General features: G+C 41.3%; 4 protein-coding genes, 1 non-coding gene and 1 pseudogene across 9 annotated transcripts; 2 read left to right on the top strand and 4 right to left on the bottom strand.

Moving 5' to 3' along the window:
* Positions 1-80,858: 80,858 nt before the first annotated feature.
* On the top strand, positions 80,859-81,003 carry LOC136327439 (small nucleolar RNA SNORA57). Its single transcript, XR_010729655.1, has one exon. It is a non-coding gene; the product is annotated as a small nucleolar RNA SNORA57 (small nucleolar RNA).
* A 1,568-nt stretch (positions 81,004-82,571) lies between these two features.
* On the bottom strand, positions 82,572-83,560 carry OR2K2 (olfactory receptor family 2 subfamily K member 2). Its single transcript, XM_066254672.1, has one exon. It carries the CDS (start codon positions 83,520-83,522, stop codon positions 82,572-82,574), a length of 951 nt encoding a protein of 316 aa, XP_066110769.1. The 5' UTR covers positions 83,523-83,560.
* An 11,037-nt stretch (positions 83,561-94,597) lies between these two features.
* Positions 94,598-218,095, bottom strand: ECPAS (Ecm29 proteasome adaptor and scaffold). Of its 5 annotated transcripts, none has more exons than XM_066256533.1 (50): positions 217,736-218,095; positions 210,113-210,215; positions 185,176-185,306; positions 174,233-174,349; positions 172,019-172,137; positions 170,742-170,891; positions 167,375-167,543; positions 164,063-164,202; positions 159,891-159,972; positions 157,020-157,139; positions 155,208-155,293; positions 154,908-154,986; positions 153,092-153,141; positions 152,000-152,066; positions 151,788-151,910; positions 149,704-149,807; positions 149,180-149,303; positions 147,608-147,688; positions 145,150-145,369; positions 144,613-144,704; positions 142,787-142,921; positions 141,854-142,016; positions 141,317-141,489; positions 139,443-139,544; positions 135,903-136,026; positions 130,857-131,002; positions 130,384-130,438; positions 129,596-129,710; positions 128,855-128,923; positions 127,429-127,546; positions 126,974-127,141; positions 124,742-124,821; positions 124,019-124,124; positions 122,741-122,788; positions 121,546-121,667; positions 119,421-119,571; positions 116,977-117,042; positions 114,973-115,062; positions 113,139-113,205; positions 112,484-112,575; positions 111,925-111,991; positions 111,505-111,696; positions 110,757-110,965; positions 109,569-109,612; positions 109,283-109,475; positions 107,740-107,878; positions 104,895-105,000; positions 104,180-104,268; positions 99,028-99,099; positions 94,598-97,666 (listed from the first exon to the last, which is right to left on the bottom strand). In XM_066256533.1, the coding sequence occupies exons 2-50, from the start codon at positions 210,132-210,134 to the stop codon at positions 97,527-97,529; spliced, it is 5,517 nt and encodes a 1,838-aa protein (XP_066112630.1). In that variant the 5' UTR covers positions 210,135-210,215; positions 217,736-218,095; the 3' UTR covers positions 94,598-97,526. The 5 variants fall into 5 exon arrangements, with proteins under 5 accessions (XP_066112630.1, XP_066112629.1, XP_066112631.1 ...); XM_066256532.1 differs by lacking the exon at positions 217,736-218,095 and adding an exon at positions 217,085-217,647; XM_066256534.1 differs by lacking the exon at positions 217,736-218,095 and adding an exon at positions 216,585-216,716.
* Positions 187,993-189,130, bottom strand: LOC136323676 (phosphatidylinositol-glycan biosynthesis class W protein-like; annotated as a pseudogene).
* A 17,848-nt stretch (positions 218,096-235,943) lies between the features above and the next one.
* Positions 235,944-253,720, top strand: ZNF483 (zinc finger protein 483). The gene is made up of 6 exons (XM_066256529.1): positions 235,944-236,028; positions 237,827-238,368; positions 239,598-239,686; positions 240,639-240,765; positions 241,420-241,515; positions 246,599-253,720. Exons 2-6 carry the CDS (start codon positions 237,972-237,974, stop codon positions 248,170-248,172), a joined length of 2,283 nt encoding a protein of 760 aa, XP_066112626.1. The 5' UTR covers positions 235,944-236,028; positions 237,827-237,971; the 3' UTR covers positions 248,173-253,720.
* Positions 253,721-257,356: 3,636 nt separating this feature from the next.
* PTGR1 (prostaglandin reductase 1) lies at positions 257,357-282,836 on the bottom strand. Its single transcript, XM_066256528.1, has 10 exons — positions 282,732-282,836; positions 281,346-281,461; positions 279,734-279,779; positions 278,085-278,141; positions 274,712-274,879; positions 270,835-270,952; positions 266,962-267,117; positions 264,553-264,661; positions 260,411-260,529; positions 257,357-257,613 (listed from the first exon to the last, which is right to left on the bottom strand). The coding sequence occupies exons 2-10, from the start codon at positions 281,449-281,451 to the stop codon at positions 257,503-257,505; spliced, it is 990 nt and encodes a 329-aa protein (XP_066112625.1). The 5' UTR covers positions 281,452-281,461; positions 282,732-282,836; the 3' UTR covers positions 257,357-257,502.
* Between the last annotated feature and the right edge of the window lie 5,522 nt (positions 282,837-288,358).

Raw genomic sequence — 288,358 nt, 5'->3', positions numbered from 1 at the left:
TCAAAAAACTGAAAATAGAACTGCCTTATGACCCAGCAATCCCTCTACTGGGTATATACCCCAAAAACTCAGAAACATTGATACGTAAAGACACATGCAGCCCCATGTTCATTGCAGCATTGTTCACAGTGGCCAGGACATGGAAACAACCAAAAGCCCATCAATAGATGACTGGATAAAGAAGATGTGGCACATGTACACTATGGAATACTACTCAGCCATAAGAAATGATGACATCGGAATATTTACAGCAAAATGGTGGGATCTTGATAACATGATACGAAGCGAAATAAGTAAAACAGAAAAAAACAGGAACTGTATTATTCCATACGTAGGTGGGACATAAAAGTGAAACTAAGAGACATTGATAAGAGTGTGGTGGTTATGGGGGGGAGGAGGGGGGAATGGGAGAGGGAAAGGGGGAGGGGGAGGGGCACAAAGAAAACAAGATAGAAGGTGACAGAGGACAATCTGACTTTGGGTGATGGGTATGCAACATAATTGAACGACAAGATAACCTGGACTTGTTATCTTTGAATATATGTATCCTGATTTATTGATGTCACCCCATTAAAAAAATAAAATTATTATTAAAAAAAAAAAAGAAATAATGAGCCTGACCAGGTGGTAGTGCAGTGAATAAAGCATCTGACTGGGATGCAGAGGACCCAGGTTCAAGACCCGGAGTCGCCAGCTTGAGCACAGGCTCATCTGGTTTGAGCAAAGCTCACCAGCTTGGACCCAAGGTCGCTGGCTGGAGCAAGGGGTTACAGGGTCTGCTGAAGGCCCACAGTCAAGGCACATATGAGAGGGTGATCAATGAACAGCTAAGGTGTGCAATGAAAAACTGGTGATTGATGCTTCTCATCTCTCTCCGTTCCTGTCTGTGTGTCCCTATCTATCCCTCTCTCTGACTCTGTCTCTGTTTAAAAAAAAAAAGAAAGAAAGAATGATAATATTGCTTTGTTCTTGGCTTATACAGTGCTGTATGTCAAATATGTCTGAATGAAACTAAAAGAAAAAAAGTGATGAAAGACAGTATTTCTGTCTTCTTTGTAGTCTTGATAAAATGCCTTAGCATTTACCAGTAACTACGATGCTGGTGCTAGTTTAAGAGAGATATAGTATTAAGATATTATCCTTCTATTTTTAGTTATCCTTGAATTTTGTCATGGATGGCTAGAGAATTCTTCATGTCCAAGTATAGAAAATTAATCTCAGCCCTGGCTGGTTAGCTCAGTGGTAGTGTAGGCCCAGCATGTGGATGTCCTGGGTTTAATTCCTGGTCAGGACACACAGGAGAAACAACCATCTGCTTCTCCTCCCCACCCCCTCTTGCTTCACTCTCTCCTTCTCTGTCTGTCCCTCCTGCACCCACGGCTCTATTGGAGTGAGTTGGCCCAGGGCACTGAGGATGGCTCCATGGCCTCTATCTCAGGCGCTAAGAAGAGCTCAGTTGCTAAGCAATAGAGCAATGTTCTAGATGGACAGAGCATCACTCCCTAGTGGGCTTGCCAGGTGGATCCTGGCCAAGGTGCATGCAGGAGTCTGTCTCTCTGCTTCCCCTCCTCTCACTGAATAAAAAAAAAAATTAATCTCAAGAATTTATAAAATTGTCCAAATGATTTCCTTCCTTTGATTTAATGATGCCACAATATGTTGTTAATAAAGTTTCTTTTTTTTTCTTTTTTTTTTTTTTTTTTTTTTACAGAGACAGAGAGAGAGTCAGAGAGAGGGATAGACAGGGACAGACAGACAGGAACGGAGAGAGATGAGAAGCATCAATCATTAGTTTTTTGTTGCACGTTGCAACACCTTAGTTGTTCATTGATTGCTTTCTCATATGTACCTTGACCGCAGGCCTTCAGCAGACCGAGTAACTCCTTGCTCGAGCCAGCGACCTTGGGCTCAATGCTCAAACCAGATGAGCCCGCATTCAAACTGGCAACCTCGGGGTCTTGAACCTGGGTCTTCCGCATCCCAGTCTGATGCTCTACCCACTGCGCCACCGCCTGGTCAGGCAATAAAGTTTCTAATATTAAATTCTTCTATAGTCCTAAAACTCACATTTCTTTGCATGTAGTCCTACATTTGGTTTGTAAAAAAAAAATTGTTTTTTTCCTTTATAGTTGTAAATATATAACTTTACTTTTGTCTTTCATGAGCATTTTATGTAGGTTTGTTTTTCGTTTTTGGTTTTGCTTCTGTAATTTTAAATGTAAAAGGGTTTTTCCCATGATCAGCATTTTAAGAAGTTTTACCTCAGTGATCATAAATGTAGTTTTAATTTTATCTATATATTTTGTCAGGTTTTGGTGTCAGTGTTTAACAAGCAATGTACAATGAATTGGGAAAGTTTTCTTCCTTATGCATGCTCTAAAATATTTTATGAACAGTGGTAATTACCAGTTATCAGAATGTTTGACAAACCCACAAAATAAAAATTATCTAGGTCTTTATTCATCTTAGACATAATTCTTTTTACAACATTTTCAGTTAATTCAAAGGTTATTGGCCTATTCAATTTTTCTTCATCCTGACTAATTTTGAGTGATATATATTTTTCTACAAAACCACCAGTTTTTATACTTGTTAGTATTAAATACCTTATTGTCTTGTCAATTTTTACCACTTTTGGAATAAGATCCCATTTTAATTTATAACTTTGTTCTGTACATGGTGAACTTTACTGGTAGTTTCTGTTTTATCTGTCTTGATTAAGTTCTGCTTTTATCTTTAATTCTTTTCTTTTCCTTCCCTAAGATTAACTTGATTATCCAACTTTTTGATCCTTATTAGCTTATTTTTATTTTTTCTGATTTAATAGAAATGCACTGAGAGAATACATTCTACATATATCTTCCAAAATACAGAGTGTCCTCAGGTTATGACACAGTTCTATTCCTATGACAGTGGTATAACCCGAATTTTGGTGTAAGCTGAAACACACCATGACCTAACCCAAATGGAACACCTGCCCTGTAACAGTCCAAAATGGCATAGGAAAGCATACTGGGGGACGCCAAATCCCTCACTCATATGCTGTGTTAGTGCGTACTATCCTCCACGTGCAACCAAACTAGTTTGCCCAAGTGGTCTGTAAGAACAACACTAACGGCGTAAGCCCAAACACAACTCCATTTCTTTAAGTTTTTATGAGAGTGAGCTTCATAAACTCAAAACATCATATGTCGAGACTGTCGTACCTTGAGGACTCCCATCTAATTGATCAGTGTTCTCATGATCATTTTCAATCATTTCAGCTTCAAGTATTTTCCTATTTAACTCACAGAAAGAGACATATTGGTCAGAAGTTAAGTTTGGCTGCTGTGAGAGGTCCTAAATGACAGTGGCTAAGGTCAGGTAAATATCAGCACAGGGCCCTGGCCGGTTGTCTCAGCGGTAGAGTGTCAGCCTGGCGTGCAGAAGTCCCGGGTTCGATTTCTGGCCAGGGCACACAGGAGAAGCGCCCATCTGCTTCTCCACCCCTCCCCCTCTCCTTCCTCTCTGTCTCTCTCTTCCCCTCCCATAGCCGAGGCTCCATTGGAGCAAGGATGGCCCGGGCGCTGGGGATGGCTCCTTGGACTCTGCCCCAGGTGCTAGAGTGGCTCTGGTCACAACAGAGCGACGCCCCGGAGGGGCAGAGCATCGCCCCCTGGTGGGCAGAGCGTCACCCCCTGGTGGGCGTGCTGGGTGGATCCCGGTGGGGCGCATGCGGGAGTCTGTCTGACTGTCTCTCCCCGTTTCTAGCTTCAGGAAAAAAAAAAATCAGCACAGGCAGTCAAGGGGCTACGGGCGGCTCAGTCTTTTCCTGTCTTGCTACACCACCAGTTTCCACAGTAGGTAGTTCCTACATCCTGATTTCAGATCACTTCTGCAGTTCCCACAAGAAGCATAAGAAGAAAGTCAATAATTTGTAATGTAGAGGTTGCACCTATCACTGTCATCTGCATTCGAATTTAGTCACATGGCTGCACCTAAAATAAAGAGATTGTGGGAAGGGTAGTCTTTTCCTGGTTGACCATGTGCCCAATACAAAACTCTATTATCTTGAAAAATGGAAAAACAAATAAACAGGGACAAATATCTGTCACAAAGTTTTAAAACTATTTCCAGTGAGCTGATTTGTTGGTTTTAAATTTCTAATAATTTTTCAGTGGGTCAAACAATGGGATTTGAATTATTTCTACTTTTTAAATGTATTGATGATTTGTATGCCTTAATACATAATTTTTAAATGTCCATATATATTGAAAGAAGAAGGTGCTTTCTTAGTAGGATACAAAGTTTTCTGCCTATTTATAAATCAGCTTTCTGATTCTTCATGGCCATTCTCAGCTAAAGCGCTCTGTCAGTTACATTCCTGCCCGGCTTCACGCTTCTCCTAGTTCCCGAAGACTCGTTTTCCAGTTTTATGCAACTTCTCTCCAAATAGATCCTTACAGATTACAGAATGGTGGTCGGTAATAGCTTCCCAGATCCCACTGATACAATTCTGTAACATGTAACTCATCTGAGAAATGTCAATTTGCTCTTTTTCACTGACATTAATAAGTACCTTACACAAAGGTGCCTCTCTAATAAAATATTAGGACTATAATTACTCAAATAACATTAATAAATAACTAGAGTATATTTCAAGTTGTAGTTTCACTATAAATTCTTATTCCAAAAGGAAAAAGTAATTAACTTAATTTCAATAATATAATTTGGGTGTTGTTACATTAAGATTTTGGAAACTACTGTACATTGTAGCCAACTTTTTTATACAGCCCTTCTCTATTTTCTAATGGAAAATCAAGCATCATTCCATTGTTGTGGTATGTTTCCACTATTTTAAAAATTATTTTAATTATGTCACTATTCATTTTATAAATTTTTAAAATAAAATTGCATATTTTTTCATAACTTATGTTACAATTTCACATATATCCCTAGGAAATTATATCATGCCTTTTAGCAAATCCATAGTTCCTCATTTGATAAAATAACAACCTTTTGTATGTAGGGCAAAACTGGAAAGTTAAAAATTATAAAAGCTCAATTCTTAGTCAAATGATATATTTTCCCACTGCTATGTTAATAATTTTGTGTGTCTGGCACTGTGGTTCCACTGTAAAAACAATGGAACTCCATCAAAATGAGATTGTTAAGGGGGAAGGGAAGAAGAAAGCAAAGAGGGTTGAGAAGGATATGATTTTAACATCTGAAACTCAACTTTATAATGAGAAACAGAGGAGACATGATGTCATACTGTAGAAGGTAGCTCCACTCTAGTTTTGTGTTGTGTTTTTTTTTTCCAAGTTGGCTTGACCTGATGTTTTCAACAAAGTCCAGATGGAAAGAAGAGAGAAAAAATATATATACATATATATATTCCAAGTTTGAAACAAAGACTTAAAGCGGCAGGGGGGGGAGGGGCGTTCTCACTCATGAATTTCACATGCTTGCATTTAATGCAGACCAAGGAAAGCTGCCTCACTATCCTTTCCTCCTCGCCTCCTTACCTCAAACCTTTTAACCTCCCTCTAAATCTGCAGGATGCCAGCCATCTGGCCTGGTTAGTCTCCGAACCGCTGACTGAGAGAGAAGCTTCTTCCATTCCTACTAATGGTAAAGTCATCTGTCAGTTTTCAACCACTCCGAGATCAGGTTTGGGATATTTTTTAGTTTTGGTTTGGTTTTCATATGTTAACATCTCTGAAATTGGGATGGGTCATACAACCCATAATGCTTCGTAGTATAATTGGCAAAGGTTTTCTTTGCTTGCTCGCTTTTGTATTTTCCTTAGGGGAACATATATAGAATAGTGCTGCATCCTCTGGTCCACGTTGTCTTAGAATTTACAAAATATAATAGTTCTGATGGGGGTGATGGATGAGGCACAGAGACTTCATTCACTTTGTTTTGCTTTGTTTTGTTTTTATACTGGAGTGACATCTAGGTTTAAGGAGAGACCTAGAAAGAAGTCCCCTAGAAGCTGGTCTGTATCATGTGAATGCTCACTTTTGCGGCTGCTCTCGATTATGCAAATATAGAGCCAGCTTTTATACTTCCACCTGGGAAGATGCCCACCTCCCTGAAAGCTCTAGGTAGAGAGTATATCAACTTGCACAAGAAGGCCAGCATCTTGAAAGAGAAAAGGATAGAGACTGCAGCCTCTGTTTCCCTGAAGTCCGAGTCCAGAGAAATCTGGGATGAACCAGGGTGCCATTGAGCAAGACACGCCAGAAGAAAGTGACAATCAGTACGCCAAAGGAGAAGTCCCTGGGAGGAAACAAGGGGGTGAGTAGTTTTTCGTGAGTAAGTAGTGCAGCCTCAAGACAGCGTAGGTTTTAGGGAGGAAGGCAGCAACAGGCGCTGAGCAAGGAAGCCCTGCAGAGCCGGGCCCTCTGGTACAGCATTGAGCTGACGGAACGACAGTGACCAAGCACTGACTGCCGTAGCCCAGCCAGCCACCACAGCGGCACTGGCAGGAAGCCAGACCTTAAGACCATCTCCTCAACTGCAGACGCCCACCCGGCCGAGCGCGACCGGCCTCATCACAGCAACAACACACAGCAAAGGCCAAAGCCAGAGCGCCGATGCACTGGTTCAGCGTGCCAGTCCCCTCTCTCCACCTGGCATGTGAAAGTAAGACTGACACCCTCTGGGCTGGGTACGCCCCCTGAATTCATGGAAAATTCATTGAAAGTCAAGACACTTGCCAATCCTTGTATCCCTGCCACGAGAGCAGACCGTTTTCCTAGCAGTTACCAAAGTACCTGTTACAGACCTAGCCCCACCAAAGACACTTCGAAGCTGTTCCCAACACTCAATGAGAAGCTGTGATTATTTTAAGAAAACAGAGTCACAAGGCTTTTTGTTTTGTTCTGTTTTGTTTTTTAAAGGGCTGTCCAAAGACACAGAGCTAGTAAGAGACGGACTGAAGATTCGGGGCCAGGTCAACCTGACTTGGAAAGGCAGGCGCTTTCTCAGCATCCTGTTGGCCCCGTCTGAAGAGCTGACAGTTCTCACAAGGCTACGCTGGCAGGTCGAGCTCCTCGGAGAGCGTCTACAACCCTCACCCGCTCGTTTTATGTCCAGATGATATAGTAAGCCCCGTGTTTGGAATACGCAGAGGAAATATCAGATGGGCCTGGCACCAGCCATGTATTCCGGGGACGCACAGGCCCCAGTCAAATCTCCCTGGGCTCACAAGACAAATTTAGGAGTTCCTGAATGCCTCCAGTGAGAGCTTTTCTGAATCACAAAGGCGATCTTGACTCTCTCTGGAAGGAACACTCACAGAAGTTGCTATAGAGAAGCCTTAAAAATCTTTCAGCCTTATTCGGTGGGATACTTGAATCTATGTAAGCACAATACATTTAAATCAATAAAAATTAAAAAATGAAAAAATCTTTCAGTCTCTTTTCACGAGGAGTTATTTGTCACTAATCTAAAACCTATCTGCTAAAGAATAGAAGAGGCATCTCTAGAGCTTTCTGGACATTGAACTCCATAAGGCAAAAGGGACAACCAATACCACTGTATTATTTTGTATTCTTCCGATTGCAAAATATGTTTTGACTTTGTATGAATTGTGGAATAAAAATAATCTGTATGAATGAAAAGCAACATATTTTATTCATAACCTCATGAAGTGATAAGAACTGTTACCAGTTCTAACTGCTATGTTTCCAGTCATAGCTATTTTAAAAATCTCAATTAGTACCTCATATGGAAACAGTTTTATATCCTCCTTCTTTTACTTAACATTACATCATGAGTCCCCGCCCCCAGCCATTACAAATTTCCACCATGTGCCAAGCTTGTAATTCTGGGTATGGGCCATAGGGAATTCCAGTCCATAGACTAGAGAATTAAGAACATAGTGCCTTCCTGCTAATATGTCCATAGTGGAAAAAGTAACCAAAGTCAGCATCCCAGAGGAGGCCGTACTTGAGAGGCCAAAGTATTCTTTCAAAAGGCGTGAGTGAAAAACAAACCAAAAAGACTCAGAAAACATCTGCCTAAACATTAGGGAATATGAGCTAAACTATAATAGATAGGGATTTAGAAAGCTACAGAGATTTGCAGGGATAATGATGCCCACAGAGAGGAGGATTTTTATCAACAGGGTGATTAAATATAACTTACCATTCAAACTGGGACACTATTGCTAATTGCACAGGGACAACAACAGTAAACCAGGAAATCGCTAGTGAAACTGCGACAGTTGCCTTATTTAGAGATCTTTTATAGACAGTTAAGAAGCTGCGAAGGTGAAGAGTCCTTAGGGCTCCCGGCTGCTTGGATATTATTGCGTTAGCAATAACTCCTCTATAATATTGTGTGCTAATGGTGGTATCAAGAGTTCTTGTTCTTTATAAGGAGTGAAATAAGCAAATCAGAAAAAAACAAGAACTACATGATTCCATACATTGGTGGAACATAAAAATGAGACTAAGAGACATGGACAAGAGTGTGGTGGTTACCAAGGGTGGGGGGGGAGGGAGGACATGGGAGGGAGGGAGGGAGGGAGAGAGTTAGGGGGAGGGGGAGGGGCACAGAGAACTAGATAGAGGGTGACGGAGGACAATCTGACTTTGGGCGAGGGGTGTGCAACATAATTTGATGACAAAATAACCTAGACATGTTTTCTTTGAATATATGTACCCTGATTTATTAATGTCATCCCATTACCATTAATAAAAATTTATTTAAAAAAAAAAAAAAAGAGTTCTTGTTCTGATCCTGTTTAACTGTTAAATATTATGCCACTCAAAGTCAGAAGCAATGTTTCAATGTTATTTTTAAAAACAACAGAACAAGAATGGCCTGGTGGGATTTATGAAGTACAGACTAGAAAGTTCCCCAGGCAATGGTGCACAAGTGTCCACTGATTACTTAATGCAGTCAATAGAGGTTCTACATTATGTAAGAGATATTAATTATACAATATTCCTAAGGTCTCTAGACTGTTCCAACAATTCCTGCATTTATCTCAATGTATCATTGTGATTCCAGAATTTCCCTTCTGTCCTTTTTCCATTCTCTTGTCACAGAAATGCTAAATGGAGAATGGGCTTTTGGTAGAATGGATGAATGAGAAGTAGTGAAGAATGGGGTAGAACTGCCTACAAAAAAAACCCCTGGAGTCCACAGGTGGCAAGGCTGGCAACCCCACCCTGACTGCAGGAGGGCTCAGCAGCGCATCTCTGTTTGCCAGGATGAGCAGGTCACGTGTCTGCAGCCGAGGGACACACTGTCTCTCTGATGTAGCTGGACTTCCCTGGGCCTGAACTGGTTAGTGTACATTTCTAAGCAGTCTTTTGCTCAGTAAACAATACCCAGAAGATCAGAAGATCCTCCCATTACGTCAACATGCTGAGCAATTTTCATAAAGTCTTTCCAGAATCCGTATCTGTTGCATACCACTACTTCCTCTAACTGATAAAGCCGCTTAGAAGTAACATGCCCTTCATTCCTCCAATTCTTCTTCTGATCCAAAGATTTAAGTCCCTAATAGCTACATTAAATCCTTATGCCCAGAATACACAGAGTGGCTTTCTATTTTTCATAGTTTTTTGTTTTTTGGTTTTTTTAGAAAAAAGGTATAAAGTCTCTCTGAACTTAGAACAATGCTGTATGTGAGAAAGGTATGAAGGGGAAGAGGAATGGGGTGGGGAAAGGGGACTTATCCTTAATCTGTAATGGTCTGCTTTTTAATAAAAAGAATATATTACTACCTGGAAACGCTGAGGTTGCCAGTTCAAAACCCTGGGCTTGCCTGGTCAAGGCACATATGGGAGTTAATGCTTCCTGCTCCTCCCCCCCTTCTCTCTCTCTCTCTCCTCTCTATAATGAATAAATAAATTCTTTTTTTTAAAAAAAGAATATATTACTATATTATGTATGCAACAAAAATTCATTTAAAAATAACACAACTTGAACACCCTCCATAGACCTAGAACTGGAATTGATTTCAATAAATGCTGTTGGAAGAATGGGTAAAAGACATATCAAATAATTCTAGACTGTTATTCTATAGACAAAGCTGAGGACACTGCAAACACTGAGCCACTGGTTGGCATACAGCACCACTGGACCATGGCCTAGAATGTTAGGTGTCCAAGTTTAAACAATATATGTTGGCAGAAGTTAGGTAGTAGAAGGGAACTAAAATGTATGAAGACATGGCCACACTAATTTTAGATTGCTGTGTATATTTAGAATCATTACTTGTAAGCAATAGAATAAATAATGGCTGAATTAAGAAAAGCTCTGTTCAGATTGCTGGGAAGTTTGGAGAAGAAGTCTTGTGAAATTATAAGAACGAGGGAAACAGATAAGATGGTGCAACAAAATGAGATACAAAGGCAATAACTGGAGAAACAGCAGGATTAAAATCTGCAGCAAAGACATTTAAAGAGAAGGGATGGTGGAAAACAAAGCAAGTGCGGAAAAGAACTTGAAGAGCCTTCCTAAAGTGTATTGGCAAAGGACAGGAGCTGAAAATTATCTGAGCCGTCATAAATATGAATGACTTAAACGAAAAGCTCATCAAAGAATTAGTGACGGTCCTGCCAACAAAGTAAAAACAAATTTGTAAGTCATAACTTTTCTGAGCTTAAAAACATGAAGAATAAAACATTTATAGCAAGAGCAATGAACATGTTCTATGTAAAGTTACCAAAATGAGACCCATGCCAAAATTTCTATCTTAGATGGATAAAGAAAACATCCTACATATGTTCAGAGGCAAAGGGATGTTTCTCACAAAGGAAAGTTTAAAAGTTAAGACATTATTGTCACCGCCACCGACAAAAGACATCGTACTGGCCTCAAAATTCTCTCCAATATAAAAATGCCAAAATAAAATAGAGAAACATCTATAGGATTTTCTAGGGGTAAAGTCATGACCCAGAATATTATTTCCACATGAGTAGTTATTCCTGTGTGAAAGAGAAAAAGAGTCATTCCAGATATTAAAAAAAAAAAAAAAAAGCAAACAAAAACAGAAAATCCATAATCCAAGTGTCCTTTTTCCTGGAGTAAAACTTCCCTTTTTACTTACAAAATGTATAACAAGAATATTATCTTTTAAAAATTCAAATACGCAGTGGAAAAGGTTAGCATCGCCCATGAATCTGCCACCCAGAGATGAACTTGCAGCCTCACTTGGCAGTATATCACAGAGCATCCATCTCATTAAAAATTCTCTTATAGCACCACTGGTAACGTTCAGGTTAGGGGTTAGAGTTTATTCCAATACAGAAAATAAGAAATTATGAATGTGCCATCATTTACTTCACCAATTCCCATGACCCAAACTTCAGTTGGGCTCACCCTTGAAAAGGCATTGGTGAGGGCCGGCACCCTCCCCCAAGATCCTGCACATTCCTAGGGGGTTTGAATTCCTCTGGTTCCCTTTGGCTTCGAGCTCTAGCTCTCCACTGAGTTCATTTTGAATATGATTGCCTTATGCTACATCTGATCCTGTTACTTCTTTGCTTAAAATGTTTTAATAAATAAGTTTCCATTGTCCTTTAATGAAGTATAAATTACTCAGCTTGAATTACAAGTCCTACCTATGCCTCCAGCCTCCTTCCCAAACACTGCCCCCACCTATTACCAAGGCCCCTCATTCCCCCTACACTCCAATAACATAAACAATGAATTTTAATTTCCTAAGTGAGTCAAGTTCCCTCTTACCTCCAAACTTTAAGCAAGTTTCAAAAATATTTACTAATTTCTATTTCTAGGCACTTTGCTAGACACTGAAAGGGTGTGGTCCAGAACAGATAAACAGAACAATAGAAGAGGACATGTAGCTAGAAGGCAGACTTTAGTATGTATAAAATCTAATATATTATAAAGTGGTATCACATACCAGTGGGACCAGAATGAACTGTCTAACAAATACTATTTGGGAACATGGGCTTCCACTGGGGGTGGGGCTGGGGAAGTAAAGATAATAAAGTGAATGCCTCACCTAACTAACACCATGCATAAAAATTAAGAAGCCAGATTGAAAAGTTAAATGGAGATATAAAACCATTAAAAATTAGTAGTAATTGCAACTGGTTATTTAATTAGTATGGAGGTGATAAAGAAATTTTTAGTACATAAACAATGGAGAGAGAAACTTAAACTTAAAAGAAAAACTTAACAGATTTCTTAACATAAAAATTAAAAACCTTGGCAATTAAGGAAAACAAAGAGCCAATAACACCACGGGCAATATTTTCAGGTGTCAGGAATGACCTGTATTTTAGGAAGTGCCCAGCTCTCTCAGAGAAAAGGGCCAAGTCCACATGCCCTCCAGCTCTCTGGCCTCACCTCCTGCCGCTTGTAAACTCTGTCCTGACTCGCTTGGCCCAGGGCCACATGGGCTCGTTTCTGCTCTTCAATTCATCCTTCATTCTTCGCCCCAAACCTGTAGCATTTGTGAAGCTTTCCTCTTCCCCAGTCACCTGCAAATCCTGCTTCTGCATTGCTGTAGTAGTTTCCTCTTGCCGCTGTAACAAATTACCACAAACATGGGGGTGTAAACCAAAAATATATTAATTATCTATAGCCCTGGAGGCCCCAGGTCCTAAAGTCAAGGTGCCCGCAGGCTGTACTCCCTCAGGGAGCTCCCTGGGAGAAGCCTGTCCTCTGTGCGGGTTTTCCAGCTTCCAGAGGCCGTCCGCATGCTTTAGTCAGTGCCTGGCTCTTCCCTCCACCTTCCAGCCAGTGGCTCAGCATCTTCACCTCTCTGACTCTGCTTCGGATATCACATCTCCGCCTGCCTCCCTCTTCTAAGTACCCTTGTGACTACATCGCTCTATCTAAATAATCCAGGGTAATCTTCCCATCTCAAGAGCATTAATTTAATCGCATCTACAAAGTCTCTTTCACATGGAAGGTTACATAGGCAAAGGCTTCAGAGATTCAGACATGGGAAATCTTTGGCAGGGGTGGGGCACAGATCGTGGCCCAATTGTTCCTCTATCAAAAAGCCAATGATACACCTAAAAAGAATTTCTGTTCCACCCCTACACCTATCCTTCTCACTGTACTTTATTCTTCTGCTTAACACTTTACACCAACTAATTTATACAATCTCCATTAGGCCAGGGACTGTGTATTGTTCACTCATGTATTCCCATAGCTGTAACAGTGGGAAGTTCAAGGTAGGTGTTCAATAAACATTTGTTGAATTTAAAAAAAAAAAAGGCTTTTATTTCTAGGGCAATAATAAAAAAAAAAGAGCAGGGGGGAAAAGGGAATACCAGAGATGGGGTCTCTTGTATTAAGAAAAAAATAACATAGGAAGGAAAATAGAAAGAAGAGAGGAAGGGAGGGTAAGAGCATCGCCTCTCCTCGAACAGCTACTGAATTGTTAACATTCTCTAGCACTGGTCCATAAAGTTTTCATAAAATCATAACTATATTTTCCTTAAATTTTGGCCAGAGCAGTAATGGAGACAAAATGTGAAAAGCCTATATATATATATATATGTTCTCCTCCTGCCTTTATGATAACCTAAGGAAGGTAAGTCTAAGCAAACTCAAAAAGGGAGGAGGAAAGAATGTTGAGCCCACGTGGACAGTTAACAAGAGTCCGTTAGACCACAATCTGTAGTCTGTTATTCAGCAGGAAAGAATCCTGCAAAAACAAGGCATCTTGTTCTTGGAATGTCAGAGAGAATCAAAATAATTCAGAACCCAATCAGCGGCTTTAAGCAAACACATATTCTTTCCTCCTGCTAGTTTGGAACAATAATTCTTCACAGATTTTATAGAGCTGGAAACTACTGCAATAATGAACCAGTCTAGGAAAAACCTGAACCGCACTGGCCTGCTAAGATTGGGGGCTGATGCAGCGCTATAGGGTGAGAGGGGGGGGTGGGGGCTGTGCGAATCGGAAGACTGTATCCTGGCAAGGGAGTGCCTGCTCTGGGGTTCTCATAGCAGAATCAGGACACTTGAAACCTCTGCTTTTACTTTTTGGTTAAAATGGATGAGGCCACATGACTTTTCCAGTTTCTCTTGCTGTATACTAATTATCCTATAGTTTAGTAGCATGAACTACATTCATTTGATTTTGCTCATGCTTGTGGGGATCAGGGATTTGGGAAAGGCGTAGCTAACGTAGCTCTCACATGGGGTCCCTCTTGCAGTTGCATTCAGATGTCTACTGAGGCTGCAGTGTCATCTAAGGCTTGCCTGGCTGGACATCCAAGATGCCTCGGTCAGGTAGCTGGCAAGTGCTGCTAAACTTCTGCTGGGAGCTCATCGACTTTACTCTCCCTGTTATGGTGTTCTGACGGTGGCCAAGCTTCTTACATGGCTTCTACCCCATGACAGATCATGGTTTCTCTAACCCAGGAGATACACATGAAAGCCACATGGCCTTTTCTGACTTTGACATCACTTCTGCTGCATTCTATTGATTACGAGTAAGTCACTGAGGGCAGCTCAGATTCAAGAGGCTGGGGACATAGACCCCACCTTGCAGTGAGGCATGCCACGCATGCAACTATTTCTTTAAGTTAGTTTTGCCAGTTGGTCTCACTGTTCCTTTCTTCCTTGGTTGGTGGTAATGGTCCACTTTAGACTTTGTTTATGCTGGGGGAGTATTCACTCCACATCATTTCCTGGAATATACTGCTGATGCTTGGTGCATATCTCTGCAGTGTATTTGGTGTTTATGGAAGACTTTGTTTCCCTCCAGAATTCACTGTGCAATGCAGGCTGAGGCCCTGTGATACCATAGCTCCCTGTGTTTCTTCCCTGAACTGACTTTGTTGATTGCTTTTTTTTTATAGGTATTCTGTTTTTTTCTAACCCAATAATCATCTTTTGTGACAACAGAAAAATAGTGTAAAGCTTCTTCTTTTGGTTGCTCATAATGAAGCTTTAAAACATCATATTGCTTCTTTTGTATCCCCTTCATCATTTACCTGGAGTAGGTATGTCACTGACATTGCCGTTTAATTAACTGCTTCATACCGATTCTTTGGAAGATGCAATTATTGTACTATGTCCATTTGAGCTACTTCCATTTAAATCCATCAAAAAGTATCACGTGATATCAGGATAATTTAAAGAAGTACTCAACAAAAGAAAATAGCAGTGAAAATTTTAAAAGGCTAAACGCTTACTTTAACTGAGTCTGACTCATCTCCGAAACTTGTATGCTGACCCTTTCCATACGCCACTAAAATCATCAAACTTATTGCAATGTCCCAGGATTGGAACAGACAACAATGTCCTAAGTAATCAAACGGCAATCAGCATACAAAGGCTCTTGGACTCTGATGAAGGTAGGTCTGCGATGTTTTAATAAATATACCTAATTGCTTTCCTTGATAATCTATTTCCTTCTTCAGTATTAAATTAACAAAAAAAATAATCTTTTAAAAAACCTTAAAGATTTAATTTTCCAGATGCCTTTATATTTAAGAAAAAATATTAATTTTTATAATATATTGTTTCACATGTTTAGATCACTTTTGGGATACTTACAAGCCATGGTTAAAAAAAATTTTTTTTAACTGAATCATATATTACAGTAACTCAGTAACTTCCTGATTCTGTATATTGTGGGCTTATAATTCTTTTGCACGGTGACTATGAAATTTCTTCTAGTGAACCCTGTGTGACATAATGAATATCCATATATAGGATATCCTATATACATATATATCCTATATATAGATATATGGATATAGGATACGTGAACAACTATATGTGAAACATTAGTTCTTAAATATTTATTTAATATTCACAACAACAATGTGCATGATTGTGTGGCATGTCAGACTGCCAGCCTAAGATAGGACCATACACTGGAGCTAGACAAATAAGTATAACCAAAACCAATGTTCGACGTCTGTGATCTTGGAAGGCTTCATTTGCTAGATCCTCCTTCCTGCTTCTTCCCACCTCCTCTTCCCCGATTCTCTTGGTTTCCAGCAAAATTCTTGGGTAGCTTCGAAAGTCTCTGTGCCATAGCCAAGGCACCCTTACTGGCTGTCTCTTTCAGCCACAGCGGCCACCTCCCCTAGCCCCTGCCACTTCCACTGCCCTGCAGTCCTAGGCAGTAGTAAGAGCAAAAGACAGCAAAGCCTTCTCATCACAGAAATGGGTTGTACTATTGTCAGAAACACTGAGGCTTGGAAAAATCAGGGTGTAGCTGCATCTTTTTTTTTTTAATTTTTTAAAGACTTTATTCATTTTAGAGAGGAGAGAGACAGACAGAGAGAGAGAGAAGGGAGGAGCAGGAAGCATCAAGCCCAGGGTTTCGGACCGGCAACCTCAGCCTTCCAGGGTGACACTTTATCTACTGCACCACCACAGGTCAGGCTGTAACTGCATCTTTATTAATAGTTTTTCCTTATTTCTATTTCCTATGATGTGATATATCATAAATTTCTAGAGAGGAATAAAAGAACTTTCCGCATTCCTTCAAAGCTAAGAACTTAACTGATCACATAAAAAAGTAAAAAAAAAAGAAAAAAATAAAAGAAAAAAAAAATAAAATTGAAGTAGAAATGGAAAAACAAGTTCTTTGAACCGAGGACAGGGATAAACTATAAATGTTACAGTGGTTGATCTAATTCCTCTTCCTGCTCTATTTTAATAGATGAAAAGATTAGCAATGCTGGAAACTTTCAAGGATGAAGTTCAAATAACCTGGTAGTTTTGGGGTTTTTTACCGTAAATAATTTTAAGAAAAACTCTCCTCTGGTATGCAATAAAATATTTTCCATAAAATGAAATAAGAATGCCTTTTATTGGTATTGGTTTTTAAAGATTATATAGAGCAACACCATAAATCATTCCATTTGATCCTCAAGCAACTCTTTGAAGCAGACAAGAGAGTTATACTGTGACGCCCATTTTAAAGGTAAGAAAACTGAGGCTCAAAAATCATGAGCTCTTCACCAAGATCTTATAAATAGCAAATGGTAATATTTGGCCTTGATCTCAGTTCAATGTAATTTTCCATTACATTATAATACTTCTTCATCCAACTCTATTTATTTTTCTGGAAAAATCAAGGCTCTCCTACTTTAAAATTTTAAAAAGTTGTTGGATTTTCAGGGAATTTTCCTCCTTTTAAAATTTGTATGGGTAATAAATCTTCATTTTGGGAAAAACAAGAGAAATTTTTGAAAAATGCACACTTAAGCCTTAATATAATAATTACCTTAAAATCTAAATGTACCAATTAAAAGGCCAAAATTGGCACTGTAGATTTTTTTTAAAAATCCATTAATCTGCTGTCTACAAGAAACTCACTACAAATGCAAGAGTATAGGTATGTCAAAAGTAAAAGCATTTAGGGGGCAGATGGTGGTTTGTGGAGTTGTGCACTTGAAACCTGTATAGTTTCACAAACCAATGTCATCCCAATAAATTCAATTTTTTTATAAAGTGAAAGGATGAAAAAAGATATATCGTACAAACATCAATCCAAAGGTTTCCCTCCCCCAAAAGTCAACTGATGTTTAAAGCAAAACCACTAACATCCATAGAAGTAAAATACACAATGACAGCACAAAGGAAGGGAGAGGGTCACTTCTCTCTTGAAGAACCTCCAGTGGTTCCCCATTTCACTAAAAGCCAGCCTTTACAGGTCCCCAGGTCATCAGTACCTGGTACCTCTCACCTCCTCTCCCACTGTTCTCTGACCTGTGCTCATTATGCTCCAATCACACTAACCTGTTAGGATGCTCCTAGATTCCTGCACAAACTCCCACCTTAGGACCTGAGCAATGGCGGCTGCCTCTGCCCAAGGCACTCACACCCAGATGACCAGGGGTAATACTTCTAATAACAAGGCCCAACGGACAAATCTATTTACAGTTATAATTCATGCATTCATCCCAAAACACCCCCTTTTTAAATGTTTATTTTATTGATTTTAGAGAGAGAGAAAGGAAGAGGGAGAGAGAGAAAGAGAGAGAGAGAGAGAGAGAGACTGGAACACTGCTCTGTTTCTGTATGTGTCCTGACTGGGGATCAAACCAGAAACCTCTACACTTCAGGACAATGCTCTAACCAACTGAGCTATCCGGCCAGGGCATTCCCAATCCCCTTTTAACACACTATATAACTTCCCTGTTTATTGAGTTGATTGTTTATTTTGTTCCTCACCGCTAGACTGTAAACTCTAATCAAGTATGGATTTTGTCTATTTTTCTTGATAAAAGTATCCCAAGTCCATAGAATAGTGAATGTTATATACAATTTCTCAGTAAACATTTGTTGAACGAATGAACAAACGAACGAAGAAATGAATGAACGAATGAATGAATATTTGTTGGTGGGAGGCAGAAGGAGAGAAAGATGTCTGTGATCCAGTACAGACACTGTTCTGAGAACACAGGGCACCAACAGAGAAAAGACATGGGTAAAGTAGGCACTTCCGTCTCATTTTAACCTTTTCTACAAGCACTATCCTGATAAACACAACACTTTAAGAATACCAAGATAGGCCCTGGCCGGTTTGCTCAGTGGTAGAGCGTCGGCCTGGCGTGCAGAAGTCCCAGGTTCGATTCCCGGCCAGGGCATACAGGAGAGGCGCTCATCTGCATCTCCACCCCTCCCCCTCTCCTTCCTCTCTGTCTCTCTCTTCCCCTCCCGCAGCTGAGGCTCCACTGGAGCAAAGATGGCCCGGGCGCTGGGGATGGCTCCTTAGCCTCTGCCCCAGGCGCTAGAGTGGCTCTGCTCGCGGCAGAGCGACGCCCCGGAGGGGCAGAGCGTCGCCCCCTGGTGGGTGTGCCGAGTGGATCCCGGTCGGGCGCATGCGGGAGTCTGTCTGTCTCTCCCAGTTTCTAGCTTCAGAAAAATAAAAAATAAAAAAATAAAAAAAAGATAAAAGAATACCAAGATAGCAGCGATAACTTCAATCTCAAGTCCATTTTTCACAAAGAGGAGACCGAGGAAGTGAGAAGGCACACACGGTTGGTGTCAGCCCTTTCAAAAGGCATATCCTATGCTTCTCACCACCTTGACAGAGAATCACATGATGTTTGCACAAAGCACCTAGATGTGTGTGTCCATCATTTTCTATTCCTTTTATTCATTTTTTTAAAAAAATTCACTGCCCACAAAATGCTAAAGCTCAGGGATTTGCAGAACACCCATTAGAGATAAGAAAGACCTGGCTGCTGTTTGTTCATCTTCAACTAGTGGACATCTCTAGGCATAGGTGTCACCCAGAGTAGTAATGTAAATAGGTCGTTTAAACAAGGAATTCAAGTAGAAAATGGAAATCATGGAAGCACCATTAATGCCTATACCAGCTGGCATCATCTGGAAACAAGGCGGAAATATGCACCTACCATGGGTGCTGTGGGAATTGGGCACAGCAAGTTGTCTACCAGCTTGCTGGCACCCTTCCAAAAGAAAACAAAGTCAGTCTGCAAGGACCAGCTCAGATGCTGTCTCCTTCATGAATACTCAGTGATTGCCACAAATGAAGGAGAGATTGGCCATTAACCCCTTTAGCACTTCATTGATACCAACTTAGGGCATTTACCTTACTTCTTTGATATTATAGTTATGAATATTCAACATTGTTACCACAATAAGGGTGGAAATCCTATATTTTTAATCTTTTGTATCCCCTTTGGCATATATGCTCTCATATATATCCAATGAATCCTTTTTATTATTATTATTATTAATTTTATTTATTCATTTTAGAGAGGAGAGAGAAAGAGAAGAAGGAGGAGCAGAAGCATCAATACCTACACGTGCCTGGACCAGGCAAGCCCGGGGTTTCCAACCTGCGACCTCAGCATTCCAGGTCAATATTTTATCCACTGTGCCAGCACAGGCCAGGCCCAACAAGTCCTTATGAAATTGAGCAAAATCAATTGCTTCCAAAATAGTTTCCCATTCCAGTAGGCCAGCAAAGACCTTTGTATAAAGTGGGTGTGTGCTAAACTCATTTGAATTGAATCTCAAGAAGACCTGTATTTCTAGCAACTTTTCTTCTTTTCTACCTGAGGTGGACCACTGAGTAAAGTTAACAGCTATCATTTATTCTTATTCTTTTATTTAAATTAACCAAACTTTCTCTCTAGCCAAATTTTACTGATTTTTGGTGGGGGGGGGGGGATTAAAATAACATGTGGCCTGAATGATTGCCTGAATCATTCAAATGGAGGTTCCATGAGGGCAGTAGCTTTTGTCTCTTGGTTCATTGCTCATACAGTGGGTAAAAACAGTCCCTGGGACAATATTTAATAATAATTGTTGAATGAAGTTGTTCACAGAACCATGCAAAACCAGCTTACAGCCAATAGACTATAAAAAACAGAATGTAAATTACTGTCACAGTTGTAGATTATTTCCTAACAGCCTTCAACAATTTCTCTCTACCCTGTAGGCACATGTCTACAAAATGCAAATTAAGGCAGTTTCATTTTTTATTTTTTTGAAGAAACTCCATACTGTTTTCCACAGTGACTGCACCAATATGCATTCCTACCAACAGTGCACAAGAGTTTCCTTTTCTCTACACCCTCACCAACACTTGTTATTTATTGATTTATTGATGATAGTCATTCTGACAGGTGTGAAGTGATATCCATTGTGGTTTTTATTTGCATTTCTCTGATGATTAGTGACATTGAGCATCCTTTTATATGTCTATTGGCCAACTCTGTTTTCTTTGGAGATGTGTATATTCAGGTCCTTTGCTTATTTTTTAATTGGACTTCTTATTCTTTTTTGGTGTTGAGTTGTATACATTCTTTAAAATTTTTTAGATATTAACCCTTTAGCAGATTCCACTTTGGGGAATATAGCTGAAGAATTTGAAACACTAATTTGAAAGAATATATGCGCCCCTATGCTCACGGCAGTGCTATTTATAATTGCCAAGATTTGGAAGCAGCCCAAGCACCCATCAGTAGATGAGTGAATAAAAATTTGTGATATGTTTGCACAATGTAATACCACATGGCCATAAAAAGGAAGGATATCTTACCTTTTATGACAGCATGAATAGACCTGGAGAGTATTATGCTAAGTGAAATAAGCCAGACAGAGAAAGATCAATACCATATAATTTCACTTACATGTGGAATCTAATGAACAAAATAAACAAAATAGAAACAGACTCTAAATTCAGAGAACAGATTGACAGCTGTCAGAGGGGTGGGAGTTGGGGAGCTGGGTAATAAAGGTGAAGGGATTAAGCCAAAAAATAAAAAAATTAAAAAAAGGAAAACTCATAGGCCCTGGCCAAATGGCGGAGTGGATAAAACATTCTCCCAGCACACCAAAGTTGTGGGTTTGATCCCCAGTCAGGTCACATCTGAGAAGCAATTAATGAGTGCACAACTATGCTTCTCTCTCTTTTTCTCTCTCTTCCTTTCTCTCAAATCAATGGAGAAAAGAAAAAAAAATTTTTTACACCTTATAGACACAGACAACAGTATGGTGATTAGCAGAGGGAAACAGAGATGGGGAGAGGCAGAAGAGGGTGGAAGGGGGCATAAATGATGACGGAAGGAGGCTTGACTTGGGATAGTGAACACACAATACAATATACAAATAAAGCATTATAGAATTGTACACTTGAAACCTATATAACTTTATTAACCAATGTCACCCCAATAACTTCAAGAAAAAATTTTTTAATAAAAGGAAAAATGCATATTAAAACCACAATGAGATATCACCTCACATTTGTCAGAATGGCTCTCAATAAATCAACAAACAAGTGTTGGCAAGGATGTAGAGAAAAGGGAACCCTCATGCACTGTTGTAGGGTTACAAATTGGTGCCAATATGGAAAGCAGTAGGGAGACTCCTCAAAAAATTTTAAAAGTGAATTACGTTATGACACAGGAATTCCACTTCTGGGTGTTTATACAAAGAAATCCAAAACACTAATTCAAAAGGACATATGCATCCATCTGTGTTCATTGCAGCATTATTTGCAATAGCTAAGGTATGGAAGTGTCCGTAGCTAAATGTCCATCAATAAATGAAAGGATAAAGAAGATGTGATACATATATACAGTGGAATATTAGCCATAAAAAAGAGTGAAATCTTGCCATTTGCAAGAATATGGATGGACCTAGAGGATATTGTTCTTAGTGAAATAAGTCAGACAGAGAAAGACAAATACTATATAATGTCACTTACATATGGAATCTAAAAACCAAAATAAACAATCAAACAAAACAGAAATAAATTCATAGATACAGAGAACAAATTGATGGTTGCCAGATGAGAGAGAGGTTGACAGGATGGGTGAAAAAGAGGAAGGAACTAAGATGCATAGATTGCCAGTTATAAAAACAATGTCATGGGTGTTAAATACAGTATAGGGAATATGGTCAATAGTATTGTAATAACCACATATGGTGTCAGAGGGATACTAGACTTATCAGAGCAACCACTTTGTAGATTATACAAGTGTTTAATCACTGTGGTACAACTGAAACTAATGTAATACTCTATGTTAACTGTAATTAAATTTTTTAATTTTTTAAAAGATTAGTTCCATGTGAATTGAAACTTAAATATGAAAGGCAAAACTATAAAGTTTTTGAAATATTTGAAAATACCTTAATGAACCTAGGGAAGGTAAGACTCTCAAACATAAACATTAACTCTAAAAGAAAATCCAACTATATTAAAATTAACAACTTTTCTGATATTACAACAATATAACTAAGAAAGTACTAGAATCCTGAATATAGAAATAACAGTATGACTGAACCAGCAAAAGAAAAACTGCAGAAAAATAGGCAAAAGTTGCAAACAGGCACTTCACACACACAAAAATAATTCTAAATAGAGGATAAACATATGAAATAACTTTAGATTTCATTGATAGAAAAATAAAAATTAAAAACACCAAAAGTTATCGTTTCAGAACCCTTTCATTGGCATACATTAAAGTCTGACATTACCGGCCCTGGCCGGTTGGCTCAGCGGTAGAGCGTTGGCCTAGCGTGCGGAGGACCCGGGTTCGATTCCCGGCCAGGGCACACAGGAGAAGCGCCCATTTGCTTCTCCACCCCTCCGCCGCACCTTCCTCTCTGTCTCTCTCTTCCCCTCCCGCAGCCAAGGCTCCATTGGAGCAAAGATGGCCTGGGCGCTGGGGATGGCTCTGTGGCCTCTGCCCCAGGCGCTAGAGTGGCTCTGGTTGCAACAGAGTGACGCCCTGGAGGGGCAGAGCATCGCCCCATGGTGGTCGTGCCGGGTGGATCCCGGTCGGGCGCATGCGGGAGTCTGTCTGACTGTCTCTCCCTATTTCCAGCTTCAAAAAAATGCAAAAAAAAAAAAAGTCTGACATTACCATGTGTTGGTTATAAAGTGAAGTAGTAAGAAATTTCATACACTGCTAGTAGGAGGTAAATTAATATAACCACTTTGGAAATTTGATTAGCATTACCTATTGAATTGAAAATAGGCATTACACTATAACTTGATAAGTCTGCTTCTAGAAAGTCTCATGTATACATACAACAGAAAACATGTTACCATTGCCCCAAATTGAAATCAACCCAAATATGGATCGTCAGTGAAATATATTGCTCACAAAAATTAGGGAATAGTTTATCATTTCATATCCATTTTGAAATATCATTTTTGTGAGCAGTATAGATAAGTAAATTATGGTAGATTCATACCATGGAATATCATATCACGATAAATATAAAGCAACAACAGAGAGCCCTAACACCATGAAAGAATCTCACAAGCAGAACATTGAGCAAAAAATCCAGACACAAAATAATAATGTAACTGTAGGCCAGGGGTCGGGAACCTTTTTGTCTGAGAGAGCCATGAACGCCACATATTTTAAAATGTAATTCCGTGAGGGCCATACAACGACCCATGTATGTTATGCATTATCCAATAAAAATTTGGTGTTGTCCCAGAGGACAGCTGTGATTGGCTCCAGCCATCTGCAACCATGAACATGAGCGGCAGGAAATGAATGGATTGTAATACATGAGAATATTTTATATTTTTAACGTTATTATTTTTTTATTAAAGATTTTTCTGGGAGCCAGATGCAGCCATAGAAAGAGCCACATCTGGCTCATGAGCCATAGGTTCCCAAACCCTGCTGTAGACAGTAAGGAATGCCATGAACTCCTCTCCTATTGGCCCAGACAGTGCAGGGGGAGGTTCTTACACTAAGCATACCAAAAGTTAGAAAGGTGAATGGATAGGGCCCAATCACATCAAAAGCTAGCAAGATAATTGGATAGAAGGAAAAAGCTCCTCCCTTCCCTATCCCTATAAAACCCGGCACTTGAGTAAGGAGATGTGATGGTCTTTGAGACAGGAATCCACCGTCTTCCCAGGTTGCAGCACCTGAATAAACCTCTTTCCTTTTGCACCAGAATCTGTTTCATGAGTTTGGATTTTTTTTGTTGCTGCAAGCAACCAAACCCACTTGTTTGGTTACTATAATACATGCTTTTGAATCCTTCTATACAAAGGTCAGAAACATGCAGAACTTAACAACACTGCTTACAAAAGCATACACAAGTGGTAAAACATAAAGAAAAACAAAAATGAGTATCAAAGAAGTCAAGAGGTAGAATTTTTTTTTTTTTTGTATTTTTTCTGAAGCTGGAAACGGGGAGAGACAATCAGACAGACTCCCGCATGCGCCCGACCGGGATCCACCCGGCACACCCACCAGGGGCGATGCTCTGCCCCTCCGGGGGGGGGGGGGAGACAGAGAGGAGAGGGGGCGTGGATCCTATGTGCCCTGGCCGGGAATCGAACCTGGGTCCCACGCATGCCAGGCCGACGCTCTACCGCTGAGCCAACCGGCCAGGGCCAAGAGGTAGGGTTCTTAAAGGGAGAATAGAGAAAGTTATGGTCAGGAAGGAGCACATAGGGAGTTCCTGAGACCCTGCAATGCTCTATTTTGAAATTTGTTTGGTTTTTATCCTGTATGTGTCTTATTATCATTCATTAGTTCTACATGTTTTATGCACTTTCCTACAATATACAAAATATGAAAATAGAAACTTTAGTAATTTTTTTCTTTTTTGTTTTAAAACACTCTGAGAGGCAATATACTTGAGAGGTCAAGGGTGAAGCTCTGACATCTAACAAACCTGGATTCGTGCCCCACTCTACCCATCGAGCAATCAGCCCTGAGACTTTGCACTAGTTGCTTAACTGCTCTAAAAGTCAGGAGTTCTAACCTTCACTGCACTTTGTAATCACCTGGACAGCTTTTAAAAGATACCGAAAAGTCCAGGTCCCACTTTCAGAGGTTCCGATTTAACTGGTCAAGGTGCATTATAGCCCGAGCATCGGTAGTTTTTAAAATTCTGTAGATGTCTCTAACAGGCAGCTGCTGCCCAGAACCACTGCTCTCTAAGTTCTAGTGTCCTCATCTGTAAAACTGTGATGATGACAATAGTGATCACTGTACCTTGTCTGAGGTTGTTATAAGGATAAAATATCATATTGTGTGTAAAATTCTTACGACAGTACCAGGTATTCAGTAACTTCAACTTCTATTATTAAACTACTCAGACTATTACTTACAAACACGTTTTAAAGTTTGCTTGCAACTGATACTAAAGAATCATAAGAAAGAGATGGCATTTTAAAGAAAAGAATTGGACGAAAACATGAATGTGAAGGAATATAAGACAAGAGCCCTGGCTGGTATGCTCTTGGGACAGGCGGGGTGACATAGAAAAGGAAGCAGGCTAGTCTTTTGACTTCAGCTATCCAGACACAATCTCAGTTGCTTTCTGTTGGAACTTTCCAAGTTGATATGAGTAATTCAAAGTGCAGTGAAAGGCTTAGCATTATATTCACTGGCTGCACTGTGGGTGGAATCTTAGAAATGCTAGTTAGTGTCTTATAGATATAATGTTCTCTTTGTTTAAAGATTTTGTTTTCTAACCAAGGAAATAATTAATTAAGCTTGAATTCTCCCTTCCCCCTCTCTGACGTTCTAAACAGCTGGTACTGATTTGGGACATGATATTAATTTTTCTTGGAATCCATGGTGAAATAGTATTTGTTTATTGCCATGAACAGGTTGCAAAGTGGATTTATGGTTTTCTAAACCAACCAATCAGTAATCATTGAACTAGAAACTTCCTTCTTGCAGACAAACTAAAAATTTATTTCTTAATCCCAGATATAAAAAATATATTTTTAATTCAATTAAGTCATTAAAAAGAATTAAATATCTGGAATTCATAACATCAAGGTTTTTTTTGATTAAGTACACTGATTTGACATTTCCAAAAACCATTTTAGTTGAATGGGTTAGTATACTTATCCCTTAAATTGTCATTTAGCAAATAAACATGAAAGTCAAATGTCCAGCGAAGGGAGACGATGGGAAGAGATGCCTTAAACAAGGGAGCACCGGATAGGGGTGGGGACACAGTGGAGGGAAGCTGTTGACTGGCTTGGCTCCCAGCTAAATTTCTTCTAGTCCACCTGTCAAATACCAGGAAAAATAAGTGCATTTTGCAGAGGCCAATATCTTCAGCTCTCTCCTCTGACCTCTTCCTTCCCGACCTCTTGACCTACCCTGCAGGAGCCGCTCTGAGCAACTGTGCCCAGCACCTGGGAGGGAGTCAACTCTGCAGAGGCCAGCAAGTGAACATTCCACAGAGAACACTGTGGCTGGATCATTCAACAAATGCAGCTGTTATCATCGCCACACCCGTGCTCTCGGCTGCCACCCAAGCCTCCTCCTTCTTCACTACTGACAAGTATAGGCCAAGGCCCCCCAGCCTTTCTTCTCATCCCTCCCCAGCCAGTCCCCCTCCTTTTCCCACTTCTGTGCCTCTCAGTCTGCGAGCCTCTCCTCTGTGCTTTGTGAAAGCCCAATTCCACAGGAAACAAGCTTCCTTTGGTCTACAAATATGTCCTTGAGCATTCCCCCAACATTACCGGCAAATGAATTTATCAGCTTCCTTTCCAAACCTGATATTCCGTTAGGAAAAATTACAAATCACCCCTTTAGTCACTAGGACACCAATGCTTGGAGTGAACATGACCTTCTCTTCCCATGTGCCTCTCATATTCTTCTGTACTGGCAATTCTAACTCTAGTGACTTTGAGCAAGGAACGGAGAACTAGATGGGCCTTGACTAAGTTATTAACTGTCTTATTCTTTCATTTTTTATTATGGAAAGTCTCAAACATATATTTAAAAACAGAGAATAGTACAGCAAATATTCCACGTACCCTCCACCTAATTTCATCAAATTTTAACATTTTACAATATTGTATTTGATTCTATTTCCTTTTTTTTTTTTTTTTTTTTTTTGAAGTTAGAAGTGAGGAGGCAATCAGTCAGACTTCCACATGCGCCCTACCGGGATCCACCCAGCATGCCCACCAGGGGGCGATGCTCTACCCATCTGGAGTGTTGCTCCATTGCAGCTGGAGCCATTCTAGTGCCTGGGGCAGAGACCATGGAGCAGTCCTCAGTGCCCGGGCCAACTTTGCTCCAATGGAGCCTTGGCTGCAGGAGAGGAAGAGAAATATAGAGAGGAAGGAGAGGGGGAAGAGTGGAAAAGCAGATGGGCACTTCTCCTGTGTGCCCTGGCCTGAAATCGAACCTGGGACTTCCACACACTGGGCCAATGCTCTACCACTGAGCAAACCAGCCAGGGCCTATTTCCTTTTTTATTTAATAGGTGAAACTCAAAAACATTGAGTGACTTCCCCCAGGTCCATGTCACCTGCCAGCACAATGTCTAAGACACAGCACACGCACAGAGTTATTTGCTCCAGAGTAAGTCATATGTTCACAAACCTCCTTGAGTCCCAAACCTCCATTTCTGTCCCTCTCTTCCTTTACAATGTGTTTTCTTTGAATATGTATATTTCCAACTGCATTAGTCGTCTCTCAATATTTTTCTTGCAATATCTCAATGTTTCCTGTGGATGTATATCCTCTTATTTCCTTTTATTTTTCTTTCTCCCCATGCCATTCATTCTGTCTTTCATTTAGTAATAACTACTTCATAAGCTCCTACTATGTACCAGACACTATTCGAGGCCCTTAGGATATATATCTCTCAACCCTTTTTTCTATGTTGCTTTCTCTTTGCTGACACCTCTTATTTTTGACCATCTATCAGTCTGAGTGTCTTCCCCTTTCTCTTTCATCATCTCTGCTCTGATACCGCTTACCACACTTCCTTCACCTAACTGATTACAAAAGAAAACAGAAGCAATTATTTTATTTATTGATTTTACACTAGAATGATGTGTTCACCATATCTTAATTTCTAAAAATTGGTTAAGAAATAATTTCTTATTGAGTAATGTTCATATTTTTTACAGTAGCACCAAGTCTTCAAAGAACCTTTTGTTTCTCACCAAACACCCTGCAGCCCAACCATACCTGACTGTTCCCCATCCTACAAATTTGCTCCCAAGCCTACAATTTCACTTCCAGGTTCCTCTTTATACAGGATGCTCTCAACCCAGATTGGTCAAGGTTCTTTGGAGACATGGCTGCCACCATCTGCTTTTTCACTCATGTCTCCATCATGGGCCACAATGCTGGGACACAGACTAAGCTCAAGAAATGTTCACTGTATTTAAAAAAAAAAAAAAAAAAAAAAAACAAAAACAACATTAAAAACCAAATTACTCATTACTTGGTACAGCATGTCCTCTTTTCTGACAGGCCACCATAGAAACAAATTTTCTGCTTTAATTGATCAGCGAAGATGGAAAAAAAGAAGGTAAGAAAAACAGACAAGGAAGAACTCATGACAGTTGTCTCTCTGAGAAAAAATGGGGAACTCTCACATAATCCTTCAACCCCCTGAGAAAGGACACCCAGAGGTGGGGTAGTAGCAACTGCAAATAGTTTGCCTCCTTGTTAATCCTTCAGGGGAAGAAAACCTGTTCTAAGGAGGAGATGCAACAGCTGCAGTCCTACCAACGCATTCCACAAGTCACAGGAAAATGGATGAGAATTCAAATGCTCTCTGATAAGGGGCGGAAGAAGCATCCAAAGAAAAACACCAGAGGAAGGGGCTTGTATTGTCTCCCTCAGAAAACTGAAGAGTTTGGCCAAAGGTATCCTGACCAGTTTAGAGAAGAAGATGGCTTGTGGTGCCCCCTGAGGGTTTACAGACAATCGCCTCTCTCTGGGCCCCACCCTGGTCTGAGCTGGTTGACAATCCCTTGAGTGAGATCTCCCCACCAAAAGATAAAGCCCTGGGTGGCTTCCTCCCTTAGAAGCTCAGTGAGGAAGCTCATTTAGAACAGGAGTGAGAGCTGTGTGGGGGATAAGAGCTCCCGGCAAAGCAATGCGGCAGAGTCCTGGAGCAGCTGGATCTTCGCAGAGCTCCTCTTAATCAGTGTCACCCCAATAGGTTTAATTTTAAAAAGAAAGGAAATGTGAAGAGGAACGGAGAAGGGAAAAAAAGGACAATAGACGGTAACACCTACACGCAATGCAGTGAAACCACAGAGTGGGGAGGCTGGTTGACAATTCAGATTACTGGACTCCAACTCTTTCCTACGGAATCAAGGTTTAAACACTGAGAAATAGCTCAGTGTTGAATAACTAGGAAGTTTCAAAACAAAACTCTGCTGTCTAGGCCGCAGTCAAATCCAAACTGTTCCACACTACTTCTCTGGTCTCTATCCTCACTTGCAAAGATACAGCTGGTGAGGGTCAAATGAGTTTCGGCCAGTTTCCCTGGTGATGCATACGCAGGGAACTTGGAGCAGCAGAAGCTCAGAGGTCTGAGAACCACAGGGCCTGCCGCTGGCACGGGCCTCCCGGTGAGCCAGAAAGCTACCTGCCTTGTGGGTCTGCTCTGGGGCCACCCTGCTTTGATCTCAGGCCTGAGGGACTGCAGGCAGGAAGCCCCACCTATAGCTCAGAGCCTCTAAGACGGCTCTTGCTTAGTTTTGTTACATTGGACTTTGTGGCCTTAACAGCAGTTTCTATTTATCACACAATCTTACTTAGTTTTCTCTTTCAGCAGATTGTATGTGCTTTTTTATTTTACTTTCATTATTCTAATACATTCCTCTTATTAAACCCTAACACTGTACCTTATTTGACTAAATTGTCAAAATAATTCAGTTGTTTTTTTTAACTTAGTGATAAGGCAATCATGGTGAATGGTCATTATTGCAGCTAGGTGGTTAGTTTATTAGTGTTCACCGTACACTTTTTAAACTTTCTATATGCTTGACATCTTTCATAATAAAATATTAGGAAGGGGGGTCCAATGCTACAGAACAGGATAGAGTGAAGTGTAAACTCCTCCCCTCTCCTCTCACTTAAATCTAATCCCAGAAGATAATCACTGTTAAGCACTTGTCTATTCTTCCAAAAAATTGTCCATGCATATACAAGCACATTTTTTCTACCTGGTAGCATACACCATACATACATAAGTGCATAAAAAAGCACGTCTGCATCTTGCTCTTTGCAGTTACCAACACATTAGGCATATCTTTTCAAATCAGTATGCAGAAATAAGTCTCATTTTTTTAGTTACTATATAGAATTTCATTTCATGAATATATAATTTGAGCAGTACCATGTTGAGAGACATACAGGCTATTAGACTGCTATCCTTTTATATTCATTAAGTATTTTATAGGATAAAATCCTAGAAGTGAAAATGATGGGTCAAGATTTATACCGATGTTCCAAGACATTGCAAAATTGACTCCTTAAAAAGGCACACCAATTTTATAGGTACATAAAGAGTGTCTATTTTCCTACATCTTCAAGTATGCTTAATATTTTGAAACTTTTTCATCGTTACCAATCCGATTAGTGAAAAAATAAACTCTGATTTTAATTTTATTTCTTTAATTTAAAAAATGAGCATATTTTTACATATTTGCCTTTTTATTTTTTTTCAAAAAATGTCTGACTCATGTTCTTCACCTAAATTCTATTAGTGGTTTCAGTTTTTTCTTTCTGATTTAGTTAGACATTCTTTGTGTTTTAAAGAACTTAAGCCATCTGCCATGCATGCTGTAAAAATATAGAGCCAATAGGACTTATGCTTTCTTATCTGATTTGTAGTATCATTTGCATCCAGAAACTAGGAATCAGGTTTTACCATAGAAACAGCTTTACTTGATTAGACAAACAATAAGTGATCGTCACAATGAACTGGAACAATACATAAAGTACAGTATAATCTCACTTATTTGTGGAATCTAAAAACCAACCAACCAACCAAAACAAACAAACAAACTCAAAGATACAGAGAACAGATTGTTGTTGTTTGCAAAGGGGGCAGGAGGGGATAGAGCACAAGTGGGTGAATGTGATCAAAAGGTACAAACTTCCAGTTCTAAGATGAATAAATGCCAGGGATGGAATGTACAGGATGGCAACTACAGTTCATAATGCAGGCCTGTGCCGTGTAGCAATGTTTCGGTCTACTACCTACTGCATGTGCTACCGTAGACCTATAACATTATAATGGAGCTGAATAATTCCTATTGCCTATGACATCATAGCCCTGGTAAGGTCAGAGTGCAGTGCATTACTTACGTGTTTGTGGTAACGCTGGTGCAAACAGACGCGCCCTGCTGCCAGTGCTATGTACAGTATATGATACTTGATAAAGATAATAACGACTATATTACTGGCTTATGTATTTACTGTACTATACTTGTTTTCATTAGTTTAGAGTCTGCTCTCTACTTATAAAACAATGTGTGCTGTAAAACACTATGCTGCAACCCACCGGCAGCAGCCCAACAAGTGTTATGATCACCGCCTCTCTCGATTGCATCACTTTCTCTTGTGCTTGATTTAATCTTGTGTTGTTTTGTACAGTAACAGGCTGTACGGGTTTGTAGCCTAGGAGCAATAAACTCTACCATATAACTGAGGTATGTAGCAGGTTACACCATCTAGGTATGTGTAAGCGCACTCTCTCTGATGTTCACACAATGATGAAATAGCCTAAGGACCCATTTGTTAGAATGTTTCTTTGTCACTAAGTGGGGCATGTGCTGTATATTTGGAAGTTGTTTAGTGTGTATATAAATAAAAATAAATATATGTCTGTATATATATAGATATACCAGATATGTTATATATATATATCAACCTAAATGTTTAATTCATCCATGAAATAGAATATCATGCATCAATTTTTTTAAATGTGTTATAACTTTGTTACATGAAAAAGCAGTTTAAAAACTAGTACATACTGCCCTGGCCGGTTGGCTCAGTGGTAGAGCATCAGCCTGGCGTGTAGGAGTCCCAGGTTCAATTCCTGGCCAGGGCACACAGGAGAGGCGCCCATCTGCTTCTCCACCCCTCCCCCTCTCCTTCCTCTCTGTCTCTCTCTTCCCCTCCCGCAGCCAGGGCTCCATTGGAGCAAGGTTGGCCCCGGCACAGAGGATGGCTCCAGGGCCTCTGCCTCAGGCGCTAGAATGGCTCTGGTTGCAACAGAGCAACGCCCCGGAGGGGCAGAGCATCGCCCCCTGGTGGGCATGCCGGGTGGATCCCAGTTGGGCGCATGCGGGAGTCTGACTGCCTCCCCGTCTCTAACTTCAGAAAAATACAAAAAAAAAAAAAAAGTACATACTTACATATGTATATAAAATGTTTTGCAATTTACAAACAGCTTCCAGCCATGTAATATTTCAAACAATTCTGAAAATTTGTTACTATCACCATTCTGTAGAAAATAAAAGTGAGAGTCAGGAACCAAGGAATTTCTCTAAACATTTTCTCACACTTCCTGGGGGTGGGATAGGGTTGGCAGAGCAAGAATACATAATATTATCTATAGGAATTGATGTTTCCATAGTTATGGGTACTAAAAATATTTTGAATTATAATTGTAGTAGCATATAGCCCAAAATTATAAATTTGTTCTCAAAATTGAGATTACAATTCCCAACATAATTCTAATACACATTTTAAACATATTTATTAAACACATTCAAAATCTAGCTTGTGTGTTATAAAAGAAGTACTCTCTAGGGCATGTGTCCGGTGATGTACACTATAATAACCCACCACGCCCTCATTATTTCTTATAAAATAGTATCTTTAATTATATCTATCAGTGACTAACATAACAAGCAGTCTTAACTTGGAACCATTTCTACATTGAGTTAGAATTGCATTTTCTCCTTCGGTCAATTCAATTTTGTTTTACACAGAAAGTCAAGCAGGAACACTTGCTGCTAAATGTCCCATTAGCATTCTCTGACCTTCTCCACAGTTGGGCTGCAACTGTGGACCTGCTGTGGCCATTGAGACACACAAAAGAAATGGAAAAAGCCACTTGTAATGTGTAGAATGGTCCAAAACGCCAGGGAGCAGTCAGAGCATACAGGAAAAAGACAGAAGGGAAACAGGGCCCTGCTAGACCACAATGAGGGAAGAAAGATCCGGAAGATCTGGAACCACGGAATCCTTTCCATCTGGCGACATAAATACAGATTTACAGATCTCTCCACCATAAAACAAACTATAATTTACAAAAAAAAAATAAGTAAAAATTTAAAAAGCACAATTACCAAACAAAAGCAATCCAGGTAAAATCCAAGGAAAATTCCAACTTCACTATGAACCTCAATAACTATTGAATCCACAGAGCACTATTCTTGAAAGAATTGTGTAGTGAGGTAAGTAGGATAAAGTGGAAGGAACTTAGGGGAAAAACTAATGTCCCTGATAGATATGTGTATTCCAAACTGCCCTCTTGATGTTCCGCTTATCTGTCAGACCTCACCCTTACTGGACTATCGCCCCTGAGACAGAGGAATTCCAAAAAGCTGACAAGCCGCCCCAAGGAGGGACTCCGGAAACACCAGGACTTTTGATTCAACACCCACATGCTCGAAGCCCCCCAAGGAGGAGCATTCCGGACATACCCGGACTTTTGCCTCAGTATCCCCTCAGGCTCTCCCAAACACTACATAACTTGCCCCTAGTCTGTAACCGGCACTCTTCTCCCCCAGGAGAAGTGCCCGGCAGGGTTCCTTTCTTCCTTTCAATAAAGCCTGTTACTCTGGCCTTTAGGACTCCCATGGATTCCAACAGTCCCCTAATTTGAAGAGACAGAAGTTTGGAGCTAGTAGGTCAGGAAAAAAGAAACACCCACTTACAGCCACTCCCTACTCAGCTACCTTTCCCCCTCCGCATAAAAACCACATTCTGAGCCCATGAGTTGATGGGCAGGAGTTTCCTCTGGCCAACAGATGATGCGAATAAAGAAGGTGTAAAGCCGACGCCAGCATGTTAGGCCATACCACCCTGAAAGTGCCTGAGCTCCAAAGATGAGGAGCCCTGAGGAGCCACTGCGCCACCTCACCCGCAGGTGTTGTAAAGTACCAAAAGCTACAGAATCAATATTAATATTTTAAAAGGCTTGAAGAACATTTTATTAATTTGGGTTAAGGTGTGCAGAGAAATTTTATAAATAATCTCTGTACTGTGTGATTGGCATAAAACCAGGATGGCCCTTGGCATTGTATTGTAAATGCAAAGGAAAGGGAAACATGAATTCCCTGACACTGCACCACACCTGTGGGGAAAGGGGTGAATGGCTAGCCAGGTGCAGGAAGAAAAAAACCAAAATAAACCTTTTCTTATAGTAATGAGCCATTTGCGGGCATTTGTCCCCACGGAAACTATGGTACCTCTCCCATGTGAATGCATGTAGTTAATGTGTGTAACTCTGGACAAAGAGATGGCGGATAAACATTAGAAAATATAGGAATGCCTTTTAATATGTAAAGAGACATCTTTCTACCATTGGGTTGACTTGTAAATTTTGTTTTCCCCAAAATGATGTATGGCTTGCAAATTAAACATAGCCTTTCATGTTAAAGGGCATATGACTATAACCAATAGTGGTAAAGGGCTCCTAATTACAATTTTTGCTTCTGTACTTCCCACTTGCAAAACTATAAAAACTAGGTAGAACAAAGGGCTGGTGCGCTTTCCCTCGGATTTCTGTCGGAGTTGCCGCCGCTTGGCCAAGCTAGACAATAAAGCTTTGGTGTGGAATGGACAAATTTTGTTCGTGTCTTCGATGTTTCGAGTCCCTCCGGATTAGGCTTAACAAAGACAACAGAATTCACGTATCTGCCTCCTTTTCCAACCCATTTCTTCCTCGCCTGCCTCTGCCATAGAGATTGTAAAGGGTAAAGACTCAATTTCCCTGCCTCCCATCAGTACCAGTGGCCATGAACACACTCATGGCCAAAGAAATGGAGGCAGAAGTTTCTTGGTATTGCTGCTCTGTTGGTCAAATAAGTTTGTAAAATATGATTTTTATGTTTGCTCACTTATAGTTTGCATTGTGGGCTGGGAAGCGCCAGGTATATGTGGTCTGTGAAATTGCAAATTACCTTCCTGCTCGGAATGGGCCATTGTTTTGCTAATGTTTGATGGAGGAGAGGTTTTCGCACCAGAAAGTTTTGAAAAGAGCAGAGAAGAAAGGAAAGAGAAAGAAGCCATGTTTGCAGGGAGAGCAAAGAGAATGCAGGGTGCTGAAGGAGAAGCCAGTTTGTGCAGAGAGAGAGAAGGTGTGTAGACAGGGAGCCAGAGGTGAGGGGCTTTGCGAGCTCTGCTGAGACTGGTGAGGCCTTTGATTTTAGGAGAAACCAAAGAAGATTCTCCTGGTTGTGGAACCGGAGAATGTGTCAGGGCTTTGGGAGCTCTGAATAAGTGAAAGGGAAGTGTTTTCCCTGCCTGTTTGCTCATCGGGTGGTGAAAGACTTTAATAAAGGAATGGCCCACCATTCTTTGGCTTCACTATTTCTCCACCATCTGCCTGAATTCAATGTGAACCTGCACCTGCATGGCTGTGATGGCCATGACCATGACTACTGGCCCTACACACTCCTCTGCCCCTTTCTCTCTCCTGCATACTTGCGCGGCCTGGGGTACAGGGGCACTGAAAATGGCAGGGCAGGAAGCGGCCTGGGGTACAGGGGCACTGAACATGGCAGGGCAGGAAGCAGAAGAACCTGCAGTTGGGGGCATCATTGAGTCACCCCACCAGTACTGGACTGATCGCCCCTGGACTTATTGTTTTCTGCTTAAGCAGAAATTGAACACAATTCTAACACATTAAAACACTTCCTAAGAGCCAAGCCGCTATTCAGCTGAGCACAGGTCTAGAAGAAGGCGGGACGATCTGGTAGGGGACTCTTGCAGCAAAGACTCAGCTATGATCAGGTATTAGACAAGGCAGTAACAGCGGGGGGTGAAATCAAGGAGAGAGACTTAAGAGATACTTGGGGAAACTGAGCCGACTTTCTTCTTTTGCCTCAAACGTCATCAAAATGGAAAAAGGAACATAAAAAGAAAAAGAAAACCTGCATCATCCATGCTAAAAGTTGGAAAAGGATGCTTTTGTATGGCTTCTGAATGATTCTCATTAAGCCAGGTGGAAAGATAACACCTATAGACAACACTTGTGATCCTCTAATGAGAAGAAACAATAGTGAGTAGACAACATCCTGGCAGAACCCTACCAACACGGGTAAGTGTGGAGGAACAATGGCTGGGAGGAGGGTAGCAGTGAATAATAGGGAAGCACTCCTTGAATTGTATTTGTAGCTGTGGGCTGGCACCATTCAAATGCAGCTATTTCAGGAGATTCCAGGCATCATGCTGTTCTCCACCACAAGGGGAGCAGGCTGCATGGTAAGACTTCTCCCCAGTGTGGCAAGGCTTCGTTGTGAGGCAGGCACCACACAGCAGAATGAGAATGGACAACAGAGACAGCTGGCCATGTGAAGGGCTACACACAAAAGGTTAGCCTCCAGCACAACAGCTTCACGAAGGAAGATAAACAAACACTACCGTTCTTGTACATCGGATACTCTGAGCTCCTGCTCCTTCTGTACTCACCTTACTGGGCTGGTAATGTAAATACCTGCCAGTCAGTCTTCCAGCTTATTATCACACTCCTAATAGTAATCAGATAGATAGGGAGGAAAATCCAAGGATAATTCAGCCACCCTCTTTATGATTAAAACGGGTAAACACCAAAGGCAAACAGATCTCTCTTTATTCAAGATGATATAAAAAGAAGAAGAAAAAAGGAGCCTATGAAAATATTCTGCGAATGAATCTTGGGCATTTGAAAAAGATTCATAACAGAAAGAAAACTTTCAGGTGCATTTCTTGGTACTTTTTACTGATTTGAGAAGATGCAGACTCATTTAAATTTCAGACTCAATTCAGAGGCTGAGAAACAAGCAGAAAATTTTAAATATAATTCAATTTGATACAGAAATAATGTGGAAAGTGACAATATCATAGGAGGCAAATTTTCATTGGGAGTGGTCAAGAACAGAATATATGATATAGATTACCACATTAGTGATATGAAGAACAAATATTGGAAGTTTTCTCAGTGGAACTGGCAGGGGGGTGGGTTCTAAGTGCAGGGAGGTCAGGAAAGATGCCGATCTGTGTGGGACCTGAGATGTGGGGGAATGAGCAGCCTCCACTTGAGAGGGCTCTAGGGGGAATGGTGGGTCCTCACGGGAGTGCCCCATTTCAGTTAAGGCAACAGGTAGAAGGATCATTCAGAAAAGAGACTGAAGATGAGAGTTTGCTCAGTAAGGAATACATGTTCCAGAAGGCACACAGGAAAAGGAGAGTGTAGTGTGGACTAGGGTCAAGCAAGAGGGGTGACTATACAACACTATCAGAATGCAGGAAGAGGACTGTACAACATCACCAGGATACAAGAAAGGATGGGAACAATAAAGTGACAAAAAGGGTACATATTTTGAGGAGTGGCCACAGTTGGCAAGGACTTGATTCTGGGCAGGCTGACAATAAGCAGCTGCTGAGATCAGTAGGTTTTTCTCCCATTCCTTCCTCCAGATGTTACCTGCAGTACAAGACTGTCAGCCTAGCACAGAGCATGACCGTTATACCCAACATTGGCCACACAGAGCTCTCTTGTTCTCTTGTCCTGATTCAAAGGTCATTATTTGGTTTCAGAATTAGGAGCCAGTTCTGTTCCCAGTCTTGGCGCTTGTCCTCATTCCTGCCAATCATATTTTTTCATTTCAAGAGAAAGGCTTCAGAGAGGCTGACTTCTTGCATTCTCCCATGGGGATCAGGCAAACAAACACAAGGACCTGCCCCGGCTCTCAGAATGCTGAGAGCTTGCTGGGCCAGAGGTTTCTTGTTCGTATCCAAATTAATTTTCATTTTTGGAGTTCATTCGATCGATATACCTTCACAGTCTGCTTGGTTTTGCTGCAAGAATTCTCATACTGCACTTTATTTTACAAAGACTGAAACATCATAAGATAAATTTCCATTGAAAAAGCCTAAAATAGAAATGTTTCCAAACTGTTGTTAGTAAAGCCCCATTATAAAAACCCAAAGGATTGTAAACATCATACACTTGCCATTTAAAGTAGCAAAATCTAGGATTGTCTACAATCAGAAAAACAGGTAATAACAAGTTTTGGCAAGGAGACAAAGAAATGAGAAACCTTCACACATTGCTGAGAGGAACGTGAAACGATACAGCCACTTTGGAAAAGAGTTTGTTAATTTTTCAACATGAAGTTAAGCATAGAGCATGGGCCAGCAATTCCATTCCTAGGTATAGACCCAAGAGAACCTTGTACATGAATGTTCATAGCAGCATTATTCATAATAGCCAAAAAGTGGAAACAATCCAAATGTCTACTAACTAATGAGCAGATAAGTAAAATGCGATACATCCCTAAAATGGAATATTATTTGGCCATAAAAAGTAATGAAGTATTGACACACGCTACCACAAGAAAGAATCTTGAAAATATTATGCTAAGTAGAAGAAAGCAGGTGAAAAATACCACTAGTTGTGTGACTCCATTTATAGGAAATGTCCAGAATAGGCAAATTTCCAAAATAAGCAAATCATATATATTATATACATACTCTAAGTAGATGAATCTTGCTCTGTCCATGAATTCTTTAGACTTTGAGTCTTGAAATCATCAAGTCTATGGTTTTCCTGCTTTTCCAGATTTGGAAATTCCTCTTGGGCATGATTTCAGAGACCAGGATAAAATACCAATTTTATCTGAAATGGCTGGAAAAGCTCACCCTGAGCCAGAGATCAGCATAACTGCTCTGTCGAGAACTTCTCAAAGGTGACTCGAGGTGGTCAGTGAAACGAGGTCTTTTTTCAGTGTATTCCAGTCAAGGGGGTTTGGGGGGTTGCGATCATTCTGAGCACAGTTATTTTATTTTTAAATGCTTTGAGGTTCAGAGAGGAAGCGAGATCAAGCTGATGCTCTGCAAGGCAGAATACAAACAAACAAACAAAAATCCTCTTGGTTCTGCAGGAGGGTGAGTCGGGTAAGAAAGGACAATTGTTCTCTTGTATTGAGAGCTGCCGCACAGGAAGCATACTCAGGGGTCACTTCTCACACTCTCCTGCCTGATCGACTTTCAAAGGAGAGAGAGAAAACAGAGGTTGCAGAAATTATGTGTTAGAACTTGCTGGCAGCCCTTACCCATCTGATAACAGCTTGTGTGTTCCCGACTCTATACAATAAAGATACTAGACTTTCTGCAGCTATATTTGCTGCAGTTGGACACGTGTGTTTAGTTATGAGGTTTTTATAATTAATTCTTAAGTTTTTGTAATATTTACCTAGTGAAAAACATGTATATGTTCCTTTGAGATATCTTTATTTTTTTCTGAGCTTAGGAAGTCATCTTCACTTCAGAGTTTTGATACATAGTCACTCCATTTTCTTTATACTCCATGGTTTCATTTATTATTATTACTGCTAATAGTCATCGTATTTTTGGTAGGCATGAGTCTAAATTTTCAAGTTTCCAACTATTAGTAAATGTCATATTTAAAATATTTTATTACTATTATTATTATTATTTTGCATTTTTCCAAAGCTGGAAACGGGGAAGCAGTCAGACAGACTCCTGCATGCACCTGACCAGGACCCATCTGGCACGCCCACCAGGGGGCAATGCTCTGCCCATCTGGGGCATCGCTCCGCTGCATCCAGAGCCATCCTAGCGCCTGAGGCAGAGGCCACAGATCCATCCTCAGTGCCCAGGCCATCCTTGCTCCAATGGAGTCTTGGCTGCAGGAGGGGAAGAAAGAGACAGAGAGGAAGGAGAGGGGGAGGGGTGGAGAAGCAGATGGGTGCTTCTCCTGTGTGCCCTGGCCGGGAATCAAACCCGGGACTCCTGCACGCCAGGCCGACGCTCTACCACTGAGCCAACCAGCCAGGGTTAAAATATCTTTGTTACCAAAGAAGCACTCATAAACACTGAAACCATACAAGGTTTAGAAAGAAAATATGACTAATATCTCTCCTCCACTCTTTCATTCCCATCTTTTAAAAAAAAATTATTCCCATTATGTTGAGGCAAACACTGTTAACCACAAAATACTATTTTGTATATCTCCATGAGCAATAAATATATAAATATATGGTTTTATTTTTGTTTATGTAAAAGCAGTATCATATATACTCAAGTCTGACCAAAAAAATGTGCCAAAAAAAATTCACAATAATAAAATCTAATGAGCTGTTTCTCTTGTGGCCACTTATTCAATTCTCAGCCTCACTAAGATCACAAATGGCCTCCCAGCTTGACAAACCCACTGGCTACTTTTTCATATTTATCTCCTTTTAGCATCTCATGTTTGGTACTTTCCAACCTTGACCCCACCTTCCTCTTGTAGCTCCTTTATCTTTTTCTGCATCATCTCTTCTAATTCTTATTAATCCTTCACTTCGTCCTTTATTGCTCCTCCTTCCTTTCTATTGAATGTTTTCAGGCCTCTTCTCTCTCACTGTGTAATCTCACTGATACACCTAATCATTGCTCATGACCTTCAAGAAGACGCCAAATTTGCATTTCCACCCTGATCTCTCTGTTGCCAGTGGCCAACTGGGTATCTCTTCTGGATGTCTCAGATGTCTCAAACTCTAGGTTTCTCCCACAAATCTTCCCCTAGTCTGTCATCTCTATCAGTCTCTTCATCCATGCTACTGCAATAACCGGAAACCTTCAAGAATCTCTGTCACTTAATTTTCCTAATGCTTTGTACCAAATACCATTGACTTTAACCTTTGTCCTCTCTTATGCATTCCACAACCCAAGGCCTATTTCATGTTCTTTTCATTCATTTTCTGAGTTAATGCAGTTCATCCTCTCTCTCTAGTGTCTCACATCTCCAAGTCATCCTCTATGGCACCGTATGAGTAAACTGTCTAAAAGAGTAAATTTTATCATGTTAGTTCTCTCATCAAGATATTCTGTGAGCCCGCCGCCTATGAAACAATATGTAAACTCCTGCATAAAACACAATGGTTCCAATTAGCTCTTTCAACTAATATCCATCACTCCTCTTGTGCAAACTGTTCTTGTATAAAAAACTGTTCACAGTTCTTCAAAGTTATCATGTTCATATTCCATATCTTTGTCTTGTTGTTCTATCTGGAAAAAAAAATAATAGGAATAGCTAACATTTATTGAACTATGATCTACGTGTCTGGCCTTTGTTATTCTTTTACTCTTTATAAATCCCTCAAAGGTAAACACTATTATTATCTTTGTGTTACAGTCAAGAAAACTTGCCTTTTTTGGAACATCACCCCAATTTGCTCATATGGTAATTACCTTCTTATCCCTCATCAAAGTGCAGCTCTAACTTTACCTTCTTCCTCTCTTGCCTTCCAGTCAAAATTTGAAACATAATAAATGTATGACAAATGTTTGCTGAACAAAATAAAGACCGAGTAGCTAGAAGGCAATTTGTCATTAATTCTTGCATGGAGTTAAGAGTGAAATAGCCAGGTGGTTTGGGCTGTATAGAGTTATTTCCCCTGTATTTGCAATTTGAATTGATTCTCATTTTTACTTGCCATTTTAGTCCACAGTGCTATCTGTAAACAGCCTGTCAAATCACTTACACAAGTACCTCAAGAACCAGAGACAGTGGGATCCCCTCCATGTTCCTCGCTTTCTGAGAAACAGGTTAAAAACATCCCATTTTACACTTTTTCCACATCTTGAATACAGAGATGACTACGACCACCATGTTGTTCTAAACATTTCCTATGAAGATCAAGAGGATGGCCAAACGGAAATACACCATCAGCACTACAGGAAAGTGCAACTCTCTTGACCCTTTACCATTATTACACCCTTAAACTTGGAGGAGAAGATCCCTGGCCTTCTCTGACCATATTCCTTCTCATGGAGCAAGGCTTTCCTGACGTTAAAGGTATATATACTCACCCATGGCCCGCATTTCACCCTCAAGCCCATAGCTCTTGTACCTGAATCCTAGAATCCTCAGCCAAAATGACCCTAAGTCCACTTCCAGATGGCTCTCCCAGGGGAGAACTCTTTCCTGGCCCTGCCTCCCAAGGGCAGACCACACCAATGAAGAGAACATCCCTAGGTCCACGTAGTAGCCAAAAGAGGTCTGTTGATGGGGACATGGATGGTGTACATACAGTTAGGCTGGGGTCTCCAGACACATTCCCATGAATCCTCATGATCTACTGGACAGAACCAGAGTGAGGAAAGAAGAAGGAGCCAAAGTACAGACTGGGGCACAGGCTCCCCCGTGCTGCCACGTTCAGTAGTGGAATTTGACCTTGTAAGTCATTCCAATGGTATGTTAGCCGAGGTGGGTGGAGAGAAGATATTTTGTGTAACAGTGTGTTGGCTTGAATTCTAAATCCTAAATATTTAGGCATCATAATACATGGGCACTCATTTGTATCTTTGCACGGAGCTCAGTCAGTCTGAGGACCAGGCTTGCTCTCAGACCACGGAGAGCTGTTGAGCAGCAGAGCTAGTTCGTGGTGGTGCTCCACAGAGAAAGCAAGGAGAGGCAGGTAAGGGTACAGAGTAGTGAGTCTCTGCACACAGAGCATGTCTAAGAACTAGCTCCTGTGTAAAACAGATGAAAAATGAAATAAAACCAGAGAGTAGAACTATGTTCAGAGTCTGCAACTCCTAGGGAAGGCATAAGGAAACAAGTGAAGAGAGTCCTAAGAAAGAGGTCTGGGCCTGTGTCCAGCAGTACGTACACCAAGCAGAAAGATATCGGCAAGAAGCCAGCTCGACACCAGAAGACAGAGACACTTCATTGTTTGACTCTGGGAGTGCCATCTGTGATGCTTACTATGTGAGTGGTGTCCTAGTATTTGTACAATGCTGCAGCCCTGGGGGAGGCTAGGATCAGTCTTTGCATATTTTCACAAATAAAGGATGATCCCTGCAAGTGACAGCAATTCCAGCTATTCTTCCTGTGCTCAGAATGTCTGCTGAATGCTGACAGCCAGGATCAGCAATATAATAAGCTCTAGCAATGCAATTCCTCAGAGGTGGTGGGAACAGTTGAACAAGCCCATGGGGCTGGAATAATGTCACACCAATTGCAAGTAATTGCCGTAAGACCATTGCCAAATCCTCAGAGTACTTCAGAATAATAGGAGGACCAACTGGGTGAAAGCTAATTTAGAACTCTTTCTAGCCTGCTCCATATCCCAAGAGAAATGGAGCAGAGTTCATCCTTTCTAAGTCATGCTCAATACCAAGAAACACAGATGATTCAATGTCCTAGCCTGTCTAGATTCAGAGAATTTTTTTTTTTAGATTTTTTTATTTATTGGTTTTTGGAGAGAGGGGAAGAGGGGGAGAAGGGGAGAGTGAGAAAGAGGGGGGAGAAGCAGGAAGCACCTACTCATTGTAGTTGCTTCCTGTATGAGCCTTGACCAGGCAAGCCCAGGGATTTGAACCGGCAACCTCAGCATTCCAGGTCGATGCTTTTTCCACTGTGCCACCACAAGTCAGGCTAGATTCAGAGACGATTTAAAGCAGAATATGTATGGTAACAAAAATCCCTAGAACAATCTCTCAGAAATCCTCATGTGTTATGGAATGTATGCTAGTGAAGTTTAGTGCAGTTAAGAGATTGATTCTGGAATCAGACAAATCTAGGTTCCTTGATGGTAAGCAACAGAAACTTAAGCAAAGATGATGATGATAATAATGATGATGATGATGATATAGCAACATTATGGTGAAACTCTCAGAATTGAAGGAAAGGCTAGCAAATCAGACTAAAAAAGACAGAAAACAGATACATCAGGACATTTTATTTCAAAAAAGTCTTCAGAAAACCAGAAGGATGGATGAGTTTTAATAATTCTCAGTACATTTTTTCTCTTTATATCAGTGGTCCCCAACCTTTTTTGGGCCACGGACCAGTTTAATGTCAGAAAATATTTTCAAGGACCGGCCTTTAGGGTGGGACGGATAAATGTATCATGTGACCGAGACAAGCGTCAAGAGTGAGTCTTAGACGGATGTAACAGAGGGAATCTGGTCATTTTATTTATTTATTTATTTATTCATTTTTTAGAGAGGAGAGGGAGAGACAAAGAGAGAGAGAGAGAGAGAGAGAGAGAGGAGAGACAGAGAGAGAGAAGGGGGGGAGGAGCTGGAAGCATCAACTCCCATATGTGCCTTGACCAGGCAAGCCCAGGGTTTTAAACCGGCGACCTCAGCATAATCTGGTCATTTTTTTAAAATAAAACATCATTCAGACTTAAAAATAAATAAACAGAAATAATGTAAGTTATTTATTCTTTCTCTGCGGACCAGTACCAAATGGCCCACAGACCAGTACCAGTCTGCGGCCCGGGGGTTGGGGACCACTGCTTTATATAACATTCATACTTCGTGGGGGCAGGTAGAGGGGAAGCCTTCCATTGGCCTAATGAATTAACTAGTTATACCCTAACAGTCCTAAAGAACTATATCAAATAGAAAAAATTCTCCCCAAAAGATTACCAAAGGAAAGTACAATGGACACAAGGTAGCCAAAAATTAGTAAAGGTCACTGTAGCTACTTATTATCTGTGTGAATTTAAGCAAATCACTAACTGCTATAAACATTGTGCCCCTCCAAAATTTGAATGTGAAATCTAATGCCTCAATATAGTGGTATTTGGAAGTGGGACTTTGAGGAGGTACTTAGATCATAAGGGTGGAATCCTCCAGAATGAAATTAGTGCCCTTTTATTTTTAAATTATTTTTATTGAATTTATTGGGGTGACATTTATTAATAAAACTGTACACGTTTCGGGTACACAATTCTAAAACACGTCATCCGTATATTGCGCTGTGTGTTCACAAGTCAAGTCTCCCTCCATCACCACCACCCCCAGCCTCAGTCATTTCCCCCACCCCTTTTCCCTCCTGGAATCCCCACACTGTTGTTTGTCTACGCAGTTTCTTTGTTTCTTTTTTCTTTGCTTAATCCCTTCACCTCTTTCACCCAGCTCCCTAACCTCTATGAACAGGATTAGTGCCCTTTTAAAAGATACTACAAAGAGCTCACCCAAAAAAGCCTCTCCCCCTTTCTGCCATATAAGGACACAGTGAGAAGACAGCTATCTATGAACCAGGAAGCAGATCTTCTCCAGATGTCAAATCTCCTAGTGCCTTAATCTTAGACTTCCAGCCTTTGGAACTGTGAGATACAAATTTCTGTTGTTTGAAACTTAGATGCTTTGTAGATGTATACAAAATGCAGATGTAGACAAGATATATATACTATAATGCTATAACATAATAAGCGCTCAAGAAATTCTGGTTATAGTTATTTTTATTAGAATAAATATTGATATAATTATTTACTATAAACAAAATAGAAAAACTCCATTGTTAATACAGCAGGTTACTCTGTGAAACTACCACATAAAACAAGTTATTCATTATTAGTTCAACAAAGCCTGTTACTGAGTTCCAGAACATAGTAAGTAATTTGACCAATGCTGTAAAAATATGGAAGGAAATGGAAAAGTGAATTGAAAAGACTAGCATGTCCTCAGGGGAGCCTAGCAGCCAGAGTGGCACCAATTTGTCATTAGCTCCAGACCCAAAATGTAACAGCCTGATGATCTCTATGATTCTTTTCCTTCATTCTCAGTTGATTTCATTTTTCTGAGTCCATGGCAAGACTCCCACAGTATTTACCAGCCCCTGAGAACCTCTGTTACAATCCGCTCCTGCTTCCTCGCTATCTGAGGTTGGCCTTTCCATTCCCCCCTTCCTTCCTCTTCGGAGGGAGAGAAGTTTTCCCGTTCCTTTCCCAAGGCTAGCTTTTCCCCTTGCTCTCGCCTAAGTATCTTGTCTTTTCTTTATTGGGTCTTAATTCATTCCCGCCTTTTCAAGTTTCCCTTTTCTGAGGCACAAGCCCGCTCACTATTCCTTTTGCTAAAACTGTCCTCACGACCTTTATTTCCTTCAGTCGCTAAACCTTTTCTGCCTTCACTTTCATTGGTTCTCCGCACTCACTGTGCCCCCTTCCCACTCACTCTTCGGAGACCCCACCACTCCATGGCAGCTACTGAGACGAGAATCTGCAGTGACTTGCGCACTGTGGGATCCAGGGGTCACCACTGAATCCTTTTCCAACGTGAATTCGGTGCAGCAGACACCTCCGTGCTTCCCACTTGGGGTCCCTCCTTTGTATCTGACTGCTCAATTCTAGCTGTTTTCTCCGGTTTGTTGTCACAGCAAACATACGTGGAGCACCTATGAGGCACGGTCCTGGGTACCAGGTAATAAAAGTGAATAAGGTCTGAATGCGATGCAGTGTCATTCACTGGATTATGGAATAGTGAAAGAACTGATAAAATCTGAATAAAGTCTGTAGTTTAGTTAGTAGTGTTGTAATGATATTATTTTCTTAGTTTAAAAAAATAAAGGTAGCATAGTTACATATAATTATAATGTTAGGATTTATGGGAATTCTCTGTAATATCTTTGCAATGTTTCCATGAATCTAAAACTATTCCAAAATGGAAAGCTTTTCAAAGGGAATCAAATAATGTTCCCTGCCGTCGGCGTTCTTAAAATGATCCACAGTCCTGGGATGAACGAGGATGTGGCAGAAAAATCATGAACCACAGAATCTCCCATCGAGATTTAATGTAGAAGCCGAGCTTTTAGTCAGTGTTTCCCCACCGCGAGTGGAACGGTTTGGATGCATCCGTATACTATGCTACAAGCGTTTTATGAGAATGAAATGAAGGCATATCCAAGAGTGAGCTTTTATACATTCCTACTAACGAATGCTGAGGTTTGGGGAGGCCTCAACTTGATAGAAGCCAACGCTGGCTAAATCGCTCCACTTTCTAAGAAGCTGAATTTAAATATATTACCTACATACTTTCTTTGTTCTTCTCAAGGCTAAGAGTTTCAAGTCGGAGGGAGTAGTGGGCCAAACAGAGGTGATTTTTCAAGCCGTCTTATTGTCTGGCTGCCAGGGTTCCTGGAAATGGCATTTTTAATGAGCATTTTTTTCTTCTGGAGGAGACTTTGATGTGGTTGGAAATTTATTTTCCTCTCAAGTGTAGGCAGGGCACCAATTAACCCACACAGAGCACCCTTGCTGTCCTCCCAGCTTGGAGTTTATTACACTTACTATGCAGTGTATAAAACCATTATCTCACCTCCTGTTATGCTTCCCTCCTGCGGACTCAAAGCAATTTCTCCAGCAGCTTTCTGCTCTCTCTGTCTTTTAAATATCTCCCTTTCCCCTTGTTCCAGCAGTGAACATTAGGAGAGCACCTGAGGTGGAAAGAGGGAAGACGGTGAGATAGGAGAGCTGCTATCCCGACCGGGTGGGTGACTGCTGGTTTTATTCACCTCAGCGTACATTTATACAGAGCCCACCGCGTGGCAGACAGAAAGGTACAAAGATAGATAAATTAGGTACGGAACTAAGGACTCGTGGTTTTAGTGGTGGAAAACGTCGCCTACCTAACGACAGAACAAGGCAGAAAGACATCAACACTAGAATTACTCCCCTAAAATAATTCAATGTATTATAAAATAACAGTTACATTTTAAAGAAATTGTTTTCATACAAAAGGGCACTCACTGCACTTGATTAAATGGGAACTATGTAACTCTGTAAATTTAAGACCCTCCCAATTTGGTGGTTGGAAAAAATCAAAAAACTAAGGACGTTGAATAAAAGTAATTTAAATGTGAAAGTCGGAGGCATCAGGCCAAACTGTGCAAAGCCTGGAGTTGCCAACATTTCTCCTCCCCTACTGCTCCAGCGTGTTGACTCAGGCTCTCTCTTCCTGTTCTGATCCAGTTAGGGTCTCAAGAAACTCAAAAAAGGAGAGAAAAAAAAAAGCTTTTCATTTAAAAGCCAATTCCTTTGTCACATGGCATCAGCTCTGCAAGAGAGGCTCGTAAGTAGAGTCTCTAGCTGAGCAGACGCTGGCCCTTGCAGAACTCCCATTGCTAACAGGAAGGTAAGGAAGGTGGATGCCCGGGGACAGGTAGCAGGCAAAGCCAGCCGGCCGCAGCGGCGAGAGGGAACACTCCCGAAATGCGAGTTCCTAACCTTCAGCTCAGACCCCATCTCTGATCTAGGTCTACGTCACACATACGGCAAACATTGCTGGCTGTCCTCTACTCAGTCTCTCTTTATTCCTTTACTAGTATAACAGAGTTTTAACCGACACATACCTGCCCAAGTTAAGACTTTCTGCAGCCCCCTCCACAGCTGGGCCTGGCCTCTGAAGATTGGCCGGCGGATGCGAGCGGAAAGGAGGTGCACAGACATGAGTTCAGTCATGCCTCCGGGGAAGTTGCGGGCACGGTGTGGCCAGAGCTGGACAGGCCGTCTTAGATCTTAACACGGAAACCACATGCTGAGAATGACAGAACAAAACGAAAGGAGAAGGCGAGGTCTTCCTGAGTTCACTGAAGCACCAGTCCTGATATCTAAGGGAGAGAAAAAATAACTTTATCTTTTTGTTTTTAAGCAACTGGGTTTTGGGGTCTCTGCCACAGAAGCCCTCATTGGCGTCCTGATGCAAGGTCCTTACCTCTCCAGTGCCTCTGTCTCTGCATACAACCACATCCACTGAGTTCCCCAAGCCAGAAGCAGAATGAAATCTTTGACTTCTTTCCCTTCCTCACCTCCAATACCAAAAATACACATTTCTGTACATTTTTCTCCTAAATACTCTTACATCTGTCCTTACTCTCCATCCCCACTGATAGCGCCCGTTTCCATCTTCTCTTGCTTAGGCATCTGTATGGCTGCTCTCCATACCCCGAACTTTGCCTGTGTCAGCCCATCCTTCTAAGGAACAAGAAGGATCAAACTTCCTCCTGCGCAAAACCCTTCAATTGCTCCCCATTCTCAAAATATATATATATATATATATATGACTCCTGTTCACCCAGCAGATCTCTCCTCACGGCCCTATCATAACATACATCTCTGTGCCTAGAATTTGTCTGTATTCCCTTTTCTTCCCAAAAAAATTGTTTTATATCTTTAAAACTTAGCTCAGATACCATTTTCTCTCTGAAGTCTTTCCTGGAATTAATCCATCTCTCCAATGTGCTATCCTTTATTTTATATATGATTATATTGTTGTATTTATCACATTATACAATAAATGATAACAGACACTCTAGCCCATGATGGCAACACAGAAGGCTCCTAAAATTACCCTTACCACGAACACACTGAATGTACAGTTACACATGAAGCAATTCCACCTGATATAAGTCCAAAACTAGCTGAGTGACCCTTACATGTCGTGCAAATGAGAAAATACCCACATAGAAACAGGTAGAAAGGCTAAGACACACCCTCACCATAAACCCCACCTCCAGCAAGGCACCATAAAATCAGGAGGGAACCCCAACTCCCAGCTTCTCCCTGAAGCTGGTTTGGACTATGCATCTAGTGCCACAACTTTTATAGCTCCAGGAACAAGACGAGGATGCCCATTTTCACCATTTTCATCACAGTTAGTACTTGAAGCCCTAGCGAGGGCAATAAGGCAAGAAAAGAAACAAAAGGCATCCAAATCATAAAGGAATAAGTAAAATTATCTCTATTGCACATGACATTATATATAGAAAACCTAAAGACTCAACCAAAAAAACACAAAACCTGTTAAACTAGTAAATCAATTCAGGAAAGTTGCAGGATACAAAATTAATATACAAAAAGCAAGGGGCTGGGGGTAAATCAATAGCATTTCTATATGTGAACAATGAACTAAGAATGTAAAGTGGCACAGCCACTATGGAAAAGAGCATAAAGTTTCCTTAAGAAATTCAAAATAGAACTACCATATATCCCATGATGCCACTTCTGGATATATCTCCAAAGAAAATAAAATCAGTATCTCAAAGAGATACCTGTATCTGTCTGTATTCTCATGTTCATTACAGCATTATTCACAGTAGCTAAGGCATGAAAACAATCTAAGTGTCTGGGGTTTTTCTGTTATTGTTTTTGTTTTTTCATTTCAGTGAGAAGAGGGAAGGCAGAAACTGACTCCCACATGCACCCCGACGAGGATCCACCTGGAAAGCCCACTAGGGGGTGATGCTCTGCCCATCTGGGGCCCTTGCTCCATTGCAACCAGAGCCAATTTTTAGCCCCTGAGGTGGAGGCCATGGAGCCGTCCTCAGCTCCCAGGGCCAACTCGCTCCTATCGAGCCAAAGCTGCAGGAGAGGAGGAGAGAGAGAGAGAGACAGAGGGAGACAAAGATAGAGAAAGAGAAGTGAGACGGGGAAGGATGGAGAAGTTGATGGGTGCTTCTCTTGTGTGCCCTGACTGGGAATCGAACCTGGGACTTCCACACACCAGGCTGACACTCTACCACTGAGCCAACTGGCCAGGGCCAACCTAAGTGTGTTTTAACAGATGAATGGATTTAAAAATGTGTGATAGATAGATAAGAGTAGAGAGGAAGAGAAGGAAGAAGGGAATAAAGGAGGAAGGAAAGAAAGAAGGAAGGAAGGAAAGGAGGGAGGGAGGGAGGGAGGGAGGGAGGGAGGGAGGGAGGGAAGAAGGTTATTCAGTCTTTAAAAAGAAGAAAATCCTTCCATTTGCTACAACATAAATGAACCTGGTGGGTATTATGCTGAGGAAATAAGCCAGAAGAAAAACAAATATTTCATGGTATCACCTAAGTAGAATCTAAAAAAAAAAAAGCTAAAATCATAGAAACAAAGAGTAAAGCAGTGGTTGCCAGAAGTAGAATGGTGGGGGGAATGGGGAGAGGTTGGCAAAGAATACAAACTCTTAGTCATAAGATGAATCAGTCCGAGGACCATGCGTAACACGGTGACTACAGTTGATTACATTGTATTGTGTAACTGAAACTTGCTAAGAGAGTAGAACTTAAGTGTCTCACTAATTTTAAAAAAAGGTAAATATGTGAGGTGATGAATGTGTTAATTAATTCAATGGTGAATTTTTTCACAATGTTTATGTACATCAAATCACCACATTGTACGTTCTAAATGTATTGCCATTTTATTTTTCAATTTTACCTCAAAAAACTGAAAAAACAATCTAACAAATAAAATTTAAAAATGGATGGATGGATGGATGGATGGATGGATGGAAGGACTGATGGACAAAGAGATAGATATAGACAATCTATGAAAATAACAAATGAAAGAAGATTAGAAAACTAATGGAACATTCCACCAGTCCTGGCAAGGGCAGTACCTTAGGCTCCCTTCTAAGTAGCTTACTCTGAGACTCAGTCACCTAAAGGCAACTTCCAACACCATTGAGAAGACATTTCCAGCTGTCATGTTAAAAACGAACTGGCAAGATGTGGATGAGGAACATAATTAATTATGACAATTTTTTAACTCTCTAAATTGTTACTTCAGTTATACCCTATCTGTTCTCTCACAACAGTAAACCTCGAAGCCATCACGACATAACCACTTCCTTTCAGAAACGCACACACAAAATGAAATTAGGACCTGAAAATGCTGAAGACTAAGCCAGGGAAACTGTAAGGGTTATACATCCCCAACGGAGAGAGCAGGCAGTGGCTGCTAAGTAGGAATGCAGCTGAGCCCCAGGGAATCTGAAAGGAAGGTAAAAGGCCTATAGGAAGCTCACCTTGATAAATGCCTTACAAACAGCACTGTTTTCACAAATTCAAAATGTAATAGTTTCCCTAGTTTATACTACTATCCAGTAGCAGAACTAGAACTATGTATTGTAAAAGAAACAAAAACAATATACCCAGTGAGAAATCATCCTATTAAACAGTGTTTTTCAACCAGTGTGCCGTGAGACATGGTCAGGTGTGAGTATAAATACATTTAGAAACTATATTATTAACTATATGTATAATATGTACTGTGCTAGAGTGTCGTTTTGTGTCATTTTGGTAGGTGGTGTGCCTCAGGATTTTGTAAATGTAAAAAATATGCCCCGGCTCAAAAAAGGTTGAAAATTACTGCTATAAACTATCAAACTAATTCAGAAATAAAAATTATGATTTTATATCAGGGGTCCCCAAACATTTTACACAGGGGGCCAGTTCACTGTCCCTCAGACCATTGGAGGGCCGGACTATAAAAAAAAACTGTGAACAAATCCCTATACACACTGCACATATCTTATTTTAAAGTAAAAAAAACAAGGCCCTGGCCGGTTGGCTCAGTGGTAGAGCGTCGGCCTGGCGTGCTGAAGTCCCGGGTTTGATTCCCGGCCAGGGCACACAGAAGAAGCACCCATCTGCTTCTCTACCCCTCCCCCTCTTCTTCCTCTCTGTCTCTCTCTTCCCCTCCTGTCCCCTCCCGCAGCCAAGGCTCCATTGGAGCAAAGATGACCTGGGGGGTTGGGGATGGCTCCATGGCCTCTGTCTCGGGCGCTAGAATGGCTCTAGTTGCAACAGAGCAACGCCCCAGATGGGCAGAGCATCGCCCCCTGGTGGGCATGCCGGGTGGATCCCGGTCGGGCGCATGCGGGAGTCTGTCTGACTGCCTCCTGGTTTCTGGCTTCAGAAAAATACAAAAAAGAAAAAAAAAAGAAAAACCGGGAACAAAAATACAATATTTAAAATAAAGAACAAGTAAATTGAAATCAACAAACTGACCAGTATTTCAATGGGAACTATGGGCCTGCTTTTGGCTAATGAGATGGTCAATGTGCTCCTCTTACTGACCACCAATGAAAGAGGTGCCTCTTCCGGAAGTGCGGCGGGGGCCGGATAAATGGTCTCAGGGGGCCGCATGCAGCCCGCAGGCTGTAGTTTGGGGACCCCTGTTTTACATAATATAACCTATTCAAAACTTACCATAGTCCATATAGATAACCCCTAAAATTTGTGTGAGGAATGATGGAACGCTGATGGTGTTGCTATAGAATGTGCTAAATTTAGATGCAACTGGACATGCCCAGGTGTTTGGTATGGTGGTAGCCTATCCAGGGCTATTTACTCTAAAAAGTGAGAGGCTTCTTTGGTAAAAAATAAATTTTAAAAAGCTATCCTAAGAAAAGGGAACACGTAGTGCACACACAGTCTTAAGCCAGGCACACTGGGTAAGGACCAGAAGAAAGAGGTCATCTTCAGTTTAGCCCTGTGTACACTATTTAGTTTTTTCTCCAGTGCCATCCTGTAGCCCTAAGGATCTGTGCCGGAGCCCTGTGGGCAGTCAATGAGAAACACAAAAGGGCTGGGTCTAAAAATCTTTAGGACACTGCATCACTAGCTAAAGTTGTTCTTTAAAGATTTAATGTAATGTGTAATGAAGTGTAGTGCAAAGGAATGGAGAAGAGGACCAATGGTTTTTTCTGTAAGCAGCACGCTGACTTCAGGGGTAGGGAATGAGGACTTAGGGGAGGCCATCACTCACTAGATCAAGGGGTATCAGTGACTTGAGAAATAAGCCATATCAGCCTCCTCCTAGAACAGAAAAGGGACATTTCAAAACTGCACTTGTCATTGTAAAAGGCATTTAATTCTTATGTTTTTCCTTTCTCCTTAAAAGTTCATCATTAGGAAGTTTTCATATGCCTCCTGGTGTTCGTGACTTTTACTAGGGCTTCATAATATTTGTTGAATATTTGTTGAACATAAAATTTTTGGAACTACCCCTAAGATTTAAACATTTACGCTGTCTCTAATATTGTACGAATCATGTTTAGTCAATAGCCTTTTCTTGCATCAAAGAATTCTAAATTCTTAAAAGGTGTTGCATATTGAGTCAAAGTAAAAAAACAATATTGATTATTAATATATATATTATATATAATATATACAATTGAATTGCCTTTTCAGTTTGACATTTTTTCCTGAAAAATCTACTCACCAAAAAAAAAATTCTCATTTTTGTTATTCTCTCTTCAAATTTGAAGTATTTGTCATTTGAAAAATTTCAAGTTTTAGTTGATTATTTTCATTCTCTCCTTTGCTATTTCATTAAATGGGAAGTGGTATCTTGTTTCCTTTTCTTTCATTTCCAACAGAGGTTATTTTTCCCCCATTTATTTAACCTCATTATCTTTCTAAATTATTTTTTTCATTTCCTTTGCCAATTAAAAGTCTACTAATTCTTCATTGGTTTTAAGTAACTCTGAATTCAATATTTAAACATTGTACCTAACTAGAAAAGAAATCATATGCAGGTTACAAATGAATGTAAAATGGTACCTATATAAACAATGCATAAGTGAGTTTTTATAACCATATACTCTTTAATTGGACAGTAAAGTTTTTGTGACTAATATCACCAATTGCCAAGGCTTATTAATATGATGTATATGGAAAAGATGGCAAAATATATATGGATATTTTTTTAATTACATAAGAACCAAAATGTATATACATAAAAGTACAATTCATGCCTGACCTATGGTGGCGCAGTGGATAAAGCGTCAACCTGGAAATGCTGAGGTCGCCGGTTCGAAACCCTGGGCTTGCCTGGTCAAGGCACATATGGGAGTTGATGCTTCCAGCTCCTCCCCCCTTCTCTCTATCTGTCTCTCCTCTCTCTCTCTCTCTGTCTCTCCCTCTCCTCTGTAAAATAAATTTTAAAAAATTTTAAAAAAGTACAATTCATGAACAAAAAACATACATATTGATAATAGTTACCCTTAAATGAGCAAGTACTAGATACCAGGAATTGTCTTTAAAAGACTTAATACAAAGTAGATTTTAGGGAGAAGGAAACTGAAACTCAAGGTCACACTGAAAAACAATTCAAATCTTTATCAATATGATTTTAAATGAGACTCTAATTATTATAGATAAATATTAAGTAAATATTAAAACCTTGAAATTATACATTTTATTTCTACCTACCAATGTATGTTCTAGATATATTAGCTTCATCCAAAACAAGTAGAAAATTCCTTTTCAAATAAAGAGCACTGCCCAGAGAGAGTTAGGAGGAGCTCTTTCTCCCAAGGTGGAGAGAGACCTGCCTAGTCTTAGAGGATTCACCAGTTTCTGCACAACAGCACAGCCTCTGTTATCTGAACCTTGATATTTTACCATTTTGTGGCATGTTTATCTATTCTAGGCCAAATTTAATAATAAAAACATGCATTCTCTACCTTTGGAAGTTAGTGACTTGATTTTAAGGAAAATCCCATAGGATTGATATTGTACAATGCATACTTCCCTGCTTTAGCAGCGTAGCACAGAAAACAAAGTCACATTTTTGAATCCTTTGTCTCTCTCCACACACTACCACCACACCCAAGATAGTCTAGCAACCCAGGAATTGAGACATCCCTTTTAGAGGGAAAGTTTTTCCTCCCAGATAACTGGATTCTCTACCAGTACTGGGGCTAACATTGTCACATGGCGTCCCGGTTGAAGCCCAGATGGCTCTGTCACTTAGGCACAATCCTACCAGATTTATGGCAGAATGGCATACACCTTCACCAAAATCTTTCCACCCACCAACTCTATGATAGCTGCGTCCACTATCAGACATAGCCCCTCAGTTCAGGCTTGCCTAGCAATGAGACTAAAAGATAAGCAACACATGTGGGGAGATGGTGAGAATCTGGACATCATAAACCAAATAATTACCAGTTGCTCAACTAGTGATGTCTTTAAAATAAAACTCAGGGGTAAAACTTTAAAAGGGGATATAGTCACATGCTATTATTCCATCTTGGTCCCTGTTGGGCTCACAGGCTTCTGGACTTCTCAACAAATAGCCCAAATGCAACTCTGTTCCTTAGTTATTTTGGCCTTATCCATACCTATTGACCCAGACTCAGTCAGTACCGGACCAGACTGGATCCAAGAAGAGTCTCATATCTCAGCACCTATTGTCTAAGATCTATATTCTCTTTCCCTTTTCCTTCCTCCCCCACCCTTCTCTCACTATCTCTACTTCTACCTCCACCCCTTACCCTTACTTACCTCTTTCTCTTCCCCAAACCTCTACTGCTGGAGTACAGAATACACCATTCCAAGATCTGTCTTGCTTTTCTTTTTGAGTGACAATTTTTCAGAAAATAATTCAACCATGTTGTCATGTAAAAGGTCCCTTTCAGAGTCTGTTCCATTTCAAATGAAACTGGGTTGGGTTGTGAATCTACCAATGGGCAGATAAATTCATACTGTCCTTAAGTCCATCTTGAGCATAGGTTCAAAAGTTTGGGATGTGGTGAGCCAAATAATCTTTGAATCACAAGAATTTCAAAATTGTACAAAAAGACAGTCTAAACTATGAATGTGTATTAAAGTTACATACTTTAACCATAGCCATTTACTTATATTCCTTCTGGTAAGCCCTTGAATGAGCTTATAACTCTCACCTATTAATCATGGAGATCACCAAGGAACTGTCTCTTACATTAACCACTGCTCTCTCCATAACCAAAGGCAACAGTACCTCTAAACAGGGGCCTCTGAACACAAGTAAGTTCTAGGAAGTTCAGAAAGTGACTATCAAGGGGCCTTGATTATTTATTCTCTAAGTAAACAATGCACAATGGTTAGAAATGTTTAGTGACATATTAATGAAAGTCAGCCTGCGTAGCTTGAACTGAGTACTGGAAATCATTCCTTGTGCTGCCAAAAAAACCACATGGACAGTGTCCTTTCAAAGAAAGGGGTAGTGAAACTTCCATTGAAGAAACTGCTTAAGAAACATGGTCAACACTTGATAATAGAATAAGCTTTCAAAACACATGCCATGTGACATTTAAATTAAAAATAAAAACACACAAGATAAATGAAATAGAAGTAAACCAGCTAACTTTATGTCTAAAGAGTGCCAGCTCCTTACCTAGCAACTGTCTGATCATCATGCTCTCCTGACATAGCCCGGTACAAGGAAAGAGCATTCTGGCCGTCTGCCTCATCTGACGTTTATTCATCCCAGTGGTAGAGAACCCAAGACTAAAAGATAAGCAACACATGTAGGCAGATTGTGAGAATCTGGACATCGTGAACCAAATAACTTAACAATTGCTTAATCACTGGATTCATCAAAACAAAATGCCAGTGGCCAAAAGATCCTCAAGACTCTCCTTCTCACGGGTACGGGAAATTTTCTCATTCCAGTAAATGAACTTTTGACACATATTCACAGCTGGATAGCAATAACTAAGATTGGGAACTAGGCAGTTTAATTTGAGTGGGTAATCTATCATTAATCAATCAAAAGATAGGTGCTTCAAAAAGAAAACCGTATCTCTGGGCAGTATTTTAGGATAGGGAGAATACGCACTGGCCTTAAAGTCCCTGACCACCTGCTGCGGCAACTCCTCACTCTTCCCTGTGCCAGGTTTCCTGTTTTTCCTTGCTGTCCACCCTCGGCAATGCCACTGACTCTGTTCCTCCCTTACATCCTGGATCTGCCAGCATCACTTCCAGCACTGATGTCAATTGATCAATCTGTGGTTGACTCATTTCTGAACCATTGGAAACTCATTCTAACTCCAGCCTCTAAGAGTGGGAACACTGACATTAGCCCAATTTTGCTTCCACCTGTCTTTAGGACCTTGAGTGAGTTGTGATACTTTCTAGGTTTTAAATTTCTTCATTGTCAAAGTGAAGGGTGGGACTAGGTAACTCTAAGATCCCCTCCAACTATCACATTCTCATTCTAGAACTCACAGCCGCATCAACGTGGTTTCCGATCTTAAACTACTTCCACTGCCTGCACCATTGAACTTGATCTTCATGCAGCCCTATGAGATAGGTAAGGCTAGAATTTCTAACCCTGTTTTAAAATGGGGAAGATAGGGCTCAACACTAAATAAGTCTCCTGAAGCTACATCACTTGTTGGCAACCAAAGTCTTTTAATTCCCAGTCCAGGGTTTTTCCATTCCATGGAAAGGGCTATTATTGCATGATAGACAGGTAAGGTGAATGGAAGCTCCCAACAGGCATGCTTGGGGGACTGGGTTTTCATTTGTCACACTGCCATCAGCTGGCTTTTTTCTTGATAAATGTCTGAATGAGTTATGCTGACAATTCAGAGGAGAGGTGGAAAAAAGGAGAGCTTTAGACCAAGGGTGAGAAAGAGAATGAGAAAAGGGAGAAATATAAGAGCTACCATATTCACTATGGAATAAAACTTTAAAGAAGAAAGATGCTTTAAGAGGACTTTTAACAGGATGAAAGTACAGCACGGGGAATATAGTAGTCAATAGTATTGTAGTAACTATGTCCAGTGCCAGGGGCTACTGGAAATACTGGGGAAACACTTTGTGAAGTTTATGAGTGTCTAGCCACTCTGCTGTACACCTGAAACGAATACAAATAATACTGACTATAAACTGTAATTGACAAATAAACATTTTTTAAAAAGAGGCATCCCTAAAACAAAAAACAAGCAAACAAAAACATAACCAGGACTTTTCTTAAGAAGTTTTATTCTAAGGTTTGCACTGAAACCCCTTCTCCCACATGCACAAGAAAACAAGAATAAAAATTTAAAAATCTTTTTTAGTTTTTTTTTTGTTTGTTTGACATGTATTTTCTTTTGATTTTTAGATTTATGAGTTTCTCATACAGGTCCCAATGTGTAGATTGTAATAAAAGAATACTTTTACATATTATCAGCCTGATTGAGCCAAAATTAGACAAAGCAATAAGTTCCCCCACCCCAACAAGTCTCTTGCTCTCTCTCTTTTTCTGCAACACACGCAGAGATTATTGTAAATCATTTCAATAATTTGACAATTGACCTGACAATATGTAATCCTCTACTCATCTTTTTACTGAAGGAAATTAGCAAATTCTGAGCCCTTAACTGTCCAATACACCTGGAGGGGGGGGGTTTGTTGGCCATAGATGGTGACAAATAAAATGGTAGGATGTGAAAGTGTCCCTCCCTCTGACCCCAACTGAATGCAGGCTGCTGAAACCAATGCTCATTATCTGAATGCTGAGGGGTCATCTGGAGCCCGGGAAGGTAGTGTCCTGAAAAATAAATCACCACAAAGCTAAGTGGAGGATTTGAGTTCTCTGATCTAACTAGACTCTTCCAACTCCAAAATGTCTCCCAAAAGTCAGTATTTCCCAATTTGAAGGATTTGAAACTGTGGAGGGCTACAAATTGTATGCAAGGTGTCTACAAATTGATATGTACATGTATTGGGTGTTTTTTTCTTCCAAGAGATGGATTACCTAAAATACTACCAAAGTGGGGAAATGTCAGAGTAATCCCTTTTTTTTCCAGACCCTCCAGGGTACAATTTCCCACCAGAGCATGAGACCATGGAATCTCTCATTGTTATGTTGTCCAAATACCATCACTATGTGCTATAAATGTTCATGGTAAACTATCCTATAACCACCAATGTAAAATAAGTATTTGTCTCTCCATTTTATTTATTTTTTTTTTATTTTATTTAGAAAATTAAATTAACAGGGTGACATTGATCAATAAGAGTACATAGGTTTCAGGTAAACATCTCTATAGTATTTGAACTGTTGATTATGTTGTATACCCATCACCCAAAGTCAAATCATTTTCTGTCACCTTATATAATATTTGTCCCTCTTTATACCCTTCCCCCATCGCCTTTCCTCATCTCCCTTCATTTTACTCTTTATCCAATCTCAGAGATTTCCCCACTTTGCTTTCTCCTTCTTTTTTAATATTAGCACCAAAGAATTTTATGTAATCTCTTTATCTCTTTTTGGTTGTAACGTATAACAAACTGCGAAACTGCAATTCTCTGGAGCATTTTCTCAACCCATTGAGACTTTGTTTCCCAGTCAGTGACATCAGTTTGTCTCAAAAAAACTTATAAAAATTCTCTACAGATTTGGACCTGTCTTACGTCAACATTATTCATTCCTTTTATTTAAAAAATCAGTCCTTTGCATAGAAAGAGAAGGCTTTTCAACAAAAACATGTGATTATTCCTATAAGATAAAATATGAGCTAAAAAGAAAACAGAAGGGAAGGAGAAGCAATAGGAACTTTGTACTTCCATGTATAAAACTGATCCCAGAGGAAGCTAATTATAAGAGACAAACAGAAAGTGATCATCTATATACTCCCGAAACTATACTCCCACCCACATCTTCAACCACGTTTGCAAGCCATGTACTAATTTTCATTCTAGGCCCATCCTCAAATTTTAGTGTTGTATTTTCAATTTGCTCAATTGTCATCACATAATAACCACACTGTTATGTAAATTTCCTTCCTAAGTGTCTAGATTTTAAGTTTCTAGCATTCCATCTGAAGATTTCAATCCTTTTGATGTCCACTGATGTCTCTATTGTGGACATTCTCAAGGCATCAGGACTCCTTGCAGCCAATCAGTGCCCTTGTGTGTCCTTAGTAGAAATTATCAACATCCTTGTACATTTGGTAGAGGTACAGTTGTATTTTAAACACTTTCACACACACACACAAACACAAAGAAGCTGACACTGTATCAACCCCTAAGCTGATCTACTCATGATCTCAGAGCTCATACACAAGCCATATTTCATTGTAGTTAAGCTCTTCTTCATGGTGTCTGGCTAATTTTCATTAAATTTACAGCCATTTCCACTTATTAGGTCATTTGCCCCTCCCGTAAGTCCCTTCAGGCAGTTAGTTATTAATCCAGTGTTTCCTCTTAGGACCTAATTCCTTCAGCTTTCATACTCTTGAGTATCCTAATAGTCTGAAATAAAGTTACTGCACAAAGTAACTAACTTAGCCTAAGATGTTATTCATACACCAAAAGAGCAGCTGAAGAAGTTGAAAGGAGATAAGTCAAAAGTCCAAAATCAAAATATAAAGGCACTGGTGTCCATATAGATAACCATTTAATATGGAAAATAACTATAAAATGTCTTGCAAATATAATTTTTAAATTCCATTCAAAGCAAAATAAATAAATAAATAAATAACCTTATAAGAAATCTGGATTATTCATGTCCCTAGGTTCCTGGAAGAAACAAATATAAATCCTTTTTGAATGAACCAAGTCCCAACACAGGCCTCATAGAAGTCACACAAACACACACACACACACACACACACATAATTTCGAGATATATGAACAGGTTATGGTAAAAAAAGAAATCATAAAATATGCAAGGAAAGAAGTTACCATCAAAGAAAGCCTACAATAACAATAGACAGTAAAATCCTACCTGTGAAGAGTTCAAATACTGGGATCATTAGACAACAAATATGGAAAAGTAAGTTCAATTAAAATAGTTAAAGAAATAAAGAAATGTTTGAAATATGATTAAAGAGCAAAGAATTAAAAAAAAAAAAAAAAAAAAAGAACAATCCCTGGCCGGTTTGCTCAGCGGTAGAGCGTTGGCCTGGCGTGCGGGGGAACTGGGTTCGATTCCCGGCCAGGGCACATAGGAGAAGCGCCCATTTGCTTCTCCACCCCCCTCCTTCCTCTCTGTCTCTCTCTTCCCCTCCCGCAGCCAAGGCTCCATTGGAGCAAAGACGGCCCGGGCGCTGGGGATGGCTTCTTGACCTCTGCCCCAGGCGCTAGAGTGGCTCCGGTCGCAGCAGAGCGACGCCCCGGAGGGACAGAGCATCGCCCCCTGGTGGGCGTAGCATCGCCCCTGGTGGGTGTGCCGGGTGGATCCCGGTCCGGCGCATGCGGGAGTCTGTCTGACTGTCTCTCCCCGTTTCCAGCTTCAGAAAAATACAAAAAAAAAAAAAAAGAGCAAGACACTATAAAAAATGCTATAGACTGAATGTCTGTGTCCCCTTCTAAATCTGTATGCTGAAACTTAATCTCCAATGTGATAGTATTTGCGAAGGCCCTCTGGGAGATGATTAGTTTTTAAAAGTCAAGCCCTTGTGAATGGAATTAGCACCCTTATTAAAGAGAACCAAGAGAGCTCCCTTGCCCCTTCTGCCTTGTGAGGACACAGCAAGAAGATAGCCATCTATAAACCACAAAGCGAGCTCTCACCAGACACTGAATCACTGATCTTGAACTTCTAGCCTGCAGAACTATAAGAAATTAATGTTTGTTGTTTAAGCCACCTAGTCTATGGTATTTTTGTTATAGCAGCCCAAATAAACTAACACAAAATAAACAAATTGGAAAAGAACCAAATTATGCTCCTAGAAACAAAGAAATAATAATAAAATAATTTAAATAAACATATTAGATGGAGGAATGGAACCAGAAGATTAGACACAGATAAAGGTATTAGCAAAATATTAGGTAGTTATGAAAAATGAATTCAATATATACCTTACAGAGACAAAAATATGGAAAACATAAAAGATACTTAAAATAATAAAGTGAAAGTCTAACATGGTTCTAATTAGAGAAACCGAGTAAGGAAGAAGCAATATCTGGCCCTGGCTGGTGGCTCAGTGGATAGAGTGTTGACCCAGCATATGGACGTCCTGGGTTTGATTCCTGGCCAGATCACTTTCTTCTTTCTCTCCTCTTGCCCTCCCACAGCCAGTGGTTTGATTGGTTCGATCATGACCCTGGTCTCTGAGGATGGCTCTGTTGTTCCCAGCCATCAGCCTCAAGTGCTAAAAATAGATTGGTACTCAAGCATCAGCCCCAGACAGCAGTTGCTGTGTAGATCCCAGTTGGGGCGCATGCAGGAGTCTGTCTCACTACCTCCCCTCCTCTTACTTGAAGAAGAAGGAGAAGGAGGAGAAGGAGAAGAAGGAGGAGGAGAAGGAGAAGAAGGAAGAGGAAGAGACGGAGGAGGAGGAGGAGGAGGAGGAGGAGGAGGAGGAGGAGGAGGAGGAGGAGGGGAGAAGAAAACAAAGCAGCAGCAATATCTGAAGAAATAATGAGTGGTGGTTCCCCAGATCAGAGAGAAGAAACCAATACACGATTGCAAGAAACCCAGTGAATCCCAAGCAAGATAAATAATAAGAAACCCAATCTTAGATTTGTCATAATGAAATGTCAGCATACTAAAAACCAGGAGATTTTTTTCAAACAGCGGCCAGAGAAAAAAGACAAATTAGTGCCAAAGGAGTAACAATGTTAACTGATGTCCTTACAGCCAAACTGGAAGCCAGAAACAGTGAAACAATATTCTCCACAGGATGAGAGAATAACTCAATCTAGCATAGTACATCCAGGGAAAAAAAGATTTTAAGAGCAAGTATAAAAGGAACATTTTCATACAAAACAAAAGTTGAGAACGTGCCACCATTAGGCCATCATCAAAGAAAATTCTAAAACAGAGTTGTCTGATGGAAATAGGAGTGATATGTAAATTTAAATATTCTAGTAACCACACTCAGAAGAGCAAAAGAAAAGGTAAAACAAATTTTAGTAATAGCTAATTTAATCCAATATATCAAAAAATTACTATTTCAACATGTAATCATTAATGAGATATTTTATATTTTTTGCACTAAGTCTTTGCAATCCAGTATGAATTCTACACAGTATGCAAATCTCAATTCCGACTAGTAGTAGTTCAAGTACTCAGTATCCACATGAGTAGTGGTTGCAATATTGGCGATAGTGCTAAAGGATAACTTCAGGCAGAAGAAAAATGATTGCAAGTGAAAGGGTTAAAATGAAATAAGGATGATGAGCAAAACAAGTGGTAAATATGTGGGTAAAACCAATGTTCCAAAGGAACACTGACTATATGAAACAATAATGTTTACACTATAAACCTGAAGTTAGGGAAAGGTCTGATCAGATTCTGTTTAACCCTTTGAGTAGTACAAACGTTCATGTATGTCCTCGTACCTCCTGACCATCCAGAGTACAATCGTACAAAAATCTTTATTTTAAAAATGTGTAAGGCGCCTGACTAGGCAGTGGCGCAGTGGATAGAGTGTCAGACTGGGATGTGGAGGACCCAGGTTCGAAACCCCGAGGTCATCAGCTTGAGCATGGGTTCATCTGGTTTAAGCAAGGCTCACCAGCTTAAACCCAAGGTCACTGGTTTGAGCAAGGGGTCACTTGCTTTGCTGCAGCCCCCTGGTCAAGGCGCATATGAGAAAGTAATCAATGAACAACTAAGGTGCTGCAATGAAGATATGATGCTTCTCATCTCTCTCCCTTCCTGTCTGTCTCTATCTGTCTCTCTCTCTGTCTCTCTCTGTCTGTCACACACATACACACACACACACACACACACACAAATGTGTAAGGTAACATTTAAAAAAGGCAAATGTATGCTCTTCTTGTTTCCATAAATTGGTTATCAAACAAATACGATTTTAAGTTAATAAAACTGGGACTGAAACTAATTTCATTTTTTGAAAAAAAAACTCACTCCTGGGGGTCAGTGAGCATGAAAAAAACTCACTACTCAAAGGGAAAAATAGCTTTGGGCAAGAAAACTTCACAGAGATGTTTGTGTACTTCATGTTCCATCACACTAAGAGGCACACAACACTCAGTTAATAATGGCAACACGGGATCAAGGTAAAAGGGCTAAATCTCTCTATCACAAAGTCATATTTTCCCCACTGTTTTACCCAAAACCAATCTGTGGGCTGAGACCTTGGCAGAAGAAACAAGAACAAAGTCCCAGAGACAGAAGTGTGCCTGGTGTGTTTGAGAAATAGTAAGGAGTAAGATCTTCTGTCTTGTAGCCCTTGACTAAGCTAATATCTGATCAGAATCATTTACCAATTAACAATTCTTTTAAAAAATGTATCAGATTCACTAAATTCATTTTGTTAGTGATTGAAATTCATTTATTCAGAATTAATAAATAATCCCTGCAGCAAACATATTGGTATTTGACCCACACCCCCTTGAAGCCCTTCTACCGTTTCCTTGTCCCAACCCCCCTCACCCCCCTCTTCTCTGCACTTGCTCCTGTGGGCCCGCTGCTGTGACTGTCTTCCGGAGACTGCCCTCAGCCACAGCTCCCGCTGTTGCCTGCCGGGGCGGTGAGCTAGAAGTATCTGAGAGTTTGGATCCCTTTAGTGTAGTTTGTGTAGCTCTTAGCAGAAGAGTGGCTTATGAAAGCCCAGCTCCCTTGCCTCAAATAGGGACAAATTCTGAACTCCAATTTGTTCTCCAAAGCCCTCCTGTATAATCCATCTGAGGCTAGAACTTTGCCAGAAATTGTACCCTTGCTTGGATTTCACTGATCTGTTTCTCCTACTCTCCTACCTGTCTCTCCTGGGAACAATTCCCTAATAAATCATTTGCACATAAACCCTTTATTCATGGGTTGGCTCCTGGGAAATCTAACACCAGGCAAGGCCTAATTTTGAATGCCACAGTACACCCAGAATGCGTGTGACAAATAGTAATCTAATTCTATACACCCGTGCAGAATGAAACAGGAACAGGAATCCTTTCCACTTCCATTTAAAGTGATGGGGTTCTATTAGCATACACAGTAAATAATTCGTCATGAGCCGTCCAAAGCGGACCCATGAGAGGTACATACCAGCTAGGGTACAACACAGCATGCGTCACTGTGTTAAGTCACTCTCATATACACACTATTAGCATTATTCAAAACTCAGCTGTGCATTGCTTTCCTAGATGTGTAAAACTTCTTTGGTTCTTGAATACAAGCAAATTGCTCACTATTTCTAAAGACTGAATGTGGCACTTATTGTTTCAGAGACAATGGGGCCAGTGTTTGGCCCCCAGACTACATGTTTCAAAGGGAATCATTGTCTGCTTAACATGAAAAAAAAAAAAAAATAAGGCTCTATATTTGTTGGGAAAAGAGCGATCCAGCAGCCTTCACTCAAAGAAACCAACCCTGACAGTCTTAAGTTACAACTGTTGTATAAAACCATAGGTACCCATTAGTAATACAAGCCAGAGATTTCTGAGAAGGCTGAAAAGAAAGCAGTGAGAAGAACCAGCCCCTTGCCTTTATTGAACCATTTTAATCATTGAGAAATTATTTACAATTATGTAACTGGTGTTCAAGCACATTTCTACAATAACTTTTTATAACCCAACATTTCAGTTGGTGACATTGTTTAAATACTTGAAAATATAATGATAGTCTGGAGTTTGGCAAGTAATATAGAAACCTCCGTATTGGCATCCCGGACTCTACTGTATGAAAAATATTTTAGAAATTATATGCTGAGGTTCATCATTGTCCTTTAGAGGAATATATATATATACACACATATATAATAATAATATAAACAAGATCATTAATAAAACATTTCTCTAACCTTATATTAAAAATATAACTTTGTGCTATTGGATAGAGCAAGATGTACCTGTCGTGTATGACAGACATGCTCAGGAACGCTAAAAAATAACTGACCTTGCAAACAGGATATTCCTAAAGCCAGGTGCCAGACTACTGCTCAGAAGTTCCCTGAAAACTAAAGCTCCCTTAAAAGAACCAGTTAAAGAAAGGACTAGTTTCAGACTATTCAGAAGCAACCATCCACAGGCATACAATTAATGTGTTAATTAAAATCATTCATCCCTATGACTAAGCAAGGTCTCTAAGGCTATCAAATGAGTTAGGATGCCTTACACTAGTCCTAAATATTTTGTGGTCTTTAACTAAATCCATTCCTATAATCCATATTGGTTCCTTCCCAACTCTTTTCTCTTTAGAGAAAAAAGAAAAATTCCCTTGAAATGCAATGTTCTGAACATTAAACACATCAAAATACACATAGAGCCTGACCAGGCAGTGGATAGAGCGTCGAACTGGGATGAGGAGGACCCAGGTTCAAGACCCCGAGGTCGCCAGCTTGAGCACGGGCTCATCTGGTTTGAGTAAAGCTCTCCAGCTTGGACCCAAGATCACTGGCTTGAGCAAGGGGTTACTCAGTCTGCTGAAGGCCCACTGTCAAGGCACATATGAGAAAGCAATCAATGAACTAAGGTGTCGCAATGAAAAACTAATGATTGATGCTTCTCATTTCTCTCCATTCCTGTCTGTCTGTCCCTATCTATCCCTCTCTCTGACTCTCTGTAATAAATAAATAAATAAATACACATAGAAATTCAACAGATAGCAAAGTCTATACTTCTATGATCTTCGAGTGAGTTGGTTACCAAGAAAAAAATTTTTTAAATGCCTACATATTAAAACTCACATAAGAAAAGCCAAAAGATAAATAGAAAACTAGAAGAAAAGTCACAGCTCAGATCACAAAATTCTTATTTTCCTTATTTTCCTAATTTAAGTATCTTAATAAAAAACTGAGTCCAACTTAAAATGGATAAACAATATGAAAAGACAGTTGGCAGGAAAAAAAATGAAAATGGATCCTGAAAGGTGACTAATATCACTCATGATAAAAGAGCTTATTAAAATTACACTGAAATATCATTTTTACCTTTTAAACCATGATAAAAAGCAATAAGTGGTACTGCTAAAGAATAGATCTATAATAATATAGAGATAACATTACATATATATAGAGAGAGAGGATATATATTCAGAGAGAAAATATATAGAGAGAAAGAGGATATATATAACCTCTACAGAGGGCAATTTAGCAACATAAAAATGATAAAGGGCTTTGATCCATCAATCCTTTTGGAATCCTAAAAATGCATCCCACATGTGTGAAAAAGCTACATCCACATCTGTATCTAGATGCATATCCATCTATCTATGTGCTCTCAGTACAGAGACACTCAAGAGTGCAGCAGAAGCTGCCTTCAGGAAGTGCAGTGGATAGCAGGCCATAAAAGAGACTTTCATTTATACCCACTTGCATTTTTTGGACTGTGAGCCCTATCATCTTTTCAAAATGTGTTCTTAATATAAATTTTAATAGCACCATATTCTAAGCATGGACCTGAGAGAGACCCTCAGGAAACACGGACTCTATTTCAGTTGATTATTAGATTCATTTATTTGATTCAAAGACATTCTCAAGATTTTGAATAAAATACACTGGGAGTACTTGCATATTATATAAACAACTCACATTTATTCTAGGTTTTGGACAGTAGATATGCTTTTCCTTCGATGCCAGAGCGCAAGAACTTTGCACCCCTGTTTACAGTATTTTCTTTATGAAACTCTTCCTGGGTGACATGGGAACAGACAACAACGAGACAGCTTGAACTTTTTCTGTTTATATTACCTCAGTTCTGGTCTTACGTGGGTACAAGAGGGAGGGGCACACTGGATTCCACAGAATACTTTGCCCACTTAACAACTTTACATTAGTATGTCATTGAATTCTTACAAAGTAATTATGATGAAAGTCTTACCTTCATCAAGCTGAGACTCAGAGGATCAAATCAATTGCCCAAGAGAACCCTGGAACTTGCAACCTGCTAGGCTGGGAGGCAAATCCAAGTATATCTGGTTCCTCAGCAGAGGGCGGACATCAGTTGAACAAGAATCACAAGTAACTAGTCGTGCATAGTACCTACATAAAAAAAATACATGTTTTAATAAATGCTTTTTAATGGAAATTAATGAGGCTATATCATTCCTAAAATATTTGTACACTGATATTTTAACTGCCGTAACTGATTTGTGACTGTATTAAATATAGATGCCAAAAAAACAGACTTAGATCTGATTCTATTAACACAACAAATCAAACAAATTTAAGAATCTTTTGAGGTTCACCTTGAAAAATATTGAAAACGGTTTAAATGCTCACACAACTGCCCCAGTTTTACCAATGAGAAAACTCAAATCCACCAAATACATTTTTTTTTCGATTGTGCAATGGAATAACATGGTACTGGTAAAATATCTGTGGCTTATTTTATCCCAGATCTGCACACTGAATTCTCTATTGAATGGTTTTGTGTTTTCAGGCTTACTTTTCAGTATCTAGTTTAAAAGGAAAAGGGACTCAACATTACAACAGACATGAAACTTGTGAGATATAGCAGGAAGGACTTGAGGACATGAATCCTTTCTCAGTCCCGAAAGAGAGGCTGTTCCAGCAAGACCTGGGTCAGAGGGCTGGGCACAGCTGGGGAAGGTCACATGGCTGATCTGGGGCACACTTGCTTTGTGAAGAAACAGATGATTTCTAGCTATGAGACTGTTGTTCCTGTAACTTTTTAGCAACAGTTATATCCATTCCAAAATGATAAGCAAAAGAAAACATTCTGAATAAACTGCAGATGAATGGAGTTTTCCCCTGCCTCCTTGGGAATATTATGAGCATCTTACAAAGGGGGTCATATCCTGTTTCTTTCTCTGGTTGCTACAGCTGAGATTTGTATATTGGCTGTATCACTAATGTGAATTTATAACCCAAAAAGTTAAAAGAAAATATCAGTACTCCTTTACAAATATGCATTTTTTCCCCAGCTTTCAACAAACACTGTTTTAAGTAACATTATTTTTCTGCACTGGAAGCAAATCCACATGTCTTTTTCATATCCTACTGTTAGCACAGAAGGTAAAATACTGACCTAAATGAAAGGAATTGCAAGTTCAGCATTAATATAAACCAGGCAAACACTATTGAGATGTTTACAACTCAACAGTGCCCCCTAGTGCAAGTATAAAAATTAGCATGCGTTTAAGATCCAAAATAAATCAGGTTGGAGAAAGTTAGAAAACAGTGGTACCTGGATATATGAACAGACCAACATACAAATTTTTTAAGATACGAGCTGTGACTCAGTTCGTATTTTTGTTCGAGATCCGAGCGAAATTCCAAGATATGAATCGTGATTCAGGAAGCTGCCGCTAGTTGGTGCGTTGGCGCACGGGTCCAGTATCGGCAGTTTGGTATATAAATACTAGTTGACTGACTTACGAGCTCGGTTATAGAACAAATTAAATTCGTATCTCAAGGTACCACTGTATATTAATGAATTTATCCTTTTACACTATCAAGGAATTTGTTTTTGGGGGTGGTGAACCTATTTACTTTACCAATATACACATATCATTTTTAACTAATAATAGGACATTAAGAAAGACCAGCTTCAGGTGGAGGGAAATGGTTCAAAGCATATGGAAAGAGAATGCAAAATACAAATATGCCAGCCACTTGAAAGAAAGAGATGTAAGAAAGTGGGGGAGGGGGGGTCAGGGTTTAAAGAAAGAGGAGGAGGGATAGAAGGACAAATAGACTCTTACTGCCCACAGAGCAAACCAGCCAGGAGGGAGCATCAAAACACTTGGGAAATGATAACACGGCATTTTGTTCTGAGCCAATACCCAGCTTGGTTCATTTTCTCATCAGAGAACTCATATTACCAATGTTCTTCCTGCCCACCTACTACTTCTTCGCAGTTACTGGTGCTTTTTACCACCAATGCCTCTGAAGTTAGAAATTAGTTTTCTCTGTTAAAATGAACAGAGCTCTTTTCAGAAGTTTGTGCTCTCTGAAGGTTTACAACAGTTTTTGACCATAGGGGGGGAAAAAATTTTTTTTAATGTAATGCTATGAAATCCAGCAAAAAAAAGGCACTCAGCTGAGCCAAAGGTTTTTGGCAACAACCCCAGAGTGTTCTACTCAGAAGAGTTCGCCTTTGCTGGACCCAACGGCTGTCACAAGCAGGAACAGCCATCACACATTTCTACTTTATCTTCATTTTCTCATTGTTTCACCAAGAATTTCTGTACAGTTCTTATCCCCCACTTGTTTGAAGCCTATTGCCCTCAACATTCCCCTCACTTTGGGAGTGAAGAGTACCTCAGCTAGCACTCTAGCTCAAGATTCTCAAATGTTATGCAAATTAAGCCATCATGACTACCCTATGGAACAACATCAACAGAACTTAAACTACTGTATTTTTCGCTCCATAAGATGCACCTGACCATAAGACACACCTAGGGTTTTAAGGAGGAAAATAAGAAAAAAATATTCTGAACCAAATGGTGTGTTAAAATAGTTAATAAAATATACCATAATAATATTTCAACAATGTAAACTCAACAGCACTGTTAACAACCATTAGCACTGTTACTAACAAATGAGAAGAGACTTTAATGTTCTAATACTCTTCTAGTTGTCCGGGAACCCCAGGAACTCAGCATCACTAGTGTCAGAACTTAAGAAGCTCAGCTGCTCGCAATCCCTGGTATCACTTTCTTCGCTACTTTCACATATGATCCCATCTTCAGTGCCATCTAAGGTGTTGCTACTGCCACATTTTTTGAATGACCGTACCACAGTTTCATTCTTCACTGACTGCCGTGATGTTTTCACCCAATCACAAACTTGAGTGATAGCGGGTCTCTTCATTCGTCAGCTGGTGTCAGATCATGATTACCAGCAGCCATCCATTTGCTCCACTCTTCTCGCATAAAGACTTTAAACGGTTTGGCTGGTAAGACCCCCAGGAATTACAGCTAGATGAGTCTTCGCTTTTTTAAAGTTTATTTTGTGTGTGTGTGGTCTTGCTAATATGTGCTCTAAACTGGTCAAGCGCAAATAGGGCAGCTAGTGATGTTAGCACTTCACACAGAGCAGCAACGCAGCCCTCCACCACTGCGGCAGGCCTCTCACGTCTGCCCTCAATGATGCCAGATGAATGCGCCCACTCAACATCGCTCGCGTTCCCTCCTGCGCTGCATGCAGCTGTGGAAACCGGAACCAGGAGATCACTCAGCAGATGCCCAGGTTCTGCACAAGGCCGTGGCAGGTATAATTACGCTCCTGCTAGCGCTCATTCTACATGTTTAGCAGCGCAGCACCCTGCAGCAGCTAAAAAAATGAACATACGCTCCATAAGACGCACGGGCATTTTCCCCTCCACTTTGGGGGGGGGGGGAGGAGGAGTATGTCTTATGGAGTGAAAAATATGGTACTTGAGAAATCTTGACCTGACAGAATAAGGAACACCCTTATGGTTACAAACCAGTTGTAAATTAATAACAGAACTCCACTGTATATTAAATGCTCATTGCATATAATTCTCCTTAAATTGACTAGTTAACAGATTGTATATATACTGTTCACAAAAATTAGGGGATATTTTATTGCTTCATATTCATTTTGAAAATATCCCCTAATTATTGTGAGCAGCATACCTTTTTTTTCCATTTTGGTATTTTCAAAGGGTTCAAAGTAAAGATTCCCTCCATATACTGCTTAGGAAATATATTTTGATAAGGTCAATCACACTTTACTATTACACTCAACATTTCATTTTATAAAATGGGGGATGGGAGGAGACAGGTCAGCAGACCTACCTGTCATATGAAATTAATTCTTACTTGAGTGTATATATTCAGTATCATAAAACCACACAGCACAATCTTGAAAGACCGTTAGCAATTTTCAGACCACAAAATTCTCACTAAAAGAGTCTGTATGTTTTGAGTAAATAAGCTTATTAAAAGCTACTGCTTCAGGGCTGTCTTCAGTAAAAGCATCATCACTGAGAATTAACTTTTTTTGTTGTTGTTCCATGAAAGTAAACAGATGTGTGGCAATTCTAAACAAAAAGGACAACGCTGATAAAAAGGAGTGAATGTCATCCAAACTGAGTCAAAAACAACATGGCAAGACTGAATAATAAAACTGGAGGAGTAAGCTTACTCCTTGACCAATGGACAAAATGAAATTACTCACCAAAGGAGAGCAGTATGCACTCAGAGACACACAAAACCATGTTAAGAATTATAACATGTACACACAATAGAATACCATGTCGCAACTAAAAATGGAGGTCTATATTAATTCAATTGGGGAAAAGTTGTGTTACGTAAAATGGCAAAAAAATATTTATACATTAATTATTTATGTATTATTTTTTTAATTTTTTTTTTTTCTGAAGCTGGAAACGGGGAGAGACAGTCAGACAGACTCCTGCATGCGCCCGACCGGGATCCACCCAGCACGCCCACCAGGGGCGATGCTCTGCCCACCAGGGGGCGATGCTCTGCCCCTCCGGGGCATCACTCTGCCGCGACCAGAGCCACTCTAGCGCCTGGGGCAGAGGCCAAGGAGCCATCCCCAGCGCCCGGGCCATCTTTGCTCCAATGGAGCCTTGGCCGAGGGAGGGGAAGAGAGAGACAGAGAGGAAGGAGGGGGGGGTGGAGAAGCAAATGGGCGCTTCTCCTGTGTGCCCTGGCCGGAAATCGAACCCGGGTCCCCCGCACGCCAGGCCAACGCTCTACCACTGAGCCAACCGGCCAGGGCCTATGTATTATTTTTATATATCTTGTTCCTGAAAGAGCACTCTCAAATTGATAAACTCTCCTTTCTTCAACGTGAAATCTTGCCCCTCTCACCTTGGTCAGGCACTCTCGGGGTCCAACCCAATGTTCATTCCTAGCTTTTGCTAGGACACAGCAGCTACCTCCTATGGCTCCTCTGAGGTTAGGTTCCTTTCCTGCCTTTCAGGTCCTTCTTATCTTCTGGGCAGTGTTATAATTTAATGCTAATTATTAGCTTTGGGTCAGGAAGGGAAAGAAAGGACATCCTGATGGGTCAAAGGAGAGAGGCCCTGGCATCCTCTTCAAGCAAGGACAGAATTCTACCCCTTCTAACTGACGTAGGCCAGCTTGGCAAGCTCAGGGGGCTCAGGGAAATCTGAGAAGTCAAGACTTTTAGGGAGCACCAATATCACTGTCCTCCAGCAAGGTGTCCGGGTCCCATTTTTTCCCAAACTTGGCTAGAGCTCAGCTTCTCTTACAATTAAGTGGTGACTCTGGACCTTTGCTTTCTCTTCCTTCCAAGAATAGATGAGAAACTTTGTATACAATGCCAAGTAGGACCTCTGGCTTTCATTTTTAACTTGTAATTTGTTATTACTCTTTCCTAACTTTTGATTATCTTTTCCAAGTGTCAACTGAGTTTTAGTGATAGACAGTCAGTTTCATTATTCTTATAATAGTTGATTTTCTTTTATTTTCATTAAATGCTTGACACCATAGCATCCACCGCAGAAACTGAGATCCGCTCAGTGCCCTGTATGTCCTTGTTTCGATAAGCATACGTTTTTAAACTAAAGATAGCAATCTGAAACAAAAATACTCAAATATCAAAGGGAGAAATAAGAAGGAGGAGGAAAAGAGGGACTGTATGAGAATGTCCTGGTAGACCGGATCATTATTCCAACCGTTCTCTGTCTCTTCTCAGTAATATGATTAGTCATTCACACTCTTTGTTATACAATTTTGCAGCAGCCTTTTAATGTCTTGGACCATATTTTCTCACCCCTTGACACTGTGTTAGGACATTACAGCTACAAACTAGCCAGACTTGAAATGGACTTTCACAGTTAAGCTTACTCACTTGTGGCACCAGTATCTCTGTTGAAACAACACGTCCCAGCTAGCCTGCCGTTCCCTGAAGAGGATGAATGACACATGGAACAGCATCGCCCAACCCCGATAGCTTAAAGCAGAGCTACTTTGGTCAACCCACAGAGGTACACTGAGTAGCAGAACTGTGTGGTCAACCCAGCCTACACCAGCTGAGCCTCAACCATTCCACAGATGTGTAAATGGTGAAAGATTACCACTGAGTATGAGTATAGTTTGGGGATAGTTTGTTATATAAAAAATCATTATAGGCTCTGGCCGGTTGGCTCAGTGGTAGAGCGTTGGCCTGGCGTGCGGGGGACCAGGGTTCGATTCCTGACCAGGGCACATAGGAGAAGCACCCATTTGCTTCTCCACCCCCACCCCCTCCTTCCTCTCTGTCTCTCTCTTCCCCTCCCGCAGCCAAGGCTCCATTGGAGCAAAAATGGCCCGGGCGCTGGGGATGGCTCCTTGGCCTCTGCCCCAGGCGCTAGAGTGGCTCTGGTCATGGCAGAGTGACGCCCCAGAGGGGCAGAGCATCGCCCCCTGGTGGGCAGAGCATCGCCCCTGGTGGGCGTGCTGGGTGGATCCCAGTCGGGCGCATGCAGGAGTCTGTCTGACTGTCTCTCCCCGTTTCCAGCTTCAGAAAAATAGAAAAAAAAATCATTATAGTAATAACCAATTGATTACAGATATAGCTATGAACTGATAGACATTGTTAGAAATGTAAGCTTAAATGTGTATATGGTATTATTTCTACTACTATATTAGCAATAAAAAATGAAAAAATCATTCAATAAAGAATAGAATGGAGATGGGGAGACAAATTTTTTTAAAAAGGTAGCAAAAATGAGCAAATAAATAAATAAAGGACAGAAACAAGCCTAGATAAAACAGAAACAATAAATATAAATGAGTAAAATTCATATTAGAGGATAGACTCACAGATTGAGAAGGTAAAATTAAACATTAAGCTATTTAAAAGAGATAGGCTTAAAATAACGAGACAATGTTAAAATAAGAGGATGAGAAAAGGCATATCAAGAAAATCCTTAAAGAAAAACAACTAGCAATATTAATATTAAATTGGATATAAGACAAAATTAGAGGAAACCAAGAGGATTTAACATATTCATAACGTGCAAATGTATTTTGATACATCAAGAAGACAAAATAAAAAAGAAGACACATAGTCATCAATTTTTATAGACTTAATTGAGCAGCTCCTAAATATAAAATCAAAATCTAATAGAACTAAAGAAGGAAATTGTTAAATATACAATCATAGTCACAGACTTTCTCACCTCTCTTTCAGAAATAAACAATGATATAAAATTTACGGTATGTAAGGATGGAAATGATTTACACAAGATATTTAACAAGCTATTTGTCAATATCTAATCTACATATCTAAAACAAGTTATACGGTATCTTAGCCCATTCAGGCTGCTATAACAAAATATCATAGACTGGGTGGCTCATAAAAATCAGAAATCTATTTCTCAGTTTGGAGGCTAGAAGAACAAAATCAGGGCATCCTCAGTTTGGGTATCTAGCAAGAGATTTCTTCCTGGTTCATAGATAGCCGTATTCTCACTGTGTTGTACAAGTCAGAAGGGAAGAACTCTGATCTTTTCAGTCCCTTTTCAGCACAGTAGGATGAGGCCACTCATCCTGTTCATAAAACCTCCACCCTCATGACCTAATCACCTACCAAAAACCCCACCTCCTGCCATCATCACATAGGGAGTCAGGTTTTAACACATGAATTTGAGCAGCCACAAACAGTCTATAGCAGGGGTCCCCAAACTACGGCCTGGCCCTCGGGCCACATGCGGCCCCCTGAGGCCATTTATCCGGCCCCCACCTCACTTCCGGAAAGGGCACCTCTTTCATTGGTGGTCAGTGAAAGGAGCACATTGACCATCTCATTAGCCAAAAGCAAGCCCATAGTTCCCATTAAAATATTGGTCAGTTTGTTGATTTAAATTTACTCATTCTTTATTTTAAATATTGTATTTGTTCTCGTTTTGTTTTTTACTTTAAAATAAGATATGTGCAGTGTGCATAGGGATTTGTTTATAGTTTTTTTTTTATAGTCTGGCCCTCCAACGGTCTGAGGGACAGTGAACTGGCCCCCTGTGTAAAATGTTTGGGGACCCCTGGTCTATAGCATATACATATACATATACATATACATATACATATACATATACATATACACACATACATATGTATATGTATATGATTAGAGAAATTAACTCAGGGGTGGGACTGGGATAGGGTGTGAATGTGTTCAAAGGAGAATTCTGCCAAAACATTTTGCTTTAATGGTGTTTACTAGAATATATTTATCTGTTGTGCAATTTAAAAACACAACAGAAGGTAAAATAATTTTTTTGAGAATAATGTAGTTGGGAAATACTTGCATAAAATATGACACAACCCCTATTGATCAATGTCTCTCTTAAACTGGAATGCTTTCTCCAGATGTAAATTCTATCCAGTGCTAACTTTTGCCTGTGGCTGAAAAAACTAACAACTGCTAGGCAGAAATTAAAAAGAATTATGATGATGAGCAACTTAAGTTCTTCTCCTTGAAGCAAGCTAGCTGGTAGGCAACAGAAAACAGAAGTAACGTCCTATGAACCAGGAATGCTCAGAATAATTGCTAAAGTAGCATGTCCCATCTGAAATTAGACAAGGCAGACCCAGCTCTGACCCATGTGGAGTCGAATGGTACTACTCCATTTGTTCTGGGCACTATACTACTATGAACACAATGTTAAGGAAACTTTCTGCCCTTAAGATAGGTCAAGAGGATAAATAGAGAAATGTACTGATTAATCCTCAGGCCCACTTGAGATAGGAAGTGGAAGATGAGGAAAGAGTCACACTGGGAAGGTACTTCTTTGCTCAGGGAGCAGTAAAATACATGCGTACCAACCCAGTCCTTCTCTCATTCCAGATGCTCCACTACCCCGCTGAGAAGATCCTCCCATGGCCCTTTGGGAAAAGCAGCTACTTTTTAACTCTCCAAATAGTGCAACAGGATGTTTTGTTGACAAAATATACCTAACCAAGATAGAATGCTTTTGTTTTTCTGCAACACCTCAGGTCTTCATTATGACACTATTCCCACTATACGAGTACAAGTCACAGACTAGTTCTCACTGTCCTGGTGGGAGCTGGCTTCACTGGGCTTCATTATAGTTTAGAACCCAAGTGGCACTGCGGCCCTGGAAGTGCACATAGGTGACATAAGACACCATGGGACTCAGTCCCATGGGTGAGCAATAGGTTAGAAACAAGCTTGGGAAAATCCAACTGAGATTTATTAGGAGGAAAACTTTTCTTCTCAGAAAGTTTCCTAAAGGGAATTCAAAGTGTCTTCAAAGTGAAATGATCTCTATTTATGAAGAACAGTGAAAGATTGAGAGGTGGGAGTGGTTCAAAGTATTCATAAAAGAATTTTCAAAGTAATTCACAAAGTATTACTCGAGTTTAAGAAATTTACTCTACTTCATATATACTGCAATACAGTGAAGTTTCATACTCTGCACCATGCCACAATGATAGATACAGGCCATTCATTATACATTTGTCCAAACCCATATAATATATAACAGCAAGAGTGAGCAGTAATATAAACTATGGATTTGGGGTAATTATGGTATGTTAATGTAGATTCATTGATGGGCTCAAGCCAGTGACCTTGGGATCATGTTGATAATCCTGAGCTCAAGGTGGTGACCCTGCACTCAAGTCAGATGAGCCCACGCTCAAGCCAATGAACTGCACTCGAGCTGGTGACCTTAGGTTTCTGAAGCTGGGACCTCAGTGTTCTGATTTGATAGTCTCTCCACTGAAACCACCACCAGTCAAGCTACATGCATATTTTTATTCAACAGATGTTCAGTAAGCAGTTGGTCCTTCACAAAAGTATGCACTGAACGCCCTCTCTGTGCCAGACCTTATGCTAAGCCATGAGTAGACAGTGGTAAAAGAAATTGATACAGTCCTTGCTTCAATGAACCCACAGACAAGTGAGAGACATTACACAAGTAAACCCACAGATGACCGACACGTTACAAATTGTGATATATTTTCTTAATAAAAGAGACAGCAAGACAGAGCACAACATTTTTGTGGAACTAAAAGAAATGTTGTGTTCCTAGTAAAAAATATAAATGGTGAGTAACAAGATTATGAAAATCCTTGCATGTTATCTTAAGGAATCAAGCTTTAAGGTAATAAAAAGGCACTAAGAGGTTTCAAGCAGGGGAGTAACATGATCAGGTTTTTCCTAAAGCGTAAATCTGGTCGTGTAATCACTCATTCAGGAATTGGCTCTGCCAGAGGTGGTTTTACCTTCTCTGTCAAATATATTCCTCTTTTGAACAATACCTGAAAAGGATTCCTTCCCTGAGACTCTATAAAAGTAATTATTGTGCCCTGGCTTGTTGGTACAGTGATAGAGCATTGGCCCAATGTGTGGAAGTCCCGGGTTTGATTCCCGGGACTTCTTTCTCTCTCTCTCTCTTCCCCTTCCTCAGCCATGGGAATGGTTCAAGTAAAGTTGGCCCTGGGCTCTGAGGATGGCTCCAACGCCTCACCTCAGGGGCTAAAATAGCTCGGTTGCCAAGCAATAGAGCAGTGGCCCAGATGAGCAGAGCATCACCTGGTAGGGGGCTTGCTAGGTGGATCCTGATCAGGGTATATGCGGGAATCTGTCTCTGCCTCCCCACCCCCTCACTTAATAATAATAATAATAATAAAAGCCCTGGTCAGTTAGCTTTGTGGTAGAGCATTGGCCCAATGTGTGGAAGTTCCAGGTTTGATTCCTGGCCAGGACACACAGGAGAAGTGCCCATTTGCTTTTCTACCCTTCCCTTCTTCTTTCGCTCTCTCTCTTCCCCTCCCATAGCTAAGGCTCCATTGGAGCAAAATTAGCCCAGGCACTGAGGACGGTTTCATTGCCTCTGTTTCAAGTGCTAGAATGGCTCCAGTTGCAATGGAGCAATGCATCGCCCATTAGTGGGCATGCCAAGTGAATCCCAGTTGGACACATGTGGGAGTCTGGCTCTCTGCCTCCCTGCTTCTCACTTCAGAAAAATATAAAATAATAATAATAATAAAAAGTAATGATTGTAATTAGTCCTGGCTGAGATGGAAGCTAATCCAAATGGAGGAATATACCATTTACAAATAACTAACTTTAGTATTGCTGATAGGATAGAAAACAAATTTATATTTATATTTCCTGGTTGTTTTTTACGGCAACTTTATGTAACATATCACTATGACTACTGTCACTCCTATTCTGCTATTCCATCTTGGGTCTTTTTCTGACATCTGACTCGTTTCTAATCTGTTTCAGTGCCCCATTCTGGTCCATGTCACATTTTGAAACCATTTGCTTGGTTCCTTGTATCAAAGTTGATATACTAATTACAGAGTGTGTTCAGACCCTGCAAGTTCTCATAGTTCTCATAGTTCACTTTTGGAAGTAAATATTTCAGCTATTTTCATAACTCTGGTTATTTCTATTTATATTTGGTACCACACAGAGTATAGCTAAGTCCAGGAGTCAGACAATTAGTTTTACTCTAACAGAAAATCCAGCTCTACTCTAAAAAAAAGACCACTGTAAAATGTCACCTCAAAATTACTCTGAAATTGCCAGGAAATGAATGTGGTATTTGAGTGGTAGAGGCTGAGGTGTCTAAGTAGAAAAATAATTTCTTCTAGCTGCTCTGAAAGTTTCCTGGTCAGCTCTCCCCTCCTACCCCAAAATTCCAGGCTTGTTTCCATCCTCCACTATCAAACATCTCTTGGCAGCAACATCTGGCATCAAATTTGTCCCCTTGCTCCATCACCAGGATTTTGCTCTGTGGTATTGCAAGTCTCTTTAAATGTAGGTTAGGCATCCAGGGGCACGTAATGGGAGCCCAAGGCCTAAGGCAGAGGTCGGGAACCTTTTTTGGCTGAGAGAGCCATGAACGCCACATATTTTAAAATGTAATTCCATGAGAGCCATACAACAACCCGTGTACCTTACGCATTATCCAATAAAAATTTGGTGTTGTCCCAAAGGACAGCTGTGATTGGCTCCAGCCACCCTCAACCATGAACATGAGTGGTAGGAAATGAATGGATTGCAATACATGAGAATGTTTTATATTTTTAACGTTATTTTTTATTATTATTAAAGATTTGTCTGCAAGCCAGGTGCAGCCATCAAAAGAGCCACATCTGGCTCGCGAGCTATAGGTTCCCAAACCCTGGCCTAAGGGAATGGTCTAAGAGTTAAATAATCCAGAATGCAACTTAACCCTCTTAGGTCTTTTCACATTTTGAAATTTGTCAAGCAGGTTAACTTCCCTCCTTCCTACTGTAGAAGTGGAGATAGGCGAGTGAGAAGGTGCCCACGAAGGCAGAAAGAATGGAAGGAAAAATAAAATTAAAAGAAAGGAAGCCTCCTCTTCTTGGCGAGGTTGGGCATGCGGCCCCAGCCCCTGTAATGTACGGAGGCAGAGCAGTGGGCTCCGGCCCCTCGGTGTCCTGTCTTCAGTGCCTCTGGTTTCCATCTGCCAGGTCTATCCTGAGGCACCGGGACACGGGGGAAATAAAAAAATAAAAAGAAACAAGAATTCATCTTACCTTTCTTTTGTGATTAGGTTTTCGCTAATAACAGCATCTCCCAAAGTATGATCATCCCACAACCTTTTTAGAATTTCATGGGTACCTATTTTTTTTTTGTGTGTGTGTGTGTGTGTATGTGTGTGTGTGTATTTTTCTGAAGCTGGAAACGGGGAGGCAGACAGACTCCCGCATGCGCCCAACCGGGATCCACCCGGCATGCCCACCAGGGGGTGATGTTCTGCCCATCCAGGGCGTCGCTCGTTGTGACCAGAGCCACTCCAGCACCTGAGGCAGAGGCCATGGAGCCATCCCCAGTGCCCAGGCCATCTATGCTCCAATGGAGCCTTGGCTGCGGGAGGGGAAAAGAGAGACAGAAAGGAAGGAGAGGGGGAGGGGTGGAGAAGCAGATGGGCGCCTCTCCTGTGTGCCCTGGCCAGGAATTGAACCCAGGACTTCCGCACGCCAGGCCGACGCTCTACCACTGAGCCAGGGCCTCGTGGGGACCTATTATAAATGCGATTATCAGGACCCCACCTGCAGAGCTACTAAATCAGAGGATGTGGAAATAGAAGTCCAACTCTATATTTTAAACAAGCAATATATTTACACATGAAAAAGATTTAAAACAATTCATGTAAATTGCTCTGTAATTGTTAGATTATTTATAAAGCCATATACCTCATTGCTCATTCTGTTTCTTCTTCATAATGTTCACCAATGGTACTTAACTTCTCAAATAAAGTGATTTGTTTAAAGCTCACAAATTTATTAGCTTACGGAATCACTTCTATAAACATAAAAGGTACAAAATTATAGGAAGCCTTGCCCTTGTGAAGTCAAACATCCAACAAAGAAATACACACACACACACACAATACTTAATTAGTGTATGGGTGGGACCCTGGCAGAGAAACAGATACAATTTGCTCAAGTATCTAAGTGCCTGGAAACAAAGTTAGCAGGTGACTAAATCAAGCAAGCATCAGACGCCTTGCTCAGGAAGCCAAGGCATTTTCACAAGGAGTTCTGAACGAGGAAGGGTAACTGGGAGCCACCACGGCATGGCACGGCATGGCAGAGCCACATGACCAGAAGACGAGAGGATGAGGGTTGCCATTTCAGTTCGGTCTTCTGTGTGATTCTGAGCAAGTCTTTTCATTTTTCTTTGATTCTGTTTTCTCACTTATACAATCTATTATTTCTTTGTTTCTTTATGCTTCCACTTCATCTGAGAAAGGGTTGAAGGCAGAGAAGATGTCCCAGTTTCTTGTGGTACTAACATCCACTGACTCTAAATTTATCCCATTTTCCTTCTGGAACAAATGGTTCTATAGCCCCAAACTTCTCACAACCAAGAAACACAGATACAGAATAAATTACTACATGCAAACTGAGATCTACTATTGCCCACAGTCAATCACCTTGTGTGCACATGTCTCACAGCTATAAAATTACAGAGCGAAGATTCAAGTCAGCGTTCTAAGGGTGAGTATAGTGTGCAGAATTTCCCTGGTGAGTTCTGCCAGGTAAACCCGCAGGCACCCGGTCAGAGCCTTTCATGTGTTTGCTTCAATGATATCTTGCCCAACAGTATTTTCATAGCATCTTTGACTTCCTTGTTTCTTAAACTGTAAATGACAGGGTTCAACATAGGGGCAAGCACACCATAAAGCAGAGAGATGATTTTATCTATTTCTTGTGAGTCTAATGAAGAAGGCTTTAGGTACATGGACAGCGCAGCCCCGTAATACAAGATCACCACAGTCAGGTGGGCACCACAGGTAGAGAAAGCCTTGTTCCTTCCCTCTGCTGAGCTGATCCGCAGGGTAGCAGACAGGATGAAGACATAAGAGATGCAAATTAAGAGCATGGGAATGGGCAGGAGGAGCACACTGACCACCAGCATGATCATGTCCATGAGCAGTGAGCTTGCGCAGGCTAACTTCAGCACTGCCAGAATTTCGCACGTGAAGTGATTGATGAGATTCCCACAGAGGGGGATCTGCAGGGCAAAACTGGTTTCCAGCAGGGCGGTCAGACAGCCTGTCACCCAGGAGACGATGGCCATGTGCACACAGACCTGCCTGTTCATGACGATCGGGTATCTCAGCGGATTGCAAATGGCCACATAACGGTCATACGCCATCACAGCCAGGAGCACGCACTCCGTGGAGCCCATGGCAAGGGACAGATACATCTGTACAGCACACCCAGAAGAGAGAATGGTTTTCCGGGCTGACAGCAAGTTCACCAGCAAAGTGGGACTAGAAGCAGATGTGTAACAAATATCCATGAAGGAGAGATTTCGTAGGAAAAAGTACATGGGGGTTTGAAGGCGTGAATCTAGGACAGTGACTAAAATTAGAGTGCTGTTTCCCAAGAGGGTTATCAGATAGATTACAAGGCTGAAGACGAAGAGGGCAATCTCTAACTTTGGGTATCTAGAAAAACCCTCCAGGAAGAAAAAGCTCCAACTGGTGAGGTTTTCTCCCCGCATTCCCTCTCTTTCACCTGTGGATACTCTAGGGACGTTCTCTTCATGTCATCTGCGAACACAGAGAGATGGATAAAGGGTAATGTTTGTTTAGTTAGGAAAGCACTTTCAAACTTATTTTCACTATTACAAACACAATTTTACCACACATAACAATCACAGGATTGTGTATCTCTTGTTCTAAAAAGCACAGTATGATCAACATCAAAAGTTGATTCTTCCACAACAAAATTTAGAAGAGAATGACTTTGAAAACCAAAATAAACATATTTAATCTCAGCTCATACTATTATGCTTGACACACAGTAGGTTTTCAGTAAAGAGTTGAAAGTACTGAAGGACAAAAATATGAAAGAACATTGAATAAAGTATTGAGCACAAATTAGAAAATTAAGCCAGATAAGTGAGGAAAAGAAAGCACATTTGTATAGTGAAAACCAGTAATGATCTTCACAGGAAGAAGAGGAGGAATGTTGAGAGAAACAAATACATGAATTTTAAATTAACACCTATGACGTTTGGGGTCTAAATGAACTGTCCTTCCCAGCTCACAGCTTGGAGGTCTATATGCTTATTTCAAAAATGGTGACACTGTTTGAAGTGCTGTAGCTCCCTGCTCTGATTATATTTAAGAACTATTTTACAAGTCACACAAAATCACCCACCTCAAAAAAAAAAAATCACCCACCTCGTGTAAATACTGATACAGCCACTGTACAGTTTAATTCATTACTGAGATCCATCCCTTTGTGAGTATGTAAATAGGTCTAAAAATTATACCAGGCAATACCCTTATTATACATTAAAATTCATGAAGCCCCAGGAAATAGAAAAATTAAACTTGCTGTTTAATTTATCTTAAATTTCTTTGAAAAGACGATGTTAGAACATCTAGTTATCAAGACCCTTAAGGTTTTGAGGGGTTTTTTTTACATTTCACATTATTAACAAGAAACTTGACTAAAGCTTCCCTTGCTTCTGTCCTGACATGCCTCTTTGTCACTTTCAATCTCTTTCCTTCCCCACTAGTTCTTTCCTTTCTATTTTCAATTATACTCACTTGTTCTTAGAAATTCCCTTTCTTGTCACACTACATACGCAAACTGCCATCCTATTTTTGCTTTCTCTCATAAACAGATTCCTCTTATTATATGTTTTATCTTAATATTTCCACTTTCACTTTCTCATCACTGATGTTCTTACCCAGTTTCTCAATTTCAATCAATGTTATTATGTTTCCCAGTTCTCCATATTTTAAAAGTAGCATAGATGGTGATGGTAGAAATAATATTGTGGGCAATGTCTTTTTTCATGCCCCTATAATAGGGGCATGTCATTTTTCAAATAGTTCTCATTATATCACATTATTCTTTTGACTTACATTACATTATTATCTTTGACTTCTCTTCTACTGTATCTCAGATCTAGCCCATTAGTAAGTCCTTGCCTTTTTTTGTTTTAGTCATCAGTCCCTAAGCAGCTGACACTGTAGGTCCAAATATTATCAGTAACACAGAATACCTCCTTTAGTATTCCAGGAAATGCTGTCAGTATTACGTCCCTCTGTAGTACAGCATGCAGTTTTTGCTTTTCTTCCTAAAAGCTCCATTTTTCCTACATCACAGTAGTTAGTTTTGTTTGTTAGATTATTTCTTAGGAATTTCTCTGCCAAATTTTATATTTAACGAATTCTCTACAAAAATCTTACATTATTTTACGAGATTATTTTAAAGAAACAAACTTTTGTGTGTGAGCTACTCTTAAGACTAGCAAAGAAAACATAATTTTTTTAGAATAAAAAATTAGCCCAGTTGCCTGGGACTTGATTTTTTTTTCTTTTTTTAATCGAATTTATTGGGGTGGCACTGGTTAACAGAATTATACAGGTTTCAGGCTCAATTCTATAACACATCTCTATACACCAGGGGTCCCCAAACTTTTTACACAGGGGGCCAGTTCACTGTGCCTCAGACCGTTGGAGGGCCGCCACATACAGTGCTCCTCTCACTGACCACCAATGAAAGAGGTGCCCCTTCCGGAAGTGTGGTGGGGGCCGGATAAATGGCCTCGGGGGCCGCATGCAGCCCACGGGCCACAGTTTGGGGTGTCTGCAGTATACACTGTGTTGTGTGTTTGCCATCACCCAAGTCAAGTCTTTCTCCATCACCATTTATCCCCTCTATCCCCTCCTCCCCCTCCCCCCTCCCCGAATTTCTACTGTTTAAAAATAGTAGCCAAGCCTGACCTGTGGTGGCGCAGTGGATAAAGCGTCGACCTGGAAATGCTGAGGTCGCTGGTTCAAAACCCTGGGCTTGCCTGGTCAAGGCACATATGGGAGTTGATGCTTCCAGCTCCTCCCCCCCTTCTCTCTCTCTGTCTCTCCTCTCTCTCTCTCTCTCTCTCTCCCTCTCCTCTCTAAAATGAATAAAAAAATAAAAAAATAAAAACTTTAAAAAAAAAATAGTAGCCAAGAAAAACTGGTCCTCCCACCTGAATTACCTGTCATCAATTCCAAATGTTGTTTTACGATGTATTTCATAAAGTTAGCTAAGTGCAAGAAAGAATGCAGGTATCCGTGTTTAAAATGTTAAATGCATTATGTGAAAATCAACAGGGCAATTCATTTCTTTCAAAAGTATTAACTGTTACCTCTATAACTAAAAGTGCCAAAGGATAGTAACTGGAACACTATGCAAATTTAAATAATCTGTTATGGGGAATAACTATTGTCCCTGAACAATTTAAAAGTTCAGCTGCTATATACTACAGAGGTTGAAAACTTTAGATCCTTCAGGGAAAATGTCCCAAAGATCCAATTATATCAAACTTCTAAAAGTTGAGACAGAGAGTAAAACACAGTTCCCCAAAAATAATTTCAAAGAACTCACAAAAACAAAGTTTTCTATTCCTCCCTCTCCATCTATACCAAGATTTTTTTCCCCTTACAGTATAGAATACTCAACAGTATATCAAGAAAAGATCCCTAGAATTCTAAGATATATATTTTTTTCATTTGTGAAACTACTCCCTAGTTCTCTGAGACTAAGGGTAGAAATTTACTCTTTAAACCACTTATCCCAACAAGTGATTAGAAATTTTATTCAATATACACATATTGAAAGGGCCGTAAAGCAATGAACCATCCCTCAGTACCAACAGACACACCTAGAACCCAGATATTGGTTTCCAAATACAATTACCAACTAAAAAAAAGAACACATCTTTTGCCCTGGCCAGTTGGCTCAGCGGTAGAGCGTCGGCCTAGCGTGCGGAGGACCCGGGTTTGATTCCTGGCCAGGGCACACAGGAGAAGCGCTCATTTGCTTCTCCACCCCTCCGCCGCACCTTCCTCTCTGTCTCTCTCTTCCCCTCCCGCAGCCAAGGCTCCATTGGAGCAAAAATGGCCCGGGCGCTGGGGATGGCTCTGTGGCCTCTGCCTCAGGCGCTAGAGTGGCTCTGGTCGCAACATGGCGACGCCCAGGATGGGCAGAGCATCGCCCCCTGGTGGGCAGAGTGTCGCCCCATGGTGGGCGTGCCGGGTGGATCCCGGTCGGGCACATGCGGGAGTCTATCTGACTGTCTCTCCCTGTTTCCAGCTTCAGAAAAATGCAAAAGAAAATGCAAAAAAAAAAAAAAAAAGAACACATCTTTTGAGAAATGGCTAGAGTGGGAAAAGGACAAGATTAACTTGAAGTACCTCACCAGACTTCAGTGTAAGGAAGTATAAAAAGAATCACAAGATGTTTCAAAAGGCCATAGATGCCCCCTTAATGGAGCTCTCACTGGCCATATCTGGGACTGATTATTTTGAGCATCAAAATCAATAATGGTAAAAATGGATTTTAATCCATAGAACAAAAATAAGAATGTATAAGTTCTTAGGAAGAAAGGAAAGGCTCTTCCTTATAGTAGGATATCAAAAAATAAATATAGAAGAATGACGTAGTTAGAAAATCATCAATCAAGGTCAAAGGTTATTGCATACAGTGATGAAAAATGACTTGACTTTGGGTGATGGGTACATAACATAATCAACAGTTCAAACGCTATAGAAATGTTTACCTGAAAGCTATGTACTCTTATTGATCAATGTCACAAAGTTAATTTTCTAGATAATTTTTTTTTTGGCCCTGGCTGGTTGGCTCAGCGGTAGAGCGTCGGCCTGGCGTGCAGGGGACCCGGGTTCGATTCCCAGCCAGGGCACATAGGAGAGGCGCCCATTTGCTTCTCCAACCCCCCCCCCCCTCCTTCCTCTCTGTCTCTCTCTTCCCCTCCCGCAGCCAAGGCTCCATTGGAGCAAAGATGGCCTGGGCGCTGGGAATAGCTCCTTGGCCACTGCCCCAGGCGCTAGAGTGGCTCTGGTTGCAACAGAGCGAAGCCCCGAAGGGGCAGAGCATCGCCCCCTGGTGGACAGAGCGTCGCCCCTGGTGGGTGTGCCGGGTGGATCCCGGTCGGGCGCATGCGGGAGTCTGTCAGACTGTCTCTCCCCATTTCCAGCTTCAGAAAAATAAAAAAATAAAAAAATAAAATAAAATAATTAAAAAAAAAAAGTGTTGTAGTAATAGATTCTCATAGATAAAATGTTACAGTAGGTAAATGTAAGTACCATTGTTGTCATAGGTAAAAGCTGAATGAGAAAGAGGATATTTACACGGTGCAAAGTATCCCCCCACAAACTACTTATTACTTCCAAAGCAACAGTACTTATAGTAGCTTTAAGCAGGGAGCCCTTGGAGGATAACCACCTTAACATCACCAACAGTAATGGCACAAATGGACTCCATGTGCTTTCTGATATCCTGCACTGAGGACACAATATCACTTCTGTGGTATTCCTATCAAAAACCCCTAACCTGAGACTAATCATGAGGGAAAACCAGACAAAATTCAACTGACGAATATTGTGCAAAATAACTAGCTTCTATTAAAAAAAAAAAAAAAAGTCAAAACCAGGAAACAAATGAACAAAAGGGCTAAGGAAATGTTCTGAGAGATTAAAAGAACATGCCATGGCCCTGGACGGTTGGCTCAGCGGTAGAGCGTCGGTCTGGCATGCAGGAGTCCCAGGTTCGATTCCCGGCCAGGGCACACAGGAGAGGCTCCCATTTGCTTCTCCACCTTTCCCCCTCTCCTTCCTCTCTGTCTCTCTCTTCCCCTCCCGCAGCCAAGGCTCCATTGGAGCATAGATGGCCTGGGCGCTGAGGATGGCTCTGTGGCCTCTGCCTCAGGCGCTAGAATGGCTCCGGTTGCAGCGAGTATCGCCCCCTGGTGGGCCTGCCGGGTGGATCCCGGTAGGGCGCATGCGGGAGTCTGTCTGACTGCCTCCCTGTTTCCAGCTTCAGAAAAATACAAAAAGGAAAAGAAAAAAGAACATGCCGTGTATGCCTCAGCACTGAGTATTACTAGACCAGGAAAAAATTAGCTCTAGAGTATGTTATTAGGACAAAAGACAAAAATCGAATATGGGATATTAGTAAGAAAACAGACAAAACCCAAATATGGCCTGTGTGGATTTGACAATCAGACGGTATCAGTTAAATTTTCTGAGCTTTGCCTGACCTGTGGTGGCGCAGTGGATAAAGCGTCGACCTGGAAACGCTGAGGTTGCCTGTTCAAAACCCTGGGCTTGCCTGGTCAAGGCACATATGGGAGTTGATGCTTCCTGCTCCTCCCCCCTTCTCTCTCTCTGTCTCTCCTCTCTGTCTCTCCCTCTCCTCTCTAAAATGAATAAATAAAAAGTAAAAAAAAAAAAAAGAAAAAAATTTTTCTGAGCTTCGTAATTGCACTGTGGTTATGCAAGAGAATGTCCTTGTTCTTAAATACTGAAGTATTGAGTGTTCATGGGGCAAAATGTCTCCAACTTACCCTCAGGTATTATATAGTTCATTAAAAATACGTGTTTCGCAAGTTCACCGGGTGGGGTGGCAGCAGCCCTGGTCCCGGGTGGGCACAAGGGGGCTCACCAGGACAAGGGACCGGACACAGGCGGCACGGGGACCCGGCCGGGCAGCCGGGAGGCGGGGCGGGAGTCCCAGGACCCGGTCCGGGTCCCCGTAGGCGTCCCGGCCGGCGGCTCCGCCAGCTGCCTCGCTTTCCGGCCGGGCCGAGCGCGGGAAGACGCAGCCGCAGCCGCAGCCGCAGCCGGGCCAGCGCTCGGCCCGGGACCTGGGCGTCGGGCGTGTCCCGAGGCCTCGGCCTCCTGCTCCGCAGCAACGTGCGGCGGCCCGCGGCTGCCGGGCCTGGGCGCTGGCGGGGCCCGGGGCCTGGCCGGGCGCCCCGTGGCAACCCCAAGGTGAGATCCACCTACGACCAGACCGCCTCCAACTCGAGGTCCAGAGGTTCGGCGGGTGGGGCGAGTGTGCGGGGACCCGGCTGCGGGCCCGACCTCCCGGCAGCCCCGGGCCGCCGGCGCTGGGAGCTCTCCGGGCGCACCTGCGGGAACACACCTGCAGGAACACACCTGCGGGAACACACCTGCGGGAACACACCTGCAAGAACACACCTGCGGCGGGGTGGGACCGGATGCAGGGCCAGGCGTGCGAGGGTGCTGACCACGTGGGCGGCCGGCAGCCCGAGGCATGAGGGCTGTGTCCCAGCCGGGGCCGTGCCCCTGGACGGGCCGTCCCATCCCCGTCTGCGGTGACGGTGGCGGTGGAGCTGCTCGGCGAAGTGTGGAAGACAGACAGGCAACTCCAGACAGCCCCCACCGCCTCCTCTCAGCGGCGCACTAGTGCTAAAGGTCCCCCTTCCCCTGTCCCTCACACTCAGCGACCTGGGCCTGTCCCCTGTGGCCATCCTCATGTCTCTTAGTGCCATGTGGCCCTTGCCGTCTGCATGACATCACCGTTTTGTACATGCCTCCAGCAGAGGCTGGGCTCCCTCTGGCCTGTGAATTTGAGCACACTGCCCTCGTGTTTACTCATGAGTCCTGTGCTTGTATTTCATGTTCTGTGTCCCATTTCCCGGGGTGCCTGAGTCACCTGGAACCACGGCCCTATAGCCATAGCCAGGTCCCAGCCTGGTGGCCCTATAGCCATAGCTGGGTCCCAGCCTGGTGCGTTCCACCCTAGGCAGCAGGGGCATCCTCCCTGCCCCCCCCCCCCCCACTCTGCTGCCTTGGGCCTCAGCCAGGCCTCACAGCCTGCGTTCCAGGTGTTGCTTCGCTGCCTTGGCCTGGCACAAGGTGACATCCCCCCCTCCCAGGACCACCCTCTCAAGGTAGAATAAACTAGATCCTGTTACTCCCTCCCTTTCCGCCCCGCCCCCCACACACAGTTCATTCTAGTCATGTGTGGAGAGCAGGTATATTTATTACCACGTTCCTTTTGCAAGGTCTGCAGTTTGCATCTTTCCCCCGTTCTTACGACAGTTCACTTCAGGGAAGCACGGGAGCTCCAGAGAGAGGTCCATCAGAATTTGGTCGTACCACATGAATAAGCAGATTTTATTCCTCCTTAGGAAAAGAAGAGACCTAGCAACTAGATTGAATAATATAAGAATTAACAACAGAGCTAATTAAGTTATAGAATATTTGGAGGATAAGGGGCTAAAATGGCTCAGGCATGAGCTTGAAACAGTTAAACCTGCTATACACAGTGAGCTTCATTGTAAGACAGGGGACATCATAGTTAATGACTTTGCAGTTTTAATATTAATCTTGAAACTTTATTTTCCTAAAGGTCAGCACTCACAATAAATCTCTTCCATCACTAGGCAACAGGAATTTTGCTAGAAGATTGACAGTAAGATATTAAATAGAAATAATAGGCATTGGTATCAAAGGAAATAAAATTATCCCTTGCAAACTATATGGTTTTATATCCAAAGAGAATAAATTAAAACTATTCCCCAGCAATAGTTTCATAAAGTTGCCTCATAAAAGATAAATAAAAATCAATAATTTTCTTACAGCTAGTTGAAAGATAGTGACCAGAAAAAGATACCATTATATTAAAATTTTGAGATATTAAAATGACTAAAAGAACAATGCAGAAAATGAAGGGAACAATAAAATTTTAATAAGCAATGTCATAATCAATAAACTAAATAAATCCTGATGTCAAATCTAGAGAGCACCTCTAAACATGTATTATTTTGATCAATAAAAAATTAATTCTTGTAAAACACAGTACTACTAGATTAAAATGAAACCTTCAAAACTGAAGAGATGTTTCCATAAAAGATGTTAGAGATGAAAGAGGCTCTTAGAGTCATTTTTCACAAAACCAAACAAAATAACATAACTTCAGCAACTCTACCTTTCAGAAGAGAGGCATAATTATCTCATCTCCTAGTTATGTGGCTTTTATTTAGAAAAACACTCAAGGGGGTCTGTTTTATTGTGAAAGCAAGGTCTGGGCTTATTCAAATGGAAAAAATATATAAAAAATAACTACATTATTCCATTTCCTAATGAAGTTAGAGGATTTTTTTTTTTTTTTTTTTTTTGTATTTTTCTGAAGCTGGAAACGGGGAGAGACAGTCAGACAGACTCCCGCATGCGCCCGACCGGGATCCACCTGGCACACCCACCAGGGGTGACACTCTGCCCACCAGGGGGCGATGCTCTGCCCCTCCGGGGCGTCGCTATGCCGCGACCAGAGCCACTCTAGCACCTGGGGCAGAGGCCAAGGAGCCATCCCCAGCGCCCGGGCCAATGGAGCCTTTTGCTGCGGGAGGGGAAGAGAGAGACAGAAAGGAAGGAGGGGTGTGGGGGTGGAGAAGCAAATGGGCGCTTCTCCTATGTGCCCTGGCCGGGAATCGAACCCGGGTCCCCCACACGCCAGGCCAACGCTCTACCGCTGAGCCAACTGGCCAGGGCAAAGTTAGAGGATTTTGAAGTTCAATCTTAGTTTCTTCAAAAGGATTTTTGGAACACTGGGAGAGAAGAGAGTGAAGAGGGTATTAGGAGAGAAGAGAAACCCCAGAAATCTTGAGGACTAAGAGGAATACAGAGAAACTAGCCAATGAGAAATAGCTAGTAGCAGAAAAGGATAAGGATCTACAAAAATAGTTCCATCTCACACTGAATTTTCAGTAGTCGGCTGGTCTTAGCTATTCTCTACTCCCGTTACTAATCCCCCAAAGCTCAATTAAAACTATATAAACAGCCTGACCAGGCGGTGGCGCAGTGGATAGAGTGTCTGACTGGGATGCAGAAGGACCCAGGTTTGAGACCCCAGGGTTGCTAGCTTGAGCGTGGGCTCATCTGGCTTGAGCAAAAAGCTCACTAGAATGGATCCAAGGTCACTGGCTCGAGCGGGGGGTTACTTAGTCTGCTGAAGGCCTGCGGTCATGGCACATATGAGAAAGCAATCAATGAACAACTACGGTGTCACAACGAAAAACTGATGATTGATGCTTCTTATCTCTCTCTGTTCCTGTCTGTCTGTCCCTATCTATCCTTCTATCTGACTCTGTGTCCCTGTTTAAAAACAAAACAAAACAAAAAACATATATAAACACACCAATCTTGGGTAATGGAGCTTTGGGTAATGGAGGAACAAGAGTAGCTACCAAAATGCAGAACTATGGGTACAAGGCATGTAAGGAAACCTGCCAAGTCACTAGCTGACCACTAAGCTAACTGCTCAGAGGCTTTAGTGGCCACATACAATAAAGAACTGAGACTTTACAGAATTAGTTCAGAAAGTCACTAAAAAAGAAAACAGTTACAATAAACTCTGGAATGGGAGGGGACTATGATTTCCAGAGTTGCCACATATTAAATGTCTAGTTTTCAACAAAAAATTATGAGACATGCAGAGAAACAGGAAAGTATGGCCCAAATTTAATGATAGGAGAGTCAACCCATCAAGAAGACATAGCAACTATAAATATATATGACCTAAAAATCAGAACCCCAAAATATTTGTAATAGAAACTGACAGAATTAGAGAAAGAAAGACAATTCAGCAACAATAGAAGACCTTAATACTTTCAGTAATTGGCAGAACTAGACAGTGTATCAACTAAGACATAGAAGGCTGAAACAATACCACAAATCAACTAGACTTAACACCATATATAGAACACCCCACCCAACAACACATATGTATGTATTCATTCTCAAGTACACATAGAACATTATCTGATTTTGTACCATTAAATATGAATTATAGTGTCTTTGGATTCCTTCCCTCCAAAGTATGCTTGCAATATCCATGTCGATGTGTGGGACTGCAGCTTGTCCATTTTGTATTGCTGTATAATTGTCTAGTTTATAACATACTTTATCCACTGTTACTTTATTAAACATTTGACTTGTCTCCACTTTGGGGGTATTTCAACTAATGTTATAAATCTGCATGTATATGTCTTTTGGTACATGTAAGTGCACATTACTCTTGGATATATACTTGAGAGTGAAAAAGAAGTGATAGAGCATGTTTAAGTCACCCTTGGTAGCTAGTGCTACTTGATTTTCCAATATGGTATGAAAATGTAGTTACTACAAGGAATAGCAGCTTCCTGTTGCTGTGTAACAAAGTAACCAAAACTTAGTACCTTAAAACAATAACCAGTGTCTTTTATCCCACTGAAGCCTGGTTCAGGAATTCAGACTATTTAAGAGTGTTTGTGGAAGAATGCGTAGGATGAGCTTGGCAAGAATTTTTGGATCAGAGATCTATTTTTTCTTTAGGCAGGAGCTGGTTTGAGCTGGCGGTCAGAGGAATGGGCTGATCCTTTAAGAATTAAAGGCTCTGTAAAACTAATTAAAAGACAGGATACATTTTGTGACTAAATATTCTCTAGGGATTCAAAGTTATTTTATTAGGGAATTTGCATTCTAATATTGGAAGTTACATATCAAAAGGACACTTAGCAAGCCCTCAGATCTTACATATCTCACGATGAATTAGGTGAGCACCAACACAGAGAGACCATGGAGGCTTCTCCCCAAGTAACTCAGGAAAGATGCCACGCACACATTGGAATGAATGGTGAATAGGCACAGGCAACTGAGAATATGGCAGGCGGCTGGGCCTCCTTTGGTTTTTAAAGTATAGTCAATGCCTCAGAAGCTAAACTAGTTTCCTAGAGAGCCAGTAAAAATTAACGCACTACGTCAGAAGAACTGGTCATGCAGCTTTTATTTCTCACTTCATCTCTTCTCGGCCATGGGTAGGATATTCCTTTCCAGTAAGACTATCACATGCTTAGTCAGCTGAGTACATATTGCAGAGGATTCCATGAAGACTTTGCATATAAAATACAAAAATCTGTTACATATACATCCATTAACAACAGTTTGTACATTACAATGAGTGCCAATGTCAAAATAACTCCCTGTACTTAACAAGCAGCATGAAAATATTGTGGCAGCAGCCGGTAGAAACACCCCTCAATGGGCAGACAGTGTTCACACAGTGCAATTGCTACGAGAGCACAAATCAACACGGTCACATCTTTTTTCTTTTCTTTTTCTTGATAGTAAATACACAAGTAAAAGATGGAAGGGGAAAACAATGGGGATATGGTGGCAGTCAGTCTTATTGTGCAGATAAACTGTATCACAGGCAGAATCACTGGCAATTATAAACTGGACACAAACGTTCAAGGAGCCACCGCTCTTTATCACCAAAAAGACAGTGTTATACTTTCATTGTTTTGACCAACTGCCAAACTTCAGGTACCTCCTCTCCACATATCAATAACTTTGTGGAGATATATCTGGTACTTATTCCAGGAATAAGGAACTCAGTAATTAGACTCAATCAAGCAGGTACTGGTACGACAAGGAGCACAGGATATTTCTATGGGAAAAGAATCATAAAAACCTGTTCCAGGTAGCTTTGGAAAAAGGCAGAAAACATAAACATGCATGGGTCCTTCTTCCACTTGTTCACCAGTACCAACATTCCATAATTACAAACTGTTTTTAACCCTTTTAAATAAATATGTGCCCACATGCACACCTAAGCTGCATTGAGAGACCATGATTTAGCATTACTCACTGTGCAAATGACTTGGCTGGTCAAGGTGAAGGCATTATGTGTATAAATTAGAAATGTGCTTAGAAAGCTAAAAGAAATTAATTCACTAGCACTAAGCACTAAGGTTCAAGTATCTTAGCACCTTTCTCAGCACCATGGGAAATTCCCAATATGAAGTAACAAAAAGTTTTAAAAAACATAAAATTTTATGAGGCTTTAACATTTCATATGGACCAAGAGCACAATTCTCGCCCTTCACGCTAGTTTCCAACACTACCTGGCCTACCCCGCCTTCCTGCCTACGAAGAGCATCCCAGGTACTGAAAATGAAAGTCAGAGGGCACTTAGTGGAGGGGAGGTACTGATCAGAACACCGTGAGGCCATAAGACTTTCTGAAAAACATCCAAAGTTGATTTTTTCCTCAAGTAAAAGCCAATCACAAGTGGAATTCCATGATACATTCCTTACAACTCAAAATTATATTAATATCAGCTAAGAGGATGCTTTGGCAATGAACACTTAAAATTTTCATTTGTGAATCCCTTACCCAATCAGAAGCAACAGCAGAACACAGCATATACAGCCAAGTGTAGGTACTACCTACCTATGGCAGTGTTTCAAACTGTGAGTAGCAACCCATTTTATGAGTCAGGAAATGAATTCAGTGAGCATTTAAAACAGTAGGAGTGTGGGAGGGATCAAAGTATATCACACATGATAAGAGCCTTTATTCTTTCATAAAACATTTTAAAGATTCTATATTCTCTCTCTCTCTCTCTCTCTCACACACACACACACACACACACACACACACACACACTATTCTGGTCAAATGTGAAAAGCTATTTTTACTATGAGTCACAGTCAAAAAAGTTTAAAATACATTTCTCAATAGAGACCACCTAAAATAATAAACCTGAAGTTTTAACCCCAGTCTTAATGTCAGTAAGGGGTCAATAATGAGTGTAAACTAAATTTGTGCTTGGAAATCAAAGGGAGCTAGTGTTCTCAGTTTACCTTAAACACTTATGTTAGACTTGTTTTCCCCTTACCCTACACCCTTAGGTAGGGGTATGAGCAATATCAGGAAAGGAAGAATCCCCAACTATAAGTATTTATTTTAAGTGGTATCAAGTTATTCCCAAATGGTGAATTAAAATGCTTTTCTTTCCATCCTAAAGTTATACTGTTAGCATAAAAGTAGGTATAAAATTTTCAGTTGTCTTTACAGTTTTGAGATTATAAATCAAAAGTCATAATTTCATTGTTGGTTTGGGTTTTGCAAAATACGCAACCACAGACAGAAGGAGCCATCTGCCCTAATCTACCCGCATCTGCCTGTAAAGGAAGACAATCTGAATTATCATACAGAGGCCAAATTCTCCCTCTCGACCTGTAAAGAAAGATGATAAACAATTACTTTCTAAAAATCATCTAAACAAATGACAAGACAATGTTCTGAATTTCAAGACTATATCGATGTCAGTTCAGTTCCGGTTCAGGGACTGCTGCACGCACTTCACCTTGGGAGGATCTTGGGCAGCCAGGGTTAGCACTAATTGGCAGCTAGTTGCAAAAGAGTATTTCCCGGGCAGGTCATCAAACACCTGGTTTCCAGCCTTGGCAGCACAGGCCTCAGAGAGGAAGCTATGTCATTGCATAGCCTATTTCTTCAGGTGTAAAGCAGAGGGGTTAAACTGGGTGATTTACAGAGTCCCTTCCTGAAATAACTTTAATTTGGATGCAGTCCTAAGATTTTCATTCAGCTTGTTCTACAACTTTGTCTATTACTTTAACAACAGCTTTAATCTTCTAATACTATTTCCATCAGTTTCACCTACAACCACCTCTCAAATATCCATGTTCCACTAAGCTCACTCAGCCTAGATCCTTTAAAAGCATCAAGTAAAATAAAGCTAATAAGGAACAAAATTTAAGGCATTTTTTTTTATTTCAGCCAAGGAATGATGCATGCTACAGATTAATCTTTACTTTCCCCACTTGGTTTTTCAAAGACCACCATTTCAACCCCAACGAACATGGCACTTGTTTGTTTCCTTTCCTCCTGACTTATTCCAGATTCTCAAGTGTTTTCTTCAGTAAGGACGCCTTCTCCTGCAGCTCAGGCCTGCTGTCTGTCTCCATCGTTGCTAAAGACTCAATCAGGAGCACTCTGCATTCAGACGTCAAACTTTCCCACTGTTTCGATTCTGAATGGAAAGAGAAAGCAGAAAAAAAGATTCCTCACAGAACAAGCAAGCCAAAAAAACCAAAAGGCCTTCCTGTTTTTTTCTCCATATTTCAGACCCCCAAAATAAATGCATATAATGATCACAGGTGCAGCAGCTGTCTCCCGGATGACCGCTGACATAACCCGCGAGCATATCAGGGCGTCTCGTGCTCTGCCCCAGCATCTGTGGGACAAGGGAAGCCAGGGACACAGGGACACCGAAGCCAGCGGGAAGAAGGAACTATCACGGGAGGGCACACCATGACAAAAAGGCCACTTCAACACCACAGAAAGCCTCTTTTTACGTTCAGTAAAAAAAAGTCTTGAAAAAATTTCATAGCTGCAAAGTCAGTTTCAACAGACGACATTTTATTACTCTTTTCTTAAGGGAAGCATCAGAGAAACCCAGACAGTAAGACCCTAAATCTTGTTGTGAGGGCCTGCCACTTTCTAGTGATACCACATCCTGCAAGTTATTTCACTGTTTGGCATCGTTTTCATTTTATTTTTTGTCTAGAATTCATACATATTTGGCAAACAGTGGGAATTCGATGACACAGCTAGGTGCTAGCTCTTCCATGTCAACAGGGAAAAGGGGTCACAAGGTGTCTGTGTTACTGAGTCTAACAAGCCTGCTCTGTGGAGCCCGGAGAGAGACGCTTTCACTGCTAAGCAAAAATGGAGAAGTAGAAACTGCAAATATACAGTATCTGGAGAAAACTGCTCCTTCTTCCCCAGTCTTAATCCACGGGGCTAAAAATAATAAAAAAAAAAAAAAGAAAAGAGTCCTCCTTTATATATCAGTAACAGATATACCACTGAAGAAAACATTTTCTTTTATCATAATACAACAGGCCATTAGAAGAAATCTTAGTAAGAAGTTTAAAAAAAGAAAACCAGGTTAAAAAATAGGATTAAGAGAACTGCTATCAAATTAGACGGCTCAGGCAGGTGAGTGCCGCTGCTCTGGCCACTGCGCTTCTCAGTGCCGTCCTGTCGATGCACGTGTGGCAGTGAGCTTTCCCTCACCGCTGCGGACCACGTGCTCGCCTACCCAGCAAGCCTTAAACCAGGGTTCACGCTGGAAGCAAAAGCCATCATTCTAAGATAACGACAGCTTCATAATACATAAAAAGTACATAAAATAAAATGTAAATGCTTAAAAAATTTAAAAGTTTTAGCTACTAAACTTTTAGTCTAGCCTACTTGGATGTGCATATATGTTAATTTGTATTTTAGTGCGTGTGCTTTTTAAAAGGAACAGAAATAACAAATTCTAAAACATATGCTATAACATATCCTGGCTTTCTGGCCCTCCAGTCAGAACTATCAAGAACTCACCTTCAAGTTTTTTAAGCAGTAATTCTATCACAGACAAAGCTTCTGTTCTCACAGATGAGTAGGTCTTATTTTCTAAGAAGAAAATCATATAATGCAGATTTTTATATGCCTTATAAACAAAAGCTCCAACATTAAGTTACTGTTACTGAAAGAGGTTCAGAAATTATAAATTCAGGGAAAGACATGCCTTTTCTTAAATAAGCTTCCCTTTGCTTGTTTATCTATCATTAAATACTTGAAATGTGCTAGGTATCCACAATTCTTACTTTAAAAGAAAAACATCAGCCGAATATATTAATCACCAAAACAAACGGCAATGTTTAAAGGACCCATTTTAGAAGTGGGAATTCAAAAGACACTACCTCAAACACATAGTCATCTTCTCGTAATATCTAAGAAAAGTCTCTAGGTTTGCACGACCTCCTCATTACAACAAAGAACATTATACAACCCAGGCTTATGGCTAAATCAGGGATACCTGCCAGTGCCCCTGTAAAGGCTAGTTTCTTAACTGCCAGTTCTTTAACCAAAAGCACAGTACCTCCAAGAATTACAACTAGAAATATGCTTCCTTGGTATCTACTCTAGATACAGCATCGAGTTCACGGTGAAATGATCTATCGAAAAAATTAACACACAACCAAACCGCAGCAAGGAAAGTGCAAGATGAGCTTATTACATCCAGTTATGTACAAAGTACAGAAGTGCTTATAAGAATGAGAGTAACAGCCCTGGCCGGTTGGCTCAGCGGTAGAGCGTCGGCCTGGCGTGTGGGGGACCGGGGTTCGATTCCCAGCCAGGGCACATAGGAGAAGCGCCCATTTGCTTTTCCACCGCCCCCCCTCCGCCCCCCCTCCTTCCTCTCTGTCTCTCTCTTCCCCTCCCGCAGCTGAGGCTCCAGTGGAGCAAAGATGGCCCAGGCACTGGGGATGGCTCCTTGGCCTCTGCCCCAGGCGCTGGAGTGGCTCTGGTCGCAGCAGAGCGACACCCCGGAGGGGCAGAGCATCGCCCCCTGGTGGGCAGAGCATCGCCCCTGATGGGCATGCCAGGTGGATCCCGGTCGGGCACATGCGGGAGTCTGACTGTCTCTCCCCGTTTCCAGCTTCAGAAAAATACAAAAAATAAAATAAAAAAGAATGACAGTAACCTGTCAACCCATCACAGGAGTCAGCTTGAAGGAGCTTCCACTGACCAAATCCAGGACAATTTGAGCAACAAATTACCGTAGTCAGAAAAATAATTAATTATAAACCAATTGGAGAAAATGGAATCCATAAGTCAGTATTGATATGTGGTAAGGTACCAAAAAGTTTCAAAATTAATATTGATATATATGGAATAAAGGTCAGGCTTTCTGTCCCATCCTTTCCTTGGGGAGGGAGGAAGAAGAATGTAGAAGCTTCCTGACTTACAAGGACAATGGGTCATTTAGTTTTAACTATAGAATAAAGGTTGTCTGAGGAACTTCCTTTCCTTTTCAATAAGAGACAAAATTTACATACCCACGCTACACTAATTTTAACTTTTCCTGGAATCCTGAGAGTAACATACACCTCTAGACAAAGGGAAGGGAGATACACTAAAAGATTTGTGAATGTCTTTGATATATAAAATGACATCACTATTGTGTTACCTTGAAAGGTAATGTTTTTTGTTGTTGTTGTTTTGTATTTTTCTGAAGTTGGAAACAGGGAGGCAGTCAGACAGACTCCCACATGCGCCCGACCAGGATCCACCAGGCATGCCCACCAGGGGCGATGCTCTGCCCATCTAGGGCGTTGCTCTGTTGCAACCAGAGCCATTCTAGCGCCTGAGGCAGAAGCCATAGAGCCATCCTCAGCGCCCAGGGCCAACTTTGCTCCAAAGGAGCCTTGGCTGCGGGAGGGGAAGAGAGAGACAGAGAGGAAGGAGAGGGGGAGGGGTGGAGAAGCAAATGGGCGCTTCTCCTGTGTGCCCTGGCCAGGAATCGAACCCGGGACTCCTGCATGCCAGGCTGACGCTCTATCACTGAGCCAACGGCCAGGCCTAATGTTTTAATGTTTTTTATAGATCCTCTAGACAAATGTTATAAGCTTGTTAATGATTGTCATGCTGTCATGCCCCCCCTCAACCTGTATGTGGTCAAAGGGTATATAACCAGCCTCTGAGATACATTTGGGGCTGCATAATTTGGGTCAGATATGCCCTGTGTTAGTCATATGCAGTCAGCATATTAATAAATCTCCTCCTTTTAATAAAACTCCTCAAAAATTCATCTGGACTTGGTGTCTCTATGTAAACCTATGGAAGTGAGGTACAGTACTTCACAACAGATAATAAAGAGATAGAGAGGCAGGGATCTTGCTTACAACAGGATCCAACTATCAAATGGGAAATGTGGAGGAAATCCTGAGTTAGAAAATCATCTAGTAAAAATTGGTTTGGGGGAAAAACCATCAACGATGGCTAGGTCTGAAGACATTCTGAAGAGGGGCAGCATATCGGCGTGGTCTTAAAGGCTCTTCTTCCAGAGTGCGTTATTAGATGCAGTTCTGAAGAACAGGTTATTTGAATGGACATAAAGCATGTTCCCGCAGGCTGCTCATTAGACAAGGGGAAACAGTAACTATACAGTAGGGAAAACCGAGCAGAACTGTTGGGCAGATAAAATATATTATGCTCACTTTGTTAAAGATGGCGCTGCCCACGTGGAAGCCCATAGCCCAGGTGATAATATTAGTTGCCCTTTTTGCTTGGGATGGGTGTGATTATATTAATGTGTGTTGGGGGCGGGCTTTCGCGCCAAAAGATTTTAAAAGAGATCACACTGTTCTAGGGAAGAGTGATTATATTCTAGGAGGAGCCCATGCTGTAGGAGAGCAGAGAAAGGCCACGTGGAGGAGAGGAGAAGCAGCCAAGATGGCAGAATGCTGAAGGAGAAGGGAGTTTGTGCAGAGAGAAGGAGATGGGGAACAGAGGTGAATCAGGCTGGTGACATACAAACCTTTGATTCTAAGAAACTCGGATAAGTCAGTAGCTTTGTGAGCACTGTATGAGTGGGTTTGGAGCCCACTGCGTGTTTTTACTTGCCCGCTGGGTCCAAGCTAGGATTAAAGGTAATGGCCCACCAGTTCTTGGCTCCATTGTTTCATTACCGTCTGTCCGAATCTAATGCGAACCTACATGGGCCAGGCGGCTGTGATGGTGGCCGTGGCTACTGGCCATACAAGAACTTAGACCAGGAAATCAGAATTAACACTGCCAATGAGGAGGGATGACTGTGTGCCCCTTGAGGAGAGGCATGACACTTACAGAGGGAGGAGTCCAACTAGGAACTCCAGACCTGGAGCTAAGCATGAGGACACAGCAGACACTAAATGAGAAACACTTTAGTTAAAAGAGTGTGGGAGAGAGGAGACTGTTCTTCAAAATTGTCAAGGTCACATAAAACAGAAAAGCTAAGAAAGCATTCCAGATTAGAGAGTAAAAAGATATGACAACTAAAGTCACTAAATGATCCTTGGATTGAATTCCTTAATGGAAGGGACAGGGAAATTCTATAAAAACATATTAAACTGAAAACCTAGAATGGTAAAATCTGATTTACAAGTTCCATGGCTGTTGTAGTGCCTAAAGTCGGAAACTGCGTGCTGCTCTGAGAGCAGGCACCCTGAGGTATTGGGAGCGAGGGGCATGACGGAAGTGATAACCTCTCAAATGGTTCAGGGACAGGACGTGTAGGGAGTGCAAATGACAAGTAAATGGGGCAAAATAACGGGTGACTTTGGCTAAAGGGTATGTACGTATTATATGTACTATTTATTTTTAATGCTTTGACTGGGCCCCTCAGCATGGGACAGGAGGGAAACTAAGGCATGGGCTGATGGCAAAGTCACCCCTTCCATGGCACCCTAACCCTTACGGGACAGTGTTGTCCATGTCTAAGAGCTCAGCCTGGCAAGTCATCAGACTCGGGTTTTTGTTTTGTTTTTGTTTGTTTTTGCTTTTTAAATTAAATTTTTTGGAATAGCACTGGCTAATAAAATTATATAGGTTATTCGAGTATACAATTCTATAATACATCATCTGTTTATTGCATTATATTTATTACCCAGAGTCAGATCTCCTTCAGTCACCATATATTTGGCCCCCTTTACCCTTGACTATCTCTCCCCAGCTCTTTTCCCTCTGGTACCACCATCCTATTGTCTGTCTGTGAGTTTTTGTTTGTCTTGTTTGTTCATTTGTTGCTTTCAGTTTTATATTCATACAATTCAACAACAAAACAAATAACCTAATTTAAAAATGGGCAGAGAATATAAACAGACACTTCTCCCAAGAAGACATACAAATAGCCAACAGATATATGAAAACATGTTGAACTTCACCAGCTATTAGAGAAATACAAATCAAAATTACAGTGATATACCATGTCACACCTGTTAGAATGGTGCTACCAACAAGACAGGTAATAACAAATGCTGGAGAGGCTGCGGAGAGAATGGAACCCTCATTCACTGCTGCTGGGGATGTAACCTGGTGCGGTCACTATGGAGGTTCCTTAAAAAACTAGGAACAGCATTACCATATGACCCAGCAATCCCTCTTCCAGATAGCTACCTGAAACATTTTAGAACACTTATTTGCAGATATATGCATCCCTATTTCACTGCAGCATCATTCACGGGCCAAGACATGGAGACAACCAGTGTCCTTCGACAGAGGACTGGATAAAGAAGATGTGGTGCACACACAACTGAACACTGCTCAGCCATAAGAAAAGATAAAATTCTGCCATTTCCAACAACATAAACAGATCCTGATTATCATGCTTAGCAAAATAAGGCATATAGAAGAAGTCGAGAACCATATGATTTCACTCATATGTAGGATATATGTACTATTATGCCAATTTTTCTGTATGTTTAAAATTATCTCTAAATAAAAGATTTTTAAAACTATCAAAGGTTTTTCTAATCTAGGTGTTAAAATCCTAAATTATAGTTTCAAATTAATATATCCCAGTTTGTGTGTATATACTGAGTATATTAAATAGGATAGGTTCAGTAGTTCCATAAACTTAGTTCCTAGCATAAGGTAGGAAATATTTGAAGCTTAGCTACTTGACCTTTAAAATTAGGACTCCTTATCAATGTCAGTTTACCACACTCACCTAAAGAATATGTGATTGATTTACAAGTTTCAAGGAGAATTTCAGCCAAAGCCTCAGGATCTGCATGTTCTTCTTCCAAAAGCATTAATCTATAAAAATCAGAAAGCAAGATACAAATGCCAGTTTTAAAAAATATTCCCAAACCTTCTGATGCAAACAATTTCTATCTACATATATCACTTTATGATGTCACTCTAGCATTTAGTTTTAAAATTTTAAAGAAGGCCCTGGCCGGTTGGCTCAGCAGTAGAGCGTCAGCCTAGCGTGCGGAGGACCCGGGTTTGATTCCCGGCCAGGGCACACAGGAGAAGCGCCCATTTGCTTCTCCACCCCTCCGCTGCGCTTTCCCTCTCTGTCTCTCTCTTCCCCTCCCGCAGCCGAGGCTCCATTGGAGCAAAGATGGCCTGGGCGCTGGGGATGGCTCTGTGGCCTCTGCCCCAGGCGCCAGAGTGGCTCTGGTCACAACATGGCGACGCCCAGGATGGGCAGAGCATCGCCCCCTGGTGGGCAGAGCGTCACCCCTGGTGGGCGTGCCGGGTGGATCCCGATCGGGCGCATGCGGGAGTCTGTCTATCTCTCCCTGTTTCCAGCTTCAGAAAAATGAAAAAAATAAAAAATAAAAAAAAATAAAATAAAATCTTAAAGAATTTCATTGATTATATATAAAATGCTAAGGGGGGAAAAGGCAAAATAAATGAACTATGAAGCAAATTACCCCTGAAAAAAGGCATTCATTGACTGTAAGACTCCCAGCTGCACTTTCCATGTGCTGAGTTTTAGCCGTTCACACATCAGTTTGCATAGTTCCTGACAATAACAACCTGGGAAAAAAGAGAGAATGACAGAGCAGGACAGGGAGTGTGAAGGAGCAAAAAACAGAGTGAGGGACAGACAGAAGGACAGGGAAAGAGGGAGACAGAGAGAGGAGAGAGAGGGAAGAGAAAATAAAGCAATAAATACCTTTAGTTAAAGCCATGAAATTAAAAACAAAACACACACTCTCAGGGTGACTTTTGTGTCTAATTCCCAAACAAATTTCCCCGATTAGAACTTCCCCCATGGAGGTCCTATATAACTGTTCAGAAATGCTCGTTTTCAAAGCAGTATCCTTCTCCAAGGAACTGACACAGACCTTAACCCCGCTCCCCCTTCCCTGTAAAACACCTTGAATGACAGCCAGAGAAAGTGGAGCCGGCAGGCTGGGAGCCCCTCTGCACCACGCAGGCTTCCCAACAGGCCACAGTGCTCTATCCCAAACCCCCTATGCCAAATGCACTTGTAATTATAATCATAATTAATAGTCAAGTACACTAACTAAAGAAACAGGAGTATGAAGCTCAACAAAATAGTTACTTTTTAAATACTGTAAAATTTAGTTTGGTTCACATAATAAAGACAGATGGGGACAGAAATCTATAAGGACTCTGCACTAGAATTGCTTCATAAGAGAGTGTTACTTCTTTCTCTACTATAAAGAAATGAAAATCAGAAACTATAGATGGTGCCTTATGAGTAATATGTATTTGAAAAGCCAATGTGTAGCAATTAAATTCTCAAAGGCTTTAGCCTTCCCCTCAATAACTGGTAAATGAATGTGCATTTCTATGCCTTACACTAAAATAAATTATTTTGTGTTGTATCATTGTTAGATAATTCCCTACTTTAACTTTTCTACCCCATTCAAGAAAAGTCAGTAGTTCTAATGGTGCAAAAAACTAGACTGCCACTGCAGTCCATAACATAATACAAAGACAGAACCATTTAAAAGTAGGTTATCTTTTGGAAATATGCTTTTTAAAGTTCCCAGAAAGAACAGCAAGGCTTAAAGACAATCTTAAGTCTGATTAGGCATATCCAATCATAAATAATCAACATTTTTTATAACTTTCAAACATATAAACATGTCTGGTGGGATACACTGCAGGAACTAACACAAGGAGGAGTTTAGTCCCAAGTTCAAAGCCCTGTCAAAGGACTTCTAACTGCAACCTAATTAAACAATAAAGGTTTACTATTTGTTTATTTACTTAATCGTTTGAAAATATTCAATTCTGAAAATCAATCAAAAAGTTTCAAGGTTCTCAGTGAAACAGATTTCACTTGCTTATAGAAGATCTGTTTAACTTAAAAGAACATTAATTTTGAGATGAAGAGATCACACTAATAAAGCCTGGGGATTCCTCAGAAAATACCATCACAAAGAAGAGTAACTGAATTCTTTTCTGTCAAATTATCTACGTAAAACATATCCTGGTCGTTAAGGGCTATATTGTACCCCTCAAGAACCTCAGAATGTGACCAGAATGGGAGACAGCATCTTCAAAGAGGTCATTTGGGTGGGCCCTAATCCAATATGGCAAGTGTCCTTATAAAAAAGAGATTAGGAGGCCCTGGTCGGTTGGCTCAGTGGTAGAGCGTCGGCCTGGTGTGCAGAAGTCCCGGGTTTGATTCCCGGCCAGGGCACACAGGAGAAGAGCCCATCTGCTTCTCCCCCTCTCCCCCTCTCCTTCCTCTCTGTCTCTCTCTTCCCCTCCCACAGCCAGGGCTCCATTGGAGCAGGGATGGCCTGGGCGCTGGGGATGGCTCCTTGGCCTCTGCCCCAAGCGCTGGAGTGGCTCTGGTCACAACAGAGTGATGCCTTGATGCCCCGGAGGGGCAGAGCATCGCCCCCTGGTGGGCGTGCCGGGTGGATCCCGGTCGGGCGCATGCGGGAGTCTGTCTGACTGTCTCTCCCCGTTTCCAGCTTCAGGGAAAAAAAAAAAAAAGAGATTAGGACACAGAGACATAGATGATTATTTACAAGCCAAGAGAGGACTCAGAGGAGCACTGCCAACACCCTGATCTCAAATAGAATTGTGAGAAAATGAATTTCTGTTGGTTAAGCCACACAGTCTGTGGAACTTTGGTATAGCAACCCTACCAAACTGATACAATCATCAATAGAATCATCTGCCGATGCAGAAATAAAATTTAAGTTGGAAAATTCTAATCAGTCAGGCTGTACAAGAAACAATCCCCCTTGTGTGTCACACAGAACCTCTCCACTCTGGTTTCGGCACTTCCCCAGACACAGCCCCCTCGTGTGTCACACAGAACCTCTCCACTCTGGTTACGGCACTTCCCCAGACACAGCCCCCTCGTGTGTCACACAGAACCTCTCCACTCTGGTTACGGCACTTCCCCAGACACAGCCCCCTCGTGTGTCACACAGAACCTCTCCGCTCTGGTTACGGCACTTCCCCAGACACAGCCCCCTCGTGTGTCACACAGAACCTCTCCGCTCTGGTTTCGGCACTTCCCCAGACACAGCCCCCTCGAGTGTCACACAGAACCTCTCCGCTCTGGTTTCGGCACTTCCCCCAGACACAGCCCCCTCGTGTGTCACACAGAACCTCTCCGCTCTGGTTACGGCACTTCCCCAGACACAGCCCCCTCGAGTGTCACACAGAACCTCTCCGCTCTGGTTTCGGCACTTCCCCCAGACACAGCCCCCTCGTGTGTCACACAGAACCTCTCCACTCTGGTTTCGGCACTTTCCCAGACACAGCTCTGGCGCTTACGCTGAGTCTCCACGTTCCGGGGCCAGGCTTTGCCCAGGCTCTCAAAGGCGCCGAGCAGTGACTCCAGCTGAAGCTCCTTTTCCTTCTCATTCTCATCTTCATTCTTGGTTGTCCGCACTCCAATGCTTTCTGGTGAGTTCTTGGGCATATCAAAGAAAAAAAAGGGGGAAAAAATATTTTTTTCAAAGAGGGTGTCAAAGTAAATGTTAACCAAGAATTAAATGCTAAATTCTCTAGCACGAGTGTTCTCATTTCTATAAAGAATTTTTAACAGGACACTATGTATCTCTCTAATGAATATAGAAAATCCTTTTAAGGAGTCTGTAAGCACAGGTGGAAAAAACACTATATATATCGTATTTTGAGCACAACATAAAAAAAACTTGCATTAGAATCATGAAATGAAAGATGAACAAACTTGGTAATGCTCTAAATCCTAACTCCTATAATAAGACAAGGCAACAGGTTGATAAGTGATTCATCGAGCTAGCTGGTGATATCACCAATTTAAAATATAAGTCTCCCAAATCCATTATGTATGTAAAAAATTATTTTAGCAGCATTTTACTCAAAGAAAACAACTACATATTAGCAGCAACACAAGAAATAAGAATGCTATTTAAACTATTTCGTGTCTCACCAAAAAAAATAAACTATACCCTTCTTTATTTTAAAACATGTATTTTAAAAAGTTAAATAAATAAATTTGTCACCCATTACATTTAATTTCTAAGTAAAAAAATAAATTTAATTGTAGCCTTAAAAAAAAAAGCATTTCACTTTCCAAAGGAAACCAAAGTATTTTTTTCGATCAAAACCCTCCATTACATGGCAAAGGCAACTAACAGTGACACATTGAGCTCCCCGTCTTCACAGGGGGGTGGCTCTGTGTGTCTTCACTCTGGGATGACTGGCGCAGCTTCTGTACATGCTCATGAGAAAAAGCTTATTCTAACTAAAGGGTGGGCAAAAGTAGGTTTGCAGTTATGAGTATATGAAACACAGAATTTACTCTTGTATTATTACTTATTATTATATTATTTTCCACACAAACAACTGCAAACCTACTTTGCCCCACCATGTATGACAGAGACTATCCATTCATTCCAATATCCGCTCTCAGGAACTCACTGTTCCTATAGCCTAGAGTTTCTTGGCTTCCCGGTTGAAACCCCTTCAAAAAAGTCATCTTCCTGCTTCTGCTTTGTCTTAAAAAAAACAAAAACAAAAAAAACCCTCTCCCCTTTTCCCATGGAAGGCTAAAGAATACACAGCCAGGTATCTGGCTAAGAACTGGCAAAAAGGACAGAAGTAGCAGTTTCCAGGAACTCTGCTTAAGGAAGAACTGACATGCCTTTCTTCACCTCCTTTGCCATTACCTGTCTGGAATGCAGATACACCGTGGACCACAAGAACAATAATTTTCTGCTATTTGCAGCTACACTGATCCTAAAATAAAATATGCAAACAGGACACCAAAACATCTTTTCTTTTTAATTTTTACAGTATAAACCAGACCTGAGAGGATACAGGTGGTCATTACCTTCTTGATGAGAGGTATGACAATGTCAGAAAACTCCTGGAATCTGTCTTCTTTGGTGGCCTTCAAGACATCCCCTGCACAGCTGATTGCTACAATCTTGTATTTGGGATTCTCTTTGCAACACTCCTTCAGAACAGCTTGCAGAATTTCATTTGTGCTAGGCTGATTGGGCACCGGCTTTTCCAGCTCTGCACTACAGGAGGCACAGAGCACCAGAACAGTTCATAAAGCTCGCAGCTTCCAGATTCAGTTTAAGAAACAGCATTGTCACTGAAAGAACATTTACCTGCAAGCTGTCACCACACAGGCAATGGCTTTCAACAGTTCCTCCTGAAGGGTTGAAAAATGAGACAATGCTTACTAAGCACATATAGCCATGTACATTCTCTGTACTACGACTATAATTACCTATGATTTAATAACAACAAAAATTAACTAGTCATATTATCTTAAGCTCCTTACTATTTAATAAGCACATTCATAAGCTTAGAGAAACTTGCCCCGGGTCACACAAGCACAAGTGTCAACCATGGAATAAGAACAATACTGCACTGGCTACCACTGACTTTTAAAATATTGATATTAAGTAGATTGTTACATACTGCCACACCTCATTTTCCCTACTGACTGTTTACTGTTATCTTACTATTGCCCTTATATAAAAATGACTGTTACTAATGAATTCATAGGCCCCAGAGATGGACACCTTCAGGTCCAGGTTTAGACAGCTTGCCTTGCTACTCAATTGCATATATGCCTATCCCTCATCTGTGCATGACATTACCAGATAAAAAAGGTTTGGCCCTGACCAGTTGGCTCAGTGGTAGAGCATCGGCTCAGCATGTGGATATCCCAGGTTCGAATCCCAATCAGGGCGCAAAGAAGCAGCAACTGTCTGCTTCCCCACCCTTCCCCATTCTCCTTCTCTCTCTCTCTCTTTCTCTCTCTCTCTCACTTCTCCTCCCACAGCCATGGCTCAATTGGTTCGAGTGCATCAGCCCCAGGCACTGAGGTAGCTCCATGGAACTTCTGCTTCAGGCACTAAAAATAGCTCAGTTGCAAGCATGGCCCCAGATGGGGAGAGCATCGACCCCAGAGGGGGTTGCCAGTGGATCCCAGTTGGGGCGCATGCTGCAGTCTCTCTCTCTGTCTTCCCTCCTCTCATTTGGAAAAGAAGAAAAAAAAAAAAGAAAAAGTTTAAGACTCATCTTAAAAAGCTGAACATGAGAAATAAAAACCAATCTCCAACATTACTGTGCAGTATTCGGGACACATTGATTGCACTTTAGTGAAATATCATACTTAATCAGGCAAAGTTATCCGAAAGGTTTCCCAAAGGCTAGAAAATGGGGTTCACAAAAACAATCCATCTGATGTCCCCCACAACCAGATTCTAATTTAACAGGAAATGAAAGATGAATCATAATCCTTTACAGATACCTTAAATTTAACTGGGCATGAACGGTTCCTTTACCTTTCCTGCCCATGTCCTTCCAGCCAAGCCCTGCAGCAAGGCAGTCAGTATCATGCCCAGGTATGGAGGTACTAGGGAGCTGGTTTGTTTTGCAATAGATGCCATGGCAATTGCACCCTGGGCTTTCATTTTCCAGGACTGAGACTGTAAAGCCTTCTGGGTAATAGTAATCAACTCCTGCAGGTATAACCGAATGCCACCAAAGGAACCTAGGTTATAAAAAGCAAAATTAAAGCAACATTTAAGTGAAAAAAAAAAAAGCCAGCGACCAGTCTAAAGCAGTGATCCTCAATGATTACACTATACCACTCTCTAAAAGAGAGATAAAGCAGGCATGTTGGGATCTGTCTTTATGACAGCAGGACCTGATAAAGGGTGTCTTACCAATGGTCTCATCCACTGATATGCATCAAGGTAATAAATAAATAAATAAATAAATAAATAAATAAATAAATAGAGGTGAGGAGCAGTGCTCTAAATAATCCAATAAGCAAACAAAATTCCTATTCCCTCTCAATTAAAACAAGTAAAACTCTACTCTGCTGGGGCAGCAATGAAGAAGGAAAGAGAAGAGCTGAATGCCAACCTTGAGAACTCAGCAATTTAGATACAGGCTCAAAACAAAATGGGACACATGCTGTTAAGGTCCTGGAAAACTATAGGAGTTCACAAATAAAAATACATGAGTAAAATACTCCAGCTGCGGTTCTTAAGAAACAGGTTTAATTTACAGGTACTAGTTACTAACCAGGAACATTCTCCTGCCACACTTCAGTCCATAAGTTACATTCTTCTTTTTCTGATTTCTCCTCATCAGCAATTTCATGCATGCCTAGAAATGCCAAAGGCAGAACTTCTTTGGCATGGTTCTTCAACACGTCGGGGCTGTACCGTCCAATAGCATGAAGAGTCAAAGCACAGGAGGTCTTGTAGATGGGCTCTGAAGAACAGCAGAAAAAAATACAATCTTGATGCTACTTTTTGTTTAAGGCTAACCGATCTAAACAGACTATGGTTCAACATACACCACAGCAAAACAAAACAGTAAAATCAATGAGAAATGTTCCCAGCAAAGCACATAAAATCACAGATGGTAAGACTCGATTTGTATTGTTTTATTAGGTTATTAACATCAGAATTTAAATAAACATAAACATCAACAAGGTACCTTCTTTCTCCATATACCAGCTATTGAGCTTCTGTAAGAGTTTCTCAGTGCTGCTATCCCGTGAGGTCTGAAAAAAGAAACAACCCAGTCATTTCTTTTTTTTTTTTTTTTTTCCATTTTTCTGAAGCTGGAAACAGGGAGAGACAGTCAGACAGACTCCCGCATGCGCCCGACCGGGATCCACCCGGCACGCCCACCATGGGGCCACGCTCTGCCCACCAGGGGGCGATGCTCTGCCCATCCTGGGCGTCGCCATGTTGCGACCAGAGCCACTCTAGCGCCTGAGGCAGAGGCCACAGAGCCATCCCCAGCGCCCGGGCCATCTTTGCTCCAATGGAGCCTCGGCTGCGGGAGGGGAAGAGAGAGACAGAGAGGAAGGTGCGGCGGAGGGGTGGAGAAGCAAATGGGCGCTTCTCCTGTGTGCCCTGGCCGGGAATCGAACCCGGGTCCTCCGCACGCTAGGCCGATGCTCTACCGCTGAGCCAACCGGCCAGGGCCAACCCAGTCATTTCTTTATAATTATCTTAGTATAATTACTTAACTAAGAAATTCAACTCACCCGAACTAAATGGCCCATGGCAAATGCACATGATTTCTGAATCACACTGTTCCGATCTGTCAGGCCACTAAGCAAAGCACTCATAAGTTTACCTGTCAAAAATAAAAGGGAAAAACCTGACGTGGCTGACCAAATGTATTGCTCTGTTCCCAGATCCCAAACAATTTACTTAACCCTGTAATTAATACTTGATATATCATCCATGGTAGTTTAGAACCCTCCTATGTTTTATCTGTACTATCCATTTGCTTCCTTTTACCTGACATAAAACTTAAAATTAGTCTAGACTATTGTGAAGAAAGTTGAAAAAAAAGAAAGCTAAGTACATAAAGTTCATTAGGCCCATCTGGGAGCCAATCCAAGAAGAAAAAGATTGCTGATGTAAAATTAGCTATACAGTAAACAAAACCCACAGGATGGCAGATAACATTACCTTCTTGTACCACTAAGAAATAACCAAACACTTGTAAAACAGTGAAAACTTACTAAACTTGATCATCCTTTACCTCTTGAATACCAAGGGATAAAGGTAGAGGGAGAAAAAGTACACAGTATCACAAGTAGTCAGAATGATAATTATTTTTCTTTTTAAAACCTTGTCACACAAGACATGGCCATACAAATATATCACCATGTGGGGTTTTGACACACTCACCTGAGTAAGGTGTTAGATCCTGGGGACACTGAGTGGTTAATGACACAATGACACTGGCACAGCCTCCCTACGGATCACAAAGGCACAGGTCTAAATGTGACGGTCACAGTGCACTAGCAAACCCTGTGTTTCAGCTGGGTATCAAAGATTTAAAGATAAAATATACACAAAGCCTAACAGCCCCTCCAGGATTCAATCTAGAAAGAGAAAAACTCTAATTTTAAATTAGCCATGCAGAGATTTCTTTTTCAAAACTCAGGCAGGAAGATGGGTGCTCTCATACATTGAAATTAAGAAAGAAAAGTGGCTCAATCTTTTGGGAGGGCAACATATGTCATCTTGTCCATCCTTGTTCTAACATTTCCAGTTCTAAGAACTTAACCAAAAGAAATAGTTTGAGGTGTGTCCCAAGTCATTCATCACAGTGCTTTAGTATCAAAAAGCTGAAAACAAATCAGGTGTTTTTGATGGGTTAAAATAAATGATGTTACAGCCACACAACAGAATATCACATGGCCATGGAAGAGGATACTGTAGTAGATATAAGCACAAAAAAGAGAGTTGGGGGATATACTTCAAAATAACAGTTGCCTGACCAGGCAGTGGCGCAGTGGATCGAGCATCAGACTGGGACATGGAGGACTCAGGTTCAAAACCCTGAAGTCACCAGCTTGAGTGCGGGCTCATCTGGTTTGACCAAGGCTCACCTGCTTGAGACCAAGGTCACTGGCTTGAGCAAGGGGTCACTCGGTCTGCTGAAGCCCCACCCCACCCCCGCCCCAGTCAAGGCACATATGAGAAAGCAATCAAAGAATAACTAAGGTGCTGCAACGAGGAACTAATGCTTCTCATCTCTCTCCCTTCCTGTCTCTCTGTCCCTCTCTCTGTCTCTCTCGGTCTCTGTCACACACACACACACACACACACACACACACACACACAAAATAACAATAATAATAACAACAGCAATTATCCCTAGGTGGTATACTTAGGCCAATTTTCAACTTTCCACAGATCCATAAATGCTAAAGTTTTTAATACAAGCAAGAGTTAACTTTGTCAGGAGAAAAATAAATGTGAGTTGTTTTCAAAGTTTGTGGGTGTGGGGAGAGGTCTCATCCTTGAAAAATCTTGGAAAGACGTTTCCCTATCTAAACACCTGCTGAACCTTCTGCAAAAAATGCTAATCACCGCCTTAAAGTAACCATGCTCTGATAACTGGATGAGCATTTCCATTAATAACTGACAATGACAAGAACCCAGAGGACATGTACATGGCAAGCAGTGGACAGAAATGATTCCACTGAAAATGTAAGACATTCATTCTTTTTTTTTTTTTTTTTTTTTTTTGGTGGCCCCATATGTGGTCAATTCTTGAGAATGTTCCATGTACACTAGAGAAAAATGTATACTCTGTCACTTTTGGATAAAATGTCCTGTAGATGTCTATCATATCCAATTGCTCTAGTGTTTTGTTTAAGGCCAATATATCTTTATTGATTTTCTGTTTGGATGAACAATCTAGAGCCATCAGCGGTGTATTGAGGTCTCCAAGCCTGATTGTATTTTTGTCAGTTTTTGTTTTTAAGTCAATCAGTAGCTGTCTTATATATTTTGGTGCTCCTTGGAATGTAAGACATTTATTAAAGTCACACATTTCATTTCCGAAATAAGTTACATGTCTTAATTTACTAGTGCAACCATAAAAAAAACAAGATACTTGACCTAAAACATTAAATTTTATAAAAAAATAATAATTTCAAACATTATGGCTATTATGTTTTTGTGGCCTAAACAAATGAAAATTACTCTTGTGAAAAAGACACTTACTTACCTTAGTCCCAAGGCCTACACCACTCCTGATCAGTTCACATAACCTGGGAACTAGCTCACCCAGCACCGACACATCCAGATATTGCAGGCACTTTTGGAAAAGAATAAATATAAAGTTAACCTTAGCAAATAATTAAGTCCATGCCACATCTTCAGTTAAAAACTGCCCATGTCAAATGTGCACCCGCTGGATTTGACACGAAGTTGAAAAATCACTGGTTTGAGTTTGCTCTGATTTCAATGTTAAAAACCATTACAACCATTCATTGGTGGTTCAACATGAAAAATAAAACAAAAATAATAAAAATCATGACTTACTAAAGGAGAAAACAATTAATAATTATCCAAGAAAAATGAATCTCTCTGGGCCTACTTCCTCTATCAATCCATGTTTAGTATAAAAGATCTAAATTAAAACTGATCTTTGCCTGACCGGGCGGTGGCGCAGTGGATGGAGCATTGGACTAGGATGCGGAAGACCCAGGTTTGAGACCCCGAGGTTGCCACCTTGAACGAGGGCTCATCTGGTTTGAGCAAGAGCTCACCAGCTTGAGCCCGGGGTCGCTGGCTCGAGCAAGGGGTTGCTCGATCTGCTGAAGGCCCGTGGTCAAGGCATGTATGAGGAGGCAATCAATGAACAATTAAGGTGTTGCAAAGCGCAAGGAAAAACTGATGGTTGATGCTTCTCATCTCTCCGTTCCTGTCTGTCTGTCCCTGTCTATCCCTCTCTCTGACTCTCTATCTCTGTAAAAAAACAAAAACAAAAACTGATCTTTAGTGGACCAGCCTACCAAATCATCTTAATTAAAGTCAATTTCTTAGCAGAATTCACTATATATTTAAAAATGCAATGAAATATATTCTATTATTAATGAGCATATCTACAAGGTGTTTGTTTGCTAACTACTCCTATTTCTTTTAAGTTTTCTTTCCTCCAACCCTCCACCCAATCCAATTAAGACATAACATTCTTAGACAAAATTTGGGTAGCAATCTCCCAGCAAGCAGTAAAAAAATGTCTATTTCTAGGCCCTGGCCGGTTGGTTCAGTGGTAGAGCATCGGCCCGGCTTGTGGAAGTCCCAGGTTCGATTCCCGGCCAGGGCACACAGGAGAAGTGCTCATCTGCTTCTCCACCCTTCCCCCTCTCATTTCTCTCTCTCTCCTCCCCTCCTGCAGCCAAGGCTCCATTGGAGCAAAGTTGGCCCCGGCACTGAGGATGGCTCCATGGCCTCCACCTCAGGCACTAAAATGGCTCCGGTTGCAATGGAGCAATGCCCCAGATGGGCAGAGCATCACCCCCTAGTTGGCTTGCTGGGTGGAGCCCAGTCGGGCACATGTGGGAGTCTATCTCTCTGCCTCCCTGCTTTTCACTTAAGAAAATTAAAAAAAAAAATTATATTTCTACTGTGCACCCTTGTGATATACTTAGCAAAACAATTTCCAGTACTGAACTAACTCTCAATTAATGACTCCAGGGTATGCAGAGCAGTCAACTTTAGTGACTTTAGAGACTCCTAATCCAAAAGTCCAGGAACTTGGAACCTCAGTTCCAAGCAGCTCTCTTCCACAAATCTCCTCCTATGGCTGATAAAACATATCAACACTGCTCGATTCTCTCCCTCTACCTTTATCCTGCCTGCTTCGCTGTGTACTTCTGGCCTGGGCCATCCTAGGTCCTCCCAAAGACAATGCTCAGGCAGAGACAAAAATCTGAATCTTGCTAACTAGGCCAAAGATATTTAAAACTATACAGAAATCGTTAATATATTGTTCTCCTATAACACAACTCTGGGCTAATGGAGTCTAGTATTTAGAAAATTATTTATTCCATTTAGCAATACAGAAGAAGAAAAAACTAAACTTAGAAAAAACTGAAGTCCCAACAGCTGCTTCATTCATCCCTTAAATTTCCATTTCATTTAATGTAACCTGAAGACTTTGAACAATTACACTCTAGGGTAAGCAAACAAATCACCTTTCTTATTACATTAGGCACTCACTGACCGTGTTGATTGTTTCCATCATGGGAGAGGACTTGGCCGCGCTGAGCCGAGCACTGTCCATGGCAGCCTGAAAACACAAAACAAAGTCACTCAGCACCTTCAAGTAACAGAGAAGAACCTCCACACGCTCCCATAAAAGGGCTTAAGGCCAAATGAAGAACCTTTTTAAAAATAATATGTAGATACAAGACAAACATAAATCTAATTTATTTTTTTTTTAAGATTTTATTTATTCATTTTAGGGAGATAGGAGCGAGAAGGGGAGGGGTGGAGAAGCAAATGGATGCTTCTCCTCTGTGCCCCGATGGGGAATTGAATCCAGGACGTCCATACGCCAGGCTGACACTCTATCACTGAACCAACTGGCCAGGGCCTTAACTCTGATTTCTTTTGATCTAGTGTACATTCAACCATGTACCTGTAGAGGCAGCATCTCACTACAGGTGAGAAATTTAGACAATAGTTAGAAATTAATTGCCATCAAAAACTAACATAGTATGGCTCTGAGCAAGTCTTCCAGCCTTCTATAGCCTTAGCTTCTTCATCCATTAAATAATGGAACAGACTAAATAAATTTCTAACTGAAGTTTTTTTAAAAATGGGTCTAAACAACAAAAAATTTTATACGTTTACTGCTTGAACTTTGTAAAAGGTCTTCACATTTACAGTGGGGTTTTAGTCTAACACTTGTGCTATAGGAGAAGTTAACACTAGCCAGACATAATAAATAAGAAAAGTAAGGCATACAGAAATTACTTGTCCAGAGCTGTAAAGTCTGAACTAGAATTTATATTTCCTAATTCTCAATACTGAGAAGGTTGGGGAACCTAGGAAGAGACAAGATTAACTGCTAAAAGAATGGAGAAAAAACAGCAATATTAGAGGCAAAGGAAAATGAGTAAGTTATTACATTAGTATAGGCAAGTTAAAAATCAAATAGTCAACTAAGAAAAAAACATTTACAGTCTATATGACAGGGGTCTGATAGTTCTGATAAGCAAAGACAAACGTAAAAATATAAATAAGTCAAGTACAAAAATAGGCATGGTTGGCTCAGCAGTAGAGCGTCAGCCTGGCGTGTGGGGGACCCGGGTTCGATTCCCGGCCAGGGCACACAGGAGAAGCGCCCATTTGCTTCTCCACCCCTCCCCCTCTCCTTCCTCTCTGTCTCTCTCTTCCCCTCCCGCAGCCAAGGCTCCATTGGAGCAAAGATGGCCTGGGCGCTGGGGATGGCTCCTTGGCCTCTGCCCCTGGCGCTAGAGTGGCTCTGGTTGCGGCAGAGCGACACCCCGGAGGGGCAGAGCATCGCCCCCTGATGGGCAGAGCGTCGCCCCTGGTGGGCGTGCCGGGTGGATCCCGGTCGGGCGCATGCGGGAGTCTGTCTGACTGTCTCTCCCAGTTTCCAGCTTCAGAAAAATACAAAAAAAAAAAAATAGTCATGGAGTAGAAACACAATTCACAGAAGAAATAAATGTGGCTAATACAGTAGGAAAACACAACGGACAACACTAATGACAGGAAAGTGTAAATGAGAACAATGATTCGTGCTTTTCAGATTGATATTCAATGCTGGCTTTAAGACATGAAAAACGCAGGACATTTATAGTCTCTGATGCCACAAAACCTCTCCTACAAAAATTCAAAATCACCTCATTGTGGAATATCAGGCATGAGTTAAAAAGAACGAAATAGATCTATATACAGACATGATGTACTGTTAACGACAAAAAGCAAGTAGCACAATTCAAGTCTGATTCTAAGATTAGTATGTCTGCTTGGTTTTATAAAGTTTGAAAAAAGACACAGGAAACTGTTGACTGTGGGTCCACCTCAGGAAACAAGGGGAGAGAGGACTCCTAGGGAATTACTTTCTACTCTTTGTGTTGTTTTTATTTTTCACAATAAATACACTTAATCTATAATTTAAAAAAAACTCTATAATTTTAAAAATACTATAGTATATCTAAAAAGCAGAATAATTTTAGTCTATGCCAAAGACTAGATATAAATCCTCTTTCTTGTAGGTGCAAGTGGTCCACTAAGGGGCTCTGAGGGCATAGAAAAGTAAGGCATATTGAAATGACTTGCCCAGGGCTGCAAAGTCTGAACTAGAATTTATAACTCCTAATTCTCAACACCTAGAAGAAGCCCTAAAAAAACAAGCAAACATGTACCAAAAAACTGTGTTAAATAAATGCATTTTTCTGGACAGAAGTGACATTTTCATCTGAGTCACAAAGTAGTGTATGAGCCCTCTTCCCACCCAGCCTGTGAAAGAACACTCCGTGTGGTCACAGTAATTAAGCTGTTTCAAGAGTGGTGAAAGGACCATTTAAATCAGGCAATTTGTCAAAGGACAATAGAAGGATTGTTCAGATGGACCCCAGTCCCCTAACAGGCCTCTTCCTTCATTACACTTACCAAATGCCTATGTTGTCAACTCACCTTTTCCTGGTCTGTAGCCCGGAGACTCAAATAATTGAGAACTTGGGGTTCCAACACACTCAAGGATTCTAACAGAGCTGGGATGAGTTTCGGTGCGTGTGGCTTCAGCATGGCTCCTGCACTTTTGCTGATTTTCACAAGGGTGTTAATGCTGCAGACACACAGACAACACAGAGTCCTTTTAGCAATAAGCAGCAGCCCTACAAATCTAATTATGAGGATGTTTTACAGTTTATTACATTCAGTAATATAGTCACTTGGTTATACAGCCTTGATCTTAGCACTATTTTTCTTTTTTTACTTTGTATTATTGAAATTTTCACACTTATATGAAAGTACAGAAAATCATAAATTAAATTCTATGTACTCTCCACTCAGTTCAATAATGAGTAAACTTGACCGATTTTATTTCATTTATACCGCTACCAAAATATACACAAACATACTTTTTTCCCTGCCATTGGATTACTTTGAAGCACACCCTCTAACTGAACGCCAGTATATTACTAAGAGGCAAGGACATTTTATCAATCAAAATACCAATTTATACCTAAAAATATTAATAACTTCTTTTTCATCACCCAGGATCTCAATTTCCCTATTTCACAATTTTGTTTAAGTGTTTGCTGAAATCAGATCCAGGTCCATTCACATGCAGCAATTTACTACTACATTTGGGGGGGGGGGGATGACAGAGACAGAAGGAGAGACGGAGAGAGGGACAGATAGGGACAGACAGACAGGAAGGGAGAGATGAGAAGCATCAGTTCTTCAATGCTTTTCCTTTGTTGTTCATTGATTGTTTTCTTATATGTTCCTTGACTGGGAGGCTACAGCAGAGAGAGTGATCCCTTGCTCAAGCTAGTGACCTTTGGCTTCAAGCCAGCAACCATGAGATCATGTCTATGATCCCACACTCAAGCCAGCAACCCCGCGCTAAAGCTGGTGAGTCCACACTCAAGCCAGATGAGCCTGTGCTCAAGTCAGAGACCTCGGAGTTTCGAACGTGGGTCCTCTGCTTCCCAGTTCAACACTCTATCGACTGCACCACTGCCTGGTCAGGCTACTACATTTCTTGAATTTTTTTTTAACAGAGTCCTCCCTCCTCTTTTTTCTTATAATTTATTTGACCTCACTGATTGCATCCTGATGGTGTCACTTAACATGTTTCTCTGTTTCTTGTACAGATCTGCAAGCTAAATCAAGTTCAGGTTCAATGTTTTCAAAAATTAGCATCTTCCACAGCTGGTGCTGTGCATGTCGTGTTCCATCACATCAGAATGCACATAATGTCTGCTCCTCTTTTGTGCACTGTTTGAAGTGATCGGTGGAGTCAAGTTTGGTTAGCTTGAACCATTCATTCATTATAAAGTTCCCCATCAGCATTTCACCAGTGGATTTAGGAGCCACTAATGATCACTGCCTAGATTATTTTACTGAGGATAGTAAAACAATGACATCCTAATTTTATCATTCCTTTGCATTTGTTAGGTGAATCCTTCTGAAAAAAAACTGCCTCATCAACTATGTGGTTATGATGAAATACTGTTGTACAATCGATCTGAACTTATTTTAAAAAATGAGTGAAATAAAAATGGAATAAAGTTCCTAGATAGAATTTTAGCTTAAAAACAAACAAAAATAATACAAACTGGATCCTTCTCTGTTGATTTTAACTTAAAACAGCGATTTATGTCTAAATGGATTAAGTGTATTCTTTTAATATTTAATTACTGCAGGGGGTAGACAATTTATTTTAACCTAATAAACAGTTTAGGTTTAAGTTCTGCAATGTTACGAAATGGTATACCCAACAAGCGAGCACCCAAGGGCCCGTGGCACAACAGGAAGATGTGTTTGCTGGGTACAGACCAGTGAAAATTTTTTAAGAACACTCTACTCAAGGTTGAGGCTAAATGGCAAAATGCTGGTCAAAAGCAAGATTCCCATGAGAATGTTCCTGTGAAAATGTTCCAGGTCTTTTAACAAGTGTTCCTTCTTGGGTTATTTTGGGTTCTCCATAACTCATTTTCCATACATTCAAATCTACCAAAGAAACCAAATTCTACTAAATGACTAGGAACTAAGTAAACCCAAAATGTTCATTTCATCAGCTGAGTCACACCTGAGGGCTCGAACTTCTGTCACAGGACTCATCATTCCTTTGTCCAGAAGGCAAGGCAGGAGGGCCGCAATGGTTCTCTGGCCAGCTGCTCCTTTGGCAGGGTCACACATTTTCACACAAACCTTACACACAAAGAAGAGAGAAATTAGTGAAACTGACCCTTCACTCAACACTTCCTACTTCCCACATCCACAGAAAAGGATTAGTGAATCCACTTTCTATGGCACTACAGAAAGAAACGGAGGAATGAGATCTAGGATTGAGCCCTATGTCTTTCAATAAACCAAATGGATAATTTGGTAATGCATTTTACTTTCTAAGCTTTAGCCTTCTAATTTGTGAAATAGGAAACCAGTGAAGATGAAATGAGAACATTTATAAGAAAGTATTTAACAACATAACCTAGAATGTATTAAATCCCCTATATATCACAAAATCAAGTTCAAATGGAAAACTAGTTTCAAAAAACTTTCCAAACTCATATACAAGGCCAGATTAACACAAAAACACAGCAATAACAAAGAGGAAAATCAGATGTTGCTTAATCTAAATGAGTAATGTGTTCTCCAGTGTCAAATAAAAGTCCTACCTTATATCAGGGGTAGTCAACCTTTTTATACCTACCGCCCACTTTTGTATCTCTGTTAGTAGTAACATTTTCTAACCGCCCACCGGTTCCACAGTAATGGTGATTTATAAAGTAGGGAAGTAATTTTACTTTATAAAATTTATAAAGCAGAGTTACAGCAAGTTAAAGCATATAATAATAATTACTTACCAAGTACTTTATGTGGGATTTTTGTTAAGTTTGGCAGAATAAATCTTCATAAAACAACTTACTCTAGTTAAATCTATCTTTTTATTTATACTTTGGTTGCTCCACTACCGCCCACCATGACAGCTGGAGCGCCCACTAGTGGGTGGTAGGGACCAGGTTGACTACCACTGCCTTATACAAAGATCCCAAAACAGCTCACCATTTAAAAGATCAGAGATATATTCGTTAAAAATACTAATAGGTATTCTAGTGTAACAGCACCAGTTTTTCATTCATTGTAAGAACAATGAACTATAACATGACACCAATTAAATTTCTGCAACTAAATTTCATTTTATATGATGAAAAATAAGTCATTACCACAGTCACTTAGAACCCTGTCCCATTTCACCCCCAAGGTAAGATAAAAGTTTTCACCTTGCTCAGAGTTTTCAGAGCTAGTTCTGCTGCTTTTCGTACAGATTCCTAAAAGTGAGAAAAGTGGCATCATAAAAGTTAGTTTCTTTCCACAATGCGTAACTGCCTCTGACTCAACAGAGATCAGTGAAAAGTCCTACTTCAGTACCTGGTGAAAAATAGTGTTTCATTAGGCTCTTTGCCCACCAGGGAACATATTACTATAGAATATGTTTCTATAATACATATGTGTATTATAGATATATATTATACACACACACACACACACACACACATGCTTGTTTACTTATCTACTTTAAATTAGGTATGACCTATTTTGACCTTACAAAAATATAGCTACTATATATAACATTTAGTTTAGAAACTAAATATATTATAAAAGCAAGTATAAAGATATTTGTGAGGATTCTAAGGGACCTAAAAAAAAATCTCTAATGAATAAACAATAAAAGGCAAAACTGAAATGCTAATTTTAGTGATAACATATGAAAATATCTAAAATTTATATTACCCAGGAAAAATTCAGAGGAATTGGTCACATTATTTGGGAATGACTGATCCAATTTATGAAACTTTTCAAAGTAGAGAAATCCTGAATTATTTCTAAACTGTTATCTGTTCCTAATCAATACCATGAGATCTCTACTGAAAGAAAGTTAGTCAGTAACCACCTTTTTTAAAAAGTCAATTCAATTTAGATCTAAAGATGCCCAACCTTGCAAATTCACAGACACATCAAGACTTAAACTTTGGGAAGGACTTGCAGTCTTTAAAAATTATCTGGATATTGACCCTGGCCAGTTGGCTCAACGATAGAGCATCGGCCTGGCATGTGGAAGTCCCGGGTTTGATTCCCAGTCAGGACACACAGGAGAAGCGACCATCTGCTTCTCCACCCTTTCCCCTCCTCCTTCTCTCTTATCACTATCTCTCTCTTCCCCTCCAGCAGCCATGGCTCGAAAAGTTTGAGCAAGCTGGCCCTGTGCGCTGAGGATGGCTCCATGGCCTCTCCTCAGGCACTGAGATGGCTCAGTTGCCGAGCAACGGAGCAGCAGCCCCAGATGGGCAGAGCACCACCCTGTAGGGGGCTTGCCAGGTGGATCCCAGTCAGGGTGCATGTGGGATTCCATCTCTCTGCCTCCCTACCTCTCACTTCACTAAAATAAATAAACAAACAAATAAATAAATAAAATTGTTTGGATACTGAATTTTAAAATAGACAACCATACAAATTTTAACAATTTCAGTTTAAGCTATTCTATAAATAATGATTTTTACCTTTATATCATCTTGTACTCTAAAAAGAGTTTCCCAAATTTCTGGAAGTTTATCAATGATGTCATCTAGGGGTCTTCCTCTCAATATATCATTCAGAGCCAAACAGCTGAAAATAAACAATTTGGTTTCAAATATATGATTAAGAAAGCTCAATATTTTACTTTGAAACATTCATATCAAACAAGAATATAGATTCTGCCTACCTGTTGAGTCCTAACCTTACCCCAACTAAAGAGAACAATGGCTAATCTCACCTTGGTGCCTTGAATATACCCAGACAAATGGCATTTACAATCATCAAATGTCCGTCTCCTACAACTACGACACAATCACTCTGAGACGATGCATCATTTTTTCACTTAGCAGTGTACCCCCAGGACTTAGCACTCTGCCAAGCACACAGCAGGCACTGACTATAAATTAGGTATGTACACATAAATCCTCCTCTAACAAAGTCATGAGAGCATATATCTTGATGTCTAATAATTTATCAAGTGGCCATCTATATACTTTTTAAATTTCATACTTATAAAAACTAAGACATCTTAGAAAAACCACTGACTAGAGTTTAAATATTTAAATAATAATAACTGTCTAATCCAACCAAAATATGCTTTTTAGTAGCTTTAATTTACTCCTTTGGCACAAAGTATAAAACTTGGAAACTTGAAGAAAAAATAATTCAATTGCATTTAACTAGTTTTGTATTTCCAAAAATGGTACCTGGATTCTCGAACTCGCCACATATTACTAGTGAGATTCTTTACCAAATCTTGAAGAATTTCCTTCAAATACTTATCCACCTAATGACAAAAGTAAAAAGATAAAATCAAAAACGCAAAATCTCTCACTTCTCAGTCTTTTGGCTAAGATGGAGTGTAAAAATGCAAAATCTATCATAATCAAAATTATCCCCTCTCTCAAGCGCCTGACCATGTTTCTGTATGTAAGAGACTGGATATCACTCTGGGCCTCTCAGTCCATGATTCTCTCCTCACTTTGGTTACTAAATGCTGTCAGACTAATCACCTAAAATGCACACTTGGCCCTCTCATTTCCTCAGTGCACGAGAATAAAGTCCAATCACCTGGACATAAATAAGCAGTCCTCTGTGACTCACCCAGCTCCAAAGGTCCATATTCTGTCTCACAACCATTTCTTGGCACATACAACCTCTACGACTATGACCTCCATCCATCTCCTACTTGCTTAACTAATGAATCTTGTCCTTCAAGTTTCAAATTAAGCGTCACATTCACAGAAAAGACTGGCCTACTCCCCTCTGTGTTCCTGCAGCACATTCTTAAGTACGTGTCAGTCCTCATAATAACTGTGCTGCTCCATCACAGTGAGAGCTCAAGAGAGGACAATGTCTCACTTGTCTTTGCCTCCCTGGTATCCTGCACCGGGTCTAGCACATAAAGAAATATTATAACTGCTCAGAAACAAAGATGACTTTAACCTCTTAAGCCTATCTATTCTTATATACACTTGTCAATCTGGTAATGACCAGCTGAAGGTGGACTCCGTCTCAGTGCTGATCCAGAGAACCTCAGAACTTACAGCTTTTCCCCCTTTACTCATGTAAAAGGTTTGTTAGCCTCACCTATATGTAAGAACACCAAGACAGAGGAGTAAACTCACCTAAGATTTAACAAAAGGATGTCTTTCTATAGCCACTTCTCTCAACATTCTCCAGTGATCACCATCCACACCTGTGACTTTACCTTTCACTCATACAGAGATAACACTTGAGAGCTTAGGCCTCAGGCCCTGAACTCAGATTATAAAGCAGAAGACCCTATTAGGTCCTGACTGAGCCAGTGGTACCAAATAACTTCCTAGAGCAAATGACTCAGTCACCTTTCAGGGGGACCCCTGAGTACCTACCACCACGAACAGGAACACACTCAACCTACAACCAGACTAAAGAGAGAGGAAGGGCCCACAGCAGATGCAGGAACTAAAAAGGTATAATAAGGATCATAAATTTATTTAAAGTAAATTCTGAAGTCACTAAAGGATTTCAACCCAAAATGGCACCATCCACTTTGCATTTTTCAAAAATCACCTTTACTGCTGATAATTAAGTGAAGGAAGGCAAACAGACAAGAAAGATAACAACCTGTTCCTCATGAAAAAATCAAGAAGAGAATGGGTTCAAGGAACACTCTGGAAGCAGAATCAACAGAATATGCCACTGGATTCAGTTGTGGGTGGGGATAAAACAGAAAAAATTCACAAGGATGACAGTGAGTTTTGTGGCTTGAGTAAATGGAGGAGTGCTGAGAACAGAGAGGGAAGGTTGTTTTTCCTATTCTAGACATGCTAAATCTAAGTCTCTTGAAATAACATCGAAGTTAAAATGTCAAGCAACAGTTAAACATGCAAGTCAGAAGCACAAGTCTAGTCTAAGCCAAGAATATAAAATTGGGAACCATCACAAGAAATGCCCTGGAACTAATGAGCTCATCTAGAATGATAAAGTTGAGAGAGTAAAAGGTCCTCAGAGGCAAGGCCGGAGTGAAGAGTCCTACTAAGAGTGGAAATGAGTACAGGAAGTGGCCAGATGACAGAAAACTAAGAGAGAAAAACCAAATGGAAATTGCCTACTTCCTGTCTATCTCCTCAACTAAGTCACCTCCCTGAAGGCAGAAGCATGAGCTGCTGTGTTCTCCACTGCACCTCTGGTACCTACCAACACACAGCACTCCGCTCGTGGGAATACACTGCCATTTCCTCACCCGCCACCCAACGGACAATTTAGATTGCTTTCATTTTTGAGATTTCAATATATGTTGTCATGACCATATTTGAAACTGAAAGAAGAAAGCAAGCAAGAAAAAAAAGAATTTTTATCTGTTTAAACAAGTAAGTATACAAAGTAAGAAAGAGAGACAGGCACTGGGTTGAAGTCTGGTACATATCTTCGACAAGGGGTTCCCAGAGACTTGCCGTGGATTTGTCAGTGACCAACGCGTTCCAAATGCTCGTCATGGCCTGTCGAATGGCCAGGTTAGGGTCAAACTGGTAACGATAGAGACGAGGCACCAGCTGAGGCAGGAAAGGAGCCAGCTGCTCTCCGGCTCGGGCAGCGATCACATTAAAGCCAAAGGCAGCACCCTTAAGAAATAAGATGAGGTGGGTCAGACACATCTGTTGCAGTAAAATATTAACATATTCAGCATATGACGATCACAGAACTCTCCCTCCCAAACTTGTCCCTGGATCACGCCTCATTTCCTGAGTGCCCCAGCTTTACCCATCAAGACAGCAGCCGTGTGGTGGTCTGACTCTCTAATCACAGACTTGCACAAAACACACTGCATATCAATCACTGTTCACCAATGGAACAGATTTGGTTTGAGAGGAAAGTAAAAAATAAAAACTGTCCAGTGATAGTAACTTACCTTCCTAGAGTTCCACATTGCATGATGGTTGGCTAAATTCATAAATTTATACACCAGATCTGGCTTACTAAGATCACTGGCCAGAGAACAAAGCTCCTTGTATGTAGAAAGGCCCTGGCTTGGAATCAAACAAACAAAAGGTATGAATAATGTATCACTCTGTCTCTGGCCTAATGAAAATTACATCCCCTATATGACTAGGACAACTTAAAATCATGTTTCCACTCAATGTGCAGTTCTGAGTTATCTCATCACAACAGAGGCAGAGAACCAGATTGCAAAGAATATAAGGAGTCACCTAATTCAATAATCAACAATGCCGGTAAACAGCCTCAACACGCCTGCAGCTCTCATGGAGGTGAAGCCCCCCACCCGGGAGGCAGCGCGTGATTCTTCATTACATTGTGCACGGATCTCTCACAATCATGAGACTGACTTGAAGTAACTTGTCTTCCCTCAGTCATTTCTAACTAGAGCACACCAACCCTGGTAATAACATCTCTCAAATACTTGGCTGTTTGTGTTAGTTAAATCTGTAAAGAGTGAGCACTTTTTAACAACTTCAGAGTTTAGAGGGTGAGTGAGGAAATGGGAACTACTTTGGGATGTGAAAACAGTGCCCTAGGAGAGAACAGCAAGGACAGAGCAAATGGCTGTTTTCTGAGGCTGCAGATGATCCTGCAGCCTAGCCCCCAGCCTGGTCCCCACAGGCCCCCAGCCAGGCCCCCCGCCCAGCCAGGCCCAGGAAGCCACACAGCTTTACCTGAGGATTTCTTAGAGGAAAAGCAAATGTGACCACAATGGAATAACAACCAAGGAGGTAAGGCTCTAGGAATTAATTGGAAATGCTCAATTGACAACTCTAAGACCTCAAGTCCCCTAGAACCTCCCCAAACACTAGGTGCAGAGGATGCCCAGCTATGCTGCCAGACTGCCTCCCTCACCTGGGATTCACTGGGTGGGAGCTGACAGAACTTCCCTCTGTCCAAGCCAGGTCCCCTCCCAGAGCAGCCCACCAGCAATGGCGAGGCCGATGAAGGGACATAAAGGCCTGGCCCCTCAAGGCAAGAAACTCTACAGGGCCATCCAAGGCCAGCTCCAGAGCTCCTCCCAAGGTCAGCATCTGCTTAAGTGCTGATAGTAGTAGGTCAGCTCCCCTGGGGCCACTGGTCCCATTCAGCTTCCTTGCTCCACAGGGTGATGATGGGGGGGGGGGGGGCACTCTATAATAACCAGCTAGCACACTAATCCAATCTCCACTTCAGAGGCTGTTTCCCAGGAAACCCAATCTATAACACTAGGCTTCTCCCACAGAAGTTTTTTTCTTCCACTGACACATTTTCTAGGAGGATGGAAATCAACTTTGTGAGTGCTCTCTTCAAACTAAAGATGTCCACGATGACTGATCAATGGATTTCACACTTACCCATCAGGTGTTTTGCCAAGACCTCCCCCTTGAAATACCACAGTCTCTCCAGAGACTTCATGTTTAGTTCTAAAACAAAACAACATTAAAAATTTAAATTAGACTCAAATTTTTCATAGCAGCATTCAAACTAATTGATACATTTCATCTGCAAAGCGATAAAATCAAATTCCCTGTCAAGTAGCTTCAAGTGCAAGATGTCAAAGCTGACTTCTCCTTTCCATCAGCCTAAGAATTTTGTAAAATGAAGTCTAGAATAAACAAATAAATAAACCCCAATATAAAAGACATCCAATACAAAGTTGCACAGAATAAAATGTGACCTCACATTAAAAACTATCCTTCCTACAAGGAAGGCAACATGAAACAGCAAGCAATTCAATTACAAGAATGATGTCCTCTCTCATACTTAGATCAGACATTGAGTGAGAGGCAAGCTTCCTCTCCATATCTGCATTTCTATTTAGCCAACAGAAATCACAGTATTTTTGTAACCCAATTCTTTAAATGTCCTGAGATCATTTAATTTTCAAAATCTGACATACTGGCAGGCTTCTAAACAGTATATGCTGGATAATTAAACTGCTAGCCACAGCATAACAATAACTGACTTGCAATTTAGAAAAGGTTTAATGAACAGAAATATAGAAAAGCTGAATTTTCCTTCTTGCACTACATATTCTCAGCATGTGCAAAACTCGCACAACGTGTTGGATTCTAAGCTTTTCAGGTTCACCATACCTTTTGCCAGTCATAAGTGTTTCTACAAGTGTAGAAACCAATTCCTGTTGATCTTGTTCATTGCCCAGTTCATACACCAACCCAAGGCCTTTGGAAGCAACATCTTGGCTAAGCTCTGCACAAAAGTCAGACAAAATAATATTACTTAAAGAAAATTTTGTGTAGTGGCTGTCAAGTTGAAATTTTTAAAAACTTGTCACATTAACCCAAAATAATATCAAAGTAAAGATACATAAGCAGAATCAACCTGCCTATTTCGTTAAAAATGTTTAAATCATCTCAATGACATGGCCCCCAAAAGTCTCTGTAAATGAGGACTACATTCACAGAAGATCCAACGCACAAGCCACGTCAACACTGCTGGGCCTCAGTGTGCAGCGCGTGGCAACAGGGGATGGATGGACCCCAGCCACACGTGAGGGGCAGACAGCCTCACGGCATTTCAATACAACCACATCCAACTTTCTTTAGATGGAAAGTCAACACAAGGCCATATGTTTAAATAATTTATAAAACTTAAGCTACTATAAATGCCTCCCACACATATCTTTGCTCTCTCCTGGCTTAGATCATAAAGAGGAAAGGAACCGGAAGTAGAAGGAAGCTATTATTTAGTAGAAGGAACTAAAGTTAAAGAAGGCCTCAGCTCCATTTATAAATTAAAAACTGAAAAGTGTGATTTACTTAGAAAATAAATAAGGATCAAGTTTCCTGTATCCTTCTTTCATGTTCATTAATATATTTTTCTCCAAAATTTGAAATATGAAGTTTGGAAGTCAAATATTTACCATCATTTTCTGACAAAACGGACACAAATGCGCTCTGAATTTCTTTAAGATGAGACTGAAAGAAGAAAAAAGGCACTGAGAAAACCGAAACTCTAGCTCTGCGGTGACTAAGAATCTTGCCCTCAGGACACACAACACCTACTAACCGTAGGCCGCAAGGCGGTCTCAAGCCCTGCTGTGCTCTCACTCTCCTCTACGAGGGCGGCCAGCAGGCAGTCGGAGCCCAGTCCGAGCCTCCCCATCCGCACCGCCATTCTGGCTGTATGCCTCCTGGTTCAGAACCATCGTCCAGCCAGCATGTGCCAGGCTGCCACCCTTCATTCCCTCACGCACAGCCTACTTCAACACATCGGCTATTACATTAGTTAGTGACCCTCACACCTTCGTACACTTTCCTTCCTGCCACCCTTCAGTTGTGAGTATCACACAGTGGCCTCTCTGGGAGCACTGATCACATCTGCCGCACGGCTCACCTTCACTTCTTCATGGCTACTTAGCTTCCTCACAAGGGAGAGGAGCCAAACGCAGGCCGCCTGCCGCACGTGTGGGTTGGGGCTGACGATTTGCTTATTCAAAATCACATCCAACACCCAGGGGACCACATCATTCACTCTGGCTCCTGGGGAAAAGCAAAGAATGATAAGAAAAAGTTAAAATAACTGAATATAGTTTCCTGAATAAAATAAATATTAATCAACATTTACTCAATAAAATAATCACATAACATTAAAATCTAAATGACTAAGGTATTTAAATCAAGTGCTGAAGGAACTGAGAATTATTCATGTCAGAACCTACCTTTCAAAGGTACTCAGGTAAGTTCAGTTCCCTAGAATGAAAAATTATCCCCATAAGGGGGAAGCTATGCATCATGCAGGGGCAAGGCGCCTACGGGAAACCTCTGTACCTTCCTATTAACTCTGCTGTGAGCCTAAAACTTCTCTTTAAAAACTAAGTATTTAGAAAAACATTCTCCCCACTCTCTTCTCTTTCTCTGCTCTGTCTTTCCCATCCCCCTCTAAAAAACGAGCACACAAATCACCTTCTTTTGCTTCACTTTCCCTACAGCAACTATGCCATTTATCTCCTTTCCTGTCTTACCTCAGGGTTCCCAAGTCAACACCACTGCCAGTCCAGGCTGGACAGCTGGTTGTGGGGAGCTGTCCTGATCTAGCAGCATCTGGGACCCACAAGCACTGGACAGCCATCGCACTGACCCTGCTCACATGTCCCGACATTACCAAATGTCCCCTGTGGGGCAACATCTTTCTCTTCTAGTTGAGAACCGCGGCTCTACATTAAAGCATTTCAAAATAGTTCTCTCTACTCACAGTCTACATTTTTCTCTCCTGTTACTTTTTGCTGAACCCATTCAAAAACCAGGTTTTCACCTTTTCTACTCCATAAAAATTACTTGTAAGAGTCAGCAATTACCACCCTGTTGCTAACTTGAATGACTACTTCTTGCTTCTCATCCTAACTGACCTGCCAGCGGTACAGATGGGCAGTTGACTGCCCATCCACCCCCACCACACACCTCTTCACCGATTTTCTTCACTTTGCTTCCAGGACCCCTATTTCAGAGTCTCCTTTTCAAGGCGCCTATTTATCAACTACCAAACCTGAACTTTAGGGAACCCCCGAGCTCCTTTGTTGGGCTTCTCTTTACCTGCTTGCTCCCTTAGGGATCATATCTAGGTTCATGGCTTTAAATGCTATCTTTACATGATCCTCTTAAATACCTTGCAACCTGGAACTCCTCAAAATTCCATACTCATCCATCCAACTGGATGAGTAGGCGGCGTTTCCGCCCTCCCCGCACCACTCCACCAAAGCCATCTCCCACGGCCTCCCCAGCTTAAGGAGTGACTCCATCCTGCTAGCTGCTCACGGCAAAAACTTCCAAGTCAACCCTGACTCCTCCAACACTTCACATCCTATCCAACAGGAAATCCTACTGGCACAACTTTCAAGTTTCTGTAAGCATCCATTTTGCACTGACTCCATGCTACCACCGTTCCCTCTCTCCTGGAACTCTGCAATAGCCTCCCAGCTGTCCTCCTTGTTCTGCCCTTGCCCAGCTTGATCTACTTTCTACACAGCTCTAGAATGGACCTTCCAAAGTATAAGTCCAATCAGGAGTCTCCTCAGCTCACAATCCTGCAATGGCTTCCTCTCAAAGGTTCCACAATGGCCCACAATCTCCTCGTGATCTGGCTTTGCACTGCCCCTCTGACCTCATCTCTGACCCCTGTCTCCTCACATACTCTGTTCCAGTCCCACTGGCCTCAAACACATTCATGCTTCAGAGCCTTTGCAAATGCCACTGCTTCTGCACGGACTGCTCTTCCCCAAGAGATCCACACTGGTCTCTCCTTACCCTCTTCAGGTCTTCACTGCAAAACACCTTCCTGAGAAGAGGTGCCCTCTGCACCAAAATGACTGCCCACATTTTATCTACCACTTTTTCTGCTTTACTTTTCCCCACAGCACTTATCACCAATTAAATATTTTTAATTTTTTGATGATTTTAGAGAGGAGGGGGAGAGATACAGACAGAAAGAAACATCAACCTGTTCCTGTATGTGCCCTGACTGGGGATCAAACTCACAACCCTTGCATATCAGGACGACGTCAAACTCACCGAGCTATCCGGCCAGGGCAGCACTCACTACCATTTAGCATGTTGTATGTTTTCCCTTAACTTACGCTGCTTCTTGCCAAATCCCCCATTACAATGTACGCTCCATGAGAGAATTTGACTGTCTAATCATTCTTGCACCTAGAACTGTACCTGGCTCATACTAAGCACTCAATAAATATATACTGAACTAATTTATTACTTAATGCCCGGTGGCTATGAAAAAAATTTACAAGTAGACAAATTACTTTGTTTCCAGGGAAAATAGCTTCAAAAGGGTCTTAGGAAGTCACTTATTTTAAAGAAAACAAAACTGTAGATTTATCACTATCTGAAATAGAAAAGGTAAGACAACACATTTGGATTATTTGTAAAATGAAAACAAAGAACTACCACCTTGAAAACTAACTAGTCACTCATCCCCTAATTCACTCCACGCAGGCATTCGAAGTCTGAGCCGAGCCTTCCTGCAAACACTTCTCAACCTCTCTTCTCGGTTCCCTCTTGGTTGGGCTCCTCCCCTTTCAGTTGTCATTAACTCTGATCTCTCCTTAGCCTCAGTCTGGGACAGTTTCCCTTCCCTGCCTGCACTGGGTTTAGGAAATGGCATAGAAATAGTGTTAGCATTAGTTGGGATATGGATAGAGAGAGAGAATGGCTTTAAGGAATAAAGAAGGCAAACCGCTACAGAAGGGGAGAGGAGGAAGGAAAGATAATTTCAGGTTTAGACACACAGAAACACTGATGCCTATGGGACCTCTGTCTGAAAATCCTGACAAACTGTTGGCAATACAGCTCGGCAGTGGAAGACAATGGTTCTAAGGAGATATACTTTGGAGGTCATCAACAGGTACTGAAGTAAGCTGCAGGTGTGGGTGAAATGGGATACCCCAACACCAATTAGGGGTGCAGAGGAAAAAGAGCCAGTGAAGAAAAAAGAGGAGAAGTCCAACAGAGGTAAGAAGAAAACCAAGGAAACCAGTCTTGCAAAACAAAGAGAAAAATGTTGCAAGAAAGAGTGGCCTATATACTAAAGGCCTGTGTGAAAATGTAACCCAATAACTAAACTAAAAACAAAACAAACAAAAAAAAAACAGGTAAAAGATTTCAGAAAGTATGAAATGGGTAAGAGAGGACCCTAAGAGAAAGAGGATCTAGAATCCAACTCACAAAGTCTGGAAAAGGCCTGAAGAAGGTAGAGCCCTCTTAGCAGACATGTGCACTTACATGGGAATCCTGGATATAGAAAGAGGTAGTAGGTGCTAAGCTACTCATTAGTCACATTAATCAAGTTCTCAGAGTCAGATACTTCCCCATAACCACAACTGTAGCTGCCTCCAGTTCTCCTATCTGGGCAACAACACTGACCAAATTAATAAGCCTTATTAGATTCTCACAATGTGCCAGGTTCTGTGTCACATGCTTGAGATACTAAAATGGCTAAGAAATAGGACCTAAGTAGCTTCTCAAATGCTGTTCCTTCTATTCAAATCGGGATTAGTGCAGTGTAACAAAAACATTCAAACAGCTGAGAAACAGTTGAGAATGACAAACAGAACACAGATGATCACTATTCGGATCCAAGATCCATCATCATCCACTTCTCCACAAAATTTTGTTTTCTTTTCCCTAAATATTTAAAGACAGAAAAACCTCCCCACTTACTGAACATTTTGATACTCTTTTGGATGAGCAAAAAGCCCAGGATCCAATGTTCCAAGAAAAGCTGAGGCAACACAGAGGAAGTTGACAAGTCTGATGACTGGCCTAGGTACCTCACTATTAACCTTCATTTGCTTAAGTCACTATGTAGAAACCCATGGACTCAGAAACACACCTCATAGCAACTCCACTCTCCAGCTTGAGCCCTGGCTCTGTTAAGCCTCTGACACCACCTCTCACATGCAAAATGAGAATTTCTACTTCTGACTGGCTGCCTACTTAACAACCATCACTTCCCTTCCCTTCCTGGAGTTTCTTCTTCCTTCTATCCAAATTCTTCCTTACCTTGCTTTATATGCTGTCAAAGAGAAGCCTCAGAGAATTGACTCTACACGGCTTCCATCAAGCCACAGTTCCCCTAATTAGAGTGCGAGGACAAGTGTGTTCTCTACTTCCTGTAAATCTCTTCATGGTAACTAATGCAACAATAGGCGAACAAGGAAGCAGGTAAATCACAGCAGTGTTAAATGTTAACTATCACACTAAGTACAACAACTAAATTAACATATTCATGATGGAATACAATTCATAATGGAATCATTACCACGAGAACACTCTTTACTTTTCTCAACTGACAGAGAAAATAAAAACTTGATGACTTTCCATTTGTTTTAAAGACAGAAAATAAGTTCTTGTTTAAATAATTCAGTATATTTTCAATTCCAAATTCAAATCAAACCACAAGACCTATGACATCATAGGATCTATAAAAGAAATCAGAAACTGCCCACTCCCTCAACTACACAGGTCCCTAAAGACAGGTGTTCCTTCAGTACAGAGGCACCTGGTGGTGAGCAGAGGACACCGAGGCTTCATCGTGTGTTAAAGGATCATGGGACACGTCATTTGGAAACTGCTATGCCTACACTTAGAAAATTGGCTAAACACACCAACCCTCATGAAAAGAACACAAACTTGAGTGTAACCCAGAGCTAAGTCCCTGCTTGCTTGCCAAAGGACTAAAAAAACTTCTCACTCCTGACATGCTCACTCTCCTTTAACCAATTATTTTCTTGGCCGGATCAAACTAAACCAGATACAAATATCTGAAAAAGAGTTAAAATGGAATGTATAATTTTTTCTGCGTTCAATGTTGATGCAGAGAACAGAAGAAGGTTCTTGACGATTACAAATGGACTGGCTGAACATGCGGTACCAGCAGGGGGGGTGTACTCGTCTTCGGTCACCAGCCAGGCGTCTCGCGCGGCCACAGAACTGGTCCCTATCGCAGCACTGGTGATGGCTTCGCCGACAGTGAACTGGAGTTCTATCTGCTTGGCCTGCAATGAAGGAAACAGAGCCATGAATCAGAGAGAACGCTTCCCACAACATCTATTTGCTGGAAAGGCTGCTTAATACCCTGTTTCTCAGCATGCTTCCTTTTCATGCTTTTGCCTGGACTGCTTTCAACTAACCTGGGTGAGGGAATGAAGAAGGAAGGGTGACTTGGACATCTTTTTCCAAGTCCCTGTTGCACCCCTCAGCCCAAGTACAGAACCACAACACAATGACTTGAACCTCTGGCAGCAGGATACCGGGCGGAAGGCACCGACTGAAGCCACCGGTCTCAGCGCAAACCCTCGCTCTGCCTCACCAGCTGCCTGCCCTACTCCAACTCCCAGTCTCAACTGCTCATGAGCAATATGAGCATAATACCACCGCCCACCTCGTCAGGCTGGAAGGGTTAAATGAGGTGACCGTACAGAAAGCTCCAGGTGGACACCTCATTTCCAGTAACTGCAACAATAAATAGCAGCCACTGTAATTTATTAACAACTCCTCTTTGCAATCTTAAATTATATGATTTTATATTTAAATGGATCAGAAAAAACAGAGAATAATAAAGCATATGTGGTAAAGTGTTAAAATTTGGTAACTCTGGATAAAGGGTATAAGAGAGTTCTTCACACTATTCTTAAAATTCCACTGCAAGTTTAAAATTGTTTCAAAAATCAAATGCTGGAAAACTTCTATACAGAAGTTTTTCCGATTTTTAAAAATTCGATTTCGAAGTTTTGACATGCTTCACGATTATGAATCACTGACTCCACACGGAACCAGGTCGTAGTTCCCTCCGGCACTGTTCTGTGTGCACCATGACCAGGAAGGAATCGACAACCGGGGACACAAGGATACAGAGCAGGCTGCGTGGGGGAACCAAAGGCGGCTCCAGTCGGGATGAGGTGTCAGTGCTCCTCTGAGAAAAAGGGGTGTAAGGGCGTCAACCCCAGCTTCCCTGCTCAAAGGCTTCCCTTGGCAACTCTAAACTGAGAAAAAGCTATTTCAACGCAGAGAATCTGATATCAGAGATTCATTTTGTGTGCCTCATTTTCATGAGTTGCATTACAAACAAAACCCAAACCCCTCACCTCACTAATGAATGACACACTATCTGGACTTTAAATATTTCAGAAATATAAAAAAAAAATTTTTTTTTTTTTGTATTTTTCTGAAGCTAGAAACGGGGAGAGACAGTCAGACAGACTCCCGCATGCGCCCGACCGGGATCCACCCGGCATGCCCACCAGGGGGCGATGCTCTGCTCCTCTGGGGCGTCGCTCTGTTGCGACCAGAGCCACTCTAGTGCCTGGGGCAGAGGCCAAGGAGCCATCCCCAGCGCCTGGGCCATCTTTGCTCCAATGGAGCCTCAACTGCGGGAGGGGAAGAGAGAGACAGAGAGGAAGGAGAGGGGGAGGGGTGGAGAAGCAGATGGGCGCTTCTCCTGTGTGCCCTGGCCGGGAATTGAACCAGGGACTTCTGCACGCCAGGCCGACGCTCTACCACTGAGCCAACCGGCCAGGGCCATAAAAATTTTTTAATGAAATAAAAATAGGAGTATAGAGATCCATGATATTATCTCTTTACTTTTGTGTTAAAATTTTCCATACTAAAATATTTTTTAAAAACTTTAAGACTTTGTCCTATGAAGCTATTTGCTTCTGACTGATGCATTTTTTCATTCTATACTTCTAAACTCTTAATGGTTTCAACAGCAAGTTAAAATTACAAATAAACCTTCATGTATTTAAACAAAACTAGAAGAAACCCTGCTCTCTCATAAATTAAAAAAAAGTGAAAGATGGACAAGTAGGTATTATAAGCTTTCCCCAAGTGGTTACAAAGTCAGTGACATCCAGGGAGAACTTGATGTGGGCATAATTCACGATCAAAAAATCACCTTCAAATATGGAGGTCAGAATCCAGAGACCTGAATTTAAATACTGACTCTGTCACTCTGCTGCCTTGTCCTCGGCCCCAACTCTCTCCTCTCCCCCTCCATCCTTCAAGGGCCAGCAGCAGCCTCACCTCAACAAAACCCACACCAATTCTCCTGACAGAAGTGCCCATACCTCCTTTATGAGTCTACTGCTTTATATACAAATGTCTCATCAGGTTCGGTTACTCCACCAACGTTTACTGAGGTCCTACCATTAACAATCACACTGCTAGGCACTTGTTTTATAAGAGGAGCAAAACAGACTTTGCCTTCAGGCTAGTGGACCATTAGACACTGTGATGCGTGCTGTGAAGAAAGAGAATGGAGGGTCATGACAGCACCAATAACTAAAGAATGTACTCTAGGTTGAAGAGTCAGGGCAGGCTTTTCAAGGGACACAGCAATGACCCAAGAAAGAAGGAAGTACGGGTCCTTCAAAAGCTCAGAGCAAAGGATGCAGAAGCTGGTGTAGGCCCTGGCCGGTTGGCTCAGCGGTACAGCGTCAGCCTAGCGTGCGGAGGACCCGGGTTCGATTCCCAGCCAGGGCACACAGGAGAAGCGCCCATTTGCTTCTCCACCCCTCCACCGCACTTTCCTCTCTGTTTCTCTCTTCCCCTCCCGCAGCCAAGGCTCCACTGGAGCAAAGATGACCTGGGCGCTGGGGATGGCTCTGTGGCCTCTGCCCCAGGCGCTAGAGTGGCTCTGGTCGCAGCATGGCGACGCCCAGGATGGGCAGAGCATCGCCCCCTGGTGGGCAGAGCGTCGCCCCATGGTGGGCGTGCCGGGTGGATCCCAGTTGGGTGCATGCGGGAGTCTGTCTGACTGTCTCTCCCTGTTTCCAGCTTCAGAAAAATGAAAAAAAAAAGAAGCTTGTGTACAAAAATGTGAGTGACAAGAATCAAAGCTGGGCCCTGGCCAGGTGGGTCAGTAGGGTGGAGCATCATCCCAACATGCCAACATTGCAGGTTCAATCCCCAGTCAAGGCACATATAAGAATCAACTGGTAAGTGGGGGAACAAGTTGCTGTTTCTCTCTCTCCTTCTCTCACTCAAAGTCAATAAATAAAAATTTAACAACAAAAAATGAAAGCTGGATCAAGGTCCAGATCAGCCTGTGCTATATGACACGTACCACACTGGGCCAGCCGCTGTCAAATGGCAGGTCTTCAACACACTGGAGGTCAGAGCTAAGTCATCAGATACAATAACAACCGGACTATCAGCACCCACGACCCACATCTACCCAACAGCGTCGATTTCCTATACTTTATACTTTACTCAAAAATGAGGAGAAAAGAACTTAGTCAGTGATTTAGTCAATGCTATGCCAACCATAGTGATGAGCTCAAGGTTGGCACTCAGTAAATACTTGGTGAATAAATAAATAAAAATTTAAGTTAAAACTTCAGAGCATGCAATATTCCAACTAAAAAAGAAATATCTTGTCTGATGACTAATAATCAGATAGCAATATAAATACCTCCACAGAATCCATCAGCCCTTGCAAGAGGAGTTTCTGGTGAGGAAAATCTCCATCCCCAACTGGAAAATATCCAAGTGTTTGGATTGCTCGTTCTTTCATCTAGAAGAAGGGAAAATTGTTTTTTAAACAAAGTATATAACAGCTTTATCCCAGAAGAATATTTCCAAAGTAAGATGGCAGGAAGGGGGCAGTCTGTTTAACTGTAATACAGCAGTGGTGTTAGATTTTTTATTTAAGTATTCAATTTTACAGAATTATGTCTATAGGACACTGACAGGCGAAAGACATAAAACTGAGTCCATTGCCTGGCCTGGGGTGGCTCAGTGGACAGAGCATCAACCTAGAACACTGAAGTCACTGGTTCGAAACCCTGGGCTTGCCTGGTCAAGGCACATATGAGAAGCAACAAGTAAGCAATGAATAACTAAAGTGAAGCAAGTACGAGTTGATACTTCTTGCCCCCACAATGTAAAATCAATAAATAAAATATTTTTTAAAAATCCTGAGTCCATTAAGGACCCACAGCTGCAAAAGAAGGGAGAAGAAATACTTTACCTAGGTTTCTCCTTCAAACTGTAACAGTTATAAATGTAGTTCCAGGCCCAAAGGACATAAGATCAAATCATACAGCCTGACCATTTTCATAGCCTTTACAGGTATGTAATCTATGCAAATGTTTCACCTCTCTGTGACTCTATTTCTTCACCTGAAAAACACAGATGACACTGGACCTACTTCAACAGAAGTTTTGGGGGATCCGATTAATGAATGTATGTAAAGCACTTAGCAGAAGCCTTGCCCATTACAGGTGCTCAGCAATGGTTGCTAATGATTACTTAATAAGGACAAACTGCGCTTCTGATCCTCTCAGAATGATTTAAACAGCAACCCTACCAAGAATAAGAGGACATATTAATTAAAGTTGTAGTCAACTGTTTTGCTGCCCATTAAATTTTCTTGTATGTCAACACTGAGGTGCTTTGACCACAAAGGAAATGTTTTAAAGTCTATAAAAATTTTTACCTAGCCCTGGCCGGTTGGCTCAGGGTAGAGCATCAGCCTAGCGTGCGGAGGACCCGGGTTTGATTCCCGGCCAGGGCACACAGGAGAAGCGCCCATTTGCTTCTCCACCCCTCCGCCGTGCCTTCCTCTCTGTCTCTCTCTTCCCCTCCCGCAGCCGAGGCTACATTGGAGCAAAGATGGCCCGGGCGCTGAGGATGGCTCCTTGGCCTCTGCCCCAGGCGTTAGAGTGGCTCTGGTCGTGACATGGCGACGCCCAGGATGGGCAGAGCATCACCCCCTGGTGGGCAGAGCGTGGCCCCATGGTGGGCGTGCCGGGTGGATCCCAGTCGGGCGCATGCGGGAGTCTGTCTGACTGTCTCTCCCTGTTTCCAGCTTCAGAAAAATGCAAAAAAAAAAAAAAAATTTTTTTTACCTAAAACTAAAAAACTACAAATGTCCTTTCCCTCACAGATTACTCACACTGCTTACTAATGCCCAGACTTCTTAAAATCAGACTGGCTGCAGGGGGTCAAGGCTTAGATTTGGTCTGAAATAACAAAAATCTTCACATTATTTGACACTTTATTATCCACCTTTTGGGTGACAAAAGAATGACCTGATGCATTTAACACTTTACCCAGCTCTTCCTAGCTGGCACCTAAACTGGAGTAATTGGGTCAAATGCTGCGCGCACGAAGGTTTCGCATGAATCATCCCTACCTCAAAATTAGTAATCTAGACTTTCCTCTTCATCAGTCCTTTTCACAGTCAATCCTTACAGCTGCAGTGCCATCTGTCCTCATTACAATTATTTTTGCACATATATATGAATAAAAATTTCAAGAGAAGGAAAAAAAGAAGAGTCTTGCCTTATTTGTTTCTTTGCTGGAGGGTATCCGGTTCAGCAAGCTTTCCACAAGATGTAACTTGGTGAAGCCAGATCCGTCACTGGGGACAGGGAGCGGGCCATTCCTGCCAATTTCCCCCAGGGCCGTACAAGCAGCAATTGCTAGGAGGGGCGATGTACTGTCCAAAAATGATCCTGTGAGCACATTTAGACAAAATTGAGACTACAATACTATTATCCTTGTGAGTCAAAGCAATGTACTCACGATTTTTTTAGTCAGTAAAACATAAAAACCATGGAAACGGCACAGTGTCCTTTATTTAATATTTAAAGTTTTTCCTATAACATAATCATCCATTATATAAAAAATTAACAGAAAAGAAAGTCCACAAAAGTACAGTAACTTTTATTGTTATTAAAAACAGAATTTATTTAGCATCAAGTAAGGCTTGTGCCTTTAAAGTTCACACTGCTGTAAAAAAAAATTAAAATGCTACATTAAATTTTAACCTAATTCAAAACCTGCAACATCCATGTCAGCATGAACACATTGATTTACCTATTGTTTCTGTGGCGCTCCGAATGAGTTCCTCTTGTTCGGGCAGGAAATCGGCACTGGTCTCCAGGTCTTGTTGCTCTGCCATTCTCATTTTCTTTTTAGCCAAATATCTTCCTATTGTAAATCCCAAGGCAAGCAAGGATCCATGCTGTATCTCTGGGCTCTGAGATTAACAACACAATAGCAAATGTCTCTCTCTCTCTCCCTCTCTCTCTCTCTCTAACATGTGCAAGAACGCACTGAAATAACAGTGTGTTTTTTAGTCATCTCAACAAAACATAAAGCCAAAGAATAAAGTGATCTTTTCAGATTCTACTGGATGCTAATGAATCAGACTTAAGGAACAAGAGAAACTTTGAGTTTCCAACACAGATAATTCCAAGAACTTAAGCTGAGTCTTGATTCACTTCAAGATTTAGATTCCCTACTTCCCACTCCCTCTCCAACTCTGGGTGAGGTGACTCTCTTGCATGTTGCCGCAGTACCCAAACTACCTTCTAGCTTATAGCACTTATGTAACATATATAACTACACTATAATAATTTCTCCCAATTGCTAACCAAAAACATTAAACAGAACCTTTAATTGCTAAAACCTCCAAAACCAAGGTAGGCAATGAAATACTTGAAAGCACAGGGTTCTAAAATATCATACTTGAAACCTTTGTTTTCTGACTGGACAGGCACAAACACAGACAGCAGCACCTGTGTTTACTCCAGGTTACATTTCTAGCACCTAAAACTGCCTATCAGACACAGGTCCTCAAATTTATTGAATAAACTGACTTAATCAATATATTATCTATCACACTTCATCTTTATAATCATAGAAGTTCATTTTACGAAAGAGACCACAGAAATAAAAATAGATTAGATGCATTTGTAGAATTCTATTTCCCACAAAAACAGAATGAAGACCATACTGGCAACATACATGATTATCTTTTGTAGTCTTTATAAGCTGCTCTACCATTGGCTTCAACTCATTTCCCGACACTGTCGACACCACCACCGAATAAAACAGCGCTGCCAACTCACGCATCTCTTCTTTACTGCTGTTCATCAGACTCTGAGCAGTGCAGAAAAAGAAATATACACGATATATATTCATCTTCCTGCTGATAATATCTAACATTTAAGATTAAAAGAATAAATGACACACTATATTGTTCAATCTATTGGCATCAATGAGAAAGAAACACAAGTTATTATTTCAAAAGTTATATACCAGAATATATATACCAGAGTTATATACCAGAATCTTCTTCTATGCACGTCCACCAAAGACACAAAGTATAAAAAGGTGGAATCAACACACAGATGCTTCCAAACAGGTTCAACAAATGTTTCCTGTAAAGGACCAAATAGGCTTTGTGGGCCATATGGTCTCTGTCACACTCCATTCTGTCATCATAGTGCAAAAGCAGCCACAGACAATAAACATGTGTATCTGTGTTCCAAAAAACTCTATGGACATTCTACTTCTCACATGTCAATAAATGTTATTTGTCTTCTGATTTTTTCAACCATTTAAAAATGTAAAAACTATTCTTGGCCTTGCAGGCTGTATAAAATTAGGCCAGATTTTGGCACTTGGACTAGTAGTTTGAGGACCCCTGATCCACAAGATCAAAAGTTAAAAACTCAAACATCATTTTAAAATCAGCAAATATTCACAAAGAACAAAAACCTTTTCTAAATTAAAAAAAATTTCATGAGAGCAGAATTTCCAGGAAAGTGTAAAACTCACGTCTTGGTAAGTTCCATTTGTGCTTTCACAAGTGAAGAAATAAGCTGTACCTTTAACCATAACTCAAAAAGAACTGCACTATGTAGAACAAGAAGTATATAAAACTGTAAGGGCCATAGCTGTACTAAGAAAATTATTCATTGTAACTGAAATTCAAATTCAACTAGGCATCTTGTATTTTTATTCCTAAACCTGCTGCGGTGTGACCGTGGGACAAGAACACCCTTCTGCAGAGCTGGCGAGAGTGTAAACTGGTACCGCTCGTGTGGATGAGCACTAAGTTGCTAAAGCCATGTCCTAAACTCCACTTCTAGGAATCCACCTAAAAAATATCCTTCCTCATCTTCAAATGGATGGACTGCTCCTTGCAGCAGACTGGAAGTGCCCTCAGTGATCATCAGGAAGGATCTAAAAGGGGCATGGCGCACTCAAACAGAGGAAAACAATGGCCTGCTCAAGAGGACGCTGTCTGCAGTTACACAGGCACACTGCCACGTTCCAGCATTAAGTGAAACAAGGTAAGGCACAAAACCAAGGGATAACTATGCTGCCTGCATCAAAGGAGGGAGAAAAACAACAAATGCTAACTTTTGTGTATCACACATAAGTAAACTCCACAAGGTACACCACCTATAAATAAGTGATGACCCATGTAGTATATATTTGTGTGCATTTACCAGTGAGAGGGGAAAGGACAGGAAGCTGGGGGATCTGGGTAGGTGGGAGACAGTTATGGAAAGGAGACATCTACATATTTTTTATTTAAACTATAAAAATCTATTAAACTTTAAAAAACTGAAAAATAATTCTCTTTTACTCATATGACTCAATCTTCTCCCACTCTGACTAGATGGATCATTGAGATACAATGACCTACATGCTTCTCAGGAAGTGTGTGATGATGAGCTTTCAAAATGACCTGAAGGCAGCCCAGGTCACAGGAACACTGGTAGGAAGATACAGTCATGAGACTGACACGTCAAAGGGAAATATGCAGGCCCAGGACATACCTTTATCCATTCTATTTTGTCCACAAATTTGGTAGCCAGCTTTTCTGGATACACTGAGACAGCTTCCAAGAGACAGTACATGACTGGCAAACCTAAATAAGAAAGCATTCAGCACTATTTTAATTTCAATAGAAGAAAGAGAATAGAATGTTTCAATAAACATTCAGGGATCACTAAATGCCTGTAAGGGATAAGGCTACTGCTTTAGGAGGCAATCCCCAGTCTACAAAATAAAAATTTTAACCTAAATACAGGGTGTGATGCAATACAGCAAATTTACAGATTAGTTATCTATACAAAGATGTTCTGTTCTCCACTCCCACTTCCAAAGTAAAAATGTATTATTCATGATTACCATTTATTTTTGAAAAGAGAATGCATCAAAGATGAATTATGTAAGTTTAGAAAAGAAACAAAGACTGTTCAATTACAGGGGTGAAGAGAGAAAATAATTTTGCTATATATTCTTAGCTGATTTTAAAAGCAGATTTTTTCTTAAGTGCTGTAATATCTGTCCTCAGCATCACAACCTCCTACCTCCAACACCTGCTAACAGCTGCTGAAGCAGGCCAATGTAGATCTGAACAGGGTTGGTTTCTCCACTCTTAGATGACGAGGATGCCACCTGGTTGCCCGACATTAAAGTCCGTATATAGCGTCCAATGGCCGGGGCATGATCTTGCATATCCGCCAAACTCTGAGAGGTGGGCACCACTCCTGCACTGTGAGCTAGGCACATTCGTAGGTAAAGAACTATCTAAACACCAAGGGAAGAAGAATATCAGGTACATTTTTCAAAAAACCAGTGTGGGAGGATATTCCTCAAAGTGACAGCCTCCGGTTTTGATTCCCCTATCTCCTTCATAAAGCTATTCAACAATCCTCACAGCCCTGGCCGGGTGGCTCAGTGGTAGAGCGTCGGCCTGGCGTGCAGGAGTCCCGGGTTCGATTCCCGGCCAGGGCACACAGGAGAAGTGCCCATCTGCTTCTCCATCCCTCCCCCTCTCCTTCCTCTCTGTCTCTCTCTTCCCCTCCCACAGCCAAGGCTCCATTGGAGCAAAGTTGGCCCGGGCGCTGAGGATGGCTCTGTGGCCTCTGCCTCAGGCGCTAGGATGGCTCTGGATGCAACAGAGTGACGACCCAGAGGGGCAGAGCATCGCCCCCTGGTGGGCATGCCAGGTGGATCCCGGTCAGGCGCATGCAGGAGTCTGACTGCCTCCCCATTTCCAGCTTCGGAAAAATGCAAAAAAAAAGAACTATCTAAACACCAAGGGAAGAAGAATATCAGGTATGTTTTTCAAAAAACCAGTGTGGGAGGATATTCTTCAAAGTGACCTCCGGTTTTGATTCCCCTATCTCCTTCATAAAGCTATTCAACAATCCTCACAGCCCTGGCCGGTTGGCTCAGTGGTAGAGCGTCGGCCTGGTGTGCAGGAGTCCCAGGTTCAATTCCCAGCCAGGGCACACAGGAGAAGTGCCCATCTGCTTCTCCACCCCTCCCCCTCTCCTTCCTCTCTGTCTCTCTCTTCCCCTCCTGCAGCCAAGGCTCCATTGGAGCAAAGTTGGCCCGGGCACTGAGGATGGCTCCATGGCCTCTACCTCAGGCACTGGAATGGCTCTGGTTGCAATGGAGCAATGCCCCAGATGGGCAGAGCATCGCCCCCTGGTGGGCGTGCCAGGTGGATCCGGTCGGGCGCATGCAGGAGTCTGTCTGACTGCCTCCCCATTTCCAACTTCAGAAAATACAAAAAAGAATCCTCACAGAAGCTGAAAAACATGACTCAATATATTAACTGAAATTACCATGGAGCAAAATTTACCTAACAAGATTTATAAATCCAAAGAGTGTTCTTTAGTGCTGTTCAACAGAGTTAAAGTGCAAACTCAACTTTTAAGAGTCTAAAATATTACAATGAAAACCATTATATATTTTTTTAAAAGGTGTGTGTGAGTATGAGAGAGACTGAGTAAAAACCAGAGGCAAATGATCTATTCCTCTGAAACTCCACTTGTATTTAATCTCCACTAACAAAGAATTTGAGAAAGTGGGTTCCAATCATGTATGGAAGAGTAAATATAACACCATAAAACCTCTGATACAAACTGGCTACTAAGACCTCTGAAAGCTCTTGCCTTGACAGTTAAAATAGGATAGGCAGCAATTTCACTGTAAGTAAAACTTGCTCTTGTCATTTAATTAATGCAAGTCTATAACCTAAACAATAGAATTTCCACTACTAAATGTGGTAAATGGCCCTGGCCAGTTGGCTCAGCGGTAGAGCGTCGGCCTGGCGTGCGGGGGACCCAGGTTCAATTCCTGACCAGGACACATAGGAGAAGCACCCATTTGCTTCTCCACCGCCCCCTCCTTCCTCTCTGTCTCTCTCTTCCCCTCCTGCAGCCAAGGCTCCATTGGAGCAAAGATGGCCCAGGCACTGGGGATGGCTCCTTGGACTCTGCCCCAGGCGCTGGAGTGGTTCTGGTCCCGGGAAAGCGACGCCCCGGAGGGGCAGAGCATCGCCCCCTGGTGGGCAGAGCGTTGCCCCTGGTGGGCGTGCCGGGTGGATCCCGGTCGGGCGCATGCGGGAGTCTGTCTGACTGTCTCTCCCCATTTCCAGCTTCAGAAAAATAAATAAATAAATGTGGTAAATGAATCTCTTGCCAACCTTCAAAACTAGACAACCCAACCAACCTCAACACATTGTTGACTTTAAAATTCCAATCTTATTTGCTGCAAAATCCCAATAGAAATCAATGTGGAGCATCCAGTTCCTTCACGGAGAATCTCACTGAGGAAAATAATGTTTATAGACTCCACTAGGAATTAAAATAATACCAATTACCAATACTGTGTTTCTAACAAACAACCATAAAGAACAATGACACCACAATATGAGTATCTAGAACACAAAAAATTCACAGGCATCTCTTTAGGTGTGACACTGTCTTTTAGACTCTTTAGAGAAAGCAAAATAGCAATATAAGTCAATCCTACCTCTCCAAAGGCTGCTGGGTTAAATGGAAGGACAGTGGTCCCAGTCATATACTTGGCTGGAGTTTTCATTCGATGGGAAGCCTAACAAAATAAGCCCAAAACAAACACAATTACTGAAAAATAAAGTATATGTGTCCTTCCTCAATTCAAAAATAATTGTACTTCTAGCTACATTATTGTCTGCTATTGTTTTTTCTAATTAAAACATTTTTCCATTAATCATGCTGATTGTTCATATCCATCAAACCCTAAATGAGCCTGATTAGGAGGTAGAGCAGTTGATAGAGCGTCAGCCTGGGACACTGAGGGCCCAGATTCAAAACCCCAAGGTTGCTAGCTTGAACATGGGCTTACCAGCTCGAGCACAAGGTTACTGGCTTGAACATGGGATCATAGACATGACCCCACGGTCGCTGACTGGAGCCCAAGGTCACTGACGTGAGCCCAAAGTCACTGGCTTGAGCCCAAAACCACTGGCTTGAGCACAGGTTCACCAGCTTGAACATGGGATCATAGGCATGACTCCATGGTCACTGGCTTGAGCCCAAGGTCGCTGGCTTGAGCAAGGGGTTGCTTGCTCTGCTGGAGCCCCCCAGTCAGGGCACATATGAGAAAGCAATCAATGAACAACTAAGGTGCCACAACTATGAGTTGATGCTTCTCATCTCTCTCCCTTCCTGTCTGTCTGTCTGTCCCTGTCTATCTGTACCCCTCTAGCAAAAAAAAAAAAAGAAACAAAAAAACAAAAAATAATAGGTGTGTTGCATTTTCTTCCTTGTGTTTTCACTGGCTTGTTTAAAAAGAATAAACCTAGTCTAGGCATCTATTGACACAGCCACTGCAGGGCACTGCATGCCAGATCTTTTTATTAATATGGAGGCAGGAGCAAAATGTGAGCCCAAGAGCATATTCTGATCACAAATGTGACTGTACTATGGAGAAGAGAATCACAGCTACTTAGTACTGGACCTCCACTCCCTTAAGATGTCTATCTGAGCAAAAAGCCAGGACCACCAGTAGAGGTGGAGTATGCTAGACCACCCCCCCCAGCACACTCAAAGAAACACTGATGTAAAAAGTAGAACAGGATCAGGGCTGGCAGTCAGGACTGCCCATGCTCTCTGATCTATCAGCAGAGGACAATGCAAAAACAAGAGACTTGCAAAAGCAGATGTGTTCTCTTATGTTCATAATGGAAAAAATCTGAACTGCTCCCTGCATCATTCTTAAACTTATGACATCTTAAATAATGTCACTAAAAGTAAAAAAAAGAAGATGTATTTTTAAGCATGTCATACCAAGGGGAAAATTTTCAAATACAGCCAAAGTGTTGAAGAACATATAAGGAACTATAAGCAATTCAGATTTGGAAAAAGATGAATTACATTTGAGAATTATATTTTTCTCCTCATTTTGTACCTTCTTCTTATTGTGAATATTGACATTGTTAGAAACTAGACTACTATTCATCCCTTAGTGATAACATTTTAAGTGTGTCACCTAAAAGATGTATGTTTCTTTTCATCATCCATTACATAACTCAAACTAATTATCTGAGGTTGAATGCCATACCTTTTCTTGGATATAATACACCATTTCTGGGAAAGAAGGCATCTGCTTAGAAGCATTGTCTTTTCTGTTTTTACCAGGAAGACACCTTAATACTCGTTGTGCTTCTCCATGAACTTCTTCCCGTCTTTCAGACAAATAAGAACAAAAAATAAATTTCACCAATTGCAGAACGATCATTTTAATACTAAGAACAACAATCTTACTTGGCAGCTGGGGTTCTGAGAAAATATCTTAAATATATGCTTGTCTAGCTAAACAGTCATAAGATACACTATAAGAAATTACTTCTTTCTGGAAATTTCATGAGCTTTGAAGTCATGTGGCTTGTATCTCTGAATTTTATCCACAGGTAAAAAACAAGACAGGCCTATGATACAGTTTTATATCATACTAAGGGCCATACTCTGAACTCTAATAAATTGCTTCTAAATTCCACAGACCAACACTGCAAACAACATAATTTTAGCAATTTTCAAATAACTTTAAAATGAACCCGAATTCAAATTAACACCTTTAAAACTTACGGATCTCCTGCAGCTAGTAAGAGCAGGTATCTGGAAGGTATATGATCTGAGGGAAACACTGTGCTGGCAAATTTCACAGCCACTTGTCGAACTTGAACCTCAGGCTTTTGGACACATAAACACACACACACACACAAAAACACAGATTAAAAAAAATTACCAACCTCTCATTCCAGTCAAGATAAGTCATCTTAATTGTAAACAATCAAAATGTAAGTTGCTATTTCAATAAAAATGTCTAAATTTTAAAAAAGCAGTTATCTAAAATCTTAGCAATGTTGTTTAAAAGCCTCTGTACCTTTAGGACCTAAGCGGACCTTCCCAGTACAGCAGGACAACCTGCACAGACTGCAGTGGGAGAACCTCTCTGGGCATGCATATCCCTAGCCCACCCCGGGACTAGGTCACGTGACAGCTTCTGACCTCCGCCTCTGCTTCCTCAACTCTAAAAGAGTCCGCAAGGGTGCAAGTCGGATATTTTGTAGGGAACACAAACAGAGCTGACTTGGAATCCTTACAAATTTGAAGCAAAATATCTCGAGCTTTTTCAGGTTAGCTCTAAAGTTAAAACTGACTCCAAAGCAAAGTTGCAACTACATAAATAATAGTCAATCAACTTAAATAGATTAATAATCCATGAATACAAAATTCAATCCAGAAAGCAGTTGTATGACCTATTGATGCTGAAGCTTTATTTTCACGTACCTCCCCTAGGTCATTCCTCCAGTCACAACACAAGTGAGAGGAGAGAGACTAAGAAATACCTACCATCCCATTCATTCAGTTACTCCTGCTCTTTAGCCCTCAATTATGTAGCCTAGGGTCTGGTTGCATTAAACATAAACACTAAGAAAGTAAACTGCCTCTGGCTTGGTTGCACAAATACAAGCAGCACCCACCTGTGTTATACAAGCATCACACTTCCTTGTACAGCTATTTAGAAAAACATTTAAGTATTCTGACCTTCCAAAGAAGCCTATACTTCTTTGTCCATGATATACGACCATGAACCATATACACCAAGAGCATTTGACAATGAGACTCTCTATATAAAGCTTTATGAGTGTACGTAATTATCCTGTCATAGTTCAACAGAAACCAGATAACTTTGTGAATCTTTAATAATAATCCTCTCAATATGATATATTAAATATGTCAGCCAAGGCCCTGGCCGGTTGGCTCAGTGGTAGAGCGTCGGCCTGGCGTGCGGGGGACCCAGGTTCGATTCCCGGCCAGGGCACATAGGAGAAGCACCCATTTGCTTCTCCACCCCCCCCCTTCCTCTCTGTCTCTCTCTTCCCCTCCCGCAGCCAAGGCTCCATTGGAGCAAAGATGGCCCGGGCGCTGGGGATGGCTCCTTGGCCTCTGTCCCAGGCGCTAGAGTGGCTCTGGTCGTGGCAGAGCGACGCCCCGGAGGGGCAGAGCATCACCCCCTGGTGGGCAGAGCTTCGCCCCTGGTGGGCGTGCTGGGTGGATCCCGGTCGGGCACATACGGGAGTCTGTCTGACTGTCTCTCCCCGTTTCCAGCTTCAGAAAAAGAAAGAAGAAAAAATAATAATAATAGAATAAAAGTACATTGTACAGTATGTTTACATATGTGAGTATATGTGTATATACCTACAGATATTCAAAACTCTCCTATAAATGCCCATGGAACTCAGAGAGGACCAGAAAGAAGATGATACTGCGCCAGTACTGGCTTACTTCCTATCGCCTTATTGTGATATATAAGCTTTGTCTTTCCTTCTCTCAGCTACCCCATGTCACCTAGAGAACTCGACCCCAGTGGGCTGTAGTGCACAGCTGCCAGTTAAGACAACATACTTGCAACCTGGAGAACATGACATTAGGAACAGCTTTCCTACAGTGGAAGGTTTTAAACATAGAGCTCCTGTGACAATCACTCCCTCTTCTCCCCTAAAATCAGATTTCCATCACAAAGAATTAAATCACAGTCCAATCGAGAGAAAATATGCCTCTTAATTATCAAAATAATTAAAGAAAATAACACAAGTTAAAGTTTGCTTCTAAAAACGTAAACTGCATATACTACCAGTCATTAGAGTTCACACAGGTGGACCCACCTTTATCAAATATGAAGCTACAAGTGCCTCCATAAGAGTTCGCTGTGCTCCTTCCAAAGTGCTATAAGCTCCAACCATCATAGATAATGCTTCTTGAATAGCAAGTCGAGTCTCAGGCTCCTCCTATAAAGATAACAGAGAGTGTTTCCCTCCCCGCTGGGTTTCCAGGCGAGCATCCAAACAGAAAGCATATCTGCCAGATGTTTCCCTACCTTACATAGAGCTTCGAAGAGCTGCTGCACAAGAGCTATGTCCTTAGTGAATAAATGGGGCATTCGACTGCAAGAGAATACAAGACCATCGTTACTACTGCGAATTTCTGTGAGATGAAAAAAAAACAACAAAATCAAACACAAATTTTCCTGAACTTGCAATTTTATCTCTGAACACCATGTTACGTAGGTCCATCCACCCAGAGAGCCAAACATTCTTATAGGTAAATATTTAATCCCTCAGCTGTCTAATCCAAGTAACCCTTAATAATATACACATTATCTATATATTTCCTTTGTTATAATTCCATGCATTCAGTTAACATTTCTGATTTTAATATAAAGAAAATAGGTAATTAAGACCAAACTGCTATTTAAAGTAAAGGCTACTGTGATCAAGGGCTTCACTACTTCTTGCCAGCAGACAAGGAAGGTCTGCTGACAACCCTGGCTGTATCAGTTGAACTCGGGTGGCTTTTTTTCTGAGCCCTGAAGCTCCTTTCCCTGCAACAGAAAAAAGAGCAAGCTCTGTTCTACACGGGCCGAAACAGGACCTGCACGGGGGCTAAAAGCAGCACCTGGTGCCAATGAGGATGCTGCACCTCTATCCCCCTGCCTGGAAGTGCAGTGCAGGAAGAGGAAACCAGGAGGAACTAGACAGGGGAAGTCATACTAAGCAGAAGACAAAAAATCATGTTTGGAAACAGAGCCACTCAGAATCAATATAACCCTATCAGAGAAGAGAATCACTAGCAAAGCCTGATGATGGGGATTACAGAGACTAGCAACAAGAACACTTAACATCAATCAAGTGTCTCTAGGATACAGGAAAATGTAACCCCTTATGATACAATCTAGTTCAAAACCTCATTTCAAGATTACCATTTAATATGGTAACATATCTTCAAATGTAAATTAAAATTTCTCACATCATTTTCCTGCTACAATGAAGACATTTCTGAACAACTTATGGCCATTAAATATATTTCCTTTCAGAATCACAACAAACTTATTCTCCATCTATTATTAATGCCACATAATTTCTCTTGGTTTACCAACAAGGTATCTCTCACTGAAAAAGAGTTTACTCACCTGGAGAGTTTTCCAACAGCTGAATATGCCATTGACAGTAGCTTAGGGTCCTTGAAATTAGGAAGAAAAAAAAAAGAACGAAAAACAGACAAAACAAAAAAAAAACACAGTAAACGGCAAAACCTTTTGCTGCAATTATACGCATTATTTTACTCCTTGGTAAACCTGGTCTCACTCTGCCTAACTGCATGATCTTAGGATCTGAACAAAACAAACGAAGTCCAAGCCCAGAATTCATCACACTACTCAAATGGAAAACAAAACCTTTTATCCCAACTCACTACAAAAGGAAAATGCAGTGATCATATATGGAAAGGCTCTCTAAGCTGGTGTTAAATTCAGAACATCTTCAACACTATGTAACCTGCAAACACCAAAATTCATCTTTAACACACTAGAAAAACAGCTTATTAACTTCTTAGACAATTCACTATTCATATAACAAGCTAAGATCCTCCCTTTTTCACCCAAAATTGCTGTGAGCAATTCCTTTTAAAATCTGTACTTCTCATATCTTCCACCATAAAAAAATTAAAGGGATCAGTCATCAAGTGAGTTAGTGAGGTTGCCTCTTCAAATTAATTTTACGTAAACCATTGTATGAGTGACTACTAAAAACAAAATAACATTTCTGTGAGTTGAAGTTTTACATTTAACATCGGAGTCACTCTCCCACACCTACATGGCCACTCTAGTGGATTTAACTTTATGGATTCATCACTGGGAAGACACGCAGCTGGCATCTGCAGGTAAGGAGTTAGAGCCCTGTGGTTTATCTGGCCTCTTTCACCTATTTTTAAATATACAAATTCCCCCGAAAAGCCCCAAAGCATTTTTACTTCCATCAACCATCCAAAACATCTGACTATGCCATAAAAATAAGCTGGTGCCTAGGCCTTAAAAACCACACAAGCACTATTCAATAGAATATCTGAGAGCCAGGCCTAACACTGCCCTCAACGCATCAGGCACAACAAATGAGCGCACTTTAATTAACAATAGCATCTACTAATGTGCCTTCATCCTGTTCAATAATTTGTATGTACCTCAGTTAACGCTCACAATAATCCAACTAGATGGTATGATTATTTCCATTTTTCTAAAAACAAAGGTCCAAGAATTTAAGTAACTCGCCAAAGAACAAAACTAGGATTCAAACTCAATTCTAACTCCAAGTGGCAAAATCTTAATCATTATCCTATTCCAAACATGCATTCATGTTTAGCTAAGACTTAGGAAAATACTGCTAACTAATTAGTTTCTGAAATCTTCCTTTGCTGAGCAAATTCCCCTGCAATACTGGTGATGGTAAGAATGATACAGCATGGACAAACAACAGGGCTGGAAACACTACAACAAAGAAGCCTCACTCAGCTGAGCTTAAGGAATCAAAAATTTACTGAATGCATGTTTTGATGAAATTCTGAATCAGTAAAATCTCAGACCCTAAGAATTAACACTGCTTCTCAATATAAGCGAATCCAAATAGACCCATATAAAAATAAATCATAAAATAAAATTTAATTTTTTTCACTTCATTTTTACACAATGCCTAAAAGTAGAAAAAATATACTTGTTTTTTAAATATTAAAGTGATAAGTCCCCTCAAGATTCCTATCAGTTTTTAATACTTATTTCCAAAAGAAAAGGCAAAGATGCCAGCAATTTCTGCAATCTGCACTACTTCAGGTATAAATGTTAAATGATGGAACAATATTAAACTGTAACTAAACCAACATATAAACCAGAAAAATTTTATAACAGAAAATACTTTAAAAATATAAAATGTTAACAAAATTTGAGACAAGTCACTTACTTCTTTGTATTCATTGATTAACTTGGTGAGGCCATTCAAAAGCATTGGACCTAATGGCTTAATCTTGATTTCTGGGCAACTTAAAAAAATAGCACACATACACAAAGCAAGGTAAGAATCGCATAATTACGTATCTTTTCACATAATTAAAATAGAGACAACTGAAATAAACTAATCATCAAAATCAAAATATTTTTAAGATGAACAAACATGATTTCTTTCTAGATAAGCTGTACTTGAATCATTTGAACACTCCCAACAGCTTAAAAACTTTATAATCAAATAGTTCGGAAAACTTACGTTATACAAATGTGATGGACAAATTGCAGGGATAATGTTCTTAATTTTGAATTTGTATTTGTACCAAAAAGTCCATCATACACCACCTATGAGAAAGAAACTAGTGGTCAAGAACACCAACTAATATTAATAATTGACTATTCTCAAGTATTAGGATCCAACAGCACATCCCTTATACTATATATACCTTGTTCTTCAAAATTAATGCACTTCTTTTTAACACACACACACAATTTAGCTGGCAAACTTAGGAAGCCAACCAGTAGCTCCATCAACAGTCTGTAGAATGACAAACATGGTGGCTGATCTCACAAGTTGGCAAAACTTGGAGTCTATCACTAGGAAGTCACACAGAGCACATACTGCAATAGGCCACCATCCTGCCACTCCATGTCACACAGAGGACACTAGCAGATAAGATCATTTGGGGAAAATTAGCTTTCTTAATTATATAGTCATTCAGAACAAGTAATTTTTAAAAAGCTTCATGGAAAATATCATAATTAAAGCATTCTAAAGCATGCAGTCGGGGTATTATGCAGTCACACCTAGATGGCAACAATATCACCAAGCAGATGAGGCCTGTGGAGCATCCAAAGGGTTCAAATATTAAACAACATCAAGGAAATCTAACCTTCTCAAAGTACTACATTTTATGAGAAAAATAGTCTTACACTTAAATAAAACAAACCTCCATACTGTTTCCTAAAACTACTAACAGTATTCTGATTTCATTTAACAACATGTGATTGTAGTGTTGAGTATCTGCTGTACAAACGACACTACCACTACACAAGGTGCTGTGAGATACAAAAAGACAAGCATTGCTATCAAGGCACTCAACCTTGTTAAGTGGTGAAGTATATACATTAAAACTAACACAACAATATATAATCAAGTACTACATTATTTGGAAGACTTTATTTGGAAAATTAATATGATAATGCTATATTATATAGAATAATATAGTCAGATAACAGAGGCAAAGAATTAATTAGAACACTAAAGTTTTATAGAAAAAAATTCAAGGTATACACATTATATGTGAATTGTGCTAGATGCTTTTATGTGTTCAAAATCGAAGTGAGGTAACATGAGCCTAGTTAACAAGCTAGTGGTGTCTGGTAAGAAAAGCTACCTTGAGAGGATTCTGTGACAGGTAATCAAGAAAAGAGTTGGGCCAATGATGTAGGAGAACAGTAATGCCATCTTTAGAAATGGGAATATTAAAAAAGAATGTTTATGGGTGATGGACAAAGGTCTTAGTGTCTTTGAATGTGAAAAACTTTAGGATCTATTTTAGAGTCATAATAAGTGACAGATATGCCTGACTGGTGGTGGTGGAGCGGAGTCGACCGAGGACACCGAGGTCCCTGGTTCAAAACCCAAACCAAAAGTGACAGTCTCCGTTAATATCAGCATTAGGTGTAAGGAGAGGAGACACGAAGAAGCCAGAATCCGGAGGATTTGGCTCACCTTCACGTGAGGTTTCAGTTAAGGATGACTCACTTTTCCACTTAAGTAACCAAGTTCTGGTGGAACCAATTTTGGAGAAAAGCCAAACACTCAGAAAAACACTAGTTTGACGAGATAATCACTGTACATTTAGGGTTAATGGTAACTTCATATAGCATATATGCTAAAAAATTTTTAATCATTTCTGCAGCTAAACTTGAGACAGAAAAAATACAAAATCTCATTAATCTTGTTATATACGTCAACCTACCTCCTAAATATCCATTAATGCAGCTCTTCCTTAAACAGAGATAAAAGTTGTAAACAGGCCATCTTTCTCTGGAAAGAAGGAATTACCTGAATGTTAGCAGGAAATGTTTCCGCAGCTTGTCTAGAACGAAGAAGATGGGGAACAATCTTTAACTTGACTCTCGTACTGACGGGGTCTCGTTTCAGCTCTGGCTTCAGTACTGCTCCCTGTCGAAAATATTTTGGATTATAACATTTCAAAATTATTGTGAACTGAAAAAGTCATGAGAATGCATATAAATCAGTGGGCTCTCACACTTGTTTCACGATCCCTTTTACACTCTTAAAAATTACTAAAGACTACAAAAAGCTTTTGTTGATATTGAATACCTATCAATATTTACTAAAGTTAAAACTGGGGAATTTTTAAGTACTTATTCACTTAAAAGTAATATTAATAACAAATAAGCCATTACTTATTTTCATAAATATTTTTTTTAAACTATATTTTCCAAAACAAAAAAACTACTGAAGGTGGCATTATCGAACATTTTCTGTAAATCTCTTCATTGTCTGCCTCAATGGAAGAGGGCTGGATTCTTTTATCCTCTTCTGCATTCAACTGTTGTGGTATGTTAAGGTAAAACATTTTTTTAAAAAACGTTTCACACAGATACATGAATGGAAAGTGGGGATAATTTAGCCTTTTCAGGTAACTGAAGATACTCTTTGATACTATACCAACACTTGATAGACAATCATTTGGATTTGAAATCATGGAACTTTTGCATACTAAATCCCACTGGTCTATCTAAACATCTTGTATGTGTCTGTAACAGTAATGGTCATTTAGGAAATGCTGATTCACTGAGTTTAAGTGTGTATTTCATAATAAAATATCCAAAAAAGAAAAAGACACCACTAATCTCATCAGAAAAGTCAGGAAATACTGACAAGCTGTCAAGCTCATTCTAATGAATACACGTTTTCCAAAATTGCATGGGTTTTGGGGTGTGTGTGTGTGTGTGTGTGTTTCTGAAGTGAGAAGCAGGGAGGCAGAGAGACAGACTCCCACATGCGCCCGACCAGGATCCACCCAGCAAGCCGACCAGGGAGTGATGCTCTGCCCATCTGGGGCATTGCTCCATTGCAACTGGAGTCATTCTAGTGCGTGAGGTGGAGGCCATGGAGCCGTCCTCAGGGCCTGAGCCAACTTTGCTCCAATGGAGCCCTGGCTGCGGAAGAGGAAGAGAGAGATAGAGAGGAATGAGAGGGGGAAGAGTGGAGAAGAAGATGGGCACTTCTCCTGTGTGCCCCGGCTGAGAATTGAACCCAGAACTTCCACACACCGGGCTGACGCTCTACCACTGAACCAACCGGCCAGGGCCCTGCAGTTTTTTCTTGAAAGCTCAACTTTTACCACTGCCAATAAATCATGTTGATTTTCTAGAAGCTTCATTTTTTTTCATTTTAGAGAAGTATCTGCCAAGTATATGCCTCAATACCCACAATTTTCCTGTCTACTCTTCAGCTAAAATATTTATACTTTCATCAAGAATATTCTTAAGTAAGCTGGGTTTTATTCTCTTTTTTTCTATGTTTTTACCACAAATGCTGACAGTGAACAATATAATGACTGCTAATATTATTTAGTGACTCAGCTTTGATTTATGCTAAGACCCTGGAAGTTAAACCTGCCATTGCTTTTACACCATCAGTTCAAATATCAATGCAGTAAAATTTTTTAAAAAGCAAATAACCGCTTGCCGTCATAGACCCTTAAATGTCTCTCTGTGACCCAGTAAGGGCCCATGAACCACACTCTGAAAACCACTGCTCTAATCCAACCCCTTCATGTTTTACAAAAACCAGGAGACCCAGAGAAGTTCTGTGACTGGCTAAGTCACTCCTCCACACACATTTATTATGGGCGGCCATAATAAATGGGGTCAGAGAGCTACATCACAATCAATTTCTGCTATATCACACTCAATTTAATCTTGCTAGAGCTATGGTGATCAGGAAAACTCATTATGGTTTAAAACCAAGCAAATAAATCATCCTTGTATGTTTGGGGTTTAGACTTGGAACAGTTTTTAACATGGTGAAATAAATGTAACATGTTATTAAGCCAACATTTTACTTCAAGGCTTCAGAAGAACCTACCTATTGCTCTAGGTTCTAGACCAAGGGTCAACAAAATACATCCCACTGCTACATCTGGCCTAACATCTGTCCTAGTAAAACTTGTGAGTTAATAGGTTTTACATTTTCAAATGATTTTTTAAAAATCAAAATAACAGTATTTCATAATACAATAAAAACTACATGAAACCAAAATTTCAGTATCCCCAAAGTTTTACTGGTCCCCAGCAAAGCCTAAAAACAGTCACAGAAAAAGTGTTGTTGACCCCTAATCCAGACAATCATCATTACATATCTGAACTGAAAACACCAGGTCAGCTAAACTAAATTACCAGGAAATTTTAATCTATCTAGACTAGCATGGCTTAAAACTATTATTTCCTACAGCATAGGGTCAACTTAAATCAAAATAAATAAATAAATAAATTTCAGCCTGACCAGGAGGTGGCGCAGTGAACAGAGCATAAGACTGGGATGCAGAGGACCCAGGTTCGAGACCCCGAGGTTGCCAGCTTGAGCGCAGGCTCATCTGGTTTAAGCAAGGCTCACCAGCTTGGACCCAAGGTTGCTGGCTTGAGCAAGGGGTTACTCAGTCTGCTGAAGGCCCATGGTCAAGGCATGTATGAGAAAGCAATCAATGAACAACTAAGGAGCTGCAAGGAAGAACTGATACTTCTCATCTCTCTCCCTTCCTGTCTGTCTGTCCCTATCTGACTCTCTGTCTCTGCGGCAAAAAATAAAAATTAAAATAAAATAAAATAAAATTCAACTATATAGAGCTCATAAAACAAAGTACTTTTTATGATGACATAAGAATAAACAAAAACAACCTACCTCTTTTGTCTTCAGTGGTATATCTCCAAGGTACACCTTGTACATCTTATTAATGATGGCAGGATTATTCCAGTCAATCAAGCTACAGAAGGTTTCAACACAACTGAACATTAGTATTTTCTTCTCCCACCTCAATGATTTCAAAAATTCATAGCCCCAATATTTGTTACAAAAAAAAAAGTTAATAAAAGCACACAAATCAAATGGGCAACTGATACTATAAGACAAGGAAAGGAATTAACCTCCATCAGTTAATTTTTAAAGAGAGAAACAAAAGTCATTTATCCCACTTTGATTAAATAGTCATTGTATCCAAAGGCCCAATTATGTACAACAGAGCATAGCCATACTGCACTTGTGCGAAGAGCCCTGGGACATGAATCTTCTGTTTAACCACTTGCAAAATCACTCACTTGGAAATTCAAAACTGAATAATAAGGAGGGTGACAAAAAAATTTCACCCTTTAAAGTCACAAGCCTAGGAAGCTCTCAAGCTCTCAAGCCCATCGCATTTCTCTAATATGTGTCACTGTAATTCCCAGCATCCCTCTTCCTTATCTACCAGCACACACTTGCAGTTTTATCACCTCATTCTACAGAGCAGTCTTGCTGCCATTAGTCACTAAGATAAATCCCTATGTGGGCCCCACAATAAGGTGAATTAGAACATCACATGATTGACAACTGGCACCCACCTCTGCAGTAGCTCCCACCTAGTCATTTTGTAAATCTAGCCAATAATGCAATCCTGCATTTCACTTGATTGGCAAGATTTAACCACTATCTTCTCTCTGCCTTTTGACATCGGTTCTGCTTTCAAGATATGCTTTGTTTGTGCAGACACAAATTATCCTGCTGCTTTGACTGTTTTTCTAATCCATCTCTTCTTTCAAAGCTTGTCAATAGCTCTTTTCCTTAGATATTCACAATTCCAGTATCTTTGAAGTCATTCTACAATTATAGCTTAGTTATTATTCACCTACATCTTTCCTCAGCTACTGCTATTAACTAATCCTCAAGCTCCACCACTGTTTCCCTTCTACAAATATTGCAGGATTAGAGATGTATGACAAAACACTATAGTAAAACAAAATAAAAATTTAATAGTGGTTAATGATTAGGGATAATTTTCACCATTTCTTCTACTCATCTTTCTAGGTTTAGTTTTCTGATTACATGTTTGTTGTAAAAATTCAGAAACAACACAGAAAATAAAATTCCTTTTATATCCCTCTCTATTCCTTCTCAGAAACCACAAACTTTGCTGTATACCTTTTTCTAGAACTCTTTCCTATGCATGTAAAATAGGTGAATGGCTATGGCATGTAGATAGATCTAAAAAAAAAAAACAACAGATGTATCACTTGAGATACCTTGGAACTCTCCTTTAACAGAATGGGATAATATCTACATATTGTTCTCGATGTACTTTTACCTCTTAACAATGTTATATTACTATATGGAAATATGCACACTTAATACAAAACCAAGACTAATACTTAAGTGCCACATCTGTATTTTCAACAATCCATTCCATTATACAATGTAAAGAATTGAGCCAGTTCAAACACAATAAGAAGTTCTAAAGGAAAGTATTTTGATACTTCAAAACCAAATAAAGTCCCTGAAAGGGATACCAGGAAGATGCATTATAAGCAGCATGAAGAAATTTTAGACTCGAGGGAAATGTTAAGTACATTCTAGTTCAACTTTCTTATTTTACACAGTCCAAGGCCTGGCAAGGTTAAGTGAACCTTCCAAATTCAGAGAATCAGCAAGAGGCATGACCAGAATTAATTCCGTGACAAACACACTCCTCCAGGCTGCACTTCACACGCCCTTAGTGGGAAGCCACTCCCAACCACCAGCACCACACACATACTTGATAGTTCAACAAGCTAACTGTAGATGCAATGAAGTTCATTTTCCTTTTCTGTTACATTACATCTATTCGTATTGGTTTCTTAGGAAAGAGAAAACTACAATACATGGAACCTGTAGAAAGTTTTATTACCTTATCCACATTCAAATGCCTTTTATGTTATACTAAGTATTAAAATAAATTTCGTAAAGAGCCCTGGCCACATGGCTCAGTTGATAAAGCGTTGACTCAGAGTGCCAGAGTTCACGGGTTTGATCCCCTGGTCAGGGCAGGAATGAGAAGCAATCAATGAGTACACAACTAAATGGAACAACTAAGTGAAACAATGAGTTAATGCTTCTCTATCTCTGCCCTCCCCCATTCCTCTCTCTCTCTCTCTCTCAAATCAATGGAAAAAATTTTAAGTAATAAATTCATAAAAGAACTACTCAATAATTTGATTTTTTTTTCCAACATCTTCAATTTTTCATGTTATTCTTCTATCTCTGCACATTATTTTTCAATCAGTACACATAATAGGTTGTATTCCGCTTTATTAATTGCCATTCCTTGGAGGTAATTTACATATTACTCTATTATTTTGGCAGATATATAATATTCCATATAGATACCCACAGTGAATTTACTTAACTATCTCCTTCTTGAGGACATTTGATTTTTTATCATTTTTTTACAATTATATGAAATAAGAATAATGAGCAACTCTATAACATTTTTCTTAATATAATCATTTTCTTCTTTTAAAAAAATTCCCAGATGCAATAAAGTTAAATTCCTTTTTCTGTTACACCCATTTGTATTGTACAGGTTCCATGTATTGTAGTTTTCACTTTCTTTTAAATAAATTCCCAGAAGACTTATAAAAAAGATTATAAATATTTTTATGATTCATTACTCACTGCAAACTGCTTTCTAAAACTTATTTCAATATATAATGGAAACCAACAAATAAAAATAGTACTTTCATTTTTGCTCAATCCTTTCTTACAACCCCGATAGCTGTCAGCCTGCTCTATCAGTCCGTCTTACTCTGCTTGTTAGTTTTTGTTCATTACATTCCACATATGACTAAAATCACATGGTACTTGTCAAAAGGAGAAAAAGGGAGAAAAGTCCAGGGCACGGACAACAGTGTGGTTCCTGCAGCAGGGAGGGCATGGGGACAAATGGTGACGAACAGAGGTTAGACTTGGGGTGGCGAACACACAGTACAGTGCACAGATGATGTGTCCTAGAACTGTGCACCTGAAACTCGTGTAATTTTGTTAATCAGTGTCGCCCCAACAAATTAAAAAGAAGAAAAATAAAAAAATAAAGACAATGATTTCAATAGAAACTTACATGAAGTTATCAACTGTTACACAATTTTACCTAGCAATTGGTACAAACCAGTATACTATTGTTTTATTTTACATCGATTTGATTTCTTATACAGAATATTTCTATGAACCTATTTATTATTTGTATTTCTTCCTGTGTGAATTAACATCTATTCAGTACCTCTTTTCATGGGATCTGAGTTTCCCTGTATTAAGCATAATACCTACATATCCTTTTGTTAAAAGCATCCTCAAATGGTCTGAGGTAGAGGGAAATCAAAAATGAATAATAAGGAGCCCTGGCCAGCTGGCTCAGTGCTAGAGCGTCAGCCCAGTGTGTGGAAGTCCTGGGTTCAATTCCAGGCCAGGGCACACAGGAGAAGTGCCCATCTGCTTCTCCACCCTCCCCCTCTCCTTCCTCTCTGTCTCTCTCTCCCCTCCCGCAGCCAAGGCTCCACTGGAGCCAAGTTGGCCCAGGCACTTAGGATGGCTCTGTGGTCTCCACCTCAGGCGCTAGAATAACTCTAGTTGCAACTAAGCAACGCCCCATATGGGCAGAGCATCGCCCCCTAGTGGGCATGCCGGGTGGATCCCAGTTGGGCACATGTGGGAGTCTGTCTCTCTGCCTCCCTGCTTCTCACTTGAGAAAAATACAAAAAAAAAAGAATAGGGTTTTCACATTTTTCTTTCTTTAAGTTCATTTATATAGCCAAAGGTCTTACTTCTTATGGTAATTTCCTAACCCAGTCCAGTTTTAAATTGCTTCTCCAAACAGCCTTTCTTCTTTGCCTTATACAGAATTCTGCTCTTAAGCAAACTGTCCTTATCACAAATTAGGCATATTTCATGATCACATAAACTGAACGTTTCAGTACATAGAATGCAAAAAGAACAAAGATGTGCTCAATAGGTTCTTAGAAACCCAGCCTCTTCTCAGTTCTGAGAGTTTAGAAGAGATGCGTGTAGTTTACCTCTGCTTGCTTTTCAGTTCCAGGTCCGCTGCTGTCGCCACGCTGTGGCGTGTGTCACTAGAGGCAATCACCAGGTGCAGAACAGCTTCAAGTTCAGGCACCTGTTCTGCTTCTATGAATTTCACTATACCCAGTTTGCACTGTGGATATAAATGAAGGGAAGGAGAAACAGTGATCAGAGAAACAAAGACCACCAACCAAAAACAGTGTTTAACATATCAGAAAGGCCATAAACCAAGGATTAACAGTAACAAGAGTAGCAGCTCCTACTTAGGCTTACAATGTGCCAGGAACTCTACTAAACCATATATAGTCATGATTTCATTTAATCCTCACAATCTATGAGCTATTATTCTACCCCCTTTTCAGATGAGGAAAGTGAGGCAAAGCTTAAGAGACTAAGACACACAGTTAGCAAGTGATGAAGGCAGAATTCAAACTCAAGACTCTCAAACTCCAAGACAATTCTGATAAACAGACTTCCTACTTACAATACAAAACAAGTCCAAATTTAGAGCCTCCAGGTAAGAATGGTGACGTGTTAGAAATAAAGTGCTTCATGATTATGACAGTTTAAAAGGAACTAAACTCACATCCCTTGAAATTCCACTCTATTGTTAAAATACCAATTCTTGTCCTCAAAATACTTACATACTGAAAACAATCTAATTTGTAATATACTTTTTTCAGTGCAAGTGAATTTCTAATCAAACAACATTCAATGTAATTAACTGGCTAAAATGAAACCCAGACTAAAGAAAGATTCTGCTTAGAACTTCATGCAATATAAAATAGCTATGAGTTTCACTAAAAACAACTCTATTTAAAAGAAATATACTTGAAAAGTAAATCTTTATCTTTACCTTAAGGGATCAGTTATATAATAGTTCTTATGTATATGAATTAGGATTGATACAGTTTAAAATTATTAAATGACAAAGGATGCAATTTAAAAAGATATACAAACATCATAAAAATGCCTGCCTTCCCTCTTCCTGTTCAACACAACTTACTTGCAACAAGTGCTACAACAGAAAAGACTCAAACATTAACTTAAGCCATGAAAGAGGACAGTTTTGAAAGTCAAGAACACAAAGATATAAACAAAATCATGTTCAAAGAAAACTGAAAACAATAGTAATGTCCATTAATAGGAGACTGTGGTTTACATATAATTAAATTGTATACAGATATTTAAAAAGATAACATTTTTTAAAACTTGATATATTGTTAAATAAAAACAGTGAACTAAAAATAATGCATTACATGATATGTAAAAATGTACTGTGTAAAACTGTAGTGTACACACAAACGGGGGAGAGTGAGAGAAGGGGAGGGGAGAGGGGAGAGGTGAGAGGTGAGAGGGGAGAGGTAAAGGGGGGTGGGGAGAGGGGAGAGGGGAGAGGGGAGAGGGGAGAGGGGAGAGGGGAGAGGGGAGAGGGAAGAGGGGAGAGGGGAGAGGGAAGAGGGGAGAGGGGAGAGGGGAGAGGGAAAGGGGGATGGGAGAGGGGAGAGGGGAGAGGGGAGAGGGGAATGAGAGAGGGGAGAGGAGAGAGGGGAGAGGGGAGAGGGGAGAAGGCAGAGGCAGAGTGTGAAAGGAAAGGGGAGAGGCAGGGGATGGGGAGAGGGAGGGGGGAGAAGGAGGAGGGAGGAGAGAAAAGGGAAAGGGGAGAGGGGAGAGAGGACAGAGGGGAAAAGGGAGAGGGAGGAGGGAGGAGGGAGAGAGAGAGGGGTAGGAGAGGGTAGGTAGAGGGAAGAGGGGAGAGGCAAGAGGGGAAAGGGAAAGGGAGAGGGAGAGGGAGAGGGGAGGGAGGGAGGGAGAGGAAAGAGGGAGGAGAGGGAGGAAGGAGGGGAAGAGAGACAGAGCACATGCGAGTGAGGCTACAGATGAATGACAAACTAGGGTGGCAGGATTCCAGGTAATATTTAATTTCTCTTTATCATGTTCTGGACTAACACAATCTTTATATTATCATTAACTTTATCAAAATAAAAGCTGTTTATCTAGAAGGAAAATGTAAAACAAAAGAGATTTTAAAATAAGGAAAATAGCTTTCATCCTTAAAGCTAGACTGTTCATTTCAACACAAGATCATGAAATTGTCAAAAAGCATAGAGAGACCCGTAGAAATGAGCAAATAATGACCAACATCAGATTACATTTTAAAGTTAACAATTTGTTCTCCAGCACTCACAGCTTTAGCCCTCAGACAGACCTAGATTCAAAGCCTAGTACTAGAAATGAGACCATGGTGAACCTCAAAACCTTTTACAAAATAGAAGTAATTTCTATATCTAATTGGGTTACTGTGAGGATTAAATGAGATAATGAATTCAAAGTACTCATCAACATAGGACCTGTCACATAGTTCACACTCAATAAAGAGTAGTTTCTGTTACTATTTACCTTTCTTTCTTATGTATATCATGGCTTAGGGAGAAAAATAAAGAAGATCTATAAAACATAAAGAAGTAAATCTAATCAAATATAACCCTCGCTGAATAAATCACTTCATCAATTTGTAAATAGTAAGAATGTCCCATTTGCCTTTTCCCCTCTCCTTGGAACACTTTTGTGACCAGTGGTCACATACATACCCAAAAAGAAAAGGATCAAATCATTTAGACTGCCACAGAGAGATAAAGGAAGGATTGGAAGACTAACCCAGGTTGCTTGAATTCCAAAATATTTACACACTGATCTCATCTGTTCTTCCCTGAGGTGCCTGGTGACAGACACAGGGAGGCACCTTCTCTGTAGAGCACCAGTCTTTTTAAAAAGCTGCTCAAAGAACATCTGTGTCCTGTTTAAATCCAGAATAAAATTCTTAATGCCAATTTTTAAATACCCAGGAAGAACTACAAAAGGGAGTCATGCTTTCCCCCATCATACTGTCACTTGTGAGTATGAGTTCCTCACTTGACCCAAAGTGGACAACTCTAAAAACGCTGAATAACATACGACAAATTGTATTTAAACTGCAGCAAAGCAACCAAATCATTATTAAACTCATAATTAAAAATAAAATAAAAGAAATTAAATATACTCAATTTATAAGTGGGCTGTTCTTTGTACTTGAAATACTTAAGCAATATTAAAAAAACTGAAGAGCATTTCCCACTCTCCCCTTCCCCCGGGGCTTTACCAAGTAACTGACATGATGAAGAGAACGTATTACATCAATTGCCCCATCACACATATTTCATGAGAGAGCCTGAATTCACTGGAATCATGTTACCCATGCTTTTGTGGACTTCACAGGGGTGCGTGTATAGGGTTAAGCTGCGTTATGAATAAGCAGTGTGTGATACCTGTTCCAACTGTTCAGGTGTCCATGGGTTATCACCAATAACTCGTTTGGCTGCATAAAAGCTCATTCCTGGGGGAGGCTGTGGTATTCCAGAACTTCCACCACTGTTTGAAGAAGAACCCTGTGCTGAAGATGAATTTTGGCGACTCTGGGATTCATTTAACACATATCTGGAAAGGAAATAGAAATGTAACCCCTTTCTATTAAAACACATGCATATGTAATGCAATAAATTATATACTTTCTTCACACAGAAGTTTTCAAGAAGAATAAATATTTAAAAGTAAAATTTAATTATAAGAAAAAGTTTGGCCCTGGCCAGTTGGCTCAGTGGTAGAACACTGGCCTGGCATGTAGATGTTCCAGGGTCATTTCCCGGTCAGGGCACATAGGAGAAATGACCATCTGCTTCTCCACCCCTCCCCCTCTCATTTATCTCTCTCTCTCTCTCTCTCTCTCTCTCTCTTCCTCTCCCGCAGCCATGGCTTGGTTGGTTCAAGCGCATCTGCCCCAGGCGCTGAGGATGGCCCAGTGGAGCACCTCCATCTCAGGAGCTACAAATAGCTCAGTTGCAAGGATGGCCTGAGATGGGCAGAGCATCCGCCCAGACTGGGGTTGCCCTGTGGATCTCAGTCAGGGCACATGTGGGAGTCTGTCTCTCTATCTCCCCTCCTCTCACTTGGAAAAGAAAAAGAAAATTTTTTAAGGTATCTACAGAGTCAGCAAATTAACCATAAAAGTACATCTGCTCAAGTTGCTTTTTAATGAACTATAATAGTTACCAGCAATAAATATAAATATTTTGTTCACTCTCAAGCTATAAATTCTTGTTCACAAAGACCCACTGTGGACCTACTGCATTTTGAGTTTTTAGTTGACAAATACAGAGAAATGTTTGTTGACTGAGGGTGGGGGTGGTAAGAAAACTATTGTTCTATACTCAAAGCAGAGAATATTTTTAGTTATTTCTATTCTGTTATGTTGCAATTCACCTTCAAGTCCCCCTTGAACTTCTTTTCCTCTTGTATTACAAAACCCACTAAACCACTTAGCACACAGCACATAAAATGAAAAAATCAAAAAGGCTCAAAGAGGAAAAAAGAATTAGTTTTTCCCATTTTATATTCAAAGCCCTTCACAGCTCTTAATTATTTAACTGATTATCCTATTTCATTTTTAGTTTCTATAGATTAAAAATAAAATTCCTGGTAAATTCATTTTGACCCAATCAAATTGGTATTCCTCATCTACAAAATGAAAATTTCTATATAAACATTAACTCAAATTCCTTAAACTCTAAAAGTATATGCTGGCAAATCATATTAAAACAAAAATCTTAAATATGGATATTTAAATAAAATATCCGTTATAATAAAAATAAAACAGCCTGATGGCATAGTAAATTATACCACATTACTTATATTTCTAAATTTTTCTTTATAAAAAAACCTGTTAAGGAATCACTTCATTTTCACACAAACAAGGCAAACTCTCACTGCTAAGAATAATGTGAGGAATCACTGGCTTGGGTACATTATGTGCCTAAGTTAAATTTAGGTTTCAACGTTTACTTACCAAAGCTATCATCACCTGCCAAATCTGGCTGCCTCCTGATTTAACAAGTATAAAAGGAGATTTTATTTCTAAGTTTTGGCAAGACTGGTGGCAGTATATAAACCGATTAAACTGAACAGCTAAGACTATACAAAACATCACCCTAAACATAAGACAGAACACCAGAAGGGGTCAGACTGAGTCTCTGCCATCTGGAGCAAGTGGAGACAATAATACAACACATGTCACAACATTTGACATGTTATCAGATGACATGACAGAGGCAGCAGAACTGAACAGGTAGAGGTGAGTGGAAGTGTCTGAAGGTCCAGAAAATAAAGCCACCAAACTAGAGTAGGAGGAGAGCAAACAGAAGAGGAAAGAAACCTTACAGCATGAAATCTTGTGTCTAGATTGAGGGACAGATGATAAAGCCCCACATGCCAGACTAATAGTGTGTATTGTATTTCAATCAGGAAAGAAACATAATGAAGCCGGCCTTTTAGAAAAATATTTCTGGCAGCTGGAAAACCTAGAAAATAACTATGCTGGAAGCAGATCACACCCAGGGCACTATTCCAGGGACCAGAGCTAGATTAAACAGCTCTTGGCTTCACAGAGCACCCAATCTATTAGGGAAAATGGATATGTCAAGAATGCAATTAAAAAAATAATGATGGCCCTGGCCAGGTGGCTCAGTAGTAGAGCATCGGCCCAGAGTGTGAATATCCTGGGTTCAATTCCTGGTCAGAGCACATGGGAGAAATGACCATCTGCTTCTCCACCTTCCCACTCTCCTTTCTCTCCCTCTCTCTCTTCCACTCTTCTCCTCCCACAGCCAGGACTTTATTGGTTTGAGCACATCAGCCCCAGGTGCTAAGGATAGCTACATGGAGCCTCAGGCACTAATAATAGCTCAGTTTTGAGCTGGCCCCAGATGGGCAGAGCATCAGCTCAAGATGGGAGTTGCCAGGTAGATTCCAGTGGGGCACCTGCAGGAGTCTGTCTCTCTATCTCCCCTCCTCTCACTTGGCAAAGAAGAAAAAAAGATTGCAATACATATATAATATATGGGTGACTAGTGATACACATAGCTGACATCTAAGTTACTATGAAATGCTTTTCCAAAGTGGTATTTTGGCTGTTTGTTCCAGTATTTCTGTCTTCCTTTTTTCCTTTTTTGATGGGGGAAGCAGTCTAAGCAGAGAGAATGGTATTCTCTTAAAACAAAAAGGCAAGGACACATAGAGTGCATGTATGACTGAAAAACAACAGCCCAAGGATTTTAAGGCGAGAACTAATGAGATCTGTGCTTTAAAAATCAGGAAACTCTATGGCAGTGTAGAGAATGTTAAAAAAAAAGTAGCTGGTGAGAAGCTGCTGGCAACAGTGGAAAAGAGCCAACACTAGGCTCTTTTTCTGGCTGCGAGCAAGAATGGTTCCAGGACGCGTCTAGGAGGATGTATTGTGGAGCTGCCATTGTAACTACAAGAAAGAGAAAAGCTGGAGGCAATTCATAATTGTATGCCTACACAGCTGAGCACAGAATTGTCACAGTAAGTAAAGGAGAGAAACTATTTTCACAGGGGAAAGACAATTTTAGGTTGAGTATGCAATCACTACAGCAACACCACACCTATAAGGTCAATAGGCAGTGGGGCTGGAGTTCAGAAGGTCAGGGCCACAGCAAAAAATCTGAGACTCATCCACTTCCAAGTGAACGCTGAATCATTTACAATAGCACTTAACTCCACACAGTAAAACGCAGTGCGTGAACAAGATTGCTTTGTGCTGTTTTCCTTTCTTCAACTTACCCATAAGGCATCAGAAGGACATCCAGCATGAAGTCCAAAAGCAGCTGCACAGTCTTTGGTTTCTCAGCAAGATTAAATGGAGAAGCTGATTTTGATGATTCAACAGGGTATTTCATGTGAAAAAGGGTTGGTATTAAAAGATGCATTAAGCTGAAAAAACAATTATATTTATTGCAACTACTTAAAAAACATGGTTTTATACATGAAATAATAGACAAAAACAAAAATCACATAACAATGGCAACTGTAGCAAGGGCCACTCATTTTCAATAGCACTAACTTACAAAGCCCCATTCTAAAGACTGACCAAGATTTCTCTTTCAATGAAAGTTTGATAGATTGAGTGAAAACTGGCAATTAGCACATCTGGCTCATCACCAGAAGAACTAGAAAGAAATGTACATAATATCAGCTCAGTGTTAATATCTGTCAGCACCAGAGATTAATTTTATATTAAACCTTGGATAAAGTTCTACTTATAACATGTCCTTACAAAACTTTTTTTCCTATCCATAGTTAATTAAGATAAAGTTATTCTAAAGCTAAAGAGATTAAAAATCAATCAAGTCAACATTTGATATATAATATTAAAATTTCCACTGTGTGAATTTAAGTAACACAGCTTCGATCATTCCTTTTTTAGACAACACCATTTGCTATTCTTAAAACACATGAAAACAATTTCAAACAGTACTTGTTAATTTTACTCATAAATATGTGCATTACAGTCTCTCTTTATAAAATATTAGAGTATGCACTCTAAACAGGGGAGCTGAAAACATGCAACTCCATCTTGCCTCCACAACCGCTTCGTGCCATTCTGGGCGCTGCACAGCTACAGCACAGAGCCCGGCCGAGCCCAGGAACAAAGGAGCTCTCTGAGCCCCTCCACCGCTCCAGTTCCCGTCCTAGTATAAACGAGTGATCTTACCAAAACTGCTCTGGAACTTCATATCCTCCAACATAGACATGTTTTGATGAAAAATATTTGATAACTCTAATTTTTGCGATCAGAAAAAACTAGTTACTTCAAAATCACTGACCAAAAAAATGAATTTAGATTGAGAGAAATGTTAGCTCTGCACATTTTTCAATATATTCACATTAACAAACTTCATAATAGTACTAACAAAACAATAATGGTCAGTTGAGATAACACAGAAAATTCAATTATTTGTCAGCTGAAAGCGCTCAAGTGAAACCAATGGTGCGGACCTATTTTTGACTGGCAGCTGTTGCCCCGTGAGCTGGGAAAGGACATACTGGGGAGAGCGTACCTATCCTGCTGCGGCTGCGGCTTCCCTTCCATTGCAGTAAGAAGCGTGGGGGCCAGTTCACATTGCTTCTCCACTGGAAGGCGAGGATAGCCCATCTTAACATAAATTATAGTAAAATTCTAAGGCGGTGAGAGAAAAGCAAGTGAGTGTGAAGGAAATACTCTAGGATTTCAACATAAACATATGACTGCTAACTTCGGGAGGTCTAACAAAGAAATCGCATCCTCCTTCCATCTGTTTACACAGGTTTATTACAGCTTAGCCAACTATTACATTTCAGGATGAATTCCAGTCCCACTTATCCAAAATGTTCGCTTTAATATGGGCTTCTTGTGAGGAAGCAACACCTAATCAAAAGCCTACATGTATATGTCTATGAAATCATCACATTGTATATTTTAAATATATACAATTTTATTTGTTAATTATGCCTCAATAAAGCTAGGGGGAAAAGTACTCATATATTCAATTACTTTCACTGAAAAGAACAAAGTAATCATTTGACCTTCTACACCTATATACTATACATTAGTATCAAATCTCCCAGTTTGTTGAATTAATTTTTTCAAGCTTAAAGAGACCACATGTTAAATCCTGGGTTGCCCTTTCCCCACTGGTCTATTCCTAAAACCTTGTATAATGCAGCACCCTGGTTCCTCACTCCAATAACCAACCAATAGATGGTGAACCAAGGAAAATCAGTGCCATCAGTGTGATTACATCACTATAATCCATGTGAACGCCTCATTTTAAGCAAACCCAGATATGCATATCTGGGGTTTTTTTTCCTTAAGTGAGAAGCAAGGAGGCAGAGAGCCAGCCAGATTCCCTCAAATGCCACCCGCCAATCCCCCTACCGGGCAATGCTCTGCCCATCTAGGGCATTGCTCCATTGCTCAGCAACCAAGCTGTTTTAGCATCTGAGATGAGGCCATAGAGCCATCCTCAGCACCCAGAGCCAACTTGCTCCAATGGAGCCATGGCTATGGGAGAAGAAGAGAGAGATAGAGTGAGAAGAAAGAGGGGGAAGGGTAGAGAAGCAGACAGTTACTTCTCCTGTGTGCCCTGACCAGGAATCAGACCTGGGACATCCATACAGCAGGCTGATGCCCTACCACTGAGCCAAATGGCCAGGGCCGCTTATCTGAATTTACCCATACTATAAAGATTTTCTTTTTTTGAAGGACACTTCACTTTAGAATTGACTTATCCTTTTCTTTTTTTAATTTTTTTTTCAATTACAGTTTACATTCAGGATTATTTTGTATTAGTTTCAGGTGTACAGCATAGTAGTTAATCATATACTGTACAGAGTAGTCCCCCTAATATTTCAAGTATCCATCTGGCACCGGACTTAGTTATTACAATTTTACTGACTATATAGTATACTTTAATCTCCTTGATTATTCTGTAGCTGCCAACTTCCAGTTCTTACCTAATGCCTTCAATCCCTTTCCTTTAAAGCCGTTCTATCTGGCAATTTTATTGGTACACAATGTTCTTAGTGCTTAAAAAAGGAACATCTAAAATGGAGCTGCATGTCCAGAGCAAGCACAGACAAGACATCTGGATCTGCAGGTGTCTGCGAAGGTCTGAATTCCAGATGTCAGGTAAGAGCCACAGGTTCTGTCTCAGTGCTACAAACTACAGTGGCCAGGGGAAAAACATCACCAGTCCTCACACAACGTTGTTTTCTATTTAATTTTCATGAAGAAAACAATTCAAGAAGTGTATTTCTTAGTAGCCTCAGTTTAATCCATTTTTTAAGAGAATGCCTTTCTGAACACATTATATATACCAGAAACACTGTTGTTTTTAAAACTTAGTCTTCCTATCTCTTACCATTTTTCCCTTCTTCTATTATCCTTTATTCATGTCTATCCTATATAACCCCTCTCTTCTCTTGATTCAGACTGGTCTCATATAATCTTTTACTAAGAATCAAATCATCCTTTCACAGATCAAAATATCTGGCAACTCCTTTCACCAACATTCCTCAGCCCAATGCAAATGCCTATTCATGATCCTGTTCCTACCATTTCCTTAATGGGAATAGTTCCTCTGGGTTGGTCCTCAGTGATAAAAAGTGTGTCACTTAATGAAAAACATCTCGTGCTTCATTTAGAAATATGCTATTATAAAATTTTAAGTTTTCAATATATTGATGAAAAGAAAACTACTGTAAGTCAGAAAATATTCCAAGATAACACTCACTGTGACAAAGGAAACTGCAGCAGGGTCCTGGTACTGAACCAACAGTGTCTCTATTGGGAGTTGTATTTTGGGGCGGCTTTTTATACGCTTATTCAGATGGACCAACAGTTCCATTACCTAAAATACAGAGAGATGTGAACTGAAATTACTGATCATAATTTACTTTACAGGCATTACTTACCTGAGATATACAAAACAAATTCATTTCTCAGATAGCACTTATTTTGATAAATGGTGGCTATTTTGTTCTCTTAACCAGAAAGGGGAATATACAATATTCCCCAAGAATCTATGCACCAGAATTTTACTAGTGAATTTATTTTTATGGTGCCCTTTAGTTAATCAAAGTTGAGATGAGTCTCTATGGAGACACAGTCCCCCAAAAACCTGTGAACAAATGAGTGAAACATACCATGTTATGGACTGAATGTTTGTGCATCCCCAAAATTCCTATGTTGAAGCTTCATCCCCAGTGTGATGACTTGGGAAGGTAATTAGGTTTGGGATCACGGGAGCTAAGCCCTCATGATGGGGTTGCTGTACTCATAATAAGGGGATAAAGAAATCCAAGTTCTCTCTCTCTACCATGTGAGGATACAGCAAGAAGGCCACCTTCTATAAACCATGAAGAGCTCATGCACAAAGAACCCAACCACACTGGTACCCTGATCTCAGACTTCCATCCTCCAGAACTGTGAAAAATAAATGTTTGCTGATGAAGTCACCAGTCCATGGTATTTTGTTATAGCAACCCCAACTGACTAAGACACACCATGAATGCTACAAAAAAAGAAAAATGTACAATGGGTTCCCAGAAGAGAAAACATCTGCCAGATCAAGTACTTTAGAGAAAAGGAACAAGAACATCAAGTTCTGAATATGTCAGATAAATTTCCAAGCACTGAATCAGTTATAAGGAGGTCCAGAGGTTGAAAATAACATTGCACACTGCATCTGACTGAAACAGAGTGATAAGATATAAAAGCAGGACCCAAACTATAAAAGATATTAGGTAAAATGCTGAGGAATTTTTATTTTATTCTGAAGATATACTGATTCTACTAAAGAGTTCTAAGTAATAACAAGTGTCTTCTCCTTCAAGCGGAAAAGAGAGCAGAAATAGAGGTCAAGTCAATTCCCAAAGGTAGAAAGAGGCTTATGTCAAATGGCCCAATCTTACCATAAAAGTGAGACAATCTTGCTAAGAAAGGAGCACTGAAAAACTTGTGCATGTCATTTACTATTCTTATCTCATCTGATTCTTACAACAACCAGAGAAGATACTGTCATTTCTATTTTATAGGTGAGAAACTAGAGCAGCGATTCTCACCCTGTGGGTCGCAACCCCGGTGGGGGTCGAACGACCAAAACACAGAGGTCGCCTAAAGCCATCGGAAAAGGCGACCCCTGTGTTTTGGTCATTCGACCCCCGCCGGGGTCGCGACCCACAGGGTGAGAACCGCTGAACTAAAGGCTAAGGGAAGAATTAACTTACCCAAGGATACTGAGCCAGCAAGTGGCATAGTCAAGATTTGACTCCAGGCCCTGGCCGGTTGGCTCAGTGGTAGAGCGTCGGCCTGGCATGCGGGAGTCCTGGGTTCAATTCCCAGCCAGGGCACACAGGAGAAGCACCCATCTGCTTCTCCACCCCTCCCTCTCTCCTTCCTCTCTGTCTCTCTCTTCCCCTCCCGCAGCTGAGGCTCCATTGGAGCAAAGTTTGCCTGGGCGCTGAGGATGGCTCTGTGGCCTCTGCCTCAGACGCTAGAATGGCTCTGATTGCAGCAGAGCATCGCCCCCTGGTGGGCATGCCAGGTGGATCCCGGTCGGGCGCATGCAGGAGTCTGTCTGACTGCGTCCCCATTTCCAATTTCAGAAAAATACAAAAAAAAAAAAAAAAAAAAGATTTGACTCCAAGGTCCATATAACTAACCTTTTTAAATACTGGTAGTTGAGCTCAATTCATCTAAACTTAATTGTCCATGTGAGACATCCTTAGGACTGCTGATACCCTACTAAGACCTAGAAACTTGCATTACCATGCATACCTCTTCCAAACTTCCTACCTGATCCAGACCTATATAGCTAATGACAGAAAAGAATCATGAGGAACAAGACTAAAGGAAATAGTCCTCTTCCAAGAATCTAATTAGTCTAAGTTCATTCACAAAAGGATCCTGTGTAAAATCATTACTGATAATGATAAAACAACCATGCACACAACTACATGCTTTCTTTTTAAGAACATTTTCATTTTAAATAGGTTAACCACTTAAATTTCTTCTATAAGTTTTATCACCTTAAGTATTAATTTCATAATTTGGTTATCCACTATCTATTTTTTTAAGACTTTATTTATTCATTTTAGAGGTGAGAGAGAGAGAGAAAGAGAAGGGGGAAGGAGCAGGAAGCATCACCTCCCATATGTGCCTTGACCAGGCAAGCCGAGGGTTTCAAACCAGTGACCTCAGCATTCCAGGTCAACACTTTATCCACTGTACAGGCACAGGACAGGCAGTTATCCACTACCTAGAATCCTCTATAAACCCATAAATATCAGGAGATCAGCTAACCCAGTTCTGGCTAAATAAGTAACAGTTAACTTCTGCAGTAAGCCTTTAGAATTACCAACCACAGGAATATGTTATTTTGGCCATATCAGTTCTCCTTATTACTCATTCATTTATATTTATTTATTAATAAACATTTTAAGTGAAATATATCATAAAGCTAAAGTACACAACTCAAAGTATACTGCTCAATAAATTTTCACAAAATAAACACACCTATATAACACCAAAACTACAAAAGCCCTGTAACCCATGCTCCCCCCTACTCACCTCTCTGCTCCCAATATACCACTGTACTGATTTCAAACACCAGCTTTAAATCCACTGTATATCAATGGAATATATAGAACAAACTCATGTGTCTGAATATTTTACATTCTACAGCATATTTGAGATTCATCCATGGTGTTGCTCATATCAGTAGTACACTTTCATTGCTCTAGTAGAAAAATACCACAATTTATCAATTCTCCTATTGATTGACATTAAATTATTTCCAATTTGGGCTTTTATGAATAATGCTGTTATGAAAATTTTTATATATGTCTTTTGGTGTACATATGTAAACATTTCTGTTGTGTATTAACTCAGGCTTGAAAATGCTTGGTCATGGAGTATGCATATAAGCTTTAGAATATTCCAAACAGCCCTGGCCGGTTGGCTCAGTGGTAGAGTGGGAGTCCCGGATTCAATTCCCGGCCAGGGCATACAGGAGAAGCGCCCATCTGCTTCTCTACCCCTCCCCCTCTCCTTCCTCTCTGTCTCTCTCTTCCCTTCCCACAGCCAAGGCTCCATTGGAGCAAAGTTGGCACGGGCGCTGAGGATGGCTCTGTGGCCTCTGCCTCAGGCGCTAGAATGGCTCTGGTTGTTTTGCCCCTTGAACTCTTCACCCCAAATCAGGCCCTCCATTATAGACACGATATTTCCCTGAGGAGGGGAGAGGAGGGAAAGAGAAGAAAGAAAAAAAGGGGGAAATAATAAATTATTACTGTTTTTTTTTTGTGGGGTGTTTTACCTTTTTTTTTTTTTTTTTTTTTACTCTTTATTAATTCTAATTAGTGCTATCAACAAGACCACCCTCAGATGCCAATAAGAAAGAGGAAATCGAATATTATGGATACAAAAGAAAGAGAGGTAACACAAATAGATGTGGAAAAATCTATGAAGAAAAGACTTAACATATTGGAAGCCTTGGAGCTAAATGACAGAGAATTTAAAATAGAAATCTTAAAAATACTCAGAGATATACAAGAAAACACAGAAAGGCAATATAGGGAGATCAGAAAACAACTCAATGAACACAAAGAATATATTACCAAGGAAATTGAAACTATTAAAACAAATCAAACAGAAATGAAAAACTCAATTCACGAGCTGAAAAACGAGGTAACAAGCTTAGCTAACAGAACAGCCCAGATTGAGGATAGGATTAGTGAAATAGAAGACAAACAACTTGAGGCACAACAGAGAGAAGAAGAAAGAGACTCAAAAATAATAAAAAACGAGAAAGCCCTACAGGAATTGTCTGACTCCATCAGAAAGAATAACATAAGAATAATAGGTATATCAGAGGGAGAAGAGAAAGAAAATGGAATGGAGAATATACTCAAACAAATAATAGACGAGAACTTCCCAAGCCTGTGGAAAGAACTAAAGCCTCAAATTCAAGAAGCAAACAGAACACCGAGTTTTCTTAACCCCAACAAACCCACTCCAAGGCACATCATAATAAAGATGACACAAACCAATGACAAAGAAAAAATTCTCAAGGCAGCCAGGGAAAAGAAGAGTACAACATATAAAGGAAGGCCTATTAGATTATCATCAGATTTCTCAGCAGAAACTCTACAAGCTAGAAGAGAGTGGACCCCAATATTTAAAGCCCTGAAAGAGAGGAACTTTCAGCCAAGAATACTATACCCATCAAAGCTATCCTTCAAGTATGAAGGAGATATAAAAACATTCACAAATACAGAAAAGATGAGAGAATTTATCAACAGAAAGCCCCCACTCCAGGAAATACTAAGGGGGGTTTTCCAACCAGATTCAAAGAACAAAAGAAAACAACACCACAAGTAACAGCTCCACCAAGAACACAATAAAACCAAACTTAAACTGTGACAACAAAGGAAAAAAAGGGGGGAGAGGATGGAGATTAACAGTAGCAAAGGATGATGAAGTGCAGAAATACTTATAAGATAGGGTACTACAATGAATATGGTAGGTACCCTTTTCATTACTTAATGGTAACCACCCTTGAAAAAACCACCACAAAAACACTTGACTTAAAAAAGGTAGCAACAGAGGAAAGAAGTATGGAACACAAACAAACAAAAACAAATGATAGAAAAACAAAAGAGAAGAATCAAACTAGATACAAAACTAACAGAAAGCAATTTATAAAATGGCAGTAGGGAACCCACAAGTGTCAATAATTACACTAAATGTAAATGGATTAAACTTACCAATAAAAAGACACAGAGTAGCAGAATGGATTAAAAAAGAAAATCCAACTATATGCTGCCTACAAGAAACACATCTAAGCAACAAGGATAAAAACAAATTCAAAGTGAAAGGCTGGAAAACAATACTCCAAGCAAACAACACCCAAAAAAAAGCAGGCGTAGCAATACTCATATCTAATAATGCTGACTACAAGACAGAAAAAGTACTCAGAGACAAAAATGGTCATTTCATAATGATTAAGGGGAAGTTGAATCGAGAAGACATAACAATCCTTAATATATATGCACCAAACCAAGGAGCACCAAAATATATAAGACAGCTACTTATTGACCTTAAAACAAAAACTAACAAAAATACAATCATACTTGGAGACCTCAATACACCGCTGACGGCTCTAGATCGGTCATCCAAACAGAGAATCAATAAAGATATAGTGGCCTTAAACGAAATACTAGGAACACCTGGATATGATAGACATCTACAAGACACTTCATCCCAAAGCGACAGAGTATACATTTTTCTCTAGTGTACATGGAACATTCTCAAGAATTGACCATATGTTGAGCCACAAAGACAATATCAGCAAATTTAGAAAAACTGAAATTGTACCAAGCATATTTTCTGATCATAAAGCCTTGAAACTAGAATTCAACTGCAAAAAAGAGGGGGAAAAAACCCACAAAAATGTGGAAACTAAACAACATACTTCTAAAAAATGAATGGGTCAAAGAAGAAATAAGCGCAGAGATCAAAAGATATATACAGACAAATGAAAATGAAAATACGACATATCAGAATCTCTGGGATGCAGCAAAAGCAGTAATAAGAGGAAAGTTCATATCACTTCAGGCCTATATGAACAAACAAGAGAGAGCCGAAGTAAACCACTTAACTTCACACCTTAAGGAACTAGAAAAAGAAGAACAAAGACAACCCAAAACCAGCCGAAGAAAGGAGATAATAAAAATCAGAGCAGAAATAAATGAAATAGAGAACAGAAAAACTATAGAAAAAATCAATAAAACAAGGAGCTGGTTCTTTGAAAAGATCAACAAAATTGACAAACCCTTGGCAAGACTCACCAAGGAAAAAAGACACAGGACTCAAATAAATAAAATCCAAAATGAAAGAGGAGAGATCACCACAGACATCATAGATATACAAAGAATTATTGTAGAATACTATGAAAAATTATATGCCACCAAATATAACAATCTAGAAGAAATGGATAAATTCCTAGAACAATACAACCTTCCTAGACTGAGTCATGAAGAAGCAGAAAGCCTAAACAGACCAATCAACAGGGAGGAAATAGAAAAAACTATTAAAAACCTCCCCAAAAATAAAAGTCCAGGCCCAGACGGTTATACTAGTGAATTCTATCAAACATTCAAAGAAGACTTGGTTCCTATTTTACTCAAAGTCTTCCAAAAAATTGAAGAAGAAGCAATACTTCCAAACACATTTTATGAGGCCAACATAACCCTCATACCAAAACCTGGCAAGGATGGCACAAAGAAAGAAAACTACAGACCAATATCTCTAATGAATACAGATGCTAAAATACTAAACAAAATACTGGCAAACCGAATACAACAACATATTAAAAAAATAATACATCATGATCAAGTGGGATTCATCCCAGAATCTCAAGGACATACGCAAAACGGTTAACGTAATACACCATATCAACAAAACAAAGAACAAAAACCACATGATCTTATCAATAGATGCAGAAAAGGCTTTTGATAAAATACAACACAATTTTATGTTTAAGACTCTCAACAAAATGGGTATAGAAGGAAAATATCTCAACATGATAAAGGCCATATATGATAAACCATCAGCCAACATCATATTAAACGGCATAAAACTGAGGACTTTCTACCTTAAATCAGGAACAAGACAGGGTTGTCCACTCTCTCCACTCTTATTTAACGTGGTGCTAGAAGTTCTGGCCAGAGCAATCAGACAAGACAAAGAAATAAAAGGCATCCATATCGGAAAAGAAGAAGTAAAGCTATCACTTCTTGCTGATGATATGATCCTATACATCGAAAACCCAAAGGACTCCACAAAAAGATTATTAGAAACAATAAACCAATACAGTAAGGTCGCAGGATACAAAATTAACATACAAAAGTCCATAGCCTTTCTATATGCCAACAATGAAATATTAGAAAACAAACTCAAAAAAATAATCCCCTTCACGATTGCAACAAAAAAATAAAATACCTAGGAATAAACATAACAAAGAATGTAAAGGACCTATATAATGAAAATTACAAAGCATTGTTAAGGGAAATCAAAAAAGATACAATGAGATGGAAAAATATTCCTTGTTCTTGGATAGGAAGAATAAATATAATCAAAATGGCCATATTACCCAAAGCAATATACAAATTTAATGCAATTCCCATCAAAATCCCTATGAGATTTTTTAAAGAAATGGAACAAAAAATCATCAGATTTATATGGAACTATAAAAAACCCCGAATAGCCAAAACAATCCTAAGGAAAAAGAATGAAGCTGGGGGCATTACAATACCTGACTTTAAACTATATTATAGGGCCACGATAATCAAAACAGCATGGTATTGGCAGAAAAATAGACACTCAGACCAATGGAACAGAATAGAAAGCCCAGAAATAAAACCACATATATATGGTCAAATAATCTTTGATAAAGGGGCCAACAACATACAATGGAGAAAAGAAAGCCTCTTCAACAAATGGTGTTGGGAAAACTGGAAAGCCACATGCAAAAGAATGAAACTCGACTATAGCCTGTCCCCGTGTACTAAAATTAATTCAAAATGGATCAAAGACCTAAATATAAGACCTGAAACAATAAAGTACATAGAAGAAGACATAGGTACTAAAATCATGGACCTGGGTTTTAAAGAACATTTTATGAACTTGACTCCAATGGCAAGAGAAGTGAAGGCAAAGATAAATGAATGGGACTACATCAGAATTAAAAGTTTTTGCTCAGCAAGAGAAACTGATATAAAAATAAACAGACAGCCAACTAAATGGGAAATGATATTTTCAAACAACAGCTCAGATAAGGGCCTAATATCCAAAATTTACAAAGAACTCATAAAACTCAACAACAAACAAACAAACAATCCCATAAAAAAATGGGAAGAGGACATGAACAGACACTTCTCCCAGGAAGAGATACAAATGGCCAACAGATATATGAAAAGATGCTCAGCTTCATTAGTTATTAGAGAAATGCAAATCAAAACTACAATGAGATACCACCTCACCCCTGTTAGATTAGCTATTATCAACAAGACGGGTAATAGCAAATGTTGGAGAGGCTGTGGAGAAAAAGGAACCCTCATTCACTGTTGGTGGGACTGTAAAGTAGTACAACCATTATGGAGGAAAGTATGGTGGTTCCTCAAAAAACTGCAAATAGAACTACCTTATGACCCAGCAATCTCTCTACTGGGTATATACCCCAAAACCTCAGAAACATTGATACGTGAAGACACATGTAGCCCCATGTTCATTGCAGCACTGTTCACAGTGGCCAAGACATGGAAACAACCAAAAAGCCCTTCAATAGAAGACTGGATAAAGAAGATGTGGCACATATACACTATGGAATACTACTCAGCCATAAGAAATGATGACATCAGATCATTTACAGCAAAATGGTGGGATTTTGATAACATTATAAGGAGTGAAATAAGTAAATCAGAAAAAAACAAGAACTACATGATTCCATACATTGGTGGAACATAAAAATGAGACTAAGAGATATGGACAAGAGTGTGGTGGTTACCAGGGGTGGGGGGAGGGAGGACATGGGAGGGAGGGAGGGAGAGAGTTAGGGGGAGGGGGAGGGGCACCGAGAACTAAATAGAGGGTGGCGGAGGACAATCTGACTTTGGGCGAGGGGTACGCAACATAATTTAATGACAAAATAACCTAGACATGTTTTCTTTGAATATATGTACCCTGATTTATTAATGTCATCCCATTACCATTAATAAAAATTTATTTAAAAAAAAAAAAAGAATGGCTCTGGTTGAAACAGAGTGACAACCCAGATGGGCAGAGCATCGCCCCCTGGTGGGCATGCCGGGTGCATCCCGGTCAGGCGCATGCGGGAGTCTGTCTATCTGCCTCCCGGTTTCCAACTTCAGAAAAATACAAAAAAAAAAAAAAAAAAGAATATTCCAAACAATTTTCCAAAGTGGCAACAGTATTAATTTATACTTCTACCAACAGTTTATAAGATCTCCAGTCGCTCTACATCCTTGTCAACATTCACAGCAGTTACTCTTTTATTTTTAGCTATTCCAATGAGTCTGAATACACAAGTCTTTATTTTCCTTAAAATAGAAAATATACTCTAATGATATATCAGTAGAAACCTAATCTTTTATTTCTCTTTCACTCAATTTATCCAAAAATCCCAAACTATTTACAGGATATCCTGGTTAAATTTAACCTGCATTATGAAATTGATAGACCTCAGAATTATATAATTGAGAGTAAATACAAATTAATTCTTATTTCACTGATTTTAAAATTTCACATGATGAAATTATTGAGAGATGAGCTTTCAAATCCCTGCCCAGCCGAATCTCAGTCTCTGTTCCCCAGTGCTTGCCTTCTCATCACTCTTCCTCTCGGTCCAGTGCATCAGTGTGGCCTCCTTCAACTCCCTGAAGGCTTCACGCTCTGTGTCCGCTCAGGACCACTGCAAGGGCCATCTCGGCCTGTAAAGTCTCCCTCACCTCTCTGCCTGGTTACTTCCTACACACACAAACACAGGTCTCCCTTATGCCCCACCAATATCTTCTTTCATAGAACCCAGTTCCATCTTAGCACTTATAACAATATATAACTAGATAATATATCCCTGATTGTTTAATACAGGTCTTTCCAACTAGATGTTTCTTTCATTCACTAACATATCCCTAACACCTGGCATACATAGAAGGCATTCAATAAATATCTGCCAAATGAATGATGAGACTGATGAAACTAAATAAATATGCAACAACCGAATTTGTGTAGAGCCTTTTATACCTTGCTATGCTGAGGGTAATACAAGGCAATAGAAGAGTTTTAAATAGAATGTTGACATTATCAAATACATATTTATTTCAGCAAAGCCCTATTAACACAGGCATGTCAAATATATAACAAGAATGCCCAATTCCTTCCTGCAAACATAACAGGCATTCTTAAAAACACTCTTTCCCCAATGAACTCAAATCAGGATAGATACCAGAATCCCTCTCAGGGCAGACCTCCAGGAAGCCATAGCCAATCAATCAGAGTAGCCCATGGGATGAAACCTGATGACAGCTCAAAGGCCCCGAGGTCTAGTATAACCAGAAGACTAATGAACTATTTAAAAATGAAGGGGGCAGATGCTCCATGAAAACATTTAGGTTAAAGAAGAAAATCTTCATGTGACAATTACCCAACTTTTGGTAACAGGCCTTCACAGAATCTTAAAACAAGAGCTATACAACACCATGCTTTCAAAAAATTTTATTTCGCTTATTTTTAATTAAAGTTATATTCACAGTTAGCCAATAATTAAAGAATATTTTTGCCCCACAACCACCTGACCTTTATATTAGAATCAAAGGCATAGACTTTAGATCAAGCCTCCATACATTCCAGAAAAATTATCTCAATTATATCATCTGGCACTGATGCCAAGTGTACACAGTTGGCACTAAATGCAGCTGTGCTAAGCATGCAAAAGCTACTTTTAAATCATGTAAGCTGGTCCTAGGCTTACTCTCCAGTTTGAAAGACCATAATTAGGATCATGAACCTAGATTTCAATGGTGGAAACAGAAAATTTATTTCATAACATCTATCCATTCATTCACCATTTAACTCCCCTAACTGTCCCAATGTGCTTACCTTCTTGCGTACCCCTTCTTGGGTGCTAGACAGTTTGAGCAGAACAGGAGGAAGGAATTTAGATATAATATTCTGTAACTGTTCATCTGTTTCAGCATGGCCAAGTCGTAAAAAGACCCGTTCAAGCTGATCTATAATACAAAAAGAAAAAAAGGAGAATTTAGCAAACCTAAACAACCAAAATTAATTGTTTTTATAGCTTAATCCTTTTATTTAATGCTGACCCTTCAGTCAGAACTTTAACCATAGCTAGCCTTATATGTAGATGATTCTGACACAGCTATGGAACAACACTAAAAAGAGTTACTAGCTAATTACATTGTCTTACAACTGTCTGGGTCATTTAATATCTAGAAGACAAAAAAAAAATGAAACCAAGAATAACAAAATTCTCTCCTACATGCATACAGTTATCCCATTTTCCTAAAGGATTTCGATACTAAAAAGGATATAAAATTTTTGAAGAAATCTTCTCGATCTATCTAGCAGAGCAAGGCAGGAGAACTTTTTTTTTTTCTTTTTTGGTATTTTTCCTGTTAGAAGCTGGGAAGCAGTCAGACTCCTGCATGAGCCTAGGATCCACCAGCATGCCCATCTGGGGCATTGCTCCATTACAACCTGAGCCATTCTAGCGCCTAAGGTGGAAGCAATGGAGCCATTTTCAGTGCCTGGGCCAACTTTGCTCCAAAGGAGCCTTGGCTGCAGGAGGAGAAGAGAGACATAGAAAAGAGAGGGGAATGGGTGGAGAAGCAAATGGGCGCTTCTCCTGTGTGCCCTGACCGGGAATCAAACCTGGGACTTCCAAACACCAGGCCGACACTCTACCACTGAGCCAACTGGCCAGGGCGAGGCAAGAGAACTTTAATCAGACACCAGAGACAATATATATTTGGTGATAACATCTTTTTTTTCCATAATTCACACTACATTTTAATATAAATATTGTAAAATACAGACAATAAAAAAATACATAATGCTATAAGGTGATATAAGATAGAAAGTAAAAACCCTCCTCTCCACCTTCCAATCTTCCGGTGTCACAACTATAACACAAGTTTCTTTAAAATACTGAGATGTAATACTCTAACAAGTCATGGGGCATTGGTTTGTTTTTCGTGGTACGGAGAGATACATTAAAATATGAAGCCTCACTACTGCTATAGAGAAGAAATGAAACTCTTAATCTTATAATATAGTTAACACTGGATTGCCAGGAGCCCATTTTTCCCACTTAATATTTATTCTTCCTCATTAATAGCTCAAATACATATTCAACCCCTATTATCACCAAAACTTTAGTCTTATCTTGCAAGTGTAGTGTATATATAATAAACAGTTGGTAAATATATAGAGATTGCACACAAATAAGGCCCACAAGGTACTGCTGTGCAATGTATCTACCAAAAGGCTGATTAGGCCAGTTGTTATATTTGACAGCAAGAAAAAAAATCAACTGGTTTCTGTTTATAGCTGTGATTAAACAAAGACTGGGTTTCTCTAGGCTTTAGGGCAGGGGTCCCCAAACTTTTTATACAGGGGGCCAGTTCACTGTCCCTCAGACCATTGGAGGGCCAGACTATAAAAAAACCATGAACAAATCCTTATGCACACTGCACATATCTTATTTTAAAGTAAGAAAACAAAATGGGAACAAATACAATATTTAAAATAAAGAACAAGTAAATTTAAATCAACAAGCTGACCAGTATTTCAGTGGGAACTATGCTCCTGTCACTGACCACCAATGAAAGAGGTGCCCCTTCCGGAAGTGCAGCGGGGGCCGGATAAATGGCCTCAGGGGGCCGAATGCGGCCGCGGGCCGTAGTTTGGGGACCCCTGCTTTAGGGCCTAGAGATTCTGAATGCTTTTTATTTGTAGCAGAAGAATGGTTAAGTTTTTGAGACCACGGTACTGGTGCCCCTTGAATTAGAAATTTGGCAAAACTTGAAATTATATCACCCACTAATAAACTACTAAAAGATCAGGCGAGAAGCAACTATCCAAATACAAAAGGCCATTCTCCAAGATACTACTTTGGCATTTACCTGAACTATGTAAAGGGATACAAAGATGCTAATAGCCATCAATAGATTACAATATGCTACTTCTATCCAGTCTTTGATATATGATCTTTTTTTATTTTTTTTTATTATTTTTTTTTTTTACAGAGACAGAGAGTCAGAGTCAGAGAGAGGGACAGATAGGGACAGACAGGAACGGAGAGAGATGAGAGGCATCAATCATCAGTTTTTCGTTGCAACACCTTAGTTGTTCATTAATTGCTTTCTCATATGTGCCTTGACTGTGGGGCTACAGCAGACCAAGTAACCCCTTGCTCAAGCCAGCGACCTTGGGTCCAAGCTGGTGAGCTTTGCTCAAACCAGATGAGCCCGTGCTCAAGCTGGCGATCTCGGGGTCTCGAACCTGGTCCTCCACATCCCAGTCTGATGCTCTATTCATTGCACCACCGCCTGATCAGGCAATATGTGATCTTTTTTTTTTTTTTTTTTTTTTTTTTTTTGTACTTTTCTGAAGCTGGAAACGGGGAGACAGTCAGACAGACTCCCGCATGCGCCCGACCAGGATCCATCCGGCACGCCCACCAGGGGGCGACATTCTGCCCACCAGGGGGTGACGCTCTGCCCCTCTGGGGTATCGCTCTGTTGCAATCAGAGCCACTCTAGCACCTGGGGCAGAGGCCAAGGAGCCATCCCCAGCGCCCGGGCCATCTTTGCTCCAATGAAGCCTCGGCTGCAGGAGGGGAAGAGAAAGACAGAGAGGAAGGAGAGGGGGAGGGGTAGAGAAGCAGATGGGCGCTTCTCCTGTGTGCCCTGGCCGGGAATCGAACCCAGGACTTCTGCATGCCAGGCCGACACTCTACCACTGAGCCAACCGGCCAGGGCCTGTGTGATCTTTTTTTTAAAGCACATATGACCCTGCTTGCACATCAACCATGTATATTACTACATTCCAAGGTAGACACTGTTCCTTGTGCCACTGCCATTATTAGTGCCACACAAAATGAACCTTTTCAGTGGAATAAAGTCAAGGGCTAGCTGGTATAATACAGTAATGCTGACAGCCACAATTAGGATTTATTGGGGGGGAGGGGTCAAAAGCAGTGATGTTTTCAATTTTACAACTATTAAGGTAAAGAAAAAGTCCCAGTGAACTCCATACTCAGTTAAATGTTCCTGAAAGCCTATGGATTTTATAATAATTAATCGTCCTATTCCTAAAGTTCAATCACTTTGTAAAATAATAACATCTGGACCCTTCCATACATTTTCTCCTAGTCTCTGACAAACCACTGCAGTCCCAAATACAAAGCCTACTACTCCAAAAACCATTGCTCCTGTCCCACAGAGCTCAGTTTTGGCAAATATTCTGGGAAAAAGTGGGAAGTCCACAGCCAAAATGGCAACAGCAGTAAATGTACTGTTAATTACATGGAAACAGGAGATGACTAGAATGTATTCTGATTCCAGACTAATTTTTAAGATTTTCAAGGATTTTCTGGACAGCATTTTGGCATAGCAAGTTCTCTGGCAGTGTATCTGATAGACTAGCCCTGTCCTAAAGATAACAGTGAGGTGCTCAAGAAAGATAAATGAAGACAAAATGGTCAAAGTGTCACCAGGGGAACTATTAGGAAAACAAAGTCAATGAAGAATCGAGTCCTCCAAGTATGTGAGGAACACAAGTGCTGTATGTCAACGATCAGGAGCCCTCTGCACAGGATACAGAGCATAGGCAGGCACAAGCCCTGGGGAACTTCCAGCACGCTAGTTCCATTGTGGTTACTGACAAAAGCTTCCTCATCTGCTTCTGAGGCATGTTTCCTTCTTCCTCCCCTGCTCCAGGCTGGTCTCAGTGCCCCTGGCAGAGGTCCATCTACATTGGTCAGGACACCCAGCTCCCACTGTACCCGGGGAGCCCACGCCAGTAATATCATCTTATTGAAGTTTCTGTGATAAACTATGGAACGATCAACCAGAACAATGCAGGGCAGGGGAGGAAGGTGAGAGTGAGAGAGGAGCCTACCCATTGCAAATGACTGGCTATTTAATTTTAAGGAATTATTGTGAATATTTTAGGTGCTATAATGGTACTGTGGTGTTTATTTTTTAAAAGTTCTTACAAAAGTATCAGTGGTAATTAGGGAGGCTTCTAGGGGCCGAAAAATGTCCTGTATCTGATCTAGATGGTTTTCAGTTATATACATTTATAAAAATCCATCAAGGTTGGCCCTGGCAGGTTGGCTCAGTGGTAGAACACTGGGCAGCATGTGGATGTCCCAAGTTTGATTCCCAGTCAGGGAGCGCAGAAGAAGCAACCATCTGCTTCTCCACCTCTTCCCCCACCCCCTCCTCCTCCTCTCTTGTGCTCTGTCTCTCTTCCCCTCCCACAGCCATGGCTCAATTGGTTCGAGTACATCGGCGTGGGCACTAAAGATGGCTCTGTGGAGGCTCTACCTCGGGTACTAAAAATAGCTTGGTTGCAAGCACAGCCCCAGATGGGCAGAGCATCCACCTCAAGATGGAGGGTCATCAGGTAGATCCTGGTCAGGGCACAGGCAGGAGTCTGTCTATTTTCCCTCCTCTCACTTGGAAAAAAATTATTTAAATCCATCAGGCTCTACACTTTCACCCTTCCTACTATATCCATTATACTTCAATTTAAAAATTCATTTAAGCCTGACCAGGCGGTGGCGCAGTGGATAGAGTATTGGACTGGGATGCAGAGGACCCGGGTTCGAGACCCCGAGCTCGCCAGCTTGAGTGTAGGCTCATCTGGTTTGAGGAAAAGCCCACCAGCTTGAAACCCAAAGTCACTGGCTCCAGCAAGGGGTTACTCAGTCTGCTGAAGGCCCACAGTCAAGGCACATATGAGAAAGCAATCAACAACTAAAGTGCTGCAATGCGCAATGAAAAACTAATGATTGATGCTTCTCATCTCTCTCCGTTCCTGTCTGTCCCTGTCTATCCCTCTCTCTGACTCTGACTTACTCTGTCTCTGTAAAAAATAAATAAAAATTAAAAAAAAATTCATTTAAAAGAGCCCTTATTTCTCAGAGTTAAAGGCTGAAATATCTACAGGTAAAGTAATATAGTTACTGGGATTTTCATCAGATAACCAGGGATGTACTAAAAATTTACTAAGAGAGATTTCATCACAAAAAAAAAAAGTTAATGTGAAAAGATGTGTTAATTAGCTTGACTATAGTAATCATTTCACTGTGTGTATATATAGCACTATCATTGTGTTATACTCTTTAAGTATATGCAATTTTTATTTTTAAAATACATAAATAAATAAAGTCATGGCTCCATTTAGGTCCTCATAAAAAAAATAATCAGGGCTATTGGGATGAGGGATGAAGCAATCATATAATGAAACCAAGGTCGGCTGCTAATTAATAACTGTTCAAGTGGTGTGATAATGAGAATTTGTACCTTGCACACGCTTGAAATTTTCCATCATTTTTTAATGTATGTGTATCTCCTCAGGAAGTCCCAAAGCAAGACACTCTAGAAGCAACAAGTACGCCCAAAACACAGATTTTGGTTTTTAAATGCCATTCTCCAAGAAAAGGAACCAGGCTCTCTGAAAAATATGCCTGAGTCTACGTCTGAGACCAGGAAAAAATAAAATAAGTAAATAAATAAATAAACCACAATGACCCTGAAGCATCTCGTAGTGCCAGAAAGAACACGGACCTGGACAAAGCAAAGGGAGACAGGAATCGCCTCGGAAGGGGGCCACTATGTCCACAGCTGGAACAATTTGAAGAACAAAATAAATAACATAGTATTAGATTGTAACCCAAAGGGTTAAAAAATCTAAATGACTCCATACTGATTTAAATACATTATGAAAAAGAGACAAATCTTTCTTATAGAATTCCAAATAAGATATGTAGATAGTAGATACTTCTTCTACAGGAGACAGAATTTAATTCTTTCCTCCACACCTCCTTCAGGGTAGGCTAGATTTAGTGACTTGCTTCCAAAGAATAGAATAGGGAAAGAAGAAAATGACTTTATAGTGGAGAAACCTGATACATACTACCTTAAAATGATGAAAGTTATCACTGTCATGTGGATATCATGACCCCTGATACGTTACCAACAGCACATTTCACCTCTGGTATTCTTTCCAAAACCCTTAACGTCCACCTAATCATGAGTAAAACAACAGAAAAACCCAAACTGCTCAAGATTTTCAAGATCATGAGAAACTAAGAAACTGTCACAGACCAGAGGAGACTAGGGAGACAATGATAACTGAATGCAGGGTGGTTCCCTGGGTTGCGCCCTAGAAAAGGAAGAGAAATTAATTGGAAAAAAAGTGGTGAAATCCAAATACAATCCCAAGTTTATCTTTTAAACTGTATTATAAAGGAAGAAAGAATAAGGAAGAAAGGGAGGAAAGGCAGGCAGGCAGGCTGACTCTGAGATTATCAGACCAAATGATTCTATTTGTTCTTAGGAACATTTAACTCAATTCACACTGTGAAAGTTACAGGTAAGGAGGCGCTGCCAAAGATCACAGGGAGCAGGATTTTAGCTACAGAAACTGTACAGAAATTGTTCTGTGGAAGAAGGCAGAAAGTTAAATTCCTCGTAACAACCCTATCTAAAGAATCTAGGCCAAAGGCTTAAAAATCCCAGTGATATCTGGTCCCTTTCATTTTCTTTTTTTTTTTTTTTTACAGAGACAGAGAGTCAGAGAGAGGGACAGATAGGGGCAGACAGGAACAGAGAGAGATGAGAAGCATCAATCATTAGTTTTTCGTTACGACACCTTAGTTGTTCATTGATTGCTTTCTCATATGTGCCTTGACCATGGGGCTACAGCAGACCGAGTGACCCCTTGCTCAAGCCAGCGACCTTGGGTTCAAGCTGGTGAGCTTTGCTCAAACCAGATAAGCCTGCGCTCAAGCTGGCAACCTCGGGGTCTCGAACCTGGGTCCTCTGCATCCCAGTCTGAGGCTCTATCCACTGCGCCACTGCCTGGTCAGGCTGGTTCCTTTCATTTTTATAAAATCATCTGGGTGCTTCCTATGTATCCTCAGCATAGTACCTAACACTTTGCACTCTCCCTCACTAGAAAGAGACACAATATAATTATATGATCAGAATGTGGGAATGCCTGATAGGGCACCAAACATCATGTGGGGTCCTCCTAAAACAGACTGAGCACACCTGAGGATGAGGAAGTGTCAAAGCCACCCACACACTCTGAAGAGGGTCGATTTAACTGTTGCATCATTTTTTGAACATATCTATACTTTAAAAGCTAACTGCCTGACCTGTGGTGGCGCAGTGGATAAAGCGTCGACCTGGAAATGCTGAAGTCGCTGGTTCGAAACCCTGGGCTTGCCTGGTCAAGGCACATATGGGAGTTGATGCTTCCAGCTCCTCCCCCCTGTCTCTCTCTCCTCTCTCTCTCTGTCTCTCTCTCTGTCTCTCTCTCTCTCTCTCTCTCTCCCCCTCTCTCCTCTCTAAAATGAATAAAATAAAATTAAAATTTAAAAAAAAAAAAAAAAGCTAACTGCCTGGGCAGTGGCAAAGTGGATGGAGCATCGAACTGAAACGTGGAGGACCCAGGTTCGAGACCCCAAGGTAGCCAGCTTGAGCGCGGGCTCATCTGATTTGAGTAAGGCTCATCAGCGTGAGCCCAAGGTCGCTGGCTTAAGCAAGGGGTAACTCAATCTGATGTAGCTCCCGGTCAAGGCACATATGAGAAAGCAATCAATGAACAACTAAGGAGCCACAACGAAGAATTGATGCTTTTCATCTCTCTCCCTTCCTGCCTGTCTGTCCCTATCTAGCCCACTCTCTCTGTCACACACACACAATAAAGGTAACTAATTATGTTCAAACTTTATAAAAAGAAATGTAAATAAATAAATAAGTAATAATAAATAAATAAATTTTTTAATGTAAATAAATGCAGATATAATTAATCAACTACTAAATTTTTCAGTCTGTCAAAATTTAGCAAAATAAAAAGCAGAGATTCAGCAACAGTATGATCCCTAAATTCTGTTATTAGAGACATAAAAAGAATTTGTACCCTATACCTTTACCCTCAACCCTGGAAACACAACCTCTTTTTTTTTTTTTTTGTATTTTTCTGAAGCTGGAAACGGGGAGAGACAGTCAGACTGACTCCCGCATGCGCCCGACAGGGATCCACCCAGCATGCCCACCAGGGGCGACGCTCTGCCCACCAGGGGGGCGATGCTCTGCCCCTCCGGGGCGTCGCTCTGCCGCGACCAGAGCCACTCCAGCGCCTGGGGCAGAGGCCAAGGAGCCCTCCCCAGCGCCCGGGCCATCTTTGCTCCAATGGAGCCTTGGCTGCGGGAGGGGAAGAGAGAGACAGAGAGGAAGGAGGGGGGGTGGAGAAGCAAATAGGCGCTTCTCCTATGTGCCCTGGCCGGGAATCGAACCCGGGTCCCCCCGCACGCCAGGCCGACGCTCTACCGCTGAGCCAACCGGCCAGGGCCACAACCTCTTAAAAATATCAATCCAAGGCCCTGGCTGACTGGCTCAGTGGTAGAGCATAGGCCTGGTGTGTGGAAGTCCCGGGTTTCAATTCCCAGTCGGGGCACACAGGAGAAGTGCCCATCTGCTTATCTACCCTTCCTCCTCCCTTTCCTCTCTGTTTCTCTCTTCCCCTCCTGCAGTCAAGGCTCCATTGGAGCAAAGTTGGCCCGGGCGCTGAGGACAGCTCCATAGCTTCCACCTCAGGCACTAGAATGGCTCCAGCCAGAGCGGAGCAATGCCCCAGAGGTGCAGAGCATCGCCCCCTGGTGGGCATGCCAGCTGTATTATCTCAGTCAAGTGCATGTGGGAGTCTGTCTGACTGCTTCCCTGCTTCTAACTTCGGAAAAATACAAAATAAAATAAAATAGCAATCCAAACTAGGCCTAGATCCCCAAAAGTGTCTACTGAGCAACAAACAAGAAGGCATGTAGCCAAAACTTCTGAAAACACAAAAGGAATCTAAAACTCAAGTTCACCTTTCACAAAAGCTCAGTTTTTAGTTGAAAGAAATGAGATTTTTCCAGGTCATTGCAAACAGTACTTAAGAGAAGCAAATTCCATCCTCTCCACAATATGATGCTATCTTATTCAATCTCATATCAAATTAATTTCATTTATGAGAAAATTAAAGACATTGCCTTAACCTAAGATAATCACTGTTAAATGTGGGGAGTATAATCTGAACTGTTATTTTTTCCTATTCCTACACAAACATTACTGTAACCTAAAAACTGGAATAGAACACATATGGTTCTACAGTTTTGTTTTTAGTTACACAAATCCTTTATTGAGAACCCTTAAAGCAATACGAGCTCAGAACATTTGATTTTTGAATGCTGTTTATCTCAAATAACCCCACCCACCCTGTGGGTTCTAAGACAGTACCTGTAATCAGAGACATCCATATTTTTGCTATAAACATAAGGGTGCTCACACTGAGTGGAATCATCAAAACTTACAAAGAATTTTATATCCAAATGAATTACACTAAAAAGTGTTTTAAAAAAAAGTGTTTGAATATATATAAAATCTTAAATATCTTTCTTTTTTTTTTTTATCGTATTGATTTGAGAGAGAGGAATGGAGAGAGAAACAAGAACAAAGGTTTGTTCCTGTATGTGCCCTGCCTGGGGATCAAATCGGCAACCTCTGTGCTTCAGAATGAGGCTCTAACCAACAGAGCTGTATGGCCAGGACTTAAATATCTTTCCATAGCACTTTATAAAGGTGATTGAGCACAGCTACATAGCAACCTTGTGTACAGAAGTAGTACAATTTATTTCACCAACCCCCTGTTTGTGTTATTACCAGTTTTATACTACTACAAATAATGTATTAAAGCCTAGGTCAGCAAACCTTGGCTCGCGAACCACATGCGGCTCTTTGGCCACTTGAGTGTGGCTCTTCCACAAAATACCACGAGTGGGCGCTACCTCAATAAGGAATGTACCTACCTATATAGTTCAAGTATAAAAAATTTGGCTCTCAAAAGAAATTTCAATCGTTGTACTGTTGATATTTGGCTCTGTTGACTAATGAGTTTGCCAACCACTGCGACTAAAGCACATCCTTAGCCATGTGTATCTGTGTTCTTGTACAGGTTTCTATAAGCTAAAACTCTAAATTGGAATTGCTGAGCCAAAGGGCAGACATATCAGACTTTGGGAAAATGCCCTCAAAAAGACTGTGCTAATTTATACCACCAGCAGTATATGTAAATACCAGTTTCCGTATCCTCACTCCTACACTGTGTAATCAATCTTACAAAGACTATAATCATTATCAGCTGAATATGATAGGTCAAAAAAGATCACACTGTTTTTACTTTATATCTATTTTATTACTGAGGGAAAATATATTTTCAAATATTTATTGGTCATTTGAACTAATATCTTCTTCAGCAAACTACTCAACATTCCTTTGATTGTAAAAGCTTCTATACAGGATGGAGCAATAGTAGGCTCACAGTTGTTCATATGGAAAATATTACATTAATAAATAATACCAGGCATGATCAGACATGACAGTGAATAGAGTGTCAGCCTGAGACACTGAAGACCCAGGCTCAAAACCCCAAGGTTGCTGGCTTGAGCACAGGCTCACCAACTTGAGTGCTGGGTCACTGGCCTGAGTATGGGATCATAGATATGACCCCATGGTTGCTGGATTGAAGCCCAAGGTCCCTGGCTTGAACAAGAGGTCACTGGCTCGGCTGGAGCCCCCAGGTCACTAAAACAATAAATAAATAATACAAGAATAAACCCTGTTTCACGTACTCACAACTGTAATCCTACTTATGCCTCACTCTGTATATTGAAAAATCTCTTTTCATTAGTACATTACAAATACTTTCTTCCTAGTATGCCTTTTGACTCTATAGCACTTTCTTTTCATATCTACGTTTTTAAAATATAAATTTATCATTCCTTCCTTTAATGGCTTCTGAGTTTCTAGTCATGGTTAAAAATGCCTGTTTTCACTCTAAGATTGTAAAACATATTATATTCTGCAGAAAAGAGTTAACACAGAAAGCCTGAGACTGCTCCCCTTAGAAGTCTATACTTGCCAAAGCTGGCCCTTGGTTGACGTGTGGAAACCTGCATTTTAGGAGGGTTCCCATCAATTGAAAACTGATCAGGGTGACTCTCTGTGTCCAAACTGTTTATATACAAACAATACGGTTTATGTTGAACATCTGCTTTCCTTCAGGAAATTTGGAATTTTGGTACGTGTTAGGCAAAAAGTGCCAACGTGATCAGCATCAGATAAAAATGCTCAGCAAACACTGAGTATCTCTGACAGACAACATACCACACGTGTTGTCAAAACTCACTGCTGGAGGAATTAGTAAGCACGTCCTGTGGGACTCACTGGGAGAGGACTCTAGAAAGCTGGCGTCTGGTTTCTTCCCCCTGCATCAACTCCCCGTGGGCCCTTCCCCTCGCTGATTCTGCTTTGTGTCCTCTGCCCATCACCACTCTTCACCCTGAGTACAAATGTACACCGAGCGCTGTGAACCCTCCCAGCAAACCACTGAGCCTGGGCGTGGTCTTAGAGACCTCTCACATACATATTTATCTGTGTTTCCCTCTAGCTCCTATGATTTTGCTTTCTGCATTCAAGTCTAATCCAGCTAGAATTTGGGGGGGGGGCACGTGGAAGAGTGTAGGAAACCTAGGCTTTTGTTTTTAAATCTTTTCCATTGTGAAACTTAAAATTTAGAAAAATATACAAAACCTAAATATAGTTAAATGAATTAGTATAAACACCTATGTAACTACCACCTAAGTCAAGAAAAAAAAATTATTTTGAAACTTGTACAAAAAAAAAAGATTTCAACTAGACTCAGAGTTGGAGAGTCTGAAGACTGTTCAACATAAAAAGCAAGGCGAGGCCTGGCCAGGCGGTGGTGCAGTGGATAGAGCATCAGACTGGGATGCGGAGAACCCAGGTTCGAAACCCCAAGGTCGCCAGCTTAAATATAAGTTCACCGGCTTGAGCGTGGGGTCGCTGGCTTGTGCGTGGGATCTTAGACATGACTGTATGGAATCTGGTTTGAGCAACGGGTAACTCGCTCTGCTGTAGCCCCCCCTCCACCCACCATCAAGGCACATATGAGAAAGCAATCAACTTGCAAATCAGATGCCACAAGGAAGAACTGATGCTTCTCATCGCTCTCCTATCTGTCTGTCCCTATCTCTCTTTCTGTCTGTCACAAAAAAAACAAATTTAATTAAAAAATAAAATAAGGCCCTGGCCGGTTGGCTCAGCGGTAGAGCGTCGGCCTAGCGTACGGAGGACCCGGGTTCGATTCCCGGCCAGGGCACACAGGAGAGGCGCCCATTTGCTTCTCCACCCCTCCGCCGCACCTTCCTCTCTGTCTCTCTCTTCCCCTCCCGCAGCCAAGGCTCCAATGGAGCAAAGATGGCCCAGGCGCTGGGGATGGCTCTGTGGCCTCTGCCCCAGGCGCTAGAGTGGCTCTGGTCGCAACATGATGACGCCCTGGAGGGGCAGAGCATCGCCCTCTGGTGGGCAGAGCATCACCCCTGGTGGGCGTGCTGGGTGGATCCCGGTCGGGTGCATGCGGGAGTCTGTCTGACTGTCTCTCCCTGTTTCCAGCTTCAGAAAAATGAAAAAAATAAAATAAAATAAAATAAAATAAAATAAAAAGCACGGTGAGTTTTCAAGGACTCACCTAAGGTCACAGAGATAATTAGCAGTGGAGCACGAAATAGAATGGGGTCTTCTGACCTTCAGTCTAAAATCCTTGCCTAGGCCCTGACCAGGTAGTTCTGTTGGTTAGAGTGTCATCCTGATATACCAAGGTTGCAGATTCAAACTCTTGTCACAGCACATACAGGAAACAACCAATGAATGTATAAATAAGTGGAATAACATATCGATGTCTCTCTCTCTCTCCATTCCTCTCTCCCCAAACTCAATAAATTTTAAAAATAAATATATAAAAATCCTTGTCTATAATATGCAACTGTCAACATATAGGGAACTATGCTACATATACTATAAGCAGCTACATTTGAGAGAATCACCAAAAGGACAAAAGAATTTGTCTCATTCAGGTGTATTATTTATGACAAAACAAAAATAAATTCAAAGGTCAGAACATTACAGAAAGATGGTTATTGCAAATAAGAAGCTACCACCAAATGTGTCAACTTGCAGGTCACCTTACCTCCTCTCAATTCTCCCTGCTTGCCTAATTCTGCAATCCTCAGGGCCCAGCACCCTCCTGCTTTCACTGTGGACCACCACCTCCCCCGTCTAGATCACTCATGCACTCAGGCCAGTATTTACTGAAACCCTCCTATGTATCAGAGCTTGGTGGTCATGGGTATAGTGAAGAAGGAAGAGGCAAGCACGTTGTGCAGGTTTATCACACACGTATGTGGTCACTGCACACTGAAAAAGGATGATATCTGAATAAGCAAGCAGTTCAGAGATGAGCCCCATATACTAAATATAACACATAAAAAGATGCTCAAGCCTGACCTGTGGTGGCGCAGTGGATAAAGCGTCAACCTGGAACGCTGAGGTTGCCGGTTCAAAACCCTGGGCTTACCTGGTCAAGGCACATATGGGAGTTGATGCTTCCTGCTCCTCCCCCCTTCTCTCTCTCTCTCTCTCTCTCTCTCTCTCTCCTCTCTATAATGATTAAATAAAATCTTAAAAAAAAAAAAAGATGCTCAAAGAGTCTGATCAGTAATATGCAAAATTAACACAAGATAGAATTTCACACCCTTCACAGAACTAATAGTACCAAATGTTGGCCAAAAAAAATATGGAAACAAAACAAGAAGTACTTGAGTTCATGCTGACAGGTGTACCTGATGCAATCTCTGAAGAACAAGTTTTTGGTCAAGTTGAAGAGACACATACTCCTCAACCTGGCGATTCTACAGCAGGTAACACACCCGAAAACAGTGCTTTCAAAGTAACCTAGCAGTACAATGTTTGTCACAGGCAGCAAAGAGATAAGGGATACTTCTTCCTTCATTGCAAAAGTCTTGCTAGGGTAAGAAATGTTAAATAAATTCACAATGAGAGTTGATTTACAAGAAGTAATTCTTCAGTCCCCAGACCACAATTCATGTATCATAGTCCTGGAGGAAAACTCTTCCAAGGGAGAGACAAGCAAAGAATACCTGTAAGAAACTGCTCACAGTCACAGGGTCAGTAAAAGAAAAAAAGAAAATAATTTTTAAAATGTAAATATCTATCAAAGATAAATGGTTGCTAAGATTACTCTCTATATTCTTCTTCATACTTGAAATATTTCATTATTTTAAAAAGAATATATACCATAATAATTGTTTTATGAAACAATGATATAAAAAGGGGAAAGAAAATATATCAATAAGTTTTCTCTATACTTTCATGTACTCTTCAAATATTCCTCAGTATAAATACATTTTTTTAATGAATATACAGACCACATATTTTTAAATATTTGCTTGCTTAAAACCAGGTTTGCTTGAAACATGTTTCAAAGATAAGGAAATAATTTAAATCACAAAATGTTAAAGCTTAAAAAGAACCTTAAAGAATACAGAAGAGCCTGACCAGGCGGTGGTGCAGTGGCTAGAGCATCAGACTGGGACACGGAGGACCCAGGCGTGAAACCCCGAGGTTGCCAGTTTGAGTGGGGCTCATCTGGTTTGAGCAAGGCTCACCAGCTTGAGGCCAAGGTCGCTGGCTTGAGCAAGGGATCACTAGGTCTGCTGTAGCCCCCTGGTCAAGGCACATATGAGAAAGCAATCTGGCCTGACCTGTGGTGGCGCAGTGGGATAAAGCGTCGACCTGGAACACTGAGGTCGCCGGTTCGAAACCTTGGGCTTGCCTGGTCAAGGCACATATGGGAGTTGATGCTTCCTGCTCCTCCCCCTTCTCTCTCTCTCTCTGTCTCTCTCTCTCACTCCTTTCTCTCTAAAAAAAAAAAAAAAAAAAAAAAAAAAATCAATCAATAAAATATTTAAAAAAAAAAAGAGAAAGCAATCGATGAACAACTAAGGTGCCGCAACAAAGAATTGATGCTTCTCATCTCTCTCCCTTCCTATCTGTCTGTCCCTATCCGTCTCTCTCTCTGTCTCTGTTACAAAAAAAAAAAAGAAAAAAAGAACACAGAAGAACACTCCTGGCCAGAGAGCTCAGTTGGTTAGAGCCTCGTCCCAAAATGTGAAGGTTGTGGGTTCGATCCCTAGTCAGGGCATCTACAGGAACAAAGTGATGTTTCTGTCTGTTTCTGTATATCTCTCTCTTTCCCTCTCTCTCTAAAATCAATTAATAGAAAAAAATTTTTAAAGAATACAGAATAGCCTGACCAGCGGTGACACAGTGGATAGAGCATCAATCTGGGATGCTGAAGTCCCAGGTCCGAAACCCCGAGGTCACAGGCTTAAGCACAGGGTTCATTCAGCTTGAATGTGGGTTCACCAGCTTGACCACGGGATCATCAACATGATCCCACGGTCACTGGCTTGAGCCCAAAGGTTGCTGGCTTGAAGCTCAAAGTCGCTGCTTGAGTCCAAGGTCACTGGCTTGAGCAAGGGATCACTGGCTCAACTGTAGCTTACCCCCACCCCCGCGGTCAAGGCACGTATGAGAAGCAATCAATGAACAACTAAAGTGACACATGTTTAAGTTGGTGCTTCTCATCTCTCTCTCTGTCTCTTGTCTCTGTCTCTCTCTCTCTAAAAAAAGAAAAATGAAAAATAAAGAATACAGAAGAAAAATAAGAACATTTACTGGAGGCAATGCAAAGTTGTATAGCCACTTTGGAAGACAGTTTGGAAGTTTATTACAAAATTAAACGTACTCATACCATACAATCCAGCAACTGGACTCTGGTATTTACCCAGAGGAGTTGAAAGCTTACGTCCACACAAAGAACTGCACATGGACATTTATAGCAGCTTTATTCATAATTGCCAACACTTTGAAGCAACCAAGATGTCCTTCAGTAGATGAGTCAATAAACTGATGCATGACAGTAGAATATTATTCAGTGCTAAAAAGAAATGAGTTATCAAGCCATGAAAAGCCATGAAAGGACCTTAAAGGTATATTATTACTAAGTATAAAAAGCCAACCTGAAAAGGCTATGTACTGTACATTTCCAACTCCATGACATTCTGGAAAGGCAGAACTACGAGGACAGTTAAAAGATCAGAGGTTGCCAAGGGTTGGGAGAAGGGAGGCATGAACAGCGGGAGCACAGAGGATTTTTAGGGCACTAAAAACACTTCCTCCGAGATAACGGTGGATGTATGTCATTATATATTTGTCCAAACAAACAGAATAGAAAACACCTAGAACAAACTATAATATAAACTATGAACCTTGGGTGATTACATACATGTACATTATGTCAATGTACATTTATTCTTGGTTAAAAAAAAAAAAAAACAAGTAGCATTCTGGTGAGTAATGTTGGTAACGCAGGAGACTATGCAATGGTGGGATGGGAGCAAGAGGTAATAGGAAATCTCTGTGCCTTCCTCACAATTGTGTTGTAAACCAAAAATGCTCAAAAAAAGTCTTTAAAATTGTTTAGTCTCACCTGACCAGGCAGTGGCGCAGTGGATAGATGGTCGGACTGGGATGTAGAGGACCCAGGTTCGAGACCCCAAGGTCGCCAGCTTGAGCGTGGGCTCATCTGGTTTGAGCAAAAGCTCACCAGCTTGTACCCAAGGTCGCTGGCTCCAGCAAGGGGCTACTCGGTCTGCTGAAGGCTCGCGGTCAAGGCACATATGAGAAAGCAATCAATGAACAACTAAGGTGTTGCAACACACAATGAAAAACTAATGATTGATGCTTCTCATCTCTCTCTGTTCCTGTCTGTCCTTGTCTATCCCTCTCTCTGACTCACTCTCTGTCTCTGTAAAACATTTAAATAAATAAATAAATAAATTCATTTTTAAAAAATTGTTTAGTCTCAAAGAAAACATCAAAAACACTGAGATTATTAAATCCCAAAACAAAACAAAAAAAATTCCAGATTAGATTATATCAACCATTACATTCATGTAGGGATAAAAACTACTAAAGATAAATATATTCACTTACTTTTCCATTAAATAATTATCTAATTCATTATTATTCACCTGTCTTTAGTGTCTCTATCCAAAGTGAAATAAAAGACCTTCTCTCCTTCCACCCTCCAATGAAGAATAACCAACAAAAGTGTAAGGATATCACCTGAGCAGGCGGTGGCGCAGTGGATAGAGCGTCGAACTAGGATACAGAGGACCCAGGTTCGAGACCCTGAAGTCACCAGCTTGAGCATGGGCTCATCTGGTTTGAGCAAAAAGCTCACCAGCTTGGACCCAAGGTTGCTGGCTTGAGCAAGGGGTTACCCAGTCTGCTCTAGAACCCGTCAAGGCACATATGAGAAAGCAATCAATGAACTAAAGTGCCACAAGGAAAAACTGGTGACCGATGCTTCTCATCTCTCTGTGTTCCTGTCTGTCTGTCTCTATCTATCCCCCTCTCTGACTCTGTCTCTGTAAAAAAAAAAAAAAAAAAAAAAAAAAGTAAGGACATCACTTCAGTGTTATCCACCTTTAGTCACTGATATTTCCAAAAACGGGTCATTATTCCTGAGAAATAAAACTGTGCACATAAATCACTCATTCTCCAGATCTCTCCAAAAAATACAACTTTAACTTCTAAGTTAAGGAGAAAAGGCTGCACTACTGGATTTTCACTCACATCATCACTAAAGGAAAAAAATAAAAAGCAATGAACCCTTTGAGTAGTACAGACGTTCATGTATGTCCTCGTGCCTCCTGACCATCCAGAGTAAAATAGATTTATTTTAAAAATGTGTAAGGCAACATTAAAAAAAAGGCAAATGTATGTTCTTCCTGTTTCCATAAATTGGTTATCACACAAACATGATTTTAAGTTAATAAAACTGGAACTAATTTCATCTTTTGGAAAAAACTCACTCCTGGGGGTCAGCAAGCATGAAAAAAACTTACTACTCAAAGGGTTAATCAGTTTCCTTAGAGGTGTCACTTTTTCAAGGAAACCTGAACAACAAAACACTCATTGGAGGCCCTGGCTGGGTAGCTCAGTTGGTTGGAGCATCATCCCTCTAACCTACACTGAGGTTGCGGGGTTTGATCCCCGGCCAGGGCACACACAAGACTCAACCAATGATGGCATGAATAGGTGGAACAACAAAATCGATGTTTCTCTCTTTCTCTCCCACTTCTGCTCTCTAAAAATCAATAAAAAATTTTTTAAAAACCATTCCATTCCTTGGAAAGTATGCAAGGAAAGCATACACTGCCAAAAAGAATTGACTGCGCCTGACCAGGCGGTGGCGCAGTGGATAGTGTCGGACTGGGATGCGGAGGACCCAGGTTCAAGACCCCAAGGTCGTCAGCTTGAGCCCGTGGTAAAGGCACATATGAGAAAGCAATCAATGAACAACTAAGGTGTCGCAACGAAAAACTAATGATTGATGCTTCTCATCTCTCTCCCTTCCTGTCTGTCTGTTCCTATCTATCCCTCTCTCTGACTCTCTCTCTCTCTGTGTGTCTCTGTAAAAAAAAAAAAATCAATAATATAAAATTAAAAAAAAAAAAAAAAAAAGAATGGACTGCACGGCAGCGCATATTCCCTGGTGGTGGAACAGCAGGGTTCTCTTTTTTGGTTTGTTCTATGTCATCACTAATTTACTTCATAAGTATGAATAATTTGTGTGATTTAAAAAGAGAAAATGGTCTGACCAGGTGGTGGCATAGTGGATAGAGCATCGGACTGGGATGTGGAGGACCCAGGTTCGAGACCCCGAGGTCACCAGCTTGAGCGCGGGTTCATCTGGTTTGAGCAAAGCTCACCAGCTTGGACCCAAGGTCACTGGCTCCAGCAAGGGATTACTTGGTCTACTGCAGCCCCACAATCAAGACACATATGAGAAAGCAATCAATGAACTAAGATGTCGCAAAAAAAAAAAAAAAAAAATTAATGACTGATGCTTCTCATCTCTCTCTGTTCCTGTCTGTCTGTCCCTATCTCTCTCTCTCTCTGACTATCTCTCTGTCTCTGAAAAAAAAAAAAGCAGACTTGAAATAAAAATTAAAAAAAAAAAGAGAAAATGGTTAGATGTCATTCAGGGTGAGAGGGTTCAGATTTTTTTTAAGTTGCTTGAATATTCTACAAAAAAACATTGTTTCTGAATATGGAGGTTAAGTTTGAAATTACAGATCAAGTTAGAGGCCTTAACTGGTAGCTGCAATTGAAAGGGAAAGCTGAAAATACCTAGACTCCTGCCTACTGAATCACAAATCAATTAATAACCTAAAGCTAAAGGCTATTTTGAGCAAGATCTGTCAAGTTACCACAGAAATATAATAGACTATCACAGGATAATTTCACAAGGAAATATTCTCCCTAATGATATTACTTTCTTCTGATTCACACATGTACATATATTATAGTCACAGAGCAGTTTCACATGGCTTTTTTTCTTTAAGATTTAATTTATTGGCCTGACCTGGTGGTGGCGCAGTGGATAGAGCATCGGACTGGGATGTGGAAGGACCCAGGTTCGAGACCCCGAGGTCGCCAGCTTGAGTGCGGGCTCATCTGGTTTGAACGAGGCTCACCAGCTTGGACCCAAGGTCGCTGGCTCCAGCAAGGGGTTGCTCAGCCTGCTGAAGGCCCGCGGTCAAGGCACATGTGAGAGGGCAATCAGTGAACAACTAAGGTGTTGCAACGCGCAATGAAGAACTAATGATTGATGCTTCTCATCTCTCTCTGTTACTGTCTGTCTATCCCTCTCTCTGACTCACTCTCTGTCTCTGTAAAAAATAAATAAATAAATAAATAAAAAATTAAAAAAAAAAAAAAAAGATTTAATTTATTGATTTTACAGAGGGGCAGGGGAGCAAGAAGCATCAACTCATGCTTGCTTCACTTTAGTTGTTCATTACTTGCTTGTTATATGTGCCTTGAGTGGGCAGGCCCAGGGTTTCAAACTCGTGACCTCAGCTTTACAGATCAATGCTCTATCCACTGCATCACCACAGGCCAGCCCCACATGGCCTTTTGAGCCTCAAAAAAAGGTGTTGAGGTGGGCAGCTATTGTGTGCATTTATGCTTGAAAAACTGGGCTCTGGATCTAACTGACTAACCAAAGGTCGCCAAGCTAACAAGACACAAACCTTTAGGTTAAACCTAGAAAGGTCTTTACCATCCCAACACACACTAGAACCCAATACCTCTCTCTAAAGTACTTTTTTTTGAAGTAAGTATACAAGCTCCAACTTACAGATGAGAAGCAGTGCCTAAATTCATTAAGAATGTTGACCACAATTGGAAAGGTAGTAAGTGGCAGACCTGGGATTCAAACTTCTGGCAGTCCAACTCCAAACCCAATGTTCCTTCTAGCATGCTAAATTACAGTAAGGTTGAGGCAGAGAAAGTGGGAGATGATTCTAAGCCTTCATACCCTGATCAACACTCAATTCACCCCTTCCTCAGGTTCAGAATTGGAATCAAAGAGTCAAGCCTCTCTGAGCGCCTGGACCTATAAGATCATGCCAGGAGAGATACAACATGGGTATCTTCAGCCTACCCGGTGGAGCACAAAATTGGAGAAGCTGGTCTGCAGCAAGAATGGCATGAAGATGCAAAGAGAAGCTGGAAGAACTGGATGACTTCTAGTCCTTCATTCCAAAGCCCTCTTGAAGGCCCCGCTTGTTTCTGTAAGACTCCCTGATTCCTCAGAGTAAGTGCCCCATTTCTGCTTAAGCTAGCTAATAGCTGGGTGCAAGTACAAATGGAAGGTCTTTGCTAAAGAGGAAAAAAAGATGTGCTTCTATAAAAATACATTAAAAATTAAGCAGCCAGCACATGTATAGGATGAATTCAGATTAGAGAGGAAGCCCTTCCTAACATTCTAGCCTCAAGGGACCTTTTCAACCATGTATCCATTCTCCAACTGCCATCCAAACTGCAATAGCTTATTAACTGTACTGTTATATCCTGGCCCAATTCTTTTTGCCAAACAGTCCCTCAACCAGGAATACTCTCCCAACCATCTCTTCATCTCACACCCAAATCCTTCCTATTCAAAGTCCAGCTCCAATCCAACATGCTCCACACTTACACACCCCATCCTGGTCCTACAAACTCGCACCGACCTTTCCACATCTCTCCTGCCGCCTGTTATCACTGCCTGTGTACGATGAAACTGCCGTTTTCCTTTCCCTAGACCAGGGGTCTCAAACTCTCGGCCCGCGGGACGCATGCAGCCCGCCGAACAATGTTGTGCAGCCCACAGACTAATCCACGAAGTTCAAAATATTTTGGATAAAATTAAGTAAGCCTAGGGGCCTACTTGTATTTTTCATTTCTCTAGCATCCTAGCTAGATATTAGCTTAGTTAACAGCAGTTGTGATGCGAACTACAGTTTCTGGTCGTTTTGTGACACTGAGTAAACTGCATGTACGATTGTGCTTGTTGCACTGATTTTTTTTGTTTTCAACTGCAGTGAGAAAAGTGTTGCGTAACAGTTGCCTTTTGTAGACCTAGTGCGGCCCGTGGAACGGCTGTGATCTTGCTCTGCGGCCCACATGCTGAGTTGAGTTTGAGACCCCTGCCCTAGACCATAAAAACTCTTCAGGTTGTGACCTGAATCTTTCTTACTCCACCAAACTCTCTCATCTGCTCCACCCATTTCTAGAGCTTCCTGGGTTGAGAAACAAAGACATAATAATCTCTTGGTATCCCAGCATTTTACTCAATGCCTTGCAGAGAGTAGTTGCTCAGATACCTGTTGAATATATGAAAGAATACTTTCCTGCATTAGAAAAGCAATTTAGAAGTCTATACAACTAACATCTTCAGTAAGGGAAAGGAGGGACTGGTGGCAATTTTTAACACCTGACATCAGAACCTCTTGGAAAAGGGACTGTTAATACTATACATACTTAGGATTTTTTTTGGAAAAGGAAGAGGAGGAGAAAGAGAGAAATTCCAGAAGGTCTGATTGTATGGCAGAACTGTTCTGATTCAAATCAGGAGGAGCATAGTAGTTATTGCAGAGAAGAAAAAGAGAGGGAGGGAGGACAGACCAGTGAAAGGGAGGAAAAACATGACTCATCACATCCTCAAGAGTTAACTAAATTCCTGAAATGCTTGGGAAAGGGGGATCTGGAGTGTGTGTGTGTGTGTCCCAGTGAAACAGGAGTTTCGTGTCCAAGTTGACCCCGGTAAAACCAAAACACATTTTCAGAAATGGGAACCCAGAAGCTAAGGAATACAAAAGTAAACTAAATTATAGGAAATTCACAAAAATTAAATGTGATGGGGAAGAACAAATACTTCTGAACATTGACAATATCTGCAATTAGGAATCTGAGGCTAAATCTGTGATGAATAAGGAAGCTCTAGCTGGCATCTACATTTTGTTTGTAATACTCAATCTTTTCTGGTAGATAAATCCTGTAAATTATAAATCTAACCAGGCACTGACTGGCAGTTAAAGTCCACATCATCTATTGATTCCCACATACCATTTCAGTTCACTAACTGCCACTCTAATTAATACTTGCCAAAACCTAAACAAGGTCAGCAGGATACTTCTTTAGGAATTAATGCTTAGAATTGTGATCTCTTCGCCTTAGTTTTTAAATACAGGCTTGCTTCCTCCCCCATCTTTTTAAAATGAACTCCTAAAATGCAAATGGACTTAAAAAGGAGAATCTCAGGAAGTCCAGCACTAAACACAAATATATTAAGTCAGAGGTGAGGAGAGGATCCATTCCCAGAAAGAGACTCCATCATGGGTCATGTGGGAGCTGCCTCCTTGCAGCCAGGGCAGCCCAAGGAGGTGACAAATAAGAACCCTTGCTGGCAAGGTCCTGAACAAGAGGTTCCTGCTAACACAGTCCCTGCTGACACCCCTTCCGTCCAGAAAGATGGCAATCAGACAGGCCATCTTCCTGTGCCCTAGCCCACCAGTCTTACTGCCAGGGCCCAGGCCGATACTCCAATACAAAAACCCTGCATCAGGACACACTAGGGAAGTCTTTCTTCACCTGCCACTTTAGAAGTCCTAGCCATCTGCCTATGATGTCAGGCTACTTTAAGCCCCCTACCAACCAACCCCGAACAGCCACAGCAAGGCTACTCCCCCCTTCACAAACCCCATCATCCTCCATTGCCTCCCTTCCCCTAACACAAACACAAACACACACGCGCGCGCGCGCACGCACGCGGAGGGAAGAAGTCATTGGGTTAGCTTGGCAAGCCTGGGTTGAGAGGAGACAACAGCCCACATCCGTACCATAAATTTAATGAGTAAGTGCCAGACTCTAGATGCGCTGAGGTCTAAAAACACTCCTAACTCCCAAGGAGACTATTTCCCCCAGAACCAGTACTAGCAGATACCCAATTAGAAATCAGTGTTAGTAAACTGATGAGCAGAGAGATTAGCTTATGAAAACTGGCTTAGAGGAGTTAGTATATATTAAGCAAGACTTCAAACTACATACAAGTCAAGCATATGATAATTGAGATCCATCCAAAGTAGCTAATTACTTAAGACAATGCTTATTTTGATGTATAAACTCTAAAATGTTCTTCATTTAACTCACTGTTTAAATCCCAGCATTTGTGGTTTGACCTTTTTGCCTTCACTATATTGTACTGACATTAACACATCTATTATAGGCCCAAAAGCTTTTAGAATCTCAGAGCGAATAAACAATGTCTTCACTTCTCTTCTAAACAATTCCTCCAACCTTCTAATTTTCCATTTCTCTGTGACGGAATGAAGATACGTAAAATAGCAAAAGTGTTCTGAGGCTAAACTGGTTTATAAAATATTCCATTCATTTCATCTCTCAAAATTCTACCTACGGCCATGGCCAGTTAGCACAGGTGGTTAGAGTGTCACCCCGAGACACCAAGGTTGTGGGTTCAATCCCTAAACAGGGCACATACAGGACCAGCCAGTGAGTGTACAACTAAGGGGAACAACAAAATGAATGCTTTTCTTTCTCTCTCTTTCTCTCTCTCTCTCTCACACACATACACACAACATTCTCTCTCTCTCTCTCTTCCTCTGTCTCTTTGAAAGCAATCAATAAAAAATAATTTTTTTAATTCGAAATGAATTAAGGTATCATACACCACCATCAGCAGCATACATACTGAAAAACAGAATGTACTGGGGGAGGGGAACCCAGTAGTTAAATTAGAAGATAGCAACAAAATGCACCTTTGGATTGAAGCTACAAAATCCCAGGTACTCACTGGATACTGAGCTTAGGATATCTGAGAATTACAATCTGAACCTACAGAGTTTCAATCAAAGGACCATCCAATATCATCCAAGAGTGAAACTGACACTATACTCTTGCTGGTCTCAGAATGAAGTGGCATCAAGTGGCTTTTCCATCACAGTGTGTGTCAAAATGGCAGAATTAGGACTATCCAATTACAAGAATGATACCTCTCTCAATACCTCTTTTCACAAATAAAACAATTAACTCCATAATGACATTCCTGGAGCAAGCAAAATCAAGGTTTGTGGTTGTGGCAGACAATACTAACTGTAAACTTAACACCCATAGCCTTTTCCTTGTGCATACTGTTAAGTAACATCTTTAAGTTTTACCTTTTTCTTTTTCTTGCCAACTTTTAAAATTTATGTTTAGGTGATGACAGAGAATAGAGGCTTCAGGTCTATACAAACTACCATGAACTGAACTGATGCTTAGGACAGCTAGAAAAGGACAAAAGCCCATGCAAATCAAGCGGGGAAACTGCTGCTTGATAACCAATGCATTTTTAAATGCTACTACAAAAAATGCACACATCCTAAGGAACTAAATCTACTAACCTCTACAATCAATGTGATACATGTTTATCCAGTCTTGACAAAAATCCTCTGGATCACCAATGGTACGTTCATCCACTTGTACATATGCAATTGTATAAAGAATCTATTATTTAGAACACCAGGAAAAAAAAACAATTAAAAAGCTTATACTCATAGCTACCATTTTTTAAAACTGATGCCCCACTTTGCAAATTCAGAATAAGGGGAAAAATTATAGTGATTACAAAACTGGAGAAAGAGTAAGAAATATGCTCATAAATAGAATTTAATAGGTAGAATATGCTAATACTTATTAAAATACACTGGTAATTATTCACAGAAGACTAAAAACTTTTAATACCAATATAACATATTTTATCATACATGTACATATATATGTATATATCATAAACATACAAAACCTTGAGTTAAAATTAAAAGAAATTATTTGAATTTTACAATAGTTTTACAGGAAGAATATTAGTAAGTAGACACACATGTTATTAGCACATTATACCTGAGAATGTAAATGGTTAATAGTCATAACCCTGGAAGCCTGCACCCTCTCTTAACATTCCCACTCCCCTTGCCTCCTTTGTCTTCTCCTCACTACATATGCACAGCTCCCAGATAGCCGTCCTCTGGACAATCTGTCCACTGCCGGACTCCACCATCATTCCCACACTCCCCCAAATTTCAGAACTAAAGTTCTTACACACCTACAAGCCACGTGCCTAGCACTGTGCCAAGTTCTTAGCATGCATTTAAGTTCTTCCCATTCTTATAACATCCCTGTAAAATAGGTTTTAGTATTATCCCATTTTACAGATGAGAAAACCAAGACCCAGAAGTTAGGTCTCTTGGTAGGAACATTAACTAAAAAGTGGTAGAGTCAGGATTCAAAACCAGCTCTGACTTTAATGCCAGAGGTTTTAGCCTCAATTCAAAAGTTTCCCTAAACAGTATGGGTGCCACAATAATTCAATTCATTCATTTAACAAATAATTTCATTGTTGAACACAAACAAAATTATTCTCCCCTTTTTTCACCTCCACCTCCTTATATCTGTCTAGAGACTACACTATCCATTACTTCTCATCTTTCATATAGATTCTTGGAATCATCTCTAACTCCTTCCTCTCCTGAATAACCCTTATCTACTTAGCCAATAATTTCTGCCTATTTTAGAGATTCTAAATTATATTACCTCCCTGCCAATATAGACTCTAAACTTCGTTTACCAATGTCCCAATTCAGACTCTAAACTTCTTTGCCCTGGCCACTGTGACACCCTCCTAATTAGTCTTGCTGCTCTCAGTCTCTGGATCCTTGTAATCAATGTTACACCACTACCACCTGTTATCCTTATAAAACAGATCTACTCATGTTACACCTCTGCTTAAAAGCCTTTGATGGTTCTCTACTGTCTAGAGAACAAAGTTCAAACTAGCTGTGCTGCATTCCCATACAGGCTGGTCTCCACCTATCTTCCCAGCTTCATCTCCGGCTGCCCCCACACACACACTAAAAATAATAATTTATACAGAACTTAATTGCTTAAACAGTGCGTTTTCACAGACATTAATCCTAACAAGACTATGAGTATTTCTCATTATCCCAGTTTTATGATAAAGATACTGAGACTTACAAAGGTAACTTGCCCAAGATCCAAAATCCTAAAGAGTAGAAAGGACCTAGTCTCAAACTCCAAATCTTTCTCCTTCCCCAGGACTTCCCGCAGCCGCAGCACCGGCACTGCAACACATCAGACTTACTCAAACTTTCTCTGGAAATCCACAAGATTCTCAAATCTCTTTCTTAGCTCAAGCTACTGTTTCCTTAGGCTGGAGTGCTACTCTCTCTTTTGACATTTCCAAAGAACTGCGTTAGGCATTTTTCATATCATACTTTGTATCAGTTTTTTATACTTACATATAAATATGTCTCTACATTGAATTCTAAGCCCTGGGAGGACAGAACCATAACTGAGTCACTCAATTTTAAAGTCTGCTTATTGACTTGATAAATATGTGGAGGAAACAACGCAATAAGATGGCAAGTATCAAGGCAGAGACTGGCTAGGCCTGAAACCAGAGATGAGTAACACCGATCAGACCATCTGAGCACACCAGCGGTGCCTACAATTTTAACATCTAGCTTCTGAATAAGGTCGAATGCCTTAGCGCCTACTATTCTCACAGACATTGACCTTTGTTAAATATTACAGCTTACTGAAAATATAATGCAAAACAGAATGGGATGAAAGTAAAAAATTAGAAATTGATTTTAAAAAAAACCAGAAAAAAATAATCTAGAGATGTTTTATCAACATATGTACCCTGATTTATCAATGTCACTGCATTAAATTTAATAAATAAATTTAAAAAAAATTAAAAAAAAAAACAGAAATACCATTATCTTACATTTCAACACTCTTTTTTGGTTAAGCAACCAAAATTTAAATGAAAGTGGCTTATTTTATTTAGCCTTTTGCCAATAATCTGCTCAGTTGCATGGGTGGCTGTCATTAAAGCAACCATCTCAGTATGCCCACAGAATCATATTCGCCTACACAGCTTTCCACGTCTTAGCTTGGCACTGGCGGAGACTCTCTCAGAAGTATCTGACATGCTGATTATCTGGCCAGCTTGTGCAACTAAACTTTCCCATGGCTATGTCAAATGGTCAAACTGGATAGTCTCAGTGTGCTTTAAGATTACAGGCTGTTACTCCTTCATGAGTTGTCTTTATCCCAAAGATCAGGTACTAAAGATGCCTTATAATTACAAAGCTCAGAATATGAAACCACTCAACAGCTGACCAGGTAAAAAGTCTCAAATGCTTCCCACTCTCTGTCAAGAATCTCCCTGCCCACTGCTAAAATATAACTACAATGTCATCTTTTCCATGAACTGGCAGAGGATAATATTAGAAGAAAAACTAGCCCTCATGCCCTGCATTGAATTTCATTTCATTCCAAATATATATATATATATATATATATATATATATAAAGAAAACAACAGACTGTAACCTTAAGTAATTCACAAACTAAATTTCAGAGCTGCCTATAACAGTCAGAACTAATTGTTCTCGATTTTGGCAACTTACCTCAAAATCTAGTATGTTCTATTCAAAATACATCAGAATACTACCACATTTTATACACTACAGATTTCCTCTAGAAGCTAGCAAGACATGACCAGCAGGGGAAGCCATATTGATCTTGGGTACAAACTGTGTATTTTCCCTTTGCAGAAAGTAAGTCCAGTGGTAGAGAAGGATTAACAAATTTAGGAATCAGAGAATCTGAGTTCAAGCCTAACTCTGTAACAGTAGGGAAGCCCCACCACTGAGAAGTAGTAAGAGCACCAAATTCACAGGGAACACTGCTGTAAGGCTTCAATAAGTTAATATGTACAAAGTGATCAGAACTCACGGTTAAGCATTCAACAAACATAAGCTTTACTATTATTCTATTACAATATCTAACTCAAAGTGACATATCTTTTTCAGGGGGATTATAATTCAATTGATTTTATTGGGGTGACACTGGTTAACAATTACACAGGTTTCAGGTGCAAAATTCTACAACACATCTCTGTACAGCACATTGTGCGTTCACCCCACCAAGTCAAGTCTATGTCTGTCACCATTTATCCCTCATGCCCTCCTCTAACTCCCTACATGACATCTGTGAAAATAAATTCTAACACATCCCAACTCAGGATTATCCTGCTTACCTTTTGCCAACCCTCATACATCAATGATACTTCTCCAAAAAATAGAGTAAGACAACCCTAACAGTCAATTCTGCTTCTCAGGAGTTCCTGCAAAGTATCATGGCAAATACATTTGAAAGCTGGGATAAATTTAATTTAAACTTACAACATGTATATCATGTCAAATGTAAAGGTAAAAAAATGTTTATTTGAATCTATGGAAACACAGTGTTACCAGCTACACATGTCTAAATAACAGACCTGGGAACTAGAGATGGTAATATTACTTTAGTATTATTCTATACCATATATATAATCATATAATTTGATCCTCACTTATATCCATTTATATGATTCCTTCTCTTTCTTCTCAACAGTATTGTAATTCTTTGGTGTTTCTTTGGTACCTAACAATGTTAAGTAGTAGTCAAATAGTTGAATTAAAGTAACATTTGGCAGAGAATTTAGCAAAGCATCTGACTCTCTTTTCATCAGCATGAACACTGTAACTGTGGTACACAGAGGTAATTCAGCCTATAGGCTGGTATGAATGTACATTCAAGTCTGAGACACCTGGGATCCAACTCTACCACTTCCTAGCTGTGGGAGCTTGGGAACCTAAAAAGCCTGTTTTCCACTGCATAAAACAGCAATAATTTTACCTACCTTTTCGGATTACTTTGAAAATGAGAGTACATAAACAAAGCATTTAAGGCTAGCACTGAAATATTTAGGGAGAAGTGTACTGATGTCTCCAATTTACTTTGCAATGAATTAAAAATAAAAATGAACTCAGTACATAATGCCAAGGAACTGTACACTAAACTATGGTTAAGATGATAAATTTAATGTGTATCTTACCACAATCTTTTTTGAATAAAAAAATAATTAAAATAAAATTTTAAAACATGGATTGACAGGTGGACAGACATATGTAGCAAAGCTAATAAAATATCAAATGTAGTATCTAAGTAGTGGGTATGTGGGTGCTTATCTTCAACTTTTTTATTTTTGAAGACTTTTATAATAAAACATTAGGAATAAAATAATGCTGGCATCAAATAGTTTGCTTTTATTATTATCTACTACTCAGAAATAATAGCCAGTGACTATTCCAGATACAGTACTTAGCTCTTTTTTATGGCAGAATTTTTAAAAGCATCTTTTGCCAGCTATCCTTTTATTACAGCAATTCTGAAACCAAAAGTGGTTTATTTGAAACTTCCTAGACGATATATATGTGTGTGACTTCAAGTAAAATTATTCTAAGGTATGAAACTGCCAAATGTTGAATCTTTCCTGAATACAGACATCAAATTAACAGATATCTGTGGTCCACGACTGATAATCTGACCAAATAAAACACTGGAAAAGCAAGAATTGGAACTATTTGTCCCTAACTTTTCCAGCACCCATGGAAAAATTGGAATCTTTGTGTACTGATGATGGGGACATAAAATGGTACAGCCACTGTGGAAAATAGTATGATGGTTCCTCAAAAATTAAAAATAGAATTATCATATGATCCAACAATCCCACTCTTGGGTATATACCCAAAAGAAGTTAAAGCAAGAGGGTCTCAAAGAGATATCTGTATCCCTGTGTTCACAGCAGCATTATTCAAATAGCTAAAACATACAAGCAACTCAAGTGGTCATCAAGATGAAATGGATGAGAAAAGTGATATATATGTAACAATGGGATAGCATTCATCCTTAAAGGGGAAGAAAATCCTGTCACATGCTACCATATGAATGAACCTTGAGGACTTTATGCTAAGTTAAATAAGCCAGTCACAATAAGACAAATCCTGTGAGAGATGTGGGGTAATCAAAATCACAGAGACATAAAGTAGAATGGTGTTGCCAGGGGCTGAGAGGAGGCAGCAATAAAGGAGTCAGGGTTCAATGTATATGGAATTTCAGTTTTGCAAGATCAAGAGCTCTGGAGATAGGCAGTGGTGATGGTTGCACAACAGTATGAATGCACCATGAGACCTTGTCTTCTCAGACTCTCCATCCTGCCCAGGGCCACACCAATTGTCCATTTCAGCTTCAAAATGAGCAAACACTACTCCTGCTAGCCACTTTTGTGTTAAAACAGCAAGGAACTCAATCTCTTAACTTGCCTCCTCTTTAAAACAAGGATTCATTCCTACCAACCTGTCTCATAAGGTTGCTATGAGGGTAAAAGTGAGATCACGCACATACAAGCACCTTTAAATTGCCAAGCACAAAAGAAACAGAGATTATAACTACTTTCATATGGAAAAGTCAGAAGGTGCTGTAACAAGAGAAACTTCACAAAGTTTGGGACACTTCACCCACGCTTCTTCATTCCTTGTAAAACTCGCAGGTCTCCCTAAATAACACCCCTCTTGTTTTTGTCATAAACTGAAGGGCGGCACTGAGGAAACAAACAACAACAAGAAAACTCAACCGAAAGTATTTCATCTAACCACCCCAACACAATCAGAAATTATCTTCCACGTCCCAGAAAAATTCAGTTTTTATGACCCCAGCGTGGGCCTGCGACGCCCTGGGACTACACTTCCCACAAAGCATCGAGGCGAACCCCGGGCGGCAGGCGTGGCGGCCTGGAATCCAGGGTGACCACCGCTCTCCCCGAACGTGGATTGCCGTCCCCTGGAAAACTGCAACGTTTACGGTCGAGTGCGCCCTGGCTCTGCTTTCTGAAAGCGCTGTCACCCCGTGGTTTCCCCTGCGCCTAGCGCCGCGACCCTCTCTGCCGTCCCGTCCTTCCTGCTCCACCTGAGGGTCATCGCCTGTTCCTGGCCTTTCCTCCAATTTCTGGGGTGTCACAGAAAGGCAGCGTCTCCCCCTCCCTGAAAGCTCTATTTCTAGAACTCGCCCAACAGTTGGGACCCGGAGGCCACGGGGAGATCAGAGGAGATGAGCTGACACAACCCGCCAGCCTGGGTCAGGCCCGTCCGCCCGCCCGCCAGTCCAGGCACCGCGGGCAAGGGGCTGGGCTCCCCCCACCCTGGGCCGGGGTGGATCGCGGACAGAGGTGGCTCCGCCTGGGGCTCCGGTTTCAATTTCGCAACGTGACGGTGCAAACCTGAGGCCTACAAACGCCGGCGGCGGCGTCCCGCGCCCCTCCCGCCTGCCAGGCCCGAGCGCCCCAGTCCCAGGGCCGCCGCCCGCCCACCCGGCCCGGCGCCCCGGCCCTCCCGGCCTCCGGCCTCCGGCCCTGCGCCGGCTCCGGCTCCGGCTCCGGCTCGCGACCGCAGGCTCGCCGTGGCACTTACTCAGCTCGTCCTGGGAGGCGGAGGCGGCGGCCGCAGCCATGTTGCGCCGCGGCGGGAGGGAGGGGCCGGAGGGGGAGGGCGCGGGCCGGCGGCGCGGGGGGCTCGCGGCTCGCGGTGCGACAGGGGCCCGGGGCCTCGGCTCGTTCGGCGCGGGCCGCCCGGCGCCCACGAGGCCCGCCCGCCGCCGCTGCCTACGTCCTCTTCGCTGCACGCGTCGCTCTCGCCGTCCCCCGCGAGGTCGCGAACGGGGCGCTCCCGCAGCCTCGCGCCTCTGCGGAGCCGCGGCTGTCACTCGGCCGCGTCCGGGTGCGCCGGGCCCGCGCGGCGGCTCTGCAGCTCCGCGCCGCGCTCGCCCAACTCACGCCGGTTTTATATTTAGAAAGAGCTGAGCCATCCTCCCAGCGGCCCCCCCGCCGGGCCCGCCGCGCGCCCGCCCGCCCTCGCTCGCTCGCTCGCTCGCGGCTCGTCCTGCCCACCTGCCGCCGCCCGCCCCGCGCGCCGGAGCCGGAGCCGGAGCCGGCCCGGGAGCGCTCCCCGCGCGGACCCGGCACGCGGCGGCCTGCGCGGGCGGCCCGGCCTAGCCGCCCCGCCGCCCCGGGCCGGCGCAGCCCGCAGCGGCCCCGGCGGGGGGCAGACGCGCGGGCCTCTGACCTGAGTCCGAGCCGGTCTCCATGCCGGGGATGCTGCGCTCGGCGCCCAGAAGCGAGGCGTGCGGCGGCCTCTGCCCCGAAGAGCCACGCGCTGCAGTCCGCGAGGGGCTCTGCCGGGCTGGGCCGGGGGAGATCCTCGAGGCGGGGCCGGAGCTCCCTTTCGAAAGGCCTATGGCTGTCACGTTGGCTGGTCCCGACCTGAAGAAACACGCCTGTCCAAAGGAAGAGACGTGGACTCGGCAAAGTAGCGCCGGGCTCGGAGTCGGCGGGAAGAAGCCCCGCCCTGCGCCTGCCGCCGAACTTCTCGGCCCGGCGCTGACTCAGTCCCGGGCGAGCCGGCCGCCGGGGGCCGCCGCGGACCAGGCTCCCTGGGCGCCTTTGCTCTCCTAGAGACAGACTGCGACCCAGTGTCGGTTTCTGATGCTCAGGAACTAGGACTACCGAGTGAAGGAAAATTACTAAGCCCTACTAAGAGTTAAATAAACCAAGATTATTTTTAAGTTCAAATTCAAGTATATATCTTATGTGAGCTATTTTTTATTTACCCGTTTTAGAGAGAGGAAGGGGGAGAGAGAGAAACATCCGTTTCTGTGTGTACCCTGACAGGGGATCGAACTGGCGACGTCTGCGTGTCAGGAGGATGCTCTAACTAACCGATCTATCCGGCCAGGGCTGAGCTTTTTTAAAAATGTGTTTATTCTAATACCTACATTCTTTTTGGTAACCAAGTGATTTATTTTGAATATACCGATTTTCACTTTATACCTTCAGTTTGTCTGTGAGGTCATATACTTGGAAAAAACGCTTGCAACATGGAATTCAAATTAAGTGGTTGCATAATTGTGGTGCTTTAAGTGATGGTACTGTTGTAACAAATTAGGTACAAGATCAGATACTTTTTTTTATGAGAGGAAGAAATTATGATTCTGAATGAGTCAAAACTGCATTTTTTCCTAAAAGTGGACATCTATAAAGCCCTAGTTAATGTCCAGAAAACTGAATATGTCATTCCAGATGTAGCATCAGAAAAAAAAAAAGGTATTTTTACAACATTATTTCCTTTATTGCTTTTATTATAGAAATTATACATGAAGAATGCTTTGGAATATCATAAAAGTGAAAGGCTTTTCTCCCATCCCACTACCCAGAGAAAACTACTTGAACAGGTACAGTTGTGCATACCCTTCAAGGCCCTGTCTCCACACACATATGTGCAGCCCCAAATACCATCACTTGGATGGGGAGAGGATTCTCAATCACTATAAAGTTCTGCATCAATATTTTATCCCCATAAACATACTTCCATGTTAATTCAAAAAGTTCTACACTACCACACTCTTTTTTTTGTTCATGACTTCATAGTACTCAGGAATTAACCAATTCCTTTTCTTAGAGCAATTTGGCTCTTTTGTTTGATGTTGACACAAAGTCAATGCACAATGAACTGTTTGCAAAGAATACAATACTGAAGTATATAACCTGAAGGTTGTCCCCTACCTCCCTGCCAACCATCTCCTCATTCCCTAGAAATAATCCCTATTAACAGTGGTGTATACAACCGTTTCTGACCATTCCTATGACTACATAAAGTGGCTGCACCAAGGACTGGTTTGGGAAGACTTTGACATTCCATGACTTCAAATACTATAAATTCTTCTAAAGTCACCCCCCTCCCCCCAAAAATAGAGAATCTAACTTAAAAAAAAAGGCAATTTTAACTTCCATACAAAACCAGCTAGCAACTCATTAAATTTCTCCTATATAGATATACAAGAGTCCATATGTGTGCAAATCACAGATATATGTGTACACAGATTTTTGTTTGTTTTAACAAAAATAGACTTACACCACACATATTATGTAACTTTCATCTTTTCATTAAACTATATTACAGGTGTCTTTCCCTATCAGCAATGATAACAATAGCTAATATGAATATGCCAGGCCTTGTTTGAAGTGTTTTACATGGATGAGTTAATTTAGCCCACACACTAGTCTTATGAAGTAAGGATTTTTCTGATAGAGTCGAGGAACATACCTAAAGGCCACAACTTGAGAGTGGTAGAGAGGGGATTTGACCCCTGGCAGTGTGGATCCAGAGTCCCCTCTTAACCACTGTGATCTGTGTGTACAGAGCAACCTCATTCTTTTAAATGCTACATAATAAATACACGACAAAACTTACTGAATCCTTTCCCTATGAATGAGCATTTATATTGTCTAACATTTTCTACTATAGCAAACAATGCTATGGCAAAAGATTCTTATACGTCTTTATAAAGTCACGCATTTCTATATGTATATGTGAAACTGTCACGCAAAAAATAAAAAGATGGCCTGACCTGTGGTGGCGCAGTGGATAGGGCGTTGACCTAGAACGCTGAGGTCGCCAGTTCAAAACCCTGGGCTTGTCTGGTCAAGGCACATATGGGAGTTGATGCTTCCTGCTCCTCCCTCCCCCTTCTCTCTCTCTCTCTTTCTCTCTCTCTCTCTCTCTCTCTCTCTCTCTCTCTCTCTCATTCTTTCTCCTCTCTAAAAATTAATAAAAAAATTAGAAAAAAATAAAAAGATGCCTTTAACATAATCTATGCCGTAGTTAATAGCAGTTTACAATGGTACGTTACAATCACAGTGGCTTTTTGATACTTACAACTTTTTTTTATAGTTGCTTCTCTATTCAAACTACTTATAGTTTATATTTCCCACTATATTGCTTCATCTTCTTACTAGAAACTTTTGTTTTGACTAGTGGCCCTGGGATACTATCAATCTAGAATTTACTTCATCTTTCAAAAACAGACAAGGAGGCATTAGGGGAGGGGAGGGGATGAACAGGGGACAGAGAAGAGACTGCTGAGAAACCAAAATAAGATATCAGAAAATCCAAAAACTAATCATGTATCTTTTACTCATTAAAAGTCCCCTCTCCTTTTGTAGGCCCTAGTCACTAAATGCATGCACAGTTTTGTGTTTTTTTGTTTTGGTTTTATTCTGTGATAAAGACAGAGACAGATAGGGACAGACAGATAGGAAGGAAGAAAGATAAGAAGCATCAATTCTTCATTGTGGCATCTTAGTTGTTCATTGATTGCTTTCTCTTATGTGCCTTGATGGGCAGGATGGGGGTGGGCTACAGCAGATCAGTGACCCCTTGCTCAAGCCAGCAACCTAGTGCTTAAGCCAGCGACTGTGGGGTCATGTCTATGATCCCATGCTCAATCCAGTGACCCCGCGCGCAAGCTGGTGAGCCCATGCTCAAGCCAGATGAACCCTGTCTCTAGCCAGCAACTTGGAGTTTCAAACCTAGGTCCTCTGTTCCCAGTCTGACCCTCTATCCAATGTACCACTGCCTGGTCAGGCACATGCACAGTTCTAATAAGGTAAATAATCTCATTTCCATAGTCAAAGCAGATGAAAAGCTGAATATCAGAGAACACTCTTTTGGACAGGTACTGTACATGGATGACAGAAGTGCTTATAGCTTCTTTTAATAGAAACCTAGAAAACAAGGGAAGAAACAGGAAAACTATGAAAATAAGCTATAAGAACTCAAAAATCAAAGCATTCTGACATTTATAAAGTACAAAAAAGCACTACCACATAGGCCATGAAATTATTTCACTTGAATAACTGATGTTCATGGTGTTAGTCCTGACATCAAGAAATAGTAAAATTCGCCTGATCAGGCAGTGGCACAATGGATAGAGTGTCGGACTGGGATGCAGAGGACCCAGGTTCGAGACCCTGAGGTTGCCAGCTTGAGCGCGGGCTCATCTGGTTTGAGCAAAGCTCACCAGCTTGGACTCAAGGTCGCTGGCTCAAGCAAGGGGTTACTCGGTCTGCTGAAGGCCCCCGGTCAAGGCACATATGAGAAAGCAATCAATGAACAACTAAGGTGTCGCAACGAAAAACTGATGATTGATGCTTCTCATCTCTCTCCATTCCTGTCTGTCTGTCCCTATCTATCCCTCTCTCTGACTCTCTCTCTCTGTCTCTGTGAAAGAAAAAGAAAAAAAAATAGTAAAATTTTTCCCTGGCTGGATAGCTTGGTTGGTTGGAGCATCGTCCCGAAGCGTGGGGGGTGCTGGTTCAGTTCATGGTCAGGGCACATGCAGGGACAAGCAGTTTGCTATTACTCTTTCTCTCTCTTTCTCTCTCTCTCTCTCTCACTGAAATCAATCAATAAAAGTTTTTATAAAAAATTAAAAAATAGTAAAAATTATGTCTAGTATATCAACATCAAAAAACAAAGAAGTATGGCCTGACTAGGCAGTGGCGCAGTGGATAGAGTGTCTGACTGGGATGCAGAGGACCCAGGTTTGAGCCCCAAGGTCACCAGCTTGAGTGCAGGCTCATCTGGTTTGAGCAAAAAGCTCACCAGCTTGGACCCAAGGTTGCTGGCTTGAGCAAGGGGTTACTCGGTCTGCTGTAGACCCACAGTTAAGGCACATTTGAGAAAGCAATCAATGAACAACAAAAAACTGATGATTGATGCTTCTTATCTCTCTCTGTTCCTGTCTATCTGTCCCTATCTATCCCGCTCTCTGACTCTCTCTCTGTCTCTGTAAAAAAGAAAAAAGAAAAACAAAGAAGTATGTAGTATATTTTACCTTGAAAATCTTACTGTTCACTTTATCCTTTTCTTCAAAATGTATTATATAAAATATTTTAAAATTTTGTGTGGTCATTTAAACATTATGATTAAGTAATCATAATTAAAAGTAAATTTATCCAAACAACATAAATATATTACAATTTATTTTAAGATTTCAACAATTAATGCTTAGCATATTTTTTATGTTGTAACTTTTGAGAGTTGTTAAACTTAAAAAGTAAATTTGTTTTGGAAATTCATCTCCTTGTGAAAAGGACAGGGAATTTTTGCAAAAAGAAAAGAACATACCCAATTATCATTCACTTACTTGTTACCTAATTTAATATGTGAAATTGTCCCTTTGTCTTGGAATTCTTCCTCAGGAGGTAACCAACCACAATTAGACTGGAGATGGCTGAGAAATATGGCTTTCTTTTGTAAAGTGAGAGAAAGACCATTGTGAAATAAGAGGTGTTCTTAGCCAGAGCAATTTGAACAAAGAATATGTATGATGGGTATTTGGTTATTTTCTCTTGCTAATCTGTTCCACATCTATATGAATATTAGCCTAGCCAGAAGAACCTTGAGGGTAGAGGAAAGTTTATTTCTCTCCCAGAGTTCTTTTGTCAAATCAAGAGTACCTAAACCTGACCAGACAGTGGTGCAGTGGATAGAGCATTGACCTGGGGATGCTGAGAACCCAGGTTCGAAACCCCGAGGTCTGTGGCTTGAGCGCAGTGTCGCCTTTTGAGCATGGCATCATAGTCATGACCTCATGGTCCTTGACTTGAGCCCAAAGGTCACGGCTTGAGCCCAAGGTCGCTGGCTCACTGACTCAGCTGGAGACCCCTAACCCCGCTCCATCAAGGGATGTATGAGAAGCAATCAATGAGCAACTAAGGAGCCATAACTACAAGTTGATGCTTCTCATCTCTCTTCCTACCTGTCTGTCTGTCTCTATCTCAAAAAAAATAAAGTATTTGAAATGACTTTCTCACAGCTGTAGAAATTAAAGTCACCTCTGATGTAGCTGATCCAAATACAGTGACTTTGACAATGTCAAGATTAAAATCAGGGGCAGAAGAGTTAAATGATTTAGTTGGGATCACTTGTACACCTTGTTGTGAGGAGTTGGGACTATTAATAGAAAAGAGGGGATGGGAAAGTTAAACAATAAGACAAACAATAGCAGCCACATCTGTTAGTCTAGCAAATATTTATTCTCCTTAAAATATCTTTAATCTGGCCCTGGCCGGTTGGCTCAGCGGTGGAGCGTCGGCCTGGCGTTCGGGGGACCCGGGTTCGATTCCCGGCCAGGGCACATGGGAGAGGCGCCCATTTGCTTCTCCACTCCCCCTCCTTCCTCTCTGTCTCTCTCTTCCCCTCCCGCAGCCGAGGCTCCATTGGAGCGGAGATGGCCCAGGCGCTGGGGATGGCTCCTTGGCCTCTGCCCCAGGCGCTAGAGTGGCTCTGGTCGAGGTGGAGCGACGCCCCGGAGGGGCAGAGCGTCGCCCCCTGGTGGGCAGAGCGTCGCCCCCTGGTGGGCGTGCCGGGTGGATCCCAGTCGGGTGCATGCGGGAGTCTGTCTGACTGTCTCTCCCCGTTTCCAGCTTCAGAAAAAAAAAAAAGAAAAAAATTTTTAAAAAATATATCTTTAATCTGTCACTTCCCCTCTTACCTTGCCTAGTCTACTTTCTGTAAAGCATTTTATGCTAAACAAAAGTCCTCAGTCTTTAATCCTTTGCACTCTGGCTTCTGGCTTCCTCACTTTATCCTGATAAAGATCAACATTGTTACTCTCAAAGTTTACCACATTTCTCATATTATATATATATATATATGTTTTTACATTGATATGTAATTAACATTTTACATTATATGAGTTTTAGGAATACAATATATATAGTAAATGTTAAGCCTAATCTGGAGGGACTCAAAACATTGAAGACACAAACAAAATCCATCGATTCCACACCAAAGCTTTATTGTCTAGCTTGGCCAAGCGGCAGCAACTTCAACAGAAATCTGAGGGAGAGCCTGACCTGTGGTGGCGCAGTGGATAAAGCATCGACCTGGAAATGCTGAGGTTGCCGGTTCGAAACCCTGGGCTTGCCTAGTCAAGGCACGTATGGGAGTTGATGCTTCCAGCTCCTCCCCCCCTTCTCTCTCTGTGTCTCTCCTCTCTCTCTCTCTCTCTCTCTCTCTCTCTCTCTCTGTCTCTCCCTCTCCTCTCTAAAATGAATAAATAAAAAATAAATTAAATAAATAAAAAAAAGAAATCTGAGGGAGAGCGCACCAGCCCTTTGTTCTACTTAGTTTTTATAGTTTTGCAAGCAGGAAGTACAAAAGCAAAAAAATTGTAATTATTGATAGGTGCCCTTTACCACTATTGGTTATAGTCATATGCCTTTCAACATGATAGGACTATGTTCAATTTGCAAGCCATATATTATTTTGAAGAAAACAAAATTTACAAAGTCAACACAATGATAGAAAGATGTCTCTTTGCATATTAAAAGACATTTCTATATTTTCTAATGTTTATCTGCCATCTTTTTGTCCAGAGTCACACACATTAACTATATGCATTTATATGGGAGAGGTAGTTTCCATGGGGACAAATGCCCACAAATGGCTCATTACTATAAGAAAAGATTTATTTTGGCTTTTCTCTTCCTGCACCTGGCTAGCCATTCACCCCTTTCCCCATAGGTGTGGTGGAATGTCAGGGAATCCATGTTTTCCTTCCCTTTGCATTTACAATACAATGCCAAGGGCCATCCTGGTTTTCTGCCAATCACACAGTACAGAGATTATTCACAAAATTTCTCTGCACACACACCTTAACCTAAATTAATAAAATGTTCTTTAAGCCTCTTAAAATATTAATATTGATTCTGTAGCTTTTGGTACTTTACAACACCTGCGGGTGAGGTGGCACAGTGGCTCCTCAGGGCTCCTCAGTATATATTGGATATACAATGAAATGGTTACAATACATTTAATTAACATTCATCACCACACACAGTTACAAATTTTATCTTGTGATGAGAATTTTTAAGATCTACTCTTGTAGCAACTTTCAAATATACAATGCAATGTTATTAACTATAGTCACCATGCTGTCCTTTATATCCCCAGGACTTCATTATCTTATAAATGGAAGTTTGTACCTTTTGATCACCTTCACCTGTTTTTCCCATCCCCACCCCTTCATTATATATTTTGTGTTTTTTTCTCAAGATAGCTTAGCTTTGCTAACATTTCTCAAACATCAAACATTTCTGGCAACCTATGCTCTCTGGTCATACTTGGACTCATTTTCATTCTCACTTTTCTTCTATCTTCCTATATTCTACCTATTTCTATCAGACCCCCTTCCTGTTCCCCTATGCACCTTATTGGCAAATTGTTTCTTAAAGGAAGTAGATAGTAAACAGTTTAGGCTTTGTGGGCCATAGTTTGTCACAACTACCCAACCCTGCCATTATAACGTTAGAGTAGTCAGAAACACCACATAAAAGATCATGGCTGTGTTCCAATAAAACTTTTTTTTACAGAAACAGGCACTGGGCTGGATTTGGACTAAGTGCCATAGTTGAATCATTTCTCATCTAGGAAATTCTTGAGAAAAGTAGACGGGAGGTGAACGTGGGGGACTTGTATGTCTGAAAATGTCTCTAATCTACACTGAAACATGCAAGATGCTGAGATAGAATCCTGAATTGGAAATAACGTCTCACAATTTTGAAGGTACTGCTCTTAGCTCAGTGAGATCCCAGAGGCAATGCTTTGTCTTAGGCTTTTATTCAGGCTCACAGAGCTTGTATAGCCAGTAGCCATGGCCACCATCACAGCTGCCTGGACCGTGCAAGTTCGCATTGGATTCAGACAGACAATAATGAAACAACAGAGCCAAGAACTGGTGGGCCATTAGCTTTAATCCTAGCCCGCACCCGGCGGATGAGAAATACTCACAGTGGGTAAACACTTCCCTTTCCATTCAGGGTTCCCAAGCCACTGACTTATCCGAGTTTCCTAGAATCAAAGGTGTCTACCTCACCAGCCTTATTCACCTCTGCTCTCCATCTTCTTCTCTCTGCACAAACTGACTTCTCTTTCAGTACCATCTTGGCTGCCTCTTTTAAGCAATGCTAACTTCAGGAACTGAAAGAGAGCAAGCCCCGGTCTGCCCCATTTTATAGTGTAGAAATCAAAACTTTTAATCCAATATACAAATAAGGAAGTCTCTGATACAAAGTCACTTATCTGAGGCATAATGGGATTCCTCATAAGAGTGCACCACCCCACATCATGCAATAATCAAGGGTGTGGGGAAAAGCTTAGTGTTGAGAAGATCTTAGTATTAAAAGGATGGGAAAGGCTTAGTCTTAAAACTAAGCCTTATCAGGCATCCCCAAACTACGGCCCGCGGCCACATGAGGGCCCCTGAGGCCATTTATCTGGCCCCCCCGCCACACTTCTGGAAGGGGCACCTCTTTCATTGGTGGTCAGTGAGAGGAGCACTGTATGTGGCGGCCCTCCAACGGTCTGAGGGACAGTGAACTGGCCCTCTGTGTAAAAAGTTTGGGGACCCCTGCAGGCTATAAGGCAGGACCTTGCCTGCTTACAGCCTGTCCCCCACACCCAATGCAAACTATAAACGAGCAAACATATACAATCATATTTGCAAACTTATTTGACCCACAGAACTATTTTGCTTTATTAGTAATGTTTTTTTAATTTTCTATGAAAGAACATTCATTTGAAGAAATTGAGCATTATGTTTTTAATGCCCTTTACCCAAAGAATAGCTTTTCCTAGAATTTGGTACCAGGAAAATGTTTGATTCTCAGGGAAACTTCTATGCCGTCTTTTATAAGATCATAGGAATTAAGTAGTCCATCGTCATTCATGTTTTTTGTCTTGACTGTTAGTGCCTAATTGCAATAAACTCTCATACTATATTCAATTCATTTGTAGCCTCAGATGTTTAATAAATATGCAGTAAAAGACAAAGGAAAGGCGACTATTTTGACAACTATTGCAACATTTCAGATGAAAAGCAATAGAAATGGAGAGTTGAATTTCAAATTCAAGAGACAATTCAAAGACAGATGGGATGTAGGGATTCCAGGACAAGGAGATCATTCCTAAGATTGCCAATTTAGAGAAGTGACAAAATAGATAATGTCTCTAACCAAGATAAAGAAATAGGTTTGGAGGCTAAGGAAAAGATGCGTTTTGAAAATGTTTAACTATGGCCCTAGCCAGCTGGCTCAGTGGTAGAGCGTCGGCCTGGTGTGCAGGAGTCCCGGGTTCGATTCCCGGCCAGGGCACACAGGAGAAGCGCCCATCTGCTTCTCCACCCCTCCCCCTCTCCTTCCTCTCTGTCTCTCTCTTCCCCTCCCGCAGCCAAGACTCCATGGGAGCAAAGTTGGCAAAGTTGGCCCGGGCACTGAGAATGGCTCTGTGGCCTCTGCCTCAGGAGCTAGAATGGCTCTGGTCACAACAGAGCGATGCCCCAAGATGGACAGAGCGTCGCCCCCTGGTGGGCATGCCGGGTGGATCCCGGTCGGGCGCATGCGGGAGTCTGTCTGACTGCCTCCCCGTCTGGCTTTGGAAAAATACAAAAAAAAAAAAATGTTTAACTATGCAAACATTATTTATTATTGCTCCCCTCACTCCTATTACTTTCAAAAAGTAGTGGAAGTGCCTTAGAATAAGAAAAGTGATATAGAAAACAAAGGTTGTCAATGTTGGTCAAATAAGTTTGTAAATATGATATATATGTTTGCTTGCTTATAGTTTGTATTGGGTGTGGGGGACAGGCTGTAAGCAGGCCTGGTTGTTATAGCCTAAGGCTTAGTTTTAAGACTAAGCTTTTCCCCACACCCTTGACTGATTGCATGATGTGGGATGGTGCACTCTTATGAGGAATCCTATTATGCCTCAGATAAGTGACTTTGTATCAGAGACTTCCTTGTTTGTATATTAGATTAAAGGTTTTGATTTCTACACTATAAAATGGGGCAGACCAAGAGCTTGCTCTCTCTTGGTTCCTGAGATTAGCATTAGAGAGGAGAGCAGAAAAAGGCCACGTGGAGAAGAGAGGCAGCCAAGATGGTGGAGTGCTGAAGGAGAAGCCAGTTTGTGCAGAAAGGAGATGGGGAACAGAGGTGAATAAGGCTGGTGAGGTAGAAATCTTTGATTCTAGGAAACTCGGATAAATCAGTGGCTTTGATAGCCCTGAATGGAAAAGGAAGTGTTTTCCCACTGTGTGTAGTTCTTGCCCACGGGGTGCAAGTTAGGATTAAAGCTAATGGCCCACCAGTTCTTGGCTCCGTTGTTTCAGTACCGTCTGTCCGAATCAAATTCAAACTGCATTGTCCAGGTGGCTGTGATGGTGGCTGTGGCTATTGGCTTTATACTTTTCTTTAATGTTTCTTCTCCACACCCCTTCACATTCACTCTATTGCAATAACCCACTCCCACAGGCATGCCCTAGACTTGGTGACACTAGTCCTACTACTGCTTAAAGCTTTCCCATCTTTTAACCCACCCACCACACAGTCATCCTGCCTTTTGCTCAATTATCGCAATACATTCATTCTTTTCTCAAGGTCGGGTGCATTAGGGTTACAACTTTTTAAGCTTTACCTAGGTTTAATTGATAAACAATAAGCTATGCATATATAAAGAATAGTAAAAGTGAGTTTTGAAAACTTGTACACCCGTGAAAACATCATCAAAATCAATATAATGAACATAGCTGTCATATCCAAAAGTTTCCTAATGGACTTTTGTAATTCTTCTCTTTCTACCCCTAGACCCACTTCCCTCTCAAGTGACCACTAAATTTTTGTGGGGTTTTTTTTTGTCACTAAAGATTAGTTTATATTTTCTAGAATTGTGTATAAATGGAATCACCGACTATGTATTGTTTTTGTTTGTTTGACATATTTCACTTTGATATTTCATCCATGTTGTATCAATAATGCATTCCTTTTCATTGCTGAGTAATATTCCATTGTCTGGCTATACCACTATTATTTACTATTTATCTGTTTACCAGTTGCTGGACATTTGAAATGTTTCCAGTTTTTAACTATTACCGAAAAAAGTGGCTATGAACAGTCCTATACAAATGTTTCTTCACTTCTATTGAGCTATAATTCATTTATAACATTCATATTTTAATGTGTACAATTCTATTTGACAAATGTATGTAGCATACAAGTTGACAGACATACACAGTCTTGGAACCACCACTACAATCAAGCCATAGAGTATTTCCACCACCCAAAACAGTTCCCTGAGCCCCTTTTCTCCACTAATAGTGCCTGGAAACCACTACTCATTTCTGTTCCTATAGCTCTGTCTTTTTAGAATGTCACATAAATGGAATCATATAGTGTGTACCTTTTTGTGGTTGGTTTTCTTCATACTGCTTTTGAAATTCAGCTATATTTTTGCACACATCAGTAGTTTATTCCTTTCTGTTGCTGAGTAATAACAGAAGCAGTATATTACATTGTATGAATATCTGTTCACTAGTTGCTACACATTTGAGTTGCTTCCAGTTTGGGGCAATTATTAATAAAACAGCTGTAAATATTCCCATACAGGTGTTTTTATTTCTTGTGAGTAAAAACCTAGGAGTAAGATTGGTTGGTCCCATAGTAAGTATATTTTTAATATTATGAGTACATTGCTTATTAAGCTTTGATGTCTAATCTTCTTTCTTTCTCTATATTGGCTAACTCTTCATTTTCCTTGTCTAAATTGGATTCTATTTTTCATTTCAAACATTCATTTGCTCGTATCCTCAATTCCTTGTCCTGTTACCTTCCTGACAAAGTCACCTTTCAAAACCCCATCTTCTGAACCAGCACAAACATCCCTCTCCTCCATACCTGTTCTGGGACTACTTTCATATCTTGAGGAAAATCACTCCATGTACATACATATCAGTGCAATGTGACATAGATAGGTGATCTCTTAAACTGCAAGGAAATCTTTCAGTGTTTTCTTTTCTTTTTTTTTTAGAGAGGAGAGAGAGAGAGACAGAGAGAGAGAAGGGGGGAGGAGCTGGAAGCATCAACTCCCATATGTGCCTTGACCAGGCAAGCCCAGGGTTTCAAACCGGCGACCTCAGCATTTCCAGGTCGACGCTTTATCCACTGCGCCACCACAGGTCAGGCCACTTTCAGTGTTTTCAAAGTCTGCTCATATTCTCCCCAGAAAGCTACCCTCAAGCCTAATCTACTCTTCCCAAGCTTCAGATCTCAGTCCCACATACTCCTACTGTCTCGGGAGGCGATCTCTCAGCCGACTCCATCAGCTACCGTCGGTTCCATCCTACTTGCACCTACTCTGATCCTTGTCTCCTTCCCTTCTATCACAATGAACAGTGGACCCAGGCTCTGGCTGTGTAAGGCTACCCTCTCCATCCGTGTGTTCCCTCCTATTTCCTCAGTCTTCACTCTGTAGAACACTCCTTCCCTGTCTCTCCATTCCTTTTTCTCTCTAATGGACCCTTGCTGTCACCTGCTAGCTAGCTTGCTATTTCTTTCTGGAAGATACTCCCCCTGCCCTCTCCCTTCACAGCTTTACCGAGCCAGGCAAGAGAGCTTTTCGTAATTTTCTTTTCAGGAGATGGTCAGGTTTCTCAGAGAACCTCTACCTGGTTCTGGGATTCCTGGAGTCTCAGCTGATCCAGGCTCACAGGCACTGGGAGGTGAGGACTTGGTGTCCTTGAGGCAGCTCAGATTATAGGAGCTCAGGGGCCTCAGGGTTCTAAGGGGACATCACAAAAGTTGCCTGGGTGGGAACATGGCTTCAGTCAGGAAGCCTCCTCTTTCAGTTGTAATATTTCTTTTGGATATACTCTGGCACTTAACAACTTTTAGGATTCCTGTCCTGAACTCCCAGGCTGCCCCCGCCTCCAGCTATGGGGGAAGATATGCTTCCTCCTCCTAGAAGGCTTCTGTTCAAAGCCAGTCAGCTGCCAGTTTACCAGCTGAGGGACCTTTGCACAAGACCCATCCCAGCACGGGATGTCACTCACTTTCTGTACAACAGGAGTGGGGAGGAGCACGGACCTTGGCTCTTAGCTTCTTTAAAGTGGGTAATTCTTGAAGAAGTCAAGATAGACCTGCCCCATTCACACCCACACACTTCTTCCTCACCCTCTATACAGGGAAACAGAGGCTGGGCAAGGAGTTGGGAAACAGGAAACTTTATATACAGGCTACAGGTGAATGCTATGCAGCCATGAAAACAAATGATTTTCATTGATTTATAACCACATACAACAACACTGATAAATCTCACAGACATGATGTGAATGAAAGAAGCCATACACAAAGAGAAGATATATGATTCATATCATTTAGACTCTAGAGCAGAGGTCGGGAACCTATGGCTTGCGAGCCATATGTGGCTCTTTTGATGGCTGCATCTGGCTCGCAGACAAATCTTTAATAAAAAATAATAATGTTAAAAATATAAAACATTCTCATGTATTACAATCCATTCATTTCCTACCGCTCATGTTCATGGTTGCGGGTGGCTGGAGCCAATCACAGCTGTCCTCCGGGACAACACCAAATTTTTATTGGATAATGCCATGACGTACACGGGTCGTTGTATGGCTCTCACAGAATTACATTTTAAAATATGTGGCGTTCATGGCTCTCTCAGCCAAAAAGTTTCCCGACCCCTGCTCTAGAGTCTAGGATATGAAAATAAACAAAACTATTCTACTCTGTTGCAAGTCAGAATAGTGGCACCACTGGAAGGTGACTGAAAGAGACTAAAGGGGAATCGGGGCTTCTGAGATGCTGCGTGCTAGTTTCATCGATGTACCCAGTCTTAGAAGTCAGGAAGCTTCATTTGATTGCATTTTTTTTTATCGCAGGTAGTTACAAAGGGCAACCCAGGTTCAAGGCGGAGGAAACATCAATATGTCCTCTCAGTGGAAGGACATTCACATCACATAGACTCAGATGGGATATGTAGATATTGGTGCAGCTCTCTTTACAAAATATAATTTGCCGCATAATGCATCAACTTTGTCTCCATGCTTACCGCTTTCCAATCTACACATTGAAGCCAAAACAGCTAAAAACCAAACAAGCAAGAAGGTCAATTATTTGCATAAAATATTCTTAAATGCATTTATCCTGGTTAGAGATCCTACCAGCTTGTTTACAAGTTAAACTACTTGGTTTTTCAGTTGCTTTTTCTTTTTTTTTTTAACAATTTATTTTTTAATTTTTTTATTTTTAACAGAGACAGTGAGTCAGAGAGAGGGACAGACAGACAGGAACGGAGAGAGATGAGAAGCATCAATCATTAGTTTTTCGTTGCGTGTTGCAACACCTTAGTTGTTCATTGATTGCTTTCTCATATGTGCCTTGACCGTGGGCCTTCAGCAGACCAAGTAACCCCTTGCTGGGGCCAGTGACCTTGGGTTCAAGCTGGTGGGCTTTTGCTCAAACCAGATGAGCCCGCGCTCAAGCTGGGGACCTCGGGGTCTTGAACCTGGGTCTTCCGCATCCCAGTCCGACGCTCTATCCACTGCGCCACCACCTGGTCAGGCAGTTGCTCTTTCTTTACTGATGCAAATCTACTACTTTTTTTTTCTTTTCTAGCAAGAGGGAGTATAGGGAGGGAGGAAGGGAGAGAGATGAGAAGCATCAATTCATAGTTGCAACACCTTAGTTGTTCATTGATTGCTTCTCATACATGCCTTGACTGGTGGTGGTGGGGAGCTACAGCTGAGCCAGTGACCCCTTGCTCAATCCAGAGACCTTGGGTTCAAGCCAGCAACATTGGGCTCAAGTCAGAGACCTTTGGGCTTCAAGCCAGAGACCTTTGGGCTCAAGTCAGTGACTATGGGATCGTGTCGATGATCGCACACTCCAGCCAGCAACCCTGTGCTCAAGCTGGTAAGCCTGTACTCAAGCCCATGAACTCACACTCAAACTGGTGACCTTGGAATTTTGAACCAGGGACCTCAGAGTTCCAGGTCAATGCTCTCTATCCACTGTGCCACCATCGATCAGGCACTGCCACTCTTTAAAAAAAATTTTTTTTTTTTTTTTTTTTTTTTTTTTCCATTTTTCTGAAGCTGGAAACAGGGAGAGACAGTCAGACAGACTCCCGCATGCGCCCGACCGGGATCCACCCGGCACGCCCACCAGGGGCGACGCTCTGCCCACCAGGGGGCGATGCTCTGCCCATCCTGGGCGTCGCCATATTGCGACCAGAGCCACTCTAGCGCCTGAGGCAGAGGCCACAGAGCCATCCCCAGCGCCCGGGCCATCTTTGCTCCAATGGAGCCTTGGCTGCGGGAGGGGAAGAGAGAGACAGAGAGGAAAGCGCGGCGGAGGGGTGGAGAAGCAAATGGGCGCTTCTCCTGTGTGCCCTGGCCGGGAATCGAACCCGGGTCCTCCACACGCTAGGCCGACGCTCTACCGCTGAGCCAACCAGCCAGGGCTAAAAAAAATTTTTTTAAGTTTATTTCTCTTTAGAGAAAGAGGAAGGGAGAGAGACAGAGAAAAACATAAATGTATTGTTCCATTTATTCATGATGTCATTGGTTGATTCTTGTATGTGCCTTGACAAGGGATCAAGCCAGCAACCTCAGCATGTCAAGGTGATTCTCTAACCAACTGAGCTACCCAGCCAGGGCCTATAAGCCACCACTCTTTACCATGATGGTTGCTTTTAATCAAAATTTACAGTTTGGCCACTCGTTTTAAGAAGGCGTCATTCTTTCCCGGTAATTTATTCATTTGTACCATGTCATTTAATTATAGACTATTTCAACTAGTGCAGTGTTTCTCAAAGTGTAGCCCAAGGATCACCTGCAACAGGTTGTATGGAAGAGAGTCCCAAAATTTGAATTCAAATGAAGAATACCATATAATCTAAGGTACACTAATGTTGGAGAACCACTAATTAAAGTTTCTCTGACCTGCCCCGTTAAACTAATGAGCCAAGTTCATTTCATGTTTCTCTACATTTCCCAGCTTCTCCTTCATGTCCCCTCCATTTTCAGCCAGCTAAGCAAAGGTAGGTGGGGAAGTTTTTTTTTTTAAGTTGAAAAATTTTTTATTATTATTATTTTTAAATTTATTTATTCATTTTAGAGAAGAGAGAGAGAGAGAGAGAAGGGGGGAGGAGCAGGAAGCATCAACTCCCACATGTGCCTTGACCAGGCAAGCCCAGGGTTTTAAACCGGCAACCTCAGTGTTCCAGGTCAACGCTTTATCCACTGCACCACGACAGGTCTGGAGAAGTTTTGCATTGAGTGCTAGGACTGGTATAGTTTCTTCTTGACTGCAGACAGCCCTGTTTCCTCGGCTTGCCTTGCTGCCTTTGAGATGAACCCAATGGTTTCATTTAGTTGAGCTTGGGCTGTCCATTTAAAGTATCAGGGCCTTGACCCGTCCTGCTCCTTCAATCTAGGATGTCTTCCTATCCCAACTCTACCCCTCCAAAAGTCATCTAATTATTAGGACCCTCCAAAGAATCCTTCTGAAGATCTGCAACCATTTTTATTATCTATCTATCTATCTATCTATCTATCTATCTATCTATCTATCTATTTTTGCTATGCCCCTAGTAATTCATATAAGTCTCCATTCAGATAGTCAACAGGTATCTATTCAGCACCTCCTATGTGCCAGGCACTGTTCTAAGACTTGGGGATTGTACTTCTATGGAACAAACCAGATAAAAATCCTTATCCTTGTGGAACTGATATTCTAGTGAAGAATGAGTAGTAAACAAGACAATTGTGTGATATGTTAGAAGGGGAAGCAGAGGTGGGGAGGGTGGGGTTCTAATATAAATATGGTGGTGGGAGAACTTCAATGAGGAGATAGGAAGGTGTGGCAGAGTGAAATCTACTGCTACCTGGAAGAGGAGGTGTTAGCCAGAAGTGCCTGGCAGTTAGAGGGAGAGGAAGAGCAGAAGGCCACTGTGACTGGAGTAAGGAGGTCAGGGAGGTCATGGGTAGCCACATTCCATGGGCCTTGCAGGCCTCTGTAAAAATATGACTTTTTACTTAAAGTGAAATGGGAAGCCTTTGCAGGGTTTTAAGCAGAGGCTTTACGTTCTCTAAGGATCTCTTTGGCTATAGTGTGAAGAAGGGTGAAATTAAGACGCTATTGCAATAATACAGAGTAAGCATGATGGTGGCTTGCACTATGATGACAGGTTGAAAGTCATAAAAGTAATAATTTAATTCAAGTTGCAGCATTAATCATGGCTTGTGTTGAATGCATCACTAACATGCTTCTGTGGTGGGTTTTTCTAGCCTCGATTTCAGAGAAAGGTAAGGAGGAGAGAGGGACGGAATGGCTTGGAGTTACCAAGGAAACGTAACACCATAGATCTGAAAACCTCATTACATTCTGGGCCTTCAAGCCTCTGGCGCAGCAATAATTCTGTGGCCGAGCCCACCAGATGCTTCCCAATGATCGCGCGCAACAGGCCAGGGAGGGAGCCTATGGAAAGCACAGGAGTTTCGCAAAGCGAGACAAACGCACTCGGGAATCGTAGTTCTGCACCTATGCGCAAGCGCAGTAGTGGTCTCCAGCCGGCTTGCGCGCGCAGCTACTGCAGGACCAGCTTCTAGAAGCTCATTGCGGTACTTTTGGTCGTTGCTGCGGGTCTTGATGCAGGTAGTGGTTGTCTCGGGCCCCTGGTTTGGGGGCCACGGCCAGGTGGCCGGCTCCGAGGAAGCACTTGGGGAGGGTTGGGGGCGGTGGGCGCCGACCGACCTGGCTATACACTCCCAATGCCGCAGCTCCTGTGCGAGGTGGGCACTCTCCTAAACGACTGAGCTTCCTCCCATCCCTTCTCTGCTCCCGGGGTCTCGAAACTTAGGTACTTTTGCATTTGGGGCGGGAAAATTCCTTGCTGCGTGTGCGTGTGGGCTTGGGGGGGGGAGGGCTGTCCCGTGTATTGCAGGATGTTTAGCAGCATCCCTGGCTCTGCCCGCTGGGTACCAGTAGCATCCTCCTCCCCAGCTGTGCGAACCAGAATGTCTTCAGACGTTGCCAGCGTCCCCCGTGAGGCAAATCCCTACCTGTCCCCCATTAGAGAACAACTTTCTGCTGCGTCACATTTTCGCGGTGCTTCTGTTGTACGCTCCCGGGAGACTGAGACAGTGTCTTAGTCACCGCAGAGCCCCCGGTACCCAGCAAGGCGCGAGGTGCGTGGTAAGCACCTAATATTTGGCAGGAATAAATGACATCATGCGTACTGTGTGCCGGGTTCTGCGCTGGGAGGTGGGTAATTACTGGTACTGTAGTTGCAATAGGAGGAGAGTGACCTGGCACTTGTTGCGTTGTAGTACGTACGTCTCCGGTTTTATCGTGGTCTCCTGGGTGCTCTGTGGGGGTGAGGGCCCCGTGTAATTGTTGGCACCTGCCTCCATAGTGCCCCGTTCCCATCTCATTGAAGACGTTCAGTTATTTGTAGAATGAAGTAATGTATGGAGAGTGACCTGGCACTTGTTGCGTTGTAGTACATCTCCGGTTTTATCGTCGTTTCCTGGGTGCTCAGTGGTGGTGAGGATCCCCTCTCATTGTGGGCACCTGCCTCCATAATGCCCCATTCCCATCTCATTGAAGACGTTCAGTTATTTGTAGAGTGAAATAATGTATGCCATTCAGGACAGGCTCTCTGCGGAAGCGCACTTGGGGGTCAGAGAAAGCTTCACACAGGAGGTGACAGTTTTAAAGAATGGAAATACGTTTGCTTGGGGAAGGAGAGAAGACAGCATTCCAAGGAGAGGGAATGGTGCTAATGCAAAGTATGGAAGGGGATAGAGCGTCTGGGAACCAGTAGGTAGTTCGTTATGGCTGCTGTGCCCATTGGGCAGCTAGAGCTTGAGAGGTGAGGTCATGGGGCAAGGGTGCTAGGTTATTATGCATGGCCTCTGCGTTTGAATTTTATCTTGAGACAGTTCAGGAGGGATCATAATTGCATAGTAGAAGGAATTCTTAGGCTACAGTGTGATGGTGGTTCGGAGAAGCTGATGCTTTGGTAGTTTCAGTAGGATAGAGTGAAGAGGTTCTTAGGAAATAAAACTGCCCGGATTGGGTTATTATGTGAGAAATTGATAGGCAGATGTGAAATCAGTCTTTTGAGTTGAGCAACTGGTGAAAATATGTGGCCATTTACTGAGAGAGGGCAGGAGTTGTTGATTAGGTTTGTGACTATACTTGTAGCCATGAGCCTTTTCTACTCAGTTTTCCTTATGAGTATTTGAAGAAACTGTTTTCTTGGAGGTTACCTTTAATTACCTGTAAGTAACTCCTCAGCTTTTCCCTACAAAGAAAATTATTTTGATATAGTAGTTGGGCAGAGCTATTTTAGGCCTCTGAAAGAAAAAAAAATACAACATACACACCCAAACCAAGAACAATGTTTTTAGGACTAATGATTTGTTTCACTTATTTAATATTTTGACAGTTTCTGCAAGACCATAGACTGAATCCTTGAAATCCTTGATATTTTGCTGTGTCTAGTGCCTGTTGGTGGACTGTACTGATACTCACCTAGAGTCTAAAGGGGACTGAATTCCTGCTGGTGGTGCATATCGCAAGCCATAGTACCCATGAAAAAGATGACGACCATCTTCCCCGAGCCTCAGACTCTGGCCTCAAATGAACAAAACAAGGTCCTAAGAATGGACACACGTGGGGATGAAGAAACCATCATCAGTGAAAACACTGCTGACCCAGAGTTTTTCAGACAGAGGTTCAGATGGTTTTGTTACTCAGAGGAGGCTGGGCCCAGAAAAGCCCTGAATCATCTCTGGGAGCTCTGCACTCAGTGGCTGAGACCAGACATCCACACGAAAGAACAGATTTTAGAGCTTTTGGTGTTTGAGCAATTCCTGACCATTTTGCCTGGGGAGATCAGAATTTGGGTAAAGTCACAACACCCTGAGAATAGTGAGGAAGTGGTGACCTTAATAGAGGATTTGACCCAAGTGCTTGAAGAAAAGAAAGGTGAGATGTATAGATAGAGGGAGGAAGTGGGTGAGATCTCCTGAGCATATGAGAATAAACAATTTATTACTGAATAGGAAACTAAGACTAGGTTTGGAGGTGGGACTGGGTTTGAATTGGCCCTGCTTTTCACTGTGTTTTCTTGGGCAAGCTGCCTGACCTCTCAGAATCTTAAATTTTTATATATAAAAAGGGCAATTCCATCTTCTCTATAGTTCTGTTGTGAGGATTAAATAAGGTAAGGTACAATACATGGTGGATGCTTAAGACATACTAATTTCTTTCCTTCACCCTTGAGCAAGAGGGGTCTTTAGAACACAGGAGAGAAAGGAATGATTTGACAATATTTGGAGTCACAAGCACATCATCCAGCTCCAGCCAAGCCTTAACTTCTAGCTCCAGTGTGCGGTAGCACATTTCTGGAATGGAGCTGTCCAATATCTGTCATGTTGGAAATGTATTCTGCACTGTTTTGCACTTCAAGTTAAGCATATGACATGTAGCTAGTGCAAATAAGGAACTGAATTTTTAATTAAATAGCCATATGTGGTCCGCAACTATCCTGTGGGATAGTGCAGCTCCATAGCCTTAGCGAACATCTGACTTACATTTTCATAATTATGCTGTTATACATTATATATGTAGGTATGAAATGTAAACTATGAGTTATCACATGATTATATCATTGTAAAATCCTGATGAAAAGATTTCTAGGATGGCTAGCCGGTTGAGAGCATGTGGTTCAACTTTTATAAAATCCCTCCATATGCTACAAATATTCCATATATTTATATTTTTGTATATTATTTACCATATGGCTCCCAATACTTACATGTGACAGTCTGTATTCTACCAGGAGTTCTGAGATAGATGGGGAAATAGTATTTACCTCCTACAGACTACGAAGAAAACAATACATAAACTATGTGGTTTTACCTTAATGCATATTATAAATATTTAAAAATATTACGCAAATTAAACACATTAAATGGTGGGTGTATGGAATGAGTGAAGTCAATTTCTTGTGAGCTGAGGAATTGAAAGGATATTGCCGGGCAGGGGGAAAAGCTTGGGTTTTAATAGGACACTGTCTGTGGCTCTTTCTGTTTTAAAGAGTAAGGGAAGGCTTGTTTCTGTTTTTTACAACCTGTCTGTCCAGAGACATGTAAGAATTTCTTGTCTGAGGAATTCATTTGAAAGACTAGATGTGTTTTTTCATCCCTTCCTAGGTCCAGGTGCCCGAGATTCTGTTGTTTCCCAAGAGGAGAACCCTGAAGAAGAGAAAACTGTTTCTGTCCTTCCAAGTACTGAGTCCGGGGTGAGCTGTCATTCACTGGTTTTTATTTTTTAAGTGAATGCTGACTGACATCCTACTGAGTGGTATGGCAATAACTAGACCAAATAATTAAGACAGCTAGCTTCCTGTTAACATTCTTCAAAGTTATTCTTCACGTGCTGTTTTATTTCAGTTTGGAGATTTTGTCACAAGTCTGACTCTGATAAAAACAGAAACAATTATTTGTTAAAATTAAATAGTTATTTCTGATAAATGAGTCAGGTGAAAATAGGATTATATTTCCTAACATGATAGAAGGAAACATTCCCACCTGGATAGTGTTGGGAAATAAAGAGCAGTCATTACATTGCCTGTGAAAAGATAAGGATGTTTTAGCCTTACTGCTATTAATGAGTATTTTCTGAATATATTCTAGCCAGTGCACTAAGATAAGAAAAAAAAAATGCCCTGGCCGGTTGGGTTGGCTCAGTGGTAGAGCGTCAGCCTGGTGTGCGGAAATCCCGGGTTTGATTCCTGGCTAGGGCACACAGGAGAGGCGCCCATCTGCTTCTCCACTCCTCCCTGTCTCCTTCCTCTCTGTCTCTCTCTTCCCCTCCCACAGCCAAGGCTCCATTGGAGCAAAAGATGGCCCGGGCGCTGGGGATGGCTCCTTGGCCTCTGCCCCAGGCGCTAAAGTGGCTCTGGTTGTGACAGAGCGACGCCCCAGAGGGGCAGAGCATTGCCCCCTGGTGGGCGTGCCGGGTGGATCCCGGTTGGGCGCATACAGGAGTCTGTCTGACTGCCTCCCCGTTTCCAGCTTCAGAAAAATACAAAAAAAAAAAAAAAAATGGGGCAAGTATTGGTAGCTTGCTTTGCAATCCTTAGAAACTTAAAAACTATGAAAACTAATACTTTATATCCTAACCCCTTCTCTGAAATCTTAGGATCTATTTAGGAATAACCCATTGCAAAATGACTGTGTTTGGTGTTCTAGGAATCCATGACATTGAAGGATATAATTGTGAACTTTTCCAGAGGAGAGTGGAAGAAGCTGAAACCTTCTCAAAAGGAGCTATATAAGGAAGTGCTACTGGAGAACTTTAGGAACCTAGAATTTCTGGGTAAAAACACCTCTTCACAATCTAGCATCTAACCTGGGTATCTTTTGGTCCACTATTATTGAAAGATAAGTGGTATTAACCCTTTATGTAGTGAGTTATTTTTATGCTTGCTGGGACCCCTGGGAGTGAGTTTTGTGTTTTTTTTTTCCAAAAAATGAAATTAATTCCAGTTCCAATTTTATTAACTTAAAATCATGTTTGTTTGATAACCAATTTATGGAAACAAGAAGAACATACATTTGCCTTTTTTTAATGTTGCCTTACACATTCTTAAAATAAAAATTTTTGTTATCTTGATGGTCAGGAGGCATGAGGATGTACATGAACGTTTGTACTACTCAGAGGATTAACTGTTTTGGTTGGGCATGCCGGGTTGATATGATTAACCATAAAAATGGGTCCTGAAAATGTACTTTTCCTACAGTGGTTTCTCCAACAAAAGAGTCTTTGCTCCATTGAATTGGAAACGTTGAGCATGAATTCACTGTCATCAAAGCCACACCTTCCCCCATTTGCTCCTCTAGTTTCAGTATTGGTGTCCGTCTTTGACAGCATCTTCTCCTCCCTGGACGACCAGAGGCCATGTGTGAATGTTGATTGTCTTTGTGCTATGGAAAACAGCCATTTAAATTTTTTTTTTCTCTCTGTGAGCAGGCTTTGCAGTGTCCAAAATAGATTTGCTATCCCAGCTAACATGGGTTGACATGCCAAGGCTGCTGGAAACAGAAGTCTCAAAAGGCTCTGGACCAGGTGAGTTGGAGAAAAGGAGACAAGGAAGGACATTAAAACAGTTGCTTGCCAGGTCATTTGGGAAGGGCTTTTGAAATGTTGGGTGGGCCGTATGCTAAAATTAAAATGCAGCGATAATTAGAATATACACCTTGCCTTCCTGCAATGCTCACTTTAACAGGGGAGACTGTTGCTAGTTTGGGTTCTCTGAGAAGTCGATGGCAAGACATGATCAGCTGTGCTGGAGACTTAATGGGGAAAATTCCAGTGAAAGAAAATGGGGTGGGCTCTGGAAGAGGCCAGGAGCACTGTCAGAGCATGGCCCAGGTCTGACACCTGCGAAGGAGAGGGAAGGACAGGCAGGTGGCAAGAGTTTTAGTCTAAAATGCAGTTTAAGAAAGTTTTGGGGGGGCCTGACCGGACAGTGGCACAGTGGATAGAGCGTCGGACTGGGATGTGGAGGACCCAAGTTCGAGACCCCGAGGTTGCCAGCTTGAGCACAGGCTCATCTGGTGTGAGCAAAGCTCACTAGCTTGGACCCAAGGTCGCTGGCTGGAGCAAGGGGTTACTCAGTCTGCTGAAGGCCCGCGGTCAAGGCACATATGAGAAACCAATCAATGAACAACTAAGGTGTCACAATGGAAAACTGATGATTGATGCTTCTCATCTCTCTTCGTTCCTGTCTGTCTGTTCCTATCTATCCCTCTCCCTGATTCTCTCTCTGTCTCTGTATAAAAAAAAAAGAAAGAAAGAAAGAAAGTTTTTTGGGAAAAAAATGCTTTGGCAAGGTCAAAAAAGAGTCCTCGAGCCAGAGTTGCCTCTCAGAGTCCTGTGTCTCACAGAAATGGGCCTGCCTGAGTATCCCTGCTGTACTTGTCATTGACTGGGAACTGCCATGGGGAATGCATAGAGCAGCAGCTGGTGCTGTTAGCTGTCAATTAAGTGCCTCAGAGGAGATCTGAAAGGTGCATTTATCACCATAGATACCAAATATCAAAACAAAAGTTCATAATGGGATTTATACTATAATAATGGCATGTATAAGAAGCAATAGAGCACTGGCCAGTGGCTCAGTGGATAGACTGTCTGCCTGGCTCTGATTGTCCCAGGTTCACTTCCCAGTCAGGACACAGGAGAAGTGACTGTCTGCTTCTCATCTTTTCTCCTTCTTTCCCTCCCGCAGCCAGGGGCTCAGTTGGTTCTAGCTGGCCCTGGGTGCTGAGGACAGCTCTGTTGGAGTGGGTCAGCCTCAGGTACTAAAAATAGCTCAGTCCTCAAGCATTGGCCCATGATGAAGTTGCCAGGTGGATCCAGGTCAGGGCATGTGCAGGAGTCTGCCTCACTATCTCTCCTCCTCTCACCAAAAAACAAACAAACAACAAAAACAAAGGAATGAAAAATATAGGAGCAAGAGCTTAATTAACATTTGAATTGAGCCTTGGCCAGTGGCTCTGTAGACAGAGCGTCAGCCCAGTCAGCCCAGCGTATAGACATCCCAGGTTCAATTCCTGGTTAGGGCACACAGGAGAAGTGACCATCTGCTTCTCCCCGCCTCTTTCTTCCCATCTTCCCCTCCTGCAGCCAGTTGTGCATGGCCTCGGGTACTGAGGATATCTCCTATGGAGTGCAGCAGCCTCAGCTGTTAAAAATAGCTCAGTTCTGAGCATTGACCCCAGATGAGGTTGCCAGGTGTAGCCTGGTCGGGGCACATGCAGGAGTCTGCCGCACTATTTCCCATCCTCTCACTAAGAAAAACCCCCAAAATAACAAAAATAAAAAAACCACATTTGAATTGAATCTTTTTTTTTTTCTTTTTTTTTTTTTTTTCTTTTCATTTTTCTGAAGCTGGAAATAGGGAGAGACAGTCAGACAGACTCCCGCATGCGCCCGACCGGGATCCACCCGGCACGCCCACCAGGGGCGAAGCTCTGCCCATCAGGGGGCGATGCTCTGCCCATCCTGGGCGTCGCCATGTTGCGACCAGAGCCACTCTAGCGCTTGGGGCAGAGGCCACAGAGCCATCCTTGAATTGAATCTTGAAAGATAAATACAAATTCATCCAGAGTATAGCTGTTTAATATTATCCCATTTTTGTTTAAAGGAATAAAATGAATATATACATGTATATGTCTGCATATAAAGATATATATGGATTTTTAATATCTGAAGAGCATTCATGTTAATAGTGGTTATTTTTGAGAGATTATATCTTTTTCTTTATCCTTTAGGTTAAAATTTAATAATAAATATGTAAATTTTACATTTAAAAATAATTACATATCAATACCGTTTATTTTAATGAAAAAAGACAATAAATTCCTGTGTTATTCCATCTTAACCATCCATTTTAGTCAACCTGTTGGCTATTTCCAGTATAGTTATACAAATAATTCCTGGAAGAGTAATTTCAAAAATGGATTCTAAAAATGTTTTGAGTAAAATCTAGCAACATTGGTGTATGTATGTATATATTTATATATATACCTTTCCCTTAAATTAAAAATAGCATTATTTAGATGTGCAACATTTTAGGAAGTCATTAACAATAGAATAGAGAAAAAAGTTTTTGACAGGCAAAGCACAGTCGACGGCCATAATTTATAAGAAGCTCAAGTAAAATAATAAACACAGTCTGTTTGAAAAATGGGCAAAGAACTTGAGCAGATAGCTGATAAAATTAAAAATAGCTGACATTGCCCTGGCCTGTTGGTTCAGTGGTAGAGCATTGTCCTGGTGTGCAAGAGTCCCAGGTTCGATTCCCGGCCAGGGCACACAGGAGAAGCGCCCATCTGCTTCTCCACCCCTCCCCCTCTCCTTCCTCTCTGTCTCTCTCTTCCCCTCCCGCAGCCAAGGCTCCATTGGAGCAAAGTTGGCCCGAGCGCTGAGGATGGCTCTGTGGCCTCTGCCTCAGGCGCTAGAATGGCTCTGGTTGTAACAGAGCAATGCCCCAGATGGGCAGAGCATCGCCCCCTGGTGGGCATGCCGGGTGGATCCCGGTCGGGCGCATGTGGGAGTCTGTCTGACTGCCTCCCTGTTTCCAACTTCAGAAAAATAAAAAATTAAAAAAAAAATAACTGACATTAAAATTTAAATAGCTATGGATGGGAAAATAATGCTCTCAGTCACTGGTCAGCAATGAAATAATACTTATTTAAAGCAGCAGTAATGTTTATTATAACTCATATTCATAAAGATTTAAACAAGGTTTTTTTTTAAAGATTTTAATTAATTTATTTTTTATTTTTTAGAGAGAGAGAAGTGGGGGGCAGTGGGAAGAATCAACTCATAGTAGCTGCTTTCTATATGTGCCTTCACTGGGTAAGCCCAGGGGTTTTGAACCAGCAACCTCAGTGTTCCAGGTCAATGCTTTACCCACTGCACCACCACAGGTCAGGCTAAAGAAGAATTTTAACTAGAGATGAGTATTCAGGTACTTCTGCTCACTGTGCATCATGTGATAGTATAACATTTTACCCTTTGGTTCAGTAATTCTCATTTTTATGACTCTTTTGAGGAAATAATAATTTAATAAATATTTAATAAATAAACTAATACATGGTATATTAATATATACATATAGAATGATTATGGAACTGATTAAAATCACCTTTATAAAGAATTACCAATGAGATGGGAAAGAATTTTGAATAAGAAAATCCTACCTATTTCATGTAGTTTTCCCATTCTAAAATATAGAGCAATTTCTAGAAGAAAATGCACAGTTGTTGACAACAGTTCATTTCTGGATAATAGGACTTTGTATTTTAAATTAAAAAAAAATTTTTTTTTTTTACAGAGACAGAGAGTGTGAGAGAGGGATAGACAGACAGGAACAGAGAGAGATGAGAAGCATCAAACATTAGTTTTTCATTGCGTGTTGCAACACCTTAGTTGTTCATTGATTGCTTTCTCATATGTGCCTTGACCATGGACCTTCAGCAGACCAAGTAACCCCTTGCTGTAGCCAGCGAACTTGGGTTCAAGCTGGTGGGCTTTTTGCTCAAACCAGATGAGCCCGCGCTCAAGCTGGCAACCTCAGGGTCTCGAACCTGGGTCCTCTGCATCCCAGTCCGATGCTCCATCCACTGCGCCACCGCCTGGTCAGGCAGGACTTTGTATTTTATAGTTGTCTGTTTAAAAAAACAACTTTATGGAAGTGACAATATAATCTCATGATTAACAGCCAGGATGAATGATGTAGTTAATAAATGAATTCAAAGTTCGAGGAAGGGCTATTATCAGTACTGTAGTGGAGAATGCTCTGTGGAGATTGTAGGGCTTGAACCCTAGACCCTGTCAAGTTTATATATTTGTGATAGTGAAAGTGCGTGGAATTGTACTATAGGGAGTCTGAGGTGTAAAGACTGAAAGAATAGGATTGAAAATACTGTTGTGTATTCAGGGACAGTAATGGATGCCTGATTTGAGTATCCATAAAGTTGATAGGGCCAAACTGTGGTAACCTTTGAAAGTCTAGCATAAATGGTATTTCATATCTTTGATTTGAGAACATTTGTAAACTTAATGCTATTTGACAGCTTTGAGAAGAGGCACTATAGTATAGGGGTCAAAAGCCCAGGCTTTAGTGTCAGTCTAGGTTAAAAGTCTGGCACTGCCACTTATAATATGTGTGACTTTGGGCAAGCTACTTACATTCTATGTACCTGTTTGTCACATGGATAAAACAGGGGTGATAATAATAGAGCCTGCTTCATAGAGTTGTGAAGATTAAGTGAAATGCAAATAGTGTTTGCTCTTTGGCCTGGCATTTGGTAAGGATTCAATAAATGTTTACGCTATTGTTATTGTCATTTGAAAAAGGAATGGGTGGGTATAGGAAGAATAGGTTTGAATCCATTATAGAAATTTGAAATGCATCTCTAACCGTAAAGCATAAACTTTTCATCTTCCTCAGTATTTTTCCTACCACCTATGTTTACCTGCTTTCTCTATATCACTTTTCCCTTCCTTGTTTTATAAGACTCTCTTTGAGAACTCTCCTAGCCATAGTCCTGAGAGTCATAACTGTCCCTGTTCCTGTTTTAGTCTCAAACACAACATCTTCCTTTATTGCAAACAGAAAATATTCTGTTATTTCTTTTAGAGTGTGAACCTACAGGTGAATTGAAGAAATCTGTTCAAAATCAAGATGTTCTCATGGATGAAGCGACCTTAGATAAAATAATAGAAAAGTATCTAATGGGTGGTGATTGTGGCTTGATGGGAGAATCTTCAAAACGTTATGGCAGATTAGAGGAAGGTCATAGCAAGAAGGAATATTCACAAGGAGCAGGTACACAAAAGAAAACTCATGGAAGATTCAGCAAGGGTAAGGAACTTGACCCAGAGAAGGGCCCCTTTGGAAGTAATTTCAAGGAAACTTCAGATATAATTAAACACCTGAAAGGCTACTTAAGGAAGAAGAAATCTCAGAGGTATAATGAATGCAAGAAACGCTTCAGTTTTCATTCAGACCTTATTACGAACCGGAAAGACCACACTGGAGAAAAGCCACGGAAACATAAAGAAGGCAGGAAAGGCTTAGGTCACTGTTCCTCGCATTCTGAACATCAGAAACCACACAAGATATATTTCGGGACTAAGCCCCAGAAGTGCAGTAACTGTGGGATATCCTTTACTCAAAGCTTATCCTTTAAAAAGAGAAGAGCCTTCCCTATATGTGAGAAATGTCGGAAAAGGGAATGTCAGGAGGCCACTGCAAAAAAAGACGAGAGAGCAGAGACTGCAGAAAAAACCCGTAAATGTAACAAATGTGGAAAAGCCTTTGGTTATAGTACCTCACACACCAAATATCGGAGAATTCACACTGGAGAAAAACCCTTTGTGTGCAATGAATGTAGAAAGGCCTGCACTGCCAGTTCATCCCTCACACCACGTCACAGGACACATAGCGGAGAGAAACCCTTCAAATGCGATGACTGCGGAAAAGGGTTCACCTTAGCTGCCCACCTCATTAAGCATCAGAGAATTCATACGGGAGAAAAACCCTATAAATGTAAAGAATGTGGGCGACCCTTTAGTGACAGTTCATCTCTTATTCAACATCAGCGAATCCATACTGGTGAGAAACCCTACACATGTAACAATTGTGGGAAATCCTTCAGTCACAGCTCGTCCCTTTCCAAGCATCAGAGGATTCACACCGGAGAGAAACCCTATAAGTGTGGCGAATGCGGGAAAGCCTTCAGACAGAATTCATGCCTTACCCGCCATCAGAGAATTCACACCGGAGAAAAGCCGTACTTATGTAATGATTGTGGGATGACTTTTAGCCATTTTACATCTGTAATTTATCATCAGAGGCTTCATTCTGGAGAAAAACCCTACAAGTGTAGTCAGTGTGAGAAAGCCTTCCCTACCCATTCGCTCCTTAGTCGTCACCAGAGGATTCATACTGGTGTCAAACCTTACAAGTGCAAGGAATGCGGGAAATCCTTCAGCCAGAGCTCCTCCCTGAACGAACACCGTCGGATTCATACCGGAGAGAAACCCTACGAATGTGACTATTGTGGGGCCACCTTTAGTCGCAGTTCCATCCTGGTAGAACATCTGAAAATTCATACTGGAAGAAAAGAATATGAGTGCAACGAATGTGACAAGACGTTTAAAAGTAATTCAGGCCTCATCAGACATCGGGGATTTCACTCTGGAGAGTAACTCTTGGACTGGAGTAAGGTGGCAGGGATGGGGGACTTTAGTCAAAACTGGCCCTTATTAGAAAATTACCACCACATTGATGAGTAGCTGCAACTTTGAGTGAGTTGGCAGTTAGAAAAAAAATAAACTTTCCCGTTCACCCCTCTTTGTAAGGATGTCAACTTCTGGAAGATTGTAGTTAGGGCTGTTACATGAAGTCATGTGGAAAGCGAAAATAGCGTGAGATGTGAAATGATTGTAAAAGCCAAATATGAACTTAAGAAAGCAGGGGAGGGGTGCCCAGGACCTACCTTTCTAACCTCTTCAGAAGATTTCCCTCTCGCTTCCCCTTCCACGACCATGAAGTGCAATAGAGAACTTGGTGGGCGTCAGATAACCGGAGCTCTGTCCCGATCTGCTGACCAATCTGCTACATAATCTTGGACCAATCATCTGACCTTTCTGAATTTCAGTTTCTGAACTGGTAGAACGAAGGGTTGGGACCAATAATTTCTAAGGGTGTTTTGTCTTTTGTTTTGTTTTTGGTACCTCATTTTATGAAGCCGTGGAAATAAGTTGAACATTTTTGATAAGTTGAATTTCAAGTTTCTCTAGTAGAAAGTGACTCATTTGAGATATTGAACTTCTGGCTTATGTAAGAATGGACAGTTCTTTTTGAATACTGGATGCCTTGAATACTTGAATACTTGCTGCTAGAATGCTGTGAACAGGAACAAGTCAATGAAGCTGAAACAAGTTTGCCTTCAGGGAATCTTTTAATTGGACCAAGCACCTTAACCCATTTTCCCTTTGGACATTGGCTAAAAGGGTTGGGAATCTAGAACTCATCCGCGCCTGCGCCATCTCAGACGTGAGAGTTACAGTTCTAGGAAAATATTGATAGATTAGGGCGGGGGATGGGAGGAAACGGGTGCTGGAAACAGCTATGCTGGACTGGTTGCCTTTTGCAAGATAGAATTTTATTTTTTTAAATTTTGCCTGTACTAAGTACAGCTTCCTGTAGTTGAGTGTAAACATTCTGTATGGCAAAGGTCACAAGCTATAAAGTTGGGCCCTTAGACATGTTTTAGTTGGTCTGCTGGGGAAGGTTGTGTGTGTGTATGTGGAATTAATTGCCACTATTTAAAACAAAAAAAAAAAAAGGAAATTTTATACTCTCCTCGCCCCCAAACAAAAGGCTTTTCATGAAAAATCTAAGGGATGACACCACTGAGCCCATGTTTCAATGGAATAGGCAGGTGGTTTGGAGCAGCAGCTGCTACCTTTTGTAAGGAATCTTTTTCTACTTGCCAAGTTCTCAGTTACGTAACCTCACTTGCCCACTGTAGGAATTTGGTATTCTGATCTCCTACCATGTAGAGAATGCATCTTCTAAAATCGAAAAGACTCCACTGATAGTAAAATTCAGGAAAAGAATGTAGAAAGGATAATGAATTTTCACTTTGGTCTTCTGTTATGAGGTTAGACCCCAAAGGAATAGAGGATACAGATATTCGTGGGTTATTCCTTACTCATGTCAGTGGCGGAGTCTGAATAATAGCATCTAACTGGAAGAAGAACTCAACACCGTAAGTCAGGTAGGTTTGGGTCTCAGGTCTGGGGGTTCTGGAGGAGCCCCGCTGACACACTGATACAGAGTTCCTTGAGTTGAAATTTGAGGCAGTGTGTTTAAAAAGAGGACCAAAGCTAAAAACTCAGCTTACCAAAGTGGAGAGATCCTCAATGCTCGGCTAAGACAGAGCAGTATTTCCTGTGATTTAGTGGGTTTAGGTTTGCATTGCTACCTCTGGATGTTTTGGGTTCTTTCCTTGTGCCCTCACTTCCCCAAAGCCTGTAGTTCCAAGGCTGTTTGATAAATTGATCTGCATAATTATTGCTAAACAGACCAACCAGAGACATTTAGCCAGAAAGGACTGTGGCTTATGAGAACCATTCCACCGGATTTAAGTTTTGTTTTTCATTAAAGATATAAACCCTGTTGTTGTTTTTTCCCTAAGAAGATATAAACCCTGGTTGTTTTCTTTTTTCTGAGAAGATATAATTTATAGAAAGAATTAAATTTGTAAATTCTTGAAAAGAGTTTTGTTCCAGGATGCTTACTTTAAAATGATGACCTTGCTTGAAAAATGTTTTAATGAGTGTCTATTGAAGAAATTTTTTTCAAGTAACGCTTCAAGACAAGGCTTCTCCTGTCAATGAGTTTACTCTTATTTACTTATTTTAGAGTTCTTTTTTTTTAATGTGGTAAAATACAACATGAAACTGACCTTTTTGACCCTTCCTGGGTGTACAGTTTGTTGGCATTAATACATCGCTGCATTATTGTGCGGTCGTCATCACCACATTCATCTCCCAAACTTTTTCCATCATCCTAAACTGAAACCATTTACCAGTATCTCCCCACTCTTCCCTCCTCCAGGCCTCTGATAACCCCTATTCTACTTTCTGTTTCTTATGAATTTGACTCTCTTAGGTACCACCTAGGAATGGATTCATTCAATATTTGACCTTTTATGCCTGGCTTGTTTCCCTTAACAATGTGTTTAAGGCTCATGTTGTAGTATGGTGTCAGAATTTCATTCCTTCTTAAGACTGAATAAAATTCCATTGTCTGTATATACTGCATTTGGTTCATCCATTCATACTGATAGATAACTAGGTTACTTCCACCATTTTGGGTATTAATAACACTTCTGTGACGGTGTGTGACTATCTGGGTCCCTGCTTTCAGTTCTTTTAGGTAAGTACCTAGAAGTGGAATTGGCTGGGTGTCTTCACAGTTTCATCCTTGTAGTGTGTGACAGGATTTCTTTTTTTTAAGGTTGAGTAATATTCCACTCTGTTTACACTACCTTTTCCCCCCTTTTTTTTTAGCCATTTCTATCTATCAGTACACACTTAGGTTGCTTCTGCCTCTCGGCTGTTGTGAATAATGCTGCAGTGAACATGGCTGTGCAAATATCTCTTCATGATCTATTATCAGTCTTTTAGATACATATACCCAGAAGTGGGATTACTGAATTGTATGATAATTCTCTTGAATTTTTTGAGGAACCCTGTTCACCATAGCAGCTGCACCATTTTACATTCCTTCCAATGGTGTGCAAGGTTTCTTCACATCCTAGCAACACATATTATTTTCTGTTTTTTTGGTAGCGGCCATTCTAACATCTGGTTTTGATTTGCATTTCTGTGGTGACTGGTGATGTTGAAATTATTTTAATATGCTCATTAACCATTTGTATATCTTAAGGGAATTGTCTAAGTAAGTCATTTCCCATTTATTTCCTTTGGCCGTTATTTAATCAAGTTTTTTAGTTTTAGCTGTTTTTTTTTTTAATCTACTCTAGATATTAGCCCCTTATCAAATTTATGATTTGCAAGTATTTTCTCCCATTCCATTGGTTCTATTGGAATATTTTTCATTTTCTGAGCACTGTTTCCTTTGCTGCACAGAAGTTTTTAAGTTTGATATTGTCCCATTTGCCTACTTTTTGCTCTATTTTTCTCCTGTGCTTCTAATATTGAGGAGTTTCATAGTTTTAGTGCCTACACTTAAGCCTTTGATCCATTTTGAGTTAATTATTATATACAGGATATTATATGCAAGATAAAATAAGACTCATCTTAATTCTTTTATCTGTGAATATCCAGTTTTCTCCACACCATTTGTTGAATTTCTTCATATCACATAGTCTTTGCAACCTTGTTGAAAATCACTTGGCCATGTTAACATCAAATTTAGCAAAGTTGTATACATGGAAACAAACTAAATGTATCGATATCAGCAAACCATTCTTCACACTTGTCTTGGTTTTCTTGCAGCCAGTATACACAATGCTATGGATTACATTTAAAATTTGCATATTGACTGATGTTAGAAAAATCTGTAAAGTCATTTTTAAATTTGTTTTATGAAATGTTACTATTTTAACTAAGTTTTTGCAGTAAGTAGGTCACCAGTGTTTTCTATTCTAAGGAGCTTCAAATGTTAGCTTGTTCATACGCAGTGTGACGTGAGGGAGAAATACGAATCCCCTTTTTGTCTTTGATTATTGACTCTTTGGCAGTCATTCTTTTTGTTTCAAGAATATCATAAATTGGAATTCCTGGTACAGGAAGTCTTTATACAAATTCCTTCATAACCAAGGAACATCTTCCACAGTCCCATGAACTGGCAATTATTATTTTATTGCATTTCCACTTATATAGTGAAGAATGTTAGCATCTGTATCCACGACTTGTTTTGGAGTCTGCTTCAGAACACTGAGCACAAACACTTTCAGTATCAGACAGTGGAACAAAACAAGGAGGGAACCATCATTTCTCTCACTTGGAAATTCTAGTACACCTGATCTTTTGACTTCACGTAGCTGGAGTTTCAGTCTTACAATGGAAACACATTTTTCTATCTCTAGCTGAAATTCTTTTTTGACAGATGGAAAATTGTCAAAAAGATCTGTCCTAAGTGAATCTTTTGGCAGCGAATTGGCATTTCTTTGTAAATTTGGATGTTCTTTGAGACAGAATATACCCAAAGTTTTCACTAGGCGATGTTTTATACAACTCATCTAAAGCTGAAAATAAATACTTGCAGTTTTTCAAATTTGAATCAATTGGTCTTTGATATTATTAGAAACATATTCTATGAGCAAAATTACTTCGAGGATTGAAATTTTCAAGTTTTGTAAATATCTTTTCCTCATAAATTTCTAACCAAATCAACCTAACTAAAATAATTTCTTTTTATCATCTTTTCATCTAAGATTCTTTTTGTTTGTGTGAACATAAAAATTCAAACCATTGTATGACTGGCCAAGTTTACAAGTTCAAATCCTGTTAAAAAGTTATACAAATTTTGGTTGAAAATTTAGTTCTCATGACTAATTTCTTAGATTCTTTTTTGACTTTAAAGTATGCTTATCAAACTCACTAGATCATCACTAAAAAGTGACTAAATATTAGGTGTTGTCTTAAATACTGTCTAGTGTGGTATCTTTAATCCTTTGGTCTACAACAAATAGCTTTTTCATATTGCTGTGCCTGCAGTGAACTGCAGCTGCTGTTCACAATTGAATGTGCTTTATACCCTCTTGCACTTTTTTTATTTACCATACTAGTTGTAGTACTAGCTTCTGTATTGCACTGAATTCTGCCTCAGTAATAATGCCTTCACTGAAAATTGAAAATTTGTCCGTATTTTTCTATCCTGGAAAGTAATTTAATTATAATTAAAGTAGTAAGTATCCTAGTTTGTGATTATGACTTACATCGGTATTGCTATAACTTGTGCTGTCTGCATAGGTATGCTTTCACTTGTGCTGTGTACGTAAAATACCCAAGTGAACACACTGTGATGTTACTTCAGTGCGTCGACAACAGTCCTCTGTACCGGCTCAGTCCGTTGATACTGACTAGATTGGTGAAGTGTTTATCTGTAATACTAGAAATAGTGCACGTTCCTGTACAAGTATAACAACACAAGAACAATATCCTATGCGATACAACAGTTAAAAGTGAATTACAGTTCTACCAAAACAATAAAGTTGTGTTTAATGGAGAAAATATTTACTATGCTTTATTTATTTATTTATTTTAATCTTGAAATGTGGTACTGTCCATAATTCCAGTTCTCAATAGCCTTCCATAGCTACCATATTGGGGTAAGCAGTGCCAGCCACAGAGAACCCTCAAAATCAAAGTGGCTTAGTTCAGTGAACGTTGACTCCCCAGGCAGCCATCCAGCATTTCTTGTTTTTCAACATTTGTAGCTGTGCCATTGGGAACATACCACCTCCAAGCCCCCAGAGACAGCATTACGTAGTGTTTTAAAGACTTGGTCTAGTAACAGCTTAGAACCATAGGTCTCTACTGGGTGCCAAGTTGTCCCAGGGCACTAGTGTGCTCCTAGGGGCTTCCCAAGATATTTAAGTTTTTAGGGAAACACCCTCTATAACTGTTGGCCATGGCACCAACTGCTACTGTTACGTTGTATGTTGTATTTAGCAATGAAGCTGTCAGAGACTTCTCTTGGATTAGCAGCATTGTGAAAAGAATGATTGTGGTACTAAGGATGCTGCAACCAAGAAAGCCTGGGATTTCTGACTTAGAAATCCCCTCTACTCTCTTCCCTTGGCCAGAAATCAGTCATATGACCCTATGTGACCCTACATACAGCCTTTCATCATTGTGAGCACATAGATTGCTTCTGCCACAGTCTGTTTTCTGGATCACCACACCCATTCATCCTATGCATAGAGCATACTTTCTTTTTTTTTTTTTTATTAATTTTTTTTTTTTCCATTTTTCTGAAGCTGGAAACAGGGAGAGACAGTCAGACAGACTCCCGCATGCACCCGACCGGGATCCACCCGGCACGCCCACCAGGGGCGACGCTCTGCCCACCAGGGGGCGTTGCTCTGCCCATCCTGGGCGTCGCCATGTTGCGACCAGAGCCACTCTAGCGCCTGGGGCAGAGGCCACAGAGCCATCCCCAGCGCCCGGGCCATCTTTGCTCCAATGGAGCGTTGGCTGCGGGAGGGGAAGAGAGAGACAGAGAGGGAAAGCGCAGCGGAGGGGTGGAGAAGCAAATGGGCGCTTCTCCTGTGTGCCCTGGCCGGGAATCGAACCCGGGTCCTCAACACACTAGGCCGACGCTCTACCGCTGAGCCAACTGGCCAGGGCTAGAGCATACTTTCTACCGCCCGAGAGAGACAAGGCGAAATCTGACTTGGTCAGCATTTCCAACTCACAGTCCAGGGTCTCTGTGCTAAAAACTTGAGTATGTGAGAGCTTCTAGGTCAATTTGCAGACCTTACAGAATGGCGTTTGCCTTTGGGACTCTAAATGTCATGGTCAAATCATTCTAGGAACAATGCAGTTTCTCCACAAAGATCTCAGCTGGCAGAGGCTATAAGCCTGGTGACTGGGGAGTAGGCAGAAGACAGCTGCATGGTGGGATGGCAGTGGAGTTCACCCCCTTGTACAGACTTCCCTTGATCTATGTGCAGCCTCGTGTCGCATTGCCACCCTCCTCCAGTGGGGCCAGGGTTCCCAAGTTAAAAGCATTTCAAGATGTATTTGGTGAAATGATATCTCAATTTTCTGTTGGGGTTATGGAGGAATGGATAATCACTTGACCATGCAAGGTAGGAATGGCATCCTGGGCTTGACCTGAAATTGATGCATGTTGGCAAGTGCTGTCTTCCTCTTTAGCCCCTGGTTTCCACCCCGGTGCTTCCAGAGCACCCAGTGCCCTCACCTCCTGCATCATTCTGGATTTCAGCAGTGCCCTGTTAGAAAGCAGTTGGGCCTTTTACTCCTGTGCTCAGTCCCTAGCAATTGAGTAGCATGCAAACTCTTGTCTGTGGCCCATATTTTGTACTGGACTTTTTTTTTTAATTGCCTTTAGCAAAAGAGAGGAAAAGAGAGAAACATTGATTTGTTGCTCCGCTTACTTATGCATTCATTGGTTGATTCTTGTATGTGCCCTGACTGAGGATCAAACCTGCAACCTTGGTGTATCGGAACAATACTCTAACCAACGGACCTTCCTGGCCAGGGCTGTATTTTTCTTTTTTAAAATTAACTTTATTGAGGTATAATTTACATACAATAAGATGCACACATTTAAGTGTACAATTTCATGAGTTTTGACCGATGCCTACCTTACGTAGTCCCCACTCCAAAAGAACACTAGAATCACCCCCCAAATTCTCTAGGACCTTTTCAATCAATCCCAATCCTCTACTCTGTGCTTTATCACAGAGCTAACATAAAATTTAAACTATAATATACAGAATAAAATATGGGTGAAAATTTTCATGACCTTAGAGTTATGCAACAATTTCTTCAGTGAGAAACTAAAAACACCAACCATCCGAGAAAAAAAGGAAAAATATTATCAAAATTATGAATACATGCTCTTGACTTCTGGTTTCTGGTCTGGCATGTGTTGCACTTGGCAGTCATCACTCTGCCCTAAACAAGAAAAAAGTGAATGAACTAAAGAACCAATTCCTTACAGATCTAGCAGAGAACTGAGGTCAGGGGAAAACACTGCCCACAAGTCGGTGAGTCAGACAGGCAGATACAGAGAATCACTGGTTACTACAGTAGAAGCCTGAGAGCAGAAAGCCATGGGAACCAGGACCAGGTTAGGAAAACTGAAGTTTCATCACTGCATTGCTGGAGGCTCAATGTGGACAAGTTCAAGAGGTAAGAACACCAGGGGTGTTCAATCTTAGGGGTGCCCCCCACACTATCCTGAGGTTTATCTCATGCATGTTTTATTACCCTCTCCATGGGAAGGGCACACAAAAGGGCAGGGACTTTTACTTTTTAATGGTATTTGTAATAGTGAATAAATAATTTGTTCATAATTCACAAAGTACAAAAGTTGATACAGTGTCAAGTTTTTCTCCTAGTCCTGTCCTTCAGGCACTCCTTGGCTTTCCTTGGAGACAAACCAGGTTATCAGTAGTTGATGACATCTTTGCAGAGATTGTACACGCACACACGTTCTTCTCCCATTTTTTCCCTGTACTATAGTTTAACCCCTCCTCTTGGTGGCAGAACTGACCAACAGAATTAACAGCTTTATGATGCTAACTCTTCCTGTCCAAAAGCATGGTACCTTTTTTCCTATGTTAAAGTCGTTTGTGTTCCTCAGTAATGTTTTAAAGCTTTCTTCATAAAAATCTCACACATTTATATTAGCTTTATGTATATTCCCACATGCTTTCATCTTTGTAGCTGTTGTGAACAATAGATTTCTTTCCTTCGTCTGTCATGCTATTAGACTCACCTGCAAAGGAGCAGTGTGGGCTATTCCAAGATCCCTGTGTATTAGCAATGATTATTTCTTGTATAATCAAAACAAAAAGGGTGGTAATCTTAGGACTTTAAAGTTATGAATTTCTGCCGGAAGGTAGCTACTAACATCGGGTGCCTTGTATAGGCAGGCCTATGCTGGTGTTTTAAATAAATGTCTAATATGTATATAAAGAAGATGGTACTATTCTTACTTTGCAGATGAAATAATCAGAAGCTCAAGGTCACAGAGGAAGTCAACTTTTAGACTTCAAAGCCAGTATTTTCTACCATAACCCAGAAGGAGCTGTTGTAGACAGTGAGGTGACTGGCTGTTGTTCACTATGAACTTTTCATTCTCTTGCTAATTACATACTATTTAAATGCATTTTATTAGGTAGATCAAAGTTATTACAACCACTATTTCTTAAACAGTGAAGCTGGTATACATTTTTACTAAATATTTAAAAAGAAATAATTATCCAAATGATTTCCAGAGTTTACATGGCATTTTTTTTTTCACACTTTCACTATTGTTTTCCCCAAATTATCTCCTTTCAGCATTCCCATAAACGCGGCGGGCATGTTCTCAAATCCTTCAGTGACGTATTCTTGGTACTGGATTTTGCCCTGTATCAAAACAACAACAAATAGAATAGATTGACATCATATTCTAAATGATATACTCTTCTCGTAGCAAATTTGTTAGGTTTGTCACAGGAGACAGAGAATCGAAAGCTGGAGGCCCTATGCTCTGTGAGCTTAAGGGTCATTTTGGGGCGTGACCCACACTTGCATGTATGTAACAGATTACAAAGTACACATAAGGATTTAATAATAGGCATCCATGTACAGAGTAACAATAGGAGAAATGTCACTAGGCAGTGATTAAGCAGTTACTAAGTAAATTATATGAAAAGTTGGGTAGTGTAAGGCTCTCAGAAGAGGTGAAAGTGGACGGAGAAAGGAGCTCCCCTTAGGGTGTTATCTGTACCCCCCTTTTCAATGATGCAGCTTTGTCGCCTCTCTCTGACCCCCGAGGAGGCAGAGCCTGTCCAGGAAACGGAAATACCATGGCTCCTTAATGATCAGTCTTCCCTTCAAGCCAAGCTTTTTTTCATATGGGTTTGACATTCATTTAGGAGTCTGGGAGGGAAGCTTTCATTTAGAGAGGAAGGTCTTTCACTCCTATTCGACGACAAGGCACAGTCTACTAAGGGGAACTAATCACATTTTCAGGTGTTTTTTTAAGGAGTCTTATGTGGAGACCTGAGTCACCGATACCATTCCCCCCCCTAATGTATTCCAGAGATGGTTCAGCACCCTGTATGGACATTTATGGAGGGGCCATTGGCTTGAGGGCACTCAACTAGTAGGGAAGCTGGGATTTGAACCCTTGGCTAAAGAGCCCACGCTCATTCCCACTCATGAAGAGGCACAGAACCCGGAAAGGGTCAAAAGGTATAATGCAGTTTGAAGGTTAAAAAATAGAGGGTGAATACCAATATTAAATGTTAATAACACGGGAATTGAGGTGTAGGATATAGGGTATATGGAAACTCTCTTTACTATCTGTGTGTGAATTTTCTGTAAATCTGAAACTATTCTAAAATGAAAAGTATATTTTTAAAAGGCAAGAGATGAGGAAAAAAAATAAGTAGATGAGAAATGAGGCCAATTCACTAATTACTTAAAACAAAACTATAATTACATTCACTTTGTTAGAGGGAGGTATTAGGGACACCAGCATGGTGGTTTCTTGTTGTCAGCTGTGACCGTGGAAGCGCTGGATTCAATCTCACCAACAGGGACAAGGAGGCTACACACTGGGAACTTAAAAATAATTCAGCTCTTCCCAACTTCCTGGAAGGAGCCCAGCCCAGCGCTCCAAGTGTTAGACTGGGAACAACGCCAACCTCTGGTGGTTGCCAGAGAATCCGTCTATTTCTTTGAATGGGGAGATTGTCATAGAGCCAGGAATTAAAGTGTGATACCACTTTCCCCTTCTGAAAACTAAAACAACGCATCTTCGTTATTCAGATGCCTATTGGCTAACACTCTACATGGTCTTGGTGGGAAAGTGCTCACTGCACAGGGCAAAGGGATGGGCTCCCTCCTCTGGAGCTAGAGGCGTGGCTGTAAGAAGACTCTAACATAGGACCTGGAAGAGCCATGGCACAAAGATATGCCCCTCATTCATTCAACAATATTCATCAAAAGCCTACGTTGATTCAGACACTATTCCAGGTGCTGAGGATACATCAGAAAACAAAATGCACGAGTCCTGCTGCCCACATACAGGTTGCTTCTCATGGGCCGAGAGACAGGCAATAAATTAATAAAGAATTGTGTATATATTATATTAAAAGATGATCATGGCTATGGATAAAAGATAAGGAGGAGCAAGAATGAAAGGGGGGGGACTACAGTTTGAAATAGGGTCACAGTAAAGCTGCCTTATTCAAAAAGCGGTTGTTAGCAAAGAAGTGAAGGAGGTGGGAGAATTAAGCAGTAACAGGGGTGGAGAGGAAAGGGGAGGGACTGGGCAGAGTGAACGCAGTGAATAAACTACTGAGAAATGAAATTAGAGAGTTAATGGGGCATAGATCGCAGACAGTTTTAAAAGTGTTATTCTAAGTGACATGGGGAGTTTTGCAGGGTTTTGAGAATTAGAATGACATGGTTTGATTTATGCTTTAAAAGAGCACTCTGGCTGCTGTGTTGGAAATTGTCTGTAAAGGCACAATGGTGGCAGACCAGATAGAGGCTAACATGACATCCTAGAGAAGTGGTGGCCTGGACCAAAGTGGTAGCAATGGAGGTGGGAGGAGCGATCAGATTCTACATGTATTTAGAAGCTAGAGCCACCAGAATTTCCCAACAGATTAGACATGGGTATGAAAGAAAGGAAGGAAACAAAGATGATTTCAAATTTTTTGAATTGAGCGACTAGACGGGTAGAACTGTCATCAGTGAGGTGGCAGGACCTATCTATGGAGCAGGTTTGGCAGGAAAGATCAACACATATTTCGTTTTCTACACATGAAGTCAAAAATGTGTGTCACACATCCAAGTGCAGCTGTCAAGCAGTCTAGAGCTCAGGGGAGAGGTGGAGGCAGGAGACAGACACGTAGGAGCGATCAGCCTCCCAACATTTAAAGCCATGAGCTTGGAGAAGCTAACTGAGGGATGGACAGTGTGTGGACAGAGAAGAAGAGACCCAGTGACCCGTGAGAAAGCCTGACGTGCGGATTCAAGAAAGCATGTGAAGAGGAACTGCGGACAGCGAGTGCAGGCAACACTTGCAGGTATTTTGCTATAAGACAGGGAGCAGTGAGACATTTGCAGTGGAAATCTGAAGTCTACAGCATCAGCAGGGAATGGGATCTAGTATACAACCGGAGGGAGTAGCTCTGGAGACCTTTACCTCTGAGACCCATTTCAGCAAGTCTTTCAGAGCCTTCTGCTTCACTTCCCCTTGCCAGCGGGCGACGATGAAGCCTTCCATGCGGAGCTGATGGTAGATAATAACCTCGGGGGGTGGGCCTGTGAAGAGGAGGGCACATTTGGGTGACAGGGTCCAGGGAGGTGGCCATGGTGGAAGCAAACAGTACAAGTCATGTCACTGACTGTTCCCTTCCTGCTTCCCCTCTATTTCCTCCCCTCCTTTCTGATCCACAGGGCTGCCCACAAATCAACATGCACTCTGTGGTATGCAGAATAATGGCCCCCCAAAGAGGTCCATATCCTAATTCCCAGGACCTCTGAAGATGTTACCTTACATGGCAAAAGGGACTTTGCAGATGTGGTTAAGAACTTGAGATGGGGAGATTATTGTGTAGTATATAGGTGGGCCCAATATAATCACAGGGGCCCTTGTAAGGGAAAGAGGGATGCAGCAATGTCAGTCAGGAAAAAATATGTGAGGATGGAAGCAGAGATCAGAAAGAAAGAGAGAGAGAGTTGATGATCTTACGCTGCTGGCTTTGAAGACAGAGGAAGGGGCCACAAGCCAAGAAATGCAGACAGCCTTTCGAGGTAGAAAAAGCAAGGAAAGAGATTCTCTTCGGGACCCTTCAGGGGGAACACAGCCCTGCTGACTCATTAGAGTCAGCAGACCTCCAGAACTATAAGACAATAAATGTGCATGGTTTTAAGACACTGTTTGCAGTAATTTGTTACTGCAGTGACAGGAAAGACTCTTCAAGTCCTTGCATAGGCCAGGCAGCCAGGGACGGGTCATCCTGGACATGCCAGAAGCAAGACCCACCAAAAACTTCCAAGATAGTTCTATGGAACAGAAGGAGGTTCTGAAGAGAACATGAAAACATTGCTACACTACTCAAGAATGAATACCCTCACATTCCCAATTCTTAGCCTGTTTTTCTCAATGGCTTAATGCAGGGGTCCCCAAACTTTTTACACAGGGGGCCAGTTCACTGTCCCTCAGACTGTGAGGGAGGGCCAGACTATAAAATAAAAAAAACTATGAACAAATCCCTTTGCATACTGCAGATATCTTATTTTAAAGTAAAAAAAAAAAAACCGGGAACAAATACAATATTTAAAATAAAGAACAAGTAAATTTAAATCAACAAACTGGCCAGTATTTCAATGGGAACTATGGGCCTGCTTTTGGCTAATGAGCTGGTCAATGTCCGGTTCCTTATTTGTCACTACTAGCCGTAACAAGTGATATGACGCGCTTCCAGAGCCGTGAGGCGTGCGTCCCGCGTCACCAGAAGTAGTACTGTACGTGAGCGAACGCCGCGCTTTGCGGTGGTCTCACTGACCACCAATGAAAGAGGTGCCCCTTCTGGACTGCGGCAGGGGCCAGATAAATGGACTCAGGGGGCCGCATGTGGCCCGCAGGCCGTAGTTTGGGGACCCCTGGCTTAATGCATATGGCATAAACCCATCTCCTAGTCTGTACTCATGGAGATGCAAAACAACTCATGTCCACCTCTGGACTGAGAGCCAACCAGAGAGAAGAGATCAAGGCTTAACAACTCCTGTACCTGCCTCTGTCCTCACCATTTCAGGGTACCAAGCACTAGCCTGAACGGTGGGTCTCACACTTTAGCGTACATCAGAATCATGCACAGAGTCTTTCAAAAGAAATTTCTGGGGTCCTCCCCCAGTTTCTGGTTGTGGTTATGGAGTAGGCCCCAAGAATTGGCATTTCTAATCAGTTCCTAGGAGAAGGCGGTACTGCTGGCCCTGGGGTCACACTTTGACAACCTCAGTCCAGAAAAAGCACAAGGCTATCCTGCAGCCTGTAAGGTAGTACTGTTCTGTGTGAGAGAGGACAGGCTGGATGGCTGCCTGGTTTCTTTTCCTAAGGATCTTAAAGGACCAGAGACTGAGGGAACGACACCTGAACACAGTCTTACAAGTTTCAGGAAGTCCAATTCAGCGAGGACCGGAAGAGACAAGATGAGTGGCAGAAGCTATTTTCAGCATCTTTGAAACTGCCATCCCTCACACCTGTCGCTCCCTCTCCCTATTTTGAAAGAAGCAACATTAGCAGTCAGAAAAATAGGGCATCACCCTGAACTAAAAGAAACTGGGGCAAAAATGAGTGAGACACGAGAGTGACATCGGAGAGTGACACACCCAAAGTCTAGACTGGTGTCACAGAAAGAATGCTTCTTCAGAAGACCCACTCCAACCATATTTCTTTTGGGGTTATGAGTTGGAATTCTCATTTCCTCACCTTGGAAGAGGATGAAATAAGGTTCCTGGGCTTGTCCACCCTGATGGGAATGTGGGTTTCTTTATTGAGAGCATAAAACAATGTGGCATTATAGTTGGGGCAAATGATTACTTGCCTCTGAGCTATCCTAACAGTGAAGTATGTTAGAATTTCTGGTGGGTCAGAATCATATCTGATTAAAATGGAATGGACAAGGCTAGCTGACATCTCCAAGACCTATCTGAGCAGCTGAACTTCCAAAGACTCATTGCTAAAAAAACTAGATCAAGTGACTGTATCCAAAATATTTGGCTACATCTACTTGGACTGTGGTCAAGAAAATGCATCCTGGAGCTTTGCTCAATTGGCAGGCAGGAGATTTCTCATGATTCTTAGTTAGCATCAAAGAAAAATATAGGGGGAAAAAAGTCCCTAGCAATAAGATTGCCAAGCGAACCTGGAGTTTCCTTCTTGGAGACAGCAGTATCTCTGATTCTTCAAATTGTGTGTTGTTAACTAGCAGGGCTACAAAGTTTCATTCCCATCAGTCAAGCCCCTCATAGAATAAATACCCAGCTTATCTATAGTTGCCTAGGTCCTGATAATAATCTTTTATTCCTTTTTGTTCTCTCTCTTTTTTTTTTTGGACCACAGTAAATCTGTAATGCCACCAACAGCACAGACTTGTTGTAGCAGAAAAGGAGTCTGTATGAGTTGTTTAGAAGACCTGTTTTTGTTTTGAGTCTGTGGCTAATAGGATTTAAAGAGCCTCTGGTCCTCTCAGTCATTCATCTCCCCCTCCATAAAACAGGAGACATATATAATATCTTTCAGAGATGGGGATCGAATGAGTACAGTTCTCCAACTGACACTGCTTCACGGGTATGAAGGTCGGAGGGGATGGTCTCAGCATAAGAGAGTGAAGAAGTGGGGGACAGAGGGCATGGCAGGGCACAGGAGAAACAAACAAGGACAATTAAGGAATGGCAGAAACGCATGCTCCTTTGCCTTTGTGTGGAAATTGTCAGGGTGACGAGGCCAGGAGGCCCTGCTGCTCTACGAAGCACCTCCCCCCCTTGGCTATATGAAGGAAATGACAGCCTGTGTACCCCTTCACCTGCCTCAGGCCACCCTTCTACCCATACCCACACCTCCAGCAGTATCCCAAATCTCCCGAAGAACCAGCCAGACAAAGGTGCTCTGTTTCTATTCAATAAATTAAATCATGGCTGTCTTTTTCTAATTTTTCAGGAAGTAGGTAAAAACTAAAACTTGTAACAACAGGGGTTTGTTCCATCGTTTCAGATCCTATTACTTCTCTATATAGAAATATAAGCTGATATATACGATTTCTTTTTTTTTTTTCTTTTGTATTTCTCTGAAGTTGGAAACAGGGAGGCAGTCAGACAGACTCTGCATGCACCCAACTGGGATCCACCCGGCACGCCCACCAGGGGGTGATGCTCTGCCCATCTTGGGGCATCGCTCTGCCGTAATCAGAGCCATTCTAGAGCCTGAGGCAGAGGCCACAGAGCCATCCTCAGCGCCAGGGCCAACTTTGCTCCAATGGAGCCTTGGCTGCAGGAGGGGAAGAGAGAGACAGAGAGGAAGGAGAGGGAGAGGGGTGGAGAAGCAGATGGGCGCTTCTCCTGTGTGCCCTGGCCGGGAATCGAACCCAGGACTCGCGCACGCCAGGCTGACACTCTACCACTGAGCCAACCGGCCAGGGCCAAATACAATTTCATCAAGAATATCAAGAAGTCTTTTAAAATTTTGATAGTCACTAAAATCTTTTTAATATTATGATGCCATATCTATGAACCTTCTCTTTGTCTAGGCTTCCTATATCTGTGACCAGTACATGAGCTTGTTACCTGGGGGAAGAGGGCGAGTACTGTTATATGTAGAGATGGCCCCACAGATAGCAATTCTTCCAAATTTCTTCATCTGGGGGATAACAACGTTTGAAAATTCTCCACCTACCTAAAGAAGACAAAAAACAAATGAACAAAAACCTTAAATAATCTAAACACTTGAAGATTCAGGAAAATCATTAATTTACAATTATTTCAGATGACTTGTCTGAGCAGCAACAAAACTGATTGAATTAGCATAACAGTGCAGAAAATCGCATTTGGAAAGAGATTAGAAACTGGACATTTCTACTTTACTATGGGAACATACCTTATATAACTTAAATAAACTTTATTATATTGTGAGGTTCTCTGATCCATTCAATTATGTCATTGCCTTAACCTAAAAGTTTGGAAAAGTGCTCAAATGGCAGATAAAGAACAAAGTTGGAGGACTCACATTTTCTAGTCTCAAAACTAACTACAGAGCTATTTTAATCAAGCCAGTATGAGAAAAGAAATATAGATCAATAGAACTAAATTGAGAGTCCACAAATCAACCCTTACATTTATGGTCAGTTGGTTTCAATACAAGTGCCAACGCAGCTCAATAGGGACAAAACAGTCTTTTCAACAAATGGTGTAGAACAACTGGATATCCACAGGGAAGAGAATGAAATTGGACTCCTTTCTTACATCTTAACTTAAAATGCATCAGAAGCCTAAATATAAGAGCTAAAAACTATAAATCACTTAGAAGAAAACAAGGGAGTAAATAAATCTTCATGACCTTGGGTAAGGTAAAGCATTAGACACGATACCAAAAGCCCAAGTGATAAAAGAAAAAATAAATTAGACCACCAAAATGGAAACATCGGTGCTTTAAAGGACACTATCAAGAAAGTAAAGACAATTTACAAAAAAAGAATAGGAGAAAAGATTTGTAAACCATATACAATGGATCCTCATTATTATTTGATCCCATATATGCAAATTGGACTACTTGCTAAAATTTATTTATAACCCCCAAATTTAACTATTCACAGGGTTTTCCTTGGTTATTTGCAGACACATACAGAGCAAGGAAAGAGATTCAAAGTTCTCAGCTAAGGTCAAATGAGGCCACTGCTCTGCCTTCCCTTTTCTGCTCTCTTGTGGAGATTATCCAAGGGTGAAGACAGTAGAGAACAGTGCAGTTTAGGTGAAGAAGCTCTGGCTCTGACGCCGTTTGGGTGGACTATGATCCCAACTCTGGGAGGATTGGTTAGTGGGAAGTATCTGATAAGGAACTTGTATCCAGAGTGCATAAAGAAGCCTTACAACTCAACAAATAATGCAGTTGAAAAATGAGCAAAGGATATGAACAGACATTTCTCCAAAAAAGATACACAAATGGCCAATAAGCACATGAAATGATGCTCAATATCATTAACCATTAAAGAAATGCAAATCAAGACCAAAATGAGATGATCATTTCAAACCCACGAGGGTGGCGATAATCAAAATGACAGATCATAAGTTTTGGTGAGGGTGTGGGGACATTGGAACCCTCAAACATTGTTAGTGAGAATGTCAGATAGTGCAACCATTTTGCAAAGGAGTTTGGCAGTGCCTCAAAATGTTAAAATGAAGTTCCATATGACCCAGCAATTCCACTCATAGGTGTAGACCCCAAAGATATGAAAACATATATCCACACAAAAACTTGTACGTGAATGTTTATAGTAGCATTACATAATAGTCAAAAAGTGGAAATAAGTCAAATGCCCATCAACTGATGAATGGATACATAAAATGTGATATATCAATACAATAGATTATTTGGTGATAAAAAGTAATGAATCACTGATACACACTACAACATAGATGAACCTTGAAAACATGGTAAGTGTAAAGCCAGTCACAAAAGGCCACTTTTGGGGGAAAGTAGGTAGTGACTGCTAATAAGTACAGTGTTTCTTTTCAGCATTGATAAAAATGTTCTAAAATTAATAGTGGTGACAGTTGTACAATTCTGTGAATATACTAAAAACCACTGAATTCTACATTTTAAATGGGTGAATTATATCACAATCAAGCTTTTGTGGGGTTTTTTTGTTTTTTTTTTTTAATTTTATTTTATTTATTTAATTTTTTTTTTAGAGAGGAGAGAGAGAGGAAAGAGAGACAGAGAGAGAGAAGGGGGGAGGAGCAGGAAGCATCAACTCCCATATGTGCCTTGACCAGGCAAGCCCAAGGTTTCGAACCGGCGACCTCAGCATTTCCAGATCGATGCTTTATCCACTGCGCCACCACAAGTCAGGCTCAAGCTTTTGTTTTTTAAAGGCAGATGTACTTTCTTCATAGATTTTAGATGGAAACACCAGAAGTATAATCCCTTATATAATTACTTTGTTAGGAAATCAGATTGTAAATCTAATTTGTACTTACATTATCAAAATAACAATTATAACCATCAGGACAAGCTTTTTTCAACGTTTCTTCCAAAGACTTCACGGTCTTGTAGTTAAAGGCAACGTCAAAGCCAAGCTTTTTAAGGTAGGCAACCTTTTCATCTGACCCTGCTGCTCCAACAACTTTGCAGCCCTAAGTGGGGGAAAAAATGGAAACCATTTGTAAGTCACAAGCATAGACCAGCTCCACTTCTGTGGGAGACGGGTTGTAAGCTGACAAAAATCCTTACAGCGCAGGGCTTAGTTCAAGACTAAGCTCTTCTCCAGCCTTCTAATACTAAGATCTTCCACACACCCTTATAATACGAACTAAGATCTTCTCAACACCCTTCTCAAAACTGAGCTTTTTCCCACACCCTTGACTGTGGCATGATGTGGGGTGGTGCACTCTTATGAGGAATCTCATTTATGCCTCAGATAAGTGGCTTTGTATCAGAGACTTCCTTATTTGTATATTGGCTTAAAGGCTTTAATTGTCTATGCTATATAATAAAGCAAGACCGGGGGCTCTCACTCTGATCTTGCCATCAGCATTGCAGAGGCCTCCCGATCTCATCCTCTTTTCTTGGCGAGTCTATTTTCCTAATTCTGCGCCGTTCTCCCTCAGAACCTGGAATTACTAGCTGCGCTGGTTCACGACACATCCCCCTAGTCTAGTATGGTCAGGTTCCCCTAGAACACGCTCCGAGGTGATGAGCTACATATATGGGGACACCATGATGGACCAAAAGGTCCTGTAAATGAAATTAGTCCCTGAACCAACCTACAACCCAAGAATAATTTCAGCTTGCCTCTGACTTCCCAATAGATCCTATATGTGGTTTGCAGTTCATTTCAACCTTTTGCCTTGACAAGGTACTCATTTTCCCCTCTTGTTTCTTTATTTTGGGAATTATCTTCCCTGGAAACAACTCGCATGCCATCTCTTGGTGTAGTCCTTTAGCCTGTTATTTTGGCTCAGTTCTGGGTCTCTCATTTCATAGACAGTCCTTCAGGAACTGCCCCCTTGTGATTTTATTTGGTCCAAAGCATTGGACTAGATACTGCTTAATCATAGAGGAACTGGAGAACATTCTGAAAGGCACTTTCAGGATGAGACTAGAGATTATATTGGCACACAAAAAGCAGCTCTTCAGAAAACTCTCTTATATTCTGACATATGGTGAAGACCAGAATATGAGCCACTGTGTACTCTGTGTGTGTGTGTGTGTGTGAGAGAGAGAGAGAGAGAGAGACAGACAGACAGACAGAGTCAAAGAGAGGGACAGATAGGGACAGATAGACAGGAAGGGAGAGAGATGAGAAACATCAATTCTTTGTTGCGATTCCTTAGTTCATTGATTGCTTTCTCATATGTGCCTTGACCGGGGGGGCTACAGCAGACTGAGTGACCCCTTGCTCGAGCCAGCGACTTTGGGCTCAAGCTGGTGAGCCTTGCTCAAACCAGATGATCCTGCGCTCAAGCTGGAGACCTTGGGGTCTCGAACCTGGGTCCTCCACATCCCAGTCCGATGCTCTACCTATTGTGCCACCACCTGGTCAGGCCACTGTGTACTTTCAATTGAGGAGAGATCTGAGTTCACACATGCATCTGTACAAACAATGACTGCTATATACCTTTTCTATTCCTCCATGATTCAAAAAAAAAAAAAAAAAAAAACACTCTTGCAAAAGCTCAATCCTTTGTCTTTTTTCCTTCTAGCCCTATAAACTCACAGGATGACTACATTAACTCTTATGACCTCAGTGCCTCCCTCATGCAGGTGATTCCCTCATCTATGAACTCCAGCCCATGGCTCTGTCCTGGGTGACTTCCAAATCGGTATTTCCAATGGTCTTCACATGCATTGCCTGGAGGTACCTTGTAATCACGGTGTCTAAAACAATGTGTTTTTTTCCTTGCTTGTTATTTGTTGCTTCTCTTCTATTCTCTGTTGTAGCGAATTGTATCACCCAGTTACCTAAACCTGAGACATGTGGGTCATAGGAAATGTGCATTTCCCCTTTCTACCACATCCAATTACCAGGTTTTAAAATTTTATTTATTTATTTTACCAAATATCTTTAAAAGCTGGCTCAGATTTCCAGTCAGTGCATCACAATCTTCCTCATAATTATTGTAAGAGCCTCCTAATTGGACTTCTGTCTCTAGTACTTTGTTCCTGTGAACTATGAACCAAGGCCAAAAAGGCGTCTCTAAAATGCAGAACTAATCGTGCCTCTCCTTTAAGGATTAAGTACCAATGTTTTAGTATGGTGGTCCCCAGGGCGGTTTCTAAAAGAATAGGTATAAGGGTAACTCAAATCAACTTTTTTTTTTTTTTGTATTTTTCCGAAGCTGGAAATGGGGAGAGACAGTCAGACAGATTCCCGCATGCGCCTGACCGGGATCCACCCGGCATGCCCACCATGGGGCGACGCTCTGCCCACCAGGGGGCGATGCTCTGCCCCTCCGGGGCGTTGCTCTGTTGCGACCAGAGCCACTCTAGTGCCTGGGGCAGAGGCCAAGGAGCCATCCCCAGCGCCCGGGCCATCTTTGCTCCAATGGAGCCTTGCTGCGGGAGGGGAAGAGAGAGACAGAGAGGAAGGAGAGGGGGAGGGGTGGAGAAGCAGATGGGTGCTTCTCCTGTGTGCCCTGGCTGGGAATCGAACCAGGGACCCCTTGCATACCAGGCCAACGCTCTACCACTGAGCCAACCGGCCAGGACCCATATCAACTTTTGAAATAAATATCCTTTATACTTTAAAGAAAACATTTAACATGTGATTATTGAAAATATTACTAATTCATTTTGTAAGTCTAGTGTAACCCAAAGCTAAACACTGATAAGTTCAAAACAAACAAAAGAAACCAAAAACCTTTAAACCAAACTTATCGATAAATATAGATACAAAAATTCTACGTAAAATGTAATCAAATAAAATTCAAAGGTACAAAATCTATAATATACCAGAGGTAACTAAAGCTATAATGGTTCAATACTGGAAAACTAATGTAAGTCATTAACTGATAAAATGCTGAAGTGACATTTGATAATATTCAACATCTATTCCTATTTATTTATTTACTTTTAAATAAGTTCTTCCTGCAACCTCTATGGTACCTTCATCTCTGATTTTTATTCCTAGATCTCATCAGCACTGGAGACCAGCCTGAATCCTTGGTTGTAGCCTTGTATTCATCTGTACTCTACTTAACTCTTTTCCTAGCAACTAGGTCCTGAATTCTGCATCCCAGCCTCTGGCAAAGGAGCAGCTAAGCCAGATCACCTTGGGCATTCCTACCACGTGACACCTCCTGACCGTGCCTGAGACCCCTGCTGCCTGTCACCATCACATCAGATCTCTCGAACACAGACACCTGCCCAGATCAGAGCCAACGTTTCCATGCTCTAAGCACCTGGAAGGAGTTAGTTCCCGAGCATGGCCCCACTGCTCTGGGCTGACTGCAGTAGCCTCTGCAGTGCCGCCATGGGGGTGATGACTCTCGGCTGGCTGATCTCAACTCCCTCCTTCTATTGTTAGGGGCAATCATAAGGAGAGGAGAGAAGATGTAACAAGAAACGTTCAGTAAAAACTATCAAAGTAGTTACTGCTTACAAACTCACCAGTCTAGACAGAGGCCATTTATGACTTGATAGCTACCATGTTGTCAAATAATGTTCAGGTCATCTTTGTTACCCCGGTTTCCTCATTCCCCCACTTCTCAATCTTTCCCAATTCGCAACTGCTAAGCAAGCTCCACCAGACTGGCTCTGAGACTGGGGAAGGTCTGCCGGGCTCACTGCTGCACCCCTGGTGCACGTGGAGGGCGCAGAGGGAGTGCTTGCTCCTGGAGGAAGCCACTTACCTTGAGCTTAGCGATCTGCCCCACAACAGAGCCCACGGCTCCTGCTGCTGCGTTAACCAGGACTGTTTCTCCACTCTTTGCACTGCAGATGTCGAGTAGGCCAAAGTAGGCTGTTAGGCTGAGAAAAGAAAATTAAGGATATGTGGATAGTCTTGTTGCTTTCTCCTGTAACTCATTCAGAGAGACCCCAAAGACCTTCTCAGCAGACCGCTGCCATGGGTCTAGGAAAAGGAAAACAATAGGAAATGAATATGACTAAGGGTCCCCCTCTTCTTTCCCTCCCTCCCCCCCAAACAGAAATAAAGATGATGGGAACTAGGGCGGAATGGAGAGTTGGCTGGAAGGCCAACCAGGTCAAGTCTTGGGGTATAAGAAAATAGGTCCTTCTTAAGCTTTGGGGATCCAAGGATAGAGAACGTGTTCCTCATTCCCATCTAAATCCTAGGGATGTCGTAAGCTTCATGGGGACAGCCTCCATGTCATCATGGTGCCATTGCCACGGAGCAGACATAGGCATGAGGGGGTCAGAGAGAAACACCTTGAGTTTCCCATGGCTCCAGAGCAGTAGGGAAGACCTTCTGACACTTCCTTGTCTCACCCCAAGTGGGATGTTGAAGTTAGCTTGCAGGAGAAGAACTACTAGGCCTACAGAGAGGCAGCTCAGACAGCGCTGATGGGGAGGGGGTGAAGAAAGCACCACACTCGGCGGATTGCCAGCTTGGAAAAAGACAGGATAAAGACCCAATGGGAAAAGTTACTCTGTGAGCAGGAGACCAGCCTAAGCCTCACGACAAGTCAAGCTCAAGAAGGTGTTGTCTCCCTTCTACTGACACTGAACTTGCATTCGCCGTGGGGGCTTTGCATCATCCCTAAGAAGATAAAGGAAATCCTGAGCTTGAAACCTGAAATAATGTGAGAAATCACTGAGGTTTTAGTTTCCTACACCAGCCAAAATGAGGGCTTGAAATAGACATAAAATACAATAGTAGAAACATTTTTAAGTTAAATTTTGCATCCCTGAGTCTGAGCCAATAAAATCTGTACCCATTATGGTGACTGTTAAGCCACTTTCAAAATTTTAGACAAATTCATGTAGTTATTTCCATACAAAACAGGAACGACATGTTGGCATAACATAAGCTCACTCAGCCTCTAACTATGCTTGGGGTCCATGGGAGGCGAGCATTGGAGGGAAGGCAGTGGAGTACTTTTTCTAAGGACCAAAATATCTAATAATCCCTTAACCCAGTGGGGTTTTTTTCCCCCCAGAAAACAGATGGCATACCTCCTGCCTCAGAATCACCTGGACTCTAGAGTGTTTATTAGAAATTTAGACTCCCAAACCCTACCCTAGACCCACTGATTCAGAAATACTGGGATGTGGAAATGTGAATTTTAATAAGACTCCAGGTGATTCTTCAGAATGCTGGTGACTAAGAACCACCCCACCTTAATGAACGCTGACATCAGAGTGCTGGGCTAGTGGGCCTGACCCTAAGAGAGAAGCAGAGGGTAATTTTTTTTATTGTGCCATCCCACCCATGACAGCCAGAACCACCCTTTTCCCAGTCTGCCATGTAGGTATTTCCACCGTCAGCTTTCAGTTAGACATACTGACCTGAAATACCCACAGCCTTTCCCAAACACCACCTCTTTTTAAAAAATAAAACAAAGATAATATGGAGAAGCCAACAGTAAAGAAATTCCAGAAGGAAATTTAAGATACACTTTACACTAAGCAAGACTTCATAGAATCAACAGGCTGGCCAGCGAAACACAGGAATTGTTCCAACTCAAGTGAGGAAAGAGAGAGAGGTCCTACTGAAGGCACAACGGAATACTTTGCGGGGATGTTAAATGTGTGGAGTTCGGATAACTGAAAGACTCCCTTATGTTTTAAAGTTTAATTTTTCTCATAGTCCACGGCAGAAGTCCCAGCATTCTTGAAGGGCTGACCTATCCCATTGGTAAGTGGCTCAAAATGGCAGGAATTCTCAAAGGATGGGTGGCTGTGTGTCACCAGAGGAGGCTAGAAGCAGGCGTGGCATGACTCCTCCCCCTCGGTCAGTCACTAAGAACAACTGGTATAAAGTTGATCAGAGTAACAGAGCACTCCTTGGAACAGGTCAATAGGAAATACACATAAAGGAATAAATTATCCTCTGGTTTAGGAGTCAAGATCTAATATTTTGCAAAGTACTTTCTCCCCAACTAAGTCACAGGAGACTTGCTCTTAGGTTTTCTCGTGTCTGCCTTCTCTGATGTGCTCAGACACCCGCTCGCGGCTTAGAGAAGGAGGTGTGGGATCGCGAGGCGGAAGGAAAGGCTCTCACTAGCAGAGGGTGCAGGGCAGGCAGGAAAGACCGGAAAGTGCAGTCCTTCTGTACATTAGTGGCCCCTAATTTAATGTAACAAGGTATTAAGCATCCTCTAATTTCACAGTGATGTCTCTCGGCTGTGGCAACTGGGAGTAGTTCTAATTCTGAGTGGAATTTGACCTCAGGCTTTATGGGACTGGTTTTTGTTAGAGGCAGATCTCATGTGAAGGTGTATATTTTCGCTTTATTTTTTAAAATTCTTTAAAATATGAAAAGAAAGAGGGAGGGAGGGAGGGAGGGAGGGAGGGAGGGGGGGGGGGAGAGAGAGAGAGAAAGAGAGAGAGAGAAAGAAAAAAGAAAGGATCACACAATGTAATGAAAGAACAGAAATAAATGAATCCCAGGCTAGAAAAGTTCTGGGGACTCCAAAAGGAATCCAACCGTCTTTGCTTCCCGGGGGCAGAAAAGGAAATGTGAGGTCCGAAGTGCAGCCGGAACCTGGAGAGCAGACACAGGATGAATGGACTGGGAGGCTTCCTGAGGGACAGGAAGAACTTGCTGAGGCTTAGAGACACCTGAGGGTCTTAAATCTGTGCCAAGCCGAGAGATAGTACAACCATACCTGTGATTCATCTTCGTTATTTAAAGCTCAGTTTCCCTCGCCCCTCAGGAAACTCAGAAGTGTACAGGGAGAGGTGAGGGAGGACCCAGATACAGAAAAGCCAAGGTAGATTGAATTCTTTCCCTTTTTAAATTCTGAAATGGAGGCAGAGATGAGTGAGGAGTGAAGCTAAGATCCTCCCAGGGTCACAGAAGCTGGTGCATTTGTTAACATTTGCCAGTTGCTTCAGAAGGATCATACCCCATGATGCTTCTCACCTCCACTTCTTTGTTTTTGTTTTTTTGTTTTTTGCTTTTTTTGAGAGAGACAGACAGACAGACAGGACATAAAGACAGGGCGAGAGATGAGAAGTATCAATTAGTAGTTGCGGCACCTTAGTTGTTCATTGATTGCTTTCTCATACGTGCCTTAACGGGGCGGGGGGGGGGGGAGGGCTTCAGCTGTGCCAATGACCCCTTGCTCAAGCCAGCAACCTTGGACTCAAGCCAGCAACCTTGGGTTTCAGGCCAGTGACCTTTTGGCTCAAGCCAGTGGCCATGGAGTCATGTCTATGATCTCATGCTCAAGCCAGCAACCCACACTCAAGCTGGTGAGCCCATGCTCAAGCCAGATGAGCCTGCGATCAAGTGGGTGACCCCAGGGTTTTGAACTTGGGTCCTCAGAGTCCCATGCTGATGTTCTATACACTGTGCCACCACCTGGTCAGACCACTTCCTCTTTGTATCAGTGTCTCTGACCTGATTTTTCCTGTTTCCTTGAGTCTTAAGGCTAACTCTATCCCAGCCCACTCTTTTTCCCTTTTTAGTCCCACCACCTTCTCTAATCAGCCCTGAACCTATAATGTCTTATTTCTTCTTATTGACCAAGTTCTGGACAAACAACTTGGAAATCCAGAATGTCGAGCATTGAGACAAACGACACATACCCGCAAACTCACCCTGGCATACCAACTGTTCCCAGCGCCAAAGACAGAGGTAATGTATTTGGCCACTCTACAGGCAGGTTTTCCAGGTTTTTTCCATCAGAAATGGAGTGTGTTGTCCAGCCCGAAGAAGCCAATACAATAGTTCCTGTTGGGAAGGCTGAGTTTTTACTTTCCACAACTCTGAAAGGTGAAGCACATTGAGACATGTGAAACCTCCTGCCCTTGAAGAGAGTCAGGATGCTGCGTGGCTGGTGTACACAAAGAGCACCAGGGTCGATATTCCAGGAATGAATACCCTACTCTCATCTCCCCATCTTAATCCTTAGCCATTGCTCTCTCCTCCTAGAGAACAGAATATGGGTCATCAGAGAGAAACTCTCTCAACTGGTCCAGGATCTGTTCCTGTCCTAACCCACTTCTCTTCTCTCTAAGCAAGAGGTGTCCATTCTGTCTCCAGGTGCCCTGAACACCAGCTGCCTCTGTTCTTCAGGAGTCACCCTCTATTCCTCAGCCCTTTTTCTCTCCTGAATCTTTAGTAGCATTCTCCTCTCTGCTGTCCCTTCCTCTCAGAATATAAGTATGCGCAACTCCGCCATTTTACCTTCTCATTTCCCCCCCACCTCCTCCCTTTCTCTTCTTCACCCCCACCTCCCATTTACTTGATAACCCAGTGCAACACCCCAACTACTCCACCAAGGTCACCACAACCCCCTGATGGCAAAATCCAGTAGATACTCTTCATTCATTATCTGACTTTACCTTTCTACTGTTTTCAATGCACTGGGTCACTCCAAATGCTTCCCCACTGGTTTCTAGTTCTTCAGGCTTTTGATCTCTCCCCCTCTAAGCTGCTCCTTTGTTGTCTCATTAGCTGATTCCCTTTCTCTCATCGTCTCCACTCTTACTGTTCTTTACTCTTTCCCCCTCCCAGATCTTAAAGTTATACAACATAAATTTATTTTTAAAAAATGTAAACTATATAAAATAAAAATACCAGTTCTAATTCTGTAAAACAAAGATAACTTGTAATAGTTTGGTGTATTTTATGGCAGTCTTGATATATTCTTAAGTGTGCAGAAATGTATTCACATAACGGAAGTAAACTTTTGTAACCTAATTTTTCTCTCATCATTATACTCGTCTATATAACATACTTTTTCTCATGTTAATGAGAATCCTTCAAAAACTGTAGTAAATTTAATTATTTCCCCATTATTAGACAGTTAGACTATTTCCACCACTTTTTCCTAATGTAAATATTACTTCAATTCATATTCGTAAACAAGATTTTTATTATTTTTTTAGGCAGTATTCCTTTAAAGAAATTACTAGGTTAAAGAGTATTAAAACATTTGTAGCTGTTGCTGCATATTGCCAAATCACTTTCTAGAAGGTTATGCCAATTTTTGTTTCTATGCTCAAGGTATGAGATTATTATAACATTTCCATCACTGAGTATTATGTAAAAACAAAAACAAAAACTTTGACAATTCAGCAAACACAAATACACGTTCATTTCTTTGATTATTAGCAAGAAATGTATAAGACCTACTGAAAAAAAACCCACTTGATAGGCCATAACACAAAAATGGATAAGGGGAGAGGTGTGACTTGTACTTAGAGAGAAATATTGTAAAAATAGCAGTTTTCTGTAAATGAAAATATAAAGTCATTCAAATCCCAATAAAATTCTAAGTAAGATTTCAATAAATGATATAACTGGCTTGTTATTTGGGCATAAAGTAAACACTTCACTCTTTATTCCAAAATAAAAAATAAAATGACTCAAAGATTTAAATGTGAAAATTTAAAGTATAAAATACTGGAAGGAAACATAAATATTTTAGTCATTCTGGAGGGGAAGATGCCTCTCATCATACAAAGAAATCAAGAAGCCATAATTACAAATATTAATATTGTTATCTCATAAAATGTTTAAACTATAATTGGATACAGTAGAAAGAAAAAGATGAACAAAGACCCAACTATTTGCGAAAGCAGTATTCCTAACAGAAAAGAAGCTTTTGCAAATCAATATAAAAGATGCAAAGACCTAAAGGAAAAGGACATAAACAAATAATTCACAGAAGAACTTTACCATAATTTACATAAAGAATGTCAACATCACTAATAATGAAAGAAATGCAAATTAAACAAAGCATGAAGTATCAACATATTCATCTCACACTGTCAAGATTGATAGTAAGCAATGGCTATATAGATGTGTGGCACACAGGTCTTTAATATGATATTGGTAGGTGTGCATACCCATACAGTCATTTCGAAGGACAATTTATAGTCAACTCTTCAAAATAAAGATGTGTATCTCCTTTGAGCTAGAATTTATACTTCTGGAAATTTAATGTAAAACAATATTTATCAAAGTGGGCAAAAAATATATAGATACACACATATAAGTGCATACATATTCCTTGCAAAATTATTTATAGTAAAAAAATTAGAAACAGTTATCAATAGTGGATTAATTCAATGGCGGATAACAGTGACATAATTTGAAGCCATTAAAAGATAGGTAGTATGTAGATTTATATACTATCAACAAAGAATATCCATAGCATATTGAGAAAAAGCAATTTGCTGAAGGGCATTTAGTACCATTTAAAAAAAATACAAATATTAGTATGTGTACTGAATAATTTTTGAAATTATAATACATTAACAACAGTCACCTCTAAGGTTAAGATGATGGGAGAACTTTCAGTTTCCATGATATAAATATTTAATTTTTACAAAATAATTACAAACTGGACAAGGACAATTATTTTTTTAGTAATTAAAAGTAAATATAGCACAGTGAAGTTGAAATGATGACAATTTCACAGCCTTCCCTCCCCTCCCATTAGTCAGGAAAAGGGCTGAGTTTCCAAGTTGCTTTGACGATCAAACAATGAGTGAACCACAAAGGCCAGGGGTAGTCAACCTTTTTATACCTACCGCCCACTTTTGTATTTCTGTTAGTAGTAATATTTTCTAACCACCCACTGGTTCCACAGTAATGGTGATTTATAAAATGGGGAAGTAACTTTACTTTATAAAATTTATAAAGCAGAGTTACAGCAAGTTAAAGCATTTAATAATAATTCCTTACCGAGTATTTTATATCAGATTTTCGCTGTTTGGCAGAATAAATCTTCATGAAACAACTTACTCTAGTTAAATCTATCTTTTTATTTTTACTTTGGTTGCTCCACTACCGCCCACCATGAAAGCTGGAACGCCCACTAGTGGGAGGGCGGTAGGGACCAGGTTGACTACCACTGACAAAGGCTGACAAAATTGTGAGGACAACGGACAGAGACAGGGCCCAGCAGAAGGTAAAGGGGAGAGATCTTTTCGGAGCACTGGGACACAGGGAAATAACTACCTGGCCACCTGTTGCCCCATCATCGTATCACCCTCCTTCAATCTTTTGGCCGCCAACCTGAAACCAAACAAAACAAAGCCATGCTTAATACATCAGAGTGTCTGGGGAAAACTGTCTTGGGTTTCAAGCCAAGTGGAAGAAACACCGGGAAGTGTGCGCAGAAATGAAACTCAGATACGTGAGGGCGGGCGGTACAACTGGGTGAACTGTAGAAGGAAATCGGTCACAGGTAGTTCCGCACTGTGACCCCCAAAGAAGCTTTCTGATCATATTTTTCTATGAAAAGAACATGAGAAATTTACCACCATGCTCAGTTGTGGGTAAGTTTCTACCAATGACTTTAAAAACATAACCCAGGCACCACTGGATACTTGCTCTCCCAAACACTGGCTGTGATACTGTGATTTATAAAAAATATTATATATATACCTATTTGGTCTATGTCCTCATTTCTGGTACAGAGCTCTTAAAACTCTTGAAATTGCCTAAGTGGTTAGGAGCATTAAAGTTGTCTTTTGTTTTGCTAACAGGGTGATTTTTGGAAAGATTGTTCACCTAAGGCTGAGGAGTCACAACTCTCATGCCACCTCCACACATACCCTTTAGCTCCCAGAACGAGAGAGGAGCTGGGGGTTGAATCATTAACCAACGGCCAATGATTTAATCAATCATGTCTATGCAATGAAGCGTACCTAAAAGTCCCAAAGGGCAGTGTTCAGAGAGCTTCCGTGTCGCTGAGCACCTGGGGAGCGCATGGAAGCTCTGAGCCCTGTCCCCACACCTCGCCCCATGCACCTCTTCCATCTGGCTGCCGCTGAGTTACAGCCTTTCATAACAAACCAGCGACCTACTGAGTAAACTGGATTCCTGAGTTCTGAGCAGGTCTAGCCAACTAAGGAGGGTGTTGTTAGAACCCCCGCTCTATCGCCGGTTGGTCGGATGCACAGAGAACACCTTGGGCTTGCAATTGGCGCCTAAAAGGGGGTGGACAGTCTTGTGGGACAGAACCTTTAATCTGTGAGTCACTGTCAGAATTGAGTTGAATTGTAGGCACCCAGCTGGCCTCTTAGCTTTGAATCTCTGTCAATCAGCTAGGAAAAAAAATCACTTAAAGGAAAAGTGACTATATTAATTACTTAGACAAAAAATTACTGAGGAGTCTGTGGCCTATGAAGGCTTTTATTCCCTCCCCTCCCAGAGTATTCACTGAATACACAGTTTGAGTCAATTGCAGATAACCTAAATTAAAAGACTGCAGGTAAATAAAAGGCAAAAAAAAAACAAAACCTAATTTTAGTCTTAACATTTTCCTCTACTCAAATTATTTGCCAGTAGTGAAGCAGATGTCTTGGAGATTGGCTTCTTTTTTCTTTTCATTTTGTGGGAAGTGATGCTGGGGAGCAGTGAGAGGCGAACTGCAGACACTGAGACAGGAGGTGACCGTACAAGTCAAGGGGCAGGGAAATCCCTCCCCAGGCTTCTCTGACTGCCTGCAAAAGCACCCACACATCCCATCACTGACACTGCGTGGGAAGAATGGGGGAGAGGGGATGACTGTTTTGAATCAGCTGGACATTTTAAAAGATGAACTACTGTCAAATAGGGTCATACGCTACATGATATAAGAATTGTTAGGAGGGAAGTAATACCTCATGTAAGGATCCACGGTGAGGAACAAAGCTTCCAGCAGGACCTCTACAAAAGAAAGCATTCCAGAGGCGATTAGACAGTTGTTCTTCATCATCGTCACCATCATCATCATATTTACTCAGAACTCCATGCTTTTCCAAGATTATTTCATCTGCTATTTTCTTTTCTTTTTTCTTTCTTTTTAGTTTTGTTTTTCAAGTTTTTGACTGAGAGGAGGGGAGATAGTAAGACAGACTCTCACATGCACCCTAACCGAGATCCATCTGGCAACCCCTTTCTGGGGCTGTTGCTGAAATCAACTGAACTATTTTTAGCGCCTAAAGCCGATACTTGGACCAACTAAGTTATCCTCAGCACCAGGAGCCGATGCTTGAACCAATCAAGCCACTCGCTGTGAGAGCGTAAGAGGGAGAGAAGGGAGAGAAGGAAGGGGAAAGACGCAGATGGTCGTTTCTCTTGTGTGCCCTGACCAGGAATTGAACCCATGACATCCATACACTAGGCTGACACTCTATCCACTGGGCCAAGAGGAGCCAACCAGCCAGAGCCTCATCTGCTATTTTCAACAATTATCGTTTCTATTTTATTTAGGTTTAATAACTTGCCCAGGGCCATATTTTATAACCACTGTGTTACAGTGCTTACACAGGGTTTCCTGACCAGTTCCAGTTAGTATTAAAGAATATGCATGTTGCTAGACTGACCTGTAAGTACACATTCTCTGGAATTTTAAAGTTGGGTCCTGCCCAGTTTAGATGGGATTGATAACTTTGCCATGCTATTTGACTGTATGCCTTTTTTGCAAACTTATCTACCTGTAAACACCCCTTATAGACATTCCTTAGAACCTACTCTACAAAGTTAATTCCCAAACATGTTATAAAGTGTGTTGCCATTTCTCCCCTTCAGGTATCTTTAAGTTCTACCTGACCTTTCACTTCCTCTAAGTAGATAGGAGGCTCCTCAGTGAAGGAAGAGGGTTTCCTCCTCTTTGTCTCCTCACAAGGATAGTCTGAGCTCTGCACACAGACTGTCTCTACCACCTGTCATCATCGGGCTTACCCGGACAGAGAGGAAATCCTCGCATGGTCTGGTCAAAGTCACGAAGAATAACACACCCAAGCACGAGTGTCAGTTACCAAGGAGGAAGAGGGATTTTTCAACATGACATCGAGGCTTCACACAGAGGACTTTGGAAAAGTCTCTGTGGCAGATTGCAAAATGGCCACCAATACCTCCCATCTCTATGTGGGGGCCTCTTTGCCACTCTTCCCAACAAGAAGTCTCTTTCCCTGTCCTTGATCTGAGCTTGGCTATGTGACTTGCTTTGACAAGTTCCCTAGCAAACATAATACAGATAGAGGTTTCAAAAGTACTTGCACATTGGGGCTTGCTAACTTTTGTTGCTCTAGATTCAGGAGACAACTATGACAGTAAAGAGCTCAAGCTAGCCTGCTAGAAAGGCCACAACAGAGGAAAACTGAGGCCACAGAGTTGCATACTAATAAATGATTGTTGTTTCAAGTCACTAAGTTTTGGGGGCAGTTTGTTATGTAGCAAAGACTGACCGATACAGTCTCTTTCCACTCAAACCATTTGATTATGACTTACCTCCATTTTTTAAGGGTGGGAGTTCAACTGTCTTCATCTCAAAGTCACCACTTTTAGGTTGGCCTTCAAAGTGCTTCTTCAAGGTCCAGTTCTTAGCATGAACCATCTTGAAGCGCCTAGAACACAATAAATGTCATGAAGTGACTGGATTGTGATGGTTCCCTAGCCATTGTCCTGAGGCCAGACAGCAGGGTCTACTTCTCATCATGATCACTTAGCATCAATCACATTTATTTAGTATTCACTATGTTTTTGTTGCTGTGCTAAGCACTTCCTATGCATCATCTCATTTTATCCTCATAACTTCCCTATAAGATAGGCATTAGTATCTTTTACAGTGTAAAATTTACAGTGTACAGTGTACAGAAGAGAAAAATGAGGCTTCCAGGAAAAATGTGACCCAACACAGAAATTCTTCCCAGCCATCGCTAGGATACTGAAGAGCTACCTGGTATGCAAATACTCCGTTTGTCCCCTCTCATGAGGAGAATCCTAAGAAAGAGCCTTTAACACAAAGAACTGACTCCGAAGTCCACGCACATCTTTCAAATGCAGAGCTGCGCGTTCTAAGACTACGTAGTTTCAGGAACACTTGAGCACCACCGGGTGGCGCTGCTGCTCCGCCCCATTTTTAGGCGCCAGTTTTTCCTTGGCGCCAAACGAGGAATCGAAGATTTGTTTGGATTGATTTAAATTTGCCCCCACACAAAACCGACAGAAGATGATTCCCGCTGCTCTGAATCTGGCCTCTGCCCATCACCGGTCTGGGACACTTGTGGCCTGGAGGGGGCACTTCGTATTGCAAGTGGAGCGGTGGGAGAGGTCCGACCCACAGGACCTGCTGTTCCTCCCTGGGTCTTTCCCCAAAATGCTGGCCGCTGAGAATTCTAAATTCGCCATCGTCCAGGAGTCCCTCGGAAAGGGCTGGGCCGCAGAGGCGGGCGCGGTTCAGGGAGCGTCCCACCGACCTGAGCAAGGGGCCTGATGCTGTGCCCAGTTCAGGCACACCGGCCCCAGGCTCCCACCTGCTCGCCCCGCGCGTACCCGAGCCCACTAAGGAGCTCCGACGCCCGTCTTCTTTCTCCTCCCACATCTGTCCTAGTTTTGCAGCCCCGCAAGTTCCTCGCCCAATCCCTTCCCGGGAGCAGGCAGCTAGGTGGTGCAGCCGAAAGTCGATCCAGGCCAGCCCTTCCCTCCAGCACCAGTTTCCAACTCTTCAAGAACTAGCGCGGACCGGAGGCATCCGAACAGGTTTCCTCCCAGCGCGAGACCCGGAGGATATGCAGCAAAAGAGAGGGGAGAGCAACGCGCGAACGCTCCGCTAAGGGTATCTAGAAACTCAGCAGGAGGAAAAAGTGGGACCGGGCCGGGGGAATCTCTACTTACGAGAGTCCGCAGGTGCCGCTACCTAGAAAAGGGGGTTGAGATGACTCAGCGGGAGGAACCGGGCCGGGATTTATGTACCCTCCCAGAGAGGGTGGGACTTACCCCAGGGTGGAGTTGGGAGTAGTTGGGTGGGGTGATGTGAAAAGTGTGTGTGTGTGTGTGTGTGTGTGTGTGTGTGTGTGTAAAAGCCGCCCATCGGAGCCCTTGCCCGAGTGTAATGTCCCTGACCTTTGTCCTAATTGGGGACCCTGCAGAATGACGCCCCGTGGGAAGAGCGATGGCCTCAGGTAGGTCCTATGTGCTGGTCCAGTGCTGGTTCTGGCCCCCTGGTTCCTCCTCAGCCTCGCAGCTTGTCTGGCATCCACATCTCCACCCTGTCCTCTGCCGGCTGGTCCCCAATTTGCCTGATGAACACTTACCTTTGATGAGCCAATGCAAGGGTCACCTCCTCCCCGAGTCCTCCATAGACACTCGTAAGTAAGAGTGAATGCTCCGGCCCTGAGGGTCCTGCTCCTTCCCAGCCCTGCTGCATCCAGGCCTTGACAGGACCTCTCCCAGACTTCCAGATCAGTTCTAAGGGAAGGGATATGCGCTCCAGGTGAAGCCCCGATTTTTTTTTTGACTGCTTTTAAAAAAAATTGAAAACCAGCCTCCACCACTTCCTAGGGGTGCAGCTTTGAGCCAGTTACTTACCCTCTTCCTGCCTAAGTTCACCCATCTGCAAGAGAATAGTGCTTTGTTAAAAAGGAAATATATTTTTAATGAATAAAACAAGTTAATAAATATCAGGTGCTTAGTCTGGTACAGGCAGATGGTAAGCTCAATAAATGCTAACTCCCAGTCACAATCTTTTGACCTCCCGTCTGACCCTAAGTCCCAGGTAGCCCACAGGGTGTTTCATTCAATTATACCGGCCCAACCCCTACCTAGCCCAATGCTTGTTAGTCATGCACTGTAAATACTCTGCTCACAAAAATCAGGGGATATTTTATCACTTCATATTCATTTTGAAATATCCCTTAATTCTTGTGAGCAGTATAGTAAAACAACACAAAGATGTTTACAGAACTTATCCCCTTAACCTACTCCATACCCTCTCTGTAAGGTAACCAATGTTCCCAGGGCAGTGTTCACGGTTTCACTCCCTTCTCCATAATCATCCATTCAGACGTATACATAGAGAAGGTTGTTTTCCCCTGTATTTTAAAAAAATGGGATCATTCTAAAGGTGGTACTCTGAAACTTTCTTTCTGTTATAACATCATGAACATTTCTCCAAGTAAACAGACACATATGTAACTTGTTACTTATATAGTTTGTAGGTGATATTCCACAATTTGGGTGTATGATCATTTATTCCCCAGTGTTGAGGTTGTTTCTGGTCTTATTTTGCTTTGTCATGATGAGTAAGGCTGTGTGTGGTAAGTATCCCTGACGAGGAGCTTTACATTCCAATGCTTTTATTCCTGTAATCTAGATTCCCAAAAGTGAGATTATTAATTCAAAGGACATGGGTTTTTAATGTATTAGGTTGAAGCATGTGAAACTTTTGACATTCACCACTTTTACATAAAGAAATAGTACTTTTGTAAGATTAAACCTAATATATTGTCAGTTTACTTTCCAAAAATATTACAGCAATTTACATTCCTACCAGCAATGTATAAGAGTTTCCCTCACCTAAAGCCAACATCAGAACTGATGTCTTTTTGCCAATCTGATGAGTGCAAATGAATTTAGGCCCCTCATCCTTGCTCAGACCAAGGACTCAGATCTGACTTTCACATTTGTCCCCATGCATCTATCTGTATCATTTAAAGTATTTTTTTATTGCAAGTTACACAACACTCATACTAGGTTTAAAAATAAGGCAGGCCCTGGGTGGTTGGCTCTGAGGTAGAGCATTGGTCCAGCATGTGGAAGCCCCAGGTTCGATTCCCAGCCAGGGCACACAGGAGAAGTGCCCATCTGCTTCTCCACACTTCCCCCTCTACTTTCTCTCTATCTCTCTCTTCCCCTCCCACAGCCAAAGCTCCATTGAGCAAAGTTGGCCCGTGCGCTGAGGATGGCTCCATGGCCTCCGCCTCAGGTGCTAGAATAGCTCCAGTTGCAATGCAGCAATGCCCCAGATGGGCTGAGCATTGCCCCCTAGTGGGTATGCTGAGTGGATCCCGGTCAGGTGCCTGCAGGAGTCTGTCTCTCTGCCTCTCTGCTTTTCACTTCAGAAAATAATAATAATAATAATAATAATAATGCAGATTTATTGACTCGTGTGACTGGAAAGTCCAAAAGTAGGATGGGCTTCAGAGTTGATCTGAATCAAGACATGGCACATTTCATCTTGATACAATGGTTTCCATGGTATCGGCATGATCCTAAGGCTTGCTTTCCTCATGGTGACAGAATGGCTACAGCAACTCTACTAACCTAAAAGAGGGAAACATATCCATGTCTCCAAATTCCTAGTAAAAGTCCCCTACCCCTCATTGATTGGACTGTTTCTAAACCAATCTCTGGCCAATTAAAGACTAAAAGCTTAGGTCTTGGTTCCCTAACCCAATCATATGTCTTTGAGAATAGAATTCCTTTTTTCTCTTTGCTAGGCTTTCAGTGAATAAGGCACTAAATGAAAGATTCAGGACTCCAGGAAAACGACTTTAACTTATAAGGTTAAGTTATGGTCAAATGTTAGCTATAGAGTATTGTCAATTTTTTTTTATTACTTTTTTTTTTTTTTTTTTTTGTATCTTTCTGAAGCTGGAAACGGGGAAGAGACAGTCAGACAGACTCCTGCATGCGCCCGACCGGGATCCACCCAGCACGCCCACCAGGGGGCGATGCTCTGCCCACCAGGGAGCGACGCTCTGCCCACCAGGGGGCGATGCTCTGCCCCTCCGGGGCGTCGCTCTGTTGCGACCAGAGCCACTCCAGCACCTGGGGCAGAGGCCAAGGAGCCATCCCCAGCGCCTGGGGCATCTCTGCTCCAATGGAGCCTCGCTGCGGGAGGGGAAGAGGGAGACAGAGAGGAAGGAGAGGGGGAGGGGTGGAGAAGCAGATGGGCGCTTCTCCTGTGTGCCCTGGCCGGGAATTGAACCCAGGACCCCTTGCACGCCAGGCTGACGCTCTACCACCGAGCCAACCAACCGGCCAGGGCCTAGAGTATTGTCAATTTTGCAGGAAAGGTTTGTTGACTTCAAGAGCTCTCAATAAAGTTGTTGAAAGAAATCTGGGTGTATCCAAGAATATGTATATTGGATTGCTAGGGTTGCCATAACAAAACTCCATAGGTTGAGTGTCTTCAACAACAGAAAGTTATTTGCTCATGGTTATGGAGGCTGGAAGTTCAAGATCAACTGTTGGCAGTTTGGGTTTGCACTGAGCCCTTGCTCCTTGGCTTGCTGATGGCCTTCATCTTTTGGTGTCTTCATATGGCCTTTTCTCTGTCCAGGCACATCCCTGGAGTCTTTCTATCTTCTTTAAGAACACCAGTAATACTGGATTAGTCACCCACCTAATTGTCTCAGTTGAACTGAATCATCTCTTTGAAGGTCCTGTCCCCAAATACAGTCACATGGATATGAGCCCACTCACAGTCGTTGGATTCCATTTAACCTTAATTACCACTTTCTATGTCCTATCTCCAAATACAATTACATCCTGAAGTACTGAGGTGGGGACTTCAACATATCAATTTTGGGGAAACAAAATTCAACCCATAATAAAGTGTTGGGTAAAATGTAATGGAGGAACACTAGAGATTTTATCCAGCAATCAGGAATACCGGGTTAGATGTGCACAAAGCAGGCTAGATGAATCCTAAAAGCACAATGCTGCATGAGAAAAGTGAGGAACAGAATGACATAGGTAACCCAAGACTCTTCTATAAATTAAAAGTATATGTCCACAGTGCACATTATGCAACAACATTTGCAAAAAACCAAAAGTATACATCAAACACAGCAGAAGGAGAAAAAGAGTAAGAAATGGGGAAGGTTATTTTTTTGTTTGTTTTTTGTTTTTTCAAGTGAGAGGAAGGGAGCTAGAGAGACAGACTCCTGCATGCACCCTAACCAGAATCCACTCAGGGACACCCCCCTCCCCGTCTGGGGCCAATGCTCTGCCCATCTGGAACCATGCTCATTATAGTGCCTGAGGCAAAGGCTCCACAGAGCCATCATCAGTGCCCAGGGCCGATAGGGCCGACCAATTGAACCATGGCTTCAGGCGGAGAAGAGAGAAAGAGAGAGGAGGGGGAGGGGTGGAGAAGCAAATGGTTGCTTCTCCTGTGTGCCCTGACCAGGGACATCTACATGCTGGATCAACACTCCACCACTGAGCCAACCAGTTAGGGTCTGGAGGTTTTTTTTAAGGCACACAAATTAATGAAAAGGAAATGAGAGAGAGACAGAGAGACAGAGAGAGAGAGAGAGAAAGAGAAAGAGAATTCAGCAGACCAGTGGCAATCTACCATAAACTCTGATGAACTCAACGCTCTGGCCCTGAGGTACAAAATCAAATACTAGCAGTGAAGAAACCATGACACCCTGCCCTCAGCTTCTTAAGCAGGGTAGAAAAAGAGAGATTTTGCCACAGTCCAGCTCCATGGATGCAGGACAACCTACTTCCCTCTTTTTTCTCTGAAATATTTAGTCCAAGTGGTGACATCCAGTTGCAACATGTCCTTTCCCATTTGGGACACAGAGAGTTTACGGTTTTCTACATTTTCTAACAGAAATATTGCAAAGTAACCAAAGTAAAAAGCATATACAATTAAAGGCAGAGAACTAGATATAAAGACTGAAAAACATCTCATGCTCAGTATATCCAGTGGCAGACCGTGCTAGTGCCCTGTCCAATATTCTTTCTGTTATCTTTCCTGCACGCACACCCCAAGTTTGTTCAGGGTAGCAGTGTGCTCAGTTAAAGAACTCTGCTTTCTGGGCTGCTTTGTAGCTGGGGTTTTTTTGTTTTGTTTTGTTTTGTTTTAATTTTTTTTTCTTTTCTGTATTTTTCTGAAGCTGGAAACGGGGACAGTCAGACAGACTCCCGCATGCGCCCGACTGGGATCCACCCGGCACGACCACCAGGGGCGAAGCTCTGCCCACCAGGGGGCGATGCTCTGCCCCTCTGGGGCATCGCTCTGCCGTGACCAGAGCCACTCTAGCGCCTGGGGCAGAGGCCAAGGAGTCATCCTCAGCGCCCGGGCCATCTTTGCTCCAATGGAGCCTTGGCTGCGGGAGGGGAAGAGAGAGACAGAGAGGAAGGAGGGGGGGGGTGGAGAAGCAAATGGGCGCTTCTCCTATGTGCCCTGGCCGGGAACCAAACCCGGGTCCCCCGCACGCCAGGCCGACGCTCTACCGCTGAGCCAACCGGCCAGGGCCTGTAGCTGGGTTTTGACACAGTTCTGGTCAATAAGACATAACCAGAAATCTTATGGCTAAGGCTTTTAGGAAAATTATTGTTTTCTGGATTAAAATAAAAAGTGACAAACTCGACATGCATCTCTTGTCCTTTGTCCCTCCTGCCTGGAACTTGGAAAGGTTTCTTGGTGGCACAATAAACGTTCTGTGACCATGGAAAAGAAAGCCACTCCCTACAGATAGAGGTAGAGGCAGAGACTAGGAAGC

The sequence above is a fragment of the Saccopteryx bilineata genome, chromosome 2, assembly GCF_036850765.1.
Source record: "Saccopteryx bilineata isolate mSacBil1 chromosome 2, mSacBil1_pri_phased_curated, whole genome shotgun sequence".
Classification (NCBI taxonomy): Eukaryota; Metazoa; Chordata; class Mammalia; order Chiroptera; family Emballonuridae; genus Saccopteryx; species Saccopteryx bilineata.
This window is presented reverse-complemented; position numbering and strand designations above follow the sequence as displayed.

Excerpts from the sequence above, each read along its gene's own strand:
- OR2K2 (XM_066254672.1), bottom strand. The coding sequence starts at position 83,522 with ATGCGGGGAGAAAACCTCACCAGTTGGAGCTTTTTCTTCCTGGAGGGT.
- ECPAS (XM_066256530.1), bottom strand. The coding sequence starts at position 217,124 with ATGGCTGCGGCCGCCGCCTCCGCCTCCCAGGACGAGCTGA. Across the intron at positions 174,350-185,175 it reads AAGAAGGGGTACGCAAGAAG|GTAATGGAACTGTTGGTCCA; the intron begins GTAAGCACATTG and ends TCTGTATTTTAG. Across the intron at positions 119,572-121,545 it reads ACAGAAGTTCGAGCCCTCAG|CATTAACACCCTTGTGAAAA; the intron begins GTGTGACTCAGC and ends GTGTGTCTGCAG.
- ZNF483 (XM_066256529.1), top strand. The coding sequence starts at position 237,972 with ATGAAAAAGATGACGACCATCTTCCCCGAGCCTCAGACTCTGGCCTCA. Across the intron at positions 238,369-239,597 it reads AGTGCTTGAAGAAAAGAAAG|GTCCAGGTGCCCGAGATTCT; the intron begins GTGAGATGTATA and ends ATCCCTTCCTAG. Across the intron at positions 240,766-241,419 it reads TAGGAACCTAGAATTTCTGG|GCTTTGCAGTGTCCAAAATA; the intron begins GTAAAAACACCT and ends CTCTGTGAGCAG.
- PTGR1 (XM_066256528.1), bottom strand. The coding sequence starts at position 281,451 with ATGGTTCATGCTAAGAACTGGACCTTGAAGAAGCACTTTGAAGGCCAA. Across the intron at positions 278,142-279,733 it reads ACCGTGGATCCTTACATGAG|GTTGGCGGCCAAAAGATTGA; the intron begins GTATTACTTCCC and ends GTTTGGTTTCAG. Across the intron at positions 270,953-274,711 it reads GGAACAGTTGGTATGCCAGG|CCTAACAGCCTACTTTGGCC; the intron begins GTGAGTTTGCGG and ends TTCTTTTCTCAG.